Raw genomic sequence first — 286,918 nt, 5'->3', positions numbered from 1 at the left:
AGAGCTGCGCTAGAGCCATGAGGAGTGACCCATTATGTGCCTTCAAGTTGGGAGATGGTTAGGGATAGCATTAAGTTTGTTTTTTTTTTTTTTGCAAGCTCCGAGAGCCTAATTTTTTTAATTTTTTTAAAAAATAAATTTATTTTTTTATTGGTGTTCAATTTGTCAGCATATAGAATAACACCCAGTGCTCATCCCGTCAACTGCCCACCTCAGTGCCTGTCACCCAGTCACCCCCACCCCCCGCCCACCTCCCCTATTTTTTTAAAAGATTTTATTTATTTATTAATGGGAGACACAGAGAGAGAGAGAGAGAGAGAGAGAGAGAGGCAGAGACACGGGCAGAGGGAGAAGCAGGCTCCATGCAGGGAGCTCTATGGGGACTGGATCCAGGGTCTCCAAGGTCACGCCCTGGGCTGAAGGCAGGTGCTTGACCGCTGAGCCACTCAGAGATCCCTGGACATTTGCATTTTAGATAACTCCTCCTTCACTCATAATTCATATGCATACTAAGTACCCACTGTGGTTAGTCCTACTCATATTGGAGAAACCCCTTTAAGGGTATTAACTCCTCCTCTGAATCCCTCAGGCATTTATCTTTCTTTTAATTTAATTTTTTTGAAAAGATTTTATTTTTTCATGAGAGACCTAGAGAGAGAGACAGGCAGAGAGACAGGCAGAGGGAGAAGCAGGCCCCATGCAGGGAGCCCGATGCAGGACTCCATCCAGGGTCTCCAGGGTCACGCCCTGGGCCCAAGGCAGGTGCTAAACCACTGAGCCATCTAGGGGAAATGTCATTTATTACTGTCTAATAAAACCTGAGTCATGACACCCTTCGAATGGATATTGGTGGGTCATATGTTTGGGGGATGATTTCCAACATATACCTTGGAGGAGTAGAGATAAAAGAAGTTTTCAAAAGAACTTTTATATGTTGAAGTAGACTTAACAGGATCCTGGGGGTTGAACTAAGATTTCTTTTTGCCTTTGGCAAAGTATCAACATGGAGGCAGTTGAGTCCCTAGAGAAAGGTCTCCCTCCTATCTCAAGGACCTGTCAGTGGGCTGTAGGCAGTAAGGAAATTTATTAATTTTTCCTCTACCTTTGTTTCCTACCCCTGGGATGATTGTAAGCATTAAATGATTAATGAAGCACTTGGTACGGTGCCCAGTACAGAGTAGGTTCTATGTAACTGAGTTTTATTTATTTTTGTTTTTTTTTAAATTTTTTTCTTTGATCCTTGATCTTTAACCGCATTTTCAGTGTTTGTATTGTAAAATAGAATGCTTAAACGTCTATTTGAAAAGTGGGGGAGAAAAACCTGTGACACCCCCCCCCATAAATGTTAAGAAGCTATTTCCTAGTTTGCATAGTGTGGCCAATTCCTTGAATTATGTGAAGCGATGAAGTGGGATATAGTGGGAAGAGCAAGCCTTTGCCACATAAAGATGATGGATTGGGTTAATGGGAAACATGGGTGGATGCTGCAGTTAACAGGCATGGGGTCTTATCATTAAAAGCTTGAACGTGGAGAAATTGTTTAAATTTTTGTGTCTTCTGTAACTGTGGAGCTAAAATTTATTTCGAAGAGAGTCTGAGAATTTGATAAGATCATGTGTATTCGTTCCATTATGTTCATTATAAGCATTCAATTTTAAATTATCTGTATCTAGCATGACATAAACATGTTTATGCTACTTTGTGATCTTCATGATTTTGTATTTGAATCGTAACTTGGATATCCATCATCATCGTCATCATCATCATAATTCCTCAAACAATAATAATAATATAATAATAATGCCTCTAGGTAGTCGCCCCTTTACTGGACAATACAAAGTTTCCGAGTTTTACTATAAAAACCATATTGTAAAGCGTACCTTTGTGCATTTGGCCTTTTACACCTGTCGAATTATACTCTTTGGATAATTTCCTAGAACAGGAATCTTAAGTCAAAAGGTAGAAAAATGTTAGTGCCTTTCAATATATTGCTTTCCAAAATGTACACTCATGGTGCTATCAAAATACAACCTAACACCAAATTATACCTTTTTTTCCCTCTAAATTTCTTGCTACAAAAATGTTACGTCAAGGTTGTTCTACTTCTACTTCCTTGATTGCTCTCAAGATCTGACGTCTTTCCCTGTGTGTATAAACTGTCTTACGTACTCTGATGTAACTATTCTGCTCATAGCTTTGTTATACACATGAATTTGAATACACTTATGAAGAAGCGACATTAAGCCTTCATATTTTATGCTACTGCTTTTCCCAGTCTCTTGTCTCTCTTTCCATTTTGTTTCCTTTGCTACTGTATCTCATGAGGTATTTAATGTTAGGTGCTCAATTTTCAGGCTTTCCCTTGTAAAGAGAGCACACTACCAGAATGTCTTACACCTGAAATGACACAAGTTCATGCAAGTCTCAGATCAACTTTTATTTTCTTTTGATTTTTTATTTAAGTATTCAACTATCTAGAATATATTTTGGTATATGTCAGGAGATATTATAAGAGATATCTATTGCTGCATAACAAAGCACCCAAAACTTTATAGTGTGTCCATAGCAAGAGACACAAGGGTGCAGAAATGGAGACATGATTCTAGGGAGCCGTTGCTGTAGCAATCTACTACTTTTATCAAAATTGGTATTCCGTCATCTGACAGGTAATGCTTACCTTACCTAGTGACTCATAATAATTCTGTTATTAAACACTTGTCATAAATACAGTATTTCTGGGCTTTCTGTCCACTTCAGTTAAAATATATGTCTTTCTTTGGGGCCAGTACTGTGTTATTTTAATCACTGTTGCTTTAATATGCTTTATTATTTGGCCATTAGGGCTAACCGTTTTAGTAAACTTAATTTTTCTTTTTTTTTTTAAGATTTTATTTATTTATTCATGAGAAACACACAGAGAGTGAGAGGCAGAGACACAGGCAGAGGGAGAAGCAGGCTCCATGCAGCGAGCCTGACGCAGGACTCGATCCTGGGTCTCCAGGATCACACCCCGGGCTGAAGGTGGCGCTAAATCCCTGAGCCACTGGGGCTGCCCAGTATACTTAATTTTTCACAAAAATTCTTTGATTTTTATGATTTTGCCTGGTCATTTTCCACGTGAATTTTATAATAATTTTCCAAGTTATAAGAAAATAATACTATTTTGACTTTTAATGAGATTATTACAGAATCTATTGATAAATTTGAGAAAAGCTGCATCTTTATCATATTTAGTCCTTCACCCTAGAATATGGAACTCTCTATTTGCGGTTCCTCTTTTTAATTTTTCGGTAGAACTTTAAGCCAGAGATACTTAAATTAAGCAACTTCCTAAGCATTGTTAACATTTGTTGTTATTCTTAATGGATCTTTTTTCACTGTATAGGAAATATATACATATATATCATTATAAATAGGTAATATCTATAATACTATGTATTCTGATCGGTTATTGCTGATATTCAAATAGTATTTTCTGTCCAAGTACTTTTTCACTATTTTGATAAGAATTATTTAATTAATAATTACTTAAGATTTTTGTTTGACCAAAAAAAAAAAAGATTTTTGTTTGACAAATTGTTTCGGTTTTTCTAGTTTTTAAGTAATGTTATCCTCAATTTACCTTTTTGTCTCTTCCTTTCCAATATTATTTCTTGTATTTCTTTTTCTAGCTTATATTATGCCTGGATAGCAAGAAGAATTAATGTTGATAGCAAGAAGATTTTCTTGTTTCATTTTGTTTTTAAAAGGATGGCTTTAGCATTTTTCCATTAAGTCTATCATTAGCTCTTAGAATAAATACTCATTGTCATGTTAAAGAAGTAGATTTCTATTTCTCTTTGTCTTTTCATTGAACCACTGATTTTCAAGTGTGGAAAAGAGCCAGCTTCATACCCAAGTGTAGGACACACGAGCAGTTTTAAACACCACTCAACACAGGAAATAATTTTTTTTATCTGTTAATATGTGAAATCTCATTGTTTAAAATTTGGTTGGAACTGTTAATCCATGGATACAGAGAACAGGTTGGTGGTTGCCAGAGGTGAGGGGCAAGGTGGACAAAAAAGGAGCAAAGGCACTCAAAAGGTACAAACTTCTATTTACTGTTTAAGATAAGTAGATCCTGGGAATATGATGTTTAGCATGGTGACCATAGTTAACAATACCAAGCCCTATTCCCACCCCAGCCTGTCACCTGTCCAACCTTGGGTCACACTGCATGTCCCACTGGCACTGAAGTAGACAGCAACCTGACAGCCAGCCACAGGGGGAGGGAGCATAGTGCTCTTGGCACTCCTGGCCAGGTACTGGGCAGCCTCTTTGGACTCAGAACTCTTCCATTTGGCCTGCCTTAAGAATACAAAACACCAAACTGCGATCAGTATAAATTACCAGGATGCCCTATAGACAGACTTTAGCCCTGTGTTTGGAAACATGTCCACTTATCCCAATGAGTGTACTCTGTGCATGAAAATCAGGGAAGATGGTCATGATATTAAAATAATCCAGAGTAGACCATGTTGATGGAGCAGTTTATAGAAAAGAAATTGGATAATCCACCTTCAACAGAATGCTAGATGAGTTCCATTTTCCCATTTTCCCTTTCCTGTGTTTCTTTGCACAGGATTTGTTAGACCACATTTTCTGAGAGGAGGTGTGGAAGAGAGTTATATGCAGTGACTGATAATTCAAGCAAACACAAAAAATCCTTGTTTCTTGGCTACAATACTGTATTGTGTATTTGAAAGCTGCTAAGAGAGTAGATCTTAAAAGTTTTATATGAAAAGTCCACAGCGAATATCATTCTCAATGGGGGAAAACTCAGAGCTTTTCCCCTAAAGTCAGGAACACTGCAGGGGTGTCAACTCTCACTACTGTTGTTCAACATAGTACTAGAAGTCCTAGCCTCAGCAATCAGACAATTAAAAGGAAGTAAAAGGCATCTGAATCAGCAAAGAATAAGTCAAACTCTAACTCTTCACAGATGACATGATACTCTACATGGAAACCCAAAAGACTCCACCCCAAGATTGCTAGAACTCATACAGGAATTCAGCAGCATAGCAGGATATAAAATCAATGCACAGAAATCTCATTACATTTCTATGCACTAGCAATGAGAGGGAAGAAAGAGAAATTAAGGAGTCAATCCCATTTATAATTGCATCCAAAACCATAAGATACCTAGGAATAAACCTAACAAAAGAGGCAAAGGATCTGTACTCAGAAAACTATAGAACACTCATGAAAGAAATTGAGAAAGACACACAGAAATGGAAAAACATTCTATGCTCATGGGTTGGAAGAACAAATATTGTTAAAATGTCTATGCTACCTAAAGCAAACTAAAATTCAATGCAATCCTTATCAAAATACCATCGACATTTTTCACAGAGCTGGAACAAATCCTAAAATTTGTATGAAACCAGAAAAGCCCCCGAATAGCCAAAGGAATGTTGAAAAAGAAAACCAAAACTGGTGGCATCCCAATCCTAGACTTCAAGCTCTATTACAAAGCTGTAATCATCAAAACAATCTGGTGCTGGCACAGAAATAGACATGTAGGTCAATGGAACAGAACAGAAAACCCAGAAATGAGCCCTCAACTCAATGGTCAACTAATCTTCAACAAAGCAGGAAGGAATATCCAATGGAAAAAAGACAGTCGTCTCTTCAACAAATATGAGATACATACACACACACACACACACACACAATGGAATACTACTCAGCCATCAAAAAAAGAAATCTTACCATTTGCAATGATGTGCATGGAACTAGCACGTATTATGTTAAGTGAAATAAGTCAGTCATAGAAAGACATTTATCATATTATCTCACTCATAGGTGGAATTTAAGAAACAAAACAAAAAATTATAGGGGAAGAGAGGAAAAAATAAAATAAGGTAAAATCATAGAGGGAGACAAACCATAAGAGACTGTTAATCCTAGGAAACAAACTGAGGGTCACTGGAGGGGGGGTAGGTGAGGGATAGGGTAACTGGGTGATGGACATTAAGGAGGGCACGTGATGTCATGAGCACTGGGTGTTATATAAGACTGATGAATCACTGACCTCTACCTCTGAAACCACTAATACATTATACATTAATTAATTGAATTTAAATTTAAAAATATGTAAAAAAAAAGTTTTCATCACAAGGAAAAAACTGTACACCTAAAACTATAGCAACATTATGTCAATTATATGTCAATTAAAAAAATAAATGTTAACCAGAGTTTGCATTTAGACTAGAATTCAATTACATTACTCATTTAGTGAATAAATACTTAGCAACCAAAAGAGAAAACAAGCATTTGATTATCACATCAAAATCACACACATCAATGGCGTCTCTAATAAAATTCTTTATGCAGGACTCTCACAGGGAGTTTACCACAAAGTCTATCCATGCTATTACTCAGATTGATTCAATTGAGTCTAGAGTTAGATCAATGTTTATTCTTGCTCTTTTATTAACTTATGCCCCTACTATATCTTCTTTTTTGTTACCTTTTTCTCTCTCCTCCTATCTGCATCAAGAACACCATTGTATTACTCATTCACTGAGTGAATATTTATTAAGCACCAGTTCTGTACCAGGCACAGTGCTAGTCATAGGCAAGAGGAGAAAGAGCCAAAACTTAGCAAGTTGCTGCCCTCATTGGAGCTTACAGTCTAGGGGAAACAGATATTAATAGTGGAAGCACTTTAAAAAATGTAAAAGTCTAACAAGGGAGTTCCTAGTAAGGAACCCAGCCTTGTAAGAAAAACCAGAGTAGGCTTCCCTGAGGAAATGGATCAAGCTGAAATTAATGAGTTAATGAGGTAAAGATGTAGAGAAGAGCTTTAAAGATGGGAGGAAAGAAAGAAAGAAGAAAGAAAGAAAGAAAGAAAGAAAGAAAGAGAGAGAGAAAGAAAGAAAGAAAGAAAGAAAGAAAGAAAGAAAGAAAGAAAAAATAAAGATGGGAGCCAGCTCTTACAAAGAACCTACTGAAAGAATCCCTGGGTGGCTCAGTGGTTTAGCCCCGGCCTTCGGCCCAGGGCATGATCCTGGAGTCTCGGGATCGAGTCCCACATCGGGCTTCCTGTATGGAGCCTGCTTCTCCCTCTGCTTCTCCCTCTGCCTATGTCTCTGTGTCTCTCATGAATAAATAAATAGAATCTTAAAAAAAAAAAAAAAAAGAACCTACTGAAGGAAGCTTGGGTTATTAGAGGAAGTTTTTAAATGACCTCACGCATGCAATTCAAAGAATGAAAGAGAGCATGCTTCAAGATGAAACTGCATTGCTAAGCAGGTGTCATGTCCCTTCAAAGCCTTGGGGGTCACGTGAAGGAAAGCTTCGGAATAGCAAAAATCATGCTGGCTTCAGTAAGAATGGCTGCAAGTAGAACATTTGGGAGGCCTTGGCTACAGTCCAGGCAAAGGGAGTTTGGACCAGGGTAAGAAGGATGGAAATGATGGAAATGGAGAGGACCAATTAGAATTTTCAGATCACAACCAACAGAACATGATGATGAATGATATTTGGAAAGCAGGAGAAAGGACAATTTTAAGGATGACTTTTGGATATCAAAATTGTACACTGAAATGTTTAAGAGTGCCATTTTGTTGTTATTGTTGTTTAACATAAGGATCACAGGAAGTGAACTGGGTTTAGGATGACTAGACAAGCGAGGTCTGGTTTAAATATTTACCCAAAACAATTTGGAAGATGAACTTCCATAAACTTAAATACTTTTGTGGCAACTAAATAAATATCACAAAATAAAATGGGTGGAAAGGATACATGTAATCAGGATCAGAACATGGCCCCAGAAAGAGATTTTGCAATGTGGTTTTTACTATATATAGTTTAATTGCTTCAGGCAAGACTGTTTGCTACAACAATCAGCACCGCAAGGATTTGATGTGTACATTTCATATTTGACAGTCAAAATGTCTCTTTGGGCAATATAAACTTCAGAAAGGAAATGAGATATATAATAAAATACAAATAGAAAAAATCAATTAAAATAAAGCAAAAGGGCTTTCTTTCCAGTGTATTTGTATCATTTCCTGGTACTGATTTTGACATTGGACCACCCTCAATTCCATTTCAGTTTGGCTTCAAATACTTTCCCTCTCTCCTTCCAGTGAGGCATTTAATAATAGCGTGTTGTCCTGTTGTAATCAATTTCCAGCTCATGACCTTCTCATTAGCTTCAGAACTAACTCATAATAACATTGCTTCAGTGTAAGAGTAGAGCAACTGCCCTTCAGAGTCTCATTTTTGGAAATCCTGTGTTGTCATTAAAATGCCATAATGACCTGGACAGAAAGTCATGTTGAATGCTTTGGTGATGTAAAACTTGGTATCTCATCAGTAGTGCAATCATCTCTTGTCAACCAAGAAGTCACTGGTTCTGTGGGTACCACACTAACTGACAGAGTTCAACTTTACAAGAGCTGAAATTTTCCTATAAGTGCAATCGCTTTTGTTCAGTTGGTTTTTATTCAATTGTCTATTGCTTTTATTCAATAGGCATCTTGTGAAATTCTCTGAAGTCCCAGAAAGATTTAATAAATATTTGAAATATACTCTTTAATAATGTGTGGGACATCCTGGAAGGCCTCTCTGAGGAAGACATAGGGGTGATGAGGAGGAGCAGGAAGGAGTTGTGTGTTTACAGAAACTTGCTAGAAACATACTATGATAAGAGGAATAAAGGCTCCCCAAAGATGTCCACGTCTTAATCTTTAGAACCTGTGAATATGTTACCTAACAGGACAAAGGGGATTTTGCAAATGTGACTACATTCTTGAGTAAGGGAGATTATATTGAGTTTTCTGGGTAGGCCCAGTGTAATCACAGGGGTACTTATAAGAGGAGGGCAAGAATGTCAGCGAAGAAAAGATGTGGTGATGGAAGCAGTGGTCAGTGATGAAAAGCCACCAGCCAAGGATGAGAGCAGCTTCTAGGAAGTGGAGAAGGCAATAAAATGGATATTCCCCTAGCACCACCAAAAGAAACTCAGCTTTATTGACCCATTTTGGACTTCTGACTTCCAAAACTATAAGGTAATAAATTTGTTAGTTTTAAGTCATCGAATTTGTGGTATTTTGTTACACCAGTATGAGGACTACTACTAGTACTTAAACTATCAACTGTGATTATCCCCTGGAGACCTGAGAAGGAAGGAAGATTGGGGTCTTTGAGGGCTTTTACTCCCCATTCCTCAGTATTAGTTGAATTTCTCTATTTTATCATGGCTTTACACAGCATCTTAAATAAAAATAATCATTAAAAGAAAAACTGGATACTATTAGGTGAAAAGAATGTAGAAAATTGTATATGGAATAATTTCTTAACCATCTTTTAAAAAAGACAAAAATAAGAAGGTAGCTCACTAAAATGTTATCAGTTTCTAGTTCTGGGTATTGAGACTGTGGATGTTCTATTTCTATTTATCTATTCATTTACTCAACAGTTATTCATTGAGCATCTACTCTGTGCTAGAGAATATGCTAAGAACTGAGGATGTAGATGGGAACAAGATAGACACAATCTCCACCCACATGGAACTTAGACATAGCAGGGAAGGCAGATATTAAAAAGACAATTACACAAATTATTAAATAATTGTACTGTGGTAAGTTCAATAAAGGAGAAGTACGGGTGACATCATGTAGGAGGGCAGCCTAACCTAGTCAGAGGATGCTTTCCTGAGGAATTTCAGCTGAGAACTCAAGGATAAGTGGAAATTTTCCATAAAGAAATGGAAAATACAATTTTTCTTAATTTTCTTTTTTTTAAAGATTTTATTTATTTATTCATTAGAGACACAGAGACAGAGGCAGAGACATAGGCAGAGGGAGATGCAGGCTCCTCGATGGGAGCACCATGTGGGACTCAATCCCGGGACTCCAGGACCATGTCCTGAGCTAAAGGCAGATGCTCAACCACTGAGCCACTCAGGTGCCGCTTTTCTTAATTTTCTACAAATAGCAAATATCACTTTTATTTTAATAAAAAATAAATACTTTTAGTGTTTTTTAAAGGAATAACTAACATCTCTCCCTCTCTTTATATCTGGTAACAATAGCTGCTCAGTTCTAGAAATGCTCTGCTCACTGATTGATTTAGCCAAATTTAATGATCAGACATTCTCTCTCTTTCTTTCTTTCAAATACTTCAGTCAAATAAAATATTTAAGTTAATAAATTAAAGCCTACTAGACAAAAAATTTAAATAAAACAATGATTAAATAGCCTCCTTGTCTAAAGCTTGTCTTAGAAAACTTAAATTTATTAATTTTGACAGTCGATCTACCAAGGAGAGTTTGTGAAATGCACTTAACATTGACCTTGAGAGAAAGAAGATCCAGTTTCTTTGCTAGTTAAAGTTCTATTTTTAGCAGATCAAAATTAAGGAACACAAGTGAAAGAACAAAGGGCAGAAGTTTTTTTTTGAAATCAACACACAATATATCACTAAAGGAACTTTTCTCAAAGGAATTTCATAAATGAAATAACTTGATATTAAAAATTGGAATTTCAAGTTTCTCAAAATAAGAGTCTTCTGTTACAATTTCCACAAGTATTTTCCAAACTATAATTTGAGATAGCTTTGGAAGGCGAGAGGAGAGAATAACATCTATAATAAATATGCTGTAATGATGGTTGTTGTTAAGGATTAACATTTCTAGAAAAACCAAAAGGAAGAAAAATAGGGCAAATCTATTAATAAATACCATGTCATCATAATCGCTAAATAAGGAAAATACTGCCAATTTTATTTAAGTGATCATTTTTGTTCGCTTGTTTCTTTCTCAGTACACTGAGGTGTCTGTAACATTTTGAGTGGTAACGTCCTTTAATGAGAATCAGCATAAAGGGACCTATTTTCAACAAATAATGTATCATAGCATAGAACTGACTTATAATAATGAGATAATGAGGGGATCCCTGGGTGGCTCAGCGGTTTAGCGCCTGCCTATGGCCCAGGGCATGATCCTGGAGTCCTGGGATTGAGTCCCGTGTCGGGCTCCTGGCATGGAACCTGCTTCTCCCTCTGCCTGTGTCTCTGCCTCTCTCTCTCTATGTCTATCATAAATAAATACAATCTTTAAAAAAAATGAGATAATGAGAAATGATGTTATTTGCAACTGATTTATATCAGCTAAAATGCAAATAAGAGACTATAAATAAAGCTATTAATAAGAATGTTATATAAAATTGAGTTCAGATATTCCTGCTATTGATGAAATAAATAAAACATCTAGGATCTGTAATGGGTTGAATAGTGTCCCCCCAAAATTTATGAATGCTTGGAACCTCAGAATGCTCCTGGGTGCCTCAGTGGGTTGAGCTTCTCCCTTGGCTGATCCCAGGGTCCTGGGATCAAGCCCTGCATTGGGCTCCCTGCTCAGCAGGGAGTCCACTTCTCTCTCTGCCCCTGCCCCTGCCCCTGTTCATGCTCTTTCTCTCTCGTTCACTCTCTCTCTCAATAAGTAAATAAAATCTTTAAAAAAAAAAAAAAGTGACCTTATTTGGAAAGAGGATCTTTGCAGATCTAATCAAGATAAGAATCAAAATGACAGGGATGCCTGGGGGCTCAATGGTTGAACATTGGCCTTCAGCCCAGGGCATGATCCTGGAGTCCTGGGATCGAGTCACACATTGGGCTCCTGCAGGGATAAATAAATAATATCTAAAAAAAAAAAAAAAAAAGAAAATGACAAATCATACTGCATTAGAGTGGGCCTCAGAATCCAATAACTAGGGACACCTGGGTAACTCAGCAGTTGACAGTCTGCCTTCAGCCGAGGTCATGATCCTGGGGTCCTGGGATCGAGTCCTGCATCTTGCTCCCTATGGGGAGCCTGCTTCTCCCTCTGCCTATGTCTCTGTCTCTGTCTGTGTGTCTTGCATGACTAAATAAATAAAATCTTTAAAAAAAGAAATCCAATAACTGTGTCCTTATAAGAAGAAGTGAGACTTACACAGAGATCAGAGTCACAGAAGATGGTGGGTTAATGTAACTACAACCTGCGGGACACCAAGGACTGCTAGGCATCACCAGACGCTGGAAGAGGCAAGGAAAGACTCTTCCCAAGAGACTTCAGGAAGAGAGAGCATAGCCCTACCAACAGTGATTTCAAATTTTCAGCCTCCAGGACCGTGAGAGTAAATTCTGTTGTTTTAAGCCACCTAGTTTGTAGTAACTTGTCATGGCAGTCCGAAACAGGATCTGACGTAGCTATTTTCATAGCTAATATTTTTTTTAGTATTATGCTATCTACATTCATTATTTCCGTTACTTTTTTTTAAAAAATGTTATTTATTTATTCAGAGAGACACACAGAGAAAGGCAGAGACACAGGCAGAGGGACAAGCAGGCTCTCTACCGGGAACCTGATGCAAGACTTGATCCCAGGACCCCGGGATCACGTTCTGAGCCCAAGGCAGATGCTCAACTACAGAGCCACCCAGGCGTCCCAAGGAAAGCATCTTAGTAGCTGTTCCAGCAGGCTTTCCCTTAAGAATGCTTTTACAGGACTTGAATACATGTCCATTTCCAGACCCAACAAAAAAGTACAGGATTGGTAGGACTGGCAAAGATCAATCACTACTCGTGCCTAATGGCTAGTAACATTGCTTCCAGAAAAAGAGCTAAGATCTGTGAGCAAAGAAGAAGCAAAATCACTTGGGCAAAGTATCTGCATATTTAAGTTGGTGAGGTGGGGCCAGGTTTCTCCCCCAAATAAATGTCCCATCTAAACTACCACCGGTAGTGCATGAGGATTCCTACCCCTCCACACACACTTGACTTTTCCCCCTATTCTTATAGGAGGAAAGTGATAGTTTAATCTTTTAATATGCATTTCTCTGACTACTAGTACTTTTGAACGTGTCTTCAGACATTTTTTAGCCTCTTGAATTTCGTCTTTTGTAAACTGCCTCCTCATTTTCTTTGCCCATTTTAAAGGTGGATTTTTCTATCTCTTCCTTGTTTATTTGCAGGAGTTCCTTTCAAAGTAGAGGTATTTAATCCTTCACTGGTTTTAGACATTTCAGATATGTTCTCCCCTTCCTCTTATTGGTCTTTCAACTTTGTCTATTGGTCCCTCACTGAACAGAAATCCTTAATTTTTTAAAAGATTTTATTAATTATTCATGAGAGACACAGAGAGGCAGAGACACAGGCAGAGGGAGAAGCAGGTTCCCCACGGGGATCCCGATGTGGGACTCAATCCCAGGACCCCGAGATCACGCCCTGAGCCTAAGGCAGATGCTCAACCACTGAGCTCCCCAGGCACCCCCAGAAGTCCTTAATTTAATGAGTTTAAAGTAGACATACCTCACAGAATTATTGTGAACTTTAAATTTGGTAATGTATTTGGGGAGCCTGGATGGCTCAGTCGTTTGAGCATCAGACTCTCTATTTTGGCCCAGGTCATGACCTCAGGGTCCTGAGATCGGGCCCTGTGACACACTCTGTGCTCAGGAGGAGTCTGGGAATCTCTCTCTCCCTTTGCCCCTTCCCCCTTCCCCACTCGCACGTTTGTGCACTCTCATGCTCTTGCTCATAAATAAAAAGATAACGTATATAAAACTCTTGGCTACAGTGCCAGGTACAAAATAAGAGCTTAATAAATAAATGTTAGGTATTATTATTGCTTTTGCCGTAGCTACTTATTTGACCCTCTATACTGCAGAAGGACTCCTAAGTATCTTTGGCTGCCTTAATGCCCTACATGTACCTCTGGTAGCCATTGCTAGACTGTCTCTCATGGTGGACAGTTTGCTCTCTGAGGCCAAAAACCTGGCCCTATTCATCTTGTATCCCCATGACATAGGACACACTAAAATGTGATCAATAAATGTATTTGAACAAATATATAAATAAATAAGACTTCAAAGACATTTGAATAATCAAGACTAATGGGATGCTTAGGTGACTTAGTTGGTTAAGCATCTGCCTTCAGCTCAGGTTATGATTTCAGAGTCCTGGGATCAAGCCCCATGTCGGTCTCTGCTTTCAGTACAGAATCTGCTTCTTCCTTTCCCTCCCCCACTCGTTCTTTCTCTTTTTCCCTCTCTCTCTCAAATAGATAAAATCTTAAAAATTTTTTTTTACATAAGAAAATGTTAGGCAAAACACCTGAGCAGACACCTCACCAATAAAAGATACAAAGATGGTAAATAGTATATAAAAAGATGTTCAACATCACGTATCATTAAGGAAATGCAAATTAAAACAATAATGAGAGGGATGTCTGGGTGGCTCAGTGGGTTGAGCTTCTGCTTTTGGCTCAAGTCGTAATCTCAGGGTCCTGGGGTGGAGCTCAGCATTGGGCTGTCTGCTCAGCGGTGAGTCTGCTTTTCCCCATGCCTCTGCTCCTCCCCTCTGCTCATGCTCTCTCTCTCTCCCAAATAAACAAAAATATCATTAAAAAATACCAATAATGGGATACCATTACACATGTATTAGGATGGTCAAAATCCAAACACTGACAACAGCAAATGCTTACAAGGATGTGAAGCAACAGGAACTCTCATACATTGCCAGTGGGAATGTAAAATGGTACAGTTACTTTGGAAGACAATTTGGTGGTTTCTTACGAAATTAAATATATTCCTACCATACAACACAGCAGTTGAGCTCCTTTGTATTTACCCAAATGGATTGAGAGATTATGTGCATGTACATGAATATTTATAGCAGTTTTTCATAACTGCCAAAACTTGGAAGCAACTAAGATGTCCTTCAGTAGGTGAATGGATAAATAAACTGTGGTTACATCCAGACAATGAAATATTATTATTCACTGCTGAAAATAAATGCGCTTTCAAACTGTGAAAAGACACAGAGGAATCCTAAATGTGTATTACTAAGTGAAAAAAAAGTCAATCTGAAAAGACTATGTAAAATCAATATATGATTCCAACTACGCAACATTCTGAAAAAAAAAAACTACAAAGACTATAAAAATATAACAATAGTGAAAGGGAATAGAAGGGAAGGGAGAAGAAATGGGTAGGAAATATCAGAAAGAGAGACAGAACATAAAGACTCCTAACTCTGGGAAATGAACTAGGGGTGGTGGAAGGGGAGGAGGGTGGGGGGTGGGGGTAAATGGGTGACGGGCACTGAGGGGGGCACTTGACCAGATGAGCACTGGGTGTTATTCTGTATGTTGCCAAATTGAACACCAATAAAAAATTAATTTATTATTTAAAAAAATATAGTAGTTGCTGGGGATTAGGAAGAGAGAGGGATGAACAGGAAAAACGTGATTTTTAGGAGAATAAAACTATTCTATATGATACTGGTGGTAGATATATGTCATTATACATGCCAAAACCTGTACAATGCCCAACACCAAGAGTGGCCCCTAATGTAAACTATGGTCTTTGGGTGATAAGGATGTGCCAATACAGGTTCATCAATTTTAATAAATGTACCACTATGGTGTGGAATGCCAGGAGAGGGGAAGGTTGTACATAAGGGGATGAGGGGCACAGAATATATGAGAACTCTGTACTTCTCACTCAGTTTTGCCCTGAACCTAAAGCTTTTTGAAGAAATAAAGTCTATTAAAAAGAGAAGACATCAGTAAAAAGACATTGTCACAAAATGAGAAAAGACAAATGGTGAGGGCCAAATTCAGTGAATTAATCTGTCAAAAAAAAAAGCAAAATCAGTCCATTATTTGTAAGAAAAAGAGTGACTATTTTAAAAAGATGATTCTATGTATGATATATACTTTTCTTTTGACTAAGGGTTGTTTTAACTACTAGCAAATATTTTTAACCACAGGAGCTAACAAATAGCAAGATGGTAGATTTTAAATACAAATAAGCAGAGTAATTATATGGGGCAGTCAGCCAAGGAGAGAAGGAGAAAAGTTAAGAGACGCCGGTAATCCATAAGTGCATAATCATTACCTAGACCTTTGATACAGCAACACTTGACAGATTCATCAACAACAAATTCTTTCAGACCTATCGAACATTTCGCCAGCCTAAAATTTCTTCCCAGTAGTGACTCTGAATTTGCCCTACCGTTATCATGGCCCTGCAGAGTTATACTCAGCATTTTGTATAGTTTCCTTGAGTGTATATAGATGAACAACTGTTCATCATTTACATTTAAGGAATTTAGGGTTTAAGTCTCAATTTGATAGATGTAGGTTACATGTCAGAAAGAAATTCATAACTGTAATGTTTTTTCAGGAGGCTGTGAACTACCTCCCCCGGAGATGTTTGAGAATATTGTAAAGACTGTATCTTTCTAATGGTTTTGGTGGTGAGACTTCTTCAGATGTCATCAAAAATCATGTGATTCTATATGTACAACTTACTCTAATTACATTAAATTTGCTTATTATCTAAGGAACTTACCTAATGTGTAGCCCTTGCAAGGTCCCCAAGACCAAGAGGATCAGTCTTGACTAGAAATGCATTTCTCGACTTTCTATTTGTTCAGTTTCTTAGGTCGAACCTAACAATCTTACATATAATCACCACAAATTACTATTTGTGGATCCTAAAGCTGAACACAGAACTTCTGGAGCCTACCTTTTAGCCTCTTGAGTCTATTTACAGCACAGTGGTTAAAAATGCAGCCAATGGAGTCAGGGCTGCATGGGTTTTGGTCTCAGCTAGACATCCATCACTAGCTGTGTCTCCTTGGGCGAGTTACAAAATTCTTATGAGCTTTGGTTTTCTCAAATATAAGGTGGAGGTAATAATAATGCCCACCAAATGAGACACTGTATATACGTGTGTGCTACAGCCCTCAGCTCAGTATGTGATACGTAATGAGTACTCAAGTAATGTTAGTTATTAACATGTCCTTCTTCCCAGCCCCAGGACTAGCCCTATTCCTAGTATCTGGCAAGTTCTCTAGCATGTTCTCTCTCTGCCCCAGTAAAAAACCAAATTGCAGGACTACGGGGGAGAAATTATTCTGGTAGCCTGATTGGTAACTGCACTGCAAACTTCCGCTACTTTCCCAAGTTTCACTTAATTAATAAAATAATTTATTTTCAATGTTCTTGTTTCTTTCCATAACTTCAAGAAAATCTCTGCAAAATTAAAATTTCTAATGCTTCTGTCCATGGGGAAAGTCAAATAAATAAAGTTATAATTCACATTGCCAGACATCTCTTTCTATATAGTGGCTTATTCTGAAATAAAAAAACTAACTAAATTTTCACATAAATATATCTTTCACAACTTTTCTAATTTTATCTGTTAGTTCTGCTGAAAAATCCTAATCTTTTCACATGTGACTTCAAAAGCTTCTTTGTAAACAAGACATAAATTGTTTTGAAGAGAGAAGTAACCATTAGTGAAAGATACGTAGCGTTATTATGTCAGTAAACTTGTATAGCTGCATCTTACTGTTTAAAGAAAATACAAGACAAAAATTACTTTAGATCTTAAGGACATCATTAGGTAAAGAGGTCCCTAAACAAATTTAATCAAAATAAAAGACACTTTTACTCCTTTTGTGTCAGTACCAGAAAATGAATATGAATGCTCTGTTTACATTTATCTCTTTTTATAGTTGGGGCTTTTCATCATTTGAGATCTAAGTTGATTTTCAAATCAGTAAAACTTTAATGTCCTCATGTGACTCTCTCTTGCTTTATCTCTTTTTTTAAAGAGATTTTTAAATTTTTATTCATTTATTTGAGAAAGAGATAGTAAGAGAGAGAGAGCATGAGTGAGAGGGGAGAGGGAAAAGCAGGCTCCCCACTGAGCTGGGACCCCACTGTGGAGCTTGATGTGGGGCTCGACGTAGGGCTCTATCCCAGGACCCTGGGATCATGACCTAAGCCAAAGGCAGATGTTTAACTGATTGAACCACCTAGGTGCCCCTCCATCCCTTCTTTAAGAGGTTTATAATTATTTATCTCAGAAAAAGCTAATGAGATCATTTTAAGCCAGGTCGAGGACAAAGGAAACCTTAGAAATAATTAGAGAAAGTTGTCGAAAACTGATTTAGGACACCTTAATGAAGGACTCAATTCTAGCAAAAGAAAGTGCTTTCTGATCAACTACTATGTGCCAGGCATCACAGTGAACCTAAAGGATGAAGAATTGAATAACACAATTCTTAGTTGTAAGGGGCTCATTCTGCAGGAAAGGAGACAGGGAGCAGCTGCTTGAATAAATACTTGTGTGACAGGGTTCTGGAGCTATCACAGAGGTGTATCTAATGTCCTACTGGGGGAGTCTGGGTAGTTCAGTCAATTAAGATCTCAGGTCATGATCTCAGGGTCATGAGATCAGGCCCAACATCAGGCTCCATGCTTAGTGTGGAGCTTGCTTATCCTTCTCACTTGCCCAGCTTGTGCTTGCTTTTTTTATTCTCTCTCTCTCTCTCTCTCTCATAAATTTTAAAAATCTTTAAAATCCTACTGAAATACAGAGAAATTGCTAATTCTGGGTAACTTTGCTAACCCGAGGTTTTCAATGTGTATATGGAAAGTACATTATCTCTCTCTTCTAGAGTCATTAAAAAGATTAAATGAGATAATAAATATGAAGTGGTTATCACTGTGTCTGGCATATGGTAAGTATTCAAGTTTAACTTTAACTGTCGTCACTTTTGGTATTGCTACAATTACTAGGAAGAGCCACACAAGGTTATGGCTATGGCTGGCAACATTGGAACAGGGTGTTCAGAGATGGGAGGAAGGATAAGAACTTGGCTGTCTGGAAGGGGCAAGGGGCATTCCAGGCAGAGGTAAGGACATGAGCCAATGTACAGAATAAGTGAAAGGCATGCTGTTAGCTTTGGAGGAAGGATGAGTAGCCCAAGCAGCTGGAACATAGGAGTATGTTTCTGAGTGGTGGGAAACGGTATTATATTGTGAAGAACCTTGTACTCAATGCTGAGTGCTCAACTTCGCTGCATGAACAGTTTATAGCCATTACAATTTTTTAAGTCCCAAAGTAATATGATCAAATTTGTTTTAGAAAGACAGCAGTAAAGATACTAGAGATAGTTAGGAGGCTACAATAATAGTTTATGAGAAAAGTAGTAATACCTAAGACATACTGCTTATTATGCACATATGCTAATTGCCTACCTAGTTATGTGCATTAATGCTTATAACAGCCATATAAGGCAGATGCTATTATTAGCTCCATTTCACAGATGTGTAAACTTAGGTATACAGTCGTTCAATAATTTGCTTCAGGTTCCATGGCTAGTACATGTTGAGACTAAGATTCAAACCCAGAAAGTCTTACTCTTGAATCTGCATATTTGACCATTACTCTTCACTGCTTTTCAGGTAATAAGAATCAAGCTAGAGAAAAAGCATTAAGAGCAGAAAGGGAAGTTATATTCAAGAGGCATTTTGAAAGTAGAATCAACAGAGCTTTCGGTAACTAATTTTAATTTAACAAAGATGGATAGAGTTCCTACCCTATGGCAAGCACCTGAAGCCAAAACAATTAAAAAAAAAAAAAAAGGCAAGACACTGTTCTCATGAAGCTTGTTTGCCAGTTGAAGAGCAGACAATATGCGGTTGATAGGAAGAACAAAGCAAAGAATGAAACAGAATAATAGGTAATAGAAAATAAATAGAAGGGGAACCTCTTTAATTAGGTTAACTGTGACTCCCAGAAGATAGCCTCTAAATGAAGATGTGAAGAATCCTAACAAGCCAGACGAGGTTAACCATCTAAATTATTAGTGTTTGGCAAACAGAGAAGAATGGCTCAAGATGATGCTGGAGAAAGGCAGAGACCAGTTTGTGTAGGATGTTGAAGGCCATGGTGAAACTTGGCCCAAGGTAACAAAATGTAATGAGTGAGTGTAATGAGATGCTCCAAAAAATTTCAAGAAAAGGAGTGAATTGGTGTTGGGGGAAGAAGAGCAGATGAGTGGTTGAGGATTCTTTCAGAATGAGTGACTGAGAAGATGATGCTGTTTCCATCACAGATGGCAAATACAGAAGGAGGGGCAATCTGGCGATGTGGGGGCTAACAGTAAGTTCAGTTTGGGATACTTGGAGCTTGAATTACTGGCAGATCTTCCAAGCTAGAAAGATCTCAACTGTGCTTACTAGTAGAAGAGTCAAGGATAGACTTCCTTATGGATGAGTCAAAAGCTGGTCCTTGAAATCAATAGTACTATTACCCAGGGAGTATCTTCAGATCATGGTTTAACACAAAGAAAGGTGGAAAACTAGTGAGAAGGGGCAGTCAGTGAGGAAGAAGAAGGATCAATAGGGAGGAAATGGGAAGGAGGGGCAGAGGGTTGGGGAGAACAATGCAAAAAACATCCTGAAGGAAGAGATCTGGGAAGAAGGGCTAGATTTGGGGATTCAGAGGTCATTATAACCTTTGCTAGAGCAATTGAAAAATCATCTCTCATTTTCCATGGAAACCTATCCAGGGCCTTGCTGATCCAACTGCTGCAACAACAGGTAAAATTATTTGCATGAAATTATTATCTATGGATATCTTTATATTCCATGTTTCTGCTTATATGATTATAGTGATTCACTGTTTCAGTTCCTGTGACTGTTTTTGTGTTTTCATTGGGACAGATACAGGAAGCTGGTAGGAAAGCTGTGGGAAGGAATTTAAGCCAAAATTGGAAACAAGACTATGTTTTCTACAGGTGGAATGGGGTGGGGGAGGGTCATGAGATATCTGAAAAGACAAAGAAAATTGCAGATGTCTAAACGCAAAATGCTGGAGATAATTGGGCCAATTTAGTGGTGCTGACTAAGGATTCCTATTATGACAGTCATTAACAATAAAGCTAGAAAGCTGGTTGGTTAGAATATGGAGGAGTTTAAATGCAAGATTCAGTATGTTTGAGTCTTCTCCTGTAGGTATGAAGAAGCTCTGAGGACTAGGAAAGAAGGAAGAGCCAAGATAAGACTACCATTAATCTAAGGATGGTGTTTGGCCTACTGCAGGCAGCAAGATGTGTTAATTTGAAACCCTTTTCCAGTTAGAAAGGGGTCAGGTGGGGATGAGGCTCTGTCCGTTGGAATCCTCACCAATCACACAGCCTGCAGCATTGGGACACAAACTGAAGAAAAAATACTCGGCAAGACATTCAGGATCAGAGCCCACTAGAACATCCCAAATCTATTCACCCACCTAAGAAGCAAGATCAATTGTAAGAGCCAAAGTATAGAGTCAAAACAGGATAAAAGTAACCAAGATATGTAAAGGCATAGACATGGCAGGAGGAAGGAAGGCTAAAGATGGATGATCAGGGCACCCATTGCTTCAGAGGATAGTAGGGTTATAAAAAGAAGTAGTCAACGCTCATATGTTTAATTCCAAAGTAGCTTCTTTAAAATTGTAGGTTTTGTATTTTAAAAGTCTGAGCTCTAGAAAAATTGGGGCCTAAGATTTTTCCCAAAAAATAAAAAAGAGCCAGAATAACACCCATTCACAGTCCTCGGGGAGGAGAGTTCCAAGAGGGAAAGGAAAAAGCTTAGACTCTGATGAGTCCTCCCAAAAGGTCTTTTCCCTGCCCCTTCTGGTAGCTGGTCTTGGAGAAAGGTGGCAGATAAAAACTTGCCACATAAACTTTGAGGGGGTTCGGTAGAGGAGACTTATGTCTGCTTCATGTCAAAGCTCTAGAAATGAAACACAAAGGATCCCAAAGCAGTGCCCTGAGCCACAACTGGGTGAAGGCAATAGCACAGAAAGGCCCAGTGACAGCTCTGGGTCATTCATCAGCCCTGGAGAAGACAGGGGCAATGGCCATACCTTCTCCTTGCGTCAAGAATAAAGTATACCAGGCACACAGCCAGAGGCCCAAAGAGTCTTAGAGTCCTGAAGAGAGATCCCATCTGCGGACATCGGTGTGGACCGAACAAACAGGGAACCAGATGTGGACCTGGTACATGTCAGCACGAGCAATTACCAGCCACCTTAGAGAAATCCAGAGCAGAATTCTCTGCTTCTTCGATGCCACAATACTATATATGACCTTCCAGCAGCCGCTTCCTTTCTGTCCATGCTCAGATGAGATGCCATCCTGGGGAAGTTGAAGACGAGACAGCACTCTAAACTGGATTATGTTAAACCTACATGGGAGTGCCTGGGTGGCTCAGTTGGTTAAGCGTCCAACTCTTGGTTTCAGCTCAGGTCATAATTGAGCCCTAGGTTGGGCTCCGTGCTCAGCATGGAGTCTGCTAATCCCTCTCCCTCTGGTCTTCCCCCAATCTCTCTTGCATGCTCTCTCTCTCTCTCTCTCTCAGTTTCTCAAATAAATAAATAAAATTAAAAACCTAAATGACTAAGAAATTACTGTACTTGCCAGAGTTAACCTCAAATTACAGGATAAAGCTTTCTGTCATCAGATATAACCAAGTACTAGAAGTGGAAATTAAATTTAGTTATGGGGTTAAAAAAAAAAGTGAGTTATCTTTTGCACACATTAGTTTGTCTGTGACACCTGTGGCCATACAAGCCTAACAACTATTTGCTCCTTAAATAATTACAATATCCTACTTTCGATACAGACCCAAAAAGCACAAAAAGGCTAAAACTTAAAAGTAAAATTCTACCTAAGCAATAATGTAATAATGCCACGAGAATTATATATAAAGATTTGGGTGTCAGAGAAAAATAAAGTTTTTTATTCTGTTGTATATAATTGACACATCCACTCAACTTTTATTACTGCTCTCCTAACAACAGCTATAAAGGATAATAAATATCATCTGTACAGTTTAAGTGTGTTGAATACCATTTAATTTCTATTCTAAGAATGCAGGAATCTTCCAGAAACAAGTCAATTAAATGTTTTTGAAATTACTTGGACAAAGGATCAATTTTTACCCCAAAATTGTGTATCAGGAAAGAAAATGCTTTTAAAAACCCATTTCATCATTCCAGCTGAGGATTGTGAGTGAAGTATAGTGATGTTTTATTTTAATACCAAAAAAACCAAAAGCTTTATAAAGAAAATCTGACTCCATTAAAAGAGAGAGAGAGAGAGAGAGAGCGCAGTGAGTTGCTTTAGTGTCAGGCTTTGCTGGATTTGACAAATTTAAGATGTATGCAGTCCTGGCATTCTCAGGCACCCCAGCCAGATTGCAGAAATCAAGGGGGGGTTAGCATGCAAAGACTGGGTAATGAATGCAGTCTTCGGATCTGCACTTTACTCAGCAGAATTGCTGAGATCTATCAGTGTTGCACCACAGAATGTTCCAGGAACCACAGCTCCTTCTACCTTAGGGTTAATTTCCTTACCAAACCGAGCTCTTACTGAGTTTTTCAGGTAGTCTCTGTTCCCTGATAATTGCTTAATATTCTTAGTCCTAGGGGGCTAATCAACCCAAATGGGTCCCTTCTCTGTGCCTAATGAGTCCCTTCAGGTGCCCATTACAGAAAATCTGCAGTGGGCCCGTGGACTGGTTCACCATCTAGGGCCTCCTGGGAGCACAGAGTATTAATTCTAAAATGCAAAAGGCATTTCTACTTCAAAAATCCACAGTATTAGATATTCCACTAACACGGATTCATGATTTGCCAAAGCCTAGAAAGCTTATGCCCACCGGAGGGCCTCCTGGAATAAGACCACCATGCTCCCAGGCTCTGCTTTTCAGTGGCCAAAGTGAGGAGGGCCCTGTGCCTGCTGGAGCTCACATGGATTATCATCAGCAAACTCTCTTATTTTCCCAATCTCTTCTTTCAACATTTCCTTCACCTTCTTCTCTCTCTCTCTCTCTTTTAAGATTTTATTTACTTTTTCATGAGACACACACACACAGAGGCAGAGACACAGGCAGAGTGGAAGCAGGCTCCCTCTGGGGAGCCTGATGTGGGACTGGATCCAGGACCCCAGGATCATGACCGGGGCCCAAGGCAGAGGCTCAACCACTGAGCCACCCAGGTGCCCCTTTCCTTCACCTTCTTGCCTTATTGTAAACCTGGTTATGCCCTGAGATCCTCTCATATGGCGGCGGTTTTCCCTCCATGTTCCTGGAAATAATGGGCCTGAGGCTAAAACAGGATGTGGGACGGGTCCCCTTGCTTCACCTCCAGGTCATTCTCTTTTCCTCCTCCCTGAAAGCCTCTGCCTTTGAATCTCCTAACACCTGACTGTACCACCCAGTACTTCTTTGTGTTGCAGTCATTTGCCACATCTTAATTCCCGGCCCACTGTCACTCTCTTGAACACTACTACTGCCTTACTTCTTGGGCACTTCAAAATCCAGGTAGATGATCTTCTAATAGTCTAGCCTCTATATTCCTCCACTCCTTCTCCTCCTTGCCCATCACCTTACATCAGTGACTCAGTCCTTTGCTAGATCTTAGACCTCATTATTACCAAACATGCAACCCTCTGTCATCTACATTTCCAGCGTCCAACTCTCCACCACCACCCGCTTTCCTAGCTCACTCTCTTAGAACCCTGTCTCCAAAGATCTCTGACCATATCAAAACCAACGATCTGTGGATTCTATCCCCTTTTCACTTTCCTTCACCTCATCTCAGGTGCTCATACTTTATCCATACTCCATATTCAATTGTTACAATCAATTAGCCTGTGTTCATGTTCACTTCATCCTATTTCAGGGTACAGCATATCTGCCTGCCTAAAGCCTAACCCCGATAAATCCAACTTTCCATCGACAATATGCTTAACCCCCACCTCTAATCCATCACCAAACCTGTCTTCAGAATATATCCTGAATACGAATGATGTTTATCCCTTATACCATCACTACCCTGGTCCAAGCCATCATCACCAATCTCTAGATTATTGGAATAGCCTCCTACCAAGTTCCTCTGCTCTTGCTCCCTAGACTCTTCTCCATACAGCAACCATAGTAAACCTGCTACCATGTAAGTCAGATGATGTCACACCTCTCCTCATAAAACTCTAATCTCTTACCAGAGTAAAAGCCAAAGTCCTCAAAATGACCTACCAGGGTCTATCAACCAAATATTTGTACTAAGTAATTATTTACTGGAGGAACAAATAAGTGAATATCTACCAATAAAAAACTATTCTAAAAATGTATCCATAGCATCCAAAGATGCCCTTTCTATGCTCTCTTCCCTACAAAGTTAAGAGCTTCAGGCTCAGAGTGGAATATGCCTGACATATTCTCCAGACCATTGGTGGAATTTTTTTCTTAATTTGACTTGAACTCTGTGAGGTCAAGGACAAAGTGTTGGTTGTTTTTATAACTTTATCACTTAATATGATGCCTGTACAGAGTACAGATACATTTGTATTTGTTGTGTATACCGCAAAATACCATATGTGAGGGAGGAAAGGATCCATGTAGAGTTAGTGAACCTACCCAGGGTGGCTTGAGAAATGTATTTATTAACTGATATTAAATAGATAAATCCCCACTGCTACTTACCCTAAAGGATACCACAAAAAACTACCACACAATAAAGAGCTTCCTCAAAAATCAACACCTGCAATTTGGAGTGCCTCCTTCTGTGAATTTCTACTTGGGATCCATGTCTGAATGAATCCTGTTTGGTTTTTCAGTCCTTGAGCTTTTCATCTCTATGGCACTTCTTATCCCAGGTGGCAGCACACAAGCTTCCTGCACTTCAGTGTCAGTTGCTTTGAGGATACTACCTGGCTTCTTGGGATGACCCAAAGGCTCTCCAAAGTGATTTTCACCTCTGTCATGAAGTCTGTATTTTAAGTCGAGCCATCCTAAATGAATTCCTCTCAGACACGTTGGAATCTCATCCCAGTGTTATTGCACACTACAGTTACAAAGAGGCAGAAATTTCATTTTATTTACGTAAAATAAAACTATATATGCTTTTGTGTTTATAGGTACTTTCTGGAAGGAAAAATAAGATACGATTAATAGCAGTAATCCTTGGTATAGCATGTTGGTGATAGTATAGCATGTTGGCATAGAAGGCAAAAAAGCAGGCTTTTTCTATTCATGTTTACACCTTTGAAGTTTTAAATCATTGACTCTGAGTTTATGAGCTCAAAATTGTCCCTCCTAGTCAGGCTTAGTGGTCACTTCTGCTTCCTTGCCTGCATGTCCTTGTGATCTGAGCTCCTCTCTTTCTCCATCCAGAGTCCTGGCCTAAAGCTGTCTTCAATTTGGGAAAAAGGGTCAATTATATACTTTGAAAATAGCTTAATTAGGGGTAAAACAGCATAAATCTTTGTAGAAGTACTTTGGTACTTCGTTGTTATATCCAATAGTCTCGTTCAAGCCATTTCACTGAGAGCTCGAGTAACTTGCCAGAGAATTTAAGTAACCTACTGGAAAGAGCAGAATGAGACTTCAAACCCTGGCCCTCAGACTCCAGAACCACACCTCCTCACCAGTAAGCTATGCTACCTCTTTTCATGCAAAAATTTAAAATACATTTCTGTGAATTAAAAATAAAGAAATGAATAGATGGCTTTTACCTAGTTCCTCCTAAGTTTTTCAAAGTAAACTTTTGGCTAGATAAATTCTATTCCACATGCTAGCTAGCTTGTTATGAATTGCTTTCCCTTTTTTGCTTTATATTATACTTAGGGAGTTATTTTTAGTTTGGGGAAGTGTGTATACAAACTGCAATCTGATAGGACTGGGGACTGCAGGCTAGGGCGATAGTTCCCCTTTTTTGGATTGCAAAAAGATGGTGCTAGCTATAAATACTATGAAGATGTTATAGCAGTCCCTCTGTAAGTGCATATTCTCACTGTTCTTTTGTGATTACAATAAGATTGTTGTAACTCAATATCATTTGAGGCTTTGTCTTTCCCTTGGGGATTTCTGGAAACTTGGCTTGATGTCCTAATTTCAAGGCTATGTGAGTACAAGCCCTCTCTATATCCTTCCTGTGTCTCTACTCAGATTTCTGCACTTGGACACAAAGTTCCAGTCTACCAATACTTTCCATGAAAACAAAATAAAGCAAAACAAAGAAGCAGTAATTTTTCTAAAGATCTGGCGTCAAGCAAGTGGCATCTGTTGCCTATCACCAGGAGTAGAAGCCCAAACACTTCTGTCCAGTGCATTTTACTCTCAGAGTCACCAAGGAAAACATAGCACAGTCAAGCACTGGATGGAACAGTGCTTTTTTTTTTTTTTTTTTTTTTTTTTTGCATCAATCGACCTTTAATGTCCAAAAGAGGCATGGATGCAGAGCATAGGAGATGTGGTAGGGTCTGAGCCCTTGCTCCAGAAATGAGGGAGAGATGGACACAAACCAGACATTTCTAACTGGCCACACAAGTCTGGGAAGGCAGGGGGAAACACAGATTTGGACATTCATAAAAAAATAAAACCTAAAACCAAGCACTCAATCTTGTGCCCACTGAAGGGTTTGATATACGGAACTCACTCACCATCCCAGTACCCACCCTTCCCTGTCGGCACACACTAAAGGCTTGGGGAGGGGGCATTCTCCTACCTCCCCAGGCCCCAAGGATGGACTTGGGGTTGGGGGGGAGGAGAAAAAAGTGAATGAGCTGGATCCCAACCACCCCCCTCCCACAGTGCCAACCCTACAGATGAGAGTTTTATTTTTTTTTTAGATGAGAGTTTTAAATGCGATTTACAAGAATCAGCAGTCAGCAATGACTCCCCCTGCCCTCCCCCCGCCATGTGCTTTACTCACATAGGGAAGAGACAGGCAGGATCAGCTCTCAGCAGCCACCGCAGGGTGGTTGGCCTGCATGCACCCCTTGTGTGCTACCACAGAAGGACCTCCTCTCCTTCCCGCCGGGGACAGATCCAGTAGTGGGGCTGGCCAGGTGCCATTTGACGCACATGCAAAAAAGGAGTACTGCATGGAGTGTGAAACAGGGAGAGATATTCTTGCATGAGGTGATAAGGCCAGCATGATCTGTGAGTGCTCTTTATCACTTGATAAGGAAGTATGATAAGGGCCATTCTTATGCAGCTGAGAGGAGATTGAAAGACTGTGTGCAGGAGACTGCCTTTTCCACACATGTAGACATATCATGGGGGAGGGGCACCTGGATGGCTCAGTTATTTAGCATCCAACTCTTCATTTTGGGTCAGGGTTGTTAAGATTGAGCCCCACTTTGGGTTGAGGTGCTGGGTGGAGAGCCTGCTTAAGATTCTTTCCCTCTTTCTTCCTCCCCACTCTAAAAGAAAAGAAAAGAAATATCATTAAGGAAGTGATCTCAAGACATAAAGCATAAAGTACAATCCAGTGCTAGGAGGCTGAGGGGGGGTTGGGGGTGGGATTTAAAGCAGAAAGACAAGGGTAGGAAGAAAGGATAAGAGAATTCAGTGATAAAATGGGATATTAAAGTTAGAAATGCTTGAGCTTTTTCCCACCAGGACTTAAAATATCTTAAGTGAAGGATACATATAACATACATGATTAATAATTTAAATGGATCAAATACTTTTTTTAATGCTGGAAATTCTAAAAAAAAACAACCCATATTACTTAAAATAAATAAAATATGTCATCATTCGCTACATCTGAAAACATTGAGTTAGTAGCAAAATGTAGAGAAAAAAACATCCATTCTAAGGAAATTTCTAAATCAAAGGGCAAAGATATTAACAGGTAACATTATTAGTTTAAAAATAATTATTGAGGTTACTATATTACGAAAAAGATTCAACCAGTTTTGTAATTAAATAAATAACTTGCCAGGTTTTAGTTGAGACTTTAGCTTTTTTTCATCTAGCTCTATTGAGATGTAACTGGATAACTGACATACAATATGTAAGTTCATTGTGTACAATGTGATGATTTGATACATGCATGTATTTGAAAATGATTACCACAATAAGGCGAGTTAACACATCCATCCCCTCACATTATTACCTTTCATGGGTGTGTGGTAAGATGTACACTTTTAGCAACTTTCAAGTATACAATACAATACTGTTAACTATAGGCACTGCCCTGCACATTAGATCCCAGAACTTATTCATCTTAACTGTAAGTTTGTACCCTTTGACCACTTGCACCCATTTCTCCCATCTTCCAGCTCCTGGAAACCACCAATCTACTCTCTGTTTCCGTAAGTTAGTCTTTTTCAGATTGCATGTGCAAGTGAGATCGTACGGTATGTTTCTCTCTGACTTAGGTCACTTAGCAAATGCCCTTAAGCTTCACCCATGTTGTCACACATGGCAGGATTTCCTTCTTTGTTTTATGGCTGAATAATATTCCATATTTACCACATTTGCTTTATCCATTCATCTGTCTATGGACACTTAAGGTTGTTCCCATGTATTGAATACTATGAGTAACCTGAATATGCAGATATTTCTACAAGATCCTGATTTCATTTCCTTTGGATATATATGGAGAAGGCAACTTGCTGAATCATATCATAGTTCTATTTTTCATATTTTGGGGAACCTCCATACTGTTTTCCACAGTGGCTGCACCAATTTACCTGCCTGCCAACAGTGCACAAGCATTCTCCACATCTTTGTCAACACTTGTTACCTCTTATCTTTCCGAGGACAACCATTCTGAGAGGTGTGATACAATATCTCATTGTGCTTTTGATTTGGATTTCCCTGATGATGAGCGATGGTGAGCATCTTTTTATGTACCTATTGGCCACCTGCAGATCTTCTTTAGAAAAATGTCTATTCAGGTCCTCTGCTCATTTCTTAATCAGATTATTTATTGTTTTGTGATTATGTTGATATGTGGTTTCCAAATATTTTCTCCCATTCTGTAGGTTTCTTCTCAAATGTTGTCAACTGTTTCTTTCACTGTACAGAAACTCTTTAGTTTGATGTAGTTCCACTTGCTGATTTTTGCTTCTGTTGCCTATTCTTTTGGTCTCATATCCAAAAAACCATTGCTAAGACCAGTGCCAAGTTTTTCTTAATGTATTCTTCTAGGATAGACTTATGGTTTCAGGTTTTACATTTGAATCTTTAATGTATTTCAAGTTAATTTTTGTGATGGTGTAAGACAGAGGTCCAGTTTCATTCTTCTGATTGTGAATATCCAGCTTTACTAACACTATTTATTGAAGAGACCATCTTTTCCCCATTATTCTTGGATCCCTTGTCAAATATTAGTTGATCTTATACATGTGGGTTTATTTCTGGACTCTTGATTCTTTTCCATTAGCCTATAGAGTATATATTTTTATGCCAGTACTATATTATTTGGATTATTATAGCTTTGTAATATAGTTTGAAATCAGGAAGAGTGAGCCTCCAGCTTTGTTCTTCTTTCTCAAGATTGCTTTGGCTGTTCAGGGTCTTTTGTGGTTCCATACAAATTTTGGAATTCTTTCTTTCCATTTCTGTGGGAAAATGCCATTGCAATTTTGATAAATATTACATTGAATCTCCAGATGGCTTTGGGTAGTATAGTATGGACTTTATAACAATATTAGTTATTCCAATCCATGAAAATACATACTTTCTCATTTGTTTTGTCTTCCTCAAAATTTCTCATATCAATATCTTAGAGTTTTTAGTGTATAGATCTTTTACCTCCTTGGTTAAATTTATTATTAAGTATTTTATTGTTTTCAATGTTATAGTAAATAGGATTTGCTTTCTTAATTTCTCTTTCCTCAAAGATTTATTTGTTTATTTATTTGAGAGAGAGAGAGAGAGAGAGAGAGAGAGAACAGGGAGAGAGGTCGGAGGGAGAGGGAGAATCTCAAGCAGATTCCCTGTTGAGCCCAAAGTCCAACATGGGGCTAGATCCCACAACCCTGAGATCATGACCTGAGCAGAATCAAGAGTCAGATGCTTAAGTGACTGAGCCACTCAGGCACCCTTAAGTTTTCTCTCTGATAGGTCATTGGGAGTGTATAGAAACGTTAAAAGAAACAAATCACTTCTTGATGGAGAGAATTCAGCCTATACTTTGTGTCTATTTCCATTTCATTTCTAATCTTTTCAGCAGCCAGAAAACAATTTGACTCATGTATTATCCATTGGTAATAATGATTTACATTGAATCACACTGTACAACAATGTCATAGGCAAGATGTGTTTAATGAGCCTCATTATGCAGATGAGGAAATTAGTTTTCTTCCCATGGTGTCACAATATTTGCAAATTGCAGAGTTGACCGTCAAACCCAACAAGGCTATTCTGTTTTCATCAGGACTACTTGACAATATTCCCCAAACTGAAAATCAGACTGAAAGGTCTGACAGGCACAAGTTCTGGTCCTTTGACCTGAGAAGTCTGATCTAGTCTTTTAATATTGCAAATGGCCATGAACACCTTGATGCCCTTGGGCTAAAAACAAACCTCTCAATCCTAACTGTGTATACCAAGAAGAAAGAAATATTCTTTATTTGGTCCACTTACAAATTTGAATTCCACTCTTCTTGAAGCATGATTGTTTCAAAAAGATCTTCTAATATAATAAATCAAAGGAAAAGGATGAAGCAAAACCATTATACAAATGTCTGGTTATTTAAAGTTATTCAACCGTAAGGTAAAATTTTCTGAGAAATGATACAGCAAAGTAGTTAGGATCTCAGACTGGAGAGCTAGAATAGGGGTACTGGAAACTTGTCTCCACTGTATCCTAGCTGTGTGACTTTGAGTCAGATACTTAAACACTTTGTGGTTCAATTTCCTTATCTGTAAAATTAGGGCGATGACAGGATCTGTCTCATAGGGTGGTTGTGAGATTTAAATTAATACACATAAAGTTCAGCATGAGGCCACTAGAATTTATTTCATAAATATTGATCAATACTATGTACTAGGTACTGGAGATGCAAGAAAAAAATAGCAAAAATGATGTCTCACTCATGGAACGTACTTTCTAATTGGAGAAAGACCATCAGATAGAAAATATGAAAAATTAACTGTTATATAGAAAAAAATAAGAGAGGAGAGAAGCAATAGGAAGCCATGTGGTATAGAGAACAGTAAGGGAAGGAGGTTTTAGAGTTCTAAATAAGATTGTCAGGAGAGGCATGATTAAGAAGAGGATGGTGGAGCAAAAGTATGAAAGAAGTGAGGGAATAATTCACATGGATAGTTGAGGGAAGAGCCATCCATCAGAAGTAACATAAAGTCAAAGACCATGAGGAAAAAACATATGTGGCAGGGCCTGGGAATCCAAAGTAGGCAGAATGAACAAGGCAGATCAGGGTGGGTATAGTAGGAGGAGGTCATGAAGTTGGAAAAAAGGGTTGGAGGTGGTGTGTGTATATATATAAAGGCAGATTTTATAGAACAATTTAAGTCACTATAAAATTTTGGGTTTTTTTTTTTCTGAGTGTGATGGGAAGCCACTAGAGTAAGCAATGACATAATTCGACTTAATTTTTAGCAGGATCGCTTTAGCTTCCATGTTGGGAACAGAAGAGGGCCCCATGGCATGGAAGCAGAGACCATCAGCAGGCTACTGCAATAATGCAGGTGAGAAACGATGATACTTGGATCAGATTGGATGAGAAGTGGTTGGATTCTGGATACATTGTAAAGCTACAGCAACAGGATGTAGGAGGTAAAGAGAAGAGTCAAGAGGGCCCCAAGGTTTCTGACTTGAGCAACTAGTATTAAAATGGCCATGAACTGAAGTTGAGAGGACTCTGAGAGGGCAGGCCAAAGTGGAGGTGACCAGAAAGTTGATTTTAGAATATCAAGTTTGAGGTGTCAGTTAGAATTTAGAATGGAATCCATCAAATAGGCAATGTTAGGCAAGAACTTCTGTAATTCAAGGAACTATCTAGGCTGAGGATGTCAATTTGGGCAGACCAAGCTCACAGATGGCATGGAAAACCACAAGACTGGATGAGCTTGGAAAGGGTCCGCAGAGGGAAGAAGGGTTCCAGCGCTGAATCCTCTCTGCAGTTCTCTGTAGATTGTACCCTCTACAATCCAGAGTTAGGAAGATAAAAGAGGAATCAACGGAAATAACAACAACAACAACAAAGAGTAGTTAATGAGGTAGGAGTTAAGCTGGGATGTGTTGTTCTGCTACCTCTGAGCTCAGGCTAATTTTAATATCAGACCTTTATATGATTCATATGTGGATAATATGAATCAACAACTAATTCTGGACTCCCATCTGATTGTTTTTCTGTCTGCCTTTAAGGGTTTGTAAAATCATCCTTTGCAAGGATGGCACAAAGATGAAGTGAGACAGCTGCCCAAGAGGCAGGAGGTATTTTTGGGCTCGTGGATCAGTGAGGGTGAGGGACCAATGGTACAGAATATTTGAATTTGCAAATATTCTTGCAATATTGCAAATATTGTCTCAGAACATCCAGGAGTAGTCCGACTGTTGTAGCTGTATCGTGCTGAAATAGAGTAGAGGGGAATCGTAATCACAGGGAGCAGAAACATTGGCGCAATATTGAAATTGTGGTTATTGGGTTATTATAAGGCTTAGAAATGATACATGTAGAGTTCGATTATGATTGATTGTGAATTAATGATGATTCATCACAGAGATAAGAACAAAGGAATTCAGCCCAAAGCAAAAACATTTTATTTAAACAATAAAAGATACCGAGATTGTGAAAGTATCTGGATGCACTACCTCTTTTCTGTTTTCATCTCAATGGTTATAGTCATGTTATTACATACTCTGTGGCATTTTGAATTAGGTAGCTTGAGAGATGTTTTTGTTCCTGATTTGTTTTCAACGTACATTGTTAAACATCTTTTCAGCACACAGAAATGCTATGGATAAATAAGAAAAATACACAACCAGACAGAAAAGCTCGATACTTTTTGCCATTCAAGTATTTACAGAACAAGTAAACCATGCTGTTTTTTCCATACCTTTTTCATCATGACAGGTGACTATTTAGCTTTTTAAAGGGAATTAAAGTAATTTTTTGATATTTCGGGACAAAATGGTTCCTACCAGTTTGAAAGAGGAAGAACTCGTGGCCAAAAAACAGCCTACTTGGTTGCCTTTGAAGATCAAATAAAAATTTCTCAGCTCTCCATTTCCATTGTCTAAGAAACAAGTCTCAAGGGTTTCATTCATTATCTTTTAACGTTAATTTTCACACTTTAGTCTCATTTTTTCCTAATTCATTGAGGAAATATATTTTAACCTAAGAGACTCTACCAAGTAATGTCAACAACAAATAGATTTTTACTACCAGCGTGATTTTTGGTAAACATAGGCTGATTGCAATATGTAGTTGGAGAATTGGCTATGGTGAAGGGATTTATTAAGCTTTATTCATCTGAAGAAGCAAAGGGCAGTGATTCTGACTTCCCTGTTCTAAAAAAAATAAAGTCACGACATACAGTAATCATAGGAATGGTAAGCCCCAATGTTTTGCATCACTTGTATGCCAAAGACTGTATTTGAACTCTATATGTGTTATTCGTAAACCTTATAATAATCCAACAAGATAGCTACTATTTTATATTTTATAAAGATGGAGAAACTGAGGCAGGGAGATTAAGCAATGTGCCCAGGACACACCTAATAAGTGGCAGAGCTGGGACATGAAGCTGCTCTAACTCATATCAAAATAGGTTTAATCAGGCTCCCTGCTGAGCAGGGAGCTTGCTTCTCCCTCTCCTGCTCCCTCTGCTTGTGTTCTCTCTCTCTCCCTGTCAAATAAATAAATGAAATCCTAAAATTAAAAAAAAAAAAAGGTTTAAAAAAAACTTTGAACTAACCCTTGGTCATAGATTTTTTTTTCTGTATTATATTTCTTCTACGATACATTACTTTTACAAGAGAACCTAATTTTTTAGACTTTTGGTCATCCAATTATGTATTTAAGCCAATAATAATATATAGGAGGGTCAGGAATCTAGACTTGAAAACTAAGGTGTACAAAGTAAATGTTAATTCTTTATTTTGGTTAGTTATTTTAGCTTTTCCCTTGGCCCCTCATCCACTAGTAAGTAGGAACAAAAGTCCAACATTTTTTATTTTTTATTTTTTTAAGATTCTATTTATTTACTCATGAGAGACAGAGAGAGAGAGGCAGAGACACAGGCAGAGGGAGAAGCAGGCCCCATGCAGGGAGCCCGATGTGGGACTCCATCCCGGGACTCCAGGGTCATGCCTTGGGCCGAAGGCAGATGCTCAACATCTGAGCCACCCAGGCAACCCAGTCCAACATATTTTAAAGCTTAGTATCACACAAACATTTTAGAAACCAATTTGGGAAGAATTCAGTATCTCTCTCTCTCTCTCGTTCTCTCTCTCTCTCTCTTTTTAAGATTTTATTTTTAAGTAAACTCTACACCCAGTGTAGGGCCTGCTTGAACTTACAACCCAGAGATGAAGAGTCCCATGCTCTACTGACTGAGCCAGCCGGGGAGCCCTTCAGTATCTCTTAGATAAACATATATAGTATCTCAGAGAGCTTTTCCCTGCTTCTCTCCTAAAATGGCCTTCATGCGATGAGGACAGGGTGTGGCAGAGGTAGGGAGGGGCCAAGGAAGGGCTGGAGTCTTCAGACACCAGGCCCCTCTGCTTCCTCTGGTCCCTGGGTGATATCGTTTGTTCAGCTGCTGCTTGACTTTGAGCCACTAGAACCCAAAGCTGAAGGTATAATTCGTGATCTGAAACCTGTTGGTTTGGTCAGAAGGCCAGTCCTCCCTAAGCCTCATCTCAGGCAAGAGAGTCAGACAAATGTTTCCTTCTTTGATGACCCAGGGCTACTTGACTGATTTCCCCTTTCTCAGATGTAATCCTTCTTTCCTTTCAGGAAGACTTCCACCTTAGTGCGGCAGAGTGGTTGTCCCCTTGCTGTGGTTATCACCACTGATCTGACTTCCGATCCAGGGTCTCAGTTTGGAATGACTGAGGGACACAGTGGACCTCACTGATGAGAAACTCAATCCCTAGAACTCCCCTTGGACACTGGCCTATTCGTTGGAGGGGTCTATTAGTGTAGCATCCCGCCGCATCCCTTCTATGTGTGTGCCTCCTTGCCTCCTGCTAGAGCAGTTCCCAGCTAGCTCTGCCCCCTGCACGGACGCTCTGTGGCACAGGTGAGGCCCACCTACTCACAGGCACCTGCTGTATCTCTTGGAAAAGTTCCTGCTCCCAGGCCACCTGGCTCACTGTAGTCACATCACATCTTCCCTGTATTCTCCTTCTTCCAATAGTCCCAGGGCGGGTCAGCAAGCCGTGAATCAGCAGACAACCACAAGGCTTTGAGACGTCAGTCTGTCTACTAGCTATGCCACAAATTTTAGGGGGGATTCCTTTGAGCTTCCTTCCCTCAGCTTTGAGGAAAGAACTATCTGAGCACCTACCTCCCTTCCTTCCTCTATGGGGAGAGGAGGAGATAACTCTGTCTCCCAACCTCCTCTTATCTGTCTCACTGGTAAAGTTTTTCCCTTTCACATGAAAACAAACCAGAAGTCTCCTGCCAAGAACCAGGCCTTTTTTAAACTCAGCATTAGACAAATGAGTAATTTAATCTCAAAAATATGTTATCTCTTTTGTAACCCCATGCACTATATGTAATCTTCTGGAGCCAGAAAAGATTTCCGTTACTACTTCACACTGCCTTGTTACTCATTCAAAATGACGCCAAATATTTAGGATTAAAGACATTTCACGTATTTCACTCTAATTCTTAATGTAACTGTGTTTTTGTTTTGTGTTGTTTTTGTTGTTGTTGTTGTTGGTGGTGGTGGTGGTGGTTGTGGTTAGCAAATTCCCTACTTTATTTCTCTCCATGTGGTGAGATTCCCATTATAGTCACAGAGGCTTTGAACACTTACCAAACGAACTCCTGGTAATCATTACTGGTATTATTATTTAATGGATGATATTGATCAGCTACTCTTTGTACATAATATATTTTCTATTAAGCAAAAAGAGAATCATAAAGCTCAGGCCTAAAAGGGATTTTAGACATTAACTCATATGAATCTCTTATTTTACAAATGAGAACACTAGAACTCAGAATGGTTAAGTAATTTGGCTTGTGTTATATTGCTAGCTCATTAGCAGAGTTTTGTCAGGACTTGCTAGTCCTTTAAAGCACTTAAAAATATTGAAGTTGGAATTATCTGTGTAATTTTTCATAGTCTGACTTCTCTCAACCTCATCATACTAAATTAAGCTCTTTCAGAGCAGCAACTGTCTGCTTTATTCTCTTGCATTCCTAATGCTTAGCACAAGCTAATGCACATAATAGGTACTTGACAAATATCCATTAAATAAAGGAATGAATGGATGGATGGATGGATGGATTCAAAAGATATGTATACAGATTTTACTATGCTTGGTTTGGAAACTACAAAGATGAATAGGACAAGATCCAGAAAAGAGGCAGATACGGAAACCAAAGGCTATGGGAGTCCCAAAGAATAATTCACTGTAGGAAACTGTGTTTCTTCTTCTCCTGGATGGAGAAGGCAGCCCTGGGGAATATGGGCTGAGAGTCTCAGCCCTGGAGCCCTTCATTAGCTCCTGCAAGATCCAGGACATAGACCTGTACTCAAGAACTCGCACACTATTATGCTCCAGACAATTGCATATTACATTTTTGTTCTGTTTTATTCTAGAAGAGTGGCTCATAGTATGTTAAAAATACACCAGTGTGTCCATAATTTCAGCGGAACAGGTGACTCACAGTTCAAATCACATGAAGGGAAATGATTATAAGTCAGCTATGAACTTATTAGTTCCAGAATAACTCAGGGCAGTAGACTGCCTAGTTCAGTGAAGATACCGGTGGAGTCTATTCTGTATGTGGTGCACAAATAGGTGTAGAAATGATTTCCCAGTCTCTTTAGGATCCCTTGATGTTGCCATCTCTATGACTATAGAGAGGTTATGCAATTGTCAGATTGAATTCTTTTCTTTTCCATCAAGGAAAGTATCATGGGAGAAAGATGAGATTCCTTCTCCCAGTCCTCATGTTTAAATTTTCAGTCATGGGAAGGTCAGAGGCCATAAAAAAGGAAATGCATTTAGTTTATATAAACCACTCAACAAATTACTAATGGCGTTTGCTCTCCTAACCACTAGGGAAAAGATGGTAAGTCCCACTAAAGAAGGCTGAACACTCTTCTAAGTAGCATTGGTTGTACCCTTCCATTACATCTACCTTCTCTCCTTCAAAAGGGTGTCCAGGCTGGAAGCTATACCAGATGGTCGAGGTAGAAGTAAGGATTCCACTGCTAGATGTAAATATGGTTAAAAGAGAAGACAAACTTACATAATGATATCACCAGTCACCGACACTATCATGGATCAAATATTTCAAGATGAAATGCCTCATCTAGACATTCAGCAGTGGTCAGCGGCCATCAGTGGACCATTCATTAACCATGGGTCATCTGAATAATATAGGACTTCCACATAGAGTAAAATAATTTGGAATTCTGGTTAAGTAAAGAGATCAGATAAACAACAACGACAAAAAAAAAACAGTCAAATCTTAAAGAACATGAGAAACATGTAGCAGAGATATTCAATACAAAAATATTTGCTATTAACAAAGAAAAAAATTCTAGAGAATTTGGAAAGTAAAGAATAAAGTCTGTGGCAGCTTCAAGAAAACAGAAAGAGGGAATATTTATGGTATGCAGTCTTCAGCCCAGCTGACAGAGACAGATAAAATGATCAAGATTTTGAAATTTAATGTATAGAGATGCTAAATCAACAATATTTAAAAATGTCTAGCAACAGGGAAGCCTGGGTGGCTCGGTGGTTGAGTGTCTGCCTTTGGCTCAGGTCGTGATCCCAGGGTCCTGGGATTGAGTCCCACATCGGACTCCCTGCATGGAGCCTGCTTCTCCCTCTGCCTGTGTCTCTCTCTCTCTCTCTGTGAGTGTCTCTCATGAATAAATAAAATCTTTAAAAAAAATTTCTAGCAACAACCAAGGAATAAACAATATAATGAAGCAAACAGAAAGAGCTCATTGGCTTCATTTCATGGAGTGTAAAAGTGTATCTGCAAATTAAGATTAATAGGGTAAAAAAAAAGATTAATAGGGTAGAGTTGCTCACAGAGCTCTTTGAAGTCATTTGCACATATTCATACGTACATCATAATTCATACATACTCATAGTAATGGGAAAGTGAAGATGATGACCATTCCTGCAAATGAAGGTACAACTGGCAGCGTCGGTAGACATCTAAAACTACCCAGGGTTGTTCCCTGGTTTGGTTCCAGCATCTTCTGGTCCTTGCCTGGTTGATGACTGCTACGAAAGTGGTGATAGCTCACCATCAATTCATATGCACTTGTCAGAGAGCCTCAGAATTTGATAAACATCCATGAACTTTACTAATATTTGCACAAACACAGAAGGTGAAGTCCCTTTGTCAAAGAAAAAATAATTATGGATTCTCAAACTTTAGAACAGTGGGTACCAAACTACTGCTATGGAAAATTTTTCTTACTTAAGAAGATTCAACATATTTATTGGTTGAGTGCTTCAATGGCATAGGAAGCAAATGAAATTATCAGTGGTGTCCATTCTTTCTTCAATAATTAAAACTTTGAAGCTCCATAGATTCACATTTTTTCAAGCACTTTGGGAGACAGCTCAAGGAAAAATCAGCCAACAAATGCATATTTACCAAGAACCAGCATAACAACTAAAGCTTAAAAATGCTCACTTCAAGGTTGTTCATAAGGGTTTATATAGGCTGTTTTTTATGTTGGGTTCATTATCACTATCTCTATTTTACTTCAAGACATAGAAACAGGTTCCTGAAGACAGTAAGAAGAAAGTGAAAGTGGTGGAGTGGGAAGAGGAAGGGCTGAAGGTTGGATATGGGGGAAGGTAGGCATCCTTGCCCCCCCTTTTTTTAGATTTTATTTATTTAAGAGAGAGAGAGAGCACTGGCACAAGTGCACATGTGGGGGAGAGGAAAGCAGACTCCCCATGGAGTGGGGAGCCTGATGCAGGACTCGATCCCAGGACCCTGACATCATGACTTAAGCTGAAGTCTGATGTTTAACAGACAGCCACCTAGGTGCCCTGGGCATTCCTGTTCTAAAGTCCATTAGTTGCTTTTCATTTCAGAGGTAAGATTGTTCCACCAGCTTTTCCACGAGCTGCAATGACAAACTGTTGTCACAGTTAACAACCGTTAAGTGCATGGGTATTAATTATCCTTCTCACCCCAGTACTTGATATGACTTGCCTTATAAAAACATCATTGAAAAAGTTTGAACAAAATGCCGTACAATTTTTATGGCAAGCGGTTGTTTCATGCTGTGGGAACCTAGGAAAGCTTCGTGAAAGAGATTGTATTGCATCAAGAGACCCTGAAGCAAGAAGCATTTAGATGTGCAGAATTAGAGGTATTCCAAGCAGAAAGAAGAACCCCAGCAAGGAGGGATCAGACATTAAATGTATCCAAGGAACAAGAAGCAAATCAGTTTAATTTGCACTTACATTGTGGGAGAGAAAACAGTGGATAATTAGGATCAGGGTCTCAAATAATAGAATGAAGAATTCAGTAAGCAATGAACTAGAATCTGGAGGCAGAGAATTAGGTTGTTTCAATTTTCCATTTACCAGCTCAGCTAACCCTCCCAATAACTCAGTGAGGTAAAGGTTAATATTCCCATTTGTATAAAAGAGAAAACTGAAGCTTAGACAGCTTAATACCTTGTGGATTCCGGACATCTGAGTAAGAAGGACAGGACTCTTTCCCCTCCGCTGTATTGTCCCCTGCTGCACTGCTATCTTTGGTTTAGCCTTTTCCTCTGCAGAGACCACGAGCATTTTGCCACACTGTCCATGTCTTTGTTTCCTAAAAACCTAGCATGGTGCTTGGCATATAGTATGTGATCGATAGATGTCAGCTGAATGAAAGAATGAATATCTGGCAACTCGTTTTAGTGGCAGCACAGGAGAACGCCCCAGACTGGAGATATCTAGATATAGAAAGTCATCTGCAGAAGAGTTATTGCTGTAGCCATATGATATAGATGAGTTAAGGGGCACCTGGGTGGCTCAGTGGTTGAGCATCTGCCTTTGGCTCAGGTCATGATCTTGGGGTCCTGGGATCCAGTCCCATGTCGGGCTCCCTGCAGGGAGCCTGCTTCTCCCTCTGCCTGTGTCTCTGCCTCTCTCCCTGTGTCTCATGAATCAAATAAAATCTTTAAAAAATGAGTTGCAGGTATTTATAATAAATTCAAAAACCATTTAATAAATACACTGACTTTAATAAATAGAGTGAGCATCAGAAGACTTTCTCTTTCCACTCTTACTCAAACTTGGTAGCTACCAAGTCCAAAGATATCAAGATGACTGTCTCTAAGAAGCCACCAATGCCATGTTTAAGAAACATCTTTTGCAAGCGGGTAGTCAGGATGACAGAGATAGACAAATACTTCCTCTTCTCCTTTCACAGAGGCAGTTCCAATGTTGGAGCTTCCAACACTTCATTAGCATGAAATTTTCACAAATCACACCTGCCAATTTCTGAAAATTACAAATGAGAATGCTGTGGAAGACAATTCAAAATCTCCTTAAAAAGAACATGCTGCGGTCTTCTGCGGTATTTTCTGGAGATGAGAAGAAGCGAGGACCTCTGGGAATCCATCTGGAGCTTATAATCAGATTAACTGATGTGACACTGCTTTGCTTTAAATAATGGAAGTGTAGCAATAACAACAGTTTTTTAGAAAGGCACGAACAAGGTCATAACAACCTCTTCCTGTCCTGTTGATTGTGATTCTGCAAAACCAAAGACCAGAGACAGCTGAATAAAAAGACACCTAGCACCAATTACCAGGGATTAGAAGGCACTCTCTTATCTGTTGGATTGATTTAAATTCCATCCTGTTTTCTAAACTACAGGCATGGGAGATAATAGCGAAAGTGATTGAAATGCTCAAGCACCAAATTACAGTCATAAGAAGAGAAACTTGGGTCTATAACTTGATTCAATTAGTCCCCTGCCCCCTGCACCCCCCCCCCATTTAGGCTAGTCCATGTCAATGGGTTTTGAAAATGATAATCCTAAAAAATAATAGAGCAAATAAATTTACAAATTCAAAGCATATCAAACAATGTGCCTGCAAACACAAAGCAGAAGTAACATTTAAATTTATTATGAATTACTCAAATCATCATTTTAGAATATCATTTTATACATGGCACAGTGATAAGCTGCACGGGGGTAGGTACAACTGCGAAGATACATTTTGGAGTCTGGAACAGATTATAAATACAAATGTACATAAATAAGGTACAAGGTATGACAGAGATACAAGGACTGTTTTAGAAAGCACAAAGGAAGAAATTACTTAAATCCATTAGGGCTGAATAGAGATGGCTTTTGTGAAGAAGGTGCGTCAAGCGAATCCTTACAGATAAGGGAATTTTTCAAGTGAAAAAAAAGAGAAAGCTCATTATGAGCTGAAAAAATCAAACAAGTAAGGGCTTAGAAATAAAAAAAGGATAAGATGCATGGGTTACATATGATCAGTAGAGTGGAAGATATAACTAGTAAACTGGAATGAAATTACTGAGGGCTTAGATGAACTCTATGCTGAAAAAAAAAAAAACAGCAATTTATTCTCTATACCAGCACTTTCCACAGATTTTTATGTAATGATAGCAATGTTATATAGCTGCACACATGGCTATTTAGTACTTAAAATGTAGCAAGTTCAACTGAGAAACCGAAGTTTTAATTCTATTGTGTTAAGATTAATATTAAACAATATATCAAATTTAAATAGCTCCTTGTGGCTAGTGTACCACACTGGACAGTGTAGACAACGTACCCACTAAAATTATTGTGCGAGAGTGACATGATTGGAGAAATGCTGTAGTGTTAGTTTTCTTTTGCATAATCCAAAATGTTAATTTATTTGGGGAAGGGACTTCTTTAAATTGATCACTGCCCATGTAATCTCCGCTAGATCTTTAGTTTTATGATTTCACCTAATTAGAAAAACAGTGTGAGTGTTCATTAATTCTGTTGAAGAAGAACAATTAATAGAGGAAACATGGGTAAAAGGAATAGATTTAAAAAAACACTAGCAGATGGTAAATTCTGGTAAGTTTTAAAAATTTCTAGCACACCAACATGAATGCCTTGTGACTGTGGAGAAATAACACATTTCATTCCTTGGGTGGAAAGATTATATCTTACTCATCCTAAGCTGATTAATGTATGTATTACTAATAGTTTGCTCATGAGACATATAGTAGAAACACAAAAATAAGCAATATAGACACTCATAAGGGCATACTGGTTCTGACACATATGTGCGATCAAGAAATTTTAGGCCTGTAGGCTCACAGAATTGCCATTTGTCTGTCAATAATGGTAAAAAAGAATAACAAAATCTCAGATGTGTTATCTGCATTCCGTGAGAACAAAAAAATTAATTGATGTCATATGTTTCTTTTTCTCTGGGACTTATATGAGACTTAAAAAGGTTTTTACTTCAAAGCATATGTCAGAGTATTTATTTAAACCAAAACGAAAATACTTCTCTATGTATTTTAGCTATAGCTTTTAAATTTAGAAAACTTGGGAATTAAATTAAGAAAATTTAGAAATTAAATTTAAAAAATAGGACTGAGAAAGACAAATACCATATGATTCCATTCATAAGTGGAATCTAAAAAAAGGGGAAAAAAAACCAAAAATGAATAAACAAACAAAAAGCAGAATCAGAACTTTAAATACAGAGAACAAACTGATGGTTGCCAGAGGCAAGAGGGGAAGGAGGATGGACAAAATTGGTGAAGGGGACTGGGAGATATTAACTTTCAGTTATGAAATAAATAAATCACAGGAATCAAAGGCATAGCATAAGGAATATAGTCAATAGTGGTATAACTGGACTGATGGTAGCTACACTCTTGGGGAAAATAACATAATGTGTAAATTTGTCAAATCACTAAGTGCTATGCCTGAAACAAATGTAACATGGTGTGTCAACTATACTCAAAAAAAAATTAGAGTTTCCTTGGTGTTCAAGGAACTTATTTATAGTTGTTGTAGCCAAGTTAGGTTGAGTGCTAAAGACGAGTCTAATGGAATTACAGATTTCCTATTTGTAGGTAAAATATTTATGCAGATGAATGAACATTGAAATTCTAAAGCATTGAGTTCCAAGTACATCTCTGAAACGAGTGGAAATCCCTCTCTTTTACTTGCACAAGAAGTTAACTTTGTGCAACATGTGTGTTACCGTAATGTGTAGGTCATCTTTGGAGCTAAGAAGGCTGTCATAGGCCAAAGGTACTGGGAGAAAACAGACAAGCGGTCAATAAGCAGTAGGGAGAAGTCACCCTATGCCAGACCCCTTCGCAGCCAGTCTGACTTCCTTTCTCTGTATCTGCTGTGGTACCTTAGTAAACTACTTGTGGCCAACTAGTTAATAGCGCCCTACTATCCTCTGGCCGGAAATCATGCAGTCATCCTTGGTATTTTCTTTCTCTCACGCACCACAGTCAATCTGTCAAGAAATCCTGCTTGCTCTGTCTTCAAAATAGATCTAGAACCAGTCCTCATCGCCTTTACTGACTTCAGCTCTCATCTGAATCACATAGCCTCCCACTGTAGGCCCTGTTCCTGCGTTTGCTCCTTACCACGTCATCAAAGAGAAGACGTTCCTTTTAAAATGTAAGTCGGGGGGTGGGGGGCCTGCCTGGCTTAGTCAGTTAAGCATCCGACTCCTGATTTCAGCTGGGGTCATGATCTCAGGGTCCTGAGACTGAGCCCCACATAGGGCTCTGCCCTCAGCAGAGAGTCTGCTTGAGGATTCTCTCTTCCCCTCCCTCTCCTCCCTCCATGCTCGCACTTGTTCTCTCTCTCTCTCTCAATCTCTCAAATAAAGTCTTTTTAAAAAATTAAAAAAATACTATGTAGGTCAGATCACATTAGTCTTGGCTTAAAACCTTTCATGAATTTCCAATTTCATTCAGAGAAAAAATCCAAGAACTTAACACAGTTTACAAGATCCCATGTGTTTTGACCTCATTCCCCTCTGCCCCTCTCGTCTGTCACCCTGCTCCAGCCATACCAGCTCTCTTGCTGTTGCCAAACTTGTCAGGCATCCTCCCTCCCTAGGACATTTGAACTGGATGCTCCCCCAGAAATTGGCAGGGTTAATTCCTTCATTTTCTCAAATCTTTGCTGGAATGTCACCTTCTGCATGATACCTTTGTCGCTCTCTATTTAGAATTGTAACCAGCCTCTGGTCCTCCTTATTCTCCCCTACTTTTCTTTTCCCATGGCGTTTATCACCCTCTATTTTATTTATGACATATGTTGCTTATTGTTTCTCCCTCCTCGATGTTCCGTGCATTTGTTTTATTCATGTAAGTGCCTGACGGCAAAGCAGTGTCAGCAATGCCTGGCATATACTAGGTATGCAAGAAACAATTGACTGAATTATCATAAAAGAATATTTTCATTGTAATGTGTACAGCCTAAATGTATATTTATAAGCCATTATATTTCTAGTTATTACAAAGACATTGCTTGAGCTAGATTTTCTCTGCACCTAAAGATACTCCCACATGATAAATGAGGAATCTCAAAAATGACATTAACTCTTTCAAGTCATCATGATGTAACTTTAAAAGGCTTCAACATGTTTGTTTTAAATATATATGTATTTAAATAATATATATTATATATTTATAAAGTTTACTTTTTCCTGATAGGGTATCTTCTGAGATTTCTTTGGCTGAGTTTTATGCAATCTGTAGATACGGATATAGATGGTTCATTCCTGAATTCATGTATATCTATTTTAGGCCAGGCATTGTCCAAAGCACTGTGAAAAATAAAGATTTCTAGGACATGGTCCCTGCTTATGAGGAGCCCAGAACTTCACAGTGGGAGAGACGAGGCTACAAATCATCACTTACAAACAACATAGAGTTTATAGCAGCAATTGGATTTGAATGCAATCTTAAAGGCCCAAGCAAAGGGCCATGGGTCGCAAATTTACTTTTGATCTGCTTATTATGTGACAAAATAGCATGGAACATTTAGAAAGGCATGACACTTAAGAATGAGGTGATCTGGGATCTGAATCCCATACTTCATCATCTTACACTTTTTAAAATGTCTCTTTATTGAAGTTTAATATACATACAGGAAAGTGCATGTCTAATTGTGCAGGTGCATGAGTTTTCACAAGATGAGCATACCCACATAACCAAATCAAGGAGCAGCACATGAGCAAAATCCCCTGGGCCCTCGTTGAGCTCTCTCCCCTCTCACTTCACTCCCACCTGGGGAAGCACAGCCCTGGTTGCTAATGGCTAGGTTAGTTTTGTCCGTCTTTCTACTTTATATGAATAAAACCGTAGTTTGTTATCTTTTCTGTCTGGTGCTTATTCAACATTCTGTTGGTGAGATCTGCCCATATTGCTACATGTTGCTATAGACTGTTGATTCTCATTGCTCATTGTATTCCATTTTGTGAATATAATTTATGTTTTACTGTTCATTAACACTGGAATAGTTTCCAGTTTGGGGCTATTTAGAATAATGCTTCTTGAAGATTCTAATACATAACTTTTGGTGAATGCACAAATACGTATGTTCAGCTCTAGTAGTTATTTTCTAACAATTTTCCAAATTTACATCTCTCCAACAGTGTGAGTTCACATTACCCTACAGCCTCATTACCGCTGATATTTAGTCTTTTTTTTTTTCAATTTAACCATCCTTGTGGGTATATGATATCACATAGTTCAATTTGCATATAAGTGTTTTTTAAGATTTTATTTAACTATTCATGAGAGACAGAGAGAGAGAGGCAGAGACACAGGCAGAGGGAGAAGCAGGCTCCATGTAGGGAACCCAATGCAGAACTTGATCCCCGGTCTCCAGGATCAGGCCCTGGGCTGAAGGCAGATGCTCCACTGAGCCACCCAGGCATCCCTAATTTGCGTATTTTTGATGACTAATGAAATTATTACTTTTCATATATTTATTGGTCATTTGAAGTTGGATTTGGAGAGCCTCTTTTGTGATATGTCTGCTCAAGTCTTCTGTCCATTTTTCTATTGGATTGTCTTTTTCTTGATTTGTAAAAGTTCTTTATATGTTTGAGTCCTTTACTGAATATATGCATGTAAATATATCTTCCTATTCAATAAAGTGCCTTTTGTTTTCATAATGGTGTCTTTGAGGAATAGACTTTCTTACTCTTGATGTAGTGTGATTCGTAATTCATTGTTTTAATAACATAAATTTTTAACGTAATTAACATAGGTTACTTGTATCAAAGCTCCTCAATTAACTCTTATAAAGCCATTTTAAAAGATCACTATATGGAGCATGGACATATATGTAATTACAGTGATGACAATGTTTCCGAAAAGCTATGTATCTGGAAAAAATGGAAGAGAACACAGCTTAAAAACATTTTTTAAGGGTGGTGAAGAAACATTGAAAGAAAGCCTATTTTTAAAACTTTCTAAGTGCTTTTTACCAATACATATTTCTATGAGTCATGTACCTTTGTGTCCCCATCATAACAATCTTCCTCCACATGTCTACTTCTATCACGTTGCTAAAACAAAGTATTAAATTTATCTCTACTTAATTATTACCAGCCCATCTCTGTCTACTAGGACAGTGAACCCCCTGAATCTTGTTCTTTGTATTCCCAGCTCTAGTCACAGGCCCGGAACATAAAAGGTTATTTTGTAATGTTTGACGCATGAGTGCATTACTTGATGAATAGATAAATAAAAAGTATTTTTTCCCAAATCTTAGCTATTCTGTTTCTATATTTATATGCTTGAAATTTTCCTACTGCTTTCAGACATCATGGAAGAGTTTTTCAATCACTTACCTCTAACCTCCTCTAACTTAGCCACCTTCGAGATCCAGAATCCAAATGTCTAGCTCAGTTGCTGAGCCAGTGTAGGGAAAAGAAGTAGAGCATAGGGAAATTCTGCTTTGGCTAAAGAATTGTGTTACACACCATGACTTCAGCCTGCATTTACCCCAGATTTCCCAGATCAGTATGTATGAGCCACATTTACAAAAAAAAAGCAAAAGCCTCAGAAAGACCTTCTAAGAAGAATCCATGTAAAAAGAGGCACATGTCCTGGGACAATACACACACATATAGTAGGTCTTAAATATTTAGGGGATTTTTTTCTGGGTAAGTGAAATATTTACAAATGCCCCAGGATACACACATGGCTCAGTTGCTTATTGTTCATCTGTACTTCTTACAGGCACTCTCCAGTGGAATGGAAGTTCCTGGACAGCTGTAATCATGTCTGTCTTCTTCCCTGCTGTATCCGAAAATCTAGCACACTCTCCCACTGTGGGAACCGAAGAGATGCTATCTGGTGACACCAGGCATGCACTAATCATCTTGATTGGTAAGAGCTTGCAGGAATGCATCCCCAAGGAAACAAGGAGTAAAGAGCCATAACCTTTCATATACTCATCCCTAGAATGTCATACCAGGCAATGACACGAAAGCTTTCCCATGGCAATCATGTATTTGTTGATCCCTGTCTTTTCTCTTTCCCCCCTTCCAAACTATGAGCCCGGTTTTTAAGCACTGTACTTCCTCATACAGCCTTTCTCTACCTGGCCACAACTTCCTTTGCAAAAGTAATTCTGAATATCCTGCCTTTCATACATCTGAAACACGCTGAAAAGCACTGATTGCCAATGCATAAGTCTACTTGAAAACCTGCCATATTTCCAGCTATAGGCACACCTTGCTTTCTTGTGCTTTGCATATCTTGTGCTTTTTTACAAATTGAATGTTTAATGGCAACCCTGTGTCGAGCAAGTCTATTGGTGCCATTTTCCAACAGTGCTTGCTCACTTCTTGTCTCTGTGTCATTTTGGAAATTCTTGCAATATTTCAAGCTTTGTTATTATTCTATTTATCATGGTAATCTGTGATCGGTGATTACAACTCACTGAAAGCTCAGATGATGGTTAGTATTTTTAGCAATAAAGTATTTTTTAATTAAGGTACATAGGTTATTTTTTAGACATCATGCTGTTGCACACTTTTTTTAGAGATTTTATTTATTTATTCATGAGAGACAGAGAGAGTCAGAGACACAGGCAGAGGGAGAAGCAGGCTTCCTGTGGAGAGCCTGATGAGGAACTGGATCCCAGGACCCCGGGATCATGACCTGAGCCAAAGGCAGAGCCGAAGGCAGCCGCTCAACCGTTGAGCCACCCAGGTGCCCCTCTTGCACACTTTAATATGCATAAATATAACTTTAAATGCACTAGGAAAGCAAAAAGTTCATTTGACTTGCTTTATTGCAATATTTGCTTTATTGAGTCAGTCTAGAACCAAACCAGCAATATCTCTGAGGTATGCCTGGACTAGGTTTTTCAGACTTTCTAGACTACCTAGTGCAATGTAGTCTTTCTTATCCACTCATCTTTGTGTAAGTTGCCACCCTTGCCTGGATACACTAAAGTGCATTTAGGATTACAGATCCATTTAGGTTACATTCCTTTCCAGGAGAGAAGATGTGAGCTGTGCTCTGTCAGATTCTTGTCTGCTCTAAAGGGTGACCTTGAAAGGTCCTGCAGGAAGTGGCCTCTTGCTTCACTTCAGCTGTGCTTCCTCACAAAGCAGGCTTCACACCATGGAGACCCCGGCACTTTTCAACTATTGTTGCACAGGGAAGGGACAATGCTTAACTATGGCCATAACCTGCTCTCAAACAAGGTAAAGAATGTCAAAAGCTGCGATTGTAAGTTATGTGGCATATTTTGAAGGCAGAAATCAATTTCTATAAAACTGGAACACCTGCCTCATTTAATGCTACCATATGACACCTGGTTTCACAAGTGTTCAGAAAACTTCATTTACTTTACAAGACTCGATTAAATCTACAGTCCCCTCCCTTGGGTAATACAAAGCTGTAGCTATAGTTAAGGCTTCAGTAGCAGTTGCTTGTGTGACAAGAAATAGAATCAAGGAAAGATCTGGGAAAATGAACATGAGATGAACATTCAGACACTGGTTTTTGGGAAACCGTTGCAGTGCTGTTTCTCCCCTTGGCCGATGTCAGTGGCCATCAGGGCCACCTTTTCTCTCACACACCCTCCCACAGTGTCAGGCCTTGCACAGTTAGAGGTTATATTCTCAGGGTGGCATGGACCATCTTTCAAATAGGCAGGGAAAGACATCTTAATGGGGGAAATGAGTCATCTTGGGAGCCAGGAGGAGGATGGGTACACCTTGATGATGGCCTGTTTCACAAGATTCTTTAATCTCAGGGCTGCCTTGGTGCACCATGCAGCCCCTGGGTGCTCCCATGGCTCATGGCCCACTGACTGCACACCCTTTAGATGGAATTAATGATGGCACCCACAGCACCTACCAAGCTCATTTCCAATACTCGGTCTCCTGCTCTCCACCACCACCCACTTGTCTCCTCCACCTTCCCTTTCCTCTCTGGGGGGTCGTGGGGGGGCAGCGGCTAGTTAACTAGTTGACTATTTACTAATCCTTCTATTAATGAAGATTTCAGTCTCCCTCTAAAGACTTATCCTGAAATCCGTAGGGATCTGTGACCCTGACAAGGAAACAATTAGAAAGCAGCTAGCAAAAGTTTCCTGAAGGATAGACAAACCCATACCCGAGATCTGAAAAATTCTCTTAAAAGGGTGGATTGCACACCATGAACCCCCTTCCTTTTCTCCTTACCGCCAGCTCCCCGTGATGAAACATCGGTAACCTTAGGAATGAATGGCAGATGCTGTAACATTTAGGTTTCTGCCCCCCCCCCCCGGGAGGGGGGGACGCGGGAGTAAGTCTGGGGTTGGGGGGAGGCGTGGAGGGAGGGGGCACGTTCCTAGAGCCCCCACTCTCGCTCAGGGCACCTGCTGGCAGGTGGCCGCGCCCCCGGCGGTGGTGTGACCCGCAGGGAGTGACCGCGAGCCCCCCGCCCCCGCGCCCCCCCTGACCCCCCTCCGCGCCCCCCCCCCCGCCCCCGCGCAGCGTGACTGGCCGCCGCCGCAGACCCAGCTCCCGGAGGCGCAGAGCGGGAGAGGCTCCGGGGCTGCTGCCTGGCGGCCGCCGCGCCTCCACCGCCTCCACCGCCGCCGCCGAGCCTCCACCTCCACCGCCGCCGCCGAGCCTCCAGCGCCGCCGAGCCTCCACCTCCACCTCCACCTCCACCTCCACCTCCACCTCCACGTCCACCGCCTCCAGCGCCGCCGAGCCTCCACCGTCCCCGCTGCGCTGCCCGGGAGCCCCCCGGGAGCCGCCGCTCCGAGCCCGCAGCTCCCCCAGGCGGGGGCGGCGGCAGCGCGGAGCGCACAGGCCCGGGAGCGGCGGAGGGGGCGGTGGCCTGGGCGCGCAGAGCCGCGCGGGGGAGCGTGTGCGCGTGAGCTCCGGCGCTGCACCGAGCTCGGCGGACCCCGCCAGCCGCAGCCCGGGGGCCGCAGCCCGGGAGCCTCCCCGCCGGGGCCCCGCGGCACGCGCGGCGCAGCCATGAACACCAACGATGCCAAGGAGTACCTGGCCCGGAGGGAAATCCCTCAGCTTTTCGAGGTAGGGGGCCGGGGCTGGCCGACGGCCGGGGGGGGGGGGAGGCCCCCCGGGGCGCGGCGGGGCCCACCTCGGCGCCCCGGGCGCGGAGGCGGAGGCGCGTGCAGAGCTCGCCCTGCCGCTGGTGCGGGTCCCCGTCCGAAGGCTGGGCTGGGCTCCGAAGCCGCATCTCGCAGATCAAGTTTGAGCCTCCCAGCAGGGCTCGGGCAGGAAGCAGGTTGCCCCCCGGCGAACCCCTCACGCTTGGGGCGGGGGGCTGCGGGCGGGCCAGGTGGGTGCGCGGGCGCTCAGGCCCCCCGGGGACTCGAAGCCCTGGGGTCGGGAGCCCGGGCCCCTCCGCGCGCGAAGGGTGAGGACCCCGCGGGGAGGGGACGTGGGGACGGAAGCAGCCGGAGCGGGGACAGCTCGGGGCACAGGGATGAGGGATGAAGATGCAAAAACCAAATCCAGACCCGTCGAGCGCAGCAGGTCGCCCGGGAGGCAGGCCCCCGCGCCGCGCCGCGCTCTCGGTGAACGAACTCCTGAGCACGTTTCCCGTGGCCTTGGCAGGGACCGTCCTCCCTCGGCGACCCCCGGCTGCAGCTTTGCCGGCCGCCCCCGACCCACCTGGGCAGCGCGAGGCGGGGAGGGAGCGGCGAGGCGGGCGTGACTCCTGTTGCTCCGTCCTCGGATCCTCGGACCGCAGCGCGGCAGCGTCTACACCGGGGACCCGGGGAATGGGGAGCACTTCGGGGACGTGGGAGAGGCGGCTTGAGCCATGAACTGGGGGGAACCCTGTTCTAGACCAGAGCCGACGTCGCGGAGCCTTTTGCCTCTTTTCCTTCTCTCTCTATTTGAATTTCGAAAAATTACTGAATTCTATGTGTTTTGGGTTAGAAACAAAACAAAACAAGGAAGCGAGCCAAGCTTCATCGGTGGGGCCCTGAAAGGTGAATTCCATTCACTGCAAACCTGCCCCCCCCCCCCCCCCCCCCGTTTCTGAAAGATAGTAGACTGTAGACTGATCCAGGAAAACCAGGGATCATGAATTGTTCTTTCTCGTGTTCTGCTAAAAGGAATTTTAAGACACCATCTGGGAAAAGAATTTGATGCCTCTTTTCCTAAATTATCTTTAAAATGGGCCACCATCATTGCAGATCTTCATTTTCTCTCACCTCTGTAAGCCACCGGTTTCAGGTTGGTCTGAAGCCAAGATTTCCAGGTAAACCACACTGAACACAAGCCTGGTGTGTGAAACCCAAATCTAGCAAGTGTGTTACTCATGCTTGAAAAAAATGGGAGAGTTGTTGCATAAGGACAGGTCTTGGGGTAGGTAGGATTCTTAAAGAGTTTTTTTTTTTTTTTAAATTTTCAAAAAGTGAATATGGAGCTGAAGAGCAGAAGGTTATGACATAAAAACTACTGTGATCAATTTCATTTCTATACTTCTAGAAGAACAATTAGAAACATCTGCAGGAGTGTCACCTGATTGCAAAGTGCTTCTTAATAGTATGTCTGTTTTCTTTATAAATGTGGGCGCTGTTTTTCCTCCTTGGTAACCACAGAGATTTTTTTTTTTTAGTTTGTTCATGAAAATCTATACTGTGTATGCAAATAGATGATGGCAGGCATTGTTCAGGTATTATGCATTTTGTTTTGTTTTGTTTTTCTGCATATGAATGGAACGTTTTAAAGTAGTGGTACCCAGTAAAGGAAGTCCACTCGCTTAGGTAAAATGCAGTAATACAATGTACTTAAATGCAATCCTGGACAATTGGAAGATGGAAAAAGACTGCTGGTGACCTCCAAAGGCTCCATCCTACCAGTGAGAATCTAGGCTTTATCCAGAACAAGACAGAAGTAAAACCTGCCAGTTCTCCATGGGATAAATATAGACAGTAAAACCAAATACTTTGCTTCCGAACTGAATTTCTTTCTGTCAAACCATAATAATGGTAGGCCAAGTTTCTAAGTATATGGAATTTATCAATCAGGTATCTATCAAACCAAAAATATTGTCCTCGCTGTAGATTTCAGACACCACAATGGGCCAAGTAATTGATTATTGAATCTACATATTGTCAAACAACTAGATGTATCTCACTGACCTTTTCAGATTTTCTCCTGACTTGAGACATCATATGCATTAAATGGGATACCTCTGGTAGGTTCAAGTTTGAAACGTGTTTCCATTTTTAGATTAAATGTTTAAAATAAAAACTACTTTCCCCTGATATTGTCATGATTTCTTGACTCTAACCTCAGGGGGTATGTATTGATCTTACATTACTGTACCTTAGAGTAGAGATATAGCAATTAATTTGAATTCTGGTGAAAGTCAAATTAGATTATTCAGGTTCTCAAAGGATTAACTCAAAGAGACTGAATAATAACGTCGGCTGGTTAGTTATCTTGGATCCCTGATGGTGGCTGACTATTTGAAGGGTTAAAATTATCCATGAAGGAGTGGAACTCATTCCTTCTAAAATCAGTACACTTTGGGGAGTCAGATTTCTTTAAGGAAGCTGGAAATGTGTATTTTCCAGTAAAAAAAAAATTCATTGAATATGTTCACTCATTTTAGTTAATAATAGGAATTTAAAAAGAGAAAACTTGACTGATTCATATTGTAGTTGGATTATGTATGGGCACAGATAATCTGGCATTTTATTTTTATTCCATATCATACTTTTGCAAGATATGTAGAGAGGAATATGTGAGTTTTGGAATAAAAAAACATTGAGTTGGAATCCTGGGCCTCCAAGTTTCCAGCTCAATAACCTTGATCAACTCATTAACATCTCTGAGCCATGGTTTCCTAATCTATAAAATGGGGGTAATAATACCACATAGGGCTGAAGAGTGCATTGGGTGAACTAAGGCATAGAGTAAGCACTGCCACTGTTAATTATATTAATATAGGAATGTGAGGAGTTAAACACAATGTGTGTGTGTGTGTCTGTGTGTGTATGTAACACAGGTCTTGACACACAAACTGAATGTGGATGCCCAGATTGGTTTTTTCCTCTCGCTCTGCTGTTGAACTCCTCTGAGCACTCCAGCCCACGCTATTTGGGATTTGAGAGAACGAATGCACCTAGAAAGAGCAAATTGCACAAGAATAATTTGAAAATAAAATACTGTATTTGACAAAGATGTCAGCCTTTAAAGGGTGTGTGTGTGTGTTGTACATTGATAATGTATGTTGGTGATAATAATCCTCTATGCTTTTTCCATGAAATACTGTAAAGGAAAATATTCTGCACATCACTCCAGTTCCCAGGAGTCACCATTTCCAAATTTGTAGCATTTTTAGAAATTAGTACATGTGACACATTGGACACCAGGCTTTCCTCTTTAACCTCAATGGATATTGTGGACATTATATATCAAATAGCATTTTTTTTTAAAGTCTCAGACTGTTTTGAGTAAAAATTTTTTCCTAATTAGAAAATAGTCCAATATGCAACCTCCAATGTGCCAGGGACAATGTCAGGAGCTAGAGACTGAAAAATAAAAAAGACCCAATCTGTGTTGTTGAAGAGTTTACAGTTTAGAACATGAGGCCAATACATAAACTGATGGTTTCAGTGTAAAATGACAGGCAAGGTGGGTTTTTTCTGGGTAATGTGGAATGCAAAGGAAGAGGTCCACAAACCTACCTGGGAGCTTAGGGGAGGCCTCCTGATAATAATAATGTTACCAAAACCCACCAACATCTATTGCATATTTACTATGTGTCAGGCCCTTGATATGCACTTTACAAATATTACATTTTTAATCCTTAAAAAACTCTATGAGGAAGGTAAAACTTCATTTTGCCAATGAAGAAATTGAGGTATAGAGCCCATAAAAATGGGTAGGAATAAGATAAATGATGACTGGAGCATATTTACACGCTATACTTTATCTCGCTTTGATAGGGCTCCTCTGTTTTAAGCTATGTAGTCTGACTTGTTTAAAAGGCAGAGAATGGTGAGCTGGAAACTTATGGTCAAGAAGTCAGGGGTTATCTTAATTACTCAGCAGGTCATAATTTCAGTTGTTTATTTAAAAAACAAATGCAAAGAACAGAAACAACCCAGAATTTAAAGATAGGACATACAACCATTTTAACAAAGGTGGTTTTAAAACCTATTTTATATGGGTGTATTTTGTTGTTGTATTTCAGAGCCTTTTGAATGGACTGATGTGTTCTAAGCCCGAAGACCCAGTGGAGTACTTGGAAAGTTGTTTACAGAAAGTCAAGGAATTAGGCGGCTGTGACAAGGTGAAATGGGACACATTTGTCAGCCAGGAAAAGAAGACCCTACCTCCACTCAATGGAGGGCAGTCGAGGAGATCCTTTCTAAGAAATGGTAATGTATATGTAGAATAATGGTTTATAGTTATAATGGTTTTCTTTAAAACACACCATGTAGACTGTAGGCAGTTATTTAATTTATTAGGTTTCCAAAAGCCTAGAAAGACATTGGCCCTGGAACATGATTAATCTCTCTGCTCTGAATTCTAATCACCTTTGTGATAAGACAAACAAAATCACATGCCACTGTCCAGCATTTCCATAAAGGCTTAATGAAATTTTGTATTTCTGACTTCATTATTTTACAAAATGAATTGCATTAGCAAACTATGAATTTTTCTTAAAATTGCAAATAAGAATCTCCCAAATAAATGGATAGACCAAATAGCTGTTATGTAACAATTCAACATTTTTTTTTATTAGCTGGGAAGAGTGTGGTGTAATATGTTTACAAACTCAAAGTCCATATTAATGCCTCTGCATAAATGCATGTAAAGTTTATACTAGCTTATCCAACGAGCATTTATTAATGCGGAATGCAACATATTAGATTGGACATTTAGATGCTATAAAAGAAGTAGAAGACGTGAACTTGCCTAGCAATTTTAAGAATAGTTTGAAACTAAGAATTAGAGTTCAGTAGAGGAGATTCATGGTATATTCTGATAGCTTTCTGAATTACATGCTTATCCAAATTAGTGGTTCAACATCAGCCAAAGCCTTTTAGGCTCTGGTTGAAATTGACAAGAACAATAGTATGTGCAAAATGGAATCATTTTCAATCAGGGGAAACTATATTTGTTCTTTCCCAGTGGGCAAGATCATTATATTTTCAAAATTCACATCACTTTCAAAAATAGTACTATGAAAAGTTTTAGCTATACAGACAGAATTTGAAGTATTTATAATACAAGTATTACAAGTATTTGTACCAAATAAAGAGAGACATAAACTTCAGTTTAATTAGTATGCCCCACTTAGATTTTTTTTGAACGCAGCATGGAGAAAAGTCATGGTGTGTTAATTTTTAAGAAACACAAGCAGAAAGGATAAGCAGAACCAACATTTTCTCAGAAGCATCTCTGGAGAGTAGAATCCTTCCCCATCCGTGTGGGAATCATCACTAGTTGATTCAGGCCTGAATGCTCAAGTGCCAGTTACCTCTGAGACTCAGTCAATTTCTGCTTTGGTGAACCAAATGATGTCTTCATGGGCTTGAAGAGTTCATATACCTTCCCCAAATGGCTAACTTACTTCCCTGGGTGTTGTCATACCGTTAGAATCTGGCTCGGGGTTAAATACGCACACCATGCCCTTGTTAAATCAAGTGAGATTAGTATGGGGAATCCTTTCTAGACCTTAAGGCGCTAACAAACCTTAGGTATTACTGAATCTCGTCTAAAATATTTTACATTTTTAAGTTTAAATCTAAGAAGATATGATATTACCTTAGCCCCAAAGCTGCTGTCAGACTGGGTATGAAAAGTGACTTTTGCAACAAGATAAAATCCAAATGCTTCCATTTCATACTATTACTTGGCTTGATTATACACAGAAGCCAGGCAGGCCAAGTGTATAATAGACAACAGTGGGGACTGTGGTCAAATTAGAGAGAACAGTCATTGTCTAAAGGCAGTCATGTACAAATTTTAGAAACACACTGAGCTGAACAAAACACATCTCTGGGGCTATATTGGGCCTACAAATGACCAGTTTGGAACTCCTGATTTAGCAGGATAAGCTAAAACAGGAATGGAAAATGTAGGTCTAACTGTCATTAGAATTAAAACTGTTTGTTAATTTTAGAATCTCCATGTCTACTAATACTTTACCAGAATTCCTTCTCAGAGGTCTTCTAATTAATCTATGTACAAATAGAACCATTCAATATACAATGATGACTGTCTTATTACATGCTGAAAGATGGAAAATGATTTTTGAATTGACTTTTCTGTAAAAATAACATTTTATGATATGCTTTACTTGTGCTTTGTAACTTTTAGCTATAATTTATGGAATAGATTATTAAATTAAAGAAAACAGATAACTTCCCAGTAACTTAAAGCATCATGATTATTTTTAGAAATAAAAAGTGATTCATGCATATTTTGCTGAAATACTGGCGTAGCTATGCTAATATGTAATTATCATGAAAAATTATTCTGTGAATTAAAACATTTTAATCATTTAGGCAAATTACTTTTATACATCATTTCATACATAAAATATGATAAAAATCAAGGATAAATTATTGACTGAAAGGATTTTACTATCAATGTGAGATAAGCATCCATATTTTTCTGTCATATGTATACAATTGAACAAATAGTTGCAGATAAGGGGTCTAATCCCATAGCTCCAAATGTCCATAAAGCTTCTGTTCTGTCATCGTATACTCAACATGTTTAAAAAGCAATCATAACATATTTGCTTCAAAACCAGCACTCCTTTCTTTCCTTATTTTGATGAAGTCAGTCTATGAGTCAGTTGAGCATTATAATAACCATTTATTGAACACTGCTATTTGTCAGACATTCTTTTAAGACTGAGGATATAGCCAGTGACAAAGAACAAACATGGTACCTGCCTTCATGGAGTGCTGTAGAGGGTATTATGCTAAATAAAATAAGTCAGAGAAAGACAAATACTATATGATCTCATTCACATGGCGGATTTAAAACAAAGCAAATGAGCAAACAAACAAAAGACCAGAATCCTAAATACAGAAAATAAACTGAGGGTTGCCAGAGGGGAGATTGGGAGGGGGGAGGAATGAGTGAAGTAGACAAAGGAGATTAAGAGTAATTTACCTTGATGGGCACTGAGAAGTGTATAGAATTATTGAGTCATTACATTGTACACCTGAAATTAATATAACGCTATGTTTTTTTTTTTGTTTTTTTTTTTTTAATTTTATTTATTTATGATAGGCACACAGTGAGAGAGAGGGAGAGAGAAGCAGAGACACAGGCAGAGGGAGAAGCAGGCTCCATGCACCGGGAGCCCGATGTGGGATTCGATCCTGGGTCTCCAGGATCGCGCCCTGGGCCAAAGGCAGGCGCTAAACCACTGCGCCACCCAGGGATCCCAATATAATGCTATGTTAATTATACTTCAGTTAAAAATGAAATATTAAAAGAAATGCTTTGGTAATACTATAGGAGTGTAGAGAGTGGACACCCTATATAGGTACAAAATATATGTATCATGTATATATACACATATATATGTATATAGTATATATACATAACAGTTTGGTATAGACTATAATGCTGAGGTTATTTTTAAAGAATTTGTGTAAGATGATGTTAATCAGGAATAATTGTTGAAACAAAAATAATGAAATTGGCAATCATTTTGATGATAGAATAAAAAACATTGGTTGTGAAAAAAAAATATATATATATAATTAAAAGCCCAGTCGGTGCTCTAGGAAATACCATATGCTATAGGATCAATCATATAAACAGGGGAGTGGATCCAAGGTAGGCTGGGGTTCAAGGTAGGCTTCCTGGAAGAAGTGATATGCTAGTGCTTGGAGACAGAAAGCTAAGTGGGTGTTAGCTAGAGAAGGATGGAAGAGTTCGAGTATATACCAGGGAATAGAGAACAGGAGTTCCTGACATTGAGGAAGAGGCTACGGTATAGACAGTAATAACAGAAGCCCACCATTTCTGGAGCAGAAAAGAGAAGGCAGGAAACTGTATGAAATGCAGTGTGTTCCTTATTTATTTAAACTTGAAACCTGGTAATTGTTTTTGTAGTGTCACCTCCTTTCATGTCACAGATCCCAATCCTAACTGTGTTCTTTGTATCTCACCACTCGTGTCCATTTCCTGTGCTACCCCTCTTAACTGAAGCCCTCATTTCTCACCTGTGCATTACAGTACCTGACTCCTAGCTGCTATTCTTTCTGCCCCCCATCTCCCAAATCAAATCCCTTCTAACCATCACCAGATTAATCTTCCTAAAAAACATATTTCGTATTTAATTATGTCCCTACTTTACCCCTCCCCCCCCCACGCCAAAAAACTTCTCTGCTGGCTTTCTACCAGGTTAATGCTAAACCCTTTACTCTGGTGGTTAAGTCCCTCCACCCTATAGCCACACCTGCCTACCCATCTTCTGGTTTTTCTCTATGGGAAACCATCTGTTCTCTGTTACCAATTCAACAAATATTTATTGGACACTACGTGCCAACCATAGTTCTAAATCCCAAGGTTACAGTTCCAGATAAGTAAGGTCCCTGCTTCATGGAACTAAACATTCTAATGGGAGAAGACAGTGAATGGAGAGCTTTCAAATTGTGAAGTAGTAGATGCTTCGTAGAGCGACTTAGAGTGATATCCTTGAAATTAGGTGACTACTCGAGATTAAAAAGTCAGTGAAGTCCCCTTATAGGAGGTTTCATGTGAGCTGAAGTGTGAAAGGCGAGCAGAGCATTTCGGGCAGTGGATTGTGGGGACAAGATTGGAAGCAGGCAGATCAGTAAAGAGTCTGTTACAGTTGTCCAGATAAATGCTGGTGGCTTGGGCAAGATTCGTGATAGAGGAGTTGGAGAAAAGTTTGGGTATTTGGGATATATTTTGGATATAAAATCTATGGCAATAAATGTGAAGAATAAGGGAAGAAAATAATTGAGGATAATGCCTTGAGTTTTGCCCTGTGTTAGGGGAAGCCATTTGATTTCCAGGCAGACCAGGATACTGTTGTCAGTGCCTTTCCTATCATAAACCCTTCCCATAGTTTTCTAAAGAATATCCACTATTATTGCAGATGACTCTACTCCTTTCTTGGAACTGAAGCGAGTCCAGTGGGTCAGTAGTCAATGACCTCATCTATTGTGTCAACAGAGCATGAGAAGTTCTACCTATCAATATCCCAGAAAGAGATATGAGCACAATGACATGCTAAAATCCAGTAGTCCCCATAGCCAAGTCACTCATAGAAAGCCAAGTGGCCTCCTGTTTCTTCTATGCAGTGCCTGTTGGGTAGTTAGGGCTTCTCTTTGTCTCCTGGGTTACTGACACATGGGTTGAGGACAGAAGTAGCCATGAACTACAAGAACCAAGGCTGAGCCTCGAACAACATGGGAATTAGCAGCTGTGTAAGGTTGGGAGAATTGTGAGGTTGTATACTACACAACTCCAGCGACACTGTTTGCAGAGATCAGAGTATATAAAAACTACCAAACAAGATTAAGCAGTACTTAAGCGGGTTCCTTCGGAACAGGGTTTGGCAAATTATAACCCACGTACTGAGTCTGGCTCCTTATCTGTTTTTATAAAGTTTTGTAGGAACACAAACTCATCCGTTGTTTGTATGTTGTCTATGACCACTTTCCTGCTACATGACCAAGTTGGGTTTGAGACTGTGCAAAGTTCAAAATACTGAATGGCCGATTAAGGAAAAGTTTGCAGATCACTTATAGGATGGGGTCTCCTTCCACTTGAAAAAAATCGAACTCATTTAGTTTGAAAAATTATCTCCACTGACTGGCTAAGTACAAAAAATGTTTTATTATGCTTTTTTTTCCCGTTTCAAAGTTATCTTACTCTTTTGCAGTAATGCCTGAAAATTCCAACTTTCCATATCGGCGGTATGATCGGCTCCCTCCAATCCATCAATTCTCCATAGAAAGTGATACGGACCTCTCTGAGACTGCAGAGTTAATTGAGGAGTATGAGGTTTTTGATCCTACTAGACCTCGACCAAAAATCATTCTTGTCATAGGTATGAGGACAGAAAGCAAAATTCTTATTGCTTGTATATTTACATTTCAAGAAATTATGTTAATTATGTGTATTTGCAAATACTAAGTTGGGTAAAGACAAACAATAGAAACAAAAGCTCAAGAGACAGTAGATATAAATATTTTAGCATAATTTTCAATAAAACAGAATTGTTATAATTATATAATGCCTATTGCACTTTTATAGAATCTCATTATAATGTCCTAGAAATTCTCTATCATGAATTGAAAGTATTAATTTCTTCAAGATTTATTGTCCTCTGGTTTTATCTGTTTAATTTTTAACATAGAAACTGAATCCAGGGATCCCTGGGTGGCGCAGCGGTTTGGCGCCTGCCTTTGGCCCAGGGCGCGATCCTGGAGACCCGGGATCGAATCCCACATCAGGCTCCCGGTGCATGGAGCCTGCTTCTCCCTCTGCCTGTGTCTCTGCCTCTCTCTCTCTCTCTCTGTGACTATCATAAATAAATAAAAATAAAAATAAAAATAAAGAAACTGAATCCATTAGAAGGTTTCTTTCTTTCTTTCTTTCTTTTTTAAGATTTTATTATTTATTTGACACAGAGAGAGAGCGTGGGAGACCAAGCAGGGGGAGCAGCAGGCAGAGGGAGAGGGAGCCTGATGTGTGTGGGGCTCTCTCCCAGGATTCTGGGATCATGACCTGAGCCAAAGGCAGATACTTAACCACTGAACCACCCAGCTGCCTCCCATTTGAAGCTTTCTAAACATGATGTGTCTTTTTCCTTTCTAATTCAACAAAATGAATTTTTATTCACTATTAACTTTAGAGGGTAAGAATAATAATTATGATAACATGTTGGTAAAGACTCATATAAATGAGTCTTCCATATGGCAAACTGGCACTTAAAATAAAATCTAAGTTTTGATGTTTAAGACAAGCAAATCCCATAGAATAGTGTTTTATACATCACATAACATCCGAGTATTAGTCAAAATAAGAATAACAGTTGATTTTTAACATTGCTTACTATGAATGAGTATGAAAATACCAGTCTGATTTCAATTCACGAGGAATGGATATGGAAAATGTTGGAAGTCTTTTTGCAAAACGCATTGTTGACCATTCTCACAACTTCCAACTTCCTCAAAATCTGTAAAAATCAATGAGGAGACCTGTGAACATGCAGTATGTTGTCATTGTCTCACGTTCCAGTTTGACTCAGCTTTCACAGAGATAACCAAAAGTGAAAATCGAGTGTGACGTGTTCAGAGCTCTTCTCGTCAGTAATGTTAACAGAGGGCAGATTGCATGCAGCCCCCATGCAAAGAAGTACCGTTTCTGGGAGATGCACTGATGACGGCAACTGGCAGAAAGGCAGGCAAATCAACACACCAAGCTGTAACAAGAATTTAAGTTCACCAGACTAGAAGTGACATTGGTCCATCTCTCAGTGTAATGAAAATGAAATTGCAAAGATATTTGGCACTGAATTAAGGTAGTATCATAGGTAGAAAATATAACAACTGGCTTTCTAAAAGTCATTATTCTTATGGCATATGGTAGCCACCATTATGCCATAAATCTCTGTTCTTGAAAAGTATGTGTGTGTGTGTGTGTGTGTGCACACTTAAAAGTTTGAGATTCGGGGCACCTGGGTGGCTCAGTGGTTGAGCATCTGCCTTCGGCTCAGGTCATGATCCCAGGGTCCTGGGATCGAATCCTGCATCAGGGTGCCCACAGGGAGCCTGCCTCTCCCTCTGCCTATGTCTGCCTCTCCCTCTGCGTCTCTTGTGAATAAATAAAATCTTAAAATTTTTTTAAAGTTAGAGATTATTACTTAGAAGATGAAGAAATGCTTTATTAAAACATAGAGCTACAGGTGAAGAAATTATTTCACCATTTTAGGATGAAATATTCTTTCAGTTTTATTTTCTTGTTGCTGTCCTCAAATGTTGGTGATTATTAATAGGATGAACAAATGGAGTTGTGATTGTCCATGAAAAAGGCGGAATACCAAAATGCTCTTCTGTAAAACACATATATGAATTTTTTGTGCATTGTGAATTTTATATGAAAATGTCTAAAATATTTCAATAAACTAAGGTCTTTGGAGAAAATACAAATGCTTCAAAAAAGAACTCCACAGTTCTTTCTTACTCAGTAAAATCAATTGGCTTCCCAAGAGTGTGATTCTGGTTTTAGACTTACACACTATGAAATTGTATGTATTCCAAGAATGATGCAGAACCAATGAGTGTAAATAACTTTTAGATTTTAGAGCATTGAGATATGAGAAGAAAGGAAAAACCGAACCTTAGATTATCTGAGAGAATTGGGGCAATTTAATGACTTTTGAGGAATTATAATTGTATCCGAACCTTACAAATGTTTATTGGTATCAGGTAAAAAAAAATGGAAGAGGTACAGATACCCACATGGTATTACATTCAAATAAAATTTCCTTTGTGGTGATGCAGAATTTTTTTAAAGCTAGACATCTTGTCACAGACATGAATCTCTCTTATATTAATGTAATTATAAAATCTAAGAGTTAGATGGATCCTAATATTTTTAAGTATTAGAGATAAATAAATGGAACCAAATTAAGCTCACTTTGGTTTCAGAGAGAAAATGTGAAACCAATTTGTTCATCAAACCCATTTAATAAATTAATACTATTCCTCCTTAATTGTGCTAATCATATGTTTGTGTTGTCTGCTATTTGCTTCTATTAGTTGACAAAAAAAAAATTTGTGTGCTATAACTTTCTTAGCATGCTTGATTTTTTAATTCAGTGGGATTTATAATCTCTTATAAATGAAGTTTGATAGTTTGTGAGATAAAGTGTGGCAATATAGTTTATGAAAGATAACTTTCATTCTTCAAGGATCAAATCTTCTTAAATTTGATGGGGTTATTCATGTAATTTTTTACTTCAAGCCAACCCATGAACTGCATTATAGGTTAATAAGCCAGAAGTAGCCTTTTAGAGCCAAAACTTACTTTTGATTTGCAAAGTAATGAATTTAATCAAGTAGTAGTTGATAATGTTAAGTCTAATAGGATAGGATTTAGAATTTCTTAGAAAGAAAATGATTAAAAATGTAAACAAATTCCTATCCTAAGTTTAATAAAGCAGTAAAAAAGGTGAAAGCCACATGTTATCAGGTTTATTATTTGGTATTGGGGTTAAGAAGTGATTCTCATTAGTTGATCTTAGAATTCTGAACTTTGAAATTTTTATATTTTATTTATTTTTTTAAAGATTTGCTTATCTATTTAAGACACACAAGCACACACAAACACACACACACACACAGAGTGAGCAGAGGGAGAGGGAGAAGCAGACTCCTTGCTGAGCAGCGCGCCTGACATGGGACTTGATCGCAGGACCCTGAGATCATGACCTGAGTCAAAATCAACAGACACTTAACTGACTCAGCCACCCCAGCACCCCTGCGCTTGAACATTTTTAAAAAGGAAATAAGGCATGGCCAACTAAGTCTACCCATTCAGAACTCTTTTTAGAAAAAATAAGCAAAACACCTGTTTTTTTTTTCTTATATTATTTGCAAAAAATAATTTATAATTATATATAAAATGAATTGTACTCCCTCCCAAATTTGATATATTGAAATAGTAGGGAGAACATCAACTCACTTTTCTATTGAATTTTTATTTTCAATATTGCTTAATAAATCATAAATATTTTCAGTGAATATTACCAAAACATTTCATTACTTATTAGGCATCAACCCTTAAAAATATTTTGTCTACAGTCAATAATTTATGCTTAAGCATAAATTTCATCTTGGTAATTACTAAGAAGTCACAAATCAGAGCTCCTGGGTCTCTCAGTTGGTTAAGCATCTGACTTCAGCTTGAGTCATGAGCCTTGGGGTCCTGGGTCCCTGAATCATTTGGTTCCCTGCCCTGCGGGGAGTCGGCTGGTCCCTCTCTCCCTCTGACCCTCCCCTTCCCCCTGCTCCTGCTCATGGTCTCTCTCATATGAATAGAGTCTTTAAAAAGAAAAAATAAGGAGTAACAAATCAAAATCAGATGGGGCTGATTGCTATTGCTTTATTTAGAAATTTGTTCAGACTTTAGATTCAAATTAGTCTAGGTTGTTTAGAAATATAAATTAAATCTAATATGATTGGAAATAAAATCTGAGGCATAGATTTTATAATTATTTTAGGACATAAGCTTCTAAAAAATAAATGGTAATTACCAGCGATTAGTATTGAGTAAGGTTGCAAAATGTTGATTACTTCATACGAATGTATCACAAAATTGAAATTATCTTGAGCTCTATGAATTTGTTCTGCTTTAAGCACCTATTCCATTCACTCTGTATTCGTGGCATAAAACTTCTTTGAAATTGAAAGGAGATGAGGCAAGGAGACCCGTGAACGGAGTTAAAAAAAAAAAAAAAGATTTAAATAACCTGTGTCAATATTGATGTCCCTCTGAGTTTAAGAATAATTGTTGCATTTCACCAAATTGCACGGTAGCTCTTTGTTGGCATGGAACACATTTCTATTATTTTGATCATTGTCTCTTGTGTCCCATAGATTTTTCTTTGATCACGGGGAAAAAGCAATTAGGTTTTACACAGAAGAACAAGACAGTTTCTTTCAACTGCTTTGTCCAATTTTCTTTTTTTTTCCAATTTTCTAAATTAGTTATTTACTAAAATAGGTAAAGGAAAAAATGTCTCTTTCATCTAATAAAATTGATCATAATTCTATCCTTTCCTTGGCTAAGTCTGTACTTGCTCTGCATTCAGAGGTAGAGCCGAGAATGGCACAGGTGTAAAGTTGGCTTCCCTGACAGTGGCAATCTAGACTGCATCTCAAGATAGAGGTAGTAGCTGTGTAAAAAGGGGTTTCTTATTGTTATCGGAAGGTCACAATTTTGCCTGTTTTAAATGACAGGTGGTCCAGGAAGTGGAAAGGGTACTCAAAGTTTGAAAATTGCAGAACGTTATGGATTCCAATACATTTCGGTGGGAGAATTATTAAGGAAGAAGATCCACAGTACCAGCAGCAATAGGAAATGGAGTCTTATTGCCAAAATAATTACAACTGGAGAATTGGCCCCACAGGTACTGCTGTGTTATTTGCTTCTAGTCTGTAAAGATTCTTATGCCAGTTGTGAGTGTCAGTTTAACTGTGGTTTCTCGACTTTCTTTTTTTCTTTACAAAAGGAAACAACAATTACAGAGATAAAACAGAAATTGATGCAAATACCTGATGAAGAGGGCATTGTTATTGATGGCTTCCCAAGAGATGTTGCCCAGGCTCTATCTTTTGAGGACCAAGTAAGAATGTCTCTATATTTTAAATGACCTATTTTTGCTTAAAACTTTGAGATTAAAAAAAAAAAAAAAAGGTTTCTTGCAAGACTTACTGTTATTCTGAAAAAATTCTGGTCTGAAAGCAGGAAAGTACATCAGTATGGGTTGTCAAAAGGTCATTTCCTTGGCCTGTGTGCCTAAAAATTGGAGAATGTCTCTGTCAAAATAGAAAAAAAAAGGACTAATAAGAGAATTTGTTATTTTTATTTAAAAAGGCAAACCTCTCTAAATTTTATTTCAAAACACTTTAAGATTATGTTTTTCATCTTTAATTACTTAAAACAAGCCTGTTCTATACTGCCCAGCCATATAAAACATCACCCTGCACTTATATTGTAACCAAATTAGGAAGCCCCCTTAATTGGGGTATAAAATACTAAACCCTATAACAAAGTAGAGTTCAGGTTGCCAAACTTCACTCAAATTTCAGTAGACTCTGCATGCTCAGCACCTAATACATTTATTTTTAAGGGAAAATGAATCAATTAAAATATTTTGTATATCTATTTAATCTTTGAAAATCAGGGTGAGTGGTTTTTCCTGTAAAAATTTTAATTACAAAAACAGCAATGTGGTCATAAAAATTTTAAGTCCAATGTAAAAAATGAAAGTCTGCAAATACCCTTATTCCATTCCACTGCCCTCTTCTTCTGAGAAACAGAAACACTGTTAAGCTTGTTATACATCCTTCTTCTGGGCCATTTTCTATACATTGAACACACACACAGCCACGCATGCACACATGTGCATGCTTATATGCAAGTGCCTTTTTAATTTTCATAGCTATTTCCAAATGGTCCCCCAGAAAGACTCGTCCAAGTTATAGTCCCATCAATACTAAATGAGAGTGTATTTATCCAGATTCTTTCCAAATGGATATAATTCATATTTAAGATTTTTGCCAACCTGAGCAGTAAAAAACAGTATTTCATCTCTTAAATGTGCATTTAACAAGAAACTAAGTTAGATATGCTTTCAGATACTTTGCTATTTGTATTTCTTATGTGAATTACCTGCTTTCCTTTGCTTCTATTTCTATGGACCTGTTTATCTTTTTCTAATTTAAATAAGCTTTTAGCATATTACAGATATTATATCAGAGAGAACAAAGTCAAATAAGAGGTAAATTTATGTGTCGTGTAAAGGAAGTCTGGAGTTAGGCGGTTCAAGGCCAGAAGACAGCTTCTGAAAGCCTCTCTTTGTTCAGATTGAGTCTCTGGGTGCACCTGTTGTGCTGGGGTGTCTGTCTCCTCCCCTCAGGTCTTCCTCTCCCACAGTAATCCAGAACCTCCGGTGCTTTCTCAGCTCGAGGGCTTGGTTCTAATTGCTCCGGCCTTGATGAGAGAAAAACTAGAAAAATCAATTTTTTGTTGTTGCTATTGTGTCATCTGTGTCGCTATTGAAAATGGGTGCTATGGCAGCCGAGCCACGTGATTCTTGGCTATTGGCGGAAGCCTGATAGCCAGCGCAGGCATTCCCACTCAAACCCAGTCCACACTGTGTACTGAGTGACATGCATTTGGTGGGCGCACGCTGCATGAGCTTCTTGATTTTTTTCTCTGTTGCCTTTCCAAAGTGCTGTGAGTCTCCCTCTTCTCCCCTGAATAATAACTCAGGCAGATCTCATGGATTTCCTGGTCACTTTAAAATATCAACAGCTAGGGGCGTCCAGTGTCTCGGTCACTTAGGCATCTGGCTCTTGACCTGAGCTCAGGTCATGATCTCAGGGTCGTGGGATGGAGCCCCGTGTCAGGCTCGGCGCTCAGCGGGGAGTCTGCTTGAGATTCTTTCTCTCTCCCTCTCCCACTTCCCCCCCCTCCAAAATAAGAAATAAATAAATCTTTAAAATATTAACAGATAGTCTCACTTCCCAGTATTAAAAGCTTAGTCCACAATTGTATCTCAATAAAGCTGGGGGAAATTTTTTTTAATTAAAAAAAGTCCAATATAATATAAAAACTTCAGTTTCTCATTCAGTTTCACATATAGTCTGCTTGGACCTGGTTCAGCCGCAGAAACCCGAAGTGATGTCTCAGACTCCTGAAATTCTTCTCAGGTGGCTTACGGTGGGGCGGGAAACGTATAACTCTCTGGCAACTCTCTGGATTCCTGACCCATCTCCACCTTCTCTTATATAACCTGGACATGGGTGATGGGCCAAGGGTCATAATACCAGCTGGGGACACCTGTTAGCAAGTTCTGTATATGATGCTCTGGTATCTCTGTGTAGATTATGCAGTTATTTGCATTTTCTGTTTTTAGCCATTTGTCTGAGGCTAGAAAAGTCCTGGTTTAACATCTTAGGTTGGTATTGTAACAGCTTAGAGATTCTTGGCCACTTCGAGCAGAACAGTTGTGCTGAGGTTGATGTCACCATTGCCGAGCCACCGGAGGTCAGAGGGTGCAGAGGCACAGCTGAAGTGTCTATTTAAAGCAAAGTGGTAAGGTCAGCCCTGATAACTCCAGACCCTAGGTAGGCTTATGCTCTCATGTATCTATTTTTCTGGTACCATTTCTGACACCAGATGCATGAGGGTTTTCCATTCCAGTTCTCTGATCCTCAATGCAAACAAGAAATCTGATCATTGAATTCAACTCTGACACTGAATAGCAAAGTTAGTATGGACCCTACAGGTTAAGGGCTCAGTCCCACAAGACCGTCCCCACTTGAGCGGTCAGTCACAAGTTCCAGGGGCCCCTTATGCTTCTGTCCAATCACCCATAAATTCTGGGGTTCCCAAGACACCGTTATCAGTTTTGATAATTTGCTAGAATGACCCACAGAACTCAGGAAAATGCTTTATTTACATTTAGGGGATTATTACAAAGGTGCTACTCAGGGACTGCCAAATAGAGGAGATGCATGGGGCATGGTGTGGGGTTGGGGATACAGAAGTTCCATGTTCTCTCTGGGTGCACCACCCTCCCAGCACTTCGGCATGTTCAACAACCCAAAAGCTCCCCAAACTTCACTGCTGAGATTTCTAACTCAATCTGTAACCGGCTTCCTGCAGACCAGGGGGTGGGGCCAAAATTTCCCACCTTCTAATCTCTCTCTGAAAGAGCAAATACAAACTCCCATCCTGACACTATTTGGGGCCCTGCATGAGTGATTTCATTAGCTTAGACTCAGGTATGGTCAGAAGGTGTTCATTATGAACAACAAAAGACACTCCTGTGACTCAGGAAATTCTGAAGGTTTTAGGAGCTGTGCGCCAGGAGTCAGAGACAATGACTAAATATATTTTTTCACTGTACCACAACTCCTCAAGGTTTTTTCTTTAACCAGTCTTTTTGTGTGTCCTGTGGACACATATATACATGCATGCAGAAATTTTCCCCAGGACTTCCACTCAGGTCCAGGGTGTAAGAAGAGATGGATTTCTGCTATTGGCCATGTACTAGTGATGGTCTTGTCATTGTAACAAAAAGACCTAACAGTCAAGTGTCTTATAGGACAATGAAGTATTTTTTTTTTCTATTAGGGAATAGGATCAATGTGATAGGATCAATGTGACGGGTCCTGACTGATGAGACAGCTTTTCTCCCTGAGGTCATTTAGGGGCCCTGATTTTTTCCAGATTGTTGTTTTGCCATTTCCTGGGACACTCTCATCATCTGTATGGTTGAAGCAGAGCTGCCAACACGTATGTTTCCAGGTGGCACGTAAGGGAAACAGAACATGAACATCTGAAGGTCTGACGTCCCAGATCTGGATAGTGGCAGCTGTCATTTCTGCTCACATGGCATTGTTAAGGATTTTAGTCATGTCATAATTGTGAGGCAGGCTGGGAAGTATAATCCAGCGAGGTGGCCACGTGCCTGCCTACAGTCCTGTTACTATGGAAGCATCAGAGAACTAACTCGCAGTTTCTACCCTAGTTTGCCTCCCTGGCCATCCAAATGTCGGCATGCTCCCTTCTTCCCTCACAGAGAATGTACTCATTCACTCCCCAAGGAAAACAACTGGAGTCCAGTCATCTAGATCAAAAGTCAAGAGTCTCTACTTGATGTATAATTAAATCCAGATAAGACTCTTCAGCCACCTACAAACTGAACATCAGGTTGTCTTCCCTCCCTGCCACCAATACGTAGTGGAGGAACAAGACCCAGACAAGGGAAATAAAGGCTCTTATTCAAAAATGGGAATTTGGGCAATGTATGTGGTGGTCACTGAACCATAGCAAATAACAAATCCTTTTCCCAGCAGTAGAGTGATTTCCTGGGTCAGTCCGTTCAACTCCTGGTTCTTTATTGTCTTCTGAAGCCCTTGGCCTTCTGAAAAGTTCTTCTTGTCCATTATCCTGCATGACCACATCGAAGTGTTGTGTTGGAGACTATGCCTTCTTTGGGAGCTATTCTTAATTTGAAAACAAAAACAAAAACAAGCTTTTTCTGGCTGGGTTTATGGTTACTTTGGTACTACTTCCACAAAAATTTGGTAAGCATCTGCTCTCTTTGCTTCCAGTTAGTTCCATGTGCCGGTAACTACACCCAAAGTTCTTTTCTAAATATAGTTATTAAGCCGCTTTGTTTCTTTGTTTTCTCATTTTGATGGTAGTTACCTTGAAGCCATAGAAGACAGTAGGTAACATCCTTAATCTGGGTTTTGCCTCAGGGCCAAGTCCCTTTTTTTTTTTTTTTTTAAAGCTGGGGAGGGTGTTAACAGGAGTCCTTGGAGCAACAATAGCCTTGCCTTCTGCTCTTTGGAGATATAGAGGCAATTGATTTTTCTGCTGGATAAGTCTTAAGTTACTGGACACTTCTTTTCCTTTTATCTGTTTGAAATTTGGCCAATTCTTCCAAAGGTTTATCTATTCCTTTTTGTATGTTACTAAAGGCAATAGAGAACAACATATGTGATCACTCTAGCCCTTTCCGGTCATGTCTTCTCTACCTGTGGGCCCCATGGGAACACGGTCTACATTCCAAGTTATCACAGGTAATAGCTGTACCAAATATTTTGCAATGGTATATCAAGTGTCATTAATTTTTCAGCCTAAAATTTCTTGCTCTTACTGCCCAAGCAAACCAATGCCACACACTTTACTGTTTGATATAGTAGTGCCCCACTTATATGACTATTGTCTGTATTATTTAGAGTAAATCCAGGATGCTGTGACATAACACAGGTTATTTCTCTCGTATGTAACAGCTGCACGGTGAATGAGAGCAGAGAACCTTCATCCCTCACCATCCTTCAGAGATACAGGTCATTGTTCCTCTAGCTCCTAGGGCAATGGTTCTCAAGTTTTTTTGATCCCAAGACCCTTTTACACTTTTAAACATTATTAAAGACCTCAAAAACCTTTTATTACATGGGCTATATCTATTGATACTCATTGTATGAGAAATTGAAACAGAAATATAAAAATACTTATTAAATCATTTTAAAATAACAATCAAAAATAAAATATAAAAATAAAATAAAATAATAAAATAAAATAACAATCAATCCATGCAGGTTAACATAACACAGTTTTGTGAAAAGTAACCATATTTTCCAGAACAACAACAACAGAAATAGTGGTAAGAGAAACATTACATTTTGCAAAGCCCTTTAATTTCTAACTTAGTAAAAGAACAGCTGGATTCTTATGTCTGCTCTTGCATTCCAGCTGCTGTGAGATCACACTTCATGTAGCCACTAGAAAACTCCATCGTGCGCTTGTGAGAGGATGAGTGAATAAGGCATGCAATCTGTTAGTATAAAAATAGTTTTGAGCTGCAGCCCCCCTGAAAGGGTCTCCGCAATCTCCAGGGGTCTCAAGAGCACAGTTGGAGAACCAAGCCCTGGGACATGTTTGACATTTGCACAGTGAAAGCGAGGTCAGCCATGCCGTGCCCTGTGGCCAGCTTCCAGCTGGTTGGAAAGGGACAAAAGTGCAGAAGGCACATGCTCACCTTTAGTCGCAGACCCCAAGGTGCACACATTAGTCTTCACAGTCCCTTGATGAGAACTGAAGTCCCCTAGCTACATCCTAACTTCAAGGGCCATTGGACAATGGAGTCACGTGTTCAGGCATGGACCTGGCTACAGAACTGTTACTATTGAAGTTGGGAAAACAGATTTTGAGAGACAACCAGCACTTTCCACCAGGAGCAGCATGCTTTCGTTCCCACCCTTACTTCTCAGCCTAACAGCTGAGCTCTCCCAGCCCTCCGCCTGCCATTGCCGGGGTCTCCTCCTTAGGCAGTAGTTCCTTACCATCCAAAAAATTTCTTCTCACCTTCCACCTGATTGTTGAAAAATAACAGATTAGTGAGGGCGCAGGAATCAAGATGGGTAAAACTGGGAAGTCTAAGATCTTTTCACCTCCAAGCAGATGTACTACATAGCCAAGATTTTGCTAGATAGCCCAGAGTCAAAGGTGAAAACCTAAGCAAAGTGTTTTTTAAAGGTTGTAGAATTTCATAGGTCATGGGATGACCTCTGTACTAGATTTCTGTACTGAGGATTTATCGCAAACAGTAAAGTTGAAACCAGTAAGAACTCAAAGGTGCTATTTTTGAAAATGGAGAAGGAAAGTCTACACAAAATCTATTTAAATAAAAAATCTGACAGTAATTAACAGTATATTCAACTATCAGGCTCCAGCTAATTTTCCAATTTTGTGTATCTACCTCTGCATTCTACATGCTGGACTACTTCCTATTTCTCACAGTGACCTGCTCCTGCTATTTCCTCAGTGCTATTTATATCATCCCTTAAGTTGTCTTTTTTTCACTGTGCATTCTGTTTTTGAGCTCTATCTGTGTTCATACAAATAAACTTAACTCATTCTTATAACTGCTTCATAATGTTACATTCTATAAATATAACATATTAGCAGGAGATCAAGTTGTTTTAAAATTTCTGTTTTAACTAACAATACTATGACTAACATCCTTGAACACATCTCCAGTTGCATATGTCAAGAAGATCTCTCAGGAATATTTCTAGAAATGAATTTTCTAACATGCAAGGAGTGTGTGTGTGTGTGTGTGTGTGTGTGTGTGTGTTGTGTGTGTGTGGTTTTAAGTCTATATTTTAGATTTTTAAAAATATAATATTAAAAAGTGGTCCCATAAATTCATGATTACTTTTTTTAAAAATTTTTTTATTTATTTATGATAGTCACAGAGAGAGAGAGGCAGAGACATAGGCAGAGGGAGAAGCAGGCTCCATGCACCGGGAGCCCGATGTGGGATTTGATCCCGGGTCTCCAGGATCGCGCCCTGGGCCAAAGGCAGGCGCGAAGCTGCTGCGCCACCCAGGGATCCCTCATGATTACTTTTTTCCCATTTCTCCACACCTCACCAATACTTCTACTAATACTACTAAATCGATTTCAAATCTTTTTATTTTAAGTTATCTGATGAATTAGAAATGTTTTGGCATTGCAATTTTATTTTATATTCTCTAAATCCCTAGTAAACTGAAATGTTTCTTAAATGTGTTTATTGGCTATTTGTATCTTCTTTTTTGAGAATTGCCAAATATAACCTTGGCACCTTTTTTTCTAGTGGATTGAGTTTTATTATTGATTTGGACATTCTAGGTATTAATTTTTTGTTATGTATTTTGATTATATTTATTTCCATTTATATTTTTCTAAATTAAGACAGAAATATACAGAATCATGTCCTATCTTTTGTCTTACAGAAGTTTTAAATTTTAACATGGTAAATTATCAGTTTTTTTTTTTTACTTTTAGATCTTTTACTTACTTTTACTTAGATCTAAAGAAAATATTCCCTGCAGTCTCATGAAAATATTCTATATTTTTCCATGTATTTTTAATTTTATTTTGAGGGTTCAGTTATTTTTTCTGTCTGCATTAATTGTTGTGCATACTGTAAGATAGTGATAGAAATTTTATGGTATGTTTTAAGTGGAAATGAAAAATGTATCCAGTGGTCCAAAGATTATTTGTTGCCTAGTACATATGTTCCTCATTGAAATGCCTTATTCCTAAATAGACATGAGTCTGCTTTGTCTGTTTATATTTTTCTGCATCAATATCATGGTTCCAGTCAAAGAACTCTAAGTTCTATCCTGATGCCTGAAAAACAATCTCTTCTCCTTCTTCTTTTCTAAATTGGCTATGCCTACATATTTACTCTTCTTTATGAATTTTAGAATCAGTTTGTCAGACACATAAAAAAAACTGTTGAGATTTTATTTAAATTTCAATATAGATCATATTATATATAGATTAATCTTCAGAGAACTTACATCTTACCATCCATGAACATTGCCCTATCATTTCATTTACTCAGGTCCTGGTTTATTTTCTTCAGTAAGTCAAGTTTTATAGTTTTCCATGAAAAAGTCTTGTACACTTTTGTTGGTTTTGATCCTGGGTTGCTGCTATTACAAATAAGCTACTTTTTTCTAACTAATTCTCAAGTGATCTTTGTGGAATTTTTACTTGTGTTAGTAAGTGTGTCCACCTGTTTCCCCCTCTAGAGGCTTCTGTTCTGTCCTTAGGGCAGAGCTGTCTGGCTCATGCTGTAACCGTACTTCCATTCTTGTTACTTTCCCACCACCCCGACTCTCATGACCCCCACACCTGCCCTGCCACCTTCACAGCATTCTTTACTATATTGGGTGCTAGTAAGAATTTGTTGATTTGAAGTGGAAAACAAATATTAGCATCATGAATACCCAGAAAAGGGAAAGACTTAAAAGTGACTGCTTCAAAAGGGATCTTGAATTCACTCTCTCAGATCCTCATCTAAATCAGTGGAGTTGGTTATAATGTCAACACACCACAGTGGGTTTTGACTCTCACTTATTATGTGCTTTTGGCTGATTTACCAACCCTCTTGAGGCCTCAGTGTTTTCCTTTGAAGAATGAGGATAATAAGACCACGCGGAATCACTGTGAAGATTAAATATGGTTATGTACCTATAGTTCTCAGCACCATGCGTGGCTCATAGTGACCACTTAACAAAAGGTTGAGGATAAATACTCCATAGATGTGTGGAGCGGAAGGGCCCTCACTAGCTCTCTTTTCCTGTTTGCCAGAAGCTCTGAAGGTAAAAGGACCCTCAAATTGATTGATAGAGCCCTCAGAGGCCACCTTGAGGGGTTAAGGCAGCCCAGAACAGCTCTGCTTTTATTTCCTGTTCTGAGGTTCCAGGTAAAACTCTGTTGAAAGAAATTTTTCTTCTGCTAAAAATGGCTAGAACCACTTTGGTAAGCTAGCTGTCAGCTAGAGTCCTGGGACGTTCACACTGTGGGGCAGAAGCACTGGGAAGTGCACCGATTAGCAGTGGTGTTCTCAGCACACATCTTGACTTCATGTGTTTCAGCAAAATCAACATTTCCCCCACCCCCATTCTGTGTACCCTCTTCTGGTTTGACCCACTTCCCTTTCTCCTTCCGTGGGAGTGGTCCCACAGACGGTCTTCCTTTCCTTTCCTAGCTAGGCTTCTGCATCCACATCCATGTGATTTTCACTCCCCACGTGGGGAGTGATTTGTTGGGGACCCATGCAGCTGTGCAGAATTTCTTCGATGAAAGTGCTAGTTGGTTTTCTTCCAAGAATATATGCACAGGAGCACGTATATATGCTTCTGTGACCCAAATGTCCCAAAGATCGAGACATTTGCTTTCTATTGTATTTATTGATACCATTTGGTGTTCAGTCAGCCTGATTTTTCCATTGTTCCTATATTTTTTATTTTGCTTTCGGTGCAAGCAAAGTATATTGTTCCTAGAAATGTGTACTTGAATATACATACTTTATAATTTATTTTTATAGTGTTATCCCTTTATTCCCCAACCTTAGCTGCTGTTATTTCCACTTTACACATTAGGAAACTGAAGCTCTGACAAGTTAAGTAACTTGCCTAAGGCCACCAGCAGGCAGACAGAGCTAGGATTCCCAAGGAGGAATACAGATATTCCAGATCACGAGCTCTCTGTAACCTTGAGGTCACAAACCCAAACTGACTGTGGGCATCAGACAATTTTTTTTTTAAATTTTATTTATTTATTCATGAGAGACGCAGAGAGAGAGGCAGAGACACAGGCAGAGGGAGAAGCAAGTTCCATGCAGGGAGCCCGATGTGGGACTCGATCCCAGAACCCCGGGATCACGCCCTCAGCTGAACACAGACGCTCAACTGCTAAGCCACCCAGGCATCCCCAGACAATTTTTTTTAATGTACTAAATTCTAAAATTAGGAGATTTCATGTGAAAAAAGCAAATTTCTGCCTTGTTTTCCAACAGTAGTGATTTAGCAGCTCCCAGTTCACGCAGATACACCCGAGTAGCGCTGCTGCCATTAGACAGTGTAGGTGGTGACTGGTTCACGGCCATCCCCCACTCCCACCGCTGCTGGTCTCTCACTGTCTCAGCACCAGCCTGGACCTTACCGGGTGCCGGAGTCCCTACTGTACAGTCCCACTTGTCCTCCCTTGTCTCAGCCATGTCTGATTTTAATTATTGGTTTATCACACACACAAAAAAATCACAAAGATATGTACACCCTATCCTACAGGTGACATGACTGCCTGACATAGTAGGGCCACCCTGTCAGTCTAAATATTAACTATTTATGAAGCTTATTTCCCTACTTGTCAAATTAAAAAAAAATTAAACAGAAGAGCTAGTATTTCTTCCTGCACTTCAGTACATCATCTTGAGCCATCCTGCTTGAGTGCCCACAGCCTACTAAAAGAATCATCCTTGAGGGGATGAAATATGTCTTGATTTGTAACACTCAGAGGTCATCTGGGGAGTAAGTAATCGCTCAATGCAAATTTAAGCTTGTTTAAATCAGCAGTCTACCATGGTTTGTTTTCTGGGGTGTGTTATTTGTGGTTTTGAAGCATGACCATCATGGTTGGTGTACTGATGCTTAGTGAGAGTGGGCACTAAGCATCTTTACTCAGGTTGTAGTAGAGTGGTCAGGTGGGGGAGGTAATGGAAAAGGGACTTTAAAATTCTCCCAACCCAAGGCACCTTAGCTTTCACCAATGCTCGGTAGTGTTTATTTTAAATAAAGCAATGGACCCAAGATTATCCCTATAGTCACGCCACTCTTACTCATTTGCATTCCTTCAGGCTTTTAACATTTTTTAAATTTTTTAAGAATTTATGTATTCATGAAAGGCACAGAGAGAGGCAGAGATCTGGGCAGAGGGAGAAGCAGGCTCCATGCAGGGAGCTCGATACAGGACTCAATCCCAGGACCTCAGGATCATGACCTGAGCCAAAGGCAGACGCTCAACCACTGAACCACCCAAGTACCCTGCTTCAGGCTTCTTGAGTGTGGGAATTTTGTGCTTCTGAGGGTTAGGGCCCATGAGTGCACACAGCCCTTTTGAAGTCATGCATTGTGAGATCAAAGAGAGTGAGACCTGCTGGAGCAGGTATATATAACTATTTGCATTTTTTTCTTTTTTGGTGGTGATTTCCTCTAGGATCTATAATTTAACCTCAACTTTGCCATCTAAAATGAGCCTAAAAATAGTTAAGTTCTGAGGTAGAATGAATGAAACTGGATCTATGAAACATTCTCAACTAGATAAACAGAGGTTTAAAAAAAACAAAACACTTAGAGATAAAAGAAAACCCATCCTCAGAGGACTGTCATCCTCCTTGCATAGTGAATTGATTTGACAGACATAATTTGATTTGCTGTTCCTAAGGGGGACAAATTTGATTTGCTCCTAAGGGGGAGCGATTTAATTTTAATTACACAAATTTTTTCTAAGCATTAGCATTTTTGTGCAAAATATTAAAGGAAATGTGGTTGTTTTCCCCTGGAACTAATGACTTAGAAGTTTGCTTCTAATTATTTAATAATTAGATTTGAAATGGAGAATATATTACTAGATGATTACTTATTTTTATTTTGATGAGCGGTGACTACGAGACCCATCAAGATAAGAAGGCTGCTGAGGTTTTTATAACCACCCTCTATAAAGAGAAAAGACAATTTCCAAATTTCATAGAAAGATAAAATCAGTCATCTTTGACTTTGCCCTGTAAACTAGATACTGTTGCTATATAACAAATCATCCAAAATGTACTTATTGGCTTAAAACAACAGTATTTTTAGTTTCATATGCTTTCCATGGATCGGGAAATCAAGAACTGCTCAGCTGGCTGGTTTTGACTCAAGATCGCTCATGACATTGTATTTAAATAGTGGTTGGAGGTAGACTTCTTTACTCACTTGTCCGATGCTTGGTTTGGGAAGACTCAAAAACAGCTGGGGCAGGAACAGCTGGAGTTCCTCAGGCATCTCTTCTTGTGTCACCATCTGGAGGTCTCAGGGTGACTGGGTTTCCCAGCAGCTCAGAGCTCCACAGACATGTCACCCAAGAGATCCAGAAGGAAACCCAATTGCCTTTTCTTTTCTTTTTTAAGATTTTATTTACTTATTCATGAGAGACACAGAGAGAGGCAGAGAGATAGGCAGAGGGAGAAGCAGGCTCCCCTCAGAGAGCCCGATGTGGGACTTGATCCCAGGACCCCAGGATCACACCCTGAGCCAAAGGCAGACACTCAAGCACTGAGCCACCCAAGTGCCCCGTGATTGCCTTTTCTAATCCAGCTTCAAAACCCATACATCACCTCAACCACTTTCTGTTTTTTATAGAAAATAGGAGAGGGGAATAAGAGTCCTGCTCATTCTTCGCTTTGTTCATATCTGTCTCTTCTCTTCATTTCCTTTCTTCCTAGCCCTTTCATGCCAGGTACTCATGTCCACTTATTTGGACTTTTAGAATCCATACTCTTCCACCTTCCTTGTCCTGATTCTCCCCACACCCAGTCTATCTTGTATCCTGTGGCCAGATTAACCTTCCTAAAAGATCACTGTCATTAATTTTTTCTTTGGGTTGAAAGTTTTTAATGCCAATTATTGTCCACAAGCATGTTTCTCCCTAGAAGATTTCTATCAGAATCAGGTACATGCCTTGTTAAAAAAAAAATGTGGATTGGTCAGATCCCTTCACAGAATTACTGAATTAAAATTTCTTTTATGTAGGACCAAAGAATGCACAGTTTAACAAGTTAAAACCCTCTAAAAGCTGATTCTTAAGCATACTAAAGTGAAAACTTCAACTTAGTGTTCAGTTACACACAGCCAAGGCTCTCAGCCATAGCATGCTGCCATAGTTATGGAGCAAGCAGGCTGTGGCTAATATTAAGTACTGACGTTGGCGCACATCCACAGTTACCCTAATAATGTCATCTTCACTAGTCTTCACCCTTATTTTCTTGAGTGGGAGAGAAATTCCTTAGAATGGGAGCAGTTTCACATAAGATGTTTTCTCAATATTAATGTCATAAGGTTCTTGTATCTTTGTTCAGATGTCCATGCAGTCTGATCTGAGCTGGACTTGGTTTGTGTTACCACCATCCCTTGAATACATTTTGTCCCTGTTCCCTTGCTATTTGTATCTCCTTGATGATAGTCATTTTTTACTGCTCGTCAAATCTACCTTCTTCTGGACATTTTCCCTGAGGATCCCAAAGCCTTGGAGATTTCTCTTTACTCTCAGCTTGTTCAGCAAAATATGTAACTGTCTATAAGATTTATGTGGCACTTATCATATAGTACCTTAAATCGTTAATGGTTCATCAGATTGCTGCGTCGGTCAGATTCCAACAGGAAAGATGTGGCACATTCAGATAGGCTACCCAGAAGAGTGCTTGATAAAGGAACTACTGAAATGGTGTGCAAAGGACCTGGGACTACAAAGGATAGTTCAATATCATGAGGCTGGTAAAAGTGGGATCTGTTATCCTCCCTAAGCCTACAGATTCCAAAAAGGGGGAGCAGTTACTTGAACCCAAAAACAGAAACAGATACATGAAAAAAGCTCCTTCCTAAGAGCCTTGACCTTCATTGAAGAGAGGTAGCCAGTCTCTGATGACCCCCACAGGATGAGAGCTAGGGGAGTAAATATCCAGACTTTCCTCTCCTCCCTTCATCTGATCTTCTGCTGATGTTCACCATTGACCACAACCAACTGAAAGTTAGAGGGCAGAGGACCCCACTGACTTGTTCCAGAACAGCAACCATCCAGGGAACAGAGTTGGGGAGAGAATGGTGGAAGTTGGAGCTACAGAGGACTAAAGAAAATATACAGCACATATAAAGTTTTTTTGAGGTGGAGAGTCTTACAAACTACTTTTGTCTTTCTTACAGCCCTGTGATGCGGTGCATATAGTAAAGTAACTATGGCCTCATTCTTTTTTGCCAGCATGCATTGGTTTCATTTCCCTGGAATGCTTCATAAGGATGAGTGACAAAAGGCTTTCCCAATGTTAACATTTTGCATTTTTTTGCACAGTGATTCACTCAAACATAAACTACTGTATTTCCTTCATTTCCAGGCCCAAGTCTCTTAATCTCTTTAATAGAAAGGCCAGTTCCTTGAGAAAATGCAGATACAGTTATAATTTGAGTCTCCTAAGTAATTACCAAAAATATAAATTCAAATTAAGCTAGCTGTCATATATTTTGGAAGCCCAAGATACTATTCTCAGATCCTACCAATTTAGCCTCACTGACTATAAGCACATTATATTCTGTGAAGAGTAAATATGTGCACAAGGGTGCCCTGTGTTATGTGAAAATAATGTCAGAGATTCTGGATTTCTAAAATGAATAAACAGGATAATTATTTACACTGAAAAGGATTCCTACCTTTTCAGAAAGATTCAGCTGGGATTTCCATTATTTGGATAGAAACAAATATACTTTATTTTTATGAGAGATGCTTTCTAAAAATAATGACATAGGTTGAAAATAAAGAACAGAAAAAGCTATACCATGCAAATACTGAACATAAGAAAGCTGAAGTTACTTGATTGTTATTACATAAAATAGACTTCAAGACAACAAATATTACCAAAAATAAATAAGAACATTTCCTAGTGATAAAAAAAATCAATTCTCATCAGAATGATATAAAACTTTTGGATGTGTATATATACCTAATAAATTTTCAAAATGCACAATTGATGTAATTAACAGAAATAAAGGGAGAAATAGACAAATCCATACTCATAATTGGAAATGTTAACAATCCTTTCCCTGTCTTTGATATAAAAACTAGACAAAATATCAGTAAGGACCTAGATTTGAGGAACAATAAGCATATCTAGAACATAGTATCCAAAAACTGCACAGTACACATTGTTTTCAAGTGCACTTGGAAATTTAATTAAGATAAACCATATATTAGGCCATAACACAAGTCTTAATAAATTCTAAAAGCTTAAAACGTGATGGAGTTCGTTCTTTAACAACAATGGCCAAAAGGGCGTTTGACAACTGTCAACATCAATTCATTTAAAAAACTCAGCAAGTTGACAATATAAAGGGAATTCTTTTAATCTGATATGAAAAACCTATAGCTAATATCATTCTTAAAGATTAATCATTGAGTGCTTCCTACCTAAGATTGGGAACTGCAAAGGTGTCTATTCTTATGACTTCTATTGAACACTGTACTGGATGGTCTAAATAACATATTAAGATAATAAAAGTAAATAAAAAGGCATAAATATGGCAAGGAAGAAGTAATACTGTCTGTTCTTGTGGATATCATGATTGTTTACAAAAAAAAAAAAAAATCCTGAGGACTCTACAAAATGACTACCCAAACTAATAAATCTAGCAGGGTCACAATATAGGGCCAGTGTTCGAATCAATTTTAGTCCTATATATTAGCAACAAATTTCTATGCATTAGGAAAATATAGGGTGAGCCACCTCTGGCTTATTGTTTAATTTCACTTCCCATGATAATTCCTTATTAAAATATTGCCTTAGAAGGGTAGCATCTTTTAAAATAGCATTATTTGAATACATAGCCATTAGTACTTGTCTATATATGAGGATGGGATACATGGTAATGTGCTTATGTTTGCATCAGAAAAGTGGTAGTGACTAATGTTCTAATGTGATAAGTAGCCCTTGACTATTATTGTATTTAATCTGGTGTAGACCTCAGTTCTTTTTTTTTCTGCCATGAGTCATGACCAAAAAATAGCTTCCCATTCATGCTTGAAATAATGTCCTTCATGAGGACATAGATTCATAGAAGCACAAATTTGGGAGGGTACTTTATCCTAAATATCATAACTGATGGTCCCTGCCTTTGGGGGTGGCTGAGTCATTACAGAGACAAATAAAACCAGGCAAAATTAGCATTTTCTCACTCAACTGACAGCAAAAGTACAGCTTTTACTATGTGGAAAATTTCTTAGGATTTGTTTTGAAAAACCTTTAAAAACAATCTTTGAATCAAAAAAGTTTGGTAGCTACTGATCTCAAAATGGAAGCCAGGGGAGGTAAGTGGCTGGCTGGATTTCACAAATCTAGTTAATGTGAGAGGAGGATTAAGTAACTCAAACCCCTGAGCTAGCATAAGCAGCCCATACTCCTGTGTCCAGTGCTCTTTCCACCCCTGTATTATCTTCCTGAGTACTAAAAATGGATGAATCTAGTCCCAAAGAACTGAGACGGACCATTTAAACAAATCTTTCTGTAGTTAGCTCCAAAAGGCATTTGAACAGTAGACAGCATGTAAAAATGAATTTTGTTTCCCAAATGGTTCATTTTTAAGATAAAGCACATCTAGTTTTACAAGCTCTGATAGGCTTACTTCAAATCACTGTTTGTCTTCATAACTGTTCTATAGGCACATCTAAGAATTTTATAAATAGTATACTATTTGGTTCTTCTCTACTGAGTAAATGTATTTGTATTTAAGAACATAATTTTGGGGGCGCCTGGATGGCTCAGTCAGTTGAGTGTCCAACTTTTGGAATCAGCTCAGGTCATGACCTCAGGATTGTGAAATCAAACCCCACATTGGGCTCTATACTCAGCACAGAGCCTGCTTGATCCTCTCTCTGTATCCCACCCCCTACTGGTACACTCACCCTCTTGCTCTGTCTCTCTCTCTAATAAATAAATAAAATCTTAAGAAAAAAGAAAATAATAATTTTGAGTTATATATGAGGAAAACCTCCTTAGAAGTGCCAACTGTTAAGCGTTAGAACAAATTATTAGAGCCAACCATTGATTTTTCTTGTCTAGAAATTTTTAGGAATTCTTTAAAAAAAAAGATTTTATTTATTAGAGAGAGAGAGTGAGAGAGAGAGAGCATGAGAGTTGGGGGAGGAGCAGAGAAAGAAGCAGACTATCTGCTGAGTGGGGAGCCCACTGCGGGGCTTGTTCCCAGGACCCCAAGGTCGTGACTTGAGCTGAGGTTAGATACTTAACCCATTGAGCCACCCAGGTTTCCCAGGAATTCTTTAATATAATTTTTGTGTACATTAAACACTCAGTATTTTTTTAAACAAACTTTTATTTATTTATGATAGTCACAGAGAGAGAGAGAGAGAGAGAGATTGAGAGAGAGAGAGAGGCAGAGACACAAGCAGAAGGAGAAGCAGGCTCCATGCACCGGGAGCCCGACGTGGGATTTGATCCCGGGTCTCCAGGATCGCGCCCTGGGCCAAAGGCAAGCGCCAAACCGCTGCGCCACCCAGGGATCCCAAACACTCAGTATTTACTGAATGAATGAGGGAATAATAAAATGGATAATGTTTTGAAATCTCTGGTGAGCCTTTCCATATCCATGGTTCTTTGCTTTCTATAGAATTTAGTAGTGAGGGCAGCCTGAGTGGGTCAGTGGGTTAGCACCGTCTTCAGCCCAGGGCGTGATCCTGGAGACCCAGGATCGAGTCCCATGTCGGGCTCCCTGCATGGAGCTTGCTTCTCCCTCTGCCTGCTTCTCCCTCTGCCTGTGTCTCTGCCTCTCTCTCTCTCTGTGTCTCATGAATAAATAAAATATATTTTTTTAATTTAATAATGAAAAAAATTTATAATGAACCTACTAAAAATTCATTCGACTATGTTTTATTTGAGCTACCAAATATTCTAATAAATACTGTTTTTTAGGCAGTGCTTATGCATTTATGTATATGTATGTTACTATATACACAGTTATAGATAGGAAAACATAGAAAGAAAGAAATGCTTACACACATACATACACATACACATAGGAGAGAAATATTTGGAAAGGTTTTCCAGCTCAGATTTGTTTCTGCCCAAATCAGTCATACATTTCAAAGCACTAAATTAATAATCTAAAAATATCCTATTAGAATGATTATACTTCAGTGCTCTGGCTCCCTGTTCAAGCAGAAAGGCCAAGGTGAAGGCAGCTGATATTGTGGCCAAAGGAGACTCGAAAGTCTGGCTTCAACTCAGTGGCACCAGCACAATTTGAAAAGACCCAATCTTACAATAGCTATTGTCTTCTACAGCGTTGGAAGATTACCCATTTACTAATTACCCCTTTGACACTTAAAACACTGAGTAGAACTTTAAAAGTGGACGTCAGCAATTCTGGGAAGTAACTTCATTGGTTTTAATTTTAAAAAATCCCTCTTCTGTCCAACACTATTTAGCACTGAAAATCCAGTTGAGTCTGTGTGTGTGTGCGTGCGTGTGTGTGTGTGTGTGTGTGTGTGTGTTATGGCTGTAGAATGAAACTGAAACTAAATTTTATCATGACAAAAAGACTTCAATTGTGTATATGTGAACTCTCCTTTCTTAATTGGGGAATGTAGCATTATATAGAATGTTGTTAAACTCAATTTTAATCCTTCTTGACATTAACTTTTTTTTTTTTTTTGTAAACCAAGTGATCTGCCTTTAAGCAGTTGTCTGTTTTTGGTTCTTTGAAACTGATTTTTATTTCATTTGTACCCAGCCATTGTAAGTATTTTGTTTTGTTTCTTGGAAATTTTGTTTTGAAACGAAAATAAAGGCTGTGTTATAAAAAAAAAAAAATTCAAAGGTAATTACTCCCTGGTCTACTATGTTGAAAAGGATTTTGGAGCTGAGTCCAGGGTCCTGTGATCCTTAGCAATGGTGATTCTCTCTATATCCCCGATGGAAAGCCGCCAGGATGGGCCATATCTGTGCACAGACTGAAGTCTTTAAGTCTTTGAATTCCGATTCAAGATTTGCTAGAACCTTGGATCTACCAAGCTATTTATTAGATCTTTACGGGAAAGAACCACAAAACCTTTACCCTCCTCATAGAAGTGGAGTTATATTTAAAGGAGCATGGCATGGGTGGAGTTACCCACAGAGATGGTCAGAAAAAGTCCAATTTCACATTTTCTGCTGACTACTTCATTAGATAGTCTCTGAACCTAATTTGCTACTCTGGATATGATGATGGCTATCAGGTGATCAACTTATAAAATGAACCTTGAATTCATCACATTGGTATACCTGAGTGCTTTGTAACTGGAGGCCAGATTATGAGCTACTTTTTTAAATACAACATGCAACTATTATATTTCTGGTGCTTGGTAGCACTCACCTAAGTGAATGAGTGAGTGATAGAAGAATAATTTTATTATATCAGCAGGGTTTTCCATAGATCCATTTTTGCCTACCAGACCATAGACTTGGACATAACTTCTTCATTCCTTCCTCTCCCTAAGTGCTTTTGCCAGTAGGAGCCCTGGAAAGTTTCAAGGGAAAGAAAACATCCCTCGTATTCATGGAGTATTCATTCACATGAGCCACACGTTTCCAGGACTTGAGGTTGTACCCTGCTGTGGCTTCCACTTTGGAACTGTATTCCAATATGCTAGAATTTCCATACAATTTCACTGTGTTGAAATAACATTTTATGTGCCTACTTCCACTTTAGGTCGGGATATCCTTGTGGATAGGGACCATGTCTTATCCATTTTACCTCTCTTTAGTATGGAAGTTGGCTCATAGTAGATGCTTAATTAATGTATGTTGAACTGGACACCTGTAAATGCACTTCCCAGTATTTTTAGAACTCTGTTATTCAGAAAATTCTAAAAGAAGGAATGAAGAGTGACCTAGTTTAACCACCTGTAGGCACGTACTAACATAATTAATAAATGCTTGTGAAAAGAATGAAGGGATGTTCCTTAGCGGTTCTTAGAATGTTCAAGAAAATCTTGAGAACAAAGTACTCTAAAGATATGTTCTCAAATTCTGGCTGGAATTTGTTTGGTTCTTACTTAGTTTCTCAAATGTCTGAGAATATGAGTTTAAAGTATTTTTCTTCATTATCAATGGGAATGAGAAGAGTTATTCTAAGATAAGCTAGGCAGAGAGATATAGTAATATCCAATGAATAAAGTGGATTACCATCTCTTCTCCAGCCATTAATAGCATAATAGTCTTTTCTGAATTTCCTTGGAGACAGTCTTTGTGTTTGAATGAATACTTAGCAATCAATGTAGATAAGTGTGAAATAGAACTGTATTAGGCATGTGTCTTCTTTTGAAGTGTTAGCTTCTTTGAGCCACATAAATCAAAATAACTTACACCTAAGAAAATGATATCAGTTTTTTTTTAGAATGACACTGAAGTTTTGGGAAAAAAGTATTTCCGTCTAAACTTCAAATGGAAATCTCAAATAATGGCATTTCATGGTGAATTATCAGCCTATTTTCCGTTCAGTAAGTCTGTGCATGGAGTATTAACGGAACTGTTGGGTAATTTCTTGCCTATTTTATATTCTCATATACCAGTTAGCATTTAATATACCTTTGAATTTCATTTTCCTACAAGAAATGCTTTTAAAAGATTTGGAAATGTACTTCTTCCTATTAGAATTTCTAAACCGCCTTTCTAATACTTCCTTGGTTGCTAAGCATAGCATAAAATCAAGTTGTCTAAAATAGGTAGGTCGGGGAAAAACTGTACTGTTCTTGCTTTTTTAAGATATATCTTATCTTATTTGATGCAAATAGAAATATATATTATATTTAGCTTCAGTAATTTTTTTAGAAAACTGATTGCTCTGCAGCAGATCAAATAGGGATTTGGACCGCATATTTAGCTCATCTCTATCTTCTTTGAATTCAGAACATAGTAGGCACTATGTCAGGTTTATGCCTGCATATCAATGACAGATTTCATGGGTAACTCTTCCCACTCTCAATAATGAGGAACTTAAATGTTAAATGTTGGTAAAGAAGCAAGGTTCAGCAAGAGGACAGTTTGGAAGTTGGCTAACATTAGCCATATGCTGAGATCTTTCACTTCTTCAACGTCTGTCCCTGTGATTTTCTTGGCTGGGTCTGGAAACATCACCTAATCATTTGCTTCTTAATAGACACTGTTTTCTGTGGTCTAGTCAGTCATGCATCACATGTACTAGTCATGAAGAGTCCAGAAACTGACCACTGTGAATCAGGCAGGCTCATCCCCCAGGTGTGTAAATAGCTAATGTATTTTTGAACTCTACCCATTAACCTTCATCCCTCTCTCCTTTCCAATATCAAAGTCTTTTTGTTTTATTTCAGGCTATTTGCCTAATGCTGGCACTAATAGCTCCCCCTATTTTCTAAATGATCATTAATACTGAGCACATCAATAAAGAGAATGTTAAGAATAACAATCATGTTTTACATTATTTGACCTCTTTATTTGTAAGGGGCACTTCATTGTAGACAGTGCAGGTTCATTAGCTCTTCCAGATGATCTAATTGCCTCCAGTCTCTCTCCCCATCCAGTCTGCCCCTGCACTACCATTGGCATTCATTCTAAGGCCTGAAATAAAATATAATATTTCTATGTTCATAAGATAAAACCCTAAGTGCTTAAGCATGGAAGACAATGCCAGCCCATCTAGTCTCAGCCTACCTTTCCAGAACTTCAACTTACACTCATGAAAGAATCTTAATACCTAGTAGATGAATGAATTAAACAAATGAAGAAGTAGATACCTACATAATAAAATTAGTGGCGTGGAAAAGACATCTTGGAAAGAATAGTGCTATAAATCTACATTCATTTCCATATTGTCAACCTGGTAGATATTAAATAAAACCGTAATCCTTTCCTCTTCATTAAATTCCTACATCTCAGCAACAAAATGTATCCCAATTGCTTTATCAAAATGAAGATTTGTACCATAAAAACCAAACCACTGAAAGGCACTTTTCATGAACTAATGATATCTTCTTAAAGCATTCATAATATACTCTGTTTAGCAGATGTGATTAATTTGGTTTGTGACAAGTTGGGGGAAAAAAGGGTAACCTAGATTACTACTTAATGAAAGTCATAGAAATGAACACATTGTGAGAGATGCCATAGGATCGTGGGAAAGGGTAGACTATAGCTTTTCTTTTCTTTTTTTTTTTTTTAGACTATAGATTTTCAACAAGACATGCCCAAACTGTAAAAAGTAAGATTTCCCATACTAGCTGTCTCCCTAAGTTAGTTTCTTTCTCTTTTGATTTAATCACATTAATTACTTCAGATTTTTATTTATATTTTAAAGACTCCTATAAGTTGAATAAGCTCCCATCCTGAGCATGCATTTCTAAATAGGGTTTCTTACAAAGCCAGAGGTTAAAACACAGCTTCCAGGGTCCTGTGTCCAGAGATCCTGATTTAGTAGAACAGAGTGGAGCTCCTTGACTTGCATTTCTGGCAGGCTTCTAGAAGATGCCCATGCAGGGGCCCCCAGTGCAAGGGTTGCTCTTTCAGTCCTCAGGCTGTAAAGTCTCCATCACATTGTTATCAGAGTTTGCCTTGGTGAAATACATTTCATGTAACTCATGTAATTTCATGTCATTGTAACAACCTTGTGAAAAGGGATGGAATTTCTCTTGGAGAAAAGAGGACTAGGGAAAGTATGTTGACTCACATCAGCTCTTATAAGAATTGCCCTCTGGAAGTGGCCCTCTTCTTTATTCTCATATTTGTTTAAACTCCATGCTAATCATATCGTGTTATAGTTCTCTCTTCACTCAACTATTAGACTATGAGCTCCTTAAGATCAGGAAAAATGTCTTACTCCTCTATCTGGTCAGGGCCTAAAACTTACACTGATCATTGGAAATACGAGAGATTAAAATGTTTTTGGGGGAGCAACAGACTGTCCCCAGTCTGTCAGTCCTCCAGCATGATCTCTAAATCAGAAACATCCAGGGACAGAAATTGACAGCAAGAAAAGAATTCTTTTATTATGAAATTTTGTCTCTAAACTCAGTGGGCCCCAAGAGTACCATCCAAACTCCATGGAGAGTTCCTTGTGTGTCGGCTGCTGGTAGCCTAGTGCTCGGGACCAAAGCAAGCCAGAACACCTCTCCCGACCCTAATCCCACTCCATCAGCCCTCAAGGCTCAGATTGTCCCATCACTGTCACAGAAACGTAAATCCAGAGAGGGACAGGAAGTAGAGCCAGAAAAGCATAAATTGGGCTGGCGCTTAGAGCAGCCCAATGCAGGCCTTCTGATAATTAAGTCCAGCAGGTCTCTCTAGCTACATAGAAAGAAGCAAGTTCAAAGAGAAAGGTGAACAGCAAAAAGAGAAATGGGTATTATTTCTCCAGCTTCTTAGAAATAAAAGAGAGGATCATAGGTGAGAGAAACCACACCCCTACCTAGTACAACAGTATTAGGAACTGGACAGAAGGTACTATATAGTACCTAGTACTGTAGCTTAGTGAAAAGTCTTGATCTGACCAACTTTGGCCATACTTTTTCTCCTCAAAAGTGAAGAGAGGGGGATGGGAAACAAATGGAAGAGGAGTCTTGAACTCACTTTTTTTTTTAAGGTATTAACATTTTCCTTTTTTTTTTTTTTTTTTTTTGTCCCTTTCTATAAACCCAAGGTTCATAGTAGCCCAGGTCATAGAGTTTATAACCATATAGCCATGCAGAGCCCATGCATATTAATTGGTAAAAGAGAGTGGACAAAACATGACAGAGCTCATCTGTTGCCAGGGTCCCACTTCATCTCTTCCAGTGTTTAGAATCTTCTATCTGTAAATGTTAAACTTAATTGGAGAAATTCCCAGCAAGACATTGGTTGCTTTCCCTCTCCTGGGGAAAAATGCCTACCCGTTTAGATGATCTTCTATGTAGGAAGATGATGTCTAAAAGATTCTCATCTTGTGAGCTGCAGACTTCACATAAAATTTTGGTATCACATTCCTCTTAAGCCATGTGCCTGCTCCTCTCTGTGAATTTGTTGTCTTGGAAAGACCACTCTTCCTCTATTTTTCTCTGGTTATTCCTTGCTCATCTTCATGTCTTGGCTTAATTCTCATTTCCTCATAGGAGCCTTCCCTGACCTCCATGATAGGATTGGATTTCCCTAGTATATGTCCTGATAGTAGTAATGGTTCCACTTCTGTGTCGTGGTTATAGTCACAGTTTTATATTTGTTTGTGAGTTGTATTTTTTTTTTATTATTACAATTTATCTCTGCCATTTGGCCACAAGCTCCATCAGGGCAAGAACATACCTGACTGTTGGTCCTTGGTGCATAGCATAGACTCTAGCATGTGGTAGATTCACAGAACATGAGTGTATTATTCTATGAGTTATCACAAACTTACTCCAGTTGCTTTATGTTCTTGTTAATACTTGATATTGTTGGTCTTTTTTATTTTAGCCATTCTGGTGGATGTGTTGTTTAAATTTGCATTCTCTGGATTATTAAGATGTGGGCACCTCTTTACTTCATTTGTCATTTGGGTATCCTCTTTTGTAAAAATGACAATTTAAGTCTTTTACTCATTTTTAAATTTTTCTTATTGATTTGTAAGAATAATTTTTATATTTTCAAAACAAGCCCTTTATGGATTGTATGTGTTGTAAATATCTTCTCCAACTGACATTTTCATTCTCCTCATAATTTATTAAATAAATAATTTTTGTATGTTAAACCCATTCAGTCATAAAACTTCTTTATGGTTAGGGAATTTTAGGTCCTATTTAAGAAATTCTTGTCGATCCTAAGGTCTAGAAGCTATTTTCTTATATGTTGTCTCCTAAAATCTTTATCATTTTGCTTTTCATATTTAGATCTGAACATCCATTTGAATGAGTTTTGCATATCATATCATATAGAGAGTCAAGAGTCATCGGTTTCTATAGGGACATCCAATTGTCAAAGTTCCACTCGTTGAAAAGAAAAAGACTGCTTTCTCCACCGCATTGCAGAGCCACCTTTGTCATAAATCATATGCCCATATATTTGGGCGGTGGATCTGTTTCCGAGTTCTGTCTCTGTTGCAATGGTTCACTGGTCTTCCTTAAAACTCAGTACCTCACTGTTGTAATTACTGTGATTTGTAATGAATCATATTATCTGTCAATAAGTTCTATCACTTTATTCTTTTTCTTTAAGATTTTCTTGAAGATTGCCTTGGCTATTCTTGGCCCTCTGCATTTTTAAATAAATTTCAGTCCCCACGACATACAAAATTTTAGCAAAGCTGCTGATATTTAGAGAATACATTAAATCTGTAGATCAATTGGGAAGCATTGACTTACTTATTTTAGGATATTAAGTGTTCCATTCATGAATATGCACATACCTCATTTTGTTTCTGCCAAGGTCTGTGTAGTATTCTTATATCATTTTTCATTAGATTTTTCCACTAGGTGATTAAATGAATTTTTGGCTAAGTAGTATTTTTGTTTTTATTTTTTTCAATGAGATAGCATTTTAATTTTCATCATTTATGTATAAACACAGACTAATAAAACACATAAAACAGTAAACTTTCATAGTTAATATTTATAGGTGCATAGTTTTTCATGCTCATATGTTTTTAAGTATTGTATATATTAACAAATTTCACAACATATCATTATTCTTAGAATCGTTAAAAGACACCTGGAAATCTCATAATGTATGAGAGTAAATCACAACTTCTCAACAACAGCAACAAAAAAATAATGCCCTTTGACCAACATCTCCTCATTTCCCTCTCTGCCTAGCCCCACCATTCTACTCTTTGTTTTTGTGAGTTTGACTATTTTAGATTCCTCATATAAGTGAGATCATGCAGTATTTGTCTTTCTATGTCTCGCTCATTACACTTAACATAATGGTCCTCCAGATTCATCCATGTTGTCACAATGGCAGGATCTCCCACTTTTAAAAGGCTAAATAATATCCCATTGTACCAATATTCCACATTTTCTTTATCCATTCTGCCGACAAACATTTAGGTTGTTTCCGTATCTTGGCTATTGAGAATAATGCTGCAATGATTATGGGAGTGTGGATATCTCCTTGAGATATTGATTTTTTGTTTCCTTTGCCTATATACCTAGAAGTGATACTTCTGGATTAAGAGGAGTTCTATTTTTAACGTTTTTGAGGACTATCTATACCATATTCCATAGTGGCTGTACCAATTTATATTCCCACCAACAGTGCACAAATGTTCCCTTTTCTCCACATCCTTTCCAATGCTTGCTGTCTTTTGATAATAGCTACTCTAACAGGTGTGAGGTGGTATCTCTTGGTGGTTTTGATATGCATTTCCCTGATGATTAGTGATGCTAAATGCCTTTTTATGTACCTACTGGCCATTTGTATTCTTTTAAGAAATATCCGTACACTTTGCCCATTTTTTGGTAGAAAGTGGATTATTAGGAATTTATTTTCTCAGTGTTTAAAATTGAGATATAATTGACATATCATTAGTTCATTTCAGGTGTACAGCATAATGATTCCATATTTGCATATCCAAAATGATCACAAGAATTCCAGTTGATACCATCACCATACATAGTTACAAAAATTGTTTTTCTTATAATGAGGACTTTCAAAATCCACCCTTCTAGTTATTTTATTTTTTTCTCCTTAGCCCATCAAATATCAAACCAGGTCTGATATTCATGTAGTTTTATCACTTTTCTATTGGCTAATGTTTCCATTGTATATTTTTTCCATCTTTTTACATTTAGCATTTCCCATCTTTCTATTTCAAGTGTACAGCTATATTAAGCACCTCTGGTGCCCTATCTTATATTCTCACAGCGCGCTATTTACTTGGCCATTGCTGCTGTGACCAGCTTCGTGCCATTGTAATGTGTGGCCACTCATTGGGTATATTTGGCTTCCTACCCAAGGAAATACCCATACACAGTGTGAAAGAATGGGGAAGGTAATGTGCGTGGAGGTAACTCCTGACCAGTAGGGACAGGATCTGGTGGATAGAGGCTCCTCACATATGCCCCTCAGAAGGTCCAGCAGCATGGAGGTCCCAATCCCCAGTCACGGTGACCAACTGGACACCACCTTTACATTGGCTTGCCCTCCCCCACTCCCCACCACCAGCTTTCTTGTTTATGGATGCTTTCATGCTACAAGACCATATGGCCTGAAAAGCCTAAACTATTTATCATCTGGCCCTTTACAGAAAAAATTTGCTGACTCCTGTTCTAGGGACGACAACATGCATCATTAACTTAATGTCTCATAGAATTCGGTATTTCTGCCACTTCCTGAACAAGTCCTTAAAACAGTTGAACTTCACGCACTTGCCTCATGACTAATCTCTATTTTTAAATACCACAAAGTCCTTTTAGTGTTCTTTTATATGGTCAATATTCATTTAGGTTTACCCACATACTTACCATTTCATTGCTGTTCATTAGCTCCTCTGGGCCAATTTTCTATTTTGGATCATTTTTCTTCTACCTAAAGGATATTTTTTAATGTTTCCACTAGTGCAGAATTTCTGATGACAGATACTCTCAGTTTTTGTTTGTTTGAATACATCTGTATTTATTCTTAATTTTTGAAAGATATTTTTACTGCATATAGAAAACCTAGGTTGGCAATTATTTTTATTGGCCCTTTAAAGATACCATTTCATTGTTTTCTGGCTTTCATTGTCATTTTTGAAAATACAGCTATTTATTGTTGCTATTCTGAAAGTAATCTTTCATTTCTTTTCTTCTGGCAGCTTTAAAGATTTGTTTTGTGTTGGTCTTTTTGTCTGTCTAAACCTTTAGCAGTTTTATTATGATACACTTAGATCCGAGGTTTTCTGTTTATTCTTTTTGGCTTTTAGATTGCTTCTTGAATCTGAGACTTGATATTCTTTGTGAGTTTAGAAAATTCTTAGCTACTATATTGTCTAATACTGCTTCATTTTCTGTCCTTTTTTCTAGAACTTTCTAAGCATTCTCTCATTGGTCTCTTTTGCTGTTTTCTGTAGTTTTCCTATCCCTGGCTCCTCCTTGTTTCATTCTGAATATTTTGTTCTGCTCTTTTAGTTCACTAGTTCTCAGATATTCCTGATTGGCTGTTAAATACATTTAATCACCTAACATAATGAGAATTTGGGGTGATTCTAAAGGGACTTAGTCCTGTGAGGTTGGTTCACATACTCTGATGGTGTGTAGCCTTGTAGCATCCAACCAAAAGGGGGCAGCAGTAGTAGTTTCTAGAGCTCCTTCTCCTAGTTTTTATCTCCTAGTCCCATAGCTGTTTAAAGTCTGCAATATTTTGTTATGTACCATATGTGCCAGTTGTAGGAAGAAATTATTTTAGCTAGATCACTAGTACTTGTACTTCATGCCTGAGTTGTAATATAAGCCATAAATGAAAAATCTCTTATTTTACTAGAATCTTCTGACACCAAATGACCTTCTCCTTTAAAAAAAAAAAAATACACGCGAAGATATTTGAGATCTTTCTGAATCTGCTTAAAATATATGGAAATTAAACTTCCAATGTTTTGCTTCATCAGCAAAACTTTAGAACCCATTAATAAATAACTACAGAAACTGAGCTCTATAAATCAAGACATTTGTCAAGTATAGCTGCTATTGCATGTCTGTAAGTGTCTGAATTAACTAAAAATTAAAGACTGGGGGGGGGCGGGGAAGGGAAAAAAAATTCTGCCCAGAAGTTATTCCATGTTAAATGATAGTAAAGTATAATTATCCTTTTTTTCCTTTTATGATCTAATCTAGCTTCTGTGGTAATGGTGTATGTTCAATAAATGTTTAATGGATGAAAGAAATAATTTAGTTTACATTTTCACTGTGGGCAGAATAGGAAAGCAAATTTAAGCCCAATATTAGAAAGAACTTCCCAGTTATTAGAGTCTTCCAGTAACAAAAGGGGCCTGCTTTGTAAGTAATAGGTACCCATCCCAAGGAATGATTACCAGACCATTCAAGTTCAAATGTTCAGCTTTAAAAATCACTTGTCAAGAGACCGTGGAGATAATTACAGGTTTGGCATTAATTTGGGTCAGATAACCTCTCAAGTTTTTTCCAGCCTTTAGTTTCTGGGATTTCAGTTTTTGTTCCAATTTAGTCTTCTTTCTCTCTTTGCTTCCTGGTTTCTGACAGTGTGATCTGAATTATGGAGTGTAGGCCTTGTGACACATCTTCATAAAGAATAGGCCAGTCAAAAGTACTGACAGTTAGAAACAGGGAGTATTAAAACAAGCTCACTTGGCAGTCTGACATGGTGAATACATCTTTGCTTATCAAAGGCAGTCATGGGTTCTTTCCAACAGAGTAATCATTCAGGTAAGAGACTTTAAGTCAATGGACACAGGAAGATTGACATGTCTATATAATGACAGAAAAAAAATTGACATAGTTGAGTCATTAGGAGAAATGATATCAGCAGTTGAGACACTTCCTTGTAGACAAAAGTGGTATCTAAAATTTGTTCTCATTTATGTTTTCACTCATTCATTGAATCAGCAAATATATTTTGAGAACCTAGAGTAAGAAAAGGTATGTCAAGGATCTACTTTGGTGATACATCTCGACATTTCACAATGAATTTTCTGAAAACTTTCTAGGGACTTAATATCTTTTAGAATGGAATGGTGTCTGCTTCTATGTTGGGGAAAAAAACATAAACAATTCAAATATTTTTTTCTTTTAAAATGGAGTACTGTTGGAGAAGATGAGGCCCTAATGAGCAGACATATGTAGGGGCTACCAGGAATCAGACGAGCACACTAGTGGCTGTGGGCACTTTGCTGAACAGTCAGCCTGTTATCCCTAGCTGCCACAATCCTCACCTGTTCTATATTTTAATTTTTTTCTATTCCTAATTATAGCGTGTGTAATTTATGCCAAAGAAAGATAGCAAGTTAATTACAATTATGAAATTAAATAACTTTTCAGATTCACTTACTTCAGAGTCATCTTTATGAAACCTAAAGTTGCACTCGATCAAAATTCTTAAATATTTCACTTAAGTTTTCTGTAAACCTAAAACTACTTTTTGTTTTGTTTTTTTGTTTGTTTTTAAAGATTTTATTTATTTATTCATGAGAGACACAGAGAGAGAGAGAGGCAGAGACGCAGGCAGAGGAAGAAGCAGGCTCCATGAAGGGAGTCTATGTGGGACTCGATCCGGGGTCTCTAGGATCAGGCCCTGGGCCGAAGGTGGTGCTAAACCGCTGAACCACCCAGGCTCCCCCTAAAACTGCTTTTCTAAAGAGTCTTTTACATCTATTCTAGCTGGGAGATTTAGGAAAGTAGTGTTGGTACCATAAAATACCATAAAAGGAGAAAAAATTAAGCAAGAAAAGAATTTCACTTAGGGAAAAAGGTGCGGAGTTTGATTTTGGCCTTGCTAAGTCACAAGTAACATTAAGACTAACAGGCAGAGATGTTATATAAAGCATTTGAAAATACAGGACTTAGATTCTGTAGAAAGTTAGTGCTGAAAATGCAGATTTGAGATCTGTCGACTAATGGTAGTGGTTGAAACCAGAACAGTAAAAAAAGAATGAGAAGAGAATGAGAATCTGGAGAAATGACCTAAAAACAGTAACATGATCTAAGCCTCAAGGAAAGCCCCCACTTGTGAGCTTAAGGAGGAAAAAATGTGAACCAAGAAAGTAAATAAATAAACAAATAACATAAAGTTAAAGGAGGAACAAGACAATCTAGAATCATGAAAATCAAGAAATAATAAACATGACTAAAATTTTTTGAGCACTTACCTTGGATCAAATTTGTGCTATGTATTTCACATACATTAACTTATTTAATCTTTATAGTAACTCAATGAGGTAGGTCTGTATATCTTTATTTATAGATGAAGGCACAAGGCTTTGCAAAATTAAGCCATATGCCTGTCACTCAGCTGGCAAGTCCTAGGGAAAAAGCTGGAATGTATGTTCCAGGGTTCATTTTCCAACCTATGGTCTCTCGAGCGTACAAGACAAACCACTGTGGTATTGGAAGAAAATGTTAAAATTGCAATTATTTTATCTCTTCCTTTTTATTTTCATTTTTAAAAGATTTTATTTATTTATTGATGAGAGACACAGAGAGGCAGAGACACAGGCAGAGGGAGAAGCAGGTTCCATGCAGCGAGCCCAATGTGGGAATCGATCCTGGGACCCCAGGACTCAGGTTCACACCCTGAGCCAAAGGCAGACGCTCAACCACTGAGCCACCCAGGTGTCCCTCTCTTCTTTTTTAAATAGCATTTTTTGTGTATATTTTACAACCTGCATCCTAATTAGTATGGTGATAACGTGCATATTTCCTAAATTAATAGGTACCTATTTATTGGGGTATAGGCTCAAATAATTTACTAACGTAAATTATTTTGGATGTAAAAAAATTGGGAATCATTTCTTTAAACTGCTATACAAAACTGCCTTTTTATCTTGTCCCATCTTCAACAAGAGACTACATTCACTTTCTATGACCATGATGTCTTTGAAATGCAGTATTAGTTCTAATTGAGCTAAGAAAGTTTATTTCATCTGTTCTTTTCAAGTCATTCCTTGTTATTTTCAGACATTTGTGAAAGCTTTTGGGTTAATTGGTTCTTTGTAATAGTAAAAGGGACACAGGCCTTAGACCAGACAGACCTAGGTTCTAATATCAGCTTTGATGTTTCTGACCATCCGACCTCAGACAAGTACCTCATTTCTCAGAGCCTCAGTTTATTCCTCTGGAGATAATATGTACCTTGTATTGCAAAGTTTACCAATATCGTAAGAAAATAACTTAGCACTGGACCTGGCATATAGTAGGTACATTTATTTATTTATTTATTTATTTATTTACTTATTTACTTATTTATTTATTTGAAAGAGAGAGGGTTACATCTGGCGGGGGAAGGAAAGGAAGGGCAGTGAGAGAGGAAGAAAGAGCATCCTAAGCAGGCTCTGCACTTAGCCCCATGCAGGGCTCCATCTCATGACCCTGAGATCATGACCTGAGCCTAAATCAAGAGTGAACACTTAACAGACAGAGCTATCCAGGTCCCCCTATAACTGACAGTTTTAAAGGGGCAGCAAAAAGTAATAATAGGAGCAGTACTTGTTTACTGTAGAGATTAGTTATAGTCCGATCATCAAGTCCTCTCTAAAATCTGGTCACATAGAACTTTGAAAAAGTTTTGTCTCTACTGTTCTTAATTCAACCTGGAAACATGTTTGAACATGAACAAAAAGTATTTTCCAGAAATATAGAAGGCACTGCATGTAGCTGTGCAGGTTGGGGAATGCCATTTACATGAGCTACAGGCAGGCCTCATAGATTTTGTGGTTCAGGTCCAGACCGCTGCAATAGTGAATATCACAATAGAGTAAGTCAGATGAAGTTTTTGGTTTCCCGGTGCATATAAAAGTTATGCTTATACTATACTGTAGTCTATTAAGTGTGCAATGGCATTACGCCTAAAAAACTCAGCATACATACCTTATTAGTTTAAAAATATTCTATTGTTAAAAAAAAAAAAAAGGTCTAACCATCATCTGAGCTTTTAGCAAGGTTTAATCTTTTTGCTGGTGGAGGGTCTTGCCTTGATGTTGATGGCTGTTGACCGATCAGGGCGGTGGTTGCTGAAGCTTGGGGAGGCTATAGCAATTTCTTAAAATAAGACAATGAAGTTTGCCCCACTAGTCAACTCTCCTTTTCATAGATAATTTCTCCGTAGCATGTGGTGCTGTCTGATAGCACTTTACCCACAGTAGAACTTCTTTCAGAAATGGAGTTAATCCTCTGAGGCCCTCCTGTGCTTTATCAACTAAGTTTATGTAACATTCTGAATCCTCTGTTTTCATTTCAACAATCTCCACAACATCTTCACCAGGAGCAGATTCCATCTCAAGAAACCACTTGCTTTGCTCATCCATAAGAAGCGACTACGTAAAGTTTTATCACGAGATGCAGCAATTCAGTCACATCTTCAGGCTCTACTTCCAATTCTCGTTCTCTTGCTAGTCCCCTCACATCCGCAGCTACTTCCTCCACTGAAGTTTTGAACCCCTTGAAGTCACCCATAAGGGTTGGAATCAGCTTCCAAATTCCTATTAATTTTGATATTTCGAGCTCTTATCGTGAATCACAAACGTTCTTAATGGCAGCTAGCATGGTGAATCCTTTCCAAAAGGTTTCTCAGTTGACTTTGCCCAGATCCACCTAAGGAATCACTACCTATGGCAGCTATGTATTTCTTGAATAATATGTATTAACACAAAATGTGTTTCTTAAATAATAAGACTTGAAAGTTGAGATTACTCCCTGGTCCGTGGGCTGCAGAACCAGTGTTGTTCTGTAGCAGGAATGAAAGCAATGTTAATATCACTGTACATTTCCACCCAAGCTCTTGGGTAATCAGGTGCATTGTTAATGAGCGATAATATTTTGAAAGCCATCTTTTTTTCTGAGCGATGGGTCTCAACAGTAGGCTTAAAATACTCCATAAACCATGTTTTAAACAGATGTGCCATCATCCAGGCTTTGTTGTTCCATTTATAGAGCACAGACAGAGTAGATTTAGCATAATTCTCAAGGGCCCTAGAATTTTCAGTATGGTAAATGAGCATTGGCTTCAACTTAAAGTCACCAGGTGCATTAGCTCCTAACAATAGAGTCAGCTTGTCCTTTGAAGCTTTGAAGCCAGGCCTTGATTTCCTCTGTAGCTAAGACCTACATGGCATGTTCTTCCAGGATAAGACTGAAAATCTGCTATTCCGTGTGAGCTAACTGCATGAATTATCTTAGCTAAATAACTTGCTAGATAACTTGCTGTAGCTTCTCTCTCAGCACCTGCTGCTTCACCTTGCATTTCTACTATATGGAGAAGGCTTCTTTCCTTAAGCCCCACGAACCCCTCTCTGCTAGCTTCAGGCTTTCCTTCTGCAGCTTCTTCACCTCACAGCCTTCACAAAATTGAAGAGAGTTAGGGCCTTGCTCTGGATTAGGCTTTGGCTTTAGCTTAAGGGAATGCTGTGCTCTTTTGATCTTCTATCCATGACTTTCTCCATATCAGCAATAAGCCTGTATCACTTTCACTTCCTTATCATTTCTGTGTTCACTGGAGTAGCACTTTTAATTTCTTTCAAGAACTTCAAGGTGTACCTTTATAATAGCAATGACGCCTCCTGTTCCTGTATGGAGCAATAGCCCTAGAAATGTGCTGGCAAAGACCCAGGGGGCCAAAGATACAGCATCCTCAACAGAACTAAAAGAGTTGAATGCCACTGCCCACACTTGCATTGGCTGGTGTGTTGAATGCTTGTCTACTTGTTTGATGTTCTTTGCAGATCTGTACTCCCGACTTGGTGGTGTTCTTGGCTTGTGCCAATCAGAGGCTCAAAGAAAGATTACTGAAGCGCGCAGAGCAACAGGGGCGGCCTGATGACAATCTGAAAGCTACCCAAAGGAGACTAATGAACTTCAAGCAGAACGCTGCTCCATTGGTCAAGTACTTCCAGGAGAAGGGGCTCATCATGACAGTAAGTTAGCTAGACTTTTACATGTCCATTGTAAGAACCAACTTTTAGGTTTCTAATTAACCTGTTCCCATTTGGAAACCCTCTTTACCTTAAAAAAAAAACGTGGCTTTTCATGGGTTTTAGATACAATGGGAAAAAATTGATAATTTTTACCTGCTTTGCCTTTATTAAGTCAGTATGATAAAAAAATACTTTCACTTGAGTTTGATTTCACAAAAAAAGATAAATTTTAACCTTGGCTGGAATTCTGTAGCCCCCAAAGGAAAAAAAAAAAGGATCTTTAAATAATTATTTGGATGATTTAAATTAGTATTTACCCAATTTCTCGACTCTTATGTCTTTGGAAACCTAATAATATTGATAGACTTAAAGACACATACTTGACATAGTGTTACTAGACTTAGGTTGTAAGTCAGGTTTTATCACGATGTACCACATAAGAAAGTGAGATCCTGATGGCACAAAAAAGTCGCCTAAATGTTTGACTTGCTTAAAGAAGTATTTCTATCTGAAAATGGAAGGCATTGATCTTTCTGTTCCATTAACGCAATGCTAATATTAATGTTTTTATAATTAGTTTGTTTTGTGGTTAATGATACTCAATGTACCAATGAAAGATGAGGCTAAATCATTATTTCATGCAGTTATTAGAATACGAGAAGTTAGAGGTGAAGATTCAGCTAAATTATGATCCCATAACATCAGAAATTCAAGTAGTAAAACAGAGGAGACAAAGGAATCATTGGCCATCTGAAGAAAACTTTTTATGGAAGAGGACCCTAACCTCAGGGCAGCTCCATGATAGTTGGATGGTGGTGGAGCTCAGCAGAACCCTCCCCACAACCCTTGGGTTTTTCTTACCAGACCAGAGATTCTTGTCTAGGGAGATTACAATGCCTGGTAGACAATCTGATGAAAATAATGCGTGCCTTTCTTAATAAAATGCAGGTAAGGTTTTTTGGGGTTTTTTTGTTGTTGTTTTTTGTTTTTTGTTTTTTACAAATTTTAGGTAAATCTACTGAAGCTCATCCACAGGGCCCCTATGACCTAGCAATTACTGGATACAAAAATCTCATTAGACTAAGATGCCCTTAGATCTGAGACAGTCACAACACTTGAATAATAATCTCTTTGCAGTCTTTCTAGCACTATAAAGAAATATTTATTTGAGTCAAAGTTGTCATGTCAGGGAATTGTAAATCTGATCTGAAAATTGTTCACAGTGCTAGAGTTCACTTCATGGTCTTCAAGAGACATTGAAAATAGGAAAGATTCAAGAAAATCAGAGTGGATGTTTCTCTGGCTATTTTTGTTGAGATTGTTCTCTGTTTCTCTTGCAAATTACCAATGCTGACTTCGGCATTGTGTCATGAAAAAAGAAATTTACCCTCCAGACCAAACCCCCAACTGCAAGTGCAGAGCCAGAGTTTTAATTGATGTTTGCAAGGCTAAAAGGTATTACCAGAATGTCTCTGATTACTCCCTGCCTGTCACATTCGTCATCACAAGCAGAGCAGATTTCCCAAATGAATGCAGAGTGGGGATTGTTAATTTACTAATATTTTGCATGGAGGTGAAATGCCATTGCCTGTAATTGAGGGAGTCAATAACAATGTGGATGACAGCCTGTAACCTCACTGCTAAAACCAAATAAGCTTTAGGATAAATGCCTCTAATTACTGAGAGACTTGCCTTGGAAAGTCACCTTTTGAAAAGCGGTGAACACAAACACAGGCGAGGCTCTGCGGAATCGAATTAGAAAATTTTGTCTGTCAAAGGAGCAAGTATGGCATCCTGAGTCACATGTCCTCCTTCAGAACGTGGATCATAGTTTGGTTTTGGAATTAAAATATATTTCATAGCATTTCTGCTTTTAACAGTGAGTTAAGTAATAAAAAAACGATCATCTTTATTAATCACAACCATATTAAGATTTTAATTTTAAAAACCGGGAGTTAATAGATCAAACCCAAATATTTCCTTTTCTCTGTAGTTTTTTTCTGTTGCTCCTCCCTGACCCTCTTAATTGATTCATTTATTCATTTAGTAAATATTTATTGAGAACCATGGGGTGCCAGACACTCTGCTAGGTGTTAGGGATACAAAGCTAAATAAGCAAAAGGTAAGGATCTTTTTTTTTATTCCCTGACGTACTGCAAATTCCTAGAACAGTACCTACCTGGTTCATAATGTGCTCTCAGTAAATGAACAAAGCGTACAATCCATGGGGAAAGAGATTACTAAACAATGAATTATTTAATGTGATGACTGTCGCAAAGGAAAGTGTACAAGGAAGGCATCCTCACGTGTGTCACGTATTGTGTTAGGAATTGAGTCCTACCCACAAGTAAGATTAATCATTGGTCTGGGTGTGAAGTTCTTAAAGGCCATGTCCCTCAGTCCATCTGAGAAACTTAATTTTGGTGCTTCTCTTCCCTTGTTCTTTGGTTTCTGAAACTCTCACTTGAAATCTTATGCTCCAATGCTCTGTAATAAATTCATGATGCTCTAGGACTTGGTCTCCATCCGTAAATTGGAGATGACATCACCCACCATGTAATGTTCTTTGGGTGAGTCTCTACGACTCAGATGCCTGACCTGTGAAATGGGTATAATCATCCATTCTATCTCAGTGTAATGGTTAGGGAGTAAATGGATGGATATCAAGTGTTTAGAACTGCCTGGAACGTTGTAAGGACAGTTTAAGTGATTAATACTGTTCTGTTATTCTTGTGTTTCTTCCTCTCTCATCCTTCCCCTTCTCATCCCATCTTTCGGAACCTACAATTACCACTAACAATGCTCTGCTTTTTTAGGACCCTCTGTTGCCCTTTCTCCCATAGATAGTATTGAAGAAATCCAAAATAAAGAATCTAGGTTTTAAAATTTTCATGCCAAATTCATTTTTTTCTTTAAAAATATCTGTTATCAGTTTTTAAATTGTCCCAGTGTTTTTTTTTAAACTTCTATATTGTCTGTCTAATCAAACCATATAATGGCTGTGTCTGAGTAGTGCAGTTGGGTTGTGGCAAGCATCAACTCTTTGCTTTTTCTTTTTTACTTCATCATTGACTATACCTATTGGCAGATTTGACTAAAAAACAAACCCAGTGTGACTGAAGAGAAAACCTAATCAAAACAGGAAAATATGCTGTTATCTGAGTAGTACTGTATCTTACTGACATGGATCACATTACATGGGTCTTTTCATTTTTATTCTTTTTTAAAAAGACGTATTTATTTATGAAAGTGAGAGAAAGTGAGAGAGCGAGTGAGCCCTCAAGCAGGGAAGGGGCAGAGGGAGAAGCAGACCCTGCTGAGCAGGGAGCCCAATGTGGGGCTCAGTCCCAGGACCCCGAGATCATGAACTGAGCCAAAGGCAGCTGCTAATCAACTGAGCCACCCAGGTACCCCAATTTTTATTCTTTCATTATACTTGCCCATATACAGCCATCTGTGCTATGGAATCACAAGGCTAGGATATTCGGGACTTCATAGAATCTTCTCAAATTTATATGTTGCTTTTTAACTTACTGTAGAGTTGGATGTAATTGCTCATCATGTCTTTTACAGCTTGATGCTTCTAAGTTAGGGGCCATGAGTTCCCCCAAGTGTGTTAAGAGTTTTGTTCTGAAGTCTGAGTATTACTGGGACCAAGAAAGCTGCATCTGTAATCTTACTGAGTAAACTCTGTTTCATGACATTTGGAATCATTTGGACTGGATGCAGCTATATAACTCTTGAACAAAAATTTCCCTTCTTTAGGTTTTTCAGGTCTCAATAGCATGTATGTGTCATGATCATTTTTTTAATCTTAATTTTTAAAGCTTAAAAGAACCCTAGTCTATTTTAATCATCCTCGCTAAGTTGGATGAAACTTACTGAAGAAATAGTATTAGTGAAGACAGGTCAAGTTTCTGTAAGTTTGATGAACTCTTTAAAAAATATCCATGGTTTCGTTCATTGTTTTAAGAAAAGGGTCTTCTAAGATGGTTGAAAAATAATAGGGTAAGATGTAAACATTTATATTGTTTATTTTCCAGAAGGCACTGTGCTGTCAATATTCTTTGCAGCCAGGGAAAGGGTTACACACTTGTGTGTATTCCTTTTTTTTTTTTTTTTTTTTTTTGATTGATGCTTTTATTTTCTTTTGGTAAATACCCAGTAGTGGGATTTTTGGGTCATATGGTATTTCTATTTTTCATCTTTTGGAGGAATCTCCATACTGTTTTCCATAATGGCTGCACCAATTTACATTTCCATCATTAGTGCATGAAGGTTCCTTTTTTCCACATCCTTACCAACACTTCTTATTTCTTGTCTTTTTGAGTTTAGCTATCCTGATGGGTGGTACCTCATTGTGGTTTTGATTTGTATTTCCCTGATGATGAGAATCTTTTCATATGTCTGTTGACCATCTGTAAGTCTTCTTTGGAGAAATATCTGGGGGGTTTTTTTTGTATATTTTTTATTGGAGTTCGATTTGCCAACATATAGTATAACACCCAGTGCTCATCCCGCCAAGTGCCCCCCTCAGTGCCCATCACCCAGTCACCCCCACCCCCACCCACCTCCCTTTCCACCACCCCTTGTTCGTTTCCCAGAGTTAGGAGTCTCTAATGTTCTGTCTCCCTCACTGATATTTCCCATTCATTTTCTCTCCTTTCCCCTTTAATCCCTTTCACTATTTTTTATATTCCCCAAATGAATAAGACCATATAATGTTTGTCCTTCTCCGATTGACTTACTTCACTCAGTGTAATGCCCTTCAATTCCATCCAGGTTGAAGCAAATGGTGGGTATTTGTCCTTTCTAATGGCTGAGTAATATTCCATTGTATACATAAACCACATCTTCTTTATCCATTCATCTGTCAAAGGATATTGTGGCTTCTTCCATAATTTGGCTATTGTGGACATTGCTGCTATAAACATTGGGGTGCAGGTGTCCTGCCATTTTACTGCATCTGTATCTTTGAGGTAAATCCCCAGCAGTGCAATTGCTGGGTCGTAGGGCAGGTCTATTTTTAACTCTTTGAGGAACCTCCACACAGTTTTCCAGAGTGGCTGCACCAGCTCACATTCCCACCAACAGTGCAAGAGGGTTCCCCTTTCTCCGCATCCTCTCCAACATTTGTTGTTTCCTGTCTTGTTAATTTTCCCCATTCTCACTGGTGTGAGGTGGGATCTCATTGTGGTTTTGATTTGTATTTCCTTGACGGCAAGTGATGCGGAGCATTTTCTCTTGTGGTGGTGGCCAAGTGTATGCCTTCCTTGGAGAAATGTCTGTTCATATCTCCTGCCCATTTCATGACAGGATTGTTTGTTTCTTGGGTGTTGAGTTTGATCAGTTCTTCATAGATCTTGAATCCTAGCCCTTTATCTGATAGGTCATTTGCAAATATCTTCTCCCATTCTGTAGGTTGTCTTTTAGTTTTGTTGACTGTTTCTTTTGCTGGGCAGAAGGTTTTTATCTTGATGAAGTTCCAATAGTTCATTTTTGTTTTTGTTTCCCTTGCCTTCATGGATGTATCTTGCAAGAAGTTGCTGTGGCCAAGTTCAAAAAGGGTGTTGCCTGTGTTCTCCTCTAGGATTTTGATGGAATCTTGTCTCACATTTAGATCTTTCATCCATTTTGAGTTTATCTTTGTGTCTGGTGTCAGAGAATGGTCTAGTTTCATTCTTCTGCATGTGGATGTCCAATTTTCCTAGCACCATTTATTGAAGAGACCGTCCTTTTTCCAGTGGATAGTCTTTCCTATTTTGTTGAATATTAGTTGACCATAGAGTTGAGGGCCCATTTCTGGGTTCTCTGTTCTGTTCCATGGATCTATGTGTCTGTTTTTGTGCCAGTACCACACTGTCCTGATGATCACAGCTTTGTAGTACAACCTGAAACCCGGCATTGTGATGCCCCTGGCTCTGGTTTTCTTTTTCAATATTCCCCTGGCTATTCGGGGTCTTTTCTGATTCCACAGAAATCTTAAGATGATTTCTTCCAACTCTCTGAAGAAAGTCCATGGTATTTTGATATGGATTGCATTGAATGTGTAAAGTGCCCTGGGTAACATTGACACTTTCACAGTACTGATTCTTCTAATCCATGAGCATGGAATATTTTTCCATCTCTTTGTGTCTTCCTCAATTTCTTTCAGAAGTGTTCTGTAGTTTTTAGGGTATAGATCCTTTACCTCTTTGGTTAGGTTTATTCCTAGGTGCTTTTGGGTGCAATTATAAATGGGATTGACTCCTTAATTTCCCTTTCTTCAGTCTCATTGTTAGTGTATAGAAATGCCACTGACTTCTGGGCATTGATTTTTTATCCTGCCACACTGCCAAATTGCTGTATGAGTTCTAGCAATCTTGGGGTGGAGGCTTTTGGTTTTTTATGTACAGTATCATGTCATCTGCGAAGAGGGAGAGTTTGAATTCTTCTTTGCCAATTTGAATGCCTTTTATTACTTTTTGTTGCCTGATTGCTGAGGCTAGGACTTCTAGTACTGTGTTGAATAGCAGTGGTGAGAGTGGACATCCCTGTCGTGTTCCTGATCTTAGGGGAAAGGCTCTCAGTGTTTCCCCATTGAGAATGACATTTGCTGTGGGCTTTTCATAGATGGCTTTTAAGATGCTGAGGACTGTTCCTTCTATCCTTATACTCTGAAGAGTTTTGATCAGGAATGGATGCTGTATTTTGTCAAATGCTTTCTCTGCATCTATTGAGAGGATCATATGGTTCTTGTTTTTTCTCTTGTTGATAGGATCAATCACATTGATTGTTTTACAAGTGTTGAACCAGCCTTGCATCCCGGGGATAAATCCCATTTGGTCATGATGAATAATCTTCTTAATGTACTATTGGATCCTATTGGCTAGTACCTTGTTGAGAATTTTTGCATCAGTGTTCAACAGGGATATTGGTCTAAATTCTCCTTTTTGGTGGGGTCTTTGGTTTTGGAATTAAGGTGATGCTGGCCTCATAAAACAAGTTTGGAAGTATTCCATCCCTTTCTATCTTTCAGAACAGCTTTAGTAGAATAGGTATTGTTTCTTCTTTAAATGTTTGATAAAAATCCCCTGGGAAGCCATCTGGCCCTGGACTTTTGTGTCTTGGGAGGTTTTTGATGACTGCTTCAATTTCCTCCCTGGTTATTGGCCTGTTCAGGTTTTCTAATTCTTCCTGTTCCAGTTTTGGTAGTTTGTGGTTTTCCAGAAATGTGTCCATTTCTTCTAGATTGCCTAATTTATTGGTGTATAGCTGCTCATAATATGTTTTTAAAATCGTTCATATTTCCTTGGTATTGGTTGTGATCTCTCCTTTTTCATTCGTGATTAATTTGAGTCTTTTCTCTCTTCTTTTTAATAAGGCTGGCTAATGGTTTATCTGTCTTATTAATTCTTTCAAAGAACCAACTCCTGATTTTGTAGATCTGTTCTACAGTTCTTCTGGTCTCTATTTCGTTGAGTTATGCTCGAATCTTTATTATCTCTCTTCTTCTGTTTGGTGTAGGTTTTACTTGCTGTTCTTTCTCCAGTTCCTTTAGGTGCAAGGTTAGCTTGTGTATTTGAGTTTTTTTCCAATTTTTTGAGGGAGGCCTTTATTGTGATGTATTTTCCTCTTAGAACTGCTTTTGCTGTATCCCAAAGATTTTGAACAGCTGTATCTTCATTTTCATTAGTTTCCATTACTCTTTTTAATTCTTCTCTAGTTTCCTGGTTGACCCTTTCATCTTTTAGCAGGATGCTCTTTAACCTCCATGTGTTTGAATTTCTTCCAAATTTCTTCTTGTGATTGAGTTCAAGTTTCAAAGCATTATGGTCTGAAAATATGCAGGGGACAAATCCAATCTTTTGGTATTGGTTGAGACCTGATTTGTGACCCAGTATGTGGTCTATTCTGGAGAAAGTTCCATGTGCACTTGAGAAGAATGTGTATTCAGTTGTATCCGGATGGAAAGTTCTACATATATCTGTGAAATCCATCTGGTCCAGTGTATCATTTAAAGTCCTTGTTTCTTTGGTGATGTTGTGCTCAGAATATCTGTCATTTGCAGAAAGTGCTGTGTTGAAGTCTCTTACTATTAATTATTATTATCTAAGTATGTCTTTAGTTTGGTTATTAATTGATGTACTTGGCAGCTCCCACATTAGGGGCATAAATATTCATGATTGTTAGGTCTTCTTGTTGGATAGATCCATTAAGTATGATATAGTGTCCCTCTTCATCTCTTACTACAGTCTTTGGGATAAACTTTAATTTATCTGATATGAGGATTGCTACCCCAGCTTTCTTTTGAGGACCAGTTGAATGGTAAATGGTTCTCCAACCTTTCATTTTCAGGCTGGGGGTGTCCTTAGGTCTAAAATGATTCTATTCTAGACAGCAAATAGATGGGTCTTGCTTTTTTATCTGGTCTGAAACCCTGCACCTTTTGATGGGATAATTAAGCCCATTCATGTTCAGAATTACTATTGAAAGATATGAATTTACTGTCATCATAATACCTATTCAATCCCTGTTTTTGTGGATTATTTCTTTGGGCGTCCTCTTTCTTTTACAGGGTCCCCCTTAATATTTCTTGCAGAGCTGGTTTGGTGGTCACATATTCTTTCAGTTTCTGCCTATCTTGGAAGCTCTTTATCTCTCCTCATATTCTGAATGAGAGCCTTGCTGGATAGAGTATTCTTGGCTGCATGTTCTTCTCACTTAGGACCCTGAATATATCCTGCCAGCCCTTTCTGGCCTGCCAGGTCTCTGTGGAGAGGTCTGCTGTTATCCTAATACTTCTCCCCATAAAAGTTAGGAATCTCTTGTCTCTTGCTGCTTTAAGGATTTTCTCTTTATCTTTGGAATTTGCAAGTTTCAGTATTAAATGTCAAGGTGTTGAATGGTTTTTATTGATTTTAGGGGGGACCTCTCTATCTCCTGGATCTGAATGCCTGTTTCCCTCTCCAAATTAGGGAAGTTCTCAGCTATGAGTTGTTCAACTATGCTTTCTGGTCCTCCGTCCCTGTCAGCGTCCTCTGGAACTCCAATTATATGTAGATTTTTCCTTCTGAGGCTATTTATTTTCCTTAACCTTTCCTCATGGTCTTTTAATTGTTTTTCTCTTTTTCCCTCAGTTTCCTTTCTTGCCATCAATTTGTCTTCTGTGTCACTCAGTCTTTCTTCTACCTCCTTAACCCTCATCATTAGGACCTCGGGTTTGGATTGCATGTCATTTAATTGATTTTTAATTTCAGCCTGATTAGATCTAAATTCTGCAGGCATGAAGTCTCTTGAATCCTTTTTGCTTTTTTCCAGAGCCACCAGTAGCTTTATAATTGTGCTTCTGAATTGGCTTTCTGACATTGATTTGTAATCCAAGTTCTGTAACTCTGTGGCAGAGAGTACTGTTTCTGATTCTTTCTTTTGTGGTGAGTTCTTCTTTCTAGTCATTTTGCTCAGTGCAGAGTGGCTAAAAATGAGTTGTACTGGAAAAAGGAAGAAAGAAAAGAAAAAGAAGGGGTATCCCCTGGTTCTATATACTGTAGATCCCACGACTTCCCCTGGAGCTTTCCAGCGCTGCTTGGCCAAGAACTTGCTCTTCCTCTGTCCTTCCAGCTGGTCTTCTGGGGGAGACGCTGCTGTGCTGACTCTCAGGTGTGTGCACCTGGGGGAACTGCCCAGCCCCCTGCTAGGTGCACGGCTCAGCGGGAGCTTTTTACCCTTGAGGCCCCTGTGCCCTGGGGGCCCCACTCAGTCCCAGGCACAGGATGACACCAGGAAGACCAACCCCACTGGCGGTGGCCTGATCTCCAGCCCCGGAGTCAGCTCCCCCAGTAACTACTGCAGTCTCCCAGTCCATGCTGGCCTGGATGCTCCAGGGGGTGGGGGCGCTGACCTGCACAGCACAGGGGCACCTGGCAGCAGGAGTGTCCCCACTGTCCTGGGCCCTCCCCACCTCCCCCCCGACCCGGGGGCGCCCAGCAGCAGGAGAGTCCCTGCCAACCTGTGCCCTACCCCCCACCCTCCCTCACTCCCCCTTACCCCCACCTGGGGGCCCCACTGCCCCCCCCCCCGGTCCTGCCTGGTTTCCCTGCTGAGCGCCTTTCCCTCCAGGAAGAACTGGGTGGATCTTTAAGGTTCCTGCTTCTCCGGGGCTCTCCTGTACCGGGGCTTCTGACCCCTTAGCCCAGCTCCTCGTGGGGACCCCCTCCCCCACTGGATTCTTTTTTATTTATTTTTTCTGCCTTCCTACCTTGTCAGACGCAAAACCCTTCCCTCTGTAGCCTACCAGCTATTCTCTCTTTTAAATCTCAGATCGAGTTCGCAGGTGTTCAGGATGGTTTGAAAGTTGTCCAGGTGAGCTGGTGGGGCCAGGTGACCCGAGGAGCCTGCTCCTGCACCAGCTGGCCCCGCCCCCCATGTGTGTATTCCATCCTCCCCCCTTCTCCGCATCCCCCCACCTGGCTCCTGGACACCAGTGAGCTTTCTGCTCGGGCTGTAGCATTGCCATAATAATATCCCATTACCTGAAAATACCACAGTTTAGCCATTCGCCTGACCAGCATCATGGTTGCTTCCAAGTTTGGGGAATTATGAGTCGATTTACTATAAATACGTGCAGGGTTTTTTGTGGACACAAGTTTTCAGTTTGGATCAATGCCAAGGAACATGATTGCCAGATCGGGTGGTAAGAGTATGTTTAGTTTTGCAAGAAACCGTCAAACTGTCTTCCAAAGTGGCTGCACTGTTTCGCATTCCCACCAGCTATGACTTTGCCTTCTTGTTGCTCCACGTCTTCACCAGCATTTGCATTTAGTATCATCGATGTCCTGGATTTGGGCCATTTTTATGGGTGTGTGAGTGGTATCTTGTTTCAATTTGCATTTCCTGAGTATCTTTTTTATTTTACAAGTGAGGACATTGTTGGGGGGAGCGGGGAGTGGGGGAAGGGAATATTATTACCATTGTTTGAAAGGCATTTTTTTGGGCACATGCACGACAAATCAGGAATCACGTGATTACAAATAAAGTCTCTAAATCCATTTGGCTTTAAGGAAACTCTCGACATTTGCCTTGCTTTTCTCATTTTGCTATGGATTAGGGAATACTTCATTGCAAAGTGGCCTCAGTGCTGGGGAACCACTGGCGAAGAGAACACATGCTCATCAAAACCACACTGTTGGGACGCCTGGGGTGGCTCATTCGGTTAAGTGTCTGCCGTCAGCTCAGGTCTGATCCCAAGGGCCCTGGGATTGAGTACCAAGCATTGTGTTCAGCTCCCTACCCAGTAGGGAGTCTTCTTCTCCCTCTGCTCCTCCCCATTGCTTGTGATCTCTCTCTCTCTCTCAAATGAATAAATAAAACCTTAAAACGAAAAAACCCCACAGTGTTGTTTATTCACCAGATATTGTCCCTGAGCCCCCGGGTAACCCCATTTGCCCCCTATCACTATCTTCAAATTAGAGAATCCCTCTATATTTTAAATTCACCTTGACACTATGTAATTCCCATCCCACCAGACACTTGTAGCCAAAGGGAAAGTAAACAGGAATAGTAAAAGTTAATTTAGACAGAACTGCTGAATAATTATTTGTTAAGTAAATTAGTCTCCTAGGACTCAACACTAGCATTTAAACACAAGTGCACTTATATCCCTGACCTGCCCGAGTATAGCCCTTGGTTTATTATCATCATCTCCACTAGCACTGCTGCACCGGGTGGTAGAAAAGAAATCTGAACAGCACAACCCTCAGCAGATTCACCTAAACATGAGAAAGGCACTGAAGATACTTCATGACGGTTCTCCCAGACAAATCCGTTCTCCTAAAATCACTAAGAGGAAAATTCTATCACTGCTTCTCAATACTTGAGGTTGATGAATTTGTAAATAGGTAACCTAGTGAAGCTGTATTTCCTTCAAATACCAGCACTTACTGTATTCTGTTTAAATATTCATTGTCATGTATCCAAAAGGCCCATTAATTCCTGTTTGGTGGGCTTAGCAACTAAGAATACGGTCAAGGAGAAGTTTTCAAAGGTTAATAAAGGCTATGAAGGTGTTTTGGCAAATACTTGGGTGACAGTGGTGTATATATGTGCTGGATACATGGCCTTCTGAATTGTTTTAATTTTTTTAAGATTTTATTTATTTTTTTATGAGAGACATGGAGAGAGACAGACAGAGACACAGGCAGAGGGAAAAGCAGGCTCCATGCGGGGAGCCCGATGTGGGACTCGATCTCAGGATCCCTGGGTCACGACCTGAACCAAAGTCAGACGCTCAACCGCTAAGCCACCCAGGTGTCCCTCTCTGAATTGTTTTAAATTCAATTAAAAAAAAAAAAAAACTAAACAGTGCTGTCTGGCATGACGCCTGAAGCTGATAGAACCTCAATGGGAAGAGCCCAGAGGAAACATGAGAAATTGAATAAAGGGCAGCGGGTGAGGAATCACACTGTGGGCATCGGGCACTTAGAGAAGCCTACTGTGTGCAGAGGCGGCAGGAGCGCTGCCCTGGAGAAAGTCCTGCTGCTTCCATTCGGACAGTAGCATCGGTGGATTCGCGGCACACGTGCCATCTACCTTTTAACATAGATATTTGTAATCCTGGGTTGAAAATACCCAAAACTAAATTAAAAAGTGAATATGATTACTTGCATTATTATTTTTTTTAATGATTTATCTATTCATTTGGGGAGCGGGGGAGCCTAAGCGGTGGGGAAGGACAGAGGCCGAGGCCAGTCGCAGCCCCTCCCCGTGAGCACGGAGATGACACGGGGCTCGGCCCCACGACCCTGAGATCACGACCTGAGCTGCTGTCACGAGTCAGACGCTTAACCTACTGAGCCACCCGGGCGCCCCCCGATTCCTTTCATTACTGTGGCCTCTCACAACGAAAATACGTGCTGTGATTCCAGTTTCCTTCTCTGATCTTTGGCATAGAAAGGAAAATAAAAGCCCTGAGAGAGAAAACTACCTGCTCACGCCGTGCAGGCCGCATGTAGCAAAGCAGCATCCGCCGTCCTGGGAGCAAATCAGGCTGCTTTGGGACTGGCCTCAGGATGCTGGGGGGGGGGGGGGGGGCAGGCGGCTCCGGATCTGCAGCGGCTTCTGGGGCTCCGGCCCCCCGACAGGCCAGCAGCAGCTCGCCCCTTCTCCGCTCCCGAAGCTGGCTCAGGGTCAGTGCCGTTCACACGCTGCACACAGAGAGCAGACCACGGGCCTCAGTGGCCGCAGCTCCTTGCAAAGTGGGAAATGCTGCCAATTATGCGACAAGTCCAGTGTCAGCGCCTGGCGACAAGGGAGCACTCACACCGCTCCAGGCACTATGCTCGCTGTGCTGCTTCATGCGGGTGTTTACGGGGAAAATAAGGATGAACGTGCTTCCTCCTCCAAAAGAATATAAAATATTTTTCTGGTGAGTGTATTGCTTCAGACACCACGAAAGAGAGTCCAGAAACCCCCAATGCACGACTTTTAAATCATCTCAAGTAGGGCCTGACATAACCGGGAACTGAGTGATGCGGGCAAAATCGAGATAATAATCGAGGGAACACATCTGAAAGATTCACACGAAGAAAATTCCAATTCCAAGAACCACGATGGGCACGTCTATCTAAGATTATTTTAGTGAAGCTTGTGCCACTTTTATGGGATGGGCTTTCACGACAGCTTTGTCATTTTTAAATTTAAAAAATTTTTAAATTTATTTTGTTTATTTATTTTTTAAACATTTTATTTATTTATTCATGAGAGACTCAGAGAGAGAGGAAGAGACACAGGCAGAGGGAGAAGCAGGCCGCATGCAGGGAGCCTGATGTGGGACTCGATCCCAGAACCCCGGGATCACGCCCTGAGCCAAAGGCAGACACTCAACCGCTGAGCCACCCAGGCTCATTTTTTTTGTCATTTTTTTTTAAAGTAAAATGAAACTAAGAGATAGTTGGTAGCTACATTCCGTGTCATACTAACAGCGTCCTATAAACTCTTGCTTCAACCCTATAGTTCATGACAGGAATATATACAACACACACAGACACATTTTCAGCTGGTCATGTCTCCAGGAGACACTGGGGTCAGAAAAATACTTTTGACAAGTGTCAGTGAACGTTCCACACTTCTAGAATTAGGTCTTAATTTACCTTAATATGTTATATTGAGACTTACTGGGACACTGGGTAAGAAAATCATGGTTTTGGTTAAGTTCTGGACTAAATTTTTTGTGTGTTTAAGACCATACTAGTTGGAATTGATCAATATCTTTAAAGAGAGATGGCAGTGTAGTTAAGTGACTGAAAAGGACGAAGAGGAAGAAGAAGAGGGAGGAGGAGGAGAAGGGAGGAGGAAGGTAAAGGAGGGAGGAGGAGGGAGGGAGGGAGGAGGAAGGCAGGAGGAGGAGGAAGGAAGAGGAGGGGGAGAAAAGAGAAGGAGGGAAGGATGACAAAAGAGAAAGGACAGGTGTGAGAAACTAGCCGGTCAAGAAAATACAAAAAGGGACACCTGGGTGGCTCAGCGGTTGAGCGTCTGCCTTCAGCTCAGGGCGTGATCCAGGGGTCCTGGGATCAAGTCCCGCATTGGGCTCCCGGCATGGAGCCTGCTTCTCCCTCTGCCTATGTCTCTGCCTCTCTCTGGGTCTCTCATGAATAAATAAATAACATCTTTAAAAAAATACAAGAAAATACCATGAATAGATGGTGTCTTCAAAACTATGGCTAGTAATTGCTGAGTGCTAAGTATATGCTGGGTGCTCCTCAAAGTCCTTCACGTGTTTGAGGTCACTGATCTTCACTAAGCCCCCAGGAGGCAGGCACAGACCACCTGTTTTTATTGCGCTTCACAGCGCGTTTTCTACAAAGTGAAGGCGTGTGGCAGTCGTGCATCAGGCAAAGCTGTCGGGGCCGGTCTCCCAACAGCATTTGCTTACGTTGCGTCTCTGTGTCACATTTGGGGGATTCTCGCAGTATCACAGGTGTTTTCATTATTACTTATGATGGTGATGGGCGATCAGTGATTAGGACTCACTGAAAGCTTATATGATGCTTAAAATTTTTTAGCAAGAAAGTGTGTTCAATGAAGTTATGTAGACTTTTTTAGACATAATGCTCTTGCCCACTTAATAGACTACTGTTAGTGTAAACATGACTATTATATGCACTGGGAAACCAAATAAACCCATCTGACGGACGTGATGTGCAACATTGGCTTTCTTGTGGTGGTCTGGAGTCAAGCCTGCAGTATCTCTGAACTATGCCTACGTTATTGTCACATCCAGTTTGTAAATGAGAAAACAGAAACACATGAAAAGTGTCGCTGGCCCAGGATCTGCAAGAGCAGCGCAGCTTTAGCCCAAACCCAGGACACCGGCCCCAGAGTCAGCATTTGGGATGACTGTCTTGTCCCTTCATTAAACCAGGACTCGTGCATTCTAGATGCTGAAGACAAAGCCCACTACTGCTTTCTCCACGTATTTATTGTATTTGTTGTTTGATAAGCACCTCTACTCTGCTGTAATCTCTTCATTTCTGCTTCTCAGAAAAGAGTAAGAAAACGAACTCTGATGGTGCGTTACATGGAAAGGTTGTAAAAACAAAAAAACCCGTAATTTTACTAGCTAACAGATGTAAAATAGTTAAGATAATTCATAAAAGTGATCCATCTGAGCACATATGCAAAAGGAAGTTTTACCACGAACGGCCAGTTGTTGATGGTACTTTTGTTTTTCTCTCCACTACGCATCATCATCTTAGCTTGCTGAGAAGCTGCAAGATGAAATGTAAAGACATGGCTGCAGTTTTGCTGCAGGAAAACCTTGTCCTTATCTCCTTAGAGTCTTATAATTCATCTTATCCATTATGACCGTTCTTTTATAGCCATCCATTCAGATATTTCTGTCCGGGGCCTGTCACATGCCAGACGTTAGCACTTTCCCAAGTATAAAGGCCCATGTAACGCACTTTGGGGAATCCAAAGGTGATGTGGAGATAAGTCTGCCTTCATGGAGTTGGTGTGCAGGCCGCGATGTAAACATAAATAACCTGATAACAGCCCAGGAAGGGGTAAGTGCCACTCACAGAGGTATAATAAGCCGGAAGGAGTCAGGGACGGGCAGTGGGGGGGGGAGTGTGATTTCCTCCTGGAAAGATTAGGAAAAGCTTTACTAGAAACGTGGGCCCTTGAGGGGCAGGTGGGAGTTGGTCCCCAGAAATAGGAACGAAGGGTGTTCTCAGCAGACAGACGTGCCCATGAGGCCTGTAGGGGATACAGTGGAGTTGTGAGAATTAGGAGGGTGTGGGGGACAGGTGTGCCAGGTCGAACTGAAGGACTGCAGTGCCAGGCTAAGGAGGACAGGCTGCTTGGTGGGTGGGCTGGGCTGTACAGGCCCTGAGCCCGGGAATGACCTAAGGAGAAATAGAAGCCGGCGGTTGTGTGCAAGACACCGAACAGAGGAAGCATTCGGAAGGGATCCGACAAGGGCCTACGCAGGGATGGTGGCTGTGCGTGACCCAAGGGTTTAATCCTCCTTAGGGAAGGACCTACAAGCAACTGGAGCTGGCTGCAGACATCGGGGTAAGGGAAAAAGTGCTTGAAGAAAATGAGCACGCATCAACCACTGGCACACGAGGTGTAACTGTGTTGATCTCCGATTTGGGTAGCGTTTACGGCAGAAAGGAAATGGGATGGGGAAGGAAAGGTTGCGTATTAACGACTGTGATTTGCTAAAGGGCTGTGAAGCGACCTTAAAATCCAAGCAAAGAGACAACGAGGTCACTTGAATCACCAATTGGTCTTCCCACAAATAATTATTTCAACATAACTCACTGAGTGGATAAGTTAATGAATTAAATAAAAAATTACAGGTATACCTGGAACCATTTATTTTCATGGCAGACAGCCCTACGGATCTCATAGATATGAGGACATAGCACCATTAAAGCGCTTCACAGTAATGGGTTATTATCAGAAATAAAAAGTTTAGGGATGGGGATGCCTGGGTGGCACAGTTGGTAGGTGTCCGACTCTTGGTTTCGGCTCAGGTCACGAGCTGAAAGGTAAGATCCAGCCCCGTGTTAGGCTCCCTGCTCGGTGCAGAGTCTGCTTGAGATTCTCACTCCTCTCCCTCTACTCCTCCCACTCATGCTCTCTCTCTTTCTCTCTCTCTCTCTCTAATGAATCTTTTTAAAAAAAGTTTGAAGGCACCTGGGTGGCTCACTCGGTTAAACATCTGACTCTCGATTATGGCTCAGGTCAGGGTTGTGAGATATCTCAGGGTTGTGAGATCCAGCTCCATATTGGGCTCCACACTCAGCAGGGAGTCGTCATAAGATTCTGTCCATTTTCCTTCTGTCCCTCCCCCCACCCACACACCCTCTCTTTAATACATAATTATATATATGTATTATATATATATGTATATATGTTATATGTATATATATATTTTTAGAGTTTATGTCTGTTAGGGATGTGTGTGATTACAAGAACTGGAATGGATGAATAGCTATGGCTTAAACAAACAAGTTTACTTGATATGTGTAAAAATAAGTAGAGAGGGATGATCCGGGGCCAGTACAGTGACTTAATGGTGTCACCAAGGAACCACACTTCTTCTGTCTTTCTGTTCCACCCTCTTTAATATATTTCCTCATTATGACAAAATGGCTGCTGCTGCTCTAGTCATCAAATCCATATTCCAAATAGGACCAAGGATTTAGAGCAAGAGCTGGCAACCTCATCTGGTATACTTCCTTAGGAAAGAAAAGCTTTCCCATAAACCCCTCTCCCTCCCTCACTGACTTGCACTTAGGTTCCATGGCTCAGAACTCGGCCTGTTGCCTTCAAGGGAAGTTGAGGAATGAATTATTTAACTTCCCAGCCTCTGACATGGAGGAAAGCAAAGCAAAAAGGGATTTGAGCAAAGACTGAGTGAGCCCACATACAATAACCACTACAAGGTAAAATAATAAGAAGAATTCCATTTTCTCTGCTTAAAAAGATAGGGGAAGGGGCAGCCCGGGTGGCTCAGTGGTTTGGCACCGCCTTCAGCTCAGGTGATGACCCTGGAGACCTGGGATCGAGCCCCACATCGGGCTCGCTGCATGGAGCCTGCTTCTCCCTCTGCCTGTGTCTCTGCCTCTCTCTGTCTCTCTCTGTGTCTCTCATGAATAAATAAACAAAATCTTTAAAAATCAAAAGTTAAAAAAATAAAATAAAAAGATAGGGGGACAGAGGAGAGTCTAAGTGTCCTTGCCCCAAATTTAAAAAGAAAAGGGAAAAAAAAGAAAAGGAAAAAAAAGAAAAGAAAAGAAAAGAAAAGAAAAGAAAAGAAAAGAAAAGAAAAGAAAAGAAAAGAAAAGAAAAGAAAGAAGAGAAGAAAAGATACGGGGAAATACATTTGCTAGTGATTCTGTTCCAAATGGTTGAGGTAGCAAGTGTCCGTCTGGTATTCGTGGCTGCTCCTCAGCAAGCTCTCTCACGTTCCAGGCCTCCATTCCCTCCACATCTAATCCTCACAACGGTCCTTAAAGTTTGATGTGGGAAACAGCCCCAGAGAGGAACACCCTGTAAGCGCCGGAGCCGCTCAATAAGGGGGTTTGAAATCGGTTGTGTGTCACGGAGTCCCCTGGGTCAGGAGCAAGGGTCTGAGCCACACTTAGCGCCCGGGCCTGGAGTTAGGCGCCCTCCCAGCACAGCCGTTAGGGCCCTGGGCAGTGCCGTCGGGGTGCGCCCCCCGGATGTTCTGGACCGAGAGGGGGACCAAGAGGGGGACCGAGAAGAACAGGCAGGCCCCGGCTGGCCAGCCGCCCCCCCTCGGCCGTGTTGGAATCCGGGGGGCCTGCCACGGGCCGGCTGTGTCACCTAAACTGTCTCGTTCAGGGAAGGCCTGGAGTCTGCTGTCCTCTCACGTAAACCCTCGCCCCACAGCCTGGCCTCCCGCTCTGCGTCCCAGGGCCACCGCCCCTTCTCTGTCCGCCCCCTTGCCCTTGGGGCCCGGCGCCCGCCGTGTGTCTCTCCCCCCTGTCGTCCTGCCCGCCACCCGCCGCCCTCCCAGGGCCCCCACCCGGGCCTGCCCCACGCTTGCTGCGTCCCGTTTACCCAGACCCTGCAGGTGCGGCGCGACGCTGACCTGCCCTGGTTGGAAGGAGGCCGCGTGCCGAGGGGAGGGAAGGCGACAAATGAGTAGCCTCCAGGTGCAAAGGGCGACAGGACGGAGCAAATTCCCTCGGCCTTCTCCATGGTCAACGTGCGGGTCTGCGGAGGTCACTCGGCGCATCCAGAGGGGTCACCCGCTGCTGGAGATTACCCAGGGGGGCCCTGAGCATCCCCGGCTTCGGGACTGGAAGCAGGAACAGGTGGGCAGGAAAGACGGAGTGGGAGAATACAGGGAACTTCATTGTGACCATCCTCACTTCTTGCTGAGCCCCGCCTCCCGAATTTAGGGCTTTCGTGGAGCGCGCTATAAAAGAAACTTGGGTGCATTTGCTCATCAGTTACCTTTTAGGCAACTATTTTGAGATTTCTAGTAATACGAGGTACTTAAGGAACACATTGGTTTTGGGCTTTCCAATCTCCTATAGGAAGTAACAAAACAACCCTAAATGTCAAAGGATATCTGTAGAAGGGAAATCTGGATGTGTGTAAGTCGTAGCACCATGTAGGCTGTCTTCAGTAACAAACTTGATGGGGACTCTGCAGCGAGAACAGTACCAGACCCCTAGAGAATATATATTTTTTAAGATTTTATTTATTTATTCATCAGAGAGAGGCAGAGACACAGGCAGAAGGAGAAGCAGGTTCCCTGCGGGGGGGGGGGGGGCCGATGCGGGACTCGATCCCAGGACCCCAGGACGCCCTGAGCCAAAGGCAGATGCTCAACCACTGAGCCATCCAGGTGCCCCGCCCCACAGAGAATATTTAAGAATATTTGTTTAATTAGGGGCTCCTGAGTGGCTCATTTGGTTAAACATCTGACCCTTGGTCTCAGCTCAGGTCTTGATCTCAAGGTCGTGAGTTCAAGCCCGGCATTGGGCATGGCGCCTACTTGAAAAATGTATTTATATATGTTTAATTAATGTATAGACCAATGAGTTGGACTATACGAATTAGTTGGACTAGAATGAATTAGTTCTGATAAGTTAAGCATCAATAAGACCTGGTTGAACTTCATTTATTTGGGTTGGATAGGTACTTTTCAGTAGTGTTTTAGACTCAGGCTTTCAAAAATTCATTCCTTCCCCCATGATCTGGCCTCTAACCATTGCCAACTCACAGGTTATTTGAAGGTGTCAACAACCATGAGAGATTTCTCAGAAAATACCACAGAGTGCACTTCAAACAGTTTCTACAATTGCTGTCAAATTTGGGACCAAGGAAGAAAAAAAGAAACAATGGAATATATATATATATATATATATATATATATATATATATTATCAAGAAAATATCAAGACTGTTGTGCAATGTGAGATATGGTTTCTTGTCTATTCCAAAGCTTCTGCTTAAAGATCTGAGTACTGACACCATCACTTGACATATACTTGATATGTTTATTTTTAGCTTTTCTTCCAAGGCTTTTGGGGTTCATGTGTTCATGACAAACTAATTCTGACAGAAGTCCAGACAGATGGCTTGGTTCCCACAACTGAATCCAGCAGTAACTCCAGTGAAACCCTGTCTATCTCAGAAGATCTTAAAGCCTCAGGTGAAACCCTTTTGGCTCCGTTAGCAGTGTTGGGTGACTGCGGCTAACTTTTGGGTGCCTGTTCATTTCATCAATTCTATGTGAATTCCTAAAACGCTGAAATTTGATATAGACAATATCAATTCATTAATGTCCTAAAACTGCATGGGTCGGCAGTTCCATAATGGCACCGCTCTTCTCCATGTTCTGTACATTGATGGTTCTACTTTACAACTGGAAGAGAAGAAACTTGGGAAACTTCAACCGGCTCACATCCTCTCCTATTACTTATTACTTGTGTTGCTCACAGGCAGCCTTCTCTTCAGCAAGGGGCTGTTGCCCAAGCTTCCCCCCCCCAAAGTGTAATTAATGTACAATGTTCTATTAGCCTCAGGTATACAATATAGTGACTCAGCAATTCTGTACATGACTCAGTGCTCATCATAAGTATGCTCTTAATCCCCTTCCCCTATTTTACTCGTCTCCCCCACACTCCTCCCCTCTGGAAACTGTCAGTTCGTTCTCTAGAGTTAAGAGTCTGGGGTTTTTTGTTTGTCTCCTTTTTTCTTCATTTTTTAAAAATTTCATATATGAGTGAAATTATATGGCATTCACCTTTTTTTTTAAAGATTTTATTTGTTTATTCCTGAGAGACACACACAGAGAGAGAGGCAGAGACACAGGCAGAGGGAGAAGCAGGCTCCATGCAAGGAGCCCAATGTGGGACTTGAACCCAGGAATCCGGGATCATGTCCTGAGCCAAAGGCAGGCACTAAACCACTGAGCCACCCAGGCGTCCCGGCACTTATCTTCCTGACTGACTTATTTTACTTGCATTATACCTTCTTGATCCATACATGTTGTTGCAAATGGCAAGATTTCATTCTTTTTATGGTTGAATAATATTCTTCTGTGTGTGTGTGTGTGTGTGTGTGTAATTTCTTCTTTATTTATCTATCGATAGACACCTGGGATGCTTCCTGTCTTGGCTATTATAAATAACACTGCAGTAAACATAGGGGTACATCTATCTTTTCAAATTCGTGTTTTCATTTTCTTTGGGTAAATACCCAGGAGTGATGTTAGTGCATCATATGGTAGTCCTATTATTAATTTTTTGAGGAATCTCCAATACTGTTTTCCACAGTGGCTGCACCAGTTTGCATTCCCACCAACAGTTCAAGGGGATTCCCTTTTCTCACATCTTTACCAACACTTGTTATTTCTTGAGTTTTTCGTTCTAGCTGTCCTGACAGGTGTGAGGTAATAGCTCATTGCTGTTTTGGTTTGCACTTCCCTGATGATTAGCGATGCTGAGCATCTGTTCATGTGTCCGCTGGCCATCTATACATGTTCTTTGGAAAAACTGTTCATGTTGTCTGCCCATTTTTTATTTATTTTATTTTATTTTCTTCTGCTCATTTTTTAATTGAATTATTTGCCTTTTTGGTGTTGAGTTGTATAAGGGTTTTCTTTTTTTGTATATTTTCAATATTAACCCCTTTTTGGATATATTATTTGCAAATATCTTCTCCCATTCAGTAGGTTGCCTTTTTGTCTTTCTGATGATTTCCTTCACTATTAAAAAGCTTTTTATTTTGGTGTAGTTCTAATAGTTTAATTTTGCTTTTGATTCTCTTGCCAGAGGAGACTTATCTAGAAAAATGTTGCTACAGCTGATGTCAGAGAAATTACTGTCTTTGTTTTCTTCTAGAAATTTTATGGCTTCGGATCTGATATTTAGATCTTTAATCTATTTTCAGTTTATTTTTGTATATGGTGTAGGAAAGTGGTCTGGTTTCATTTTTTTGCATGTTGCTGTCCAGTTTTCCTAACACCAATTGTTGAAGACACTGTCTTTTTTCCTTGCATATTCTTGCCTCCTTTGTCATAGATTAATTGGCCTTATTATCATGGGTTTACTTCTGGGCTCTATATTCTGTTCCATTGATCCATGTCTATTTTGGTGCCAGTACCATACTGTTTTGATTACTAAAGCTTTGTAGTGTATCTTGAAATCTGAGATTGCGACACTTCTAGTTCTAGTTCTCTTTTTCAAGATTTATTTGGCTATTTGGAGTCTCTTGTGGTTCCAAACAAATTTTAGAATTATTTGTTCTAGTTCTGTGAAAAATGCTGTTGGTAGCTTGATAGGGGTTGCGGTAAATCTGTAGATTGCTTTGGGTAGAATGGAGGTTTTAACAATATTGATTCCTTCAGTACGTAAGTGTGGAATACCTTTCTGTTTGTGTCGTCTTAAATCTCTTTCATCAGTGTTTTATAGTTTTCGGAGAACAGATCTTTTACTTCCTTGATTAGGTTTATCCTGAGGTATTTTATTCTTCTTGGTGCAATGGTAAATGGGACTGTTTTCTCAATTTCCCTTTCTGCTATTTCATCAGTAGGGTATAGATTTCTGTATGTTAATTTTGTATCCTGCAACTTTACTAAATTTATTTATAAGCTCTAGTAGGTTTTCAGTGGAGTCTTTAGGATTTCTATATATAGTATCACATCATCTGCAAATAGTGAAAGCTTTCCTTTTCCTTACCAATTTGGATGCCTTTTATTTCTTTTCTTTGGTTGCTGCAGGTAGGATTTCTATTGTGATATTGAGTAAAGATAATGAGAATGAACATCCTTGTCTTGTTCCTGATCTTAGAGAAAGGGCTCTCAGTTCTCCCCTATTGAGTATGATGTTAACTATGGGTTTTACATATGTGTTGAGGTATGTTCACGCTAAACTTACTTTGTTGAGGATTTTTACCATGAATGGATGTCGTACTTTGTCAAATGTTTTTTTCTGCATCTACTGAGGTGATCATATAGTTTTTATCCTTTCTCCTGTTAATTTGTTAATTTCCTGTATCACATTGACTGATTTGTGAATGTTGAACCACGCTTGCAACCCAGAAATAAATCCCACTTGACTGTCTTGAATGATTTTTTAAATATATTATGGGATTCAGTTTGCTAATATTTTGTTGAGGACTTTTGCATCTACGTTCATCAAAGATAATGGACTGTAGTGTTCTTTTTTTGTAGTGTCTTTATCTGGTTTTGATTTCAGGGTAACGGTGGCCTCAGAGAATGAACTTGGAAGTTTTCCTTCCTTTTCTATTTTTTGAAATAGTTTGAGAAGGTTAAGTATTAACTCTTCTTTAAATGTTTGGTTGAATTCACTTGTGAAGCCATCTGGTCCTCGACTTTTGTCTGTTGGGAGTTTTTTTTATTCATTTCCATTGCTGGTAATCAGTCTGTTTAAATTTTCTGTACCTTCCAGATACAGTTTTGGAAGATTATATGTTTCTAGGAACTTATCCATTTTTTCTAGATTGTCCAATTTGTTGGCATATAATTTTTCATAATATTTTCTTATATTATAATCTTTTGTAGTTCCTTGGTGTCAGTTGTTATTTCTCTTCTTTCATTTCTGATTTTGTTTATTTGAGCCCTCTCCTTTTTTTTTTTTTTTTTTTAAATGAGTCTGGCTAAAGGTTTACCAACTTTATGGATCTTCTCAAAGAACCAGCTCTTGGTTTCAGTGATCTGTTCTATTGGATTGTGTTGTTGTTGTTGTTTTTTGTTTTTTGTTTTTGGTAGTTTCTGTTTTGTTTATTTCTATTTGGATCTTTCTGATTTCCTTCCTTCTATTTTGGGTTTTGTCTCTATTTTTTTCTAGCTCCTGTAAGTGTAAGTTTAGGTTGTTTGTTTGAAACTTTTCTTGCTTCTTGAATTAGGCCTGTATTAATGTAAAATTTCCTCTTAGAATAGCTTTTGCTGCATCCCAAAAGTTTAGGACTGTTGTGTTTTCATTTTCATTTGTCTCTATGTATTTTTTATTTCCTTTTTATTTTCTTGCTTGACCCATTCATTGTTTAGGAGCATGTTATTTAACCTCCAAGTATTTGTGTTCTTTCCAGGGTTTTTTAAATGTGGTTGACTTCTGATTTCATAGCATTGCGGTCAGAAAAGATGCATGAGATGACTTCCATCTTTTTGAATTTGTTGAAATGCTTTGTTTTCCTTTTAAATGTTAGATCTCTGTTTAAGTTATAAAACTAAACATCAAATTTTTATTCTCTTTCCACACCTTCATAAGGCAAATCAATATTCTTCAAAGAATGGAAATTTCAAATAATGTGCATCTTATTGAAGCAAAAAACTCCATGGAAGAAAGTATTTTACTGATATCTTTACTACTGTCTCCCAAACTCTCAAAACACTGTCTGGCATATAGTAGGTGCTCAGTAAATATTTACTTAATGAAACATAGATTTAAACCAACACCCTAATCACATCCTGGATTTGGAGACATAAAGAGGAAGTTACATGGCCAGACAATTGAAAGCAGCACTATTTATCAAAGGAGAAAAACAGGGCCAGTATTTAAAAACTAAGCAAGGTAAAAAAACAAAAACGAAGTGAGGCAAACTGACCATGGATTAGCTCTTGACCTTGCACAAGTTACTGAAACTCTCAGGGCCTACCTATGACATTTGAAAACTAAATCTCCTAATACCTACCTCTTAGATAGGTTGTGGAAATAGAATGAGAAAAGGAAACTGAGACATTGAACAAAATGCCCAGAACAGAGGAAGTACTACTCAGACAAGACTATTGTTGTTATTATTTTGATGATGTTGCCTTCTGTACTGACCAGAAGTATTATTAGTCCTAATGCAACCATATGCGCCATGCTACTTTCTCATCCTGATTCTTTTATTATATTGGATTTGTGACAGGAGAGAAATCCCTATATTCCTGTGGTGTGTTTAAAGTCTCAGGAATGTGGCTGCAGCAGTTCTTGTGAAATGATGAACAAAAAATTGAACACAGTTTAACAGTCTAAATGAAGCCTTGCCAAACCTGTCACCAGCAATAAAAGGTCTTCAGAAGCTATTTTATAGATTCTTGGTGTTGAATTTTCTCTCTTCTCTTTTGATCTTCCAATTTCGCTTTCATTGTCTTCATCAATTTCTCCCCCTTTCCCCTCTCTGAGGATAGTCTCAGTAGACACCAAGAACATTGGGTGGGGCTGCCACTATCATACATTTGTTCATGTCTGTGTCATTGAGTTTCTAAATATATTTAAAAATACCCCATGCTAGGGAAGAGATGCAAGGGACTCAATAATAAATAAAACATCAAGCAAAACGTAGTGTGGTGTGGTGGGTCAGAGGCTGGCTTTGAAGTCACAAAGACCAGGGTTTGAATCCTGGCAAGTTTCTTAACCTCTCTAAGTCAAAGTATCTTCATTTATAAAATGTGGATGGGGTTAACGGACTTGTAAGATTAATTAGGGATGAGAAATAAAATGAATAAAGCCCTCTTATCACATGGCTGGTTAAATAAGTATAGTCATTAATATAATCTATAGTCCTTGTCCCAAAACCCTTAGAGACAAATCTAGCCAAAATATGTGCTAAGCAATAATAATGAATCATAGCTTACATTTGTTGAGCATTTCATTGTGCCGAACAACATCATGCAAATATTTGGAAGATGATGTGTGCCCAGTGATGACTTCTCTTATATCACATGCTCAATCATGTCTAAGGTATACTCATTCAAAGTGATGGGTTCCATGGGAAAGCTAAAATCCACTTCTGAAAGCTACTCATTACTTTTCAAAATGACTAAACTAGGAGACAACACCAACAGCTACTTATCTTAATGGAGACATTTTTTCAGAAGAAATGTCAACCACAAATCTGTCTTGGCAGATGCATGCTGTGTTATTTTCTATCATTTTACTTCTCAGCATTGGCAAGCAGAGCTGCCTGAAGGATGGGCCGCTTTTAAGTTTTATCAAGAGGAAGAGGAATGGAGTCTATTTACTTTTGTTTTTCATTCTTTTTATGTAAAAATCTTATGCTTCCTTTTTGAAACAAGTAATATTTATGGAGAGATTATGTGTACGTATCTGTGTGTGTGTGTTTGCATGCGCCCCTAGGCGTGGGTGAGTGTTGGGGTGAGGGATGCAAACAACTATAAGAAGAAAATAAAAGTCATCCATTATTCTGAAACCCAGAAATAACCACTGTTAACATTTTGGGTCTTTTGCATGTAGTGTATTTCTATGATATTTTGACAGTGTGCTAGCTAAAATCATATTGCAGCCTGCTTTTAAAATGTTTTTAACTTGAAATTATATCATAAGCGTGTTTGCAAGACATTTGTTGAGCAGTTTACCCTCTCAGAACCTACTAGTAACGACCTAGTGTTTCTACTTTACAGAATTGACATGAAGCTCAAATTAGAAAAGATGCGAGTGTCCTTTGTAAGTTACTTCTAGAGCACACAAGTGAAATTATTTGTTCTCATCTAGCTACTGAGGAGTCAAAAGGCACATTTTTAGTAAAATCTACAGAGCACCTTGTAGATCACTATGAGGATCCAGAAAAGACCCAAGACAACTCCTGATCTTGGAGAGTTTATATTCTGTTCTCAGAGATGAAGCAAAACCATGCTTTTAGAGAAAAGCAGAGAGGGAAACTCTCCTTTTGACTAAAAGTGGAACTTTGTCTTAATTATTTAAAAAGGGTTCTCAGATCTTGAATATCTTCTATCCTTGGCTCTTTCAATTTTAAAATGAGTCATGCTTCAGAGAATTATTTTTTCTTACCTCAGACATAATTATAATTTTACTCATAATAATGTAATTTGCCAGTTGAATAGTAAATTTGCAACCCCCCTTAAAAAATAGAGGAGAGAAAAAGCCTATTTTTATAAACTCAGATCATTTATAATGATTGGTTTAAATTAAAACCAGTATTTTTATGGAAGAAAAAAATACCCTGGACTCAAGAAAGTTTAAAAGGAAGAATCATAAAATCAGAGGGCTCCTAAAGATTCTGTTAATTTATGTTATAGAAAAAAATTTAAACTATTTCTTTTGCCACAAGCATAGAAGGTATATTTTTTGCATAATTATCATGTTGCCATGGAAAATTCGTATGTGTTTGGTTATGTCTGAAAGGTGGAATTAAATAATTTTTAACCTTTTTTCTCTTTTTCTACAAATTTTCCTACTATAATGTATACTCTGTTGATAACCAAAAAAAATTATTAAAAACTTCATATGCTTGATGATTTAAAATAACAGTAAGTCAGCAAGTTCAAATAAATAAGAAGTGGGAGAAATCAGCTAAAATAAACAAAACGGCAACAAGATACTTACAGGAAACCAATGAAATATTTTCCATTGGAAAAGTACATACTGAGCTTACTTGAACTCTGTGTAAAACCTCCCCAGATGATCCACTAGCTTCGCTTCACATTATTTATTTGGTTTCATAGTATGTCAAATAACTGTCAAATATAGTGGCAGTGTTTTTTTCTCCCTCCATGAAGTCTGCCGGGAATTAATGGATCAAAAGTTGTCCAAACTAAATAGCCTTCAGAACCAGGAATTGAATTAACTGACCACGGGGTGGATCTTGGGTTAGCTAAGGTTCAGGGAGAAATTGGTAATGGGACCAAGTGCAGAGTGTAGCCAGATTTAGAGGAAGATGCAAGAATGGCATAGGAAAAGGGTTCAGTGAAGATGAAAGAAATGAATTTTCTTAGGGCCTAGCTCCTGGGAGGCATTCGGTTGCTTGTCTGGTCACTAATTTACATTGCCACCGGTGAATGGATTGTGATTGAATAATACTGCGTGAAGAGCAGTAGAGTCTGAGTAAGAACAACATCTTAAAGCTGGTAGAGGACAATGAAGCAAGGGAGGGAAGGCAACGTTGCCAAAGATGTGGGTTAAAGGGGAATCGGGTGTCACAGATGCTAAAGTAATAGTGCTCCAGGGAGAGAGGAGCCAACTGTCCAATGTGGCTTCTATGAGAAGTCAAGCAAGAAGGGGACTGGAAAAAGACTGTTTGTTGTAACAATCGAAGGTATTCATGAATGGCACCGTCTGTTGCTGGTTAGGTGGATTGACAGAGAGGGAGAGATGCCAGATTGGCAGAGGCGTTCGTGGGAGGTGAAAAAGTGGAGCTGGGTGGGCGGGTGTTGAAAACTCAAGACACTTGACTGCGAAGGAAAGAAAAAAAGGAAAAGAGAAAGCAAGTAGGTGAGGAAGGAATTTTTGGTTGGTTTGTGTGTTTGCTGGCCTCTGGTTTTATGTCGCACCGCTTTTGTTGTAGGGAGGGGAGACGAGCGTGCTCCAGTGCCCGTGGAAGGGACGCACTTGAAAGCAAGACAGGCTCTGAATCTGGGTAGAAAGAGCCTGATCTAGAAGTCTAGAATGGATCGAAACCAGCAATTCAACTGATTTCTACAAGGATATGTTAAGTCCCTAGAGGCCAGAGATTGAAAACGAGCAAGATAAATTCTCTTTTGAGTTTGATAGAAACTCACTCAGAGGAAGGGTGTTCCGGGCAAGAAACAGGAGGCCGTGTAATTACTATCTGTCAAAACAAAGTCCAGAAGAAAATTAGCAGAAAAATAAGGAAGAGCCATGTGAGCCCACAAGCCAACAGAAACTCTCTGCTAGCCCGGGCTCCTCCGTCATGGTCCCGGACGTTCCATTCCAGCTCACCCCTCAAGCTCTGCTCCTCACGCTGACCCTGCCCTGCGTCCTCCAGTCTTCCTTCCAGGTCCTCCCTGTTGTCCATCATCAGCTCACCTCTTTCCCCACCCTATCCCACCTGTATCCCTCTCCTCTGTTTCTGAATTCCTTCGCTCCTAACACCCAACACTTGTACCGCACATTTCCCCTCTCAACTTTCCCAGGGGGAGGTGATGTGGTGGGAGGGGAAGGAAACGACTTTGGTTTCAAAGGGACCTGGGTCAGATCCCGTGTCTGTCACTTCCCGTAGGAGCTGAGCAAGTCCTGCATCTTGTTTGGCCCTCTCCAGAGATACATCTGCCTCTGAAGGTTGCTATCGAGAGCAAGTGAAGTAATGTGTGTAAAGAAACTGAGACCGAGTTTTGGGCTGTTGATCCAGACCCTATGTTTGACTCTGGGTTTGGCTGTACCATCAGGGCAGAGTTACTTACCCTATCTGTGGAGCAGGCTCCTCTTCTAGAGAAAGTTGCTCCTAACTGGTACGTGCTTCTCGGGGAAAGCGTTAAAACAGCACCAGGCATGTAGTAAGTACTGTGTAAATGTTTATCATTACTATTATTTTCTTTGCTGTCGTGTATTATTAGAGTAAAAAAAATAGTTTGCCTAAACTGTTGGCTATGTGCCCTCTAGCAATTCAACAATATTTCTGGTTTGCAGATATTTCTCCTTCAGCGAGCACAGCGTTTTAATTTTTTGAAACTTCTTTTGCATTGTTTTGATTTTTTTTTTCATTACGTGTTCTTAAAAATGGATGGAATTCTGTATGCTCCCCCCTTTGTAGTTCAATACTTTAAATATTTAAAGCTGCTAAAAGCTCTGGATCCGATTCCAACATGCAGGGAGTGGGACGGGAGTTTCCCACAGCGATAGGCAGTGCTCCGATACCAGCTGGGTGTCCTATAATTCAACTCAATTCTGACACTGTCTACCCGGAGGTAGCATCAGATTCCTCAGATTAGGGGTTCAGCCTCACAAGACTGTTCATTGAACCCTCCACTTCAGATGCTAGTCCCAAACCCACCTGTGCTGCTGTTTTTTTAAAACGATTTTTTGTTTTTGTTTTTGTTTTTGACAGAGAGAGAGAGAAAGCACAAGCAGGGGGAGGGGGCAGGCAGAGGGAGAGGAAGAAGCAGGGTCCCCGCCTAGCAGGGAGCCTGATGTGGGATCATGACCTGGTAGCCAAAGGCAGAGGCTTTAACCCAATGAACCCCACGGGCACCCCCACCTGTGATTCTAACCCACTGGCTCAAATTGGAGGTTCCAACGTCCTCCACCTTCAGTCTGATTAATTTGCTAGAAAGGGTCACAGAACTCAGAGAAACATTTTACCCACTAGACTCCTGGCTTCTTATAAAAGGATATAACTCAGGAACAGCCAGATGGAAGAAATGCGAGAGCCAAGGTATGGGCAAAGGATGCAGTGCCTCAGTGCCCTCTCTGAGCTCACCATTCTTCCCAAATCTCCATGTATTCGCCAAACTAGAAGCTTTCCAAACCTTCTCCTTTTGGGTTTTGATGAAGGCTTCGTAACCTAGGTATAATTGATTAAATCATTGGCCATTGATGATTGAACTTAATATCCAGCCTCTCTCCCCTCCTTGTCCCCCTCCCTGGAGGTTGGTGGGTGGGAATGGAAGTTCCAATCCTCTGGCCACGTGGTTGGTTCCCCTGGTGGTCCAGGAGTCACCTCATTGACATAGCATATCCTTCCCATCACTTAGGAGATTCCAAGGGTTTTAGGAGCGCTGTTCCAGAACAGATGACAACCACATGTGTATTTCTTTTTCTTTTTCTTTTTCTTTTTTTTTAAGTAGTTTCCATGAGCCGTACTCATGGCTTGACCTCAAAACCCTGAGATCAAGACCTGAGTGAGATCAGGAGTGGGAATGCTTAACCAACCGGGCCACCCAGGCGCCCCCACATATGTATTTCTTATCATAAGTTATAATACCACAGGTGCCAAAAACTGCCCCTGCATATAAAATGACCTAGAATATCACAGCTCATGAGTTGCTGAAAGATCACTATGGCATCAGTCTGATTCCTCTTCCTAGCTTGTACTTCTTTATTTTATACATTACAAAAAGGATGATAAATGATTAAAATAATAAAACTGTAAATTATGAAAATTATGAATTTTCTTAAAAGCACTCCAACAGAAAACTTATGTAGACGGATTGTTAACAGCCAATGCACAGGAAAAAAAGAAATCATCCGCAAACGCATTATAAAACATTTTTACTTCATTAGTTATCAGAAAAATCAAATCAATAATAAGGGTCCATTTTTATATGTCAAATTAAAAGAGATTATTTAATGTGTAATATTCAGTGTTGGCTGGTATATAAATTGTTGCCACTTTGAAAAGCAATTTGGCAATATGTATTGAGAGCCTTGGCAATGTGCGTGCCTTCTGACCCAATACTTTACTCCTAGAAATCTTTCCTGATGAAAAGAGCATAGATAAGGATAAGTGTTTATGAATAAGAATATTCATCAAAGATATATACACTTCCTTGGTGATGTCATCCAACCTCATGTCTATAAATTCTCTGTGCACTGATGACTCCCAGATTTATATCTCCAAATTCAACCTCTTCCTTGAACTCTGGACTCCAAAACCCGACTGCCCACTTGACATCTCCACCTGGGTGTCTGATAAGCATCTCAGATTTAATGTGTACAGGCTCCTGCTTCCTGATTCTGCACCACGAACACATCCTCAGCCTTGCTCTACACCAGCCTTCTCCATTTCGGCTGATGGTGCCTCTATCTCTCCATAGTAGTCCAAGTCAGAAACTTTGCGATCTTTGACTCTTCTCGAGTCTCACACCGCACACCCAGCCTCACGACAAATCCTATTGGCTCTTCCTTCAAAATATATCAAAAGCCTCCTGCTTCTCAGAACCTCTGCCACCCTAGTTCAAGCCACATCATCTCTCTCCTGGATGATCACAGTAGCCTTGTTTCCAAACTTGTCCCCTACAGACAAATCACATAGCAACACAAGTAATCTTCGGGGTTTTTTTTAAGATTTATTTATTTATTTTAGAGAGAGAGAGAAAAAATGAGTGAGAGGAGAGAGGGGCAGAGGGAGAGGGAGAAGCAGACTCTCTGCTGAGCATAGGGCCCGAAGCAGGTCTTGATCTCATGACCCTGAGATCATGACCTGGGGTTAACCACCAACTGAACCACCCAGATGCCCCCAAGGAAACATTTTTAAAAGTTAATAGATTAGGTCGTTCCCTGTTCGTCATTTAATAATATCTCCCAGAGTCTTCACCTTGCCCCACAAGCCCTGTGTCTGCTGTGGTGTCCTGTCATCTCTCCGCCCTCATCCCTCCTCTAGGCACAGCTCCTACCACAGGGCCTTGCTTTGGCCATTCCTGGCATGCACCTCCCTGATAACCACATGCTTTGCTTCTTGTCCCCTTCGAGTCTTTGCTCAGACGTTACCTTCTCTTTCTCTCTTTTTTAAAAAATATTTTGTTTATTTATTCATGAGAGACACAGAGAGAGAGAGAGGCAGAGACATAAGACAGAGGGAGAAGCAGGCTCCATGCAGGGAGCCCGATGTGGGACTCGATCCCAATACCTGGGGATCAGGCCCTGAGCCGAAGTCAGACGCTCAACCGCTGAGCCCCCTTGGCATCCCCAGATGTTATCTTCTCATTGAGATCTTACTTGACCCGCTGTTCAAAATTGCAACTCCCTTTCACCGCACCCTCTCTCCCTTTTACCTGTTTTGCTTTTCTCCAGGACCTTTAACATGTATTACCTTTTACTATACCACTTAATTTATTTTTAAATTCTTATTTATAATTTATTAAATTATTTTATCATTGTCTACTTCTCCCCATTAGATAGTAAGCTCCATGAAGACAGGGATGGATTTTTTTGTTTTTTTGGTCAGTTTTGTTCATATGCCTAATCCCAATGCCTGGAATGGTACATGGTAAGCATTCAGTAAATATGTGTGAAATATGAGTGAATCAATAAACTCACAAGAGCAAAAAAAAAAAACAAAAACAAAAACAAAGAAAAGAAAAAGAAAGTCTCACAATAGGAAAACTATTAACTACATCATGTAAATTTAAACAGTGAGATGTTTATAAACATTGAGTTATGATTTAATACTAGACACATGTTCAAAATTAAAACCTATCATAACTTTACCTTTATTTTTAATCTGGAAGGAAATATAGCAAAATCTTAATTCTGGTTATTTCTAGGTGATAATAGTACAAGATATTTCTTTCATCTTTTACGTCACTCTCTTTTATTGCCAAATATTGCGTAGAAACATTACTTTTATAAAGTCTTCTATGAAAACCATGTAATGGAAATATGATCACTACCATCATAGCTACTATTTTTCAAGGGTGTCAGAGGCTATATGTACAGGTGCTGAGTCTTTTCTCTTTGGAAGGAGACCGCATAACCCAGTTTTGGAGTCAGACAGGCTCAGATCCTACTTAGTCTCCTTTTGTTTCCCCATAAACTAGGGTGACAATATCTCCAGAGAACTTTTCTACAGATTAAATGTATGTAAAAACACGTGGCCCAGTACCTAGACCAGTGTAAGCCCTCAATAATTTGAAGATACTGCGGCTATTTTTGTTTTGGTTGTCATTATTTTCCCTCATCTGTTTAACAACCTCTAACTGCAATATGGATAAGACAAATTACCTTAATAGAGGGTAGGAATTTGCCCAAGTTCACGTAGCAAGTGAATGGCAGAGCCAAAATTCCCGCTCTGTCTGCCTGTCTGCAAAGCCCATGCTCTTTCTCCCCCCTAATTCTACCTCTACCCGAGAAAGATTGCCAACTTCTATTTTCACTGCGAGTGCCCAAAAGCATGGTATCACGTAATCTGTACTCAGCTGCTTTGTTTTTGACGCTGTTCTGGATGAATGTGTGAACATAAACAATACGTCTTAGAGTTAAATTATTGAGGAAGAATGTGTGGTTTTAAGTTGTGGACAATTTTGGGTTTAAAATCTCTCTACTCAAAAAAATAAAAATAAAATAAATAAAATAAAATAAAATAATAAAATAAAATAAAATAAAATCTCTCTACTCTTCAGTGAGGTCAAGTCATAATGACAAGGAACTGTCACTGGACTAAAACGCTGGTAAATTACTCAGTGATTTAAAATCGGCTTTTAGCTTATATATTCTCTCACCAGAAAACGTGGTGTTCTTTAAAATTTCTTGAATAATTGTAATCAATGCATATTAATCTTTACCATGATTGTTAAATGTCAATGATCTGTCTATGAGCAGCATCATGAGAAATGCCAAGACTCTGCGGTTACTTTTTGTTGGTCCGTGGTTCCAAAATTAATGATTCTCAAGAGAACTTGTGAGGTATATTGTAGAGGGCTCTTTTTTCTTCCAACTGAATTGTGATAATAGCTGAATAGTTGTACTGAGTCAAAGACAAATATATGTAATCTTAATTTCACAATTCAGTTCCATTTAATAATCAAAAGTGTCCTGCTTCACTCCATCAACCTATACTATTTCCTGTCATATCAGGGTACCAAATGTTTGTTTTTTTAAAGTAATCTCTCTGGGGACACCTGGGTGGCTCAGTGGTTGAGCATCTGCCTTTGGCTCAAGGCGTGATCCCAGGGTCCCAGGGTGGAGTCCTGCATCGGGCTCCCTGCAAGGAGCCTGCTTCTGCCTCTGCCTGTGTCTCTGCCTCATTCTCTGTGTGTCTCTCATGAATAAATAAAATCCTAAAAAAAAAAAAAATAAAGTACTCTCTCTGCCCAATGTGGGGCCTAAACTCACAACCCCAAGATCAAGAGTCACATGCTCCGACTGAGCCAGCCAGACGCCCCTATTTGTATCATTGAAGTGATGCCCATTTTCATCCTTATCCAAACGTGGTCCTGTTATCCAATTTACAGATGAGAAAGCGGAGGCTCAGTTAAATAACCTTTCTCAAATCACATCTGTACATAATAAAACTGGATTTCAAACCAAGATCTAATTCTAAAACATGTTTTGCTGGTACACAGCTCTAGATTTATTCAAAATATGCATTTTAGCCAGATCTATTTTAAAAAAGCAATCTAAATTTTGGAGCGAGTATTTTATTAGCATACTGGTTTTTTTTTTCAATGAAAACAGATGCTACTTTCATTTTCTGTAATTTTCTTCTTCAAATAAGTAATATATATACATCTCTCCTTTAGTGTCATAGACTTTTTCAAATTATTGAAGTTAATGCGATCTTCCATTATTATCTGAGTCAGTGGCCCCACATATCATCGACGTATCTCCTGTATCATTTAAACCGGAGAATCAAAAAGAGAGAGAGAGAGGATCATATCAGTTTTGCTCCATCTATATGATCTGAGGACAAAGTGGCACCACACTGCCTTTCGTATACTATGAAGTATATGAAAATAGTAAATGTGGGCAGCCCCGGTGGCCCAGCTGTTTAGTGCTGCCTTCAACCCAGGGCCTGATCCTGGAGACCCGGGATCGAGTCCCATGTAGGGCTCCCTGCATGGGGCCTGCTTCTCCCTCTGCCTGTGTCTCTGCCTCTCTCTCTCTGTGTGTGTGTGTGTGTCTGTCATGAATAAATAAATAAAATCTTTTTTAAAAAAAGAAAATAGTAAATGTGAATTGGTTAAAATAAGAATCTATAATATCAGAATTACTTGTACAGCAAGAAAATAATACTTCACTTCAGAAGTAATCGTTACTTGCAGAAAGTCCTTAACATTTAAGTAGCATTCAGGATAAATTCAGCAATAATTATTGCAGGAAAAGAGACAGGTTTTGGAGTTTAGAGTACAGCCATGCTGTCCCAAAGACGAGAGCAGAGCCAGCCCTTAAAGCCACGGCCAGCCCATGCCATTCGCAGCGCACTATTTACTGTCACTGCCAGATAGAGGTTCTATCTGCTGCGATAGGCCACATGGCCCCCCCACTTTCCTTGTCTTCCCAAACCGCATCCCATACCCGGGGCAGGGGGGGCTTCCCCACCTTGGCCCTCCCAGGCTGGCGAGCGGGGCCACGGGCTCTGGTCCCACCTGTGGTCCTCACCTGCTCGCCCCGTCCCCAGCTCCGGGTCCCCAGCTCTCGCCTCCACGCTTCGCCTCGGCCCTGCGGAGAATTCCAGCAGGGAGCTTGGCTGCTGACCCTTTCCCCATGAGACCCTGAGAGTGCTTAGGCCCCAAATCTCAAAGCCGAAAGGAAGCAGATGGTCCCCACTCGTCTCTCACATGCCCCCCGCTGCCTCGCGCCCCACAGGCTCGGCCGCACTCGCTGTCACACCGCGCGGAGGAAATCACAGACAGGCCACGGGGGGATTTGGATGACAATGTATGTTCCCACTCTTCACCTCTGATCGCTGTAAATAGTCGAGTGTCTTAGCGGGCGGGAGTTAAAAACCTCAGTGATGGATCGAGATTGGCAGGAGGGACGACGGAATGGGGTACCGGGCGACGGTCCTCCTCCTGGCCATCCTCCCGTTGAGGGTCGTTTCCTGTGCCAAGTGGCGTGGGCCGTGGGGGGACAGGTGGAGGGACAGGAGCCTTTCACCCCCTTGTGCGAGGGGTGAGACACCGGACTCCAGCCCCGGCCAGTGGGCCGCTGCAGCAGGTGGGCCGCTCTGGGCCCCAGGCCCTTCCCTTCCAGCTGGGCACTGCTGGGGAGCAGCCCAGTGCCCCCCCAACCCCGCCAGCGCTCCGGGGGTCATTCAGCTGTCCGCCACTGGCCCACAGGTAACAGCGACTGCCGCACTTTGTTCTACGACTCCTTTCTCAAGTCTTCCTTTGCCAGTTCTGCTTTGTATCCTTTCTTTTCCGTAGTCACCTCTGTGTGGCTGGATGTCACTTTGTGCGCTAATTTCCATCCTGCGCTCAGCAAGAGGGGGTGCAGGCATGGAGAGGTCAGACACATCTGCAGGCTCTCCCATTCACATGTCTTCACACAGTCGCATGGCTTCCCTCTTGCTGTCAGAATACTGCTTAGGCCCTAATTCGTGATCGTGGGCTTTTACTCCTAACTATAGTTCTCATGACCCAGAGCCCTTCTTGGCATTATTTAGAACCTTCCAAGAACATCTTTACATGAATTACCTTGAAGGAATGGTCTTTGTTAACCAGGAGCTGGCTCTCTAGTCTGTCTAGATAGGCGAGATGGAGCAGGGGCCCAACCTCGTGGTAATCCCTGAACCCAGAGACCCCTAGATGGAAAGAATATTTTAGAGCCCTGGAGTGGTGTTTGGAAAGGGGATTTCAAAGGAGGTAGCATGAGCGGTAAGTTTGGGAGTCAATCCAATGGCACTTTTAGGCCTGCGTGTTAAGTCCCTCGCTGCCTGGGGTCCCTTGATCTGGTTTATTTTTATTCCCACTGTTGCCTATCCTTCAAGCATTTAAGAATCTACTCTGAAGCTTGGGTGCAAAGAATATGGGCCTCTATGCCAGGCAGTGCTGTGTTCTGATGGTGGCTCTGTCCCACTCACATGACATTGGAGCACCTCGCTTTCCTTTGGGGTCAGTTTGCTTTTCTATGAAATAGAAATAATAACTCTTCCACAGGGTTGTTAGGAAGATTTTGAAAGATACCTAGTGTAAGGAGCTCTGCATTTAATAAATGTTTGCTACGTGAAAGCCCCTATTATTTCACTGCTCTGTAGTTAGTGTACAAAGTAGAGGATAATGGAAGGAAAGGAGAAAATTTCTTAGTTATCAAGCTCTGATACTTATTAGCACGCCTTGGGGAGATCTATCCTGGGAGAAGGAAGAGGGACCAAAGTGACAGGTGACTGGATTAGTCACACCCAGGCTGTTTGACCCTCTCCGAAAGGACCTGGGGGAGGGACACATGCACTGCTCCAAGAAAGCATGCCCTCATCTGAACCTTTGGGTCTCTCGCATCTGCTTTCAGTGTATTTTATTGTTCCTATTCCTAATCCTTACCAATGCAGCATGCACTGTTAGCATTTGCTTGTCTTTGATAAATCACAAATAATAACCCACTCTCTTCATACATTTTTAGCAACTGACACTTACCAGATCTTGAATTCTACCAGTAGATTAAAAAAAAAAATGTTTCCTTTGAAATTGTGCAGTGAAATTTAGAAAAGTGCTTTCAAAAATTCTAAGAACAAAAATGGCACAACGCAGAGAGAAATGCATGCCATTTCCTCCTTCGCAGTAATGGTGGTGAAAATGCAGGGACTTAGCCCGATCGAGCACAGAAATGCTTCTGTTAGGAGCACTTGAACACCAGAATTTAACTGAAATTAAAATAAAAACATAGGGATGTGTGGTTGCCTTGGCGGTTTAGCGCCTGCCTTCGGCCCAGAGCATGATCCTGGAGACCCAGGATCGAGTCCCACATCAGGCTCCCTGCATGGAGCCTGCTTCTCCCTCCGCCTGTGTCTCTGCCTCTCTCTGTCTCTGTGTGTTTCTCATGAATAAATAAATAAAATCTTTTTTAAAATAAATAAATAAAAAATAAAATAAAAACATAAAGAAAACTAAACACCAAAACGTAGACATCGAAGGACTTCCTACTTCTTTTCTCCTATCTTCTTCATGGAAAAAAAAATTGTTAAATTTCAGCACACTGGGGAATAAAAATAAAAGAGAATCTTTATTAAAACTGGGCTTGTGATAAACTCTCTACACTTAATATTCTAAAACAGAAGTATGACATCCTTAGTACATTTAACTTACTGATGTCAAAACACCAATGTTTATTTATTTATTTATTTTAACACCAATGTTTTAGAATGAGTTTCTGAACCCCATTCTCTCTCTGATTAAAAAGAAAAAAAAAAAGACATATCTACCAAATCTCTTTGGATATATAAGGAATCAGATTTACTAACGCAAGAAGGGTAGAAGGAACGTTGGGAAGGCTCCTTGCCACCAGAATGCCACCTACATAAAAATCCTTGGCCTGAGTTTTTAAACATGCTTATTCTTTTTTGTAAATAAAATGTAAGTAGTTAAATATAGTGTGTGTGTACCTTCAAGATGAAAGCATTTATATATGATTGCCCAATTTTCATTCTTAGAACTTCAGCGTGAGCACCTACCAATTGAAAATGCCACATAAATACTATTTTAAGGTTGCCTTGTCCTCTATTATAGAGATATAATTTGCTGCCGTTTTTTTAATTCTTTGATTTTAGATTTCTACGATTTTACCATCATAAAGATACAACAAGCCCTTTTGTTTACTCATGCCCACACCTTTAATTATTTTTTCAGAATTGATTCCAAGAAGTAAAATTTCTGGTTCTTCCTTGAGAAGACTTCTATTTTACTGGTCAGTTATGATGTCCACCTAACGTACAGTGACAGATAATATTTGTTGAGTTAAAAAGTAAATGAATAAACATACGATTGACTAGACATCTCTTAGATCATTATTCATGATTTGTATACTCTTTGAAGTAAATCAAATGCTTTTGGTGAAGCAAATATATTCTTTATTTTAAAAGTAACTTCCAGGGACACCTGGGTGGCTCAGTGGTTGAGCATCCGCCTTTGGCTCAGATCGTGATCCTGGGGTCCTGGGATCGAGTCCCGCATCAGGCTCTTCCCTCTCTGCCTATGTCTCTTTCTGCCTCTCTCTGTGTGTCTCCAATGAATAAATAAATAAACCTTTAAAAGTAATTTGTGGATCTTAAACATTATACTATAATGGGGAAATCAGAAAAGTCTATTTAAAAATATTATTCTAAATAACATCAATAATTGCCAAAGTGGGACACCTGAGTGGTGCAGTTGGTTAAGTGTCTGAGTCCTGGTTTCAGCTCAGGTCATGATCACAGTCAGGGTTGTGAGATCGAGTCCCGAGTTGGAGTCTGCTTCACATTCTCTCTCTTTTTCCTTCTGCCCCTCCTGCTTGTGTGCACACACTCTCTCTCTCTAAAATAAATAAAATTTTTTAAAAAATTGCCCAAGAAAAAATATGTGTCTCAGCCCATTAAAAACATATATTGGGTAAATGTGTCATTCCTGAGATTTCCATTGAGAACACTGTCATTTTCCAACTGAATGAATTCTAACTTAGAGTCTGTAAACACCCGCAATTAGATTGGTATTTCAGTTTCTTTATCAAAGCAGGAGGCTAAAATATGGAATTTAGTTTAAGCCTCTTGTCTGTCTACCATTCTCAGTACTATTTCATAATAATTCAAAGTGGGTATGCAAATTATGCAAATCTCTTTTAAAACCCAGACCACTCCAGGAAAGCTGTGGGAGCTTGTCCTTGCACAGCTCCCAGCTTTGTTTTCCGAGCCAAACAAAATGGCTTTTGGCTTACTTTTATTCTTTCTCTTTCTCTTTGCTTGATAATAAAGTGAGCCAATCAATTCTCCAAGTAGTTACCATAAAATCCTCCCAAATAAGAATTTCCTTTTGGGTTAAAGCTTTCTGTCACATTTCAGTTCAGTTCCTTTATGCCAGTTAAGGCAGTGTATTTGTGTGTGTTTAAGAATCGAGTGAAGGAAGCCCAAAGGTCAGTTTTAGCAATATCCCTTCCACATATATTTATTCCTGAGACTCATTTTCCATAAGGGCAGCTTTGTTTTGAGGAGTTGATATATAACCAATACCTAAAAGCTATCGTTGAAAAAGCAGTTATTATTTTAATGTTCAGTAAATTTATCTGATTCCTCAGTTTTATATTAGCAAATGCATCCTTCTCAAACTCAAAAATCAATCACTCTTCCTCTTGACATGGGTCTTCTATATCAGTAACAAGGTCACTACTTACTCTGTGCTTATCATGTGCCAAGCAGTGAGCTAAGGGACTCCTACTTATTATCTCATTTAGTCCTCCCAGTCACACTGTACTTTGAGGTATTATTAGCCTCATTTCACAGATGAGGAAACCAAGGCTATAGAAACTTGAAAGTCCGTGGCCAAGGTCATGCAGCTAAAGAGCAAGGGCAGCGTGCTTCATGCCAGGTCAGAACCGTGTGCTTGTGGTGCTGCAATGGAACACAGCAGTTCAGATCATCGACCTCAAGGAGGAATGCCAACAGATTTCATCTGCCATGTGAAACTTGGTCAGTAGTCAACCTAAATGCTGTGCCAAGGCAGGAGAGCAGTTTGAGCTCTATCAGAAAGAGTAGAGGTGGTTTTTTTAAAGATTTTATTTATTAATGAGAGAGTGAGAGAGCAGGGAGAGGAAGAGAAACAAGCAGATTCCACACTGAGTGTGCAGCCCAATGTGGGACTCAATCTCAGGACCCTGAGATCATGACCTGAGCCGAAATCGAGAGTTGGATGCTTCACCCACTGAGCCACTCAGGCGCCCCCAGAAAGAGTGTTTTGGTCAACTGCTAATGTCTGTGTCGATGCAGGAAAGAGAGGTGACAGCTTGCATGCTGGGGATCTGCCATCTGAGACCTAAAAGAAATAATAGAGGAACAAGTGGAAATAGGAGCTAACAGCATTAGAGCTGTACTTCCCTGGAGTGTTGGTGCTCTATGCCCCATCCACATTCTCCTCATGTTTTGTTCAATGTGAGAAGAATTTTTTTTCCTACAATCTCTGTGGGTCCCAGTATTTTTGATGGACTGAATTTTCAGCTGTTCTTTAGGGCTGCTTCTTGGGTTTCTGTCTGGGGGTATCATGCAGTGTATCATCTATACAGCTGGTAGACTGGGTCCCACTGGGTCATCTTACTACTGCACTAGCCATTTTTTCCCCCTGCCCACATACTAGAACACAACTATTTAGTGAGGCTGCAGTAATTAAACAGATCCAAAGTGTTGGTTCCATAAGGGAGATGGTGTCATGTAAGAAAAAGACCACAGTTAGGAATTTGCAAGCCTGGGACTGACTCTCACTCTGCCACTTGCTGCATGTGTGACCTGATGTCTTAGTTTTTGCACCTCTGATTTCTCAACTTTGGAAATAGAGAAATCATTCATACCCATTTCACTAGTTTGCTGTGATGCTCCAATGAGAGAATATAGCACAAATGTAAACACCTAAGAGCTGTGTGTTTTAGTTATCACAGGCATGTATAATAGCTAATGGTCCATTTTATTAAATGTTTCACAGTTTCTTATAAAAAAAACAGCAGTAAAGGTCATGCTTCAGTCTTGAATACATTCACTGCGGCCTCAGATTTCTGATGCTGCATAAAAACTCAAAGAGAGCACCACTGGTTTATGTCACTGGAGACTCCAGTTACTAAACAATAATTAGGGAACATGACAGTAATTTGATTTAGAGTCTACAGGCACATGGTTCAGGCTCCATCCTTCTCTCTTCATACTCAGCACAAATCAAGAGGGAGGACAAAGGAGTAGTCGGAGGCAGGCTCTGATGGTGCTCATTTACTAGTGACTGGAGGAGCCTACGGCGTCTACAACCAATGCAAAACCAATATAAAACGTGGAAACTTCAGAGCATTAAATGCCAGGAAAAATCTTGTCTTTTATTATTATTATTATTACTCACTTGATCAGTGGTGCATGTAGCTATTTTTCTATGGGTTTTTCTTTGATTTTTTTTTTCTCTTTGATTTTCAGAAAGAACCATTGGCATTTTGGTGTTGTAGTTGCTGGAGAGGTTGTACAGTGCCAACTGAAGTAAAAGGGCTATGGATAAAATGAGAAATACACAGAAGTTTCACTTTCATTAAGTGACACATTAAAGAATGTTCTGTAGTAAAGATGAAATAAACAATTACATCTCTCAACTTGAGCATTCAGGGTAATGTGACAATCGCTTCCTCCAAAAGTATGAAGGATGTCCTCTCCTCATCTTTTGTGGGCTCTGTTTCTCCTCTCAGATTTTGTGTTGTCATTCTTGGTTTCTCTCTTCACCCACCTCTCTTCTCATACTCTCTGTGGGAGCTCAAAATCGATAACTCAGACTCTCTGAGAGTGGGATCCTTTCTACTCGGGTGTCCCACAGACAGTTGAACACCACCTGTCCAAGACTGAATTCACAATTTCTACCCTTTTTTAAACCTCATTAAAGATTCCTTACCTCACTAAGTGGCACACCACCTCTGAGGAGCTCAGTGTCAAAAACCTCAAGTTATTCTTGACCAACCTCTCTGCATACCTTCATGTCCAATCAGGGCTCAAGTTCTTGTCTCCTAACTTTTAGAGATCTCCTCAGGTTGGGCCCTCCTGCTGCTACAGTTTTCATCTGGCATTGCTACGATAACTCACTGCTTTCCTTTCCTCCAGTCTAGTTCCTTCCAGAAATATCTGCATCCTTCATGGGTAAGATGTGCAAGCACATCACTCAAATGCTTAAAGTCCTTTGTTGCTTCCCTATTACCTCTTGAATAATGTGAGAATTTCTTAGCATAAACGTAGGGCTATTCTACATATTTTTTTCTGACTCTACTGAAATACTAATGGTAGTTAAGTGAAAGATACAGACACAGAGTGATTTCATACCTTTGTTCTTTGGTAAAGATGTTACTTTGCATACCTTTTGCCCTTGGCCCCTTTTAAGACTTAACTTGAATGTCACAATGTTTATGAGATCTTCCTCCTTGTGTTCCTATAGCAACTTGTAAATACCTCCTTGATAGCATTTACCATGCTGTTTTATGATGTTCTTTTTATAAAAATCATGAAATAGTTTTATTCAACACCACCAAAGAATCAGAGAATTTCAAGACAGGTCAATAGAAATGACCCAAACTGGGGCACTTGGCTGGTTCAGCCAGAAGAGCATGAGATTCTTGATTTTGGGGTCGTGAATTTTACCCCCATGTTGAGTGTAGAGATTACTTATAAATAAATAAACTTCTTTTTTTAAGTGCCCAAGCTGAGACATGAGGCAGGGATGGGGGAATGAAATAGAAAAAAATATATATATTGAGCATGCTAAATGATCTAACATACATGTTATTTAAATCCTGGAATGGTACTGGATGACGGGCACTGAGGGGGGCACTTGATGGGATGAACACTGGGTGTTATGCTATATGTTGGTGAGTTGAACTCCAATTTAAAAAAATATGTAAATTAATTAATTAATTAATTTTTAAAAATAACTAAATCCTGGAATGGAAGGAGAGAGAAAATGGCAGAAGAATTTAAATTCAAATTTAAATTTAAGAAACAATTTCCAAAAATTAATGATGGACACCGAACCTCAGATATAAGAAGCTCAGAGAATACCAAAGAGTAAGTTCAAAAACAAACAAAACACGTAAGCATTATAATAACCAAGCTTCAAAAAAAAAAAATAACCAAGCTTCTATAAATGGGAGACAAAGAAAATAATCTTGAAGTCAGAGGGGAAACAAACACATTATATGCAGAGGAAGAAAGGTAAGAATCATAGAACACTTCTCATCCGAAGACTCGCAAGCCAGAAGACAGTAAGGTGCGGACTTGAAAAGAGTCAACAAGGAATCTTGCACCCCAAGAAAATGCCTTTCAAAAACGAAGAAATCAAGACTTCCTCAGATAAAAACCAAGAAAATTTGGTGCCAGCAGACCTACAATTCAAGAAATATTAAAGGAAAACTCATTTTGGGGGCTACTGGGTGGCTAGTGGTTGAGTGTCTGCCTTTGGCTCAGGTCATGATATCAGGGTCCTGGGATCGAGTCCCACATCAGGCTCCCTGCAGGGAGCTTGCATCTCCCTCTGCCTATGTCTCTGCCTCTCTCTGTGTCTCTCATGAGTAAATAAATAGAATCTTTAAAAAAAAAAAAGGAAAACTCATTTTTTCTTATTTTTAATTGCTCAAAAAGAAAACTGTCTAAAGGAGACCGTGGGTGGCTCAGTTGGTTAAGCATCTGCCTTTGGCTCAGGTCGTGATCTACAGGTCCTGGGATCAAGCCCCTTGTCAGATTCCTTGTTTGTTGGGGAGTCTGCTTCTCCCTCTTCCTCTACGTCCCCCGAATGGCTCTCCCTCTGCTCATGCTCTCTTTCTCTCTTTCAAATAAATAAACCTTCAAAAAGAATTAATTAATTTTTTAAAAAGAAAGAAAACTGTCTAAAGCACAATCAATAGGCAAGTATTTTGTGTTTATAGCATATGTAAAAGTAAAATGTATGACAATATAAACTGTAAAATTTTTTAAAATATACAGTGCATGAGCACAAAGGAAGAGAGGCACGATGTGGGAACATACCGTTGTGAGGTCCTTACCCCACAGGAGAAGGAGTGTACTGTTTGAAGGGAGAGCCGGATTAGTTAAAGACATATTGATGCAGCTGGAGAGAATTCCTCACTTGAACTGCACGGAGGGTGGTGGAAAAAGCCTAGAAATCCGAGGAAGCTCTCCAGGGAAAGTGGTGGCATTATGGAGGCAACATGGATGAGGGTTGATGCAATTGAAGTGTAAGAAGTGAGTGGAATCTGTAGGCTGAGGCGAGTTCAGGCGCCCTGCGACAGCACACTGCCATAGATTTGGACAGAGAAGAGGTACAGTAAACGGTATTGGAGGTGCTTTATTGTTCTAGATGCTCTGAAAGGACGTGCTTTCCCAGTCTTGGGAGGTCTGGCCAAGAACACAGCCCAGCAGGCATAGTAGAGAATATACCATGTTCCTACTTTGCAGAAACCATGTTTCTTACTTTTACTCTCCAATCCCAGCCACCAGGGCACCATTACCCCCAAGTCTTATGTTCTGAACATATCACGTGCCCCTTGAACTTGGCCTGTCTAGGATGATCCAGGAGGAGAAGGACTAGTGATCAAATAGGTAAGAATAGTATGTTGCAGAGATCCCTAGCTCTGGGCGAGCCCTTGCAGAAAGCTCTAGATGGCTACCTACCTCCAACACAGATAAGGGCCCCCTTGCTATGGATGCAGCTGGCATCTTCAACGCCCCTTCTGGACACTTGACCACTGTGGTTTGCAGAGGGCCTTAATCGTCCTTATGATCACAAGCCCCCAAATGGTGAGGCTCCAGGTTTCTTGCTTCCTTTCTCTGCTGACAACAGGTGACAGCAGAATTATTTGTTTGTATTTAGGGGCCTTAAAGATTAGCATCAGAGAGTCCCCCAAGGGACATAGACTCAAAGGACCACCGAGTGTCACATTTAGGTCCTTTGTTCCTAGTGATCCAAGTAATCTTTGTGATGGCAGTAGGAGACCCTAAAAATGTAGTGTACTTGAGGATGGAGGAGTGTGTTCTGTGTCATGAATTTATTATTTGATTAATGCCTTTTAATTAAACTAAGATTTGGGGGTTTAAACAGGATATATCTCTCTGAATGTGCAAGGTGCATAGACAAGGTGTCCATGTTGAAATTTGAAAACAAAATAACTGTGGAAGATAGAAACAAAAAATACAAGTCGACTTTCTTAGAGCTGTTTGATCTCCGGGTTTCCATTGCATGACATTTCTCAGGTTGTAATTTGTATACGTCATGCACCTAAAAACCATGAATAACTGATGTGGGTCAGTGGTTAAAGTATGCATTTCACACAAGCCTTGAAAGCCAATGGAGGCTCAAACATATTTGACTATTCCTGTGGGAAGACTGGGTTTTTCCTCTCTGTTTCTGTAGCATGTCAACAGCTTGCAGGGTTCCAAGGAACTAATAATTATTGATGACAGCATCCTGAAGCTTCCTATTGAGCCCACAGAGTAAAGAGTGTTTGAGACTGCTGAACACACTGCACAAGCCAGCTGAACCATGATGGCTGCAGGTACGGCCCCAGTTTGGCACCCTCCCTCTCAGGGCTGGGGTGGCCGAGAGGGGGCCGCTCAGTACACCACCCCGCAGCCCTGGAGGCGGGAAGGCGAGTGCAGTAACAGGCACGACCGAAGCCTCGCACGCTCAGTGCTTCACTTTGTGATAATAAGAGCTCACATTTAAAAGCACTTGCAGGCCACCTGGGTGGCTCAGTGGTTGAGCATCTGCCTTTGGCTCAGGTCCTGATCCTGGGGTCCCGGGATCGGATTCCACATCGGACTCCCTGCAGGGAGCTTGCATCTCCCTCTGCCTATGTCTCTGCCTCTCTCTCTGGGTCTCTCATGAATAAAATAAGTAAAATATCTTTTTAAAATAATAAAAAATAAAAACACTTGCAGAGAAGTAGAAATCACGCCAAACACTTTCTAGCCAGCTCTCCCAAGCCACCGTGTCACTGTTGGCACTACTGCTATCCCCGTTTTTACAGACTAGAAGTGAGGGGGGTGGGGGGACATTACCTACTCAAGGTCACACAACCAGTAGGTGGTAGACCCAGGACTGAGATCAGTCAGTGGCTCTGGAGCCTGCATTTCCAGCCCGTTGGACTGTGCCACCTCCCACATGCCTGTATCTGGAGGATGTTCCTCAGCTCTTCATGTATTTGCTATGCACAAAATATGGTGGGAAGCCCCAATGGAAAATTGTGAGCGTACTTCTTCACTTGGTGTCAGCAACAAGTATTTCCTGAGCACCTCCACTGTACCAGGCATGATGCTGACTACGTGGGCATGAACATGGTTAAGACCACCTTCAAGGGGTCCCTGGGGGGCTCAGCCAGTTAAGCGTCTGCCTTCAGCTCAGGTCATGGTCTCAGGGATCTGGGATCGAGCCCTGTGTCGGGCTTCCTGCTCCCCGGGGAGCCTGCTTCTCCCTCTCCCTCTGCCTCCCCTACCCGTGCTTGCATATTCTCTGTCTCCCCCCCACCCCAATAAATAAATAAAATCTTTTTTTAAAAATAGATCACCTTCAAGAAAAGTACCCACTGGTGATGTGGATGAAAAGATAACAGTACCAAGCACCCAGTGCTGTCAAGGTAGAGGTGTGCTGCAGAGAGAGGCCCATCGAAGTAGGTCAGGGAAAGTCTCCAGGAGCAGGTGGCCTTGAATCAAGTTATAAAGGAAAAACAGGAATGAGCTGGGGGAAGTGTGGAGACCAAGAGGCTCTAGCCAGAGAGAGCATGGAGGTAAAAACTTGGCATGGCCAGGAAACAACAGATTTATCATGGCTGGAGTTTAGACTGAGGAAGGGACATGGAAGAGATGAGACTTATAAACCTTAACTCCACTTTTTAACTGAATCCTGTTAATGCTTTAAGGTTCTCTCAAGAACATTAATAAAGGAAGCTCTCTGTGTCTTAAGCAAAAGATGCAGGTTAGCCTAGACTCCAGTCATCCATTCATTTCTTCAACAAGTGTTTAATTCTGAGCAACTTTGTAGAAGACGCCATGCTTGGCACCAAAGGTTGTGAGGAGCAAACCTTTGGACTCTGCTTTCAAAGAAGTCATGCACGGGAGGCTGAGACAGATACCCACACAGGCAGTTACTAAATGCGTCTCTCTGGAGAAGCTGACGGGCCCCAGCGAAGTACATTCTGACATTTGAGAGGTCTCCTGGCAAAATGGCCTCATTCATAAATATGCCCGGTTGGCCAAAAAGACTTTTAAGGGAAGCTTTCAGCATGAAAGAGGATACAGTACAAACAACAGAAAACAATGAACCTGAAATAAATGGAGATGAGAGAAAACATTAATACCATTCTAGTTACATCTTCTGAGCAGTAGGAGAAAACAGTGGCAGCAGAGAACAGGGGCAAGATGCGAAAGAGCATTAATTATTTAACAGAAAATTGTGGTATCATATTATTGGCGGATCATAGCAATAGGAGGTGGAAGGGGGTGTAAGTGATAGATTCTAAAATTGGGAGCTCAAGAAATAGCAGTAAAAGTATATCATTTATAATCAGAATAACTTCCAGAAGAAACAGCTCACATAAAAATGTGTTTTGCCTGCAAGAGAAAGACTGTTATTTTTCTTTCTTTTTTTTTTTTTTAGACTGTTATTTTTCATTAAGCCTTTCAATAACATACTCTTTTTTCTTTCCAACTCTGTGGATGTATTGCTTTGATTTAATTATTTTTGGATTTAAAAAAAAAGACTTGGAATAGTCATAACCTTGCTTAATGTAATAGCTGTGCTCCTGGCAATATGCTTAGATTAAGTATTATAAATCAATCAATATTAATTATCTCTGAGCCCTTTTAGTAAGCTCAATAATTATTTTAAGCTCTGTGAAGGAATATAAAGAATTGCAAGACGGTCCATCCCTTCCATGAGTCTATAGTTTATTTGGGAAAACGGTGTTATAAGGCAGCGTATTCCAGATACTAGTAAGGGCAACCTCCTGGGATGTCTCAGGACTTCAGAGAGGTGATGATGTGACATGGGTTTCAGTTCGCAGAGAAGAGATATTATTGCACATTGAGAAGAAGTGCGTGGTTAAGTGGAGGGCTGGAGAGGACTTTCCCACAGAGATAGCAGGAAGCACAAGGGAGCAAAGGTAAGCAGCTCAGATGTGATTACAAGACGGATAGTATATTAATTTGCTCGGGCTGCCAAAACAAACTAACACAGACTGGGAAGCTTAAACAGAAATATATTTTCTCACAATTCTGGAGGCCAGAAGTCCAACATCACGATGTCAGCAGGTTTGGTTTCTCCTGAGACCTCTCTCTCTCTCTCTCTCAGCTTGCAGATGGCCACCTTTTTCCTTTGCTCTCACATGGTCTTCCCTCTGCCTGTCTTGTCAGTGTTTTAATCTCCTTTCTTATAAGGACATCAGTTATTTTGGATTAGAGCCTGCCCTCATGACCCCATTTTTGCTTAATAACCTCTTGAAAGGCCCTATCTCCCCATATAGTCACATTCTAAGGTATTGGGGGCTAGGGCTTGAACAAATGAATTGGGGGTGGGGGGGGGAGAGGAGACACAATTCAGCCCTTACCAGGTAGTAAACCATCTTCTGCAGCAGCAGCAGCAGATTTACATTGAAAATAGTGGGGTGGAGTGGAAATAATTACAAAACAGCAGTCTAGAGGGGCCATGCCAGTGTAGACTTTATCTCATAGGAAATAACAATCCCTGAACATTTTCGACTAAGACATAGACAAGATCAGCCTGGTGGAAGGTAGTATGTGGGATGTTGCGATCGGGAGACCAGGCCAGGGGTTGGCAAAGAGTCAAGCAGTTACCGCAATATTCCAGCCAGGAGAGGAGAATGATTCTAACTGTAACAATGGCAGTGGCAATGCAGAGGAAGGATATGAGAACATTACAGATGGGATAACTTTGGACTCACAATATTTTCACCGCCAAGGAACTTAAAAAATTATTTTATCCTAATTGTCATTGGAAATTTCTGGAATCAGAACCTTTGATTAGCATGAGCTAATCAGTTACTGTATCAGGTCGACAAAGGCAAGCACTCAGGTGCTAGTTGGTTTTCAGAGCATCCTTGTGACAAAGGTACAATTTCCATTAAGCATTCTGAGACACACAATACTTAGAAAAGACTTATGGATGCTTATCACTGCTTTCTGAAACCCCAGGGAGACTCCCAAGCTGGAAACCACTAACTGAACGCAGAAAGTCTCCATTTATAGGTGAAGAAACTTAGACACATCCCAAATCGCACTTGAAGTCATTAGCAGAATGGAGCCAGAACGAGCTTCCTGCATCTTGTTCAAACTTCGTTTTGTTCTGCTGAGAATTAACAGGACCTGCTGTCTGACTAGTAGCACTTTGAGGGAAAAACTAAGTCACTTAAAAAGCAAATAATGATCCCCTCATTTATCTTGTGCATAGGACTGGATTTTCCATTATTAAAGGCTTGCTGAAAGCAAGATAAGCCATTATTTCTGGGTTAAAATTGGCTGGTAAAAGCACCACCTGGATACTTTTTCTAACATTGATTTCTCAGGTCCTTAATTGCCTGTTATCCTGCCATTTTAAACACGAGCAAGTTTGCTGTTTCTTGATACACTCTGACATAATGGCACATTAACAATCACATTGTTTAAAAGTTCCATTGTCATATACACAAATAAATGGGTCCTTAACTCAAGGCTTGAATTCCACTTATTCCACTCCATGACCTCATTTTTTTTCTCCCATAACTCTGCAAACAGAATATCACAAGTGTTGGGCATGTTAATTGCTTACTCAGACCAACCACAAGAGTCTCCATAGTGACATCCATACTGAATGGTGTAAGTCAAGTTGCAGATGGTTGTCATTCGAGGGAAGGAAAAGTAAAACAGCAGTCACAGTTCTGCCCCTGTTAATGCGACATGGAGGGAGCAAATTAATCTTCGTATTCTCTTCTGAATTATCACTCCAGTCATGCACGCTCTGTCAGGAAGCTGTTCTCAGCATTCAGGTAGAGCCTCTGCTGCCAAATCTTTAGCATCTCAGTAACCCAAAATCCACGTAAAATATTCTAGATCTTATCTTTCCTTTTTCACATTAAGCATTCCTCGTGTATGGGAAATGAGGATAATTGAGAATGAAATGTGGGAGAAATACTTTTAAAATCTTGTCAGCTGCATGAAACCTGACAGTGAAGAGAACTGTTATGCACTACTGAAAACAAAGTGTGGGAAGGATGAGATCTATTTAGAAAAAAGGAGGAGAAGAAGATTGATTACAACCTAGAACTTTCTCCCCTTGGCCACAAGGAGAATGTAAAGTGAAGAGGCCTTTTTGGCAGGGCAGCTCTTAGGAACCTCTATTCCAGTGGGCCAGCTGTCACAGACCACAAATTAAGGAAGCAAATACAGAAAATCAGGGACTATTTAAAAAAAAAAAAAAGAATATCAGGGACTGAGGGAGAACTAGAAGAGACGAGCTGGAAGCTGGATGGAAGATGAGCTTGCTCATGGAATGAGAACTATCCCATCTAGAAAATAGGAGGCTTAGGGATAACCAAATAGCATAAATAAGGATCTATTTGGAGGCCCTGAGATATTCAAACTAGATAGTCCACAGTTGATTTTCTGATGTTCCCAGAAGGACGTTGTGGAATTACTTTGAAGTGAAACACCATTGGTGAAAGTCAAGACCGCATCTGCCTGAGAGAAGAAAACGTGGAGAGGGAAGTGTAGCATTCACTTCTACAACATGTAGAAAAGACCTTCGCAAATTCTGGTTCCGAATGCCAGGAAAGAAAGTGGATGAATCTTTGGCTACCACAGGAAGAGTTTCTGGGCCCCGTTGGTAGGAAAGAAGAAAGGAGAAAAGTGGTGTTGTCTGGGGGCACAGAGGTGGCCTAGCACAGCCGAATTGCTGCATTACTTAAGTACAGAAAGGTGACAGGACAAAGTCCTGCGAAGGGAGAAGACTGCAGAACAAAAGATAGACAAAGTGAATACAGTTTTAGCTCTTTAAAGAAGCTGACAGCTGATTACTAAGGAATTTGTGGAACTGGGGAGGTAAAATAATCACAAATTATTACTATTTAAACAAATTGTTATTATTACTTTGCAACCACAGTTTTCTAAAATTCTTTTTTAAAAGAGTGTGGCCCACATGGCAGGTGGACCTCAACCCTTGGTCTTTGTGAATTCAGGAGCGAGAAGACGGCCTCAGCTGGACGAGTGAGGTCCAATTTAATCCTGTGATTCTGTGGTTTGGGGAAAGATCACAGCAATGAAGGATAATTAGCCATCCAATAGGTCTTGCAGAGTATTAAGAAGTTCCTTCTGGGGGCACCTGGGTGGCTCAGTGGTTGAGCATCTGCCTTCGGCTCAGGGCTGAAGGTCCTGATCCTGGGGTCCTGGGATCAAGCCCCATATCGGGCTCCCCATGGGGAGCCTGCTTCTCCCTCTGCCTGTGTCTCTGCCTCTCTCTGTGTCTCTCATGAACAAATAAATAAATCTTAAAAAAGAAGTTCATTCTGTTTTTGTCAGACTATCATACTCAGTTACAGTTATGCCTAGTTTCATTTAAAAGCTACATTGACGTAGCATGAGCTCTAACGGTGTGAAATGCCTATACCAAACACTCATCAGTAACTATTCATAATTGCATTATTTGTCATGGTTTATAAAACAAATATGTGAGGTTTTGCCCGAGAATATATTTTCATTATGTGAACCCTCTATTTTGCTGGATTGCTGTCTTGGATGGGCTCATTGCCAGTATCAGAAAATGGTTGATGAAACTGTAATACTGGGCACTCAGGTGCAGGTGTAGAAACCCATTTCAGCTCCGTGTGTGAAACCAACAGCCTACTGCTATTCAGAATGACAAACCCAGACCACTTGTAATGTGTAAAGGGAAAAAAAGCAAGAAACACAGGGCCAGGGAGATGATCAAAATCACCAATCCATCCAAAAACGAAGGCTCTTATTTCAGTTTTGAAAGAACATAGAAACTAAAAATAAATCCAAAAAGGGCTTTTTAAAGTTCTTAAGTAAGATTTTTGTTCTACTTACTTTACATCCATTATGCAGCATGATTTCTTAGCTTTAGAGGTGAGGAAATTCTAAAGAAACTTAGGATAATAAACTCCAGAGTGAAGTCTTAATAAGAACATTTTAAAAGTATACATTCAGTCACTTTAGAAAAACAATAGACTATTTTTATTTATGTATTACGTATGTTAGAGAAATTTGTGATTAGTTATTATTATTGATGTATTTACTTGAAAGCTACGTTAAAATTTTTACCGGAACGATGCATGGGCACATTTTGTCTTGGGTTGGATTCTGTAGCAACAGAGCCTCCAAGGGCTCGTTGAAGGAGCGCTCTCAGAGGACACCTGTCATTGAGTAAGGGGAGCAGAAGAGAGCAGGGAAAGAAAGCAGAAACAAATAAATGGTTTCAAGAGCAGTCAAGCCTCAGCCTCCCCTCAGCAGCTCTGGAGGGAATTGCGTAGAGACAGCCCAGGGGAGCGGCTCTCACCAGAGCATTCCAGGAATGTCCTGTTAGCCCCCAACACGCACAACACCTGAGGATGGGTGTACCAACACGGCATGTAGGTATGTAGGTATTTTCTCCCTTAGTCCCTTCTTCGTGTAAAAACAACCTCAGGCTATTGACGTTGCAGTGTCTGTGCATAGCAGGTGTTCAGTTAATAGCTCATGGTTGAATAAACAAATGGATAAATGCTACAGAAAAGATACTGGGGAACTAGGTCATAAGACAGCAATAATAATAATAATAATAATAATAATAATAATAATAATAACTAGCAATTATAAAACATTTGCCATGTGTCAACTCTGCATGGATTATTTTTGTCAGGCAGGAATTTTTATTACCCCTGTTTTTATACCTGCAGAAACTGAAATGGATGTGTTTTCCAGGGCCACATAGCTGGTGTGATATGAGAGCCCACGCTCTTAAACTCATTCTACCAAATGCTCAGAAATGAGAAAAGTGAAATAAATAAATACTGAAAACCTCTGGGGTCATCTGTAGCTTTTTGGAGTGTTTTTTCCTCCCTTTTTAAAAAAATGGAATTAATAGCTTCATCTCTCTCCTTCTAAAAGGCCGGGAATGTTGACTTCAAGGTAATCCTAGAATAAAAATCAGAAATTCTAGAATCCTTGGATCATGCACAGTGGTTGAAATATCTGCAAGATTCTCAGTCTTTTTGTCTCTGCTGCATGATAGATTAACCATTGAATGTGCACATATATAATTATGCTTTTAAATTTGGTTATTTATATGTAGACCTGGCTGTAGTTCAAAATACGCTACAAATATTATTGGAAGGCATGAGATTAAAATGGATGTTAATTATTTTTCACCATTCCCCCAAGGCGCAAGTTTTCAGACTCAAAATCTCATGAATCTTTTGGGGAAAAGCCTTTAACACATTTAGGGCCTTTCTAACGAGTTGCTTCGCTCCTCGGTGTGATTATTGGTTTGCTCTGTGCCACGTATGAGATGAGGGACTTAAAGTTTAAGCCATTTCCCTCTGTAATTCGCTTGATATATTAGAGGGAAAAAAATGACAATAACACATTTTAAATGAATACTAATATTTCCATAAAATGAGGTAAGCATCTGGCTACTTGCAAATCTTTTAAAATTATGCATCTGAATTTTAAAAAGAGAGCCTACATGGGTTTCTTTTCCATGCGCGCTCATGGGATTATGCTTAACCCCCTCGCCCATCTCCCAGCTGTGTTCCTTGTGACCAAGCATATGCAGAACCAGAATCTGCACATTCATAATAGAAATCCTGCCTCCCCTGACAAGACAGCTAAGTAGGTCATGATTTTATGCCAAAAGGAAATGGCCTTTTGGTGGCCAAAGGACTGTTTTTTGTTTTTTGTTTTTTGTTTTTTTTGTACTCCTTGGAAACCTGTTATGGTGATCTAGTATTAGCGTCATCACTGTCGTTTCTCCTGCCAGGTTCTTCACTTTGCCCACCATCTCCCAACCTGCCTTTCCAGCCAGGAAATTGTGGTGGGATTTCTTTTTAAATATTTTAAAGTTCAGGAAGGCATTTTATGATACCACAGTATGACCAGCTTTCAGGGTAAGCACAGAAATCTAGCTTACTTCTTAGGGCATGAATTTTGTAATACCTTATGCTTGTTTTTGAGGCGGAACCGTTGAGGTGATTCATTTATTTATCCATTTAGTCGCTTGCAGAGCACCTCCTCTAGGTTAGTGACAGTGCTTGGTACAAACGAGATTGCGGGAAGGTAAGGGTGAGGCAAAATTGGAGTGATTTGTTGCTGTTGTGCCTTATATTTCCTCTACCAACTTATGATGATATTTATAAGATAATTTAAACCAGGGGGATTTTTTTTTAAAGCAGAAACAATGATAAGACCTACAAAGTTGTCAGATATGTAAATCACTTTGTACTTAAAAGAATTTATCCCACTTTTTTTTAAAGATTTTTATTTATTTATTTGACGGGGGCAGGGAGAGAGCAAGCAAGCACAGGCAGGGGGAGAGGAAGAGGAAGAGGGAGAGGGAGAGGGAGAGGGAGAGGGAGAGGGAGAGGGAGAGGCAGGCTCCCCACTTAGCAGAGAGCCCCATGTGGGGCTAGGTCCTAGGACCTTGGGATCATGACCTGAGCTGAAGGCAGATGCTTAACCAACTGGGCCACACAGGCGCCCCAATTTAACCCACTTTAAATGCTTCCAGAAAATGTGATTCTATCAGACAACGATTTGCCACTCCCCTAATACAGGAACACTGGACACTTTTTTGAGATCTGTGTGCCAAGCTCTACGGTAATAATGGATTGTCTTACTTAACCTTTCGGTGATCCACAACCACGTGGCAGAGGCACAATGCTTATCACCTTTTTATGGATGAGGAAAGAGGCTTGGAGGATCAGTAACTCCTCCACAATTACACAATGAATAATGGTACCGCTAGCATGTGAATCCAGATGGTCTAGCCTGAAAGTCTCTATACCTTATCACTTCCCTTGTTCTCTGCAGTCAAAGGAAAACAATGAATTATTATTGACATTATTGAGAAACTTAATTCTCTAATCAGACAAAAAAAAATGCAGATCCGGCTGTGTGTTTTCTGATTCATAACTTGTTGTCAGATAAAGGAGACTATTTTCATTAGACCTGATGGGGCAGCCATAAATCCAGACAAGGACATTTATGGGTCCTGAATATTTGAGGGTCAAATGCCGTCTCTCCCATGATGCTTTCTTTAATCCTTAATTCCACCCATGCTACACACCCTTCTTAATGCCCCTTCTCTCTCTGAGACCAATTAATTCTCCTTTCCCCTCTGATCTCCCACTGCACATTTCCATGTAGGTTTGTGACAGCCCCTACTCCGTATGAATGTTAGGGTTCAAGTGAATGCCTCCTCACTAGACTGTGAACTTGTGAAGTGTCCTACTTACCGAACACCAAACCTCCAGTTCATGGCAATTAGGTGCACAGTAAGTGGGGTTTTTAAAATGAATGCATTATTAAAGGTTTCCACAAATTCAATAGTGTCACTTTTTCACTTACCTTTAATGGAGAGGACATTCATAGGCGCTGAAAACAGAATCCTCTCTATTCTGTTTGACACAAGGAGCCAAAGATCTTTGCATTCTATACCCACAACAAACATTAGGTACTCAATAAATATTTGTTGAGTAAATGAAAACCAACCATAAGAACTTTCCAGTGAACTTGCAAGGGGCCCTGTGGGATGTGATAAATTTTCCAGATGTCCAACAAAGTCACTTTGTCATTTTATAAAAGCTGACCTACTGCTTTTGCTTTTGTGTAATCAAAGCTGCCTCGTTCTGTGAGCCTGGAGGTTGCATTTGAAATTGCCATTAATTTTTGTTGCTGTTGTTAGGCTCAGCTCTGCACCCTGAGACTTCCTAACAGATTCTCATTGGCCTTGGTCTCCACTGACATGTCCCATGTGTACCAAGTGGAAAGTTGTCTATAAAACCTTGAAGGAGCCTGTTACACTGCAAATACTATGCACCCTTTATACCTTATGTGAGGTTACCAATCCCAAACCCCCTTAGGAGGAAATTCACCATGTCTAGGAGGTAGAGATAAAAATAAAAAGAAGCAGACTCAGCTTGAGGCAGCATGCAGGTTGATTGGCTTTTCAGATGCTGTATTTACTTTGTCTTTGAATGAAGTCAATCTTTGTAGAACAGAATCTCTCATTGCTGGTGTCTTTGGGAATCTAAGAAGGATTTCCTCTTGGGTCTCAGGCATGTTTGAAAAGAAAAGGATAGAGGAATAGTTAAATAAAAATACCGTTAACAGACAAAACAGTGATGGAGAAGGTAGAGCTGGGATGGGATGAGATAGAGCCATATTCTATAGCCGTACCCTTGACTCATTCATCTTCCTCCCCTCTAACTTCTTCATCAACTACTTCGTGAAGGACCTATCAATACCACATTTACTCAACAGAATCAACCCAGCACTACCCAGGCATCGAATTTGCGGCGTGCACAGTTGGTTGAGCGGTATGTGGCCAATAGAATTCTTTTTCTAGATGATCCACTTCAAAATTCAACTAATAAAATCTAGATATTGCTTATGACATGCAATCTTTTTTTTCTATAGATTGCTTCTAGTCAGGAGTTAATCATCTTAGCAGAGAAATAAGAGTAACTGTCTTTTTAGTTGAGTCAGCTAAATGCACATAAGGTCTTAGCATCAGAAGCAGCTATAGGGATGTTTTATCCATTGGCATATTAATTTTCCTCCTCTGTCCATGGACCTAAATATAAATCCCATTATTACAAATCTGATTTCCATTCTCATAATTTTCTTTTTCTCTCTTGCCTGATTTACTTTTTTTTCCCTAAAACTTGGAGCAAAACTGCTGAATTATCCAAAGGGCCCAATGGCTATTAAGTTGTTAAACAACCCTCCATTTGTTTCCCCTCTTTAGTTACTTTTTATTACCAAGACTGTCCCAGCCATCTTGCTAATAAGTTAATTATTCTGAAACAAAGACCAGTTTGAGGTTTTTTTGGGAACTTGGTACACACAATATTATCACAAAGTAGTAGGCTGGGGGTTAGTGAGTAAAGGGAAAAATGAGAATGGTTGTTTAAATGGCTCTGAATTTGGAAATGACCTTAAAGCTAAAAATAGAAAGGACAAAAGAAACGAGAGTGGGATAACTAAGAACGTAGAGTTTGTTCTTCCCAGAGCCAAAATAGCTTAGTTCTTAAGGGCACAGGCATTGTGGTTAAGACTGACCTGAGATCATGCCTCAGTCCTGATCTTCACCAGTTATATGGCCATAAGTAAGTACTTGCCTTTCCCAGCCAGCTCTTTCCTTGGGAGAGTGATCCCTAAGGTGGCTCGGGGGATTAATTGAGATGTTTGCAAAGTGCTTTGCCCGTTGTGTAGCATAGAGCAAGGGCTCAATAGATGGTAAGGACTGTCCTGAACATGAGCTCAGCCATCATGTTCCTGGGTACACAGCACCCCAACACACTTACCACATGTCCATGTCCAGGGATTTCTGGTCGAGGAAACAGCTACCAGACCCCAGAACACAAGAGGGCCTCCAAATAACTTCAGGAAACAAAAAAGAAACCCTCTCAGAAGGTGCATCCCAAGATCTCAAGACCAATGTCACCCTCATTTTCTTCAAAGAAATTATGCCTTTAATCCCTTTCCACTGCTGTTCCCTGTCCTTGGAATGCCATTCCCTTCCTCTCTTCATTTTACCTAGGCTCACCTGTTCAGACTTTGACTCCTGACTCAAGCTCCTCAACCCCCACACTGCCCACTTGCCCAGGGCACCCCACGTGTGCCCCCATCACAGCCCTTCCCAAACGGAACTGTCATTAATTATTTACTTATCATATTCTCAATGTAGACCTTGCTCTCCATGAGGGCAGAGACTGCCATATTTGACTGAATTTAATTATTTTCCCCAAGTTACACTTACTTCATGCTCACATCTCCAGCAAGGGGAAATATTAGCAGGATTCTTCTAAGAGCTATGTGATGATCCACGATGACTGTTGACTATTCCCCCAAAATATGTTTCTGTAAATGTTAAGTGTAATTCCAAAGAAATTTGTAAAGAGAAAGACAGTCTCTCCATACTGGTAACATAGAACATGTGTATGACCTTCAAAAGAACTTGATATAAAATTTTAACTTCTTTCCTACTTGTAAGCAATGTGTTTCACCATAATGTCCTATGCTTATGACACAAGATGCATTTCCCTCCGCTTTTCATTTTCTAAGCTGAACCACTTTGATGCCATTTGGCCTCCTCCTGTGTCTCCCACACGATTATGAACTGATCATATTTGGCCTTGGAAGTTAAGGTCAACACTACTAGAGAGAAAATTTGGAAAAATAAAAGAACGAAGAATCTCAAGAAGAAGAAAGGAGGGAAAGAAAAATAAGTAAATATAAGAAACCAGAGTGAGTCTGATCTTCCCAGGGCCCAAATTAGCTCCTAGTCACACATCTGGTGCTCAGGCATGAGCACAGTGGTTTTTTCAGGCTCCCAGGGTACCACTTAGGACTCGGCAGCAGGAGACACTTGAGCTCTGGGGAGAATGGAGCCTGTAATTAGGAAAGGTACCAAATGTCACAGGAGGCTGAAACTTGACTTCTGAGACTCCTAACCAGCTTCTTTAGTTTGGAAGCTTTCTTGGCAGAGGTTTAAATCTCTATCCCACCACCTTGTAGTTTGATAAAACCTCGGATTGCTGGAATGCTGGGAGGAGAGAGAAAGAAGAGAGAACAGGAAGGGAAAGGGTATTTTAATCATTGAATTTTCTGGATAATTCAGTTTGACGAGTATTTGCTGCCTAACTGCCAGGCTCAGAGCCCCACAAGGCGCAGTGGAGAAAAATTAGCAGCTGCACGATAGGAGTCTGGTCTACAATGAGTGTCTCTTGTCTATTTTCCATTGTATTCATCTTTCTATAACAGGTTTTTCTCATAGGATTTTGCTCCTTATTGGTGCCTTAATAATTACAGGAAAGCTAACATGATCTATTTTTCCCTCCATGCATCTTCAGTGCCCAGCACATACCTGGCACGAAGTAGGTACTCAATAAATCTTTATTGAATTGAATTACATCATGTGTGCAGTGTAAGAGATTGGACAGGATCCCTATTCATTCCAATATATGCTCTAAAGCTTTGCTTATGTGACAAAATCCCTTATATCAACCTATTTTCGGGGCTGTAGATCTGTATCTTAAGTCTTGAGTGAGAAACAACGTTTTGTTGTATATACAGCAAACAATATATTTGCACCAATAAGGAGCAAAATCCTATGAGAAAAACCTGTTATAGAAAGATGAATACAATGGAAAATAGACAAGACACACTCATTGTAGACCAGACTCATATCGTGCAGCTATGTGCAGTAGACAAAGAGGACTGTGGAGCAGGAGCCGGTTTCTTTGTGAACAAACAATAGATTTGTTGTATATAGCTGTTATGTGCCTTCGTCAGCAACTCGATTTGATTTTCCTTTTTTTTTTCTAGCTTGAGCTGTCATTGACATATAACATTGTGTAAGTTTCAAGAATATAAAGTGATGATTTGATACATGTGTATGTTGTGAAATGATTTCCACGATCAGATTAGTTAACACATCCATCATTTCACATAATTACCATCTGTGCATGTGTGTGTAGTGAGAACGCCAAAGATCTACTCTTAACAACTTTCATGTATATAATACAGTATTGTTGACTGTGATCACCATCCTGAATATAAGATCCCCAGAACTCATTCATCTTCTACCTGGGAGTCTGTACCCTTTGACTGACATCTCCCCATTGCCCCTGCCCCTCAGGCCCTGGCAACCACCATTCTCTTCTCTGTTTCTCTGAGTTCAGCTTTTTTTTTTTAGATGCCACGTGCAGCAACTTAATTTTAAAAGTGTCCCATCATAGTATGTATAGGTCAATGAGGAGGATCTTGGCATTTGTTATCTACTTATGATTTGGACATTGATCAGTCTGCTCTGGGTTCTATCTGAGCCTACAAAATTTAATAATTAGCTACTATAGCCACACACCCTTTAGCTCAAAAATTGTTCCAGACCCAGTTCCCACCACTGACTTGGATTCTTCATGCTTGGGCGTCCTCTCTCATCAGCAACCTCCTGCATGACTGAAGGCTTAGCCTCTCCCCTCTTATTAAGAGTGTTACGGACTTGTCCACCATCCCCTGATAAGACAGCCAGAGCAAGGAGCTCTAGGAAAGTAGTCTGGAAAGCTGCCTGTCAGTCAGAGGCAGAGCTGAAGCCCTGGATGGGATGTGGGGAGGAGGGTTTGAGCCAGGCCAGGCCCGGGGTACTGGTCAATGGAGCCCTGGAACAGAAGCAGAGCGTCTTCTCCCAACACACCAGACCAGACATGGACCCATGTCAGAAATCTCTCCAACCCCAAAGAGGCTCTTAGAAGAAGAGTAGGCATACTCTTTAGGGAGGACTTGAGTTGGGATGAAAAGAGACATAGAATCCATGCTAGATGAGTTAAGGCAGGGCTCTTTGCAGAAAGACATTTTAGAAGGCTGCTATAGAAGATGCAGTTGGAGTCAACAGTAGACAAAGAGGACTGTGGAGCAGTAGCCGGTTTCTCTGTGAAATTGTTAGGTGGAAGTTAAGGGTCCCCCAGGAGAGCTCTTTTAGGAGCTGTATAGGCATCTATCTGTTGCAGTCAACTTTGGCTGTCCTTGCTCCTTCCAGTGCTCCTGGCCAGCCTGCATGTCCTCCTGCCAACAGCTACAGCCACCTGGTAGGGTAGACCCATCATTCAGACAAGTAAAACCACCAAGAATGGTCTGAAAATAGGGAATAAGATCAAGAATGCTTGAGTATATTGGCTCTGGACATGGCTTGGCTTGGCTTCTGTGGATTCCTAGAGGCCTGTCCTAAGAATCCCTCTAATGGCTTTGATTTGTTCTGCAAATGCCCAGCTAAGGTTAAGTCTGCCCACGGAGCAGAGAGCTGATCCTCACAGCCTTGGTGTGTGGGGCTCATAGTTTGATGTAGTCAGATGTGGATTCAGAGCCTGGCTCTACCACCTGCGTGACCTTGGACAAGTTGTTTAATCTCCCTGAGACCTAGTTTTCAAATATGGAGATAATGATACCCCTTTAGGTAACTGGGTGATGGACATTAAGGAGGGCACATGATATAATGAGCACTGGTTATTATGGAAGACTGATGGGGGGGGCACCTGGGTGGCTCAGTGGTTGAGCATCCGCCCTCGGCTCAGGGCGTGATCCCATGGTCCTGGGATCAAGTCCCGCATCAAGCTCCCCGGTGGGAGCCTGCTTCTCCCTCTGCCTGTGTCTCTGACTCTGTGTGTCTCTCACGAATAAACAAATAAAATCTTTCAAAAAAAAAAAAAAAGACTGATGAATCACTGACCTCTCCCTCTGAAACTAATCATATACTGCATGTTCATTAATTGAATATAAATAAAAAATAATACCCCTTTTATAATAATATTGTAGGGACTGAATGACAAACATGTATTTAAAAAGCTCTAACAAAAAAAAAAATAAAATAAAAAGCTCTAACAGTGAATGGCACATAGTAAGTGCTCAAAAAATGGTAACTGTACCTGGGCCTTTGTAGATTGGTTCTTGAGAGCTGATGTAGATTCTAAAAATAATCCCTGAGCTTCAAGTGTAGTAAGAGTAATCAAAATTCTTAGTCTCCTTTTCTAAGTCTCTATTATAGCAGGACAAGTCAGTCATTATTTCATTAAGATTTCAAGTTTGGGAAGAAACTTCTTTTTAAAACACTTCATAAATATTGCAACAGTCTTCTCTGGAATCTCTTTATTGTGTTGACTTATTCCCATCAAAATTTTCCAGATGCTGCCTATGATCTGAATATCCAGTGAATTGAAGATTCTATACAAAAAGCTGAGAAGAGTCTTTTTCTCAGATATCCACAGCTTTCCAGTGTTCTACACTCATCACTTTGCATACCAATCATGTCCGTTTTTAGATCTACCTTCTCACGTTTCCCCCCTTATTTCATTCTGTTAAGAAATATGTTCTACACATCCCGGTTCAGCAGGGCCATACCACCGAGTTCTTTCTGGTCATCAAAATGGGACTGATCTGGCTTTCTCAGACAGAATATTGTCCTACCCGCACCCCCCCCCACCCCCACACAATCCATGTAGGTACTTTCTTTCAGATTCTGTGATTAATTATGAAGCTTTAGCAACACAGCTCTGCAGAGTAATATAAACTGTCATCACTCCATCACTGATAACTAGATTTCACTCCAGTTACCACAGGTCTTTAAATTATTATTATTTTAATGCAATATCCCATTTTTGTTGGAGAAAAACACAATCCCTGTGAGGAGGACGCCACCCAATCAATCATGTAGAAGGAAGTCTCAAAACACAATACAAGAGAAGATGTGAAGGGTCAGTTATCTGCATGTTGGGGGCTCTCCAGCAGCAAATGACAAAAACCATTGGTGAAGACCATGCTTAATTGAAATCCCTTGCAGGAAACCAAGGAGAAGTGAATAATTCGGGAAGCCAGCTTGATGCACAGAGAATGACACTTATGGGATATATAAAACTGAGATAATACTAATAACAGACCCCATTTATTTCCTCCTCAAACTTAAGCAGAGAAAGAGTAGGAGATGGATCTAAACTTAATAAAGGTGCAACCGGGAAAGAGAAATTGAGCTGGTGTTCTCCCGTTGAGTCCATTTAGAGGCATTTTGTAAACATAACATTCCTACCTAGCAGAGCGGAGAAATGAGGAAGGCCCTGTCTCCATGGAGAAGATTTGGGCAGCCCGTTGCAGCCTGGAAATCAGAGCCCAAAGGAAACAAAACCAAAAACTCACGTCTGCCATCAGAAGGGCAAACCATCACTGCCACTTTCTCCTCACACGGCACTGCTTCTCCTTCCCCTGCCATAACTTCCTCTCCTAATTCGGCTAGGTTTTATACAATTTTCTTTCTTTTTTAAAAAAATATTTTATTTATTTATTTATGAGAGACACAGAGAGAAAGAGAGGCAGAGACACAGGCAGGGGGAGAAGCAAGGCTCCATGCAGGGAGCCCGACGTGGGACTCGATCCCATGTCTCCAGGATCAGGCCCTGAGCTGACAGCGGCACTAAACCACTGAGCCACCCGGGCTGCCCTTTTTTTTTTTTTTTAATATTTTATTTATTTATTTATGAGAGATTTTGTACAATTTTCAAAGTGGTTCCAACATTCGTTATTCAAATTAAAACATGCGTTGCGAGTGAACTGGGCAATTTGGTAAGCATTTCATTTTGAAGCCTCCAGTTGACCTTCCCAGCCCTCTGACATTAAGTGACCTTAAACGGATGATGCACACCATGTCCCGGGTAAGTCCTTTCCCTCAGATTAAGAACAGAGTTTTGTTAAGATTGCCAGACCCGGTATCAGTGGCAGGAAAGATAAAGTTGCCATCTCATCACAGACCAGCAGAGCCAGGAGCAACCTCGGACAGCACCTGCTCTAGTGCTGCGTGACTCCAGCTGCCCGGGGACGCTTGTGTCCAACCTGTGGGATGGAAATGAACTTTCCTTCCTAGAGCTTCCATCACCCTCTCCCTACTGCCCCTGCAGCATCGTCACTTCTGCTGTGCTTTGCATTTTGAAGTTAACAGCCCGGGTTCTTGCAGCTCAAAACCTTTTTCTTTAAAAAGGAGGAGAAAAAAAAAAAAAAAGGAAAAATCATCACTACCCGAGTTTCAGAATACTTGTTTAGAAACCCAAAAGCTGAGAATAACCAGGTGAAGTTACGGTTTCTCAGCTTTGGCACTACCGACATTCGGACTGGATAGTGCTGTGTTGGGAAGGGGCTGTCCTGGCCTCCCTGGCCAGCTGTGTCTCCCCTGCCTGTTGCGACAGCCAAAAACATCTCCCAATATTGCCTGTTGTCGGGGTGGGGGACGGAGGGGGTGGGACAAAATTTCTTCTGGTTGAGAACCATTAATGTCTGTGCAAAATCAAGTAAGTAAAAAATTTGATGATTTAAAAGTCGGTTCTCCTCTTCCCACACCCACAACCTCTCCAACACTGACTGTTACCATTTTGCAGAAATCTTGGCCAATTAGGTTGGATTGTTCTGATGGGACCAAATCACAATGCTCTCCAAGGTCTTTATGCTGCATTGTCGGCTCAAAGAATGTAGAGGCGGGTCTCAGGCTGGTCCTGGTGTCGTACAAGTGCGGGGTTACAGAAAATGAAGCAGTCTGGGTTCAATTTTGTGATGCTAATGCAGGAGTAGATGGGCTTCGGCAGCATCTGCAAAATCCAGAGCAGAGCTGGTTATGCGGGTGTCATCTTCCTTCCTCACTCACGGTCTGTGTTCATCATCCAAACCCTTAGCAGATGGGGTCTGCCCAGCGTGTCGTACTTACTCAGCAAGTATTTGTTGAATGTTTTTGTGAGTGGTGTTTTACGTTTTGCAGTTTGCCTTCTGGCTTGGACAATCAGACAATCCTTTAAGTCTGTGCTAGAACCAAACATACCTTTGTTCAAATCAGACGATAGAGTATCTCCTAGAAAGCCTCAAAATCTCTTGTATTCCTTATTCCACAATCCCCAAGTTACAAAAAAAAAAAAAAAAAAAAAAGCATGTGTCTGTGTATGTGTGTGTGTCTCCAAAATACAGAAGCAATCAAAGATCTAGGAGTTATAGTCCCTCAGACCTAGGTAGTCACAGAGGGAGAAAAAAGAAGGACTGCACTTTATGCCGGGCTCTGTGCTGTGTGTTAAATATATACCATCTCCTCAGTCCTTGCAGCAATCCTGTTGTGTAGGTGCTAAGACGGGGCGGGGGGGGGGGGGGGGGGGGGGGGCGGGAATAAGTTGCTCAAAGCCAGACAGCGACTCCACAGGGAAGCAGAAACTCAAACCAAGTTCCAGTGGCGTTTTAAGCTGAGCCCAGTTTTAAGCCTCCTGGACTCATATATGTGCCAGACCTTGGCTGCTTATCAAACAGAGAGCCCTGTCCACCACTGCCCTGGAAGTCCAGCATTGCTGACAGCCGAGCAGCCCCTTCAGGGCTGAAGGCTGGGCTTCATCATCCCCACCATGGTGGAGGCCTCCACAGAGACAGCACCCAGGCCCAACCAGACCAGGCCTACAGCTGCTCTGGCTCCTTTCAGCACTTCTAGATTCAGATGCTGTGCTGCTCCCCATGGTGGGGGGGGATGGGGAGAGGGGGGTGAGGGGATGCTTAGGCTTCTCTGTGTCCTCTCCAAGGGCTAGACAGCACAACCCAGAATTAGAGGGTATTTAACTCCTCCGAGGTAAAGCCTGGGCCAGTGAAAGACAGGAAGCAGCCTGGGTGGCTCAGCAGGTTAAACATCTGCCTTCAGCTCAGGTCATGACCCCAGGGCCCTGGAATCAAGCCCCAAGTCCGGCTCCACGCTCAGCAGAGAGGAAGGAAGGAAGGAAGGAAACTGAAAGGAACTGGAATATAAATACCTCTCCTGTCCTCCCCCATCAGACTGTTCTGAGATGTAGAGTGTCCGTTTAGTCTTTCTTTTTTTTTTTTAAGATTTTATTTATTTATTCATGAGAGACACAGAGAGAGAGGCAGAGACAGGCAGAGGGAGAAGCAGGCTCCATGCAGGGAGCCCGACGTGGGTCTCGATCCCGGGTCTCCAGGGTCATGCCCTGGGCCGAAGGCAGCGCTAAACCGCTGAGCCACCCGGGCTGCCCATATTTAGCCTTTCTAGAGACCAAGATACCAGCTGTATTTTCTTGTGAAAAAGGAATGTACTACCTTGCATTTGGTTTCCTTTATTCTTTGCCTTTTCTTTTTTCCTCACACTTACTGCCCTGGGATTACACACACACACACACACACACACACACACACACTCCAGTAAACTGCAAACCTATGTTTTTGCCTTAGGCTCTGTTTTCTAGGGATCCCAAGCTAATACATACACTTGTGCTCTTTTATTTATGAAATGACAGGGCTGCCACCTAGATCCCAAAGTGCAAGAAAAAAATGAAGACAAAATCCCTCCTTAGTACATGTTACTCCTTACTGATGACAGCTAATAAATATTTTGAGAGAAAAAAAGCCCAGCCACAGCATACGTGGGTGTGAGGAACAGCGCACCGAGATGACTCCGTGGCCTTCTTGGTCTCCTTGTAGCGGCCCTAAGTCTCGTCTTGCTTTTAGATGCAAAGGGCTGTGTTATAACACCCATTTGAGCAGAAGGGCTATATTGGTCTTACTGTGATGGTATCTGCAGGACACAAAGTGTCAGTCACCCTAAGTTCAAGTCCCAGCGCTGCTTACTAGCTGTTTGACTCGAGAAAGTCATGACATCGCTAAGTAGATCCTTCCTCACCTGTGAAAAAGAAGAAAACTGTCTGCCTCACCTTTCCTTCCCATGGGCCGGTGACATGGTGAAAGCACTTTGAAGCACCATTCAGATGTGCTTTAGCGCTAAGAGGAGCTAAAGAAATAACTTTCTAATTTAGGCTTCCACAATTTCCCTCACCAAGAAGGGTGAAATGCTTCAGTAGAAGAATATGAAGGAATAAATTGTGTAAATCTTCTTAAATACCTTCAAGACAATAATTAAGATTCAAAGCTAAAGAATTGAGACTTCTGACCCAGATGGAGGAGACTGGATTTTCTTCCCCTCCCATGTGAAACAAACAAAAGAAAAGAAAAGAGACATATTTTTAAAGATTTTATTTATTTATTTGAAAGAGAGACAAAGAGAGTGTGAGAGAGAGATCATAAGCAGAGAGGAGGTGCAGAGGGAGAAGCAGGCTCCCCCCTTGAGCAGGAAGCCCAATGCAGGGCTCCATGCCAGGACCGCGGGATCATGACCTGAGCCAAAGGCAGATGCTTAACCCACTGGGCCACCCAAGTGCCCCCCAAAGAAAATATTTTAAAAAACAATTTTCCAGACACCTTCCCTCAAGCAATAAGGTGATTCCCTAAGAAACAAATGCAGCGTGCCTGGGAGTTCCCAGGTATGGAGCAAAAAGAAGGAAGCCTTGTGGAAATTTGGGGACCCCCTGGGTTGAGCAGACACAGCTGAGAGTCTAAGAACCCAAGGTGACTGGAGGGCAGAGGACAGAGCAGAGATGTGGGCTCCCCTCCAATAGTCAGCCCAGTGCTAAGCAATGCATGCATGTAAGCAAACTACCCAAATCTGAGAGGAAACCACCCAAAAAGATTAGCTAGTGCTATACCAGGCTTGAAATAGTGCTTTTTTTTTTTCTACCAACCGGACTAGAAAACTACTTAATTCACCAGGTACTAGGTACAGTACTTTGAAGAGTCTTGCCTCCACAGTAGGGAATGATTGGCTGTATACTTAACAATGCTCTGGTCCAACTCAACAAGTCTTTTTTTTTTTTTCAAGTTTTTTATTTAAATTCCAGTTAGTTAACGTACAGTGCAACACTAGTTTCAGGTGGAGAATTTAGTGACTCATCACTCACATACATTACTCGGTGCTCATCACAACAGGCATGCACTCCATTAAGGAGCGCACCCATCCCTTATCTCCCCATCCCCCTCCATCTCCCCTCTGGTAATCATCAGTTTGTTCTCTATAGTTAACAGTCTGATTCTTTTTATCCCACCCCCCCGCGTGTTCACTCAGAGGAGTGAAATCAAGTGGTATTTGTCTTTCTCTTACTGACTTACTCCACTTGGCATGACACCCTCTAGTTCTAACCATGCCGTTGCAAATGCCAAGATTGCATTCTTTTTTATGGCTGAGTAATATTCCATTATATATATATGTATATATATATATATATATATATGCACACCACATCTTTTTTTAAAGATCTTATTTATTTGAGAGAGAGAGGGAGAATATGAGCAGGGAGCCCCAATGCAGGGCTCAATCCTAGGACTTTGAGATCATGACCTGAGCTGAAGGCAGATGTTTAACTGACTGAGCCACCCAAGCACCCCAGTACCACATCTTTGTTATCCATTCATCAGTTGATGGACACTTGGGCCCTTTCCATAATTTGGCTATTGTTGATAATGCTGCTATAAACATTGAGGTGCATATACCCCTTCAAATCTGTATTTTTGTATCTTTCAGCTGAATAGCTAGTAGTACAATTGCTGGATCATAGGGTAGATCTATTTTTAACTTTTTTGAGGAACCTCCATACTGTTCTCCAAAGTGGCCGCACCAGTTTGCATTGCCACCAACAGTGTAATAGGATTCCTCTTTCTCCGCATCCTTGCCAACACCTATGGCCTTCTGTGTTGTTAATTTTAGTCATTTTGACTGGTGTAATATCTCACTGTAGTTTTGATTTCTATTTCCCTGATGATGAGTGATGATGAGCATCTTTGAGTAGGTCTGTTAGCCATCTGAATGTCCTTGGAAAAAATGTCTATTCATCTCTTCTGCCCAATTCTTAACTGGATTATTTGTTTTGTGGGTATTGAGTTTGATGTTCTTTATATATTTGGGGCACTAATCCTTTATCATATATGTCATTTGTAAATACCTTCTCCCATTCTGTAGGTTGCCTTTTAGTTGTATTGATTGCTTCCCTCACTGTGCAGAAGTTTTTACTTTGATGAAGCCCCAATAGTTTATTTTTGCTTTTGTTCTCCTTGCCTCCAGAGACCCATCTAGTAAGAAGTTGCTACAGTTGATGTCAAAGAGGTTACTGCCTGCGTTGCCCCCTAGGATTTTGATGGTTTCGTCTCACATTTAGGCCTTTCATACATTTTGAATTTATTCTTATTAATGGTGTAAGAAAGTGGTCCAGTTTTATTCTTCTGCGTGTCACTCAACAATTTTCCCAACACCATTTGTTGAAGAGGCTTTTATCCATTAGATACTCTTTCCTACTTTGTTGAAGATTAATTACCCATATAGTTGTGGGTTCATTTCTGGATTTCCTATTCTGTTCCATTGTTCTATGTGTCTGTATTTGTGCCAGTACCATTACCATCTTGATCACTATGGCTTTGTAATAGTGAACTCTGGAATCGTGATGCTTCCAACTTTGCTTTGCTTTTTTCAAGATTGCTTTGGCTATTCAGAGTCTTTTGTGGTTCCATACAAACTTTAGGATTATTCTAGCTCTGTGAAAAATGCTGATATTTTGATAGGGATTGCATTAAATGTGTTGAGTGCTTTGGATAATATAAACATTTTAATAATATTTGTTCTTCCAATCCATGAGCATGTAATGTTTTTTCACTTCTTTGTGTCATCTCTAATGATGACATTTCTTTCATCAGTATTTTACAGTTTTCAGAGTACAGATCTTTTACCTATTTGGTTAGGTTTATTCCTAGGTATCTTGTGGTTCTTCATGCAATTGTAAATGGGATTGATTCCTTGATTTTTCTTCCTTGATGTATAGAAATTGCAACAGATGTATATTGATGTATAGAAATGCAACAGATTTCTGCATGTTGATTTTGCATCCTGCAACTTTACTGAATTTGTGTATCAGTTCTAGCAATTTTTTGGTTAGCCCAACAAGTCTTAAAACCAAAATCTGAAAGGATCAAGTTGTTTCCAAGTAACTGAACTGCATTCTAGAACAAAGCACAAGAATATTTATAGGGCTACAAAAATATCTAACACCCAACACAGTCAAAATGATGATGCCTGGCATCCAATAAAAACTACCAAACATGCAAAGAAACACCAGATGTTAGAATTAGCAAAGGACATTAAAAGTTATAATTGTATTTCAGATATTCAAAACCTTAAATAGAGACATAGATTTTTTAAAGACTCAAATCAGACATCTAGAGATGAAAATTATAATGTCTGAGCTGAAAGACAGACATAAACTCAGGATGAATTTAACAGTATATGCATACAGGAGAATACTACTCAGCAATGAAAAGGGATGAATGATGGATACAACATTGATGACTCTCAGAATAACTGGGCTGGGTGAAAGAATCCAGACTAAAAAATTTAATGCTATATAAATCCTTGCATCTGAAATTCTAGAGAATGCAAAATAATCTATAGTTAGAGAAATGTAGGATCAATGATTACCAGGTAGAGGGGCGGGAGAAAGGGATTCATTCTCAAGGGGCACAAGGAAACTTTTGAGGGTGATAGTTATGTTCACTATTTTGATTTTTATGATGGTTTCACGGGTATACAGATGAAGATGTCAAAACGTACCAACTTGTACACTTTAAGTATATACAATTTATTATATGTTTATTATAATTCAGCAAAGTTCTTTCTAAAAACTAAAGAGATAAACATGTATTTTTTAAAAACCACTGCACAACCTGGGACATACAGGACTTACAAATATAACCACATTTGTTTAATATTTAAATTTTTGTAAATTTTAAAGAATGGTAAAATGTTTAAATCTATAATTTACATCAAGTCTCTAATGTCTACAGACTACATCTATCATATAGTATTTATAGTATCTAGTGAAGCAACTAAAATTTGGTTTGGGGGCTCCTTCTCTTTTTTAACAGTACATTAGAAAATCCCCTCCTATTGTTTAGAACTATGTATTTTCATGGTTCTTTTAATTAAAAACAAAACTCTAAGAGCCAGAAGGCACAAGGTAAATTTCAATTATCATTTTTTCTAAATCTTGCTTTATAAAGTACGAGAATTCTACCCATTTTTCTTAAGCATAAGTGATTGACTGTACACTTATTCCCCAATATCCTTCTCTGATATGTGATCTAGGCTGAAAAGCTCTCTAAGTGTCTGTTGAAGATTCAAGGGCTTTAATTCCTGTTGACCTGCTTCATTAGCAATACAATGGTGTGATGCATGCTCTTTATATTTGGAAATGAACTAATTTCTGTCTTCTCTTGTTCCCAACTTGTCCTGATTTCGCCCAGTTTGACGCTGACCGAGACGAAGATGAGGTATTCTATGACATCAGCATGGCAGTTGACAGCAAGTTATTCCCAAACAAAGAAGCTGCAGCAGGTAAGTCACTTTGTCCTTCAGGCAACAGTATGGCCTGACCACCTGCCAAGTGTCTGGAGCTCGACAGTCTGCTATAATGTTTTAAGGATGACACCGTCCGAGCTTTACAATAAATAAAGATACAAAACAGAAAAGAAAGAATATCCATCTGGCCTTTAGAGTTAATGCTTTTCTTCCAGTCCCTGCACAAGTAGATTAGCAGGCAGGTCCTGTGCGACATTGACGCACAGGACCTATGTTACTATAATTGAAAAAATCTAATCTAGCTCATTCTTCGTGCAGCAATGAAAAGTTACAGTCCCTCCAGGACCCCCTAACTCATACTTGTCTTTGCTGCACCCCATTGGAAAAGTCTCCCCTTCTGCCTGGTAGCTACTCCCATCCCAACCCACAGCTCCCGTTTTGGCTTTGTGCCTTCCCTTCCTAAGAACTCACACCTGGAAATTTGATGCTGGGGAGCAGCGCAGGGCCATCACACTCCCTATCTAGGCAGGCCCTGACCCTTCTCTCACTCTCTTTTGCTCTCTGACTCTGATCAACTCATTGTCCCTCACGGTCTCAACTCTCCATTCCATGTGGATGACTCTCTCTCTCTCTCTCTTTTTTTTTTTTTTTTTTTTTAAGATTTATTTACTTATTCATGAGAGACACACAGAGAGGCAGAGACACAGGCAGAGGGAAAAGCAGGCTCCGCACAGGGAGCCCAATGTGGGACTCGGTCCCGGATCCCAAGATCAGACCCTGAGCCAAAGGCAGACGCTCAACCTCCGAGCCTCTCAGGTGTCCAGTGACTCTCAAATCTTTGTCTCAGTCCTGACCTTTCTTCTTGGTAATGACCTCAGTGGATCAAGGCCAAAAAATTTCTGGGCCATAAAGAAAAAGGCTAAACATTTAAAAGGCTTGACCATATTTGATTTGAAGCACCTTAAGAGTAGCTTCAAAGAGGGATCCCTGGGTGGCGCAGCGGTTTGGCGCCTGCCTTTGGCCCAGGGTGCGATCCTGGAGACCCGGGATCGAATCCCACGTCGGGCTCCCGGTGCATGGAGCCTGCTTCTCCCTCTGCCTGTGTCTCTGCCTCTCTCTCTCTCTGTGACTATCATAAATAAATAAAAATTAAAAAAAAAAAAAGAGTAGCTTCAAAGAAAGGCAGAATGAAAAGAAAGGCAAAGCAGTGGTCTCTCTGGGCAGCTCCACCGAGCCCGGGGAACAATGTAACCCCACCTGGCTGGTTTTCCAGCCACAGCTACAATAAGGTGGCCTATTGCAGGGAAAGATGGGATACTGAGAAGCATGTAGGAGCATATAGACCAGTGTGTGCTGCTCTGGAAACTGCTGTGATATCTGTGCTTGTAAGTCCATCTTTTATTTAGAACATTTACTTAGATCTCTAACAACAAATATCTAACTGCTCGGTATCCTTGGTTTGCTAGGACAGTGAAGTGAAGGAGCTGGTTTGTTTTTAATTTATTTATTTTAATTTTAGTTCCAGTATAGTTAAGATACAGTGTTATATTAGCATCAGTGTATGATAGAGTGATTCAACAATTTTGTACCCTACTCAGTGCGGATCACGGTGGGTGTACTCTCCCCATCCTTCACCTCTTTCATCCATTTCCCCACCCACTTCCCCTCTGGTAACCATGAGCTTATTATAGCTAAGACCCTATTTTTTGTTTCTTAAATTCCACATGTGAATGAAATTGTTTATTTGTCTTTCCTCTGACTGATTTCAGGTAGCATTTTACTCTTTAGACCCACCCATGTTGTTGCAAATGGCAAGATTTCATTCTTTTTTGTGGCTGCATAATGTTCCATGGCACATATATACCATGTCTTCTTTATTCATTCATCTCTCAGTGGGCCCGGGGCTGCTTACCTAATTTGGTTATTGTACATAATGCTGCAATAAACACAGGGGTGCATATGACTTTTAAAATGAGCATTTTTGTATTCTTTGGGTAAATACCCAGTAGGAGAATTACTGGATGATATAGTAGTTTGCTTTTCTTAATTTTTTGAGGAAGCTCCATGCTGTTTTCCACAGTGGCTGCACCACTTTGCTTTCCCACCAACAATGTGAGCGTTTCTTTTTCTCCACGTCCTCTAAGCTGCCTTCTTTAGAATACCTGACACTTTGTGGCTCTCTAGGGGCATTTCTCCAAAGTGGCCTCAGCCTGTAGGGCTGCAGCTGTGCCAGCTTCCGTGCTAGCAGTAAACAGCCTGAGAGCAGGTGCTGTGTCCTCAGAGTGCACAGCACCTGCCCCATAGCAAAAGTTTCCAGGGACCTCATCTTTCCTCTCTATATTCCAAGACTTCTGAACAGAGGAGTCTGCTCACAGCCTCAACTCCCACAAGTTCCCCTACAAGCTGAGTCCTCTCCAGCCTTAAAATAAGCCTGTTCTATGTATAGCAGCCCTTGGTGATGCAGTGAGCGAGGGGGGGACGTGGTAAACTGGAAACTCACGATGTCTCCCCTACAGGAGGCAGCCACTCCGAAGCCTTATGGTATGGTTGCCATTAAGGAATGGGCCAGTTGTTGCTGGGTCTTTCTCTCTTTCAAGAGAAAACAGAAGCCTGCATCTGTAGGGGAACTCTCCAGGCTTGTAAATGCTGCTGACTCACCCAGTTAAACGGGCCATGTCCCCGGCCACTGCTCCGTGGATTGTCAGCCCCTGGGGTTTTGTCCCTCTAGTCTTCCCTTCTCTTCTCTCTGGACACTGTCTTTGCAGAATCTCAGCTGCCCCACAGCTCCCATATCACCTCCATGGGAATGGCTTTCTATTAAGTTTTTTAAATAAAAATTCCATATATCTAAGAGGTGCACCATGGTGACTTGGCATGCACGTACATGGAGAAATGACTACTGACTGGCATCTCTTCTCTTCTCATAGTCACCATTTTTCTGTGTGTGATGAGAACCCCCAAAATCTATGCTTTCAGCAACTTTCCAGTACTTAATACGGTGTTATTAACTATCGTCACCAGGCTATGTATTGCATCCCTAGACTTATTCATCCTACGTGACCGTAACCTTGCACGGTTTGGCCAACAGCTCCCCATTTTCCCCACCCACATGCCATGGCAACCACCGCCCTACTCTCTGCTTCAGTGTACTTGTTTTTAGATTCCACATACAAGTGAGATCATGCAGCTTCTCTCTATGAAGAAGGGAGTCAGGCAAAGAAATGTCCCACGGTCTCACGGCCCACGCCAATCATCATTCCTCAGGGACACCTTAGGAGTCCTGTTCTTTATCCCCTCTGCACCTGCCAGGGCTCTGTCGTTCTTTGCCAGCCTCTTCCTTCCCCCCTGGCCTCTCCCATCTGCTCAATCCTGTTGCTGCGGTGGGGAACCTCACCGAATGCAGCTCTGACCACCCTGCCTCCCCAGCAAAATACAACCAGGCATCCCCTCAACAGTCTCACCCCCAACCCCTCCTTCACCGGATCCCATTTTGTATCTCAGTTTGAATGTGATTTGCCCCAGGAGGCGTGCGCAGCCCCCAGCCCAGAATAGATCAGACCCCAGCAGAGTCCCCTGTACTTTTCCTCTGGGTGTGGATCACAGTTGTGATGACATCACCAGGTAGAGGGCTGTTTGTTAAAAATCTCTGGCCTTTATTAGCGTGCAGGACTTCACGAGGATGGAGGGTATGTGTGGGTGTTTGAGACGCAGTGTGAATCTCGTAGGAGACACCGCCGAAGCCCTCTTCCACCCAGCTGGTCACCTCAACTGGGCCACTTGTCTGAGCACGTGGCCTCACAGCCTCTCCTCCTCTCTGCCTCTCTCTTTGCCCTCTCTCTTTTCCTTCCTGCCCCTCCCCTGCCATGGAGTAACTGCAAAATCACTCCTGCTCATCTCTCCCAGAACTGTCCCAACACCAGCTCCCTTAAGGAGCTCACCTTCTAGGCCCAACTACCGTCCAGATATTTTCCCGAAGAAACACAATGCTTTTTCCAAAGGAATTCCAATGCAGACTGTTACTAAGACTTTCCCTGCCTCCTGGAATGGGAGTGGGGTTCTCTGCGCCTCACAGTGGAGACACTTAGGAGGGATGTGATGTTTGCGGAGAGAATGGAGAAGGTCAAGATGTGCAAAAGCAAAATGTCAATGTCCCTTTAACGCATCTTTCAGTTATTCAGCATATGTGTAGCAAACGGATTAAACTTCTAAGCTTTGCTCTTATATGTAGAGGTGAAATACAATACGCCACCTAAAGCTGCTCACAGTTTAGCAGAAGGGACAGGACAAGGGAGAGACTGCTTTCCTCAGGGGGGCAGGTGATGCCTTAGAGGAGCTTTATCTGCAGACCCTTCCCTGCCCAGGAAGCCCCGCCTTGCAGGTGTGCTTCTTTATCTGGGACTCCAAGTGCAAGGAGGACCTTCCTAAAACTTCCAATTGAAGAGCCACTAGGAGGACAAAAGTCTGTAACGTTGTCCCAGAAGGCAACATGGTTAGCCTCCCAGTACCTCGAGAGTGAATTTGTACCATCTTCCCACTTAAACTTTTTATTTTTAAAGATTTTATTTATTTATTCATGAGAGACACGGAGAGAGAGGCAGAGACACAGGCAGAGGGAGAAGCAGGCCCCATGCAGGGAGCCCTACGCGGGACTCAATCCTGGGTCTCTATGATCACGTCCTGGGCTGAAGGCAGACGCTCAACCACTGAGCCACCCAGGCGTCCCATCTTCCCACTTAAACTTGAGGAGACAACCTGAAAACAATCTTTCTGAAGACCATTCTACATCTGAACCTGGTGACACAGAGTGCTCCCTGGGGGATTCTATTTTAGTTCTGTATCTATAGAAGGAATATTTTTAAATCTGAAAGAAATTGAGAAATTCAAAATAGGGGGAAGTGAAAGCTATACTATCACTTTTCCAGAATGCCCTAAATTTGCTATCCTTTTTGAGTAAAGAGATCATCCCGGGTGTTTTCTGTGTTAAATTGTTCAATGAAAGAAGGCAAAAATGTGTACATATATCTATATTTACCTCCCTCTTTTGTATGTCAAACCTTAGATGGTTATTAACGGCCCCATTTTCAGCAAACCAAGCAACCGATGCTAAAAGAAAATGAAAGCCATTCAATCACTCTCTGAGCTGATAATGATATCCATTGTCTATGGCTTCCTCTGATTTATTAGTACTGTTGCCAAGAGCAACAACGTGTCAAGAAATTCCATCCTTTAATGATACAATAAAATTTCTGTTAAAAGTATTTTATTAGGAAAGCCAGTCTCTTCTTCTCTGTAAGCAGGAGTTGTTTTTTTTAAGAGGTTTTTTTTTCTTCTTCCTTAAACAAAGATCTCTTCTTTCTACCATTGCTGATAGATAGTTTTCTAGCCATCTTGCTCCAGTTCAAATATTAATGCATAATATCTGTTAACCAGGTTGAGAGCCCTTCAAAATTTGTACTTTTTTAAAAACAGTTTCTAATTGAACAAAGTAAGTAGGACACAGGAACTATAAAAGTGGCCGTAGGTTTAATAAGTGTTTGTGTTCAGATCACATTGCTCATTCCACATGAATCACTCCAAGCACAGCTGTATCGTTTGAATCCAAGTACCTGTCACCATTTTTACAAGTCAGTGGTGGGTAATATCCATATTAGGGAAATAATGAAAGCTCAATAAAATTTGCATTTCCTTTACTGATGCTGTCAATAGCAACCACCCAGAAAGGAGCATCGATTGACACTCCTTGATTCCACATCTGGTTCTTCCATTCCCCCAGCCACCTGGTGACACGCCTCATCATCCACTGTTACTCACTTTCTCAGAATGTGGAAGAGATGGCAAATTCCTCCAACTCCTGTCCCGTAGGGTATTGTAATGAACGATCATATTCATAAAGCTGCTTGGGTTGCTCTCGCTTCGAATTTGGAGTGGGCAGGATTAGGATGTGTTGGGAGAAATGGGAGTTATGAGTTCTGTCTTTGATCTCACTTACTTCCTGTAGGATCTAGCCCAGGTTGTCTAACTTCTGCAAAACTCATTTTCTTCTTTTCTAAAATGAGGGGGCGGTATTCTGTGAAATACGGGTTCCAAAACCTCCATGGGCCTATAATGGAAAAATACACGTTTACTTCTGACATCTGGACTGCCCCACAACACCTAAGTGCGAACTGATCCCAAAATGAGCTTCAAGACAATCAAATATTTTGGCCCTCCCATAAACCTTATACAATTTCTTATTTGAAAAACAGAAAAAGCACAAAGATAGAAAAATTGCATATGGTGCCACTACTTTTTTAAATTATATATAAAATTTAAGTTTGCAAGTGACCCCTCTAGTCTCACCTTGTTGATAGCGTGTGGTGCACTGTCTTCCCCACTGCTTTCTGCCAACTACCTTATTGACAATGGACTTGGCAAGCGCTGTTGCTCTCGTGACATGATGGCATCACCCAGAGTTGTGCCCTGCACACCTATGCAACCATATGTGGCAACTGCACAGTTAATTACTTTTCCAAGTTTCTTTGATAGGTCAAGTATCTCCATTCTGAAAAATTTTGTCATCCTTTACAAAAATTATAAAGATACACAAAAACAAAGGTGTCAAAAAAAAAAAAAACAAGGGTGTCACTGCTTAGTACTTAGTATGACAGTGGGCTAGTCCTTAGTTGATTTGATATACAGTAGGGGTAATGATAAGTAGAAAAAAAAAGAAGAGAAGAGATGAGAAAAGACTGTGTGAGGACACACCTTGAATCTCTCTTTGAAAGAAAGTCTGAAAGCAGCCTCTCTGGGGGAGGTCTGTATCTGAGAAGCATGTGAGATGCTTGACATTTTTGTAAAAATTTGCCTTCAGTGGGACACCTGGGTGGCTCAGTGGTTGAGCATCTGCCTTTGGCTCAGGGCATGATCCCAGGGTCCTGGGATTGAGTCCCACATCCGGCTCCCCACAGGGAGCCTGCTTCTCCCTCCGCCTATGTCTCTGCCTCTCTCTCTGTCTCTCTCATGAATAAATAAAATCTTTTTTAAAAAATCTGCCTTCATTAAACATTATTCATTGTGTCTTCTGACCAAGAATTCTTTGGCAGAGACAAGTCTACGTACAATGAAATGCCGAGTGATTTGTTTCTTCACAGGGATGTATGGCATTTTATGAGCAGCACTGAATTCTCTTTCTGGCTAGTTAGGTGGTATGTATTTCCCAGGAGGAAAGAGTCATTAAACAAGAATGATAAATCAGGTGTGCTGCAGGAGCCCCATTATGAAAATTACCGGTTTAAGTTTGAGCCTGGAGGATTAATGGATAAGCAAATTAATGTAACCTGTAGTACGAGGGCGGGGGGGGGGGGGGGGGGGGTTGGGGGGTGAGCTCTCTATTAATACATTAAGTTAACCAGATTCTTCATATCATCAGGGACTAAAGTGGCCCAAAGGCTGGAGGAAAAAATTGTCAGTTTTCATGGAGTGAGCAAACTCGGCCCCACTTATTTCTGGAACTTCCTTGCTCCTCTCCTCCTACTCCATACTTAGCTCACAGTGTTCCTTCTATCTCATTTACTACTACACCCCTAAACCACTGCTCCTCCTGGACCATCCAACCTTACCCTCAAACTCAGGATCATCGATGCATCCCTTGTGCTTAATTCTTACTGCCATCATCACTCCCACTACTAGTCAGAATTAGTAGCTCATTATTTTGGTTTCTGAAACTTGCTGTTGACAAATCAGTCTCCTCCCCAAGGCTGTCTTCTTCTTAAGGCCGGACACTGTCTAGATAGAGTATCTGTGTTTTCTATCTGGGAGCCCAAACATGGTGCCCAGCAGAAGAGAAGAATATAAAGACATTTGTGAATTAAATGTAACCCTCAGAACAATATGGGAATCTAATGGGAGGTAGTTTGCTTTAGAAACATATACACACCACCTTCCCCAGGTAATCTTTTCTTTTCTAATCTTAGGTTCCGGTGACCTTGATCCTTCAATGATGTTGGATACTGGAGAGACCATTGATACAGGCTCTGATTATGAAGATCAGGTAACTAAACTCTAGAAATATCTCTCTATTTAAATGTTTTTCATTTTAGCCTTTGTAAATGTTGTATGAAAATTAGAATTATAAATCATTTTTGAGGCATTTACAGGTAACAGCATATTCCCTGATAGATCACACTGGCCTATAGCCTTTACTCACTGACTTTTGCCCTTCAGCCCCATCTTCCCCACAGTTCCAAAACAGCAATTAATTAAAGAAAGGTTTGTGGTTTAAGTTACATGAGAAGGAAATGGAGTAATATGAGGTTCTCTTGTCCGAGAATTTGCCTGCGTCTCTCTATCCCTTTCTGAAAATGAACCAACAGTATTTACAGAGTACCAGTTACAGATCCAGAATTCTGCTTTTCTATTTCTGAAAAGGACTAATGGCCAATGACAACACAGTCAAGAAGTCAAAAATATTTTCTATTTTAATAAAACTAGGGAAATTTATCTAGGTCATTTTCCTGTCAGCAGAAGAACTCTCCCTCCTGCTGTATTTTAATAATCCAAAGTAGTTGGCAAATGATCCAACTTCTAATTAGGCTTTTTGTTGAAAAAGAGGATAATGTCTGAAACTTCCTTCTACTGCTCATCAGTGCTCCTTCTGTGAGTGCTGAAAGCCAAGTCAACGTGTTCTTGAGGGTTTTTTCCCCCATCTTCAACTAACATATGTCACACATAAAGCCGAGAGATCTAGCCAGTGTCCAAATGTAATGGCTGGCTATCCATTTCATAGTCATATTCAGAAGCTATTTTCCAGGGGCACCTGGATGGCTCAGTCAGTTAAGCGTCTGCCTTGGGCTCAGGTCATGATCCCAGGATCCTGGGATCGAGCTCCAAGTGGGGCTCTGCACCCAGTGAGGAACCTGCTTCTCCTTCCCCCTCTGCCCCTCCACACTGCTGATGCTCTTACATGCAAGCTCTCTCATGCTCTCTCTCTCTCTCTCTCAAATAAATAAATAAAATCATATAAAACAAGAAGGAAGCTATTTTCCTGAGCATTAGGTTTCTTCTTTTATATTAAAAAGCAAGGAGGGGGGCGCCTGTGTGGTTCAGTGGTTGGGCATCTGCCTTGGGCTCAGGACGTATCGATCCTGGGGTCCCGGAATCGAGTCCCGCATCAGGCTCCCCATGGGGAGCCTGCTTCTCCCTCTGCCTGTGTCTCTGTCTCTCTCCCTGTGTCTCTCATGAATAAATAAATAAAATCTTTTTAAAAAGTTTTTTTAAAAGCAAGGAGAAAATATTGACAAGTGATATAATAGGTCCTGTGTATTTATAATTCCCTCTGCCTGTGTCTCTGTCTCTCTCCCTGTGTCTCTCATGAATAAATAAATAAAATCTTTTTAAAAAGTTTTTTTAAAAGCAAGGAGAAAATATTGACAATGATATAATAGGTCCTGTGTATTTATAATAGTTTTAGCATTTATTAACATTTAATACATACTGAACATTGTGCCAAGTTCCTTAGTTTTATTCTCTCGCTAATTCCTTACAACATCTCTAGGAAATAAGAATTGTGATCTTTATTTTATAGATAAGAATATAAAGACACAAAGAGTAATTTGCCCACAGTTGCAAAAATAAGTTCACAGTGGGGAGGAGAACTTAAGGCACATTTCCGCACATCTGCACCATACTGCCTCCTAACTCAGCCTCCAAAGACGGGCCATTCAGTGATACATTTTAGGAGCCTTTTAAGTTGCTAACTCCCAAGGCCCTAGAAAAGGCAAATTCCAAACACTTTCAGTTGAAGGGGAGCTCATGATCCAAAATTACAGACTGCATAAAGAAATGAACCATTACTAGATATCCAGCTGATTTAAAAATGGAAGGTTTCACACCCCAAGAACTAGAGAGAACAGGAAAGCCTGAAAGAAATTTCAGTATAGGAATACTTAAAATATTCAAGAAGATAAAGTGAAGATAAGAAGAAACCATGAAACAAGTACAGGAAAGAATGGGAAGGAAGAGGCAGGAAGGAAAAGGAAAGACATAGAAATTCTAGGCACAAAAAATATTGTCATTGAAATAGAAATTCCGTTAACAGTTTGAACAGTAGGCTAGACACAGCTGAAAAGAGACTAAAATGACAGAGCTGAGGAAATTGCCTTAGAATAAACCAGAAAGCTTAAACAGTTGTCAAATGTAAGAAATAACTCGGGAGTCACTGAGGATAGGTTGACTGGGCTGACATATTCAAAAAAATTCAAAAAAGAGTTCCAGGAGAGGGGCACCTGGGTGGCTCAGCAGTTGAGCAGCTGCCTTTGGCTCAAGTCATGATCCCAAGGTCCTGGGATCGAGTCCCACATCGGGCTCCCAACAGGGAGCTCCTTCTGCCTCTGCCTGTGTCTCTGCCTCTCTCTGTGTGTGTCTCATGAATAAATAAATAAAATCTTAAAAAAAAAAAAAGAGTTCCGGGAGAAAATAGGGGGATGGAGCAGAGGCTCCCTTTGATTTATTACTTGATTTATTTTATTATTTCAACAGATAATAGTTGAGAATTTTACAGAGATGAGAAATAACACAAATCCCCCATTGGAAGGAGCACATCCAGTCCTGAGCAGGATAAAAACAACAACAAAAACAAAATTCTTCACTTGTTCTTTTTGTTTTTTTCATTTAGTCATTCAGCAACTACTAATTGAGCCCCTACTGTATGCCAGGTACTGTTTAGGTACTGAAAATATGTTAAAAAAAAAAAAGTAGGCAAGAAGCTTACATTCTAGTAGAGAAGACAGACACTAAACAATCAACATGGTAAATTAGTGAATTCTCTAGATGTGAGACATGGTAAGTTCTATGAGAAAAGGAAAAGTAGAATAAGGTGAGAGGGTTAGAGTGCTGGGGTTGGAAACAGTTTTGTGTCTGTCTCTGGCAGAGATTTGGCACATAATGTAAAACATCAGAGAACGGAAGGCAAAAATATTAAAAGTAAAAAGGCACTGCCCATAAAGGAACAATAATTTGGGGGACAGCAGATTAGATGCCGCAGGAGCTTGCATTTATTGAGGACCTGCTATAAACCGGACACTGTGTTTTATGGTTTACGTGCATTATTGCTAATCCTTACAGAAACTCAAGAAGGTAGCTCCGTTTACCCCAGTTGACAGCGGACGACATTGAAGCTCATGGAAGTTAAGACACTTCCCAAGACTGCACTGCTAGCAAGCTGTGGAGTCAGGAAAAAACACTTTGATGAGCCTGGCAACCAAAATCTAGTTTCTAATTTACCATTCCAAAAAAAGCCATTATCCAGGTCACTGGGGATCTATTGCCAGTTCCAGTTAACACTTTTTAGTTATCCTTCTTGACCTCTGCGCATTTTATTCAACACATTTTTACTATAAAGGGTCATGTGGTGACTACCTCAGGCTCTGTGAGCCATATGGTCTCTGTGACAATTGTTGTGCAAAAGCAGCCATAACAATACAGGAACAAATGAGTCTGGCTGTGTTCCAGTGCAGCTTTATTTATTGATCCTGAAACTGAATTCTGTATAATTCTCATGTGATTTAGTTCAACTATTTAAAAATCTAGAACCCCTCTTAAACTGAAAAGCTGTCCACAAACAGCAGTGCGGTTTGCTGGCTGTAGGCTGCAGCTGTAGTTGGCTGACTCCAGCTATAAACTATCCTCCCATTCTTGACATTCTCCTCTCCCTTAGAGTCTAACATTTCTAAATTATTTATTCTGTCCTAAATACTTCACACTTGTTTCCTCATTTTACCCTCAATTATATGAGATAGATATTATTAACACATTATTGTTATATTTTATTAAAATATCTTTTACTTAACATATTTTATTGCTATTTATTCTATTATTATGTATATTATTATTATTATTATTATTATTATTATTATTATTGTATAATTCCAATAAGGAAACTAAAGTATGGAGAAATTAAGCAATTTATTCAAGGTTACACAGCTAGCAAAAGCTGTAGATGAAATTCAAACACAGCCATCTGACTCCAGAACCAGGGTCAAGAAAGGTGGGCGAGGCTCTGCTGTAGTAACAAATAAAACTCAAAATCGGAGTGCTTTCCTTCCAGAGGTTTCTTTTACATTCAACCTCCAAATAGGTCATAAATGGGAAGGCAAAGAGCCTGAGGAAGATGGACTGGCTCTTAAAGATGGACTTGCACGTTACCTCCTCCCGCATTCATTTGGCAGCCCTGGTCACTGGTCTGTCCTCCCCTGCCCCCGCCCCCTCACCATGCAGAAAGGCTGGGAAATGGAGCTTGCTCATGCATCCAGGAATGGGGGGGATGAGTTTGGTGACCACTGAGCCAGCCTTAGCCACAGATCTCTTGACCTGCTCTGTGTTCACTCTCTTGGTGCTTCTCCTACTTATCATTCCGCTCGTTCTTGGGGTCCCGGCTGAGCTGCTCTCTGTTGGTCCCTTATTCAAATCTGAATGTTTCGGGGCTTCTGTGGCTTCTTCAATCCTCACTGTACACATTCCCCTTAAAAAACTCATCCACAGCCATGACTTCCGCTTTGCTCAGAGCTCCCAGGTGAGCTCCTGTTACATATGTCTGCCTGCTCAATAGTGCTGGTTGGATTTCCCATATGCATCTCAAACTCAACACGTCCAGAACCAAAATCACCATCTTCCCCCACAAAATCTGCTCGTCCTTCTGTTTTCCCTATTTCTGTTAATGATACCTCCAGCCTGCCAGCTGCCCAAGCCAGAGACGAGACATCTTCATAGCCTCCTTCCTTTCTGTCCCTCCTTACATCAGTTTGGTTCAAGAAGCCAGTCGGTTGTCCTGTGCAGAAATTGCTCCTTCTCACTCTGGTTCTACAGCCACAGCCCTGGTTGGCACCCTCTGTCTTCCTCCCTGGGATCACAGAGACAGTCTCCTAACCAGGCTCCCTGCCCTAGCCTCCTTTCCCATCGTAATCATCTTGTTGAAAAGCAAAGCCAGTCATGGCATTCTCATTGATATCAGAATGGAACAGGAACCTCTTCTTATAATATGTGCAAAACCTTCAAATCAGAATCTGACCCCCTACTTCCCGCCCAGACTCATCCCTTGCCAATCACCAAAGAATACTCAATGCTCCAGCTGTACCAAACTATTTTCAATTCCATTTCAATTCAATTCAGTTTCAAGTGGCTTGTGATTTGCACAGTCCCTTCCCTCTATATGGAAGCTTCCACAAACCTGTCATGCCCATCCCAGATAACCCTACTCCTGTGCCATCAGGACCACGCTTCTTCTCAAGGAAGCCTTTGTATTGTTACATGTTCAGTTCACCTTCTTGGGGGTGGCCCAGGAGACCCTATGTCGTAATATCCTGGCATTGCAGGGATTGTGTTCTGTTCTAGTTGTCCTCGATGCCTGCCACACAGCCTGGCGTGCAGCATAGGCTCAATAAAAGCCCACTTTTGAAAGCCCATAAAATGACTTCAGTTCTTCTTCAAATGTAATTTTCCATAATTTGTTAACTCTTGCTAACTCTTTTGGCTTGGGTTTCCTCTTCTAAAAAATGATGATAACCTCACTGGAAGTACTGTTGGGAGAGGTACACAGTGCAGGGATCACTGTCCAGAACAAACACTCTGTGAACCTAGACCCTTCTCTTCCCTCCCCCAGACCCAACTTAGACTGAACTTTTCAGGAATCACTGCCTTTCTCTATCTGACAGAGGCCCCATTTCCTCAGCTAAGGGAATGCTAATTGAGCGCTTCTGGGTTTCAGTCTGGAATGTAGGAGCTTCTTTGTAACCAGTATTTCCTAATGCAAGTAAGAAGCTGAACAAACTGAAAATTCAGCAGTTCTCATTTCTCTCAGAGAAGTGAGGTCACAGGGCAAACCACTGCACCAAAATTGGAGAGAGAGAGAGAGAGAGAGAGAGAGAGAGAGAGAGAGAGAAGGGCAGATTCAAAAAATCAGAGTTTACCAGAGTAGAAACCTGAAAGCAAGAACCTCACCAGGAACCAGTCAGGGTAGGAAAACCTAGCCCGTAACTAGCAAATCGCGGGAGGCTCAGTGGGGGCAAGCGTGAGAGTTAAAAGCTCCAGGGGGAGCCAGTCCAAGGGGTCCCCAAACTTTTGTGAGTTTTAACTCCAGGAGTTCTATCGGGTCCTCACAGTGAATATCAGAGAAAAATCATTTAGTGCTTCTGGCGAGGGAGAGGAGAAAAGGAACCATTTTGACATATATACACCACAGTCTTCTGTTTTTGACAAGGCCCACTCTCAGGAGAAACTATTTTATCAGAACCTAACTTGCTGGGATTTTATCAGAGCTTACCCTACGTGGGAGAATGGAAATACCCAACTCCAGCCCTCCCACTGCCCCTGCCCAGCTATCCTGTCCCACCTAAAAGGGGAGGGGGGCTAAGATACACTGGTGAAGTTCACAGTCCAGGGGCTAACCAGAAGACTAAGACGTAATCATAGGATTATATGTGTTTCATAGAATGCTTCCTTACCACTACATTACTAAAAGTTTATCACAGTTCTTTTACCTAGTACATCGTGTCCACTTTTCAACAAAAAATTATAAGGCATACTAAAAGACAAAAACACATTTGAAATGCATGAAAATAAGAGTAATACATACAAGGCAGGATTACTGGACTTAACAGAACAGGATTTTTTTTTTAAAGATTTTATTTATTTATTCATGAGAGACACAGAGAGAGCGAGAGCGAGAGCGAGAGAGAGAGGCAAAGACACAGGAAGAGGGAGAAGCAGGTTCCTTGCAGGGAGCCCGATGCGGGATTTGATTCCTGGTCTCCAGGGTCACGCCCTGGGCGGAAGGCAGGTGCTAAACTGCTGAGCCATCCAGGGATCCCCCAGAACAGGATTTTTTAAAAAAATATATGATTAATATGTTAAGAGCTTAAGTAGACAACATGCAAAAACAGATAACATGCATAGTAATATAAGCAGATAGATGGAAATCCTAAGGAAAAAAAAAAACAAAAAGAAATCCCAGAGATCAAAAATACTATAACAGAAATGAAGAACGCCCTTGATAGGTAGGCTATTAGTAAACTGGACATGGCTGAGGACAAAATATCTGATCTTGAGAATATGACAACAAGAACTTCCAAAACTGAAAGGCAAAGAGATAGAAGACAGAAAACAAAACAAAAGCAAAAACAAGAGAACATTCCAGAACTATGAGATGATTACAAAAGATGAAATATGCAAATATGTTCAAACTGCAAAAAATTTTGAAAAGAGCATGAGAAAAAATACACCTTACTTATAGAAAAGCAAAGATAAGAAAGACATTCAACTTCTCAAAAAACACACAAGCCAAGAGTGGAGTGAAATACCTAATGGGTGAAGGAAAACATATTTTTAACCTGGAATTCTGTATCCTACAAAATTATGCTTCAAAAATGAAGGAGCAAAAGATTTTCTCAAATAAAAATTGAGGCAATGTGTTGCCAATAGGCCTGCCTTGCGAGAAATGTTGAAAGGAGTTCTCTAAAGAGAAGGGAAGTGATAGATTAGGAATTGGTATCTACATAATATAGAAAGGAAGACTAATAGAGAATGAAGGTAAAATGAAAAATTTTATTTTTCTTAATTTTAATTGATCTTACAGATAATCATTTGTTCAAAACAATAGCAATGATGTATTCAATTATGCAGGCGTATGTGTAAGTGAAATGAGTGACAGCAATGATACAAGAGATGGGAGGAAAAATTAGGAATATTTTGTTATTATAAGCCATTCTCACTGCCCACTTACTTGAAAATAGACTTGGATTCTTTTCAATATATATTGCAAACTCTAGAGCAGCCACCAAAAAAAAAAAAAAAGTTTAAAAAGAAGTATACTTGATATGCTGAAAAAAGGAGAAAAAATAGAATCTTTTAAAACCTCCATTAAATGATTTAAAACTCAGTTAAAACCATGCAGGCATAAAAAGGGTTGGAAGCCAAAAATAGGAACAAAGAAAATGGGCAACAAATAGAAAACAGTAATAAATATGGTAGATATTAATCCAACTGTATCAACAAACACTTTAAATGTCAGTGATCTGGGGGCGCTTGACTGGCTCAGTCGGAAGAGCATGCAACTCTTGATCATCTTGGTCATGAGCTCGAGCCCCACATTGAGTGTAGAGATTACTAAAAAAATAAATGAACAAACAAAAAAAATGTCAGCAATCTAAATATATCAAGTGAAAGACAGGGATTTTCAGAGTGGAATCAAAAAGCAAGACCCAAATATATGTTGTCTACGAGAAACCTACTTTAAATATAAAGACACCTGTAAATTAATGTAACCAGGTGGAGAAAGATATACTGTGCTACCACTAACCAAAAGAAAACAAGAGCAGCTCTGTTAACTTCAGACAGAGTAAACTTAAGAGCAAAGAAATTTATCAGGGATGAAGAAGGGCATTACATAATGATAATATTATGTCGCTATTCGAAGGAAATGTAACAACCCTTATTGGATATGTACCTAACAACAGAGTGGGTCCAGGCTCACTGTCCACCCCACGTCCTTGATCCCACCCCTTTCCTCTCCTGAGGACCTTGTTCCATTAACTGGTGTTGCTTCACCCTTCTCACGGCTCTCATCCTCAAAGTGGCTTTCTTTTTCTCTAACAACCCAACATCCCGACTTTGAAGAACATGGTCAGCAGCACCAAGTGTCCCAGGAAGGCCAAGTGGGATATTGTCTTCTCCCCTTCCCTTCAACACCAAATTTGGTGAAAGAGAAGTCAGCTCCCCAGCTTCCATGACTTCACCTCCCAGTCTGCCCCGTAAACCAGCCTCTGCCTATCTGGTTTCTCGAAGAGACTACTAAAAACCATCTCATACCTGCCAAGTCAGGAAGACATTTCCAATGTATGGGGTCCAGCACACTGATCTCACTTTCTGCTTCCTTAGAGCTCTTGAGTCCTTGGCTTATGCCACCTCTATGGCCTCATTTCTTTATCTCCGCCCTCCTCTTCCCCCCCTCCCCCCGGATTATGGTCTGTGATATGAGAGGAGCCTGGAGAACGTGCTTTGTAGAGCAGGTTTGGTGTTTTAACTTTATTCTAAGAGCAGTGGGAAGCCTTAAAGAGTTGTGTTTTGTTTATGGCATGAGTATATGAAGGGGCAGGACATAACAGTTATATTTATGTTTAAAAAAGATTGCTCTTGCAATGTGGAGACCACATTGGAGGAAGGCAAGAATGGGTGTAGAGAGACTTCAATGATCCTGAAAAGAGATGACGGATGATGGTACCTAGCACTGGAGTGATGAAGGAGGTGGACCGAATGGACAGAAAGGGATATATTTAAGGGGTACTTGTGAGGCAAAGTCAATAGGACTTCATGTTAAAATGGATATGAGAACCAAAGGGGAGTGAACTTTGGAAAAACAAATGCTTGGGTTTTTAACTTGTACAGCTGGGTAGATGGTAGTGGCATTCACTGAGAAAGAACACTAAGAAAACACCAGTTCTGAAAGGAAAAGAGCATGAGTGTAATTTTAGACCTGTGAGTTCAAAATGCCTTACTGTATCCAAGTAGAGAATTCAAGTGAACAATTGAAAATACAAATCTGGTGCTCAGAGGGAAAATCTGGGCTGGAAATAGATATTTGTGAGCTTCTGAATATAGGTAGAACATGAAGCTGCGTGTGGAGATGATACTTAAAGAGAACAGATTTGAGAAGAGTCTGCCACTGAGCAATGAGGAAATAAATTTAAAGACCAGGGAGAGGAAGATAGTGCAGGAAAAAGATGCAGAAGGAGCCGTTAGAGAGACAGGAGGGAGATGAGCAGAACGTGACGTCCCAGAAACCAAAGAAAACAGTATTTCGAGAAGCAGAGAGGGTCAAATGCTGACGAGAAGATGAAGAGGGAGAACGGAATTTGGCCACCGTGTATGGAAACACGGAGGAAATTGTTGACCTTACAAAGGGCTACTGGGGAAGTGGTTTGATTAGTTTGTAATGGAACACAATTGAGCATGTTTAAAAACTCACAGGAAGGATCCACTCATTAGGGAGAAGGAGAGTATACAAGGCAGAGGAAGGTTCCTCTGAATGCAGGAGGCCTGGGCTCTAAGGTCAGGTGTGCAATGTGGGAAGTTAATATGTTCCCGTCAGAGGACTTCCAGGGGCAGAGCCATCTGTTGAGAGTCTGAGATTTGAAGCAGGTACAGGACTGATTTGTGGATCCGGGGGGGAGAGAGAACTAAGGAGACCCAGGAGGACTGGCAGGCAGTCAGGGAGTCCATTTGATGTTAGTGTCTAGAAATTTATTTTGACCAATCTATCCATCTCCTTTTTGTTTTTTTCCATTCAATTAGCAAATGTTTTATTGGCTACCTCATAGGTGCCAGACACTCTTCTAGGCAGTAATGACACAGAGTGCTGTGGAATTTCCCATGGGGCACAGAGACGGTTGGTAGTTCCCTTCACGCAGTGATGGAGTTTGATCAATACAAGGTGCAAACAGAGCAGAGCGTCAGCAGAGTGAGTGATGGTGGGCCCAGAACAGGAAGGAAGGTGGACAGAGGACAGTTAGCGGGAAAGTCCAGCAGAGCCAGAAGCACATTTGACTTCTTTAAATATAGAACTCTGTGTCACAAATAGGAGCTCTAACTCTTTATTAAAAAGAATATTTGATCCTGCAGTCCCAGCAATCCTGCAGGATCTCAAATCCTCCTTCTTCTTCCTTGAGATCTTCTCTAATCATCAGAGTAAACATTCATTTCTTTCCTGCCCCACTGAACATGCAGAACCCTTGAGGTTTATACCCTGAGGCTTAGCACTTGATTATATTTAATCTTGTAGTTCATTATATACTGACTCCTATCACTGCGTCATTGTCTCCTATACGTATCCATCATGAGAAAGGGCATAGACTGTGGAGCCAGAGAGACTTATTTGATTTAGAGCTGGTGGCACACTTATGAGTTCCAAGTTACTGCACCTCTGCAAGGCTGAGTTTCTTCACCTGTAAAAATGGATGTAATTCCTTGCTCCTTGCAAGGACAGGGAGCACCTGGTTGGCTTAGTTGGCTAAGGGTCCGACTCTTTTTTTAAAAAAAAAAAGAGAGAGAGAGAGAGAGGCAGAGACACAGGCAGAGGGAGAAGCAGGCTCCATGCAGGGAGCCCGACATGGGACTCGATCCCGGGAATCCAGGATCACGCCCTGGGCTGAAGGCGGCGCTAAACTGCTGAGCCACCCGGGCTGCCCTAAGGGTCCAACTCTTGATTTCAGCTCAGGTCACCATCTCCCTATAATGGTCAAGGGATGGAGCCCCGTGTCAGGCTTCACTCTCTGCTTAGAATTCTTTCCCCTTCCCTCTTCCTCCCTCTGTGCTCTTTTCCCCACTCTTGTGCTCTCTCCCTAAAATAAATAAAATCTTAAAAAAAAACAACAACAACAGATTAACTGAGTATCTATGTAAAGGTGTCTGCCACGTAGACCATCCAGTGAATATTTCCTCTTCATTCTTTGTTTCTCAGAAAAGAGGACCCTATAAAGTACTTGTTTGGCGTCCACTACACTGCGACAGGGGACACCGTCACAATTCGAATAGACTTAATAAATAAAATCATAATGCCACATGCCCTTGCCAGAGCAGATAACAGAGTTTACGTGTGTGTGTGTGTGTTAACTGAATTTCCGTGGTGATATTTACCTTCCAAATCAAGAAAAACTACATCTAGCCAAAGCATGTGTTGGGTTGTATTTGTAAGGCTGACTCAAACACGGCCATTCCCAAAGCAGTATATTTGAGTAACACAGCACTGATCATAATTTGGGCACTTACTGACTTGTAGCCCACATGCTGCGTCCTGCTCTAATGGGCAAGTGGGGTTTCTCTGGCAGGTCCCACAAGGCCTAGCTGAGGCTGGGAAAATAGGATGGCCAGGTTTACCTCTCAGCTCTGCAGGAAGCGCTCCTTCTTGGTAGTGAAAACTGTTGGTGGCCCAATGGAATGATAAAAGCAGGGACATTGGAGAGGGACCAAAATCCGAGAAACTTGTAAATCAAGCTTTTCCCAAACACTGACGCAAAAACACCTGCTGCGGGTTGAGGCGGCCAGCTCTCCCTGGCTGGCTTCATCGGCCGTGGGGAGTTGGAACTAAGTGGTGCTGTAAGAAGGAAAACAAGTCCCATTTTTAAATGTCAGAAGTTAATCAGGAAGTATTTCCACTATTCTTGCCTGCAAAGTCAGGGACATCCTTCGTGTTTTAAGTATAGATATTAAATATTAAACAGCAATGTTAGATCACTGAGGTTGCCGGTTTGGGGCAGAGTTCAGTATATTTCCACACTCTGACTATGTAAAATGCCTCATCGCTATGCACGTCTAGCAAGCTCCAGCACAGGAATATAGGACAAATCTCTGCGGAAGGTAAATGAGAAGGAATAGAATTCTTCATTTCCGAGCGGTGGGATAGACTCCAGGGGTAAAAACCCATGAAGGACCGATCAGTAGAGACCGGTTGTTTTCCTCCTTTCAAAACCCCTATTATTCTTGTCAGACGGGTTCTGTAATTAATCTCATGGGCTCCTGCGCCATCCTATTAACTAGCGTGATCTTGAATGCCTTGTCGTTTTGAAGGCAAAATGAAAATATGTGTGATAACACAATAGTATCACTGCCTAATAGAGGGAAGGAAATAGAACTACGTGTGACCTGTCACCTGATGTGCCTCGGAGCCTCAAAAACAGGAAACTGTTGTTAATGGGAAACCAAATAAGCTTCTGGGATTGTGATGTATTTACAGAAGTGAGGGTGGGGAGAGAGTGCGAAACGCTGAGAGCCTGATCTAAAAGCAAACAGAGGCTTGCCCAGACCTCAGGGTGAGTGGCCGGGGAGGGATGTGATGACGGTGCCCTTTGCTCTTTGGCGTTGGTTACCAAGGAGCAGCATTACCATCATCCACCTGCTGACGATCTTCCTCTTCCTATGGGATGTCGGGTCACAGTGTATATCCTCATTTCAATTTTCCTATGGAATCCATATTTTTATGAGGGGTGGCGGTTGTGGCTACAGCAGGGAGGACCCCAGGCCTACTTACGGTCCTGAATGGCTCTGAATTCTGGTTCTGCCATTTCTTGGCTTTGTGATGTTGGCACATCCACTTAACTGCTCCGAGCCTGTTTCCAAACCTATAAAATAAAGAAAATCACGTAAAGATTAAAGAGCCGGATTTTATCGAGCCATCCTGCCAAATGTAAGACGTTATCTACACAGTTCGACAGACATAGAGTCTTAACATGATTATTTCCTCTAAGTTTCTCATGTCCTCTTTCAAATGTGGATAGAAAACATGTTAGGGAACAGTCGTTTTAACCACTTAGAATTTTTAAAGGACCCCAAGAAAATAATAAAATAGTGAAAACAAAGAATTTACTCGGAACTCCAGTATCCATCCTAGAAGTTTCAGGCGGACTTTCCTAACTTGGACCAGCACTTGTTCCTATTTGTAGCATAGCCCTTGTCACACGGAATGTGGCTATTTGTATACGTGTCTATCTCCTCCAGGAGACTATACCCAGGGCACAATGTCTACTTTACCATAATTTCTTAATTCTTTGCGTAACTCTTGACACAACATAGGAGGGCAATTCAGAGATATTTTCTCCATAAGCAGAAAGAAGAATTTCAAGGGGAAGTGTGAGGAAGAAACCTGACATTCTTACACTGTGAACAGAGACCAGGGGACTAGGGAGTAAAACAAATGCACGATGATGCGATGCGATTGCAAATGGTGATGATGAAAACATTGTTTTAATTTGTGTTTTTGAAGGAGGGTAGCAAGGATGTTGAGGTCCAAAAACTATCATGCAAGAAGTGGTTGGAAGCTCTGGAAATATCTAAGTGAAGAATTACCTCCTCCTAAAAGCACGATGGCTGAGCAAGCTCTTGCTGGCCTGTTCAATCCATGGTGGGCAGGGTTTGTGGTCTTGTTCACATCTCTGTTCTGTTCCTGAAGCCTTGCACCGCACCTGAGTGATGCTCAATAACTAACTGTCCAGTGAAGAAATTCCATTATCTATAAGAGACTGTGTCATTTTAGAGGAGGGAGTTAGACTTTCCCTTATGAGAGAAAACTGAGCCCTAGAAATAGAAACGACAAAGAGGCGGAATTCCGATCAGTGTATAAGGAGTTTTCTAACTAGTGTTCGGGGCCAGTTGGCTATCTCATTGAAGATATTCAAATTCTAGATGACCGTTCCTCATGGACCTTTATTCAAAAATGATCTGCACTAATGGTGGGGAGGGGGATTGCGTGCCTCCTAGGGTCCTTTCCATCTCTGAGTCTATTTGTATACAAACAAGCCAATGTGTGTGTGTGTGTGTGTGAGTGTGTTCACACACGTGCATCCCAGAAATATCTAAATATTGTCCCCACTAGCCCGCTCCAATGCCTGAAGTCCCATCACCAGGGAGTTTAAGAGAGAGGAGAAACTTGATACTTTGCCACTAGAAGGTCTCACTCAATTTTCCATCATGAACTTATTTAATCAAATGTAACCAACCGCACCGAATAAAGTTGTCATCATTTTAGAACATTGTCAATTGTGCGATCCCTTTCAGCTTTAAATTCAGACCAGTAAAAGTCATGGTATTCTCAAATATCAAAGATCATAGGAGTGTTCTCCAGAAAGGCAACCCCTGTTAGGAGTAGAAGCATACGAAGCCACTGTCAGTCCCGGACCCAGAAGTGGGAATGAATTCCTCACGTTAACCAGAGGTGGTGCGGCCCAGTGTTACAACCAGTGATGTGCAGTGCTTACAAGCATAGGCTGAGGGGTCAGACTGCCTGGCTTTGAGTTCTGTTTCTGCCAATTACTAACCATGTGGCCTTGAACTTCTTTATGTAAAGTTTCCTCACTTGCAGAGATAGTATAACAATGCACGCAGAACAATAATAAACTGTCCCACTGGCACCTAGAGGCTCAGTGGTTGAGCGTCTGTGTTCAGCTCAGGGCGTGATCCCGGGGTCCTGGGATCGAGTCTCACATCAGGCTCCCCATAGGCAGGCTTCTCCCTCTGCCTGTGTCTCTGCCTCTCTCTCTCTCTCTGTGTGTCTCTCCTGAATAAATAAATAAAATCTTTAATAAAAACCAATAATAATACCTAAAACATAGTAAGTACCTACTCCGAATCAGACATAATGCTAAGCATTATGCAATTACCCTAACAACCTTCCCTCTGGCCCCAAGTTTCAGTCAAGACAGAGGTGTTATGTCACCTAGCCCAGGTCTTCCAGCTAGCGAGTGGGAGAGCTGTAACGCGGCCCCACTCTGTCCAGGGCCAAAACCTGTGCCCCTGACCTCCTCAGCCTCCTTGCTGAAAATGTTGCTTTCTAGCCTTGCATTTGTGAGGGATTTTCGGGGTAAGAACCTAGAGGAAGAGTAATAATAATAAAAATAATAATAGCTAAAATTTCTGGAGTGCTTTCTATGTTTCAGGCACTATGCAAAGCACTTCACATACAGTAAGCCTCATCACAGCCTTACAAAGTTCTGTAATTATTCCCATTTTACAGCTCTACAGATCTAGAACTGAGGGCCAGAGAGGTTAAGTAACATGGCAAAAATTCACCCAGACAGTCGGACGTCACTGAGACTAAGTCTTAACCACCACACTATGATTCTGCTTTAGGATAGCCCTCAGCAGGGCGGGGCAGGGGACTTGGGGACACCAGGAAACCATAGCAGCTCCATGATCCAAAAGAAGACAGGGGTTGAGGTGAGAAAGAGACAAAGACAGTTGGAACCCATTTACCTTTTTGGTGATTTTGCTAGAACTTCCCCCAACGTTGGGAATGGGAATGGGCCCAGAGACAAACAGATGGGATGGACTTTTGAGGCACACCATGTGGTGGTAGGTATGGGGCTTTTGGTTTGCTTGTCTTTAATTTAGAAGCTTGATGACTCAGCAGGAACACACTGCGGTAAATGCAACAACACCCTTTTTAAAATCACTTTGCTTTTTAATTAATCTTATTTAGGGGAAACCGCAGAGAACCCAACATGAAACTTCCAGGTTTTTTTATATTCATAACCTTGAAGAAAATTCAGAGCCAACAGCTTTTATTAAGTGACTGCCCGCTGCCAAGAGCTCTGGAGATTGGTTTAATCCTCACCTCAACCCTGGGAAGAAGGTATCACTATCCCCAAGGTCACAAAACTAATAATGTCTCCACTCCAGGTTCATCTCTTCTCAGTAAGCAGTGCTGCTGCCCTAGAATCTATAATAATGACCCCAGCAGCAACTGTCTTCCAAAAAAAAAAAAAAAAAACCCCACAAAAACAAACAAACAATCAAAAACCTAGCTTGTATTTTATCCCAGTATTTACAGTCATAGGAGTTCATCTCTTCACAGGCTTATAAAATGAGCAAGCCATATAAGCAGATGTTTAAGCTTCTAAGAAATGTCAAGTCTGTGATTGCTTCTCTTTCAATGCATAATAATCTCTCATTTCCTTGTCATTTACTTAAATTTAATAACTTCCCATTTATAAAAGCAAAACTAAATGCTGCAGAAATTTTGGAAAACTATGATAAGTATGAAAAAGAAAGCTAACATTAACATCTTGGAGTATTTTAATAGATATACAGATATATAATAGATTAATAGATATACAGATTAATAGATACAAAGATTAATTGATATATAGACAGATTGGTTAATAGATATACAGATATATAATAAAGTTATGATCAGTGTTTTCATTTAATAATATAGCATTTCTCATGTCATCAAATAACTTCTGTAAACACTTCCTCAATGACAGTGTAAAATATAATTTTGCAAGTATACTAGATTTATTTTCATCATTCCCTTACTCCAGGGCATTTATTTTTCATCTTTCCCTATTATAAATAATGCTGCCCTGGATGTCATTGCACATAAACTTTGCCCACATTTCTGATTATTACCTAGGAAAGATTCCTAATAATGAGATTATTAGCCCGCAGGGTCTAAAACGTAGTATTGCTATATTTCTACTTCTTTCTAATCGGGTATACTTCAGTGATAAAGTGAGGATTCTTGACGGGACATAAGGATTCTAAAAAGGAAGATTTTTAGATAAAAAATTATCACCTAAGTCTAAATTTCGTTCATCTAAATTATTTGAAATAGGAGCTGTCAAATTGGGTCCGATTTCATTCATCGGAGCTAAATTAATTATTTGAAATAGGAGCTGTCAAATTGGGTCCGATTTAGTCCCACATGACTCTGGATGCAGGAGTGCACATTAAATGTTAAAAAAAAATCTGCAGTCCATTGATCAATAAGGTAGTCGCCCATGATGCCTGTCACCCAGGGGGCCAGGCTAGCTTAGGACTCTGGGACTTGAGGTAGAGCCACCTGAGACGTTCTTTTCCTTGGAAACAAGCTAAATCCAGTCATTTATTTCAGCAGGCAGCTACCGAGCTTCCTTGGGCCCAGTTGTGTGCTGGTGCTTCCATGCCTTCTCCCTTTCCCTGGGAACAGTACCCTTCAAAACAGCCAAGAGTTCCTGCTCTTTCCCAACTCACAGGATCCCTTAAATACTTGCAGCTAGTTCCCAGAACATCTCCATTAATTTCCTTATGTCTCATTTGACCTTCCTGTTACCTACGGAGGAAAACGTGTTTCTACAGGAAGAAAAGACATTTGTAGAGGCAAAACCAGAAAACAAAAGTAAATCGATTCTCCTAAGAAATACCACACAGACTAGAAGCCATAGAGAATGATACGACGAACACCCTTTATCCACTTCCCAGCTTAAGAAATGAAACATTGCAAATAATTGAAGCCCTCTGTGCACCACCTCCCTCGTCACCTTCCCCTGGCCCTCCCCACAGGTGTCCACGGCTCTGCATTCAGTGGTTATCATTCCAACGTCTTTCTTAATATTTCTACTCTCTGTGTGGCCGTGTCACTAGAATGTAGGTTCTGGGAAAGCAGGCACTTTGTTTCACTGCTACATCGTGGCACCTCGGACAGCATCTGACATGCGGTAGTCAGTAAGCAGCTATTGTAGGGAATATAGATAATGTATTCCTAAGCAGAGTAGGAGTTTTTCATGTTTTTAACCCCTAATAAACTGTCCCATAATGAACACATCCTTCTAAGTCCGTGCTGATAATTCAACCCTGCCTTGCTCATTTTTACTGCCGTGTAGCATTCCCGGAGAAGACTACAACACAATTTTGTCATCTGTTCTAGCAATCAGCATTTAGGTTGTTTCCAATTTTTAATATTGTAAATTTGGCACAGTGAACATCTGGGAACGACCTCCGTTTCAATTACGTGGGGTTTGTCTATAACAAAGAGCAGGGGAGAAGGTGCACAGGGTCTGGCCCTTGGCTCTGCTATCTCTCACCCTCTTCTAAATCTCCACTAGGGTGAATGGGAAGTCGAGAAATCAGTTCAGCCCTCTGGCTATCAGCTTCTTCACAAGTAAAATGAGGCCAGTTGGCCACGCAGTCTCTCACTGGGTTTGGGTATCTTCAGCTTAATTACGCATTTCCAAATTGCTCTTGCTGAACTGATCCTAAATGTTTAAATGTAATAATTGTATACCCAAGGTAATTGGATTTATGCAGCCCCATCACTTCATGCAATTCCAGAACTTTACGCAATTCCATCAGTAAAAACATGTATAAGTACAGTCATACTATATTTGAAATATGTGTCAACTCCAAATTAGAAACATTTAGAACAACCTTACAGTAGTTAGGTAAGGACTACAGACTGCCTCCATGTAACACTACTATGTTTTTCTAAATCAGCTTGCTTCCGACACCCTATCCTTGTAGGCAATGGAAGTTCCATTCTCAGTTACGGCATAGGGAGCCCCTTCTTCTGCTCCTCTGGAGTCTTACTAGAGTCTGGGAAGACTTACCCGGTCCAAAAATTTGAAGAAGGGGTTTCTGGTCTTTAACTATTTATGGTCACCATGAGGTTCATATTGTTTGAGGCTTTGTGATCCACTCAAAAGTGGGCTGCTCCACGCATAGCATCCATGCTGCTGGGTCGGCTGGGACCACAGGGCAGTGGAGACCCAGCCATCCACCTACCAAACTCTCCCACAGGCCTCGGAGTTTCCTAGAACTACTGGCATGAGAGTGGGGCTCAGCTCTCGTCCATCCACACACTACCAAGCCCCTCTCTGTGCTGGGTAATCCCAATCCCCTGGTTGGGGAAGGCAGTATTGGTCCACTCTCTTCTCTTCAGATCACCCTAACCTTGTGCAGCATTGCTCCATCTTCTCTAAGAGGCTAGACATTTGCATTCTCTCTCTCTCTCTTTATCACTCTGTGTGTGTGTGTGTATGTGTGTGTGTGTGTGTGTGTGAAAGGAACCAACAGCAGAAAATAAGATGTGGTTACTTTTTCATCACATATCCGGCTAGCTTTATTTCTAGAAATTTTAATCACTTTTATTTTTATCAGCTTTTATTTGCTCTGAAGATGACTGCATTCAAATAATGTATTTAAATTCTGAAGACCAGACAGTAGCTATCTTGTTGACTTTATGTTTTCCAAAGGGATTTAACAGATTTGCTAAAAGCAAAGATTAATATTTATCACCAAGAAAAAAAAATCCTTGTCAGGCAAAGTCAAGTTGAATGAATAGCAGTTGTACCTGCAGCTCTTCACTGGGGCAAGTTTTAACTGATTCAATCTGGCACACAACTAATTGGACAACATTAATTTTATACATTTTCTGGGTAGGTCTAGGCTACTATTTAAATGGAGATGTTCTTTCTCAAGCTTTTTTTTGTTCCTTTTGCGGAATTTAATTTACAGACTACAATCTTTACGAAGGGTTAAGATCTCAAGTTTCATCTTATCTCTGGACAAAGATCTTAAACAAGTTGGTTAATCATGTCCTTTCTTTAGCTCTTCAGTAGAAAGCTTTTTCTACTGTCCAAGCAGTGATGACCAGCTCCCTCTTGCTGAGGGCTCAGTAGGAGTCAGGCTTAGTTAAGTGTTTCGCATACTTTATCCCTACCTTAACCCCATCTGGTCAGCATTATCAAGCCCACTTCATAGATATGAAACCGAGATTGAGTGTTACATGACTGTTACGTGACTTTGCCAAGGTAAAATACCTAGTGTGTTGCTGGAGTAGGACTTGAACCAAGCCTCTTTGATCCCAAACCAGTGCTCTGAATCTGGTAGCCATTGCCCTTGCTGGCCGTTAGAATCATCTGGTGAGTTGGTAAATCTGCCCCAGACCCAAAGATTCTGATTTTTTTTTTTTTATCTGGGAGAGAACCTGGGCAAAACTATGTTTTAAAAACTCTCAGGTTTGGGGAATCCCTGGGTGGCTCAGTGGTTTAGTGCCTGCCTTTGGCCCAGGGTGTGATCTTGGAGTCCTGGGATCAAGTCCCACATCAGGCTTCCTGCATGGAGCCTGCTTCTTCTTCTGCCTGTGTCTTTGCCCCCCTCTCTCTCTCTCTCTCTCTCTCTGTATCTGTGACTCTCATGAATAAATAAATAAAATCTTTAAAAAAATTATGTAACTATTAAAAAAAAAAACTCTCAGGTTTGTATTTCCCTGATGGCAAGTGTTGCAGAGCATTTTCTCATGTGCTTGTAGGGGAGCACTTGATGGGATGAGCACTGGGTGTTATTCTATATGTTGGCAAATTGAACACCAATAAAAAATAAATTTATTAAAAATAAATAAATAAATAAATAAATAAATAAATAAATAAAAAACTCTCAGATGATTCTAATGTGCAGCTGGCCTGAGAGCCACTGCCCTTAGCTAAGAAGGCTGATGGCTAAAAGGGATCAAGTGTGCAAAACTAGGAGAGCAGATCAAAAGCACTAGATGTAAGAAAACAGGATCTTCTCAGATTACCTTAAATCTGAAGAAAACATGCCAATCCATGATGGTGACGCTAAGTCAGAGTAAATGTAACTGAGGTGCCTGGGATTTTTCAAGTTCCAGATTGTTCTTTCCCCACAGTGGCAGGATTTGTCAGGTGGAGACAAGCACCAGGGGAAGACCCCAACTCAGCAAAGAATTCCTCAGTGAGTGAGGAAGGAAGTGTGAGATTGAACAGTTCCTTAGAGAACAGTGAAGAGAAGACTCTCCCCTCTAATCTTGCAGGAAAATAGAAGTAACCCCCACCCCAAACCCCAGCGATGCAGGGAGGGGTCTCATTCAGCATTGGCTCCAACAGAGACTCCTTTTTTTTTCTTTTTTTTTTTTAGGTTTTATTTATTCATAGAGACACAGCTAGAGAGAGAGAGAGGCAGAGACACAGGCAGAGGGAGGAGCAGGCTCCATGCAGGGAGCCCGATGTGGGACTCGATCCCGGGTCTCCAGGATCACGCCCTGAGCTGCAGGCGGCGCTAAACCACTGCGCCACCAGCGCTGCCCAACAGAGACTCCTAAAGACCGCGTTCTGGTGCCAGAGAAGAGCCACCTGGACATGGGTGCACTTCTCCATCTCCAAGCTGGAGCCGGGGCTTGGAGGGCGAGGAGAAGGTGACCGAGCAGGGAACGTGTGTGTCAGAAAGAGAGAACAAGGCAAAGGCACCGGCATGAAGGAGCATGCAGCAGCCACCGTGCCAAGTAGGATGACCAAGTGTCCCGGCTGGCCTAGAGCTGTCCTGCTTTTAAAGCCTAAAGACCCGCATGCTGGGAGGCCCCTAAGTTCTGGGCCAGCAGAGATGGATCGTTGGCACCTGGTCCCAAGAGCTGCTTGGCCCCTGCCCTGGGCCGCGTTCCCGAAGGCCAGTCGGCTGCCTCCGTATCTTCCTCTCTATGTATCACTTCCTTTTGCTAGAGCACATCCTGGAGTAGCGTCCTAAGAAATAGTCGGTGGAAGAGAAATATTTTTAAGTCTTCCTTTACTGAATGGTGTTATTCTTTCCTCATTTTCTGAGGGGTTAACACAAGGATTTACCTGAGGGCCGCGAGCAGTTTTCCTCGAAATCTGGAAGGCACCCCCCTCCCAGCACACTGCCTTCTACTTTGCCACATTGCAGTCTGCTGTCATTCTGATTTTTCATCCTCTCTTATTGTGACACGTGCCCTCCCCGCAGTGCTCAGATCCCTGGAAATTTTTTAAGGATCCTCCATTTACGCCTCATTTTCTGAAGCGTCACTGTGATGTGCCTTGGTGTGAATCTTCGTGTCCTTCCCAGGGCTGAGCATTTGGTGTGTGACCTTCCAATACGGCGACTCAGGCCCTCCAACCCTGGGACAGTTTCTATTATTTGTTTTTCTTTGCTCTTTTTCTACCCTCTGCTATTTGTTTCTGCTTTTTAGATTCAGCTGTTAGATTTCCTAGATTGAACTTCTCATTCTTTTCTCTCATTTTCTGCCTCTTAGCTTTTCTAGTATGTTCTGCTTTCTGGGAAATTCCTTAACGTCACCTTCCAACTGTTCTACTGATTGATTTCAGCTCTCATGTTTCTAATTTTCAGGAGCTTTTTCATTTTCTCTAACCGTTCTTTTCTTACTTTTATGGTTGCAATATCATCTCATAGCGTTCTATAACATTTAGATTGGTGTCTGAATTCTCTTTGCTTCTTACATTATTTTTATTTCCTTTGGCTGTATTTGTTTGTACCTCTTTCTTTCATATTTAATGGTTTCCTCCTAAGTTTTGAAATCCTTGGCCGTTGATTTCTATGAAAATGAGGCCAGTGGTGCCGGGGTGGCTCAATGAGCTGAGCATCTGACTCTCAATTTCAGCTCAGGTCATGAACTCAGGGTCAGGAGATTGAGCCCAGTGGGTGGCCTTGCACTCCATGCTCAGCAGGGAGTCAGCTCAAGATTCTCTCTCTCTCTCTCCCCCCCCCCAACACACACACACACACACACTACACACACATGCACGCACACATGCTCTGTCTCTAAAATAAATAAATAAATCTAAAAAAAAAAAGCATGAGGCAGGCTAGCATGATGAGGCAATGTATTAGTTTCCTGTTGCTGCTGTAAAAAATTACTACAAACTTAGTTAAAACAGCACAAACTTACCATCTTAAGTTCTAGAGGTTAAAAGTCCTTAAGACTTCAGCAGAGCTGCCTTCCTTCTCTAGGAGAGGCTCTAGGGGAGAATCTGTTTCCTTGCCTTTTCTGGCTTCTAGAAGCTGCCCACATTGCTTAGCTTGTGGTCCCTTCACCCATCCTCAAGGCCAGGAGCTGGCCTCTTCCTGGCCATCCAGTCCCCTGTGTCCTCCCTTGCTCTGACTACTGCTTCTTGTGCCTCGCATTCTGACTCTGACCTCCTACCTCTAAGGACTCTTGTGATTACAAGGCCCCACCCTCACCTGCTCATCAGGAAAATCTCCCTATCCCAAGATGTCTAAATGTAATCACCTCTGCAAAATCCCGTTTACCATGGGTGGGTTCTGAGGATTAGGACATGGGTTGATTTGGGGTAGGAGGTTGGAACATTACCTATTAGAGGCAGGGACTGGGCATTTTTCTGTGGACCTCCAATGCCAGAATATGGAAATTTTGCTATCATTTTCCGAACAAGTAACTACTGGTGTCTTGCCAGGGAACAGGATCCTGGCTCTTAGTTTACTTACTGAGAGGGGACTTAGTAGTCCAGATGTCCCATCTCATTTTCAGCCCCTGGCCTCCTTTCTGAGTCCCAGGACCTAGGTCCTTTGTCTTTAACACTTACCCTATCTCTTTTCTCCAAAGAACCCAAGTCATCTTATCAAAACTGATCTAATTTTATCACTGTCCTTAAAAACCTCTTAATGCATCTCACTATTCTCAAGATTAATTTCGAACTCCTTTCATGGATGGCAAGTTCATAAATGGTTAGACTTCTGCTTGCTTCTCTAGCCAGTAAAAGTTCTCCAAGTATCCTATCCTTGCCCTGTGACGGCAAGTTTGGGAGTATGCCATTGCCTATTGATTCCTCTGAGTGGCCCCCACCACCCCAGGAGCCTGGAAGAGCCACAGAGACAGACACCGAAACTGTCTCTCTTCATTGATTTGACCAAATGGCTCTCACACTTTAAGGAGAATGAGAATCATCTGGAGCACTAGTTAAAACACAGTTCCCGTGCCCCACTCCTACCGTTTCTGATTTAGTAGGTCTGAGGTAAAGTCTGAGAATCTGCATTTCTTACAAGTTCCCAGGTAATGCTGATGCTTCTGGTCCAGCGACCACACTTGGAGAACTACAGATTTAAAGGCTACCTGTTGAGCATTGTCTTGTTCACCTCTCATCCCCACAAGCTAGCAAGTATTTGGCATAAGGTAGGGCCTTAATAAGTGGTAACTATTGTTATTATCATTACTGATGGAAGCAATTGGAAAAGGAAATTTATCTCGAGTATCTTGAACTAGGACTAGAGCCATTATTTAATTATTATTAAATATCTGTGACTTCTGAATCATTAAAATACATTTTATACTAGTTTAAAGACATAGAGCTTGGGGATCCCTGGGTGGCTCAGCGGTGTAACGTCTGACTTTGGCCCAGGGTGTGATCCTGGAGTCCCGGGATCGAGTCCCACATCGGGCTCCCTGCATGGAGCCTGCTTCTCCCTCTGCCTGTGTCTCTGCTTCTCTCAGTGTGTCTCTCATGAATAAAATCTTAAAAAAAAGAAAAGAAAGAAAGAAGAAAGAAAGAAAGAAAGAAAGAAAGAAAGAAAGAAAGAAAGAAAAGAAAAGAAAGATAATATCCAGTGTTATTTGTAAATTAAATTACCCATCTTAAAATTGCTCTACATTTCAGCTTGGTTTAAAATGATCCAGAGAGGCCATCAAAATATTCTAGAAACATTATTTGATGAATAGAAAGTTTTCTTTATAGGAGGGCAAACAGTAGTCTTTGGAAAAGCATTTCTAACTCTCTACTTTCTAAGACTATTTTCTGCTTTTCCAAGGCCCACAAGCTCTTATGCTATTCATAACGACAAGAAAGCGGATGGTCTGTATGACCCACATCATAAACTTTACCATTACAGCTTTAGCACAAGAAAATGAACAAGCCAGGGATCCCTTTCACTGCCTTGGTCTGGCCCATTGTAGGTGCTTAACAAATAATTGCTGAATAACTGGATGGGTGGATGGACAGACAGATGGACAGACAGACAAATGAATGGATGAGTTATATATGAGCCCTGAAGTTTCTGTTTAAAAAAATTCTTACTTGAGCAATACTTGTTTATTTCATAGAAGTTATAAAATATACATATTTAAAAGGAAAAGTACCTGTAAACATACATTCAAATTTAAGCTGTTTAACATGTTAATACTTTAATTTTTATTATAAATTTTTGCATGTACATATATACATATTTATGAAAACAGGGATCACAGTATACCTACTATTTAGTTACCTATTAACAATAATATGTTGTTAGTTTCTTTCAATATTAACAAATATGCTTCCTCACCATATTTAAATAGCTGCAGAAAAGCAGAAAAAGCACAATAATTTGGGAATTTTGCAGATTTGACTAGTCTGAATTTCAGAATCATATTCAATAAATAAGTGGCATTTTTCTCTATGCCTTAAAATAATAAAACTGGGTTTGTTGAAAGTATTCTTCAGATAGGCTAGGAAGATCATTATTGATAACCTGAACTCTGTTTTAATGGAGAAAAGTAATTTGTATCAATTTTCAGCAAACTAAAAGCTCTGCAATGCTTAAGGTTATCTTAATTTATTCTTTTGACTAATCTAATTGTGGTCCTGCTGTCTTACTTGCACTTTAGTATCAAATCTTGTTTCTATGGCACACAAAGAATTCAGATCCTAATAGGATTATGATAAATATGGATTAGTTGGGTATGAATTAGTGGAGCATTTCAAATAAGTTATAGGAGAATTTGGAGGGAGGAACCTTCTTCACTCCTGATGTGTGAAGATTACCTGTTTAAAGACTACCTGTTGAGCATTGAGGGGGCCCAATAACTAGCACTCCCCCTTTCTACCTAACTTTTAAATAATAATTGAGAAGTCCCCAAACAGTCCCCTTTTTCCTCTGGACAGTAAGGGAACAGAGCTCAACACAGTGACTCTGATAATAATAAGTGAGGTTCACATTGGGTTAGTGCTTTTGGAGTTTCATCCAACATCTTCTCTGAGGCAAGAAAATGTCAATATGTCAATTCAACAACTACATATTGAATAACTGTGTACTAAATGTCAGGCAAGATGCCAGATTCTGGGGTGACAAAACTTAATTAAGATTCACTTAGTGCTTGCCTTCAGAAATCTCAGTCTCTTGGGAAAGACAAACATGTTACAAAAACAAAGCCTCATTGTCTTACTTATTTAAAGATTGTGTGGTTGCAAGTCACAGGAACCTGTTTAATCTAGCTTCCACGAAAAGGGAAATTTCTTCTTAAACTTTGGGGACCTCTCACAAATCCAAGGAAGAATGCACCTGACCATTAGGAACACTGCAGAACTAGGAGCTGATAGAGTATTAGGAATCTCCCCTGGGATGCCTGGGGGGCTCAGCAGTCGAGTCTGCCTTCAGCCAAGGGCGTGATCCTGGAATCCCAGGATCAAGGGATCAATATGTGTCTCTTATTAATAGATAAATAAAATCTTTTTTAAAATTTAAATTTAAAATAAACAAATAAAGAAATAAATAAATGAAGGAATCTCGGGCAGCCTGGGTGGCGCAGTGGTTTAGCACCGCCTTCAGCCCAGGGCCTGATCCTGGAGACCCGGGATCAAGTCCCATGTCGGACTCCCTGCATGGAGCCTGCTTGTGTCTCTGCCTCTCTCTCTCTCTCTGTGTCTCTCATGAAAAAATAAATAAAATCTTTTAAAAAAATAAAAATTTTAAAAAAGAAGCTCCCTTTCTGTACTCCTCTCTGCATCTTCTGCTGGTCTCCTTTACATGGCGGTAGAGTGTTCACCAACTGGGCCAGCCAACAGCGAGGCCACTGTTCCTCTGCGTACATTCCCAGGAAAGGATACCGATTGTCGGAGCTCTGTGTAGGTGCAGTCCTGATCCGATCCCCTTTGGCCACCAGTACATTCTAGGGGCGGGATGGGTGCTGGGTAGTGAGTCCAACAGATGCTGACTATGTTGAGAAATTATCCAAGTGTTATGGGTTGGTGAGGCGGGCGTCACCTGCTGCATCTCGTAGGCTGCAAGCACGGTGGAAGATGAAGAGATGAACGTGATCCACCACCAACTCGAGCACAGGCCGGAGTGTGAAGCGGTGGGCACCACCACAGAGACCCAGCGTGCAGTGAGCACACTGCAGAGGGAGAGGATTCTGGGTGCGGGGGGGCAGAGTGAGACCCTTGAGTCCTACCTTAAAACAGGTCTTTTAATAAGAGGAGTCTAGGTAGCTAAGCAGGTCGCTGAAGGAAAGATTATGGGCTGAATATAGAGGCTGGGAAAGGCAGTGCACATGGGGGGCCAGCCTGGGGGGTGCTTGTGGGAACAGGCGGGAACGCTGGAGGGCTTGGCCAGGAGGGGGCTTTTTCAGGGCCGCAGTGGTCCAAACTCCTTGTCATCCTTGGACCAGGAAGACACACCATCAGATCTGCATTTTAGAAATATTCTATGGACTGAGAGGAAACAGGGACTAAGTGGAGAGACTGTTTGCAGACAGGCTATTAGGAGGGTGTTTTAATAATTCAGGCAAAGAGAGATGAGGGGCTGGGGTCAGAGCAGAAGCAAAGGGAATGAGATCTAGGTCGAGGGAGGAGGGATCTGCAGGACCTTTCATCCAATTCTGGGTCTCAGCTCTGAAGACTGGGCCTGGGAGCTCTTTGCCAAGAAGTGGGGGCGCTTGTTTTGCAGTGTGCTCCTGGAAAGAGGGAGCCGCCTCTTCTGTTTGCCCCCCACCACCACCACTCTACGCACACCGTGATGATCGATGTTTGAGGGTTGACAAGCTGGCAAGCCTGAATTCGCGTGAAATTTCTAAATCTTCCCTCCCCGTGACATAGTTTTCTCATTCATGAAAGCGAAGAGGCTCCCACTCCGGGTCCTGTGGAGAGAGAATACTGATAGCAGGCCAGGAAGAAAGAGCGACAGCTCCACATTACCTTTTTTTATTTTTTTTAAAGATCGCTGCAACTTTCAGTAGATGAAAAATGTGTATCTGCAATTCATTGAAGGCAATGAGTAGTCTGTTCTTGAGTTGCCATGGCAACTGCTCAATTAAGGGGAGAAAAAAGAAAAAAACCAATGTACTGTAGTTGCTCTTGAGCTCAGCATTCTTTTAAAAAAAAAAAAAAGGAAAAAGGAAAAAAAAGAAAGTAATATGTGTGGTATTATTTTCCCAAGGCTTTCCTAAGACTGCATTTTTTGCTTTGCCTTCCCACCAGCACGTCCTGTTCACCCCTCCACGCCAAGCTAGATGCCAGGCTTGCTGTCATCCGTGGTTAGCAACACATGAGCCTCAGATTTCACCTCTGGATGTTCTGTGGTGACATTTGCTCACATCCAGCTTCCACCAAAGGCCACTGGGGTAGATTTCTGTTTTTAAGGGTCATAGAGTAGGGCCTAAATTGGAAGAGTAGGTGGGAATCGTGGGTGGGTTCTAGCACCAGGTCTGAACCCAAATTTATTTTATGGCCTTACGTAAGAGATGGGACTTTTCTGAAGACATGAAAAATTACCCTTGCTTTGATAATACTAAGAAACAAAGGATACGATAATTATAACATCTAACACACACCAACTGGCTGTTGATGAAATACTTCCAATGGTCTCATTCTCTCTTGGCCCCCGCTCTCGGGGGGCCACCGTTCTTCCCCTTGGGACAGAGTGATCTTTATAAAAAACGCGGAGGTAATCTTGTCACTTTCCAGTGTACAGCTTTCAATGCCTTTCTTCTCCTTGCTCATGAGATAAAACCTGAACTCTCTCTGGGACTCCCTGGGGCCCTGCCACCAGCCCCCTGGCTGTCTTCACCCACCCTCACTGGCTGGGGCACAGGCTGCTCCCCCTTTGGGCCTTTGCATCAGTTGAGGGCTCTTCCTGAGACAGGTTCTCTCTCCCCACCTCCATTCCCCTCCCTTCCCCCATTTGGCCAACTTAGGGTCCATTCTCCAACCCTGATCCACAACAGAGCTCCCGGAATCTTGTATTTTATATACATTCATATTTAATATACATTTACTTATGTGATTATCCAATTAATATCGGTCTTTCCAAGTAGACGCAAATCTCAGGAGCTCAGGGACCATGTCTAATTCTTTAATTTTAGGGCAGCCCGGGTGGCTCAGCGGTTTAGCGCCGCCTTCAGTCCAGGGTGTGATCCTGGGGTCCCGGGATCGAGTCCCGTGTTGGGCTCCCTGCATGGAGCCTGCTTCTCCCTCTGCCTGTGTCTCTGCCTCTCTCTCTGTCTCTCATGAATAAATAAAATATTTTTTTAAAAATTCTTTAGTTTTAGTACATATGCAGGAAAGACATGACGAGCCATTGAAGAAAGGGATTTATTCCAGCATTTAGAGCATTCCCATTATCCTTTCAAGGTTTATGTCTTACAACTTCAGGGGAAGGAGACCGCTCTGAGCTCCTAAGATGTGTCCAAGGAGACCAGTCCTGTCCCTCTCCCAAGGTAAAGTGGATTCATAAACAGAAAGCACACTCTGTATTTACACCCTGCCTTTTCTCTTCAGACCTCATCCATTTCTCCAAACGGCAGCACTGTGAAAGAGGAAGGGAGTGGTGGTTCCTGGGATTGTGTCAGTAGGGCTGGAGGACCAGGCCAAGGCCAAGTTGGCGCAACAAGTGCCGGACTTAGAAGCAGAGTGTATGTTGACTTGGATGAGTAGCTCGGGGGGAGGAGCTGAGGGAAATCGGATTGCTAGCATGGAAGGTGGCATTTGCAAGAACCACAAAACTCTCATTTCCTTTTCCCGCTGTAACTCTCTGTCTTTTTTTTTCTATTCTGAATATGTAATGGAGAAAAAAATGATCAAACTTCCCCTCAAGGCAAGCAACTACTAGCCCATGGATGGCCTTTGTGCAAATAGAAAAAAAAAAAGCCTCCTCTAGGCACACACATCCTTAGGGACACACAGATTGGTGAGTAGATTCAGTTTCTACTCAGCTCCCCAACCAAGACGATTTGCACAGTGCACAACTGCACAACTGTGCGTGAAGCCATGCCTCAGAGGCAGGCTGCCTCCAGATTCCAGCAACAGGGAAAGGGCTGCCTTCTCAGCAGCAGGAGTCCAGCCCTCCATCGAGAATGTCCCAGCTTTTAAGAGTTCACTTCTCGTCTAGGTTCGTCTTTCCTGAGCTTCTTTTATTTCTGCTTTTGGCAGTCGTTCCTCTTTTTCTGCATGGCATTCTGTATGGAGACTTTGAGGAGTAGAAAAGAGCAGGCTGGTTTCCTTGGTTGCTGCATCTGTGTGTTTCTTGGTAGTGGGTTGAATGTGTGCCTTTCCCATATGATGTCATCGTGCCTTTTAAATATTCCCCAAATATTCTTTGCCAAAGGCTCTTCAAAAGATAGTAAAGTAATTCTCTTCTACCTCCCGGGGAACGTTGTCCTAAGATTTTAAAACAAAGAGGAGATTAAAAAAAGAAAAGAGAAAGGCTGGCCTTTGAGTACAACGTATTGCAGGAGGCACACAGCTAGGTCATGCTAGGAAACAGCCCGTTAGCTAAGACAGCATGGTCCTGGCAAAATTATAGCAGACAGCCAAGAGGGAAAGGGCAGTCCCTGGGGGAAAGGATTTTCAAATATTGTTTCAGGATAAGAGGTGCTGGGTATCAGGTAACTATTGCAGCAAAACTGTGTAGAACTCAGTAGCTTAAGGGGCGCCTGGAGGGGGGTTCAGTGGTTGAGCATCTGCCTTTGGCTCGGGGCGTGATCCTGGGGTCCTGGGATGGAGTCCCCAGTGGGGCTCTCTGCAGGGAGCCTGCTTCACCCTCTGCTGTGTCTCTGCCTCTCTGTGTGTCTCTCATGAATAAATAAATAAAATCTTAAAAAAAAAAAACTTAGTGGCTTAGAACCACATCGACTTATTATTTCTCTTGAGATCCTGGGCTTGGCTAAGCAGGTCCACTGAGAGAAGCTGGGCTCGCTCACACCCCCACAGGCTAACGTCCCTTTTACGTGTTACATTGGCTACGCTATGGGTCCCAGTTAACTTAAACCAATCCTGGTGTTGCTGTGAAAGTATATTGTAGATAATAGGGTTAACATCCACAGTCAGTTGCCCTCAGGTCAAGGAGAATATCTTTTTAAATTTTATTTATTTATTTTTAAAAGATTTGATTTATTTATTCATGAAACATACAGAGAGAGGCAGAGACACAGGCAGAGGGAGAAGCAGGGTCCCTGCAGGAGCCCGACATGAGCTCGGAATTCCGGGGCCACGTCCAGGGCGAAGGCGGATGCTCAACCACAGAGCCACCCAGGTGTCCCAAAAATATCTTTTTTTTTATTGAGAGATGATTGACATGTAGCACTGTACTCATTGGAGGTGTACAAAATAACAGTTCGATATGTGTATATATTGCAGAATGATCACCACAATAAGTCTAGCTGACATCTATCCCCACACAGTTACAGATCTACATGTGCCTGATAACTTTTAAGATTTTCTCTCTCAGCCTCTGGTAAAGATACAATTCAGTATTGTTGACTATAGTTACCATGCCCTACATCACATCCCTAGGACTTATTTATCTTAGAACTGGAAGTGTGTACCTTTGGCTGCCTTCACCTCCTGTGCCCGGCCCCCACCCCCTGCCTCTGTCAACCACCAATCTGCTCTCTGTATCTATGCATTTGGATTTTTGTAAATTTTAGATTCCACATATAAGTGATGTCATATAGTATTTATGTTTCTCCGTCCGACTTATTTCGCTTAGCGTAAAGCCCTGAAGGTCCATCCATGTTATTGCAAATAGCAGGATTTCCCCCTTTTTTTTTTTAAGATTTTATTTATTTATTCACGAGAGACACACAGAGAGAGGCAGAGACACAGGAGGAGGGAGAAGCAGGCTCCATGCATGGAGCCCGATGTGGGACTCCATCCCAGGACCTGAGCTGAAGGCAGACGCTTAACCACACTGAGCCACCCAGGCGTCCCAGGGTTTCCCTTTCTTATGGTGAGATAATATTCCAGTGTGCCTGTGTGTGACATTTTCTTTACCCATTCATCTGTCAGTGGACACTTAGGTCTCTCCACACCTGGGCTATCGTGAACATCCTGCAGTGAATGTGGGAGTGTGGATATCTTCGTGAGATGGTAGTTCCTTTTGCTCTGCATGAGTACCCCTAAATGGAATCACTAGGCCATGGAAGAGTTCTCTTTTTAATTTTTTTGAAGAACCTCTACACCGCTTTTTCTGTAGTGGTTGCACCAGTTTACATTCCCACCAACAGTGAGATAATCCTGGATAACACGGAGGGACTCATCCAATCAGCTCAAGGGCCTGGAGAGCAAAACTGAGGCTTCCCTGAGGAAGAAGAAATCCTGCCTGTGGTCTGCAGTGTTACCTCCAGTCCTAGGGTTTCTAGCCTGCCCGTCTACCTTATGGATTTCGGACTTGCCCAACCAGCCCCCACGCTCGTGTAAGCCAATTCCTTGCAATGAATCTCTCCTAGAGATAGAGATATGTAGATAGAGGTAGATCTTTCTGGTTCTGTTTCTTTGGCCCAACTCTGCCTGGGTCTGACTCAGCTGCTGGGTCGGCCAGAGCCTGGTCAGTGTAGGAAGGCCTCGCAGGGATGAGTGGAACTCTGCTCCACATGGTGTCTCATCCTTAAGCGGCTGGCCTGGGTTTGTCCTCATGGCAGTAGCAGGGGACCAAGGGAGGCCATGGCAGCGTGCGAGCTCCTTGAAGCATAGCCTGAGAGCTGACATCCCGTTTCCTCTTCCTCGTTCCCATGGCTAAAGCAAGCCATGAAACTGACCCAACTTCAAAGGTGGGAGAAAAGCCACCTCTTGATGAAGACATCTACAAAGTGACATTGCAAGAGGCATGAATGCAAAGAAGAGTGAAAATTTCAGGCCAGAGTCGCCATTAATCTCTTACAGACTATTTGAGACAATAGTGCAGAAAAGGACAAACATCAAGCCTTTTTTTCCTAACCACCAGTGTGCCTCCCCCCCCCCGCCCCCCCCTCCTTCCAGCAGGTAAAACCATAAAACATTCAGAGCTCATTCTTATAAGCGGACGACTATAAAACCTCCCTCCTGGAGTTTGCATGAGAATAATGAGATGTCTGTGAAAGCAGTGGTTGTAATGCTTGGAAGGAGCTCAGCAAATGATCCTTCCCTCTGCCAGCAACCCTTGAGCACCAGCTGCATACAAGAGAAAGAAGGCAACACATATCTGAAGCACAGGACTGGAAATTTAATTCAGCTCTTTTTGTAGGGTCAATGCGCATAGGCAAAAATTATTCTCAACACAAAATAATTACTTGACAAATGTCTTAGTCCCTATGTGGTAATTCAAAAATGGTTCTTGGGTTTGCAGCGGCAAGAACCACCTCATGGATACAAACACAATCCAATCCCCATAACTTCTCATGATTTTGAATTTTTGTATTTAATGGCAGATTTTCAAGCTATGTTTTTTTTTAAGTCGATGCTCAGGTTTTGGAATCAAACAGACCTGAATTTGAATCCCAGCTCACACACATTCTTTAGCTCCAATACTCAGGCAGATTTCCATAATCCCTAACACAGAGCCTCAAATACGTGTAATGGGGATGATAGCATCTCCTTCAGTAGGCTGCTAGTGAACAAATTAAGTGAGATGATACCCAATAAATGTAGTTGTTATTGTGATGGCCAATATAATAAAGTGATAGAAATATTTTCAGGGCTTAGAATGACCTGAAATGCCTTTTTTTTTTAATTATCTCAGCTGCCTGCTTACTTCACCTGTTAATGCTCCCCGCCCCCGGCCCCCAAAAATGACTAGGACAGCTCCGGCCCTCATTGCACCAGCTCAGTGGGGTGTGGAGAGACTTACCTTCTGACGCTGGAGTGGCCCAGAAGCTCCTCTGTGAACTGTCAAACTTGTACATCTAATAGTCTATCCCCAGAGACCGTCAGTGCAAATAAGTATCACCACACAGGCGAGCATTAAGTGAAATAACCACAGCAAATTAAATCAGTAATAATGAAGATAAAGTGATCATAGTTTATGATGGAAAATAAGAACAGCAAGAAAGCATCCTTCCTGAAAACTCTTAGGATTGCCAGTTTTAGCACGTGCCACACTCTGTGGGAGCACCATTCCAGGGCCCTTGTACAGCAGCCAGATTCTTAGAAAACTCAACTCTAGTCCTCCAAGAGCTCTAACAACACACTGATTTTAGGTTTGGATTCCAAATACTCTTAACCTTTAATAACTCATTTGCTGGAATACTAGTAAGTGCCTTCAAGTATGAGCTAAAAAAAATATGAAATTCTATATACTTGAGCCATTTTTTATTCAAGAAAGGGTTTTGCAACTGTGGGTAACTTCAATAGGATTCAGTGTGTTGCTTGCACCGGCTAGTAACCTAAATGAAACTGTTTTTTTTTTTTTTAATTTTTATTTATTTATGATAGTCACAGAGAGATAGAGAGAGAGGCAGAGACACAGGCAGAGGGAGAAGCAGGCTCCATGCACCGGGAGCCCGACATGGGATTCGATCCCGGGTCTCCAGGATCGCGCCCTGGGCCAAAGGCAGGCACCAAACTGCTGCGCCACCCAGGGATCCCAATGAAACTGGTTTAAACAATTTAGAATGTTGTTTTCTCCCTTCACCTCAGCCTAGAGGTGGATAATACCAGGGTTGGACCAGCAGTAGTCACATGGGGCCAGGCTGTTCCCCCTTCCCCGTCTGCCCTTCCTGGTGTGTGAGCATTACCTCCTTTCAAGTCTCAAGGTGGCAAGGGCCGCTCCAAACATCTTGTCCTCACATTACCGTTTGCAAAAATAGAATGGATGAGTGAGGCTGATCCCCATGTTGGTCCCTCTCTCTTTTTAGTAGGGAGGAAATCTGTCCTTTCCTTGCCTTTCACATCCTGTTAGCCCAGATTTGGTCACAGGCTTATGCCTATAATGCGGAGAGTGGAAAAGCAAGGGTCTGGCATCTTCAGCCACCTCCGTCTTGGAGGAAGGTGGGCTGTTGAGTAGGCACCTAAGAGTGTCTGCCAAAGAGGGTTAGGGAGGTGGGCAGGGGGCTGGCCCTGGAAAGGTTCTGGAATCACCTATTCCATCTCCACCCACAGGAGCTCCATTCTTCTCTGTTGGCGATATTGGGCTTCCATATGAGATTTTGTCTGAATGAAAGCTTCCATGATAAAAATCATTTACAACCTTGTGTTTTAGCACATGCTCAAATACTTCATACACTCTGTGAGTCAAAACTGTTTGCTCACTGTTATGTTCCCAGCATCTAGAACCATTCCTAGCATATAGTAAGAGCTTGTGTTAATTCCCTATTGCTGCTCTAGCAGATGACCACAAATATGGTGGATAAAAATGCCACAAATTGATGATCTCACAGTTCTGGAGGTCAGAAATCCAAAATGGATTTCACTCAGCTCAAATCAGTGTTCCAGCAAGATCTCATTCCCCATCGACTCAGGTCTACACATTGTTTCTAGTGGGAAGAACACGTTTTTTGACCTGCCTCTGATTCACAGCTCCGACCTGGATGTCGTCATTCGTTCCTCCTTGCTGTATGTCCCACAGTCACCAACTAACCCTTTTCCACTCCCCACCAAGTCTGTACCTTCTAGAACCTCAGGGAGTTGGACATGGACATTCAGTTTGGGCAATCAAGAAAATGAAAGATGTAGGGCAAGGTTGGAGCTGGACTCTAGATTTAGGGGTGGTCCTTGGGAAGCCGTTTGTTGCATCTGTCATGGTGATAATCAAGAAGTGCTTCAGAATGCAGAGAAGGAAAAAAAAGAATGCAGAGAAGGTATTGGGGGTTCTCCAGTGATAGGCGAAGACCTCAGAAGGCAGAGGGATCAGGGAGGAGTTGTCAAGGAGTCCTTTGAACCCTCCACTTGCTCACTTCATCCCACCTGCCTCCTCCTAGTCTTCCTTCCTTTTTAAAGAAAGATGGTGGGAGGGACAAAGGATGACTCCTCTGGACAACATTTTTCTCCCTGGAAAACACATGAAGACATATATAATTGGTGTAATTCTTTTTTTTTTTTTTCCTTTGGGTTTTTTTTGGTTTTTTTTTTTTTGGTTTTTTTGGGTTTTTTTTTTTTTTTTTTTTTTTATGATAGTCACACAGAGAGAGAGAGAGAGAGAGGCAGAGACACAGGCAGAGGGAGAAGCAGGCTCCATGCACCAGGAGCCCGACGTGGGATTCGATCCCGGGTCTCCAGGATCGCGCCCTGGTCCAAAGGCAGGCGCCAAACCGCTGCGCCACCCAGGGATCCCTAATTGGTGTAATTCTAATAGTTAACCTGATTTTCCATTTTGCTGAGAGTAACTCATAAGGCGAGTTCTCAAAAGCACCTAACAGAGGGCTCGAGACAAGCCAACGTGCTTTGGGTTCCCAGCAGCTGAAGCTAAGCTTTGCCATTTTACCTCCATTTTTATAAAGAATAAGAAAGCAAAGAGGTAAAGGCCAAATAACTCACCTCGGTAAGACAGATGTGACTTATGGCCAACATTAACTTTGAATGAGAGGAAATCAGAATGGGAACTTTGCTCCTCCCTTTACGCCTGACCAAGCCCTGCTTGACAACGGTGCTCCATTTGGCATGTGAAGACACGATCCAGGTGTGCCCTACACAGTCTTCTAGCAGTGAGATGAAAACAGGAAGTAGTCAGAAAGCCTTTTCCCTTAAAATTTTTATTAGAGACACTGACATTTCAACTTATATGCAAAAGAAGAAAAACACCATTCCTCCTAGAGAATAGATCTGTAAACCACTATTTAAAGTAGTTCATGTAGAGAACCAGCAATTTAATAAGACTGGAAAAAAGGTTAGCCTAGCATCCCCTATATTTTTTTTATCCCTGTTTACTCAATTATACAAGTACTTCCACAGCAAGCAGACCTCTAATTGTGTATACTTCGGTGAAAGAGAAATGAGACTTGCCGTAAAATAAATTCTTGGGTGTAACTAAATTACACACCACTTCCCATACTTTTTTTTTTTCCTCCCAAATTGCCCATTACTTTAAATGAAAACATGCTTTAGAAAAGAACTGTAAACACTCCAAACATTGCTAAAGGACCAGTCTCCCTTCTTCCTGCTGATAAAATGCAGCTATGGGTCTATTTGCCAATATTCCCGGGCCAAGGATTCCAAGGAATTTTGAAAACATCACTCACGGCTGCCCAGGGAAGTTGACAATGTCACTTTCAAATCCCCTGGTGAGCACGATCCAGCTTCAGTCCCTCCTTTAGCAGATGAATCCCTTCTCCTTCCTACTCGGGTGCCACCACAAGGGCTCCCATCCCCCGTGTCGTGTCACTCCGTGCTCCTGCACTTTGTGCGCGGCCGGGGCACCACGCTCCCTGGGGGCAGCAGGACAGGCTCGGGAACCAGGAAACCCCACTCGAGGGGCAGCCCTCGCAGTCACAGATGCTCGCTGAGCCTGAATTCCGTCATCTGAACCCTGGGAGCTTTCAGACATGCCCACCTCCTGGTGTTTTTCTGAGAATCCATGAGATCGCGCACATTAAGAACACTGCAGATACTACCAAGGAGCAGGATCTACCCTGCAGATACTACCAAGGAGCAGGATCTACCCTGCAGATACTACCAAGGAGCAGGATCTACACTGCAGATACTACCAAGGAGCAGGATCTACCCTGCAGATACTACCAAGGAGCAAGTCCAATAACCGTTCTTAAAATGGTTTTCTCACGAGGTGTTTTTGTTTTTGTCTTTTAATAAGAAAGATTCCAAATTTTTTTCATTTCCAGGTTGCAAGTCAGGCAAATAGCCTGGTATTGTTTGGGTTGTTCTTGTTTTAATTATTATTTCTTCCTGTTAAGAGTCTGCTTCTCAGTGAAGATGACCCCTTCTGCAAACTGAAGAACATTTTGTGCCTCAACCCCATCCCCACCTTCCTGCTGGTGCTTCTTTGGATCAGTGGTAGAGGCCTTAGATCAGTTTAAAAAGAAACCTAGGAAAATCCTAATATTGTTGGTGTTTCCTGGTCCATGAGTCTTCCAGAATTTGGGTCATCTGCTTAATACTAGTTGAAGTAAGAAAAAATTAGAAAAGACTGCTTCTTGCATTTGTTTCGGAAACTAGAGTATCTCTTCAAAATCTGTTTTTTTGAGTCTTGAAGTTGATATTTGTGCACAGTGTTGGAGGAAGAAAAGAGTCTTTGCTTTGCAGCTTTTGTGAATTTTAGGGCAAGAAATTCATCATAGCTGTGACATTCTGTTGTTGTTAAATAAAGCCTCTCTCTCATAATCCCATTTGAAGCTATATACATTTTTATACCATGAAACACACACACACAAACACACACACTATTTAATACAAACGAGAACTAGGAAGATAACCCCAAAATGACCTACTACTTCTCCTTCCTTCCCTGGAGAGCTTTTATTTCATGATCCCTACAAGGATTTTTATTTAAAGAGTTTATTTAAGAGAAAGAGAGAGAGAATGAACAGGGGAGGGGCAGAGGCTGAAGCAGACTCCCCGCTGAGTGGGGAGCCCCATGTGGGGCTCAATCCCAGGACCCCAAGACCACGACCCAAACCGAAGTCAGATGCTTAACCAACTGAGCCATCCAGGCGCCCCCCACCAAAAGGATTTTTGAACATCAACACTATCTACCTAAAGAGGGGCTGTAAGAATATCTGACTATGTGATCTCCCATGTGACACCAGACAGAGGATGCTGATAAGGAAACCCCGGCTGGTGTCAGGGCACTGAGGGAGGAGTGGAGGCTCAAGCACATCCCCATCCAGGGCACACAGAACCTCAGTTACATCATGCCTCACGCACGGGGTCGCAGCAAGGATCCGGCGAGATGGTATCTGCAGAAACCCTTCCAGAGCTGGAAGGCCCTCTTTCAGTGCCAGCTTCCTGGTATGACCTGATCTGCTTGTGACAATGCCCCCCAGAACTGGTCCTGCACCCAGGAGCACGCAGTGTGCTGCGATCAAAGCAGACTGAAGGATGTAATTTGTTAGGACAGGTGACCCCACTTGGGAGGCTGTGTTGCTCTATTGAGGGTGACAGACATCCGTATCCCGAGGCGGTGATAATAGGAGCTCTGACCCTAAAGGAAAACACATACACACACCAACTAGCTGCTCTTCCAACCAATAATCCCAGGACCTTAGGCTTGCAAAAGCAGCTCCTTACCTACACATCCATGCAGGGAAATTAAATTGAATGCAAATCGCTTTGGGGCTTGAGTGGAGAATGAGAGATCTAGACCAAAATGAATCCATAGTCCAAAACCCAGTTTCCCATAAAGCCACAGATCCTATCTTGAGAGGTCCTAGCTGTGTGCTCCAACAGGTGCTTGACTTCTCCCCTTCAGTTAGCAAGGTGCTAACTGAGAGAGAAGAGGTGGCGACCTGAACTTTTCTTTCCTTCTTTTTTTTAGATTTTATTTCTTTATGAGAGGGGGTGGGGGGCAGAAACACAGGCAGAGGGAGAAGCAGACTCCATGCAGGGAGCCCGATGCGGGACTCGATCCCGGGACCCCAGGATCACGGCCTGAGACCAAGGCAGACACTCAGCCACGGAGCCCCCCAGGCGCCCCTGAACTTGTTTCCGCGAGTGAGTGGTTCTGCTGCAGCTTTCCCCATCTTCCCCAACAGTAATCGCATCATCGCAAGGCTGCGTCTTGGCTCCACAGGTGTGAGTCATAATTGACACTTACATAATAATCCGTGCCAAGATTAGCACTATTTCGGTCCGTTTGTTCAGATTTGGCATTCCGCGCTGTGCGCCCCAAAACTTAGTGTAATACTGGGAGAGTCACCTTTGTACCCACAAAGCCCAGCCTCCCCATTCAGACCCGCAGGTGACAGGAGGCGGCCTAGACGGAGCGCACACGGTGAGAGGCTTGTGTAACAGAAGGAAGCGCGTGGGCCCGGGCCGGAGCTTGGTAGTTAACGGGGTGTGTGTCTCCAGGTGTGCCTCCCCCAAGAGGCGGCTCCGGTGCCCGGGCAGAGAAGCACCTTACCAGGTATTTCTCAAATAAGCTTATAGAGCATTTTGCTTCTTATAGAACTGACATCCTGAAGCAATGCCTTTCAAGCAGAACACACCTAGGATTTTGAAAAGAAAGAGAAGACGTAGGGCCTCCAGGGTCTGTGTGGCATCTTTTTCACCAAAACCAGAAGTGTTTGCCTTTCATTAGTGGTTGGTGTTGTGTGCGTGTGTGCGTGTGTGCGTGTGCACGTTTAAGATGCCAGATGAAGTTTATTTGCAAAAGAGTCACATAGGAGGGGCGCCTGGGTGGCTAAGTGGCTGAGCGTCTGCCTTCAGCTCAGGTCATGATCCCAGGGTCCTGGGATCTAGTCCGGCATTGGGCTCCCTGTATGGAGCCTGCTTCTCCCTCTGCCTGTGACTCTCTCTGTTTCTCTCTTTCTGTCTCTCATGAATAAATAAATAAACTCTTAAAAAAAAAAAGAGTCACAGAGGAATCGTGAGGTTTATGGAACATCACTGGAAGATAACACCCCCCAGTCAAACCTCCCATTTACCTGGGCTGTCATGCCAGTGAATGCAATGTGCCTCATTCCTGGCTGCACTCGGCTCCAAAAATCTGTTCACTATCAGTGTTTTCATAGCAAGAATCTGGGGCTCATTTGAAGCATTTGGACAAACAGACTAGACGAAGGCTATAAATAAGAACTAGGGTAAGAAGAAGTCAGACTCAAGAAGCCAAATAGAGGTAAGATAGGCCCCTCTATAACATGGTGTGTTGTTCTATGAATTCAGATTACCCTTCATCAGTCTCCTAAATCATGACAGCCAAATATAAGAAGTATCTGATGGGGCAGCCCAGGTGGCTCAGGGGTTCAGCGCTGCTTTCAGCCTAGGGTGTGATCCTAGAGGCCCGGGATCGAGTCCCACATAGGCTCTCTCCATGGAGCCTGCATCTCCCTGTGTCTGTGCCTTTCTCTCTCTGTGTGTCTCTCATGAATAAATAAATAAATAAATTTTTTTTTTTTTTAGAAAAGGCCCAAACATTACACTTTATTGATGTTTAATGATTTACAGAGAATATTTAATAATCAGAACTCACCTTTGCAATATTGTACATTAAATTATAATACAACCCCTGCTACAAAAGCTATCTATGTTGACCCAAGATAAAAACTGTCTCTAGTTTAAATACATTAGAAATTAAAAAAAAAATATATTAGAAAGTGGTCTTTAAGTGCTGAAAATCTAGAAGAATTCTCCAACATCTGCTCTCTTATCTCGACATTTGCTTCGAGCTTTTGTTCGAGCTTTGAAGGCTGCAGAGTTATACAGGTGCCTTTCAAAACGAGAGATCTTCATTGTTTTAAGTGTTGCAGCATCAAGCATCACCGGGGGTCCAAGCTCAAATACATTACGAAGGAATTCATTGGACTGCAAATGATACTGCATCCCTGATCCAAGAACTTCCTTAAAGGTGTCATAGGTGTGTTTTTTGACCCAGCAATCAATATACATTCGTTCAGGACCAAATTTAACCCAACTCAGTTGGGCACAGCTGAGACGTGGTCAAATCAGAGTTGAAACCCGCGTTTGTGCTCCTTCCACGACACCAGCAACCTGCCCGAGGACCTCGAAGGAGCTTAGGGCAGATCGCCTCTTGGTGGGTCTTCATTCGTCCAATCCTGTAGTGAGCACCACCGTGTACCAGGCCCACTCAACACGTGGGGAATAGTAGGACAGGAGGCTGTACCTACTCGGTGGAGCCGGCTTTCAGGAAAGCTAAGGGAGGAAACACAGAGTTTGTAGATGAAAAGAAGACCGCGAACAGGATAATGAGTGCAGTTTCCAGACTCGGCCCAGAAAATTGTCAACAGGTTCTCTTATGTACTCTGCCAGCTGGCTGGAAGACGATGAGAAGGTTCTAGAGAAGGCAAGGCCTCAAGATAGAAGACTCCTGAGTAGAGGAGAACCTCTGCTCCATTGACCTGTATATCCACCCAGGACTGTTGAGGAAAAAAACAAACCTTTATTGTTTTTGAGAAAAAAAAAAAAAGCATCTGATGCAGTTTAGCCTGCAAGACAGGTGTAAGTCTGATAATTCAACAGTAATATTAAAAATCAAGGGAGAGAACTGCCTAACACTACCTGGATATGTTCCGTGGCTCTTTGACAAGCAACAAGCAGAATCTGATTCCAACAGTGCTTTTCCCACAAAGGCTACTGAGCCTCTATGTAGCTGCATCTTAGGCAAACATATAACTGCTTCACAAGATCCCTGTCCCAGGTGGGCTTCCCTAGAAGCAAAACCTGAAAGGGGGCCTCTCTGCAAGTGGGGTATTAGGGAGTGCTCTTAGGAGAGGGGGAGAGATGCAGGGTAGGGCACAGGGGTCCTTGTGAGCAAGGGTGGGATCCCAGCTGGATATTTGCTTCAGGCTAATCTCGAGGGGAATACTAGGGCACAACATGACAAAGAGTCATCCCACTTTGAGGGCAGAGCCAGACTTCCGTGAGCCCTTAGCAACAGCAGAGGGATGGGTGCACCAGCCAGGTAGTGGTGGCCGCTGAGCTGAATGGGAGTAAAGCTCTAGGAGCCATGCTGTGTGGTAGGAGATGCAGTTCTCATCCTAACTCTGACTTCACTAAAGACATGATGACATGGCCATGGGCCCCTCAAATGACCTCTGTAACCATCAATTTCCTCATCTGTAAAATGGGAGAGGGGGATGGCAGGGTTGGATAAGATGATCCCTATAACTCCCAGCTCCGAAATGCAGTTAGGCCAAAAACAGAAGTAAGGGTAGGCTCACTGAGGCATAATTGACATTTTTCCTATTCATGGAAGGAAGTTAATTAATGTAAATGTGTCCCTGAATGACCACTCCATTAAAAACTCTCCTCTCACCTGGAATAGCTCTGGATACACAGGCAAATCGAAGAAGACAAGCAGTAAGGTTGCCCTGAAGGCGTATGTTCTAAAAAGGGATGGCAAGGCTCTGTTTTCAAACAACTCCTCTCACAGCAGTTACCTCAAGGGAGCATTAATGCAGCCAGGCAACCTCATTTGACGGACTCCTACATCAAAGCAAATCAGAAGCAAGAGGCTGGGGTGAAGCGTGAGCCACAGGCTGTCCCCACAAAATGGCACAACCTCCACTGAGAGCAGTTGGGCAAAATCTATCAGTCATAAATACATTTCCTCTAAGACCACACGACACAGCCCCTTCTCCGGGAATTTATCCTGCAGGTGTATGTGTATGAAATGACCTTTCCCCGAGCTTAATTGCTCTGCTAATTTTTCCAAAATAATCCAAGATTGGAAACAACTCAGTGGTCTGTCAATAAAAGATGAGTCAAAAACAACTGTGGAACCTTCCCTGCGATAGAATACTGTACAACCGAGAACATTCTGCATTCTGTATGGGTCGTGGGAAGTCCTCCAGGGTACATCGATAAGTAAAAAAGCAAGAGGAAGAACAATATCATTACAGATCACTATGAGTATTATGAACACACGTGCTCATGTAATAGAAGTGCGCTTCTTTCTGTGCATGAAATGGAGATAACAAGATTAAATATTTATATTGAGATGTATCCAGAGGTATCTGAAAGTTGCTTTTTGTGTATCTGGGAAAAGATGTGAAGAAAACTTCTATGACTGGTTACCTATAAGGAATGAGGGAGTGGGAAAATGAGATGGATGGAGACCTAAGTAGAAAGTAGAACTCTCACCAGATGTCTTTTTATAAATTTTCATCCTAGATTTTCTCCCCCCAACTACCACTGGTTCTTCTGTAAGGAAAATGCAGCAGCTGCTTGATTAAAAAAATAAAAAGAATTTAAATGCAGGCATCAGCCAAAGCTGGTCATTCCGATTTCCCTTGTTTCATACTTTAGTTCTCGGGATTGGCCAGTGATTAACCATGGGACTCCCAATGCTGCAAATACTTCCTATCTGGCCCTCTACAGAAAGGGTGCCACATCCAGCTTTAAACCATGGAGTTGTTGGTAAAACCGCTGTGACTACACCCATCAGTGAGCTTTGGGTACCGAAGAGTGTTGTCTTCTTCAGATCCACCTTTCTGATCACAGAGAGGTCATGCACCAGGAAGTCGAGGTGCAATATGGTACCAAGCGGTACAGCAACAACAGCAGGATCTGAGCTTTGTCCCTCACCGCTACATGATCTTGGGCAACTTCTCAAACTCTCAGTTTCTTCATCTCTTTTTTTTTAAGATTTTATTTATTTATTCATGATAGAAATAGAGAGAGAGAGAGAGGCAGAGACACAGACAGAGGGAGAAGCAGGCTCCGTGCCAGGAGCCTGACACGGGACTGGATCCCGGGACTCCAGGATCACGCCCTGGGCCAAAGGCAGGCGCCAAACCACTGAGCCACCCAGGGATCCCCAATTTCTTCATCTCTTAAAAGTGGATAGTAATAGTGCTTCCTTCAGAGGGTTGTTCGGCAGGTTAGGTATGTCAGTGTACGTTGGTGAGAAATTTAGCACAATACCTGTTAGTCCTGTTATCTAATATTTTGATTTTTTATGTACAGGGTGATGACCAGTTAAATGTATTTGGAGAGGACACCATGGGAGGTGAGTTTCCTTTACTGATCAGACCAAAGTTGTGTTTTAGTACCTTCGAGCATGTCTTTTTTATTAAACACCAACTGAAGAGACATAAACTCCCGATAGCATGCACTTTTCCCTTAGCCAGGCTACATGGTTCAGACTGGAGCTCTTTGGGTCTTTCCCACCCTTGGTCCACACAAAGAACCAAAGGAACACTTTACTTAGAGATACCTATCCTGACTACCCAGAGAACATGACCCTTGATGTGCTCAGCAAAAATAGAATGTTCTGGTAAAATAAGTTTGGGGAACACTGAACACCCAATCCCCTTTGGAAGAGGCACACGTAACAGCATAGCAAGACTCCCACCAGTCCTACAGGACAGGCAGCTGGCTAACTTTAACATTCTTCAAATTTATCGGAATTCAAAAATCTGTTACCTTATAGTAGTTCCTAATCTGCCACGTGGCAACCTAAGAAACACCCAGATTATCCTGCTTTGTAACTGTTGTCATGTTAAAAGCCTTGCAACAACTAAAACATCCAGCCTTAACTAGCTACACGCAGAACTGAAAATAGATAAAATTATGTGAATTTGAGATGGCCCAAAAGAGATAAGGTTCATGATTGCCCAAGTAAAGTACCTTCTAACGTTTCCACTCGGTAATAAATGTTGCTGTAATTATGGTTCATGAAAATATGTTCGTATTGACTGTGAGCACATACACGTAAGTGATCTGGCTTTCCAAATAACCCTCTAATCCTACGCTGATCCATGAGCCTGAGGTGATAGATAAAGTGCCATCTGATGATAATGGCTCTAGCAGTATATGAAAATCTCAGTCGCCAAATGACATCATGGTGATTCATGGGGGAAAGGCACATAAACATGAGCCAAGTGCAAATAATCAACCCGGTCCCAACTGGGTAGGGATTGACTGATTGCCTAATAAAGTTTCCCTCTTTCCTGGTTATAAGATTAACATGTGTTCATTGTGGAAATTTTTTTGAGGTAGGAAATAAGAGCCATCTAAAACCTTACGATCTCTAAATAATCATGGTTAACATTCTAGGGTACTTTATTTCATGTGTTTGCTATATGCCTATTTTTACACAGTTGAGAGTACGTGTGTATATGTAAATATTATCTCCGTTCTTTATGTGTATCGTAACACAAGCACGTTGCCATATCATTACAAACTCTCTATAACCTTAGCTTATACCCTATAAATGTTTCATCGTAGGTACAACAGTACCTAATAATAACCACAGACACTTTCCTAGATTGCAAATACATTAAAAGTTGCTCAGCTCCATATAGAATTCTTGAGTCACTATATGATACACCTGAAACTGACATATGGGAAACAAACTAGTATATGGGAATTAAAATAAAATCATTGCTCAGCTTCAAAAAAGGAAGCTGGAAGTCTACAAAACATGAAATGGCCATCTGGTCCACAAGTAATAAGCACCAGTGTATATGCTTTTAATAGAAAGTTCCAGATAACATGGGATTTTTCCAGTCACTCTGGACTATTCCATAAAGAGACTGCAGCATCTCTTCGATTAGAAAGAACAAAAGATGTCATTCCTCATTCTGAAAACCAGATGTCTCCAAAAACCCCAAATTCAAATCTTTCCTCTGATCGTAGCTTCCCTGTCTTCTTCCCTTCTTGCTCCCAATCCAATCCTTCATGTCCCATTCTCTCTCTGGAATTGGGTCTTTCCCTCAGCTAAGAGTGGATTCCCGGCAAGAAGGTGGCATCGTGTGTATCAATGAGGCATCCCAATTCTACTGAAAAGCAAGTGTGATTACTGTCAGAGGAGTGAGCTAGCTTTCAAAAGTACTTACCATCTACCATAAAACATGAAGTGGAAGTCAGAGTCCTAGCAGTTCATTTTAAGTGTAAAAACTGCAATTTTGTCACCAAGATGGGAAATAAAAACCTCGTACTATCTCTCCCTGTAAACCGCGTTCCATCTGTCATTTTAGTCAACTCATACCCATAGGATGAGCAAAAGCAGCTGCTTCCAGAACCGGGAAAAGAGCCCAGAGCTCCAGCTAGCCTGGGAACTCAGGGCTGGCTCCATCCAGTCTGCCCCCCTCCGGCCCTGGGTCTCACCACTAAGGGGGTTGCTCCACAGCCCAGGGGCGGAAATGCTCAGGGGCCCAGGGACCTAACAAAAGCACCAAACACCTTCAAACTGTAGAATCTTTAAAACCTCATACATATTTTCTTGAAGTGAAAAGTCCTGGTATCCCACATCCTAATACATTATTGTCCATTCAGCGTATATTGCAGTTTGAGAAGCATGTCCCTTAGCATGGGGGTTAGCAAGAATAATACAGCATTCAAAATTATCTTCAGTTACTCCATCTGCAGTCAGATCCATCCAGGTGCGGGAAGCATCTAGTCTCAGATCTATTTTGTTGGTCCCCGTACGGTGCTCTAAAAACTTGACTTCAAGTGTTAGTTCTTGTTAGCCACAGTTCACAGCGCTGCACGCCCATCCACCTCCCCTGGTTGAAACTCTTTGCCAGGCCTTTGCCTAAGCACATCAGAAAAACTCTTCTGAAGTTCTTTGTGGACTCAGCCCACCACCCCCCTCCCTACCCCCACCTCTGTGGGTATTAAACTGAGCTTTTCAGAAATTAGCCAGTCCAAGGATGGACTTGAACCTGGGGACATCCTCTGAGCCTCCCAGAGCCTGCTGCTTCAGTTTTTCACCATTTGCTCGGGATGGCCTCTAGGTAACTGGCTTGTGCAGATTCCCTCTAGGAACTTGAGAGCATCCTGAACTAACCTACTTCTGTGCTGGTGGCCTGCCCCCAAACTCTGTGACCCTGCCCTGGCACAGCTGCATAGGTAGCCTAATGTCCTCGACTAAAGCCCTGTGGCCTTAAAGCCAGGGGGAGTTTTTGTTTCTGCTCTTCTCTGAAACATTCTTGGGTAGGACTGCTGTTTCTTCTGTCATCTCAGGCCCTCATTAAAAAAAAAACCATTTTTTTTTTAATTTTAGTTTGAGGATCCCCTGCTTCCAGGCTCAAGCAGTAACCATTGGCACTTTCTGAGGCCAGAGACCCTGGGCTCACAGAGTCATTCCCAATACAAGCTTGGAGCATGGTCATCTTCTCAAGTAAACTTCCTCTTACCCAAGGTCTCTTAGAATTTTGGTTTTTAGAGATCTTAAACATGCAGGGCACCTGGGTGGCTCAGTCGATTAAATGTTGGACTCTTGATTTCCGCCTAGGTCATGATCTCTGGATCTCTGGCTCCACACTGGGAGTGGAGCTTGCTTAAGATTCTCTCACTCCCTCTCTCTCTGCCCTTCCCCACTCTCTTAAAAGAAAAAAAAGATACCTTAAATGTGCAACAATAATTGCACCTTGGTCAAGAAACAAATGGGACTATTTCCTCCTGTGGTCCATTCATTTGCAGGAACCACAAAATCACAGGTATTTGAATCAAAAGAGACAATAAGGTCACTGGATCCAACACCTTTACAGATGGAGAAACTGAAGCCCAAGAAGAGAAACTCACTGGCCTAGGTCTAGTCAGTTGAGAACAGGACCAAAAGTATAGCTATTGTCTACCCATCCTTCATGGCCACCTACTACCCATGACAATCGGAAATCTTTCAGAGCTCCATAAACTCTGGAGGGTTTTACACTTTGCCAAAAATTCCTAATCATTCCCTCGCTTTGAAATAGTAGTTCCCCCTCTTACACTGCTGGTGATAATGGAAACTGGCGCAGCCACTCTGGAAAATAGTAAGGAGGTTCGTCAGAAACTTAAAAATAGAGCTACCCTATGACCAAGCAATTGCACTACTAGATATTCACCCAAAGGATACAGAAATACAAATTCAAAGGGGTACATGCACCCCAATGTTTATAGCAGCATTATCAACTATAGCCAAATTATGGAAAAAACTCAAATGTCCAGTGACTGGTGAATGGATTGAGGAAGATACACACACTCACACACACACACACAATGGAATATTCCTCGGCCATCAAAAAGAATGAAATCTTGCCATTTGCAATGACATGGACAGAGCTAGAGAGTATAATGCTAAATGAAATAAGTCAGAGAAAGACAAATACCATAGGACTTCACTCATATGTGGAATTTAAGAAACAAAACAAACATGGGGGGATAGAAAAAGAGAGACACACCCAGAAACAGACTCTTCACTAAAGAGAACAAACTGATGGCTACCAGAAGGGAGGTGGGGGGAGATGAGTGAAATGGGTGATGGGGATTAAGGAGGCCACTTGTTAGATGATGAGCACTGGGCATTGTATGTAAGTCATGAATCACTAAATTCTACACCTGAAACGAATATTACTGCATGTTAACTAACTGGAATTTAAATTAAGAACTTGGGAAAATAAAAAAATAAAGTAGCGGTTCCCAAAATCCAGTCCTCACTCTCACCATCTTTGTGACGTTTGCTTCATCTCTATACGTATACAACCTATACTAGGGATTATTAATATTTTTTTCTACATTGGTTCACTGTTATTATTTACATATACATTTATTTTAGAAGGAACTTTTATATCACTACCTTAAGTGGAAAATAGTATTATTTTCTGTAAATAGGAACTGTATTTAAAATATTGTCTTCCAGACTCCCCATTTGTGCTTTAACCCCTCTGTAGTAAGAGATCACCAAATGTTAAGGGAAAACAAAATGTAAAGTAATGCAAAACCAAGATACTTAAGAACATTTTTAAATAATTTTAAAAATTATCTTTCTTTGTAATCCATGCTGGTTAATGGCTTCATCAGTTTTACCACCTAAAATTGATCGTTTGCGTTAAAATGAAAATATGTTACCTGGGTCTGGAAATAAGGCTGGAATGGTCATTGGTGCCTATTAATTATGACCTATTATCACATTTACTCAACTTGAGCTTGTTCCCAAATAAAACTACAAGATTTTGGTTTTTATACAACATGAGTAATTATCAGGGTTTTAAAAGTTTTTCTTGCCAGTAACTTAAATTATTCTTACTTTAAAGGTTTCATGGAAGATTTGAGAAAGTGTAAAATTATTTTCATGATTGGTGAGTAACAGCCCTCAAGTTTTCTAATGCAACTGCTAATAATAAACAACTTGGTAGTGAAAAAAGACAGTTCATTTCTCCCTTTGCTTTGACGTCTATACGGGTTTGTATCCTTACAGCATAGACAGAGTAGGCCTCTAAGGAGTGTCAGACGCCTCAGGTTAGCTCTACCATAATAAAATACATTATAATCCCATAAGTATGACGACCTCGGACATCAGAATCTAGCACACATTTTCTGTTTGAGCAATGAGCCCCTGCTCCCTACACTAAATGCATCAGCAACCACATATGCAAATGTACTTCGGTAACCATACCCTGCATTCCTTTTAGCTAATGACAAAAACAATTTCCCTTATTTGATGCCTCATACTATGAAAGTCACTGGTAAAGTGTGGGATGAAGTTCACTTGGAGTTCACCAGCATTTTCTTAGCACCTACTGTGTTTCAGATCATCTCATTTAATCCTTCCACAGTCCTATAGGTTGGTGATCTATCCCTATTACATATCTATTACACAGATAAGGAAACTGAGACTCAGGAAGGTTGAGGAACTGGTCCAGGGTCACATAGCTAATGAGCACGAGAGCCGGATGACCAGTTTTCCCTATGGAAACCAGAGGAACTATTTGAGCAACAGCTATCATTGCACAGAATAGCACAAAATATTGCCAGAGCACCTCCCAAAACTTAGTACTTTTCCCTCTAATTATTCAAGTCTGTAGACAAGTTAATACACCTACCTGTGCACTTCTCGAAAAATGTCAGGAATAATGAAAAGGCGCACACATCCTCAATGAGTAGGAAAAAAAGAAGGGTTATTAGCACCCAGGAAATATAATTGGATAAACTGAGAATCTTGTACCCTAAAGTCGGGATGTTGCCTTGGAAATGTCTCACTAAATTTCACTTGTCCGATGAGGAAACTGAGCCCCAGAGAATTTAAGAGGTGTGATGAAGGTCATTCATCCAAGTGGTGGCAGAGAGCAGACCAGGGCTGCACTTCCCCATCCCAAGGCTCTCTCCACTACACCACCCCGTTGTGGGGGTAGTTTCCCCCAGACTGTCTCCCACACTCAGTCATCCACCCAGTACCTACTGAGTACTGGACCCATGCTGGGCCATGAGCAGGGATCACGGAGCTTCCGTCCTTGGTGGAAAGAAGAAATCATTGAATTATTATCACACATTTAGGAAGGAAACAAAGAGCTAAAACAGAACAACTCCCTACAGAAGTGATGTTTAGACAGAGAAGTGACAGAGGGGGACGGAGGTGGGGGGTGCTGGGGCACCAGAGGGATTAACAGAGGGGAGAGGAGGAAGGGTTCCCACCAAAGACAACAGGGAGAGTTCTGGAGCCCAACCCAAGTCTTGCTTCTGACCTGCTTGCCTCTTGTTGACCTTAACCATGGAAATGACTGAAGTCTTGGGCTACTTTCTACATTCTTTTTAGAAAGTTAAATAAGTTATTTCTACTCCTTAACTGAAAAGAAAATCCTCACCGAAATAGCAAAGGAAGGTCCCCTTTCCACATGAACTTGAATCACTCTCCTTGGCATCCGGGCCACACGCAATGGATTACGCTTTCTGTTCAGCTTTTATCTCAGGGGCCAAATTAGGAAGAGGAGAGACTTTTTAAACCCGAGGTTCAGGATCCAAAGAATGAGCCTTTATTATCGCATGGAAATCTGTGTTTTTAATAATGTGATTCCAAAACAAAAAAGCTTCTAAAAATAGTACAGCATGTTTTGTGGCAGTTATTTTCTCTAACAATAATATTATTTCAGATTTAGCCCGTTTAGCGCTCACAGTTAAATTTTGAAATGTGGTTTCAAATATCACTTCTGTCTCCGTAAAACTGAAGACCTTGGCTCGCCGGTGACTAAAACCTGTGCCCTTCACAAAGTCAAATAACATGATATAAAATCTTTGGCATCAGACAAAGCTTGAGAACCCCCACTCCCCGCAAAGGTCCACACACTACGCTCCAAGAACTGTTGCTCCCAATAAAGGTTTTTCTTATATTAACCAAACTCTCCTGTATTTTAACTTATTGGCCAGTAACTATTCTAGTAAAGATCTCCGCTTACTGTTTGGGCAGTAGAAGGTACAAAACCAGTGCGATATGAGGAAAAAGGATTGTTCTTCTAGGGTGCTTACTGGACTCTGCTTGAAAATTAAGGCCTTAGTTCTAAACACTTCCTTGACAGATGGCAGAGGAGTATTTGGGGGCTGTATTATTGCAGGTCAATTTGAAGCTCGTAAAAATACTCAGCGTGTCATAGACACACCCACAGCAGTTTTGATGAGTCCTAATAAAACAGGAGCCCATTGATTTCAGTGGAACAAGTGTGATGTTGCCTGTATAAGACGATGGTTGAACTTTTCACTTTTCAAATTACTGTCTTGACCTCTACCAAGGCACATGGCGTTGTGGCATCCGCCAGAAACCAGGTTGCCATCCTTGGCTGTGAGCCTGAAGCTAAAAATCAATATTCCTAAAGCATTGTCCCTGTGCTTTAAAGTATCCGAGTTCCCTTTTGTCTGCACAAAGTTGCAAAGCCCTTAGACCAACCCTCAAAGGGTTCTCCCCACTGGCCTCCATGGGCCTTCCCGTTTCCCGCTCCGGCCCCACCTGCATTGTCATTATCTCTTGAACTCCCCTCACTTTCACCAGTCCTGTCACTTGAAATGTCTTCCCCTCCGGCTAATGAGGCCTCCAGGTCAGGTGGGGTCTAGCTCCCCGTGAGTCTTCTCTAATCGCTAGCCTTCTCCTGTGTGCTCCTCCATCGCTGGTGTCTGCATCACCCATTTAGATACCCCACTATGACTTAGAAAAACAAATATTTGTTGGGATAATGAATTCTTTAGGAAGCAGTGTGGTCAGTTTCCATAACAACCGAAATAGCAAGTGGAATCCTTGGACTGGAACTGACAGGCAGGTTGCGGCTGCTTCTAGCTGCTTCTGGCAGGACTGTTTTCAGATTAATTATGAGCCTAATCACACCCTCCCGACTCCATTGTCGCTGCTCCCCTCGCCCCAAGAACAGCAACACCAGCTTACCCCACTCCCCCAAAGCCAGTGCAATTTCTTGCTCATTGGCAAGGTAGTCTTAATTCGCGGTTAATAGCACTGACCACCGTCTGAGTGGAAAACATGTTCCAGGAAGTGTAGTGTCTGGACCAAAAGGAAAAGTGGCAAGGATGGATCTCGTTAGCCCTTTGGATGTGGTGTGAATATTACCTCTTTGTTCATGAATAAGGCGGCTCAGTAGCTGTTCATAGAGAAATACTTTCCATGGGATAGATATGGGACAGAGAAGGGATCTCACAGGATCGGGCCAGGGATCAAAAGGATTGAAAAGGGTTCTCTGGCCTTTGGTAGTTCACACACCAGACATAAGGACTGTGCTAATATCCAAGACTGGGGCTCACTCATTGCTGAAAATGGAAAATTATTTGAATAGTGTAAAAATGTCCTTTAAAGAGCCTCATTATGTCCCACTAACAGGCTCCTACAGTTTTCACAACCTTTTCTGGTACATTTCTTTCCCTTCTCTCTCTCTCTCTCTCTCTCTCTCTCTCTTCTCTCTCTTTTAAATCTCTTGATCGTTATCTTGCTATTACCCAACCTATTTTGGCTTCTTTTTCCCTTCTGTGCTTTTCATAGCCTGCCTATGCCCAAAGTGCGGCATAACCTGAATTCCCATTAATTCCTATCCAGAGCCTTGATAGAAGTGCTTCAATTTGGAAAATCATCTGACTTTACAGATGAGGTGTGATACTAATGGCATTATGGTCAGGACATCATTCTGTGACTGTAACTTTCAGGATGTCAGGGACACAGATGGCTTTGTGTATCTCAGCATTAGTACTGATAAACTGCTTTTAAGTAGTAAGCTTCGGGAGGCACTTTTACAATATTCCGTGTTATTCTGTGTATTTTTAACCCAGTGCAAACTAGTCCTTAATTTATTTCCTTGGAGAAAACTGTAGAAATGAGAATTTTTGCTTAAAGCTCAAGATTTTTTTTTAAGATTTTATTTATTTGAGAGAGAGAGAGCACAAGCAGGAGGAGGGGCACAGGGAGAGACAGAGGGAGAAACAGACTCCTCACTGAGCCAGGTGTGTGACATGGGGCCCTATACCAGGACCCTGGGATCAAGACCTGAGCCCAAGGCAGACTCTTAATTGACTGAGCCACCCAGGTGCCCCTAAAACTCAGTATTTTAATGCCTGCTATTGTTTCGCTATAGCCTTGATGTCATTTCATTGCTGCCCTGTTATCAAAGAACTATGAATTAATTTGATTTTAGGGAATATTTACTTGGGGCCCAGATTAAACATTTTTCACTGATGCACATATTTGATTAAATTAAAAATGAAAAACAAAGATGGCTGTTTTAATTTGAGGTAGTTGTAATAGAAACCAGCATTCATTGAGCACATAACACACACTAAACACTGCATAAATAATGTTATTTTATTTAATGCTTGTATCCACCCTCTGCGGTAAGGACCATCCCCATCCTGGCTTTTCAGGTCAGATGTTAGAGAGTTAAATAATTTGCTAGTAGGTGATGGATCTGGGGCTTGAAAGCTTGGATTTTATCACTGGCAACAAATGCTGCCAGTTGTCTTTGAAGTGATGGGCTTACTTTATTTCTTTTTAAAGAAAATGCTAGATATTCAAGTCTGAAAATCCATAGTTTATCTGTTAGCCCATCTTTCAGAAGGTACGAATGGTGTTAGGTAGAAAAAGCAACTAGTTAAGCAACTCAAACAATCACATAGCATTTTTCCTCAAGAAAACCGTTAACCTAGGTGTGCTAAAGCTCCTTGTGCATACTTCACACAAAAATTTTAAAATGACGTATGCTTCAGGGCTGAAATTAAATAAAATTAATCTTTTATACTGCTTCAGCAAGGGCATTCATAAGTAACGCTGCCATTTTTCTTCTTTTTGTTTTACTATGACTTCATGGTGATGAACACATCGAGTAGAATTGGATGCAGCTGTCTTGATTCACACTGTGGTTTTATGACAATTGCTTCTGTACTATTAGTGAAAGGCAATAACCTCTAAGTGTTGTAATGAAAATAGGGGCCCGCCCAAAAATACAAAAACACAGGGCACCCGAGTGACACAGTTGGTTGAGCACCTGCCTCTTGGTTTCAGTTCAGGTCGTGATCTTGGGGTCTTGAGATCAAGCCTCTCACTTTGGGATCCATACTCAGCACTGAGTCTGCTTGAGATTCTCTTTCTCTGCCTTCCCTACTCCTTCTCTCTCTCTTCCTTTCTCAAAAAAATAAATCATTTTTTGTTGTTAAAGATTTTATTTATTTGTTCATGAGAGACACAGAGAGAGAGAGGCAGAGACATAGGCAGAGGGAGAAGCAGGCTCCATGCAGGAAGCCCAATGCGGGACTCGATCCCAGAACTCCGGGATCACGCCGGGAACCCAAAGGCAGACACTCAACTTCTGGGCCACCCAGAGGTCCCTAAATAAATCTTTCAAACACTAAGTCAAAGAGTTACGTGCACCCCTATGTTTATTACAGCATTATGTATAGTGGCCAAATCATGGAAGCAGCCCAAGTGTCCATCAATAGATGAATGGATAAAGAAGATGTAGTGTGTATATATACACGTATACACACACACACACACACACACACACACACGCCATAGAATATTATTCAGCCACACAAAAGAATGAAATCTTGCCATTTACTACAACATGAATGGAGCTAGAGAGTATCATGCTGAGCAATATAAGTCAGTCAGAGAAAAACAAATGCCATATGATTTCACTCATGTGTGGAATTTAAGAAACAAAAAAAAACTATCAAAGGGGAAAAAAAGAGACAGGCAAACCAGGAAACAGACTCTTTAACTATAGAGAACAAACTGATGGTTACCAGAGGGTCATCCACCCTCTGGATGAACTAGGTGATGGCGATTAAAGAGGGCACTTGCTGTGATGAGCACTGGGTGATGTATGGAAGTGTTGAATCACTATATTGTTCACCTGAAACTAATATAACATGGTATGTTAACTGTACTGGAATTAAACTTTTTTAAAAAGAAAGAAAAAAATAGAGGAACCCACCCTATCTCCAGTGTCTGTGGGCCACACGTTGAGAACTACCACTCTAGGATTAATTGAGGTAGGGGGTATGTTAAGCAAGTGAATGAAACCCTATACTTAGCATTTGGGAAATCTTGGATAAAATAGTCCGTGTGCCTTATTTTCACTTGTCCTTTCAAAAGCAAATAGCCTCGGGCAGCCCTGGTGGCTCAACGGCTTAGTCCAGGGAGTGATCCTGGAGACCCAGGATCCAGTCCCACATCGGGCTCCCTGCATGGAGCCTGCTTCTCCCTCTGCCTGTGTCTCTGCCTGTGTCTATACCTCTCTCTCTCTCTCTCTCTCTCTCTCTCTCTCTCTCTCTCTCCGTCTCTCATGAATAAATTTTTTTTTAATTTTTTTTTTATTTGTTTATGATAGAGAGAGAGAGAGAGGCAGAGACATAGGCAGAGGGAGAAGCAGGCTCCATGCACCGGGAGCCCGACGTGGGATTCGATCCCGGGTCTCCAGGATCGCGCCCTGGGCCAAAGGCAGGCGCTAAACCACTGCGCCACCCAGGGATCCCTGAATAAATTTTTAAAAAAGCAAATAGCCTCACAATTGTGAGCAAGGTATCAGCGCTTTATCAGTGCATTTTTCTGGGCTGCTATGGGCCTGGAAAAGTTCTGAATGTTTCTTGTACTCACTGGCATGAGGGATGCCTGAAAGGAAAGCCTGGGTACCAGTCAAAGGTGAGCAAAGAGGAATGCATCAGGAGGACCCACAGGAGATGGAGGGAGTGGGGGCAGTGGCGGGGAGCTAGATGGAGGTGGAGGGGACAGACCTCAGGGATGAATAGCGCTGGAAAAACCAGGACTGGAGGAAGAGGGAAGAAAACCCTCCAGGTGGGAGCATAGCCCTGTCATGGAGACTGAACTTTGAGCTTGAATTAGTCCCGTCAGGCTGCTATAACAAAATACCATAGCCTGGGTGGCTTATAAACAGCAAAAAATCATTTCTCACCGTTCTGGAGGCTGGGAAGTCCAAGATCAAGATACTGGAGGGTTTGATGGCTGAGGTAGGGACCTACCACCTGATTCAGAGACAGCTATCTTTTCCCTGTAACCTTACTTGGTGGAAGGGATGAAAGAACTCTCTGAGGCCTCTTTTAAAAAGCTCTCTGAGGCCTCCTAATCATTAATCATTGGGCTCCACCCTCATGACCTAATCACCTTCCAAAGCCCCACACCCTAATACCATCACATTGGGCTTTTGGAGTTAACATATGGATTTGGAGGAGGTGCCAAAATTCAGTTTATAGCAGAAAATGGACTATCACGGTTATCAGAAATTATTGGATTAGACTAAGAAAACTCAGACTAGACTTGAGTTTCTACTCTAAAATGAAAACCAGTAGCTCATCAGCTAGACTGGGTTCACATAAAGAAATGTGTTTCCATCTTACTGCCAAACCTGTGGCCTGCCCTACCTGAAACATCGCCTCTGCCCTGGACACAGACACACAACTGCCTCTGCTCCTTCGCCATGAAGGCAGACAGTTATGAAGGACCCTCTTGGCACTCTCCCAGCCCAACATCTGTATTTTCAAAGTCCAGGCCATTCAGGATGGGAGAGTAAAGGAAGAGAGACATTGGCCCACTTTCCAAGAGAGCCTCAAATGCATTTACCCACCACCAGGACATCTTTCTAATGTTGGGGAAATGCAGGCATTGTGTGCTGACACTGAACCTACTTAATTTACATAAACCTTTTCGGTGCAAAAAGGCTCAAGTCACATCGAACTAAAACAAAAACGCTTTCTCCATTTATCAGACCAAATTAATAAAATGTTATCAAGGGCTTACTATGCTTAGAGAACTCTGAGGTTTGAAAAGACATTAAATAGTCCTTGGAACACTGCATGATTTGGCAGAAGCACAGGGTTTTTTCCATATTTTTTTTAAGTTATTTCCTCAAGAAAGGAAGGTTGCTGAGTCAATTGAGTCATCCAGGAGGGCAAACCACTGCTAAAAAGTAAAGCACACAAGTGAATGAGTTTTACCAAGTTAAAGGGTTTGGGGACCTAACGCCATCATACTCATTGTCCCCCTGTTCATGTCTTAAAATCTTTTTGGAAGCACCATTAACTTACCAAGAGAGTCACCTGGTGAAGATTTAGTTAGTCTGTTCACTCAGCCAAGGCCACGTCTCTGAAAGCTTCTTTAGCTTGCTCTGAGACCCATTAAGAATGATCAACGTCTAGAAGGACCCGGCACTGAAAATAAGAGAACACTCAAAATCTTGTTTATATCTAACCTCTGTGTGTCCTTTGGCCAATCCCTTAGCCTCTCTGGATTTCTTTTAAAATGGCAAAATAATATTTGTTTTCTATCCACTCCAAATTTGGGCAGCCAATGAGTTGACACAGTGCTTACTATTGTCTTAGTCGGAAACATGGGCTACACAGACACAGTAAAATGTAAAGGCAATTGAATAAGTCAAAGTCCTCATCTTCTGCCTCCCAAATATTTATTTTAATTACCTAATAATACTATTAAAACTAACATATGCTGATGATTTATGTTCTAGATACTGTGCTCCCCTTTTACATATTATCTTATTTATCTCTCACACCAATCATCAGTACTGATGTTCTTTCCCACGTTACAGATGAAGAAATACAGGCTCAGGTTAAGGAGCTTTCCCAAGGTTCCATAGTTAATAAGTGACAGAACTGGGACTTATATCCCACCTTCCCAGACTTCAAAGCGATGCTCTAAAACTGTCTATAGATACGTCGTAAGGAGAGATTATGGGATGAAGTGAGTGGGCGAAGAGTTTGCTGTAACTATGTGAATAAATAACCCAATTTTCTATTTGACTTTATTCCTATATCCCTAGTTATTGATGTCTGAAAGCAAAGACAAAATAATAAGACATCAAATGAATATAAGTGAAATAGACCTCTGCCTCAGCCACGTTTTTGCCAATTCTTTGGAATTCCCTAATAACTTCAAAACAGGAAACAATTTGAAGCCATAAATGAATCTGAACTGTCCCAAACCCCACCCCACCGTATCCCCAACCCACTCAAAACTCATTGATTTTGGAATACACATTCTGCATCTATTAGTAAGAAGGCATATCACAGGTATCTTTTTTAAAAAAATACCTAAAGTATTTCAAAGAGCCAAGGGCAACAATGAGCAAGTGTTTGAGAATGTGATGTTGGGTACATCTGAAGGAACCTGGTGCTTCTGAGATTTTCTTTGTGGGTTAGATAGAGTACTTTGACCACATATTGATTTCAAACAATGGCTTAGTTTCAAGGTGGACGGAAAAAAATAGCCTAGGCCAGGGGATATACAGACTTCAGGGGGGCTGTGTAACTCCCTAAGGATAAAAATATTTTCTCGCTGCTATTAAATTCTCCCTGTATGTTCCTTGGGGTGACTTTCATCAATTCATGTGATACATTTCTTGAATTTCTACCATATATCAGCAAAGTGATAGGCCTAATCTTACAAAGATGAAAGGGCTCAAGGAGCTCATGGTGTAGGGAGAGAGCAAATAACTCACACAGCTTGGCACATTTAATGGCAGCGGCGTGGGTAATAGAGAGAAAGACTGAAGTGGGCATGCGGGGGTGGAGGGGGGAGTCAGCTGAGTCCTAAGAAAGAAAAGGAATTGGTCGTGTTTTAAGTGGGAAGAAAGTTGGCGTGGATCCATGGCAAGGAGAGGGAAGAAGCGTGTGAGAGGCTCGGGGGTGAGGGGGTGGGAAGTGGTGAGAGGCAAAGCTGGAGACAGACGCAGGGTCCAGGGCATGAAAGGCTGAGAACACCAGGCTAACAAATATAAACTTCAGCCTGCAGCAACGGGGAGCTGCCAAGGCTTTTACGCTGTCACGTGTCGCCAGATTTGGGTTTCAGAAAGCGGACTCTGGAAGCAGTGAGAGGGAGCCTAGGCTGCAGCAGGAGGCCAGCCAGGAAGTCAGATGGTTGGATGGTCATACAGGTGAGGAACAAGAAGGCAACTGAAGTGGAAAAGAGGAAACAGATCCAAAAGATTTCAGGAATCAATAGGACATAAAGATCCACTGTGTTTGGGTGAATGAGAGGAATGAGCATGACTCACAAGTGGCCAGTTTGGATGACCAGGTGAACAGAGATGTCATTCGAGGAGATAAGGCATGTGGCGAAAAAATGGGTTTTGAGGGAGTGATGAAGAGTTTAGTTTTATTTTTTTAAGATATTATTTATTTATTTATGAGAGACAGAGAGAGAGAGGCAGAGACACAGGCAGAGGGAGAAGCAGGCTCCATGCAGGAAGCCCAACATGGGACTCAATCCTGGGACCCCAGGATCATGCCCTGGGCTGAAGGCTGGCGCTAAACCACTGAGCCACCCAGGGATTCCCCCCGAGTTTAGTTTTCAGCATTTAAAGACTGAGATGTTTGTGGGACATCCATCAGGTAATATCCACTAAACAAGAGGTTTTTGAAATCCAGGATCCAGAATAACAAGTCCTGGCTGTAGTCACGGACACGGAATTCACCAGGATATCAATGGCGGTGAAACCCCATGTGTGCGGGGGGTCACCCAGGGAGCTTAGGGACAGTGAGGCTGGAGGAAGCCTGAGACCTAGAGTCTAGGAAACACCCATGCCAGAGCCCGAGGAGAAGACAGAGAGGAAAGCAGAATATCAAGAGCAAATGGTGTCCTCGAAGGCCAGGGAGGAGAGAGTTTCCATGTGGGCAAGGTTAAATAAAACGGAATGAGAATTGTCTGTTGGGTTTGGCAACCGCAGAATTACTGATGCCTTTGGTGAGAGTAGTACCAGTGGGACAGAAAGGAGTAGAGCCAGCTGGCTGAGGGGCGCTTGGTAGGAAAGGAAATGAGGATGCGTACAGACTACACTCGGCTCTGGGAGAGGCCGACTTAGGGGCAGGATCTAAAGGGAAAGAAGGTCAAAAGTGGAAATGAGAGTCAAGCACATTTGTGCAAAGAGAGAGGTAGTGCAGGGGCGGCTGGGTGGCTCAGTCAGTTATTCATCCAACTCTTGATTTCGGCTCAGGTCATGATCTCAGAGCGGTGGGATGCAGCCCCACATCGTGCTCCTTGTTGCGCATGGAGCCTGCTTGAGATTCTCTCTCACCAGCTCCCTCTGCCTCTATCCCTCCCCACTGTGCTCTCTCAATCTCTCTCTCTCTCTAAAATAAATAATCTTAAAAAAAATGAGAGAGAGAGAAGAAGCACGAAATCTAGTTAAGAGCATGACCTACTTGAGTTCACATGCCAGCTCTCCTCTGTCCTGGCCAGTTGACCTTGGGCAACATCCTTATACCCACTCTTCCTCATTTTTCTCACCTGTAATGTGGAAGTAATGATTTTATCTGGGTCATAGCGTTGATATGAAGATGAAATGAGATAACACATGTCACAGCGCTCCCAATATATATTCAAAACCATTAACTATTATTACAATTATTATGTGGTGAGTGAGGGGAGACAGCCAATGAGAAGGAGAGGATCCTGAGAAAGGGGAGGCTAGGACGAGATCGGGAGTGAATTGGAAAAAGGTAAGGACACCTACAGGATGGGGGAGCCATGACAGGTTAAAAGGTTGGGTAAGCTCATCTGTTTCTGGTGTCATTTGTGAAAAGTAAGTACTCCCTACGGGACTAATCTGTTCCGTGGTGTTTTACCTGGAGCATCTGGGGTCCCTGGGATCATGGAAGTTGAAGTGGGAAAGTATCTTCTTAAGCCCTGGGTTTATACCTGCCTTTTGGCTGCCGTTTCCCCCTCGCAGACACATTACTGCAGTTGTTTACAACACGACACAGATTTTATTGTAGGAGGCCAGGTTTAGCCTTGAGGACTAAAGCAGAGTAACAAGCCAGTGATTAAGGGGCCACTAACTATTTTGGCCTCCCCAAATGTAACATTCCCAAAGTATTTCCCTCTCATTTTGCTCCAGACTCCAGAACTAAGAGTCTCAGAGCATCTTTTTAATTGTAAATGAAACATATTTAAACCAACCCTCAGGTAGTCAAGGCAATGAAAGACTCTCTCCTCTTGTAAGTGAGTGCAGTTATTTTGTGTTAACAGGACGTAGTCCTGTGACCCAGTTGGTTTATTTTGCCATATTGTCTGGGGCACTGACTCTGAAGGTTGTGTTCCTCGTGGCTCTACGATGCTTTGAGGAAAGTGGATCACCGTGTCAGTACCACACACCTGCCCATCCACAGCAGCCAAATGACCTCAATTTAAAGTGGAAGGAACTTCTTTGGTCCATTACTTATTTTCCTGCACACACTAACTCTTACAGTAAGTGCGTGGAGAGTTGGCACGGACAGAGCAGCAAGCAGAACACAGACTTATTTTTCTTGGAAATCCTCAACTTGGTCTGGGCAGAGCTGCTGAGACAGGCTCTGAGATGGCCCCTCCTTCCAACATTTGTTGAGAAAGGAGAATATTAAGTAGTGACAAACCTGGCTGGGCCCAACCTAGACTCTACTCGGGGAGCCTCCTTCCACTGACTGCTAGCTTCAAGGCAATGATGGCCATTGATTAGAGAGTGGTTTTTACTAAATCTCCTAGAAAACAAAGACCATACTCTTTCTTTTTCTTTTCCCCCATCCTTTCTTTAGCATTTATCAGGATATCTGCCACTTAGTAGGCATTTAATACATATCTTTACAAATAATGAATTAAAATGGAATGGAAGATATAAAGACTTCATTGACAGAAGTAAATATATTAATTTGTTTTCTATCAATAACCTTCTCAGAGTCATAATGACACGAGCAGAAGTCTCAAGTAAAACTACAGGGGTTGGTCATTCTTAAGAACCAACCGTAACTAAGACTTTTCCTCTGGATGGGATCCGAAAGATCAATATGGAATCTTTATAAAGTCTTCCTGGCCCCTTCCCAAAGAAAATCAGAAAGTTCATGCCTTTGGTGAATTTTGCTGAGTGAAGTTGCATGTGGTTTCTATAACGGAATCGAGTTCCCATCCAGCACTATGTAACTGGCCATGGATGCCAGGAAGCAAAATACAGAACAAATAGCTGCAGATTATTGACCTTGATGGTACTGATTCCATCATTCAAAGAAGGGAATGTAGACTAGAGTTGATATAATGTTAAACTGTCATTGAAGATAGGAGAGCAAGAAAAGGAGAATTTTTTTAATTTTTTGAAAGATTTTATTTACTTATTTGGTAGAGAGGGAGAGAGAGCACAAGCAGGGAGAGTGGCAGAGGGAGAGGGAGAAGCAGGCTCTCCCCTGAGCAGGGAGCCTGACGTGGGGCTCGTTACTGAGGCTGAAGGCAGACACTTAACTGACTGAGCCAGCTAGGCTCTCCTAATTTTTTTAATGTTCCCATCCCTCAAGGAGCTTATAATCTATTTGATGAAGCAAGAATGGATGTTTATGAAAACTTTAAAACTAGGGGATCCCTGGGTGGCTCAGCGGTTTGGCGCCTGCCTTCGGCCCAGGGCCTGATCCTAGAGTCCTGGGATCGAGTCCCAGGATCAAGTCCCGCGTCGGGCTCCCTGCGTGGAACCTGCTTCTCCCTCTGCCTGTTTGTCTCTCTCTGTGTGTGTGTCTCTCATGAGTAAATGAATAAAATCTTAAAAAGGAAAAAAAACTTTAGAACTAATACAGGACAGTGTAGAGTTAACTGACAGAAACTATTTAGTGAGCATTAGCAAGGATGGGAAGACAAAGAAAGCACAGTGGCTCCATGGTTGGGAGCCCCTTCCTGGGGAGGCTGAGAGCCAAGGGGAGCCTCAGAGAATGGAAGGAAGGGATCCCCTACACTTGAGAGATGGCTGAGGAGAAAAGACTTCCTAAAAAGGGAGACTTTAAGTAAGGAACAAATTAGAGGAATAGGAATATGCCCTTCATGGCCCAGGAACAGGAGATGGACCAAATCATGGAAACCCTGGATGCTGAGAAATAATGTGATGTTGATCAAGGGTGAGTCCAGGGCTGGTGAACAGGCAAGGAAGCGCCAGAACGGAAAAACTGCCCTTAATGAATTTGCTCTACTTTTATCATTTCCCATTCCCTTATTTCTCTTTAGACATGTGTCCAAATGCAGCCAAAAACTCTCCTAAAACAGACTATAAGATTCTTTTTTTAATTTAAGGACTTTTTTCTTTTTAAAAATAATACATCTTCATCCTAGAAAATAGGTACCAGCAACAACAAATCACCCAAAATCCCAAAGCTTAGAGATGAATACTATTAAGATTTTGATTTATAGCTCTCTTAATTTTTCTATGTATATATTTTTAAATATACATTTTTCCTCAAAATGAGATCATGCAACTTTAAATCCCACTTATTATACTTAACAAAATATCTTAGAGGCCTTTCCAAGATTGTAACCCTGAATATACTATGTCATGTCTTTGAGGTTTTCTTGCAATTGAACTGAAATAGAAAAACAGAAAAGCACTCAAATCATGAGTGTTTAGCTTGATAAATTTTCCCTAACCGGACACATTCATCTTACCAACATGCAGATCAAGAAGTTGAATATGACCAACATCCCAGAAGCTTCCTTGTGCCCCCTCCTATTCACTCCCCCTGGCAAGGAATACCGTTGATATTTTTTAACTTTATAGAAATGGAATCATACTGTATGTATTTGTTGGCATCTGTTCTCTTTCAATATGTCATTTTAATGACTGCGCACTATTTCTTTGAATTGCTATATTTTATTCAGTTTATTCCTATTGTCATACATTTTTCACCAATTTTTTGCTTTCATTAAAAATTCTGTAATGAATATCTATGTAATTAAACAGTGATTTTTTCCTTATGATAAATCCACTGACATAAAAAAACTTTTAAGACTTTTGACATATACCAGAGTGCCCTTCTGAAAGATTGTACCAATTTTATATTCCCATCATAGCATATAAGGCTTCTAATTTCTGTGGTATGGCCCAAAATTGAACACAAAACCCCAGATGTAATCCAACTAACATCCACCACAAATGTCCCTACCGGTCTTAAATATCCTCACTTCCTTTTACAGTACATAAATAGACTGCAAGTACAAATATTCTCTAAGTTCTCTGACAAAGACAAAAATATAGAGTTGGTAATACTGGAAATGACCTTGAAATTTATCTAGTCCGACAAGCTTATTTTCAGACAAGAATACATAAGCCCAAAGAGGATAAATGTCAGCACAGATTCCCAGTGAAAACCAAACCAGACCATGTGTAAAAAAAAAGTTGCAAAGAAGTAAAACAAAATGTATTTCTGGCAATTACCTTTGGGAAGTAGGATTATGGGAAGTTTTTCTTCTTTTTACTTTTCTGATTTACTTAAGTCTTCAGTAAGGAGCATATATTTCTTTGACACTCGAGAGAAAACTATTTTCTCTACAAGAAGGAAAACATAGAAAGGAGAGGCTAAGTTTGTAAATTATCTACTATATTTATTTAATGCACACCTAAGATCATAATATAAAGTGGGCTACAAAATAGGAAAAAAGGTGGCTTGATAAGATGAATTTGGAAGAGGTAGAAAACTCTAGAATAATGAATTATGATTTAGGATGGAGATGGGGCTAGCAGGGAGATGGGGCTGAAATGGAAATGGGGTACGATGGAAGAGATATGGGGCTGAGATGAGATGGAGATGGGGTGGGATGGAAGAGGGATGGGAGAGAGGTGGGGCTGAGATGGAGAAGGAAGAAGCATTGAGATGGAGATGGGATGAGACAGATATGGGGTAGAATGAGGGTGGGATGGAATGGAGATGGGGTTAGAAAAGGGATGGATTTGGGTTTGGTTTAGAGATGGATATGGGATGGAGTTTTTTTTTAAGATTTTATTTATTTATCTATTTATCTATCTTTATTTATTTATCTATCTGCAAGAGACACAGAGAGAGACAGAGACATAGAGGCAGAGACACAGGCAGAGAGAGAAACCGGCTCCATGCAGGGAGCCCAACGTGGGACTCGATCTTGGGTCTCCAGGATCAGGCCCTGGGCTGAAGGCAGCGCTAAACCACTGAGCCACCTGGGCTGCCCTTGGAGATGGGTTTAGATGGGGATATGGTTGGGATGGAGATGGGATTGGAATGGAAGTGGATTTAGGATGGATAGTGGTTTGTACTGAGAGCTATAGGAGTTCACAGCATCATGTGGTAGAAACATTTAGGAATCACTGCCTTGGTGCATGACATTTCCTCTCACCCAAGACCTGAACCTTCCTTGTCTTGTCTCTGTGTCAGAGCTGAAGTCATGGAATCCAATTCCAGAGTCTTCTCTTAATTAGACGTTTCACATGTCTTTCTGTGCCCATGATAGATTCTGTAAATGGCATAAATCATTGACTGTTCGCGTTGTCATAACAGAGATGGAATCATATCCCTAAAGTCCCCAGGTTAGGACACGGTGGGGCTGATAGGGTTGCTAGTTTTAACAAATAAAAATACAAGACAGCTAGTTAAATTCAAATTTCAGATAAACAGTGATGGGGTTTAGTGTAAGCATTATTAATTAACTGGATGTCAACTGGCAGCCCTAGGAGACCATCATGAAAACCTGGCTTCTGGTTGATTGACGGCTGTGCAGTGCATTTCTGAATGGCACATATACCTTATTTGCAGAATGGCCTTACTGTGGGAGCCTAAAGAGCTCAGCAGTTACCAAGGCACAGGTGGCCCTTGGACACAGATCCTTAACCTGTACAGTAGGGTTCCAAATAGCACTTACTTTATTTAAATAGTTACTGTAAGGATTAAATGGCTCTAGCTCTTGCATAGAGATAAGACCAGGCAGGTTCAGGTCTTGAGTGAGAGGACATGACAATGCACCAAGGCAGTGACTCCATTAAAAAAACAAAAAAAAAAAAACAAAAAAAAAACCTGATAAAACGGATACTTAATTAAATCAAATATCAAGCCAAAGCACTATGAACCAGACACCTTTATCTGAAAGGCTTGAAATGACTTCCCAAACATGTCTGTCTCTGAACCATTTCATTGGTACCAAATAGGCCACAGTCCCCCTTCTATTCTCTCAGGCTTGATGCTGAGAAAACAAAAAGGCCTCCTCATCTGCAAGAGAGAGGGTAGCCCTTTTATTGATACGGATGAGGATTTTTTGTTAACGACTATAACAAGTATTCATTCACAGTAGAACCATTATCTCAGCATTATTACACCGTAAATATTAAAGGAAAGATCAACAGAGACTCCCTGCAGTGAACACTGGGGAGTTCACAGCACATTGCATTCTTTAAAATTATCTCATCTAGAAGTTCCAAATTGGGTTAATTATCAGAATCATCTGGGGAATTTTTTTAAAGATCATCTGATCATCTTTTTTTATTATGAAAATATTTCAAGCATTCAGCAAAGCTGAAAGAATTTTACAGTGAACACTTGAAAGCCATCACCTAGTTTCTACCATTAACATTTTGCTAAAACTTGTCTTATCACATCTGTCCTTCTATCCATCCCTTTATCCAGCCATCAATACTTCTTTTTTTTTTCCTTACATATGTCAAAGCAAAATGCAGATATCTGTGTACTTTCCCTAGGGAGCTTTCTAAACCTGTACTTTGCCGGGCTTCAACCCCAGTGGTTCACAGATCTACTGATTCAGGAATGTTTTCAATACCCTAGGTGATTCTGCTACACAGTCAAGTTGGGGAAAGTATCGGTCAGAAGAAGCTAGGTTATGCTGTAGTAACAAACTCACCTAAAAATCTCTGTAGTGTAGAACAACAAAGATGTTTCTTCTTCTTTCTCCTCTTCCTTTTTTTGTTCTTGTTCTGGACTAATGCTACATGTTCATCAACAGTTGACTAGGCTTCATGCTGGTAACCATGCTGATGGAGCCCCTACTATCTGAAACATTGCTAGTTTCATGGTGAATGGACAAGAGACATGGGAAACCATGTATTCATTATAAAAACCTCTGCCTAAATGTGACACACATCCACTTCTGCCCACATTTTATTGACCAAAACTCTTGAGAACTCTTAAGTTAAAAAAAAAAAATAGTGACAAATAATCCTTCCTCAGGGAGGAGCCGTATGGAAGGGAAGCTCGAATATTTAGGAAGAGTAATAAAACACACACGCATAAACACAGAGAGAGAGAAGGAGAAAGAGAAAACCACTAATTCAATCCAGATTCTTCAATTCACAGACAAGGAAGCTAGCATCCGAAGAGGCAAAATCTCTTTTGAGATTGTCTAAGCTCTCCCAGGATCACTCAGCTACTTCAATGCAGGAATGACCTAGAACCAAAGTCTGCTAACTTGCAATGTCAGGTACTGGGCTACCTCCCTCTCTCTGAAGCTCCCGGTTGTTTACCATCCATTTATTCATTCATTCACTGATCCAACAACTATTGAGTGCCCACTATACACCAGACACTGATACATAAGGCACAGAGCCTGCCATCAAAGTTCATGGTCACATGTGAAGTTTTTCCACATAAGCTGCAGCTGACCCTGCCACTGGCATATTTTATTCTGTTCACCAAATAACCTGAAGCAGCAGTGCATGTCAGAACTAATAGAGATGTCTTTGAGGATAAAGATCTATTTTTCTTAGTTGTTTCCGGTCAGTCAGTTCTCAGCAACAGCCTTCTGAAACTCAGCATGGTGCTATAGCTCATCCCAGATACAGAATGTTGAAAATGACTCACAGGCCTACAGTGGTTGGGGATCATTCCTAGGGCATGGTCAGTTCATGATCTGATGGAATAATAGCTTTTCTCTGAAAGGAATCATTCAGACACAGAAACCTAAACCCAACCTTAGAGCACATTTTCATTTAGGGAGAAAGAATTATTTCAAGAGGTAGAAATCAAGTAGATTTTTAAACAACTCTGATGGCTATATAAAAATAAGATAGTGTGATTTCCAAAAGATATTTGGTACCTCCACAAGCTGTAACTGTGAAGACTAGCCATCTTTAATGATGTTAAAATAGTATCACAATATAAAAGTGCTGTTCCCTAATTTGTAATTAAAGAGATTGAAGCTAGGGATCCCTGGGTGGTGCAGCAGTTTGGCGCCTGCCTTTGGCCCGGGGTGCGATCCTGGAGACCCAGGATCAAATCCCACGTCGGGCTCCCAGTGCATGGAGCCTGTCTCTCTCTCTCTCTCTCTCTCTCTCTCTGTGACTATCATAGATTAAAAAAAAAAAAAGAAGTGTTAAAAAAAAAAAAACAATGTTTACAATAAATAAATAAATAAATAAATAAATAAATAAATAAATAAAGAGATTGAAGCTCAAAGAGGATAAGTGGCTTGACCAGAGTCCTCTAACTAGATACAGGTTATGGAACTTGAGTCCTTTGGTCCAATGTTCCTCTGACATGAAAGGAAAGAGTTGTCAGTGTTGTGGGGCCACAAGATTCCTAGACATTGACCCTATTTAACAGTTGTCTGTGACACCATGCAAGGTTCTGTGGGGATAACAACACAAATAAAGCACCTTCTACTCTCCATGAGCTTCAGCCTGCCAAAGGAAGGAAGAGAATGTGGGCAAATTATGTGTCCAGGGGAAGAGAGAACTCCAAGATGTTCATCGATGGTTGTTAAATGCCACTAAAAGGTCAAAAATGGTAAAGACTGGAAGAAGATCATTAAATTAGATGACAATTACGCAATCACTCTTCAACTAGAAAAGATCAGCCTCAGAGAGTGATGAGAGGACAGGCTGGCAAGGCGACAGGGACTCGATAACAAGAGAGGGAAATGGAAACAAGACAGTTTGAGGGTACTGAAAAAATAGGAAAGACTATAAGAATAACTAGAGGATGAAGACAGTGGTAGAGATATTTTCTTTTGAGTTAGGAAGAAACCGGCCTATTGTTACACAGAAGAGCGATGAGATGGTGCCAGCTGAGAGGAGTACATGTAATGTGGACAAGAAAGCAGAGCACGTTTTTTTTGGCAGGAAGGAGGAGAGGAATTTATTCTTGGGGAGGATGGTGGGATAGGTGATGGGGACTAAGGAGTGCTCTTATAGTGACAGGCCCTGGGTCCTGTGTGGAAGTGTTGAGTCACTATATTGTACACCTGAAACCAACATAACACTGTGTGCTAATTACACTGGAATCAAAATAATAAAATAAAGTAAAAATAATTTATTTCAGCTACGATTATGAAGTGACTGTTGTGTTTCAGGTGCATGTGGGCACCAGAGGGAGCAAAGCACACCCATAACCTGTGCTCGTGAACCACAGAGTCTAATGTGGAAGACAGACCTTAAGTAGACAGTAGAGAGACAAGAGAGAGGGTCATTATACTGTGAAAAGTGCTGTCAAGGAAAATGCCACGGTGCTAAAGTGAGCGCCAAAGCAGAGAAATTAGCCTTCAGCTGAAGAGTTGTATAATAGTCTGGCAAACTAAAGAAAGGAAGGATGGAAGACAAAAGATGAAGACCCGTGTGATTTGAAAATGTTGAGGAAAAAAGAGAATCTTCACCTTCCTAGTGAAGAGGAGGATTAAAAATACTTGTAAGAGTAAGAATATGTTTGAATGTGTTGGAAGAATATGTTGGAAGATTTGAGGACAATGAGGAAACATTAGAATCCATCCATGGACATCCAATTTGGTAACAGCAAAAGAGGAATATATTTACCCAGAAGCATTAAAAGCTATTATGAAGTTAGATAGCATGACCCCAGGGACGCCTGGGGGGCTCAGAGGTTGAGCCTCTGCCTTTGGCTCAGGGCCTGATCCAGGGGTCCTGGGATCAAGTCCCACATCGGGCTCCCCGTGGGGAGTCTGCTTCTCCCTCTGTTTATGTCCCTGCCTCTCTTTGTGTCACTCATGAATAAATAAGTAAAATCTTAAAAAAAAAAAAAAAAGATAGCATGACCCAGTTGGCTTGGTTTTCTGACTTCCTCAAGGAATCCTTAGCAACCCAGAGTGGATGCGCATAAAGTAAATAGGCTGGGCAGAGAGCAGTTGGTGGTTCTCATGGCAGCCACAACAGGATGCAAAGGGAGCAAAGGATTCACAGTTATTTGAAAGGGCCTGGTGTGCAGCTGGCTAGGGAGGTAAGTGGTCCAAAGGGAATGGATCACCTCAAGGAGGTCACGGAGAGCACAGAGAAGAAGTTGAGAAGTGAGGTCAGGGGATGGGAAAAGGGGGGAGAAAAACACGAGCAGAGTGCAAGGATAGACCCACACCTTAAGGAACTCTCAGTTGCTGCTGGATCGGTAGGGAGCTAAAAGTGGGTCAGTGGTGCAGGTCGTTGGTGCTGAAGAGGTTTAAGGAATGCCGAGGCTGGGGTGGGATGGGAATGCAGGCCTGGAAAACTCCGCCTGTGACAATTAGAACCCAGAGAATGCTGTCCCCTCTGCTGTGCCTCGCAGAAAATAAACTTCATGAGTTTTCTAAATCAGATATGGGGGGAGGTGGGGGCAGAGAGATGGGACAAGGGAAGGTTTTAATGAGATTTGGGAAAAAGGGACAGATTTCAGAGACTTTTCAAACACAGGCTCTTTGCAAAGCTGCTCAACAACCGGTCAGGTGTGGGAGACAAGGAGGAGGGCGAGTCCCAGGTGGAATGAGGCGGACAGTTGGTTCTCATGTCTCCTCATTTTACAGATGGGGAAACTAAGGCTCAGAGAAACGTGCCCTCCCCTGTGGCCACACGACTCAGAAACGACAGAGCCGGGTCTCACTGCCACGTCCACCTGCCCTGCACCCGTCCTGCCTCCTCCCCATCCTGCCATGCTCGCTCCCACTCAAAGCCCCCTACTAAAGACACCAGGCTCACCCTTAATGCTCTCCTTTCCCACACTTCCCTGGTCGGTGAAGGCCGGGGTGCGGCCTCACGAAATTCCCCCGTGTTGATGGAATCGTGCTTACAGACCCTGCTCGCTCGCCTGCCTCGCTGCTGCGATGCTGGGCTCGCCTGCCGGGCACCCCCATGACCTGTGAACCCCCTATGGAGAGGACCAGGCCTCGGAGTCCTTTTATTCTCCATGCTTAGCAGTCATCGGAGCTCGACGAGGGGCCCAGCAGACGTTAATCAGGTGGGGAGCTGGATTAATAGGCTTAATTCCAGGTGGCACCCTCCAGGGAACAAGGCACAGGAAGATGTGGACAAAGGCCATCATAACCCGCCCTGTGCCATTACTGTTTGAAATGTTTAAACACGAGAAGGTGCTAGAAATTTAACATACTTGCATTTGTTTAGATTGGGGGTTCAGCTCCTTAGGTACCTGACGGGGTGCCTTGTTTGGTCTCTTCTTTCTGAGTGTGGGAGGTGCCCCACCACACCAGCTTTGCCACCCGTCCTGACGCCAGGCCCCCCAGCAACAGTGGCTTTGGGGGCAGGTCTTCCCTTGCAGGCCCTGCCCGTGAATCCAGGAGCGGCCTCCTGGGAGAGCATGCCCTGGGAAATAAAGAACATGCTGGAAGAGGAGGTCCAGGGGGGCATGTGGAGGCCCCACAGCTGATTTCGTTTCCACCTCAAAGAACAACTCCCACCCCCCCACCCCCCATGACCAGTCCTGCAGGGCCTCCCTCCATAGGGCAGACACGGCCTGGGCTGTGAAGGAAGAGTTCCCAGCACTTCCCCTTGCACAATATCGCACCTGAGGCTACACACGGAAGGGTTTTTAAGTCGTATTGAAGGTTGAGAATAAAGATTTCTCAACTCTTTTTTTCTTTTTTCTTTAATTTTCAATTTTTTATTATTTTTTTTAATTGACGTTCGATTTGCCAACATATAGTGTAACACCCAGTGCTCATCGCATCAAGTTCAACTCTTTTTTCTTTTGAATTGTCGACGACCGCTTTGAGGTGGAATCTCGCATTGCACACTCCCCGTGAAGGGCCCCACGCGCTTTTGTGGATAGGTTGGCCCCGGGGGTTGGAGCCTTGAGGGATGATCCACCAAAAAGTCGGTGGGATGACAGCAAATGTGACAGCTCGTCGTCTGCTATGATCATCTTGTCACGGGGGAACACAGCCCACTCACTCCAACATGCGGCACCTCAAAAGATTGTTTTTTTTTCTGTTATAACAAATTATCCCGGAGGGGTATTAGCGCCCCGTTGTTTTTTTATTTTTTATTTTTTTTATGTAAAAGTCATAAGGCCTCAAAGACATGCAGGTGACACTATATGAAAATTCATTATTTCTACTAGCAGTTTTTGTGCCTTCTCGGCAGTGATAAAAATCGTTTTGTTCTCCAGTTTGGAGCCTTGGGAAGAATCAAGGCATTGTGTAGATTACTTAAAATTCCACTGTGCCTGCACCATTTGGCCAAAGAATGCTGAGAATTTGCAGCTGTTGCTCTGCAAAAGGTTCCTAACTGGGGCACTGGCTGCCGTTGAACACGCAGCTGTTGTTAATTTGAGCTGAGGCTTTCTAATTGCTTTTGTGTCAAAATTTATTAAATAACATTTTGGAGGAACAAAAACTGTAATAGTCGTATTAGTGGGATGCTGAAGGAAGAAAGTCACTGGAACGCAGTGTTTTTGCGTTGTAAGCCGAGTCTGAAAATACCTTTTCCACATGACTGGCTGCCAGCCACCCCAAGAAGAGGGTTTCCAGGTAAATCCGGCCATGGGAGCCCTGGAGGCTCCTGCAGGAGCTCAGCCCCTTGTTGTCCTTGCTCTTCTTATCTGGAAGCACTTCTTGCCTGAGTGGCCTTTTCTCGCTCCCATACTTTCCATCCGTTTCTGTCATCTTAGGGGATGAGTCCCTCAGAGCAAGTGCAGCCCCCTGAGTCCTCTGCATTCTTCCTGCGAGCCTCTGTAATTGGGTTTTCCTGTTACATCTCACCCATCCGTGACAATACCCTGAGGTGTCCGCAGCCGTGGGGGGGAGAAGTGAGAAACCACGGACCTTTCCTTTATTCTCTGCCAAGGCAAAGGACAGCGAAGGCAAGACCCTTCTGCTAACAAGGAACAGCAGCTACGTTTCCCTCAAGAAGAAGTTGCTAGTTCTCCTGAGAGAGGGGTTTTGGATATGCAGAGAAGCAAACCAGTGCAATTGCAGGATTTGTCATCAATCCTCACTACCATGTTGACATCTCAATCACATTTTGCATTTTTTTTTTAAGATTTCATTTATGTATTCATGAGAGACACAGAGAGAGAGAGAGTCAGAGACACAGGCAGAGGGAGAAGCAGGCTCCATGCAGGGAGCCCGATGTGGGACTCGATCCTGGGTCTCCAGGATTAGGCCCTGGGTCGAAGCCAGGCGCTAAACCACTGAGCCACCCAGGGATTCCACGTTTTGCATTTTAATCTTTAATATTCCCTCTAACAGGAAAAACTTCGGTTCATCAGGCACTTATCAAGCACCTCCTGTATGCAGGGTGCTATACTAGTGAGGGACCTGGAGGCCAAGGGGTAGACAGGCCGCGGGCGCCCACGTGCTGTTGAAACCACTCACTCCCACAGACGTGAGGGTGAGAGGTCTGATCCCTGGCGGAGGGGCAAGCATTTGCTGGATGCCTAGGAGATGAAGAGGATCTCAGCTGTTAGAGGAGGAAGGAAGAGCCTCCCAGGGTGAGGAAGACCTGGGGGAGGTAAAGCACAGTGGCCTGGAGAAGTATGCCTTGTGGCAGGGATGGTAGGTGGCCGGATGTGACAGTGTTGGACGAGGATAAGAAACAAACAGACAGAAAAGGTTAAACCAGATTCTGGAAGGTTGAAGTGCCGCTCCGAGGAGTTTGGATCTTATCCTGTGGGGAGCGGGAAGCCGCTGAAGGCAGTGGAGCTGGGAAGTGTCAGTGCTTTTCAGGCAGATCATCCTGCTAGCAGGTCTGCTGGACTCCAAAGCCTCGCCCCCTGGCTTCTGCGGAGGCAGAGTGACGGCCACAGGCCAAGGGCAGGAGGACCTGCTCCTACTACAGGGGCACCTGGCTAGCAGGGAAGCGACAAGGAAATGCATCTGAGAGCCACAGCCCCGGCTTCACAACCTTGGCCTGCTTCCTACTAGCCATGCAGCTATGGCAGGTGAGGTCATCCTGCTTCCCCATCTGTAACATGGGGGTAATAGGGCCTGCCTCTTAAGGTTATTTAAACATTTTTTTAAGATTTTATTTATTTATTCATGAGAGACACAGAGAGAGAGAGAGGGGGGCAGAAACGCAGGCAGAGGGAGAAGCAGGCTCCTTGCAGGGAGCCCAATGTGGGACTCGATCCCAGGACCCCGGGATCAAGACCTGAGCTGAAGGCAGATGCTCAACCGTCGAGGTACCCAGGTGTCCCGATTATTTTAAGTTAATACATATATAATGTTTACAACAGTGAGTGGTAGAGTAAGCTCCCGACAAAGGTTAGCTGTTGTTTTCAGATGCAAAATCTTACAGTTTAGCAACTGGTTGAACTTGGGGTGGAGGGAAGGCAAGGGAGAGAGTCAAATACCATGACGGGGACAAAACCCCTTGAAATCTGAGTGGGTCCTGAGGATGTAATTATGTAGAAGGATACACATGGCTCCTTGTCTGGAGGCCATAAAACCGAAGTGCTCTGTAGTGACGAGACCTGGAGTTGACAACTTATTCCCAGATGTTTCAGAAAGTTCTTTATTCTGTCCTGGTAACTCTTGTGTACGTTTGGGGCTGTTTGAAAATGAAAACAACGTACCTTAAAAATTAACAGCTAGCATTTGTTGGGCACCCACTGTGCACCAGGCACCGTGGTCAGTGCTTTGCACAGGAGTGTGTTCAATTCCCCAGGAAACTTGTCTTTCGTCTCTACCAAACGCGCCCCTGCCCTGTGCCCCTGCAGCAGCGTGAACTCTCCCCACTAGTTACCTACAGTCACTGCCCACCCCGCTCCCCCACAGGCTCTTTGAGGGCAAGGACTGTACCCCCTTCTCCACTGTATCCACAGCTCCTAACAGAGCTCCCTGTAAAGGATGAGTACTTAATCAGTCCGTGCTTGGTGAATGAAGTGCTTAGGCTTGCTCACCGCAGCGACTTGGGACAGGTGTCTGATACGTGACTACTTTTCTAGGTGGCCCGGGCTCCGGCAAAGGCACACAGTGTGAAAAGCTGGTGGAAAAATATGGATTTACACACCTTTCGACTGGCGAGCTCCTGCGTAATGAGCTGTCATCAGAATCTGAAAGAAGCAAGTTGATCAGAGACATCATGGACCGTGGAGACCCGGTGCCCTCAGTAAGCAACAGCGGCTTCCTTGGTGGGGGGATGATGGTTGGGAGTATTGCGTTAATCTAAGCTGCTGGGGGAAAAAAGAAGCCCCCAAAGACAATAGCTGCATATATGTCATATATTCCAGTGGCTTCGAATGAAATCCAGAGTCCTTCCCGTGGCTCTGGACGCCAGCCACCTCTCCAACACCATTTACACCCACCACTGGCTTAGTCGTCCCATGGGCCCGGCTGTTCCTGCCTTAGGGCCTTTGCACTTGCTGTTTCCGCACCCTGAGTGCTCTTCCTTCATATATTCACATAGTTTGCTCCTTTACTTCATCCAGATTTCTACTTAAACATCACAGTTTATCAAAGAGGCCCTCCCTGGCCACCTTATCTAAATAGCACCTCCAGAATTCTCTCTGTCTTGCTTGAATGTTGTCCCTAGCAATTCTCTCTAGCTGATTATTTATTCTTTATTTCATTGTTCGTGTACTATCTTTCTCATGAGAGCATAAACTTCACGAGGAGTGAATTCACTATTTATCTGGGCATAATTTCTTACCCTCCGGGTGATGGCTGTATTCCCCAAGCCTGTGCCAAAAATTAGAGGATGCCAGAGAGTCAGAGAACAAACAGGCGATTCCTCCCATTTTGGCAGCTGGTTGCACTTTTCCTACATCCACTCCCAAGATCCCATGTATCTCTTCTCTCCTATTTCTCATAAGCACAGGTTAAATCAAAATGTTTAACAGAGAGAGTGACATTGCTAGAAAAATGCTACTTCATATTTACTGAGAGTCTTCTCAAGTCAGTGGATGTCAAATTTGATAAAATATTTCCTGGAAAAAAAAAATCAACAGAGAAGCACATTTTCGACCATGCGTTGCCCGGTTTTAAGCTACCATTATGCCTAATTTATGGAGTGTTACCATATGAAATACAGCCTCTGTATTTCATGTACTCTAAGATGCTATTTTCAGACACCCCAGTAAAATATCACTGATAAACTAGCCCATATGTCACGATAGCAGCACAAAAAAAAAAAACACTGTTAAACTATGATTGATCGCAAAATACCTGACCAGTTTCACAGCTGATAAAACGTGGAGGAAAGTGAGAGTATGAATGGATGAAATATGACATATTGCTGTGGGCTGTTAATCTCACCTGAACCTTTCTTGCTCCCACAATGGGACCTCTAGAGGAGACGGGGCGGGGGAGGGGGGGACACACGTGCTAGCGCTGTCCTATGAAGAGCTCAGGGCAGGAGGATCCTGACCACTCCCTCTCTCTGCTCCAGGGCATCATTCTGGAGCTGCTGAAGGAGGCCATGGGGGCCAGCCTCTGTGACACCAGGGGCTTCCTGATTGACGGCTATCCCCAGGAAGTGAAGCAAGGGGAAGAGTTCGGCCGCAGGGTGAGCTGTTGTCAAGGGGATCTCCCCAGAAGGAAAATGAAGGACATTGTTGAGTTTGGGGGATAAATTCAAAGTCTATCCCTTTCCTAAAGACATGAATCAGACTGTCAGTCACAAATAGCAAGAACTCAACACAAACTGACCCCCCCCCAAAAAAAAGAAAAAAAAAGAGGGGGATGGGTCGGTGATGGTGGTGGATTTATTGGCTCAAGTAACTAAAATGTCCAGGAGGGGTTTGCACTCGGTTGGATCCATGTATTCAAATTTGTTCACCAGTTGTGCGACTTTCTCCATCTCTTGGATTCCAGGCTTATATTTCACCATGTAAGTGATCTCACAGAAAGGGTTTCTCTTTTCCAACGGGGATAGCAGAAGACCCAGGGTTGTGTTTCGTTACCCTGGATTAGGTCATGAGCGCACCGCAGAACCAATCAGTGTGGCCAAGGGGAAGATGGGAGGGTGTTTAATGGCATATCCAGGAAGACCAGGCTGGAGATGAGGGAGGAGGGAGCACCGTACCGGATGCACACAGGCCGAGGAAGGGAAGGGAAATGACCCAAGAAAGAATAGGGGTGCTCTTAGAAGCCGGCAAGGGAACTGATGCTGGACAGGCAGAGGCAAATGTGCGCCCCGCTCCAACCTCCCCGAGGCCCTGGTCTCCCAGTGAAGCAGGTGGGGCAGGGCCAATCCCAGGGGAACTGTGGTAAGTAAAATGCCTCAGAACTGTCCTTTTTTTTTTTTTAAGATTTTATTTATTTATTCATAAGAGACACAGAAAGAGAGAGAGAGTCAGAGACACAGACAGAGGGAGAAGCAGGCTCCTTGCAGGGAGCCCGATGTGGGACTCGATCCCGGGTCTCCAGGTTCAGGCCCTGGGCCAAAGGCGGCGCTAAACCGCTGAGCCACCCGGGCTGCCCCAGAACTGTCCTTGATCGAACCTGCTCTGGGCTCACTCCTGCCTGGGCTACACGATGTACACGCATTTATCTCCCAAGTCCAAGCAAGCGGGAGACGACTGTCCCCACTTACTAAACAAAGACTCCAGAGCTTACAAGAATTAAAATTTACCTAGCTGTCTCTTTAGTTCTAAACATTTTCGTATTTCATTTCTTATATTTTTAATAACCCTTTTAGACAGAGAGAGGAGGTATTTTCTTCCTCCTGTTAGAGCCGGTGGATTCAGCCCACAGAGATTACATGACTTGCCCACAGTCGCGGGGCTGGAAAGTGACAACTGCTGGTAGGACGAAGATTTGGGGTCCCAACTCCGTCCGACTCTAACACGGCAGGGTTGATTAAAGTGAGTGGGACTTGTGTGTCTCCTGGGGTTAGTCTGACCTGTTCAATTGAACTTCCTTAAGCTAATACCTGACCACCCAAAGGCCGATTGCTCACCTTCCCCTGCATTTCCCGCTAGCAACCAGAGTCAGAGAAAAGAAAGTCTGGCCTAGTTGGCAAGAGTGGGATGAGCCCACCGGGGCGTTTCCTCAGCCCCAGAGCCTCCATCAGCAAGGTGGGAGGGGCAGAGCCTGTGACTGGTGGTTCCAGGCAGTTCTGGGTGGGGGGCACGCACAGCCGGTATTCTAATGAGCTTTCTCCCACAAAACAAACCACTTTAAGAGCTCAGACTTGAGTTTGATGTAAATCAACGACTGTTTTCAAAAAATGGAATTGGGAAGATTGTTACAGTTTTTTGAAAAAAATATCATGATAAATAAAATACATAAAAGCTAACATCTTAACCACTTTTAAGTGCTCAGTTCAATAGGGTTAAGTGTGTTCACATTGTTGTGCAACCAGTCTGAAGAAGTCTTTTCTTCCTGCAAAACTGAAACTCGACTCCCGTTAAACAACAGTTCCCTGTCTCTCTCTCTCTCCCCTCGGCCCGGCCCTCGGCCCTCGGCCCTCCGCAGACACCATTCTACTTTCTGTCTCTTTGAGTTTGACTACTCTAGGCACCTCTTATATGTGGATTTAGATGGATTTGTCCTTTTGTGGCTGGCCTACTCCACTTAGCATCATGTCCTCAAGGATCATTCGTGTTGTAGCATGTGTTACAATTTCCTTCCCTTTTGAGGTTAAATAATATTTTGTTTATCCATTCATCCATGAACACTTACTTGGGTTGCTTCCACTCTTCGGCTATTGTAAATAATGCTGTGAACGTGGTTGTACAAATATCTCCCCAGGACTCTGCTTTCAACTCCTTCGGGCATATGTACAGACGTGAAATTCCTGGAGCATCTGGTAATTCTATCACACACCACCTACCATAGCCACTGCGCCATTGTACATTCCCACCAGCAGTGCACAAGGGTTCCAGTTTCTCTACATCTTCACCTGCTATTTTGGGGGGTTTTTGACAGTAACCACCCTAATGGGCATGAGGTGACTTTTCATGGTGGTTTTGGTTTGCATTCTCCCAAAGATAAATGATGTGGAGCAACTGTTGTTGGGCATTTATATATCTTCTTTTTTTTTAATTTTTATTTAATTTTGATAGTCACAGAGAGAGAGAGAGAGAGAGAGAGAGAGAGAGAGAGAGGCAGAGAGAGAAACAGGCTCCATGCACCGGGAGCCCGACGTGGGATTCGATCCCGGGTCTCCAGGATCACATCCTGGGCCAAAGGCAGGCGCTAAACCACTGCGCCACCCAGGGATCCCTATATATCTTCTTTTAAGAAGAAATGTCTATTCACATCCCTTGCCCATTTTTGAATGAGGTTGTTTGGTTTCCTGTTGAGTTGTAGAAGTTATTTATATATTCTGGATATTAAGCCCTTATCACATATATGATTTGCTAATATTTTCTCTCTTTCTATATGTTGCCTTTCATTCTGTCAATTGTGTCCTTTGATGCAGAGAATTTTTTTACGATTTTATTTTTTAGGGATGCCTGGGTGGCTCGGTGGTTGAGCATCTGCCTTTGCTTCAGGGTGTGATCCTGGGGTCCTGGGACAGAGTCTCACATCGGGCTCCCTGCATGGAGCCCGCTTCTCCCTCTGCCTGTGTCTCTGCCTCTCCCTCTCTGTGTCTCTTGTGAATAAATAAATAAAATCTTTTAAAAATAATTTTTTTAAGATCTTTTAAATAAAAGATCTTAAATGCCCTCCTATCTTCCCCTTGGCCACAGTGATTGGTTCAGCGGTGGGCTCATGCCCTAATCCAGGATAATGAAACACACCCCTGGGTCTTTTGCTATCCCCGTTGGAAAAGAGAAACACTTTCTGTGAGATCACTTACATGGTGGAGTATAAGCCTGGAATCCAAGAGATGGAGAAAGTCACACAACCGGTGAACAAATTTGAATACATGGATCCAACCTAGTGCGATCTTTTTTCTAAAAGATCTTTTTTAAGGTCTTTTAAATAAAAAGATTTTATTTTTTAGTGATCTCCACACCCACCATAGGGCTTGAACTCATACCTTTAAATCAAGAGTCGCATGCTCCACCGACTGAGCCAGACAGGCACCCCGATGCACAGAAGTTTTTTATTGTGATATAGTCTGATCTGTTTTTGCTTTTGTTCCCTGTGTTTTAACATCATGTCCAAGAAGCCATTGCCAAATCCAATATCGTGAAGCTTTTCTCGTACGTTTTCTTTAAGGATTTTATCGTTTTAGTTCTTACATTCATGTCTTTAATTCATCTTGGCCAATTTTTGCATATGGTGCAAAGTTAGAGTCCAGTTTCATCCTTTTGCATGTGGATATCTGGTTTTCCCAACACCCATTTGTTGAAAAGATGTTTTTTCCCAGTTGTATGGTCTTCACATCCTTGTCAAAAATCATTTGACTACATATATGAGTTTATTTCGGGCTCTGTATTCTATTCCGTTGGTCTCTATGTCTGTCTTTATGCCAGTACCACACTGTTTCTATCACTGCGACTTTGTAATAAGTTTTTTAAATGAGGAAGTGTGAGACCTCTGACTTTGTTTTACCTCTTCAGGATCCTTGAGATTCCATGTGAAATTCAGGAAGGGCATCTCTATTTCTGTGACCTTGGAGGATTCTAATGTCCCTTACTTAGGCCGAATGCAAGGCAACACATCTCACCTTCCAAAGCAAGCACTTGCTTTAAAACTGACCAGAAGAACAAAGATGCTACAAATACACAGAATGAGCCGCTCTTGATTCATTTATGCCCCTGCAGGGACCCCATCGTTTGTAGAGCCCCTTCCAAATTACAGGCGAGTAATTAATTTCAAATTTGGCCAAGACAAATACAGACATCCGATTTTCTCCAGAGATGTAGAGCCACCAGCCAGGTTGGAAGCATAGCGAGTATTTCTCGTACACTAATCAGGCCCACAACTGTTTGAAGCCCATTCAGGCCTGAGAATGGTTTTAACCAGCCTTTCTGTGTCACAGAGACCAAAGTGCCTGAGGCACGGGACCATCTGTTGCAGAAAAACTCAGTTCAGTTCGTGAGGCTGACTTCCCTGCATACCTCTGGTTGAGTCCTCTGAGATGCAGGGTCTGTAAGGATTTGCTTGACTCCTGTGCATGACGTCACCAAAGACCACACTCAAACCAGTGTCCACAGCTTAAGAGTATGTCTGTGTGCAATTTCTCCGTTGCCATCCTATCTTCTATTCCCAGTGCTGGTTTAGGCCTCATAGAATTCATGATCTGTGCCTTCAGAATCCAACGTGGTATATTGGGAGGAGGGAAGGGTGTTAGTGTGTGTCTGTGTGTATGGGCGCACGCTCATGTGTTGGTGTGTGGAATATGAAGACGCAGTTGGAGTTTTTTTGTTAAGATTTTATTTATTTATTCATGAGAGACACAGGGAGGCAGAGACATATAGGCAGAGGGAGAAGCAGGCTCCCTGAGAGGAGCCCGATGGGGGACTTGATGCTGGGACTCCGGGATCATGGCCTCAGCCAAAGGCAGATGCTCAACCACTGAGCCCCCCAGGTGCCCCTGAGTTGAGGATTCTGACCATCATCTCCATTTCTCACTCCAGTTGCAAACCACTGGGCACAGTGACTGGGTGTTAGCAGGTCTGTAATCAAAGCTCTGCTGCACAACTCACTGGCAAGTCATTTAACTTTACATATGTCAGCTTCTTCCTCTACAAAACCGAGATTGAAAATGGCTACAGCAGTGCCTCTTGGGAAGACTGGATGGGGTCCTTGAAGAGTACCTGACACATTTACAAGCCTATATATATATATATATGGTGTTCAATAAATTGTTACAGTCTTTTCCATAATTATTCCTTTATTCTGACTATAGAAATAAAAATTATATAGCCATGAGACAATACAGAAAAGTATAGGGGCACCTGGGTGGCTCGGTGGTTGAGCGTCTGCCATTGGCTCAGGGCGTGATCCCCATGGCCCCAGGATCAAGTCTTGCATCGGGCTCCCTGCATGGAGCCTGCTTCTTCCTCTGCCTGTATCTCTGCCTCTCTCTGTCTTTCATAAATAAATAAATAAAATCTTTAAAAAAAATACAGGAAAGTATAAAACAAAGACTAATCACCCGGAGGTAAGCCGTATTAACATTGTGCTGTATATCCTTCCAGTCTTTGCTCCACCCTCTTTTATACAGATAATATCATACGGAATACATAAGTAACAGAATAATCACTGGTTTTTTTTTGAGCCCTTAAAATATGCCGGGAGTTGAACTCGATGCCTTACCTATGTCATTTTATTAATCTTTATAATCCTATTCAGCAGGTACTGTTGTTTCCCCTTCATAGGGTTATCATCATCTCCAGGAGGGCTGCGTGCCCAGCCTCGCTCTCTAGTGTGAAACTGAAGTGCTTTCCTGTTTTAACCCAACCTTTTGCTCCACAACAGCCAAACTAAACAGATATTAACAGAAACAAAATGCATGCGCTTGCTCTTGGCTTTGCCCTCTCAGGAGGCTCTTAGCTGAAATTGTGCCCTTAGCCTGATTATGCAGATAATTTTCCTGGCCGTGTGAATGGTGCCATTCCGTCCCTCGGCCAATTCTTACCTACCTCGCAACACCTCCATCTACAGAATAAGTGATTCTGATTTTTCAGAATGAGCTCTTAGCAAAAAAAATAATAATAATAATAAGTTATGAATCTGACCAGAGGACTTCCTCGTGGGTGTGATCCAGTTGCCTGGAATCATGAGGAGCCTTGGGGACCACCTTGGGATTCTCCTCTTGACATCTTCTGCCCTCTTCATCTGACGTCCAGTTTGTTGTAGAGCTTTGAGCCGTGTCATGTCAGCATGGGGGCAAAAGTTACGGTGGCAGCGGGGTGGTCATAGTATGATTAGGGCTGTATGTTCAAGAATGCGGGGATGACCCCGATACGATACCCCTCCTCTAGTGAGGTGCCCTAAGGGGATGTACCTCCAGGGTGAGAGCAAATGGGAACTAGGCAAGCCTCTGTATTGTCGACCAGGAGCCCTTAGCTCCCAGTGCAGGGGAGCCAGGAAACAGCTGGAGCGTGTGTCCTAGGCTAAAAGCCTGGGTGGGGCCTCTGGCTCTTCCTAAACCCCAATCTGACCAACAGAGGCTTTTACAATTCAAAGGGATGAGCAGATTGCCAGGCTCACATCTATGTAGTGCTTAAAAGGGGCCAGGCACTTGACATCTATTAACTCATTTTATCCTGGCAATCGTCCTATTGAGGTAGAAACTATTGTTAGCCTCGTTTTGAAATGAGGGGACTGAGGCACGCAGGAAGAACAAGACGGCTCTTCTTCTCAACAAAAGAGACTTTCTGAGTGGCATGCCCCTGCCCACTGGTAAACAGGGCCTAACCGGTGCCCCGACTTAACCAGAAGAAAACTAAGGCGGAGGTCAGAGGCGAGCAGGGCAAGCTCCTCCTCCCGCTCCACCTGCTGGAACCACTAAGCAGAGCCCTCACCACATTCCCTCTCCACTGGGCTGGGTGCTCCTCCCAGTTAGAGCCCAACAGGTGACGCTGGGCTGGGTGCTCCTCCCAGTTAGAGCCCAGCAGGAGGCCAGGGCCAGCCTCCGCAAAATGCAATGGCCTCTGACCCTACCCATGGTCTTGCCCTCCCCTCCTGGCCCCGTTTGGCCCAGCAGGCATCTGGCCTGAGCCCCATTCTGAGGGAGAAGTCCACGAGGGTGAAGTCACCGGGCTTTGGAGCCACACACAGCTGGCTCAGGACTGTCATTAACTAGTCCTCATGGCTTTGGGCGGGTTAACCTCCCTGAGCCTCCACTTCCTCCTACCCAGAGGAGCCGTAATACCCCACCCCTGCAGAGGGCTCACAGGGTTAAAGGGGTGGCCTCCTGAAATGTTGTTTGCTTGAGGCACCAGCCACCCCTACGGGGCCCTTGTGCTGTAGTAGGGGTCCCCTGAGTACCCGAAGGCTATGAAGACCCCAGCTCCCAGTGGGAGAATGCCAGGGACACCGGCAGGGTGATGTTGGGGGCAGGGGGTGGTGCCCAGGTCTCTGATTCACTCAGATGAGGGCAGGGTGCCCTTCGGGTCACGTGGTGTTGAAGGTTAACCACAGTCTAACGAAAAAGCGGCAGAGCTGGCACAGAGAGCCACTCCTAGGACTTTCTATTTTCTTTTCTTTTTTTAAGATTTTCTTTATTTATTTACTTAAGGGAGAGACAGCGCAAGCAGGCAGAGGGACAGAGGGAGGAGGCGGGTCTCCCTGGGCCGGGAGCCCCGAGTGGGGCTCGATCCCAGGACCCGGAGGTCATGACCTGAGTCGAAGGCGGCTCAAGTCGCTCAAGCGACAGCCCCAGGGTGCCCCTCCAGAGGGCTTCCTAAGGCCGGAAATCTAGACCAGGGTGTTTCTGAAAAATGATCAAATAGTATTTCATTCCGAGAGCTCAAAGAATCTTGGGGGCTAGGAGCTCGGTGCAGGCCACTTCCGGCGGGACTGCCTGGCTGCTGGTCCGTTTAGGCGGGAGGGAGCGGGCGAGGCAGGAGGCCAAACCCCATCGTGTGGGAAATGGCTCCACAGAGCAGCTGTTCAAACTACGACCCCGTGAAGAACCGCCGGGGGCTTCTTCCGTGCAGGCCGGCCCGGGCCTGAGGCCTCCCGCACCTCTGGGCCCCTCAGCCTCCGGAGGCGTTGGGCCGGGCTCCTGACCTGCTCCTGCTCGGGCCGTGCCCTCCGTTTGTACCTGAAGGCGTCGCTTCAGGCCCCCAGAGTGGCCTCAGGACTCCCGGGAGGGGGGAAGTGGCTGGAGTCGCGGCGCAGGCCTGCTCCCCGGAGCCAGCCGCTCCCGAGCCCGCCCTCTGCTGGTGGCCGCCCGTCACCTTCCTCCAGACCCAGCCTTCCGGGCCGCTCCGGGCTTCTCGCCTTCTGACTCCAGAGGTTTAGCTCACGCTGACAGATTTTGGAGAATCTTCTCGTTTTCTTTTTTTTTAAAGTTTATTATCATTTTATTTTATTTTTAAATTTTTATTTATTTATGATAGTCACAGAGAGAGAGAGAGAGAGGCGCAGAGACACAGGCAGAGGGAGAAGCAGGCTCCATGCACCGGGAGCTTGATGTGGGATTCGATCCCGGGTCTCCAGGATCGCGCCCTGGGCCAAAGGCAGGCGCCAAACCGCTGCGCCACCCAGGGATCCCTCTTTTTCTTTTTTGAAGATTTTATTCATCTATTCATGAGAGAGACAGAGAGAGAGGCAGAGACACAGGCAGAGGGAGAAGCAGGCGCCATGCAGGGAGCCCGACGTGGGACTCGATCCGGGGACCCCGGGGTCACGCCCTGGGCCCAGGGGAGGTGCTCAACCACTGAGCCACCCCGGCGTCCCTGGGGAATTGTTTCCACCGTGTGCCTTCAAGTACATCCTGTATAAAGGGGGTAGATGAATGTTTGATCCACACTTCCTAGCAACTTACTGTCCTGTGAGGCCTACTACATGCAAGACTTGGGGCCAGAATCATGTACCCCCCTAACCCTGCACGAATTGCAGCCTCCTAGGAGAAATAGGCCTAGGAGTTAATACTGACTGAGTACCATGTGCCGAGCAACGTGCTTACATTGTTTTATTTCATTTTATTTAATCCTTACAGCGATCTGTGATCATCCTCATTGTACAAATGAGAAAATTAGGGACTCCTGACTGGTTCAGCTGGTAGAGCATGCGACTCAGCCTCAGGGGCATGAGTTCAAGCCCCACATTGGGCACAAAGACTACTTTAAAAAAAAAAAAGAAAGAAAGAAAATTGGGCTGCAGAGAAGTTGAGTGATACTTTCCGTTAATGGTGGCGTCAGGTAGCTTAAAATTATAATTTATTTTCTCTGATAAGGCTCTGGGGTCTGATGGGCTTGGCTGGCTGGTTCTTGCTTGAAGTCCTTTGTACAGTTGCCTTTATACAGTCAGAGAGTGGCTCAGGCTAGTGCACGTATCCAGAGCCCGGGGTTGGGGTGTCTAAAACAGTCAAGAGCTGGCCCGGCATCTCTGTTTGCGAGGCCTCTCTGCGTGGCTTGGGCTTCTTCCTCTTGGCTCCATGGTCAGAAGAGTCGGACATCTTCGATGACAGTTGACCAGGCCCAAACTGCAAAATTTCTTACGATCTTGCTTCTAAAAGCATACGGCATCGTTTCCATTATGTTCTGTGTATCCAAGTGGTTACAGGTCAGCTCAGATTCCAGGAGGTGGAGCTATGGGCCCTGTGTCTCAGCGGGGCAAGACCTTGAAGTCCACCAAGGGCAGGAATTGATGGAGACCACCTTAGAAGTCACCACACCTTAAGCGGCCTGACTCCGAGCCCTGAGCATTCAACCCTTATGCTTCACTGACCCCGCATCACACAGACACGGTCACCCCGGGGCTCCTAGTGGTTGTGCAGGATAGAACCGGTACAAAGAAGGAAGTGATCAGCTCTGCCTCAGTAGGTAGGGGAGGTTCCCCAGAGGAGACACACCTACGCGTACACACAGCTATGTCCCCTTAGTATGGAGGACAGATTGTGACTGCCCTGGGTAGCATACTCTGTGATCCCTACACATTGTGAGGTGACCAAAGCTGAGGCAGCACGTGGAAAGCCACTGATATGGAAAACAGGAGCCATGAAATCCAGTCTCGACCCTGCCACAGTGTAGTTTGAGGACCTTGAGAGGAACCAGAAGGCCAGGAAAGGAGAGAACTAGGGGTCCCAGGTTTCTCCAGAACATCATGGGGTGGAATTTCTGACCATATTGTACTCCTCCGCACCCCTAGATTGGAGACCCGCACTTGGTGATCTGTATGGACTGCTCAGCAGACACCATGACCAACCGCCTTCTCCAGAGGAGCCAGGGCAGCCCTTCCGTGGAAGACAACACCACCACCATCGCCAAGCGCCTTGAAACCTACTACCGAGCGTCCATCCCTGTGATTGCCTACTACGAGACGAAAACACAGCTACATAAGGTGAAACTTTTCATTTCCCTCCTCCAAAATGAGACAGTTACCCTTTTCTTTTCCCAGAAAAGAGGGAGGGAAAAATGGGAATTTTGGGTCAAGGGATCTGGGAATTAGAGCTGCATACAGCTGCACAGTTTCACCTTTGTATAAATCAAAATTAAATACCTGTCGTCATATAGACCATAGAAAGTCGGTCACAGAATTTTCACAGAGTCTGATATAGTTCCTTAAAACAATTCCTTTTTCCAAAATAGAGACGGGGGGTGGCGGGGAGGAGGGAAAGAAGGAGGCATGGATAAGGCCTAAGTTCTGCCTTCTAGACCTTTGCTGAACAGGATGACTCAGAAGCCCCTGCTAGATTTGAGGTTCAGTGACTTGAACTTCTAGATTTTTTACATAGTTCATAACGGGCACTTGGATTTCTGACAGTGACTATTAGTGGGAAGAGCAGCACGCAGGGCCAGGAGCGCAGGTCAGTCGGTGCAGCAGTGAAGAGGCTGTGGGGAAACAGGCGGCGTCAACCTAAGGATCGCCCATGAGATTCCCTGATGAATCACCATTAATTTCATGGATTTGGGAAGCCCATGTCCCAGTCCCGCCCAACCATTCACCTAATCAACATGAATGAAGCCCCTCCGGTGGGCCATCCCCTGCCCTAGTGGTGTGGATGCAGATCCTAGATGCGGTTCTTGCCTCCTGGAACTTCAGGTTTGGGGTGGGGAGGTAGACAAACCTCTGATGGCTGTGTGGGGTCCAAGTGAGCAGAGAGTGAGCTCCAGGGGCCCTTTAGCCAGTCTGGGGCGGCGGGGGGCGGGAAGCTTCGGGAAGGCCACTGGTGGACAACCAAGCTGAGCCTCAGAGGGAGTTGATGGAAAGAGTCAGGAGGAACAAGGAACTAAGCTCGGCTAGGATGCCAGGTGCCCAGGAAAAGAGGGACAAGGGCTGGGGATGGAGGGGGACGCACAGACCAGATCGAGATGGACCTGATGCAGAAGCAAGGTTGATAGGCAGGGGCAGGCAGTCAGGGGTGAAGGCGGAGTGCTCAGGCCATCAGCCTTTGGGGAATGGACCCCAGAAGGCTAGGCTGGGAGAGCATTCCCTGGGGGCTGGGCCCCAAAGCACGGGGGAGAGCATTAGCCCCTCCTGTCTGCGGGTCCCAGGCAGTGGAGACGAGGCCTCGAGGCCTCGATCAGTACATAACAAACTTGTCTCCAGGCAGCTACATCATCCATTCCTTGGCAGAGGCCACGGATGATGAATTCTCTGCTTCTACACCTGTTAGTGGTCCATTTTCCCAGAATCCCAAGAACTTAGCCCTGGGAGTTGGAGTCTGAAAGGTGCCCCTGACTTAACGCAGGGCCATCAAGGTCATGGCCCGAGAGCCACGGTCTCCTGTCCAGGGCAGGCGTCGCGGAATCCGCTCTGTCCTGCGGCCTCTGAGCAAATGACAGGACTTGGCCTGCAAGAGGAAACCCATGTGCTGCACCTTGTGGCACGCCTGGTTGCCACATAAAACAAAAACTCACATTCAAGACAAGGCAAAAAAAAAAAAAAAGAAAGAAAGAAAAAAGAAAAAAAGACATGATGTAAGAGCAGGGTCTTAAGACTCCACGGCAGCAAAAGCCTGTACAAGATTAGCGACTTCCACCCTCTGCGCAGCCTGGACCGCATAGGAAAACCACCCCGATAGGAGGGATTCCTTCCACTTTTGACTCCTAGAGGTGAAAAAGTCCCTGAGTAATTCAGTGTTTAACCACTTGCAGAGTCAGAAAAATCCCTTTCCTCTCTGTCAGGTGTCATTCCAGCCTAAGTTCCCCACACTCATGTGGACACAGGACTGACGGAGCCCTCAGATCAATCTGAGTTCTGGAATCCTCCTTAGAGATTCCTAAATGAGTGGAAGATGAAGTTTCCAGTTCCACTCGACTCCTCTCGTCAGCTCTCCCTGTGTGTCGGAGATGCTGGCAGCTGGGTCCGTGTGAGGGAGTATTTAGGATCTGCTGAGCAAGCATGCAAGAGGGCCCTGGCCCTGACTCTGGAGCAGGGTGGCTCCAGCCCCCAGGACTCCCAGGGGAAGTGCCTCTGCCCCTACAGGATGGACAGGATGGACGAGCTCCCTCCCCAGCCCTGCCGCAGACAGCAAGGGCCCTCTGAGGACTGGGTACAGGGCGGTGAGACCCACTTGCAGGTGCCCGGCAGGGTTTGCCAGCAGCTGGGCTACAGAGGTGGGGACTGCAGGAGGAGCAGGGGAAGGCGGCAGGTTGGGTTTTTTCCACTGGGGAAGGGAAAGACTCTGTCCCTTTCCACTCCCTGGCCTCTGGGCTCCTGCCCCATCTTCCTGCAACAGCTTAATCTCCCCCCTGGATTCTAAGTGACAGTCTGTGGCTTGTCCCTGTGATGCTCTTTGGGTTGTTAGCACCTCCTCCCCATCTGGTTGGCTTACTGAGCCCAAGGCAGGCCTGTGTGCCATCCAGGTGGGCCCCTGGAGCGTTCAAGTTTTCTTACAACGAGGTCGGGGTGGTGAGTGTACTCCCAAGATGCAAGCAAGACAAATCCATAGCTCAGCAAGATTTAGGTAGGGGTTAGAGCCGCATCATGGCCCAGCCCAGAAGAGAGCACCCTGCACAAGCACTTCCTTCAGGCCTCAGGGCTGCCCAGTCAGCTAACACCCCTGCCTAGTGACAGGCAGCACTTCTGGCCGCCAGCTAGCCAAAAATGTGCAATGAAATTTCAAACAAGGTAACAGAAGAGCAAAGCAGAACGGATACAGCCCCCACCTTAATCTTTGTGCCCTAATTATGCCATCATTATACAAAACAGAACCTCTTATAAACCACGGGAGAGAGGCGTATGTGGTACAAATGGATCCCCTGACTTTCCTACTGTCTTCCCTCCCTCATAAAGGCAGCTTTGCTCTGCATCTGAAAAAGCGCTAGAACAGAACTCTTCTTCATTCCACTCTCTTCCCGCCCTGTGCTCAGGGCAGACATCATTAATCAACCGTGGCCCTGCTCTCCTACCCCGTCTGGACAGCTGCCTCGGAAACTTTCCCAACGTGGCAGTGTGGCCAGCTCACTACCATCCACCCCTAGAAGGAAGCTTTTTTGCATCTTGAGTGAGAGAATTCTTTTTTTTTTTTTTTTTTTTACTGAAATGTAGTGTTTCAGGGTAAAAAGCATAGTAACTGGCCAAAGACCCCTGGCAGAGAAAACACTGTCGTGGGGACCAGGACACCTGAGGCATAGTGGTGTGAAGGAGCTTTGTGAATCTGGGTGGGTGACTTCACTGTGTGACCTCTCCCTTCATCATCCTAAACCAAGATGGACAGACAAAGATCTCCTGGAATCCTCCAGGTCATCGCTATGATTGTTTGCTTTTTTTTTTTTTTTTTTTACAGATTTTTTTAATTAATTAATTAATTTATTTATTTATTTATTCATTCATTCATTTATTTGAGAGACAGAGAACATGAGCAGGGAGGAGGGGCAGAGGGAGGGGGAGAAGTAGACACTCCACTGAGCAGGGAGTCTGATGCGGGCGGCTCTGTCCCAGGACCCCAGGATCATGAGCTGAGCCCAAGGTAGATGCTTAACTGACTGAGCCACCCAGGTGCCCCTGTAACTATGATTCTTGGGAAAAAAATATGTATATTATTTTCTAATCATAAAAGTAACATTATTTTAGAAAATACAGAAAGCCAGGCTCTTATGAGGTCTCATTACCACTCAGAGACACACGTTCTGGGGTATTTCCTCCAGAGCCCTAATCAATATAGGGCTCTTTGGTTATAGGTAAGAGGCATCAACTCCAGCTGACCTAACGCGAAACACAAAACCTAATTATAAGGCTGTGCGACCCACAGCAGGCCCAGGAAGGCCAGCAGGCCCACCAGGTCCCTCTTGCTTTGCACACATGCCTTCTTTTCTCATCCAGAATTTTCTTTCTCTGGCCCAGAAGCCAGAAGATGGCCACTTTGCAAATTCCACATCCACATGGAATTTAGAACAGCTCCAAATTCCAGACAGAAATGTTCTGACTGGCCTTGCTTTTTGCTCAAGATCTTGTCGCTGGTCCTGTCAACTCTGGCGGGGCACGTGGGGTCCCATGGGACTTTTTCATTTGTTCCGTGGGAGAAACCCCAGAAATAGCTACCTCAAGTGGTGTATAGAGAATTGTATAAATTAATAATTCAAGCTTCACTCTTTGCCAAGTATTAAAGTAACAACTAGAAAAAGATACAAACTAGAAAATTTACGAGTATAAAGATAAGAATCTTCCACCCAAATTACTAATGAATGTCTTTGGTATATTTTTTTACCTTTGTTTTTTCCACCTGTCATACACTTCTTTATTCATGGTGTAATCAGCCCAGAAATGCCCCAGGCCATAGATGAAGGGGGGCTGGTGACAGATGGTAAACTCTCCCTGGGTTATTTATTAGTCTTAATTAATTTAAAAGAGAGAGAGAGAGGCCACTGACTCAGTAAACTCGCATTTCACAGATGCAGGAAGTCAAGTTCTGGGGCAACTCTGTTTGCTGTTGCAGAGGACAAGGCAGTTTTGTTCGGCCATTCTTCCGCTGCAGTGTCCCAACTTCATAAATAGTTTAGCCATTTTTAGTAAGTTCTGAAATAGAGCAACACTCATTGTTGTTCTGGGTAGTCATCCAACCTGGCAGGAGACTTCCTGTGAACTGAGGGCGAAGGAAGGAGAAAGGCAGCCGCGGGCACTGCCGGGAAGGGAGTGGAAGCAGAAGGCCCCAGAGGGACAGACCTCACCCCTTGACTCCCCCTTGGTGGGCTGGAGTCTAACACAAGTGAGGGAGAAGCTCAGATTGCCGTTATACCTTGAATGATCCATTCTGGATTCTTGACTTTGACTCTTCCTTCAGTTGACTAAAATAACTCCAACTAACTTTTAGTTGGGTTCTTCTGTGAGTTTCTGAGAATGCTGCTATCGTCGCTTTACACACAAGTGACAGCTTCACCGGGTATCACATTTAGGTCATAGCTGTTTTCGATCAGCATTCAGAAGACATTGCTCCGCTGCTTTCAAACATTCTGTGTTGGAAAAGACAGAGACACATTGGGAAGCCCACTCTTTTCAGCCGGGATCTTTAAAGATTTGGGGTTTGTTTTTGGTTTTTTGGTTGGTTTTCTTTCCCCCCAATGTTTTCATGTCCTTCAAAGCTTGTGTCCAGGTATTAGTCTGCTTTCACTGACTTGCACCTTTCTTTTTTTTTTTTTTTTAATTTTTTTAACTCAGAAGGGTTTTCTGTAATTGTTCTTTGATTATTTTTTTAAGTACTTCTCTTCCTATTTCTCTTCAGAATTCCTCAAAAAACATAAAATTCTTAGATCTCACTCTGTTCCTTGTTTTTTTTTTTATTTTTAAGATTTTATTTATTTATTTGAGAGAGAGAGAGCACAAGCAGGGGGAAGGAGCAGAGGGAGAGGGAGAAGCAGGCTCCCCACTGAGCAGGGAGCCCAGCCAACCAGGGCTCGATCCCAGGACCCCGAGATCATGACCTGAGCCAAAGGCCAATGCATAACTGACTGAGCCACCCAGGCGCCCCTTACCTTGTTCCTTCTATACTGGCTCCGTACAGAAGAGATATAAATGCAACCCAATATGTAATTTTAAGTTTTCTAGTAGCCACATTTTTAAAAAGTCGAAAGAAATGGGTAACACTGATTTTCCCAAGTCTTTGAAATCCGGGGCATTTTTCATGCCAACAGCACATCTCAGCTCAGAGAGGCCACACTCCCTGTGCTCAAGAGCAACATGTGGCAGCGAGGTCTGCACTGGAGGGCACAGTTCTGTATCTGTCACCCACTCCATGATTTTCACTTCTGTGCTCTTGACTTTCTAGGAAAAATCCCCAAATTTGCACCTTTCTGGTTCAGTCTTTACACTGTCGCTCCTGCTCCCTAGCTACCAGCACCGATCTCCACTGATCTGAACTCTCCTGTGTATTTTCTGTTGGCCCCAGTTCATTCTTTCCTTCGCACGCTGTTGCCTTTTCAGCAGGCCTGCTCTCATGTCATGACTGTCTGTTCTTGCTTCATAGCAACCACGTCTTCTTACATACGTACGGCTTAAACTAGCCATAGCAGACATTAGTCGTCTCTCCTGTGTGCTTTTAGAGCACCGTTTCGTTCTCCATCTTTCTATTTGTCGTGCTTTATTAAAATGACTTCTGCACATTTCCGTGGCTACCAAGAGAAGGAAATTCTTTTTTGTTGTTGTTTTAAGATTTTTTATTTACTTACTCATGAAAGACACAGAGAGAGGCAGAGACATAGGCAGGGGGAGAAGCAGGCTCCCTAGGGGAGACCGACCTGAGCCACCCCAGCGTCCCTGGGAAACTGAATTCTGTAGTGGGAAGAATTATGTCCGTCTTGTTCGCAGCTCATCCCCAGCATGTAACACAATGCCTGGCACAAGAAAAAAAAAGTGCTCAATAAATATTTCTTGTTGAGTAGTCAAAAAATTATATTTAGAATTTTTCTAGTTTCTGTGTGGTATGAGCATCAGAGATCTTCTTGCCTTCTGAATCCCTGCGGCGGTGCCCTGCCCTTTGCCTGTTTCTGTAGTTGTGTTTTCCCCAGAAGCCTGTTCTCTTAAGTTGACGCATCCTCTGTTCTGGTTGCCTACTGCTGTGTGACGAACTCCTCCAACACTTAGTGGCATAAATTGACAGCTGTGACTTGGTGGTCGTGGCTCCTGTGCTCCAGGGGCGTGGAGAGATCACAGTGGGGTTGGAGGATCTGGGGCCTCTGCTGGCGTGACTCAGAGCGCCGGGGTCACCCGGCCAGGGCCGCTGTGTCCACAGAGGCTGACCCCAGCCACACATCTGGTGCCCGAGCCGGGCTGGCTTGGCTGCACCTGCCAAGCAGAGCACCCAGGGCAGCCTCTCCAGGTTGGCCTGCGCCTTCTCCTGCTTGGTTCCTGGGCTCAGAGGTAGTGCCCCAATGGGAGCCTCCAGGGAGCCACTGTTCCCGGTCACCAGGGCAGGCATCCCAAGGCATCTTCTGGCGGAGCCAGGAAACCACAGGGCATCCCTCCTGCCGCCTGCTGCTGGGGCCACGACTGTCCCTTGGGCAGCCCAGGGTCAAGGAGAAGGAGAGTGTATTTCGCCTCTTGATGGGTGAGTAGCAAGGCCATATTCAGAAGAGGATGTGTGGTAGGAGATGCTGCTTCATCTCTCTTTGGAAACTGTAACCTGCTACATCCTTGGATTTAGGGTGGAGTGGAAGGGAATCCGCCGACCCCCAGGACGGGCAGGTGATCTTTAACCCCACTTTGTGTGCTTGAGCACTGGTGGCGCCCAGGACTGGGCCTTTTCTGGCACTGGAAGGCCTGCTGGGGTGCATCTGGGAGGCTCCTGCCCAATGTGGGGGCTCAGACTGAGGCGAGCTGAGCAGGGAACCCCGAGAGGCACTTGCTCCCGTGGCTTTTTCTGCTTCCCCTCCTGTGCCAGGATCAGTCCTTCCAGGCTGGGATGTGTTGCCCCCACCCCCACCTCCCCAGTCGTTCATTTGGTAATAAGGTCTTTACTTAGAGTTAGAAAAGGATGGCCTGGTGGGGTTTAGAGACGAGCCAGCAAGATCGCTGCTAGCTTTCCTGGTCCTTTTCTTTTCTTTTTTCTTTTCTTTTCTTTTCTTTTCTTTTCTTTTCTTTTCTTTTCTTTTCTTTTCTTTTTTCTTTCTTTTCTTTTCTTTCCTTTCCTTTTCTTTTTTTTTTTTTTTAAAGATTTTATTTATTTATTTATTCATGAGAAACAGAGCTCCAGATCGCAGAGGACAGTCTTGCTCCCCCGTGGTCCTGTCGCGAGGAGTCGTGCTCACTGCGGGGGGTGCTGTCCCAGAGCAGCAGCCCGGGGAGGACTCGGGCCCTGGGGCTGGTCCTAGCGGCTGCTCTGGCTGCTCTGCTCCCGCCCGGGTCGCCCCTGCGCCGCCCTGGGCCCCAGGGCTTCGCTGCGCCTCACTCACCGCGGGGACCTGGCGGCGGAGCGCTCTGTCCGCTGAGGCCCTCGACGCGGCAGATTTATGGGGCACCTGTAAGGTCCAAGCATGGTGCTTTCTTTTTTCTTTTTTTTTTTTTTTAAGGTTTTATTTATTTATTCTGTGAGAGACACAGAGGGAGGCAGAGACATAGGCAGAGGGAGAAGCAGGCTCCACGCAGGGAGCCCGATGTGGGACTCGATCCCAGGACCCCGGGATCACGCCCTGGACTAAAGGCAGATGCTCAACCGCTGAGCTGCTCAGGCATCCCATCCCAGCATGGTGCTTTCAATGGCAGGAGCCCCAAGAGGCGGGAGACCCATGGACTGCAGCACGCAAGGCGGTAAACACAGTAGTAAGCCGTACAGACTGTTCTGGTCTCCCAGAGAGACCAGAGCCGGGGCCCTGGAAAGGGAGGTAAAGGCTTCAGAGAAAAAGAGGGTATTGGAGCGGGTCCTAAAGGGGGGTACGGTTCATGGCAGGTGGAAGAGAGGGGGACAAGGGCATGACACGTGGAAGCACCCAGTCACACTGGTGTAACACACAGTGCCAAGCCGCAGTGGTTAGAGCGGAGAGCAAGGTGGAGGCAAGACTGTGCAGGACCGAGTCCGCTCGTTCATCCCTCCCCCCGTCAGCAAACCTGCTGGAGCAGCGTGCTCCGACAGAAATGGAACGTGGGCCACGCACATATAATTAAAAGTGTCCTAGGAGTCGCATTAACAAGAAAAAAGCAAAAAGAAACAAATGAATTTAATACTATATTTTCTTGAACCCAATGTGTCCTAAGTGTTAGGATGTCAACATGTCATCAATATAAAAATCATGAGATACTTGGAAATTTTTTTTGATATGTCTTAAGTATCTGGTACATAAGCCTAACTCAATTCAGATGGTAAATTTTCATCAGAAATAGGACATTGGGGACATCTGGGTGGCTCAGTGTTGAGCATTTGCCTTTGGCTCAGGGCATGACCCTGGGGTCGCGGGATTGAGTCCTTCGTCGGGCTCCCTGCATGGAGCCTGCTTCTCCCTCTGCCTGGGTGTCTCTGCCCCTCTCTCTGTGTTTATCATGAATAAACAAAATCTTTAAAAGGAAATAGGCGATTGTATTTAGTAAAATTTCTGGTTAAAACGTAGATTTCACAGACCCAGTTTGTTCCATTATATTTTTCAATTTTCCAATAACTTAGTCAAGTACCTGTTTTAAAAGTTGGATTGATTTTAATTACATAACTTTAAAGATTCAGTTCCTCAGTGCTAGCCACTTTTCAGGTGTTCGGAAGGCCCCTGTGGCTCCTGCACTGGATAAAACAGTTCTCGACTATCCTAGAAAGTTCCAAGTAAACAAGGAAAATGATCAGATGTGTCTTAGAATTTTTTTGATACCTAGAAAAGCTGTCTGATGTTACACTTCAGACGAAATTTGGAGGAAGAGAAAAGAGGAAAGACTTTATCGTTTTTTATTTTATTTTATTTTATTTTTAAGATTTTGTTTATTCATGAGAGACACAGAGAGAGAAGGAGGCAGAGACACAGGCAGAGGGAGAAGCAGGCTCCCTGCGGGGAGCCCGATGCGGGATTCGATCCCAGGACCCTAGGATCACACCCCGAGCTGAAGGCAGAAACTCAACCACTGAGCCACACAGATGTCCCAATTTTATCATTTTTTAAAAGATTGTATTTATTCATTTGAGAGGCAGCAGTGGGAGGGGCAGAGGGAGAAGCAGACTCCCCAGTGAGCACGGAGCCCGATGCAGGGCTCTATCCCAGGACCCTGAGACCATGATCTGAGCCCAAGGCAGACACTGAACCCACTGAGCCACCACTGGGCCACCCAGGCGTCCCCAGAAGGCAAAGTTTTATTTTTTTTTTAATTTTTATTTATTTATGATAGTCACAGAGAGAGAGAGAGAGAGAGAGAGGGGCAGAGACACAGGCAGAGGGAGAAGGCAGGCTCCATGCACCGGGAGCCTGATGTGGGATTCGATCCCGGGTCTCCAGGATCGCGCCCTGGGCCAAAGGCCGGCACCAAACCGCTGCGCCACCCAGGGATCCCGAAGGCAGAGTTTTAAATGTGACTTTGTAAATAGACAGCCTGTACTTTGGAAAATTCTGCACGCAGGGAGGTGGTCAACATGCAGATGGTGCCTCACCCTAAAATTGTCACCACGGCAGGTCTTTAAAGCTGTTCAGGGTAAAGGCGGGCCTGGCTCCTGCCCCCCGCAGCCTTGACAGAGAGGAGGACTCTGTAGCCTGAGCAGAGGGCTCCCGGAGGCGTCGTTTGCATGACCCTGACTTCTGAGGACAGCGGCCTGCAGGTGCCACAGGTGCCGCAGGTGCTGCAGGTGAGGGCAGCGGCGCGGCCCAGCAGGGAGGCTCCGCGGCGCTGGCAGAGGAAGGGGCGGGCCTGCCCCCCCCATGGCCGCTCAGGGGGAGTCGCAGGAGCCCCAGGACGCCGAGCCCGAGACAGAACTAAGTCAAGCCGGTTTCTCACGGCGGGGGGCACAGGAGGAACAGCCCCGCGGGCATCAGGGAACAGCGACCTCTTAGGTCTGCAGATCCGCAGAAGCCAGAGGAGGAACAGACGCGACGCGCACTTCCCAGGGCAGGGCGAGCACCGCCCTGATGCAGCGTGTGACCCGCCGGCTGCCCTCCCCTGAGACGCAGGTGCAAACCCGAGATTCAGGGGTATTTCCTGTTCACTTGCCCTTAGCTTTTTGAGGGGAAAAAAAAAGTTATTTTCCTATATAATCGCTTACTGCAGGATTTTAGATCAAGTCTCAGACCAAAAAAAGATAGTTTTTTTTTTTTTTAAGATTTTACTCATTTATTCATGAGAGACACAGAGAGAGAGGCAGAGACCCAGGCAGAGGGAGAAGCAGGCTCCCTGCAGGGAGCCTGATGTGGGACTCAATCTTGGGACCCCAGGACCCCAGGATCCCGTCCTGGGCCGAAGGCAGGCACCAAACTGCTCAGCCCCCCAGGGATCCCCGAAAGATAGGTTCGTAAAGTCAGAAGCAAACCCACTGAGCTAGCTTTCAGTTAAATGCACTAAGATGACCTGGTCCGTTCCGACTTGGCTGGCCCAGGGCTGGCGGCGCTGGGGGAGGGACGGCGGGGAGCTTGTGCCAACCGCCCCGGGCACGGAGAGTGCACGAGCGCTGCCCACGGGAGCGAAAGCTCGAGGACGTCTGATTCCAGGCTTTGCACGACCGCCGAGGAAGTCCCCCTCACGCAGGACAAGCAGCCCCCGGGCCCGGCCCGGTTCCCTAGGATCGGGTCCCTAGGGGGTCAACGCCAGCGCCCTGTTGCTGCTCTGTGCGCCCGCGCGGTCCGCACGGAGGGTTCCTGCGGCTCCAGAGGCACTCGGCAAGTTGGCTCTTCCCCATGTCCTCTGAGTCACGCACTGATACACGAAAATACAAAAGTCACTCAACGTTCCCTTAAAATATTCTCCGTGTGGGAATGTGCCGAGCAGGGGGGACCCGAGACCTGCGTGTCTGCCACTGCCGAGGTCAAGGACAGTGTGAGCGGCAGCCGAGCAGCCCAGCGGCCGTGATCTCTTACCTTCTCCCTCCTCCGCCCCCAGCCAGGGAGGGAACCGGGGCCGGGGTAGGGACCTGCATTAAACACCCTTTCCCTCCTTCCAGGGTTTGATCACCAAGGGCAAGGGCAGGTTCGGCGGGGCAGAGGGCAGAGGGCAGAGGGCAGAGGGCAGGCTTGCTGAAAAGGGGTGGGAGGGAGGGCGGGCCTGCGTTCCAAGGCTCGCTTGGATGCTCAGGTTCAAGGTCACGAGTCACCCTGGGCCACAAAGGTGAAGGGAGGAGGTACTGGAGCCACTAAACCATGGGCGAGCCTGGAAAATACGGTGCTTGGGGTGGGAGGGGGGGAAGGCACCAAAAACTACCTTTACTGTGCGATCCCATTTATGGGAGATGCCCGCGGCAGGCCGACCCCAGCCCGCCTGGTTTCCAGCCCCGGGCCTCCTTCCCCAGCCCGAGCACCATGTGCTCCCCAAGCGGCCGCGTCCCCGACAACCCGGCCTGCTTTCCCTTTGCACACGCAGGTCTCTCCCCAGAGAGGCTCTCGGGCCTCAGGATCGGCCACCCCCCCCCCCCCCCCCCCCCCCCGGCCTGGCGACACCGGAGCTGCCCCATGCCCCTGGCGGGCACTGCATCCCCACAGACGTGCCCGGCTCTGGGAAGGCAGAGAGCGCGGGAGCTCGAGCCCGGCCATGGCCCGCGTGACATCAGCCCCTTTATAGAGGGGGAAACTGAGGCCCCCAGGGGATGAATGAAGCTCCCCTGAGGTGGCACCAGGTAGCGTGGCTCGTCACACAGTGCTCTTTGCCTTACCTTCACCCCCCTGGCAGTTGTCTGATCAACGACTTTGACTTTTACGTCACCTGGGGTTGGAGCCCTACTTTAAAGACCCTTAGGTGGGGCGCCCGGGGGGCTTTAGCTCAGGGCGTGATCCCGGGGTCCGCACCGGGCTCCCCCCACAGGAGCCTGCTTCTCTCTCTGTGTCTCTCATGAATAAATAAAATCTTTAAAAAAAAATAAAGAACAGCCCCTAGGTAATCCCCGGTTATCATCACTAACAGCCTCTCCACGATCCACAAGGGCTCAGCATTTGCGGCCTCACCCTGGGGACGGAATGTCACGTTGTGGGCAAGTGTGGGGACCGCGGGGTCAGGGAGCCGGGTTCTGGGCAGCCCCAGGCACTCAGCCGGGTGACCCTGGGAATCCAACTGCTCCCGCGGGGCCTCCGTTGGCCGCAGGGAAGGGGGATGGCAGCAGGGGGCTCCGAGGGCGGCGTCAGTTACCTGCTGGTTCACAGGCACTGATGCTGGGTGGGGGGGAGCAGGTGTCCGGGAGGGGCTGGAGGGCTTGGGGACAGGATGGGGGAGAAGAAGGGGCCAGCAAGCAAAGGCCCACGGGAAGCCAGGGCAGGCCTGAAGACGTTTCATTAAAGATATTTATTTTTTAATCAAAAAATAATTTCATTATTTTTCTCTGGGTGGCTCAGCGGTTTAGCACCGTCTTTGGCCCAGGGCCTGATCCTGGGGTCCCGGGGTCGAGTCCCACGTCGGGCTCCCTGCATGGAGCCTGCTTCTCCCTCTGCCTGTGTCTCTGCCTCTCTCTCTCTCTCTCTCTCTCTCTATCATGAATATTTTTAAAAATAATTTAAAATAAATAAATATTTAAAATAAATAATTTAAAATAATAATTAATAAATTTTAAATATTTATTTTAATAAATTTTAAATATTTATTTAAATAAATAAATAAATAAATAAATAAATAAATAAATAAAAATAATTTAAAATAAATAAAAGCAAGCTTCATGAGTGGTAAAGTCTGTCATGTTAGATGGTGGTGAGGACGCCGACGAGGAGTTTCCTGGGGAAGCTTCCCCGCCCTCCCGACGTCGGGAAGGGGCTCCTGTACTTCCCGCAGGCCAGCGCGGATGCCCGTTCATTCTGCGTCTCCCCCGGCGTGGCGGGGCTGCAGCTCCCGGGATGGATGCCTCCGTCCTGTTCAGTTTGTGTCCCCAGCACGCGAGGCGCTGTTAGCAGCCCGAGAGGTTTGTTGATTGAAAGGGAAAGGAAGGAGAGGGCCGCCTCGGGGGCTCACGGACCCCGGGGTCCCGCGTCGGGCTCCCTGCTTCTCCCTCTGCCTGGGTCTCTGCCTCTCTGTCTCTCATGAACAAATAAAATCTTTTTTTTTTTTAAGTGGGGGGAGAGGAGAGGTAAATAGAGCAAGGTGCTGTGAGGGACCCACGCACCGCAAAGCCCCCAGATGGGGAGCCTGACTCTCCCGGAGGGACCGGATGCCACCCATTCACCGGGGAAGGGCCGCTTAAATCCTTTTCCGTTTCAGGGTTTTCCGCGTCGCGAGGTAGGTCACACACAGGGACGCAGGAGCAGTGTGCACAGTTTGGGGAACTCTAAAACGAACACCGTGTGACCACCCCCACCCCGGGCCAGAAGCAGGAGAGGAGGACAGAAGCTTCCGGGCTCTCACCTCTTCCCTCCTCCCTCCAAGTGGCCACTATCCTGACGTTTATGATAATCTTCTCGCTTCTCCTTAGAGTTTACCATTCGTGTCTGCATCCCTAACCGACGGTTTAGCTTTGCGCATTCTTGGATTTTGTAGGACCTGAATCACCCTGGGTGTGTGTCCTTTGGAGACTTGTTTCCTCCCCCCACCCCCAGCTTTGGGACATGAACCCTCCTTGCTGAGTGTTTCTCCCATCATGCGACTAGGCCACCAATTTACTCATCCATCTACTGCTGATGGACTTTAGTGAGTTTTCCAGTTTGGGGCTGTTACAAACAAAATGCTTCTAGAAACATTGTTGCTCTGCCTTGTGGGATGTTTAAATGTGGTGGGTTTGGAGGGGTGGGCAGCCAGGTGGAGGGAGGTTGAGAATCATTCTGCCTTCAGGGTCTGTGAAGTCCCTAGTGTTGTGAAATCGAAACTAGTTTGCACGGAGGTAGCCGAGAGTGGAAGAAATCCGTGTTTTTCCGAGTGTGGCCCCAAATCACCTGGACAGCGTGTGAAAGATGCAGGTTAGAAGGCCCAGCTGGACTTTAGCAAAGGAGAGCGCGGAGATGATGCCTGAATAGGTTGCAGCCGGCGGCTGGCGGCCCACCCCTCCCGGGAGTCCTGGGGCTGTCTGTCCCAGGGGTGGTGGGACACACCTCGAAAGCCAATAAAACGTTAGGATATTTTCAGAGGACCGGGTAGGGTGCCTTCGTCCCCAGGAGACCCACGCCCTCCCTTCCGGCCGCCTCTGCTGTGGGGGGGCCCTACTGACGCTTGCTTGCTTCTCTACAGTCCACCCCCTGGGCCCTATTCCCGTCCTGCTCCAAATGCTCCAGAACACTCAGACGTCTCCTTTGAACTGTATCGTCTTTCCACGAGCCTCAGCTTTACCTCAACAAGGCACTTAGTTTTTGTTTTTTTAAGAGATCTAAAAATTCACAGAATTGAACATAAAGTAGAATTCTCATGCCCTTGTCCCCACACTCAACGTCCCACACGAGCACAGTTCATCACAATCGATGAACCTACATCAACACATTGTTCTCACAAGTCCAGTTAGATTAGGGTTCACTCGGTGTCCACACTCGATGGATTTTGACAAATACGTGACAAGTAGGCACCATTTTCACTACCATAAAAATCCTTTTTGTCACCCATTCATTCCGCTCTCCCCTCCTCAACTCTGTCTTTTTATGGTCTCCATAGTTTTGCTTTTTCCATCGTGTCATGTGGTATGTAGCCTTCTCAGATGGGCTTTTTTCACTTAGTAATATGAATTTGAAGTTTCCCCTCAAGTCTTTTCATGGCTTCGTAACTCATTTCCTTTGAGTGGTAAGTAATATTCCATTGTCTGGACACCACAGTTCATCCACTCACGTAATGAAATCTTAGTTGCTCCTAAGTTTGGCGATGATGAATAAAGCCCCTATAAACACCCGTGTGCAAGTGTTTGCGTGGACATAAACCAAGACGTGCAACTCCTGGATTATATGGCTAAGAATGTTTAATTTTGTAAGAAGGTGCCAAACTGTCTTCCAAAGTGGCTGTATTCCCGTCAGCAAAAAATGAGCACTCCCTCTGCATCATAACTTCACCAGCATTCGGTGGCGTGTTTTGGATTTTGGCCATTCTAAAAGGTGTGTAGTGGTATCTCATTGAGGTTGTAATTTAGGCAAACTTAAACAACTACTCACTTTTTTCTCTGTGGTTTTGGGGTCTCATATTTTAAAAATTTGCACAGCAAGTTATGAGGCAGGTCATTTTTTTTTAATTATTAGAGTCTTATTTACAAATATTTACAAACATTTCTTAAGACTAACTTTGTAGGGGCACCTGGGGTGGCTCAGTTGGTTAAAGGCTCTGACTCTTGATTTTAGCTCAGGACATGATCTCAGGGTCGTGGGATCAAGGCCAGGGTAGGGCTCCGTGCTCAGCGCAGAGTTGGTTTCAGATTCCCTCTTCCTCTCCCTCGCCTCCCTATGCTAGCGCTCACTCTCTAAATAAATAGATATCTTTAAAAAAAAAAAAAAAAAGACTAACTTTTTTTTCCCCCTCTTAAATATAGGTAAATGCAGAGGGGACGCCAGAGGAAGTTTTTCTTCAACTCTGCACAGCTATTGACTCTATTTTCTGAAGACAAAAAAGCATGTACGTTAAGGAGAGTGGAGACAGGAAAAAATACGAACAGGTTCATCCCTTAACACAATATGTTTCAAGTTAACCCTTTTGTGTCGTTTCTGCGCCCCCTCCCCCTCCCCAAGGCCCAATCCTGATGTTGCTGTTTGCTTCCCAACTTGACCTGTCTGAGAGGTGTCTGGAAACCATGCATGATGTATTTGGTATTCTCCAACCTTTTCTCCCTAATTCAGACAGCTGTCCGCCCCCAGCACGCACACGTATCTATCCTATAGGTTGCGCCTCAGAGCTGCTAGTATGTGAACAGCAGTGCAGTGCCAGTCTGTGTCAGCTGTGACCGCAGGACTTGGGAGTCTGACCGTTTGGTTTCTAGCAAACGGGGTGAGCACCCAATTCCCCATCACATTCTCCTTTCTCACCCCGAGATTTACATGCTGTTGCCTGAAGGGCCTTAATAGGAGGGGCAGGCCTGGGCATCGCCTCTAGTGGCTATGTCCTCAAGTCTCATCCACTAGCAGTAGCTCGGAGCCAGAGACACTGGGTTGAGAACTGTTGATAAATTTGATTAAATGTGAAAACTTGATAAGAAATAATACAATGTGAAGTTGTATAGCTTTTTCCAAGACAGTAAAACTCAGAGTAGTCGCCAATGACACTTGTCCATTCATTTTTAGGAAGCTGGCTACTTGGAATACTGTCATAATGGCTAAGAAAACAAATTGGATAAACTGTCTAACCTAATCCCTTCAGTACCTGGTGGTGCATTTCAGCAACTGCACATGAACACTAAGGACCAAAAGTAACTGAAAGCATGAGGTGATTTCTTACTGCATCCACCAGACTAATGTCAACTTAGTTTTGATTTGACTTGATCACCCATTTACTTATTATTACTGTCGAGCAAGTAAGACATAAAGTAACAGTAACCGAACTGATGAGGGTAGGAGAGGCAGGTCAGTCCCTGGTGTTGAACAGATCCCAGGCCTTTAACGGGGTCGTGCAAACCTTGTATGTAAAACTGTATTTTCCTTGCTTCAAACCAGTGAAGTCTGGGTTCTCTTTTGTGCTATCAGTTGCCAAAACAGAGCTTCTTATATATTCTACTGGAATAACTGCATCTTCCATTCAGTCACTACAAAAGCCCATAGTTTCAGTTTGCATGACTTTCCCCCCCCCTTTCAATGGTTGTGTTGATAAGGATCCAATTCTGGGACAGAATTGTTATTTTTAAAGTCTTTTTTTTTTTTTGAAATGGATATGTACAAATAAAATAAATGGAACACAACATAACTCTTTTTCTATTTATTTGTAACTCACATCATTCTGGAAAGCACTTGAAGCCTTATTCCAAACAGAATTAGAAGCAAACACAGTAATAGTTGAGATTTAGGATATGCTCATATGGTTTTAATCTTGGCCAGAGATCAGTTTTGAGCTATTACAGAGAGAATTCTCAGTGTACTCATGATACATGGTAATTTTTGTATT

The 286,918-nt window shown here is 42.1% G+C and overlaps 1 protein-coding gene across 2 annotated transcripts; it reads left to right on the top strand.

Moving 5' to 3' along the window:
* The first annotated feature begins 50,861 nt into the window (after positions 1 to 50,861).
* Positions 50,862 to 286,715, top strand: AK5 (adenylate kinase 5). Of its 2 annotated transcripts, none has more exons than XM_072754843.1 (14): positions 50,862 to 51,379; positions 55,527 to 55,713; positions 61,224 to 61,391; positions 66,310 to 66,479; positions 66,582 to 66,695; positions 101,089 to 101,280; positions 173,536 to 173,626; positions 181,543 to 181,619; positions 226,177 to 226,219; positions 231,231 to 231,275; positions 257,335 to 257,498; positions 258,777 to 258,893; positions 269,054 to 269,245; positions 285,360 to 286,715. In XM_072754843.1, exons 1-14 carry the CDS (start codon positions 51,320 to 51,322, stop codon positions 285,426 to 285,428), a joined length of 1,689 nt encoding a protein of 562 aa, XP_072610944.1. In that variant the 5' UTR covers positions 50,862 to 51,319; the 3' UTR covers positions 285,429 to 286,715. The 2 variants fall into 2 exon arrangements, with proteins under 2 accessions (XP_072610944.1, XP_072610945.1); XM_072754844.1 differs by having other exon boundaries at positions 50,888 to 51,379; positions 61,296 to 61,391.
* Positions 286,716 to 286,918: the final 203 nt, after the last annotated feature.

Source organism: Vulpes vulpes, chromosome 3, assembly GCF_048418805.1.
Source record: "Vulpes vulpes isolate BD-2025 chromosome 3, VulVul3, whole genome shotgun sequence".
NCBI classification, from domain to species: Eukaryota; Metazoa; Chordata; class Mammalia; order Carnivora; family Canidae; genus Vulpes; species Vulpes vulpes.
Note: the sequence above shows the minus strand (reverse complement) of the source record. Positions and strands in the feature narration are given on the sequence as shown.

What these genes read in the sequence shown, in the direction of transcription:
- AK5 (XM_072754843.1), top strand. Translation starts at nt 51,320, where the DNA reads ATGAACACCAACGATGCCAAGGAGTACCTGGCCCGGAGGGAAATCCCT. An exon ending in CTGGAGAATTGGCCCCACAG is followed by an intron (nt 66,480 to 66,581) that starts GTACTGCTGTGT and finishes TCTTTACAAAAG; the next exon opens with GAAACAACAATTACAGAGAT. An exon ending in CTCTATCTTTTGAGGACCAA is followed by an intron (nt 66,696 to 101,088) that starts GTAAGAATGTCT and finishes TGTTCTTTGCAG; the next exon opens with ATCTGTACTCCCGACTTGGT.